The sequence below is a fragment of the Centropristis striata genome, chromosome 7, assembly GCF_030273125.1.
Source record: "Centropristis striata isolate RG_2023a ecotype Rhode Island chromosome 7, C.striata_1.0, whole genome shotgun sequence".
NCBI lineage: Eukaryota > Metazoa > Chordata > Actinopteri > Perciformes > Serranidae > Centropristis > Centropristis striata.
In genome coordinates, this window is record NC_081523.1 from 17203486 (window position 1) to 17410872 (window position 207387).

General features: G+C 39.7%; 10 protein-coding genes across 13 annotated transcripts; 8 read left to right on the forward strand and 2 right to left on the reverse strand.

Annotated features, from left to right (window-relative positions):
• Positions 1–3682: 3682 nt before the first annotated feature.
• gas2l1 (growth arrest-specific 2 like 1) lies at positions 3683–30369 on the forward strand. The gene is made up of 5 exons (XM_059337331.1): positions 3683–4862; positions 15553–15660; positions 21490–21586; positions 23202–23511; positions 25165–30369. Exons 1-5 carry the CDS (start codon positions 4161–4163, stop codon positions 27221–27223), a joined length of 3276 nt encoding a protein of 1091 aa, XP_059193314.1. The 5' UTR covers positions 3683–4160; the 3' UTR covers positions 27224–30369.
• Positions 30370–31862: 1493 nt separating this feature from the next.
• On the forward strand, positions 31863–63461 carry ap1b1 (adaptor related protein complex 1 subunit beta 1). The gene is made up of 22 exons (XM_059337917.1): positions 31863–31936; positions 34133–34193; positions 36068–36173; positions 36283–36418; positions 37552–37797; positions 38037–38227; positions 38451–38672; positions 38947–39067; positions 39168–39263; positions 39826–39941; positions 41416–41581; positions 43105–43203; positions 44833–45092; positions 45931–46138; positions 47308–47337; positions 47429–47566; positions 48115–48260; positions 48349–48478; positions 51406–51490; positions 53290–53376; positions 53948–54102; positions 61982–63461. Exons 2-22 carry the CDS (start codon positions 34157–34159, stop codon positions 62054–62056), a joined length of 2850 nt encoding a protein of 949 aa, XP_059193900.1. The 5' UTR covers positions 31863–31936; positions 34133–34156; the 3' UTR covers positions 62057–63461.
• A 3418-nt stretch (positions 63462–66879) lies between these two features.
• rasl10a (RAS-like, family 10, member A) lies at positions 66880–82655 on the forward strand. The gene is made up of 3 exons (XM_059337920.1): positions 66880–67837; positions 78721–78845; positions 82072–82655. The coding sequence occupies exons 1-3, from the start codon at positions 67622–67624 to the stop codon at positions 82340–82342; spliced, it is 612 nt and encodes a 203-aa protein (XP_059193903.1). The 5' UTR covers positions 66880–67621; the 3' UTR covers positions 82343–82655.
• A 2835-nt stretch (positions 82656–85490) lies between these two features.
• LOC131975290 (oxysterol-binding protein 2-like) lies at positions 85491–134072 on the forward strand. 2 transcript variants are annotated; one of them, XM_059337918.1, is made up of 14 exons: positions 85491–86020; positions 93413–93621; positions 118944–119194; positions 124280–124478; positions 125486–125609; positions 126293–126359; positions 126846–126998; positions 127087–127332; positions 127601–127721; positions 128425–128528; positions 130578–130673; positions 131017–131201; positions 131340–131560; positions 133048–134072. In XM_059337918.1, the coding sequence occupies exons 1-14, from the start codon at positions 85863–85865 to the stop codon at positions 133188–133190; spliced, it is 2277 nt and encodes a 758-aa protein (XP_059193901.1). In that variant the 5' UTR covers positions 85491–85862; the 3' UTR covers positions 133191–134072. The 2 variants fall into 2 exon arrangements, with proteins under 2 accessions (XP_059193901.1, XP_059193902.1); XM_059337919.1 differs by lacking the exons at positions 85491–86020; positions 93413–93621 and adding an exon at positions 105336–105421.
• Positions 134073–139374: 5302 nt separating this feature from the next.
• Positions 139375–149952, forward strand: si:ch211-102c2.8 (trichohyalin). The gene is made up of 30 exons (XM_059336787.1): positions 139375–139400; positions 139905–139980; positions 140062–140168; positions 140272–140326; positions 140403–140525; positions 141801–142310; positions 142543–142626; positions 142732–142827; positions 143173–143280; positions 143376–143442; positions 143558–143702; positions 144084–144176; positions 144246–144358; positions 144461–144572; positions 144679–144798; positions 145010–145123; positions 145236–145466; positions 145563–145625; positions 145726–145812; positions 146267–146368; positions 146448–146597; positions 146694–146825; positions 146918–147150; positions 147240–147366; positions 147444–147527; positions 148109–148320; positions 148488–148514; positions 148909–148984; positions 149093–149299; positions 149521–149952. Exons 2-30 carry the CDS (start codon positions 139914–139916, stop codon positions 149584–149586), a joined length of 3711 nt encoding a protein of 1236 aa, XP_059192770.1. The 5' UTR covers positions 139375–139400; positions 139905–139913; the 3' UTR covers positions 149587–149952.
• Positions 149953–150525: 573 nt separating this feature from the next.
• Positions 150526–154576, reverse strand: ccdc117 (coiled-coil domain containing 117). 2 transcript variants are annotated; one of them, XM_059336790.1, is made up of 5 exons: positions 153519–154576; positions 153363–153410; positions 152988–153260; positions 151986–152132; positions 150526–151540 (listed from the first exon to the last, which is right to left on the reverse strand). In XM_059336790.1, the coding sequence occupies exons 1-5, from the start codon at positions 153611–153613 to the stop codon at positions 151297–151299; spliced, it is 807 nt and encodes a 268-aa protein (XP_059192773.1). In that variant the 5' UTR covers positions 153614–154576; the 3' UTR covers positions 150526–151296. The 2 variants fall into 2 exon arrangements, with proteins under 2 accessions (XP_059192773.1, XP_059192772.1); XM_059336789.1 differs by having other exon boundaries at positions 153363–153413.
• Positions 154577–154675: 99 nt separating this feature from the next.
• Positions 154676–158938, forward strand: tcn2 (transcobalamin II). Its single transcript, XM_059336788.1, has 10 exons — positions 154676–154765; positions 155085–155152; positions 155679–155868; positions 155960–156129; positions 156665–156817; positions 157190–157362; positions 157461–157635; positions 158043–158223; positions 158314–158432; positions 158548–158938. The coding sequence occupies exons 2-10, from the start codon at positions 155095–155097 to the stop codon at positions 158607–158609; spliced, it is 1281 nt and encodes a 426-aa protein (XP_059192771.1). The 5' UTR covers positions 154676–154765; positions 155085–155094; the 3' UTR covers positions 158610–158938.
• Positions 158939–192420: 33482 nt separating this feature from the next.
• Positions 192421–195763, forward strand: dguok (deoxyguanosine kinase). 2 transcript variants are annotated; one of them, XM_059337045.1, is made up of 8 exons: positions 192421–192561; positions 192901–193078; positions 193185–193294; positions 193377–193576; positions 193786–193933; positions 194141–194256; positions 194931–195030; positions 195246–195763. In XM_059337045.1, the coding sequence occupies exons 2-8, from the start codon at positions 192970–192972 to the stop codon at positions 195270–195272; spliced, it is 810 nt and encodes a 269-aa protein (XP_059193028.1). In that variant the 5' UTR covers positions 192421–192561; positions 192901–192969; the 3' UTR covers positions 195273–195763. The 2 variants fall into 2 exon arrangements, with proteins under 2 accessions (XP_059193028.1, XP_059193027.1); XM_059337044.1 differs by having other exon boundaries at positions 192422–193078.
• A 1154-nt stretch (positions 195764–196917) lies between these two features.
• spaw (southpaw) lies at positions 196918–199194 on the forward strand. Its single transcript, XM_059337757.1, has 3 exons — positions 196918–197203; positions 197604–198433; positions 198814–199194. Exons 1-3 carry the CDS (start codon positions 196927–196929, stop codon positions 198964–198966), a joined length of 1260 nt encoding a protein of 419 aa, XP_059193740.1. The 5' UTR covers positions 196918–196926; the 3' UTR covers positions 198967–199194.
• A 2568-nt stretch (positions 199195–201762) lies between these two features.
• On the reverse strand, positions 201763–206838 carry LOC131974791 (eukaryotic translation initiation factor 4E-binding protein 1-like). The gene is made up of 3 exons (XM_059337264.1): positions 206395–206838; positions 203943–204131; positions 201763–202429 (listed from the first exon to the last, which is right to left on the reverse strand). The coding sequence occupies exons 1-3, from the start codon at positions 206528–206530 to the stop codon at positions 202398–202400; spliced, it is 357 nt and encodes a 118-aa protein (XP_059193247.1). The 5' UTR covers positions 206531–206838; the 3' UTR covers positions 201763–202397.
• Positions 206839–207387: the final 549 nt, after the last annotated feature.

Consider the following 207387-nt stretch of genomic DNA (forward strand, 5'->3'; position numbering starts at 1 on the left):
ATTGCAGTCGGGCTTGAATCTCATTGCTGTTTTGTTTTTTCAAATGAGCAATCCCCTATAAGGCAGTTGGTTCATTTAACTGCTGTTATTAATCACAGATCCTGGCTCATTTGATTTTTTAACATCTGGCAATCATATGGCTGTTACCACCAACCAACAGCTCTTTGATATTTCCTTTTCAGACACCTATTAGATTACCATGAGATAAACTGCCTGAAGGATTCTGTCAAAAATAATCTGGTGAGACAGTACATCTGTTATCTGTTATATTCATAAATGTAAATTCACAAGTAAGAAACCGTGCATCATTGCCTTTAGCTATGAGTTAAAACAAGACATTCATTCAGTTCAGCGCCTTCTCGAGCAAAAAGCAATTAAATACAAATGTTATATACTTTGGCGTTATAAAATTATTTTTTTATTTATGATGTGTTCCCTTTTACATTTTATGCACTTGTAAGCTGTAATTAGAGATATATAAATGAAAGCCCGTCTCTTGAAGTGGGTTTGCTTGTAAACACCCTTGAAAATGTAAGATATCTGTATTATGAGAAGATAAAAAAAAACCTGAAAGTTACAGGCTGCAATTCTTGGAAAGACAACAAGAATGACCAAAAGGTCAGTGTCTTATGAAACACTCAAACAGCCCACAACTTTGTACATTTAAAGTGGTCTCATTCACAATGTTTGTTATTGGCGAGATACAGTGATCTCTGCTCATGTCTGTGGGTAGTTTTTTAAAACTTAACGGCTGTCTTGGTTATCCCTTGAGGAAACCATGTCACAGCTGACATCTTAAAGTGCTTCTCGTTTGCTGTGGCCAGTTGTTCATGTGGATTAATAGAGTGCTGAATTCCCTGCCTCTCTCTTTCCTGACAGAAAAGCTGATTCATCCAGGCCCAGAAAATGATCTCATCAACCCCCACCTTCTCCCTCTCCCTCTCTCTCTCTCCCTCTCTCTCTCTCTCTCTCTCTCGCTCCTCTCTCGTCTTTTTCTCTATCTCTCTTCCGCCCCCTCCCTTCCTTTCTTTCTTTCTCTCTTTCTTAAACAGACACATCCCTCTTTTTAAATGAAAACAAGCCCTCCTTCTTGGCAGTGGGCTCTGCTTAAATTCAAACAATCACACTTAAGGAGAGTACATGAGACGCTCCAATGGATTGTTGAAGGGGAAATGACTTTTAAAGGCCCAGTCAGAAGTTTTTGAACATAAAAAAATCCTGCTATATTCACATACAGTTGAAGAGTGTAATTTATAGATGAAAAATAAGCAAGTATATGCCTAACTTGATTTTAAAACTTGTTTTTCAACATGATCTGGTGCTTCATCTACACAATGTAAACCAAAAATCCTTTAATAGTTGTAAAGGAAACAATCCTGTCATCATATTTGTGTGTTGTCTCTTTGTGTTTCACACCTGACGTTTGCTTATAATAAGTCCTGTTGATCCCTTACTTTATAAATTAGGAAGCATTAAATAATCATGATCAAAACAAAGTCAGTATGAACAGCTGGTAAGATAAAAGTATCAATATTCATCGATCGCTGTAGATTTAGATGTAATGATAAAGGCTTTGTGAGTTTGTGAGTTGAAATTATAGTAATATATAATATAATAGTTTCTCTATCCCAACTACTTTTAGAATAAGGGTGCATAAAAAGTCATAACATTAAAAAAATATTTTCAGTTGCATCAGAAAACATGAAAAACTTGGTTTAAAAAAAAATACCCCTCAGGATCCTTAGTAGTTTTGGATCATGTGCTTCAAGTTTTAGTTGTAAGGGCACCCTTTTGTTTACACTTGGATCACAGAGGTCTTCAAGGCCTCGAGCAAGTTTCCGTGATGTTTTTCAAAATTTTAACATACCATTAAAACCCGAAAATCAGGTCTCTGTCACCAAAGTTTCAAACCTTTACGTTGAGCTGTAAAGCCATCAATCCTCGACAGTTTCAATAATAGCAGGTCTGGTCTTGCAACCTCATTCTGGCCTTTTGGTATTTTTTGACGATATAGAAGAAAGAGAGATCTAACGCATTTTCCTGAGTGAACATAACACTAAAAGCAGCCCTTGTATCTTATGCAGTATGTTGCAGATGCACATTTTCTATCATGCACATAAAAGATCATGTGCTCTTGAATTGGCCACTCTGTCTTGTGCTGTTTACAACCTACTTAACTAGAATAGATAACACTGTCTGTCTACTGTATGTCTCACTATCTGTCTTTATCTCCTGCTCTGTCCTGTCCAGGTGTGACATCTTTGACCTCCTTCAAACCAATAATTGTACATTCAAAACCTACAAAAGGCTTAGACAAGGTTGTTAAAGTCTAAATATATCATATCCTTTAATCATTGGTAAAATGATACAGTTGGAAGGGAATTTCTTGCACTAAGTAGAGTTGGTGTCTCATGATACCGAGCTGTAATCTGTGTCCCTTTAGGCTATTTGGTAAAGAGACCACACAGAGACTTCATTATTGAGGGACTATGGAGTCTGTTTATGGGTTAACCCAAATGAAAAATCATAAAAAATATATTTGTCATTTTCTTACAGAGTAACTATTATAGAAATCAAAAGTGGGACCAGTGAATTCTGACATTATACATTATGGCCTGAGTGTGGTACATAAAAAAAAAAAAAAAATGCCAGTTGTATCACACTGGATTGGAGCTTGACCGATATGGAAATTTTTGAAACCGATATTGAATGGAGATAGCAAACATTTACAATTACTGATAAGGCAGCAGATACACTGAATTTCTGAGCTTAAATGAAAATATATTTTTTTCTATTTGGATTGTACACTAATTTTGCAACAATATGACCCAAAAGGGTACCCAGAATGCTGCTTTCTTAAATAACGTTATTAAAGGATATTTAACATTACTATGCCATTGTACATGCATGGTTTACATTGTCAACCAACTTTTTTTTTAAATAACTCAATGAACAATGTTCAGAAATCAGTCAATTGCTGAAAATGTAAATAAAGAACCAATCAGCTAAAAATGTTTTAAATTGCTCCAAATGTCATATATCAGCATATCAGACGTCATAGCCTACATGTCGATACTGACAGATATCGATGTGTCTGATAGGTCAATATCAACCATCTGATATATCAATCTGGCTCGACATTTGACACATTCTCTCCTTGTTTTTTTAAGAATACTTTTAAAATGTGAATGACCGTTATCCAGGAATAATGGCTCCACGTTGTAACAATGGCATATCCTTCTGTGCTGAGATTTTTTAATTAAATTAAATTAAATTAAATTGAATCGCGACTTTAACATCGACAATCGTGGATTTGAAGAATCGTGACACCCCTAAAATTACAATACAGTTAACCACTGACTCTACTCTAGGCCTACTACTCTTTCAAACACAGTACTTGTTACTGTTATAGCCTACATTTTTTTTTTGACAACTGTAAACAGTTATCAGGCCAATCAGACATGACTAACAAGGAAAATGTGAAGCATTGTTACAGATTTGCAGTACTTGTGTCACAGTGTTAAAGAGTGAGTGCTGACTTGGTGAACATGGGGTTAAGTTTTCCTCCTCTGCCGAGCGTTGATCCCTCATAATGGGATGTGCCACCGAGTCGCTCTGCTGGTCTAAGCTACAGCAGGTCAACATATTCAGTGCAAGAGGCGGGCCCATTTGCAGGGAAGATGAGCTGTGGACTCAGTGCTGCTCGGTGGTTGTGATTTCATCGATGAGAAGCTGGCTGACCGCCTCGCACACACAGACATGGTGACACGTGGATATCTGTGGGCGAGAGGACCCACCGGCCACCGGATGGATTAACGGGATCGTCGCAGGAGTGTGTATCGGCGTCTCGGACTGATCTGCTCTTCCTTCTCACTCCGGGACCCGGCGATGCGCTCTTTAAAGGAAACGGGTTTCGCAGAGACATCCGGAAAACGCATCCATGCGCCACGGCCAGTCCGCATCCCGATATGCCTCTGACAACACAAAGCCTGGTTTCAAGGAGCTCCCATAAGAAAGCACACATGCAAATCGGCATGGGTGCGTCAACACGGCTATTTCACTATTATGCTCTGCGGGTGAGGCTTTGGAGCGCAGTTGTGCAATGAGACAATCGGGAATTATCAAGTAGACTTTATTGATAGGCTTCATATTTCGACAATATGGCTGATCAGAGCAACATCCAGTCCGCCGCCTCCAAGAGTATCCGGCCTTTCAAATCCAGCGAAGAATACCTGTATGCCATGAAGGAGGATCTGGCTGAATGGCTCAACACCCTTTACGATCTAGATATCACTGCGGACACCTTTATGGATGGGCTGGGGACGGGCTGTGCTCTCTGTCGGCACGCCAACAACGTGAACCGCGCTGCGCAGGACTTCCAGCTGGAGTACCCGGAGGCTGCACACTCCATGAAGGTGCCATCTAAAGATGTTGGCTTTCAGTCACGCAATGTTGTCCCCGGTTCGTTTGTGGCGCGAGATAACGTGTCTAATTTCATCAGCTGGTGCAGGCAGGAGCTCTGGATCAAGGACGTGCTCATGTTTGAGACCAATGACTTGGTGGAGAGATGCAACGAGAAGAATTTTGTTCTGTGTCTGCTTGAGGTGGCGCGGCGTGGGTCCAAGTTTGGCATGCTGGCCCCCATGTTGATCCAGCTGGAGGAGGAGATCGAGGAGGAGATCCGGGACCAGGAGAGCCTGCGGATTGATGCAGGGGAGCCAGCTGAGCAGAGTCCGCCCAGCAGGTGTTTCAGTCGGAAGGAGAGCAGTCAGAGTGTGGAGGATGAAGATGAACCGGATCCAGAGCCGTTCATCTGGCCTCAGAAGAGAGTTTTATGTGACATGAGAAATTTGGACGAGTTGGTGAGTTTAAAAACACAAGCCTCTGTATATTGATTCCATGATTTAGCCATTCAGAATAACCCTACTGTACTCCTTAAATGTGTCATAACTGCATTATGAATCATGCGAGTCATCCTAGATAGTGTAATGATCTCACAGCTCAGTTTTCACACCATTTAATCATCACCACTCATCACAACTGTGAAATACAGCAGAATACAGTCACTGTCTGGCCTGGGTCGGATGGGAATATCATCCTGTGTGTTTTGTGTGGTGTAAACAGTATGAAGCAGCTGATAGAAGGCCCATCTCCAGTAAAACACAGCAAAGTGTCAAAAGTGATGCACCCTCTCTGAAAATATCATGTCAGTGCTATGAAGAAAGCAGACGCCTTATAGATTCCCTGTGGTGTGGGTGTGCGTCTTTGCTTTGTTTTGGACTGTGCTGTCAAATTCCTGCTCACCTGTTGGGTCAGAGTGTGTTTGACAGTCAAATTCTTGTTTTCTTTGAAAGGTCACAGGTCATCTCGGTGACATTTCTACTGCATTCTTGTAGAAATAACAGCTCTGCCTCTACGGTGTTGACGATCATCTTCAGTCTCTTTCATTAAGCTTGTCCATCTAGAATAATCAATACAATATCCTGCAGGCTGAAAAATAATCTTAATTCTGTAGCTCCATCTCCTACAGCACTAAAAATGTCCCTTTTGGCAGTTTGATTCTAATACATTTCCTGTCCTGAGGAGTGCAAACCATCAACTTGTCATTTGTCCTCCTGAACTGGCTGACCTTTGCCTGGGCCTGCCTGACACGAGCGCATTAGAGAGGCAAAGGTCTTGTTAGGGAGAAGCTAATGAGCTGACAAACAGACCAGCGTTTGGGTTGTGAGTGGGGGAGAAGTTGATATTTTCATGCTGATGAAGAGAACAATGTCGGTCTTTGGCACCAAAGATGTGAGAGGGACAGCGGAGAGGGAGGAGGGGAGAGAGTCACACTCCTGCTGGCCGGGCAGCAGAGCAGAGCGGCTCCAGTGTGACCCTCACCGACAGAAATAGGAGAGCATGTGGAGGAGGATGCGCACTGTTTGTATTCAGACTGTCTGAGTCTGTACACTCTCATATGACTGAGGATTAAACATGCCAACTGCATTTTTGGGACAGTAAGATGACGGGAAAACTTGCAGAGCGTATGCCTGTCCTTCCCTTTCTGTCATCGGCGCTGACGCATCCCTCAGCAGTCGGACAGTCAGTGGCTGTCAGACACATTTGACTTGACTGATCTGGGAAGTGGCGTTCCCAGTCATCATGTGTCGCCTCCACCCTCTCTGTCAACCTTAGAAAACTGCTTGCATGCAACCTGTGCAGAACAGCCCACATCAGCAACATGATGCTCTTCAAACCAGAAACCACAGTGGTACTTAAATGAGAGGCTGCGATATTAAAATAGTTCAGTACTATCAAGGGTAGTTGTACCAACACATCCTGTCTAATGGTTCCAGCTGTTTGCGGCCAGTTTCTTATTTTGAAACATGTTTCCATTGGATACTAGAGACTGATTCTGATTCCAGTTTCAGAGGGGAAACATGGACCTATCACTGATATAGCAGCTAATATTGAGAATCTTTGAGCTGGAAAAGAATTTTGCACCGATACGATGACGGAAAGATACCCAGAAGGCTGCTGTCTTACACAAATAACTTTATTTAACAGTATCTGACATTATGATATATTATTATACATACTATATATGACCTTGATAACCAATTCTAGGAATGAAAACAGAAAAAACCCATATATGAATAAATAGCTAAATGAAGATCAGTACTCTATCTACAGTATCAGTCAATTTAAAGGTATAATGTGCAGGAATTGTCACTTACTGTTTGTAAACACGATGTTCAAACTTGGCTCCTCCTCTCTGGCTCAACGAAAGTAAATACAAACCCCAGATTAACTCATTTTGGGATTAGCTTTGCCCACTTGGCGTTTGGCCACACTACATTTGCTTTTCTCAGTGCTGTGAATGCTCTCTTGTAGCTTCATGCTCAAAGTGTGACGCCCTGTAACATCCAGAACACAGCAAAATGAAAAGAAAATAGAAAATACAGGCAGAGGGCAGGGTCTCTGCAGATACACACCTCACCACACACTTGTAGTGGGTCATAAGTGACAATTGAGAGGGATTACTTTTGTATGAGTCTATGTTTTGTTGGTGTATGAATTGGATTTTTCGGAAAGAATAAATAGAAACAAATAACACACACAATAACACCATTTATAAAACAGCACAAGCATCGTTGTCTGCATTATAAGTTGTTTAAAAAATCTTTTTCATATTGGTGCGGAATGTCTATGGAAGCCCCGTATCAGCTGATATTGGCCAGCCACTTAATCTGTCGGGCTCTACTGGATTCCTCTTAATGTGGTTGACTGTAGTAATTTTTTTTAACCAGTAGACAATAGTTTGATTAATTTTCGACTCAATGACCTATCCACTCAGTTCCTGCTGCAAGACCTCCGTATCATCAGTCACAAGTTAATCCTGCAGAATACTTTTCTTTGTATTTCTGTCTTACAAGAGATTAGTGTCTCGTTATTACTGGAAACCGTGTCCCTAGTAGTCATGAGTATGGGACAGGGAGGGAGAGGAGGAAAGTTAAAGGGCTTAGAGTTAAAGTTTTATGGGTTCACAGCTGTGACACCAGACTGTCCACAGCCCTCAGTCCTCTCCTGCGTCATCCAAGAAGGATTCACAGTGTATTTTGGCTCTTTTGTTTCCATTTGTTTTTTCTTGAGCTAATATTCATGATGTCTTAATTTTGAAACAGATTTCTTAAAAATACATAATTCATGCGCTGCCTCCCTATTCATATCTAATACCAATATTGATGAAATGTCATCAATTAATTAGCAGGCCATTAACTCCCACAGAGGTGAGCACAGCAGCCTCTGATGCTTGTGCAAACTGAAATGCTTGCTTCTATTTAGTTATCTGTTAACCCTGGATGTGGGGTGAAACATCTACCTGCAATCAGTTTGTCCACCAACACAGGACGCTGTCATTACTTGTCTGTGCCAACACAATGCCCTAATTTAATTAAACCTTAAGCAGAAAATGTGAGCAACATACACATGACCACCAACTATTCTGTGTAAAGGATCATGTTTATTATTCAGTTATTCTGGTGTACTATCTCCAAAAAGTTTGGCGTTTGTTTGTTGTTCATGTCTCATAAAGATTCTACATTTGGCAACGATATATTCTTTTAATACGCTGTGTGGTGTTTGGATCCTCAAACTAATCTTCTTGTTCTTCAACAAGACAATACAAGTGTAGTGATAATAGGATTAAGGGTCATTATTCTAACAAGTCTGCATACAGACAACAGGATTATTCTAAGCACAAGTTCCTTTAATGGGTTACACTTAAAAATAACCATTAATGAATGGTAAAATGATGCTAAACTGATTAGTAATGATATAATTCATTCTTATTTTAACAGTTTATTGTTGTACACATTAAACATTTGATATACTATATTAAGTATTTGATAATGATTATCAAATGATTGAAAACATTCAAGAAAGCATTTGTCAAACAATTATAGATAAATTGACCAGATATCTGTAACACTTTCTTAATGGTTCATAAATAGTTTGTAAATCATCATTTAGACAGATATTATCAGTGCACAAATACTCACTTCTATAGCTCACAAATAAAAGATTTAATGGGGTCAAATTAATGTTGTAACTTGACTCTTTATAAACCACTTATTAATCATTAACTAATTGTTATTATCAACACCAAATCAAAGCCACCCAAATAATGTTTATAGATGGTGTACTAAACAATTATTAACCATTTTGGATTATAAAGTTGCAATTTATGATTAAGTTTCATAAACTTGGCCTCATTAAATCTTTTATTGATGTTCAATAAAAGACTGTTACAAATACCTGGTCCATCTATATATAGATGTTTACAATCATTTGGTAATCATTAACAAATACTTGATTTATTATCATTTCATTGTTTGTTGACAGTAAAATACCTTAACTGTAGTTTAATTAACTATCAATTTGCCATTCATTAATTATGGTTATTAAGAGGTGCCCTTTTAAGGCATCTGGCTGCTAAATAATCACACTAAAATGTGTCACAATTGTAAGTTATGATTTGTCCTCATTATGCTCGTCTTATGTCACAGTTAAGTGACTCAGTAGACGTGTGACTCCTAATGCAAACAGTGGATGTGTCACATCATCTACCTTGTGGATACAATAGGTATTTAATCTTAAGGAAGCTGTTGTTTGCACTAGTTACAACACGCCCTAATGTAAACACTCAACCTCGCTGTGTCTCCCACTGATCTGCCACTGTGTGTGTGTGTTATTACTCATATCACTGTGGGACGGTTTTCCACTCTAAAGTTGAGGAAGTGGCCGGCGTCTCATTTCCTTCAACACAGATTGAGTCAGTGATAAATGTTCCTTTTTCCCCACTCCTGGAGTTTTTTTTTTCATGACAGTGACACAGACAGCAGCTGGTTTGCTATATATCCACATAAAGTTTATCCTTTACATTAGGGGATTTTCTTTCATATCATCACTCAATAGGGATTATAAGAGCGACTTCGATTGGATCTGTGTTTTCCTATATGCTGTAAGCAGCCTGGTGTAAAGAAGCACGGTCAGCTACTGACAAAAAATGACCTTTTTGTATATTTTCTAGGTCTTGCAATTAGGCCCAGGGCAGCTATGCAAAGTGACATACATGTGATAATTGATATTACACTTACTGACCTCTTAATGTACACTCTAATTGTTCTCATGTTTACTGCATGCATGGTCATCTATTCAGTGCAATAGTTGAGTGAATAAACAACAGAGAATTTCTTCACAGCCTTCCTTTAAACACATCTTTCCTCCTTCTTCTTGCTCAGTCATATAAACTGGTACATGTCTCTTCTCACCCCGGGCTTCAGTATTCATAGTTCATATATGTGTGAGGCGAGCCCTCACTCCCATCCCCCATCTCTGCTGGAGATGATAAAGCAAAGAGCAGGACAGTATGTCTTGTTGGTGGCGTTGATGTGAATAGCCCGCCGCTGTTGACAGCGAGGTAATCAAAGACAGACGTCTCAATCAAAGACTTTGGATGGAGACACCAGCAGAGCACGGGGGGAAGGGCTAATAAAGAGAGTAGATGTGTGTATTATGCCTGTATGGACAGTCTGCTCCATTAACCTTATGGTTCAATTCATGCATTCAGGGAGTAAATAAAAGGGGGAGTAGACAACAGATAGTGTGCCTAGAGTGACTTCACTGTACACTCTGTTAAACCTGACTGGAATGGATGTTACTCTGTGTGGCAGAGCTACAGTAGAGAGGGGAGCTAGAGTGAAAGAGAAAAGTAGGTCATCATGCTCTGCATTGGGTCACACTCGTACGCTTTGCTGAGAGAGCGTGGCATCCTTCAGTGTTTCTGCCTCCTGTGTCACATGTACTCATGTTTTTAGGGGTTTAGTATTTGAACATTTTTTTACCCTCTAGAGGTTGCACAGTAACAGTATACACTAAATCTCCCTCCTCCTCCTTCTCCTCCTCCTCACTATTTTCCATGCAGCAGGGTGCACATGGAAACAGCTGACTGTGCACTTTGCATATCGCCCGCTTTATGTCTTTATTGCATTGCCTTTGATGCAATTCCCTGATCGTTTGCATGATTATCATTCAATTGCATGTTTATCTGATTAGGCTTCTGTCTGTGTGAATTGTCTGATTATTTTCTGCACCTGCCTGGGGCCTTGTCTTGCTGGTCTCAGGTGGAGACTGTCAGAAGAGAGTAGGACAGCTATCCGTCGAACCTCGGTTGTATCGTGGAGAAGAGCTGAGTGTTGTTGAGCCTCATCAAAGCAAACTGACAAATGACTAAGATGCTGGCCTGATATTTAACTTCCTGTACTGGGTGATTACACTGCTGTCTGACTGAAGCAGATGAATAATGGAGTTGGAGATTGCAGCACTTGATGTCCATTAGATTCATATATTCCCCCAACACCCCAGTGGGCAGTTTGTCATGAGGCTAGAAGACAGGTATCGGCATTTTCAGAAAATGGTTTCCTTGAAGCGGCGGATGAGGCCTGCCCTGGAGCCAGTGTAATTACATTTTTCACGCAGATTATAAAATATATGAAGACATGCTGTTATTATTTTTAACAGATAAAGGAATAGTTTGATATTTTGTATGATAAGCTCACTAATTTTCTTTTCTTTGCACAGTAAACATGCTGTAGCTTTGCTGGCAAGCATTTTTCTTTTAACCTTTGGTCAGAGCCAGGCTAGCTGTCTCCTCTGATTCCAGTCTTTGAGCTAAGCTAAGCTAACAGGCTGCTGACTATCCTTATATCTAATGGACAGATATAAAAGTGGTATCGATCTGCTCATGTAACTCCCAGGAAGAAAGTATTTCCCAACATTTTGAACTATTGCAGTAAGGCATTCTTTGTTTGTCTTTTCATTCTGCCTCTGCAAGGTTAACGCCATTAGCTGACACACCTGACCCTGAAGCGTTTATCCAACTGTCTGTCTCATCCCTGCTGGTCTGGCCTGTTTGGACCAGCATGCTAGCAGTCTCTGAATAGACACGTTTCCGTGATCTCTCCAGTTTGTCCCCCCAGGTTACAGTCCACCCAAATCAGCATTATAGGGATAGTTTAGTGAGGTAGTGAGGTTATCTGAGATATTTATTCATAATCAGTGTTTTACCTATAATAGATGGCGGTCGGCATGCCCACAGTTACTGACAATGAATCTGAGCTAAGTATCAGTGGGACGGAGGAATTTGTTTTAGCCACTAACAAAAGGCCGACTTACCAAAAATATCAGTTTAAGTGTATATTATATTTGGAATATTTTCACCATTTCAGCTTGCTGTCAGACAACCATGTTTAAGTTGACATCGAGGGAACTGAAGCCGTTCTATGCTCTCGTCAAAGCCACCAGACTCCATTGATAAAAATGGTCATTTTACGAGATGCTGGTTTGCTGCTGCCTCAATCTGTTAGTTGGTAGTGTTTAGTATTATTGTGTCACTTTGGTGTATCCGAACTGACCCTTTAAATCCCCAAAGTCACATGATAACATAAGCAATTGAACAAATGAGGCTGTGTAACAACAGTAACTCCTGTGTTTCTGCAAGGCAGAATAAACATAAAGTTTGGTGCCTTGGATGAGAGACAAAAAAGCAAATATAACAGCTTCGGCTCACCCAGTGTAACTTAAACAGGACTGTTTGCCGCCGGGTAAAGTGGAGAAAAAAATTGTAAATGCAGTGTACAGTTAAATATAAATTATTTGTTTTTATTTGTCTAAAATATGTTTTGCTGCTGCCCTTGTCCTTCTTAGCTTAGCCTCCTCATGCTGATACCCCTGCCTGCTTCTCTAAACTAGTGGTGTGCCGACCGCCATCTACTGTAGGCAATACACTGACTATGAACAAGTGCCTCATGCAACCACAGTTTAATAAATCTGAACTATCTCTTTAATTCCCTCATCCATTGCCTCTCTGCACCCAGCAGGTTGTTTAAAGAGATCATTTGTACAAAAGGGAGCTGTTCCATGTTTATGAGATGTTGCATGGTCCTCCACAGAGGAGTCGTTTATGCAGGCTGTCAGGAAAGTGGTTTAATAGGAGGATAGAGTCTGATATATAGCTGTTTTCAGTGTGTGTTCACAGGCTCTAGGAATGCTTATTGTGGGTGGTGAAGCAATAACCCCTCAAGCTCCAAAACTCTCCCTCCTACCAAGCAGGCGCCCGCAGTGTTTCTGTGCTTATCTGATGGTGAGGTTGTTTTATCTTGGGAAGTTTCCAGTCATGACAGGAGATCCTCAGGGTAACAAGATAAGCTAAGAGAAAAGTATTGTTGTCATTTTTTAAATTCACCTTGAAGGAACTGTACATACTCTGCTATCTTTTAACTGTGCCAGTTTCTGTTACCTTTTGAACAGACCATTTTCTGTCCAATCTACAGTTGTCTCTCCGGTGGCAAAGAAGTCAAATCCAGGAAACACCCTCGTGTAAATTCCTGCAGAATGAGTTGTGTGTTCACTTTTTTATTGTTGGAGTTTGGCAATAATTATCCATCACGTAGCAATCACAAAAGGAGCCAGTTACAGCAGGCCAGCACACCTATGTTTGATGACTGCACTCAAGCAAACTGTGTGGTTGTTTGTTGACTCACGAGGAGAAGAGACAAATGGATGCACTGGAACCAGAAGCCAGAACTTTATTTTGCATCAACCTTTAAATCATACAACCATAAATGCGCTTATTACAATAGAACGATATTAACAACCTTGTACATTACTTCGTTACTTTAAGCTTTGGGTGGCATGTCAACTTTTTAAATCAGTAAAGAAAATGGGGAATAAAACCTAAACATCTTTATCTCCCCCTCCCACTTCCTCTGTTCATCCCCAGGGTCCGCTCAGTCTCTTCCATGCATGGCCCCTCAGATGTTTGCAGGAAGGAAAGGAATGAGGAGATTGTTGACTCACACTGAGCAGATATGACGCTATCTGAGCAGTGGGATCATTAAAGGAATATGTGCTGTATTATGTTCGTTACATTAAACTGCTTGAGACAAACCCAGCCGCTCACTCTGAAGGGAATGTCACAGCAGTCTCTTAATAATGAAAGTGTGTCTCTCTCTGCTCAAAACATCTCTGCATTCCTATCTTAAGATAGATACAGCACATTCTCAGAATAGGGGCGTGTCATGGATTGTTCAGTTGCTTTTTCTTTTCTCTTTTCCCTCTCAAACATCTGCAGCCCTTGCAGAAAGCGCCTCCCATGTGACCAGCATGCATCCATAATTCATCCTTCAGTTTTTCGCAGTGTTCCAGCGCCACTTCCGCATGTTTCCTGCGTGACCTTGTCTCCCTCCTCCCCTTCTATCTCATTCTGGTGTTTGTGTGTTTCAATGTGTCTGAGTGTACCCATTGTTGATACAGTGAAGACATGGGAAGTGCACACATTTCATGTCAAAGGCTCCACAGAGTAAATATTTGAAATGCCAGCACTACTATTGATTAGGTTATTATTAAAACCCTTCACAGTTGGACTGTGTGTCCTGCTCAGTATGAGACGGAGTGTGTGAGTCCTTCACCTTCCCTCTGGAGGAAAACGTATGACCTCAGCTGAACAGCTCTGGGGAGCTTTTGGGAGCGAGAGAAAGGCTCTACTATAGCAAGAATGAAAAAAAAAAGAGTACAGTTAAAAAGGGAAGGGTAAGGCTATGTGTGTGTCTGTTGCCATAGCAATCTTTCCATTAAGTCACTGGCCGGGGTTTTTCCAAACTGGGCTCGTCCACCTACTGACAAAGAGAAAGACGGAGTGACAGAGCGGAGAGAAAGAGAGCAGATTTAGAAGCAAAACAAGGCAAGCAAAGACAAATGTAGGGCTGGTCAGCAAGTGAACAGGATAAGAATAAAGGTTGATAGATGACAAAGCAGATGAGAGAGAAAAGACAGAAGCAGGTGAGAGGGAGAACAGAGGGGCAGGTGAGGCTTAACACTGATCGCTCCCTCTTTAATCAGCATGGGAGAGATTGAGGGGTGCTGCTTCTAGAAAATAACAAGGTGCCTCCTTAATCTTCAGATTGCACTATAATGTAGGTATTATCATCCAGCCTGCTCACACACAAACACACACACACACACACACACACACACACACACACACACACACACACACACACTGAATGTGAGCCTTATCCCTTCTGCCCTGCACACAGCATGAAAGCTACTGTAAACAGCCAAAGGGTGGGAGCTCACAACCTGACATTTTCCTCGTCATTTGAACATTTAAATATCATTAAAACACTCTCCTGCCCTCTGTAATAGCTGCCCCCTGCACGCACATCTATCCCTCTTCTCTTCCTGTGCTGTCCACTCTGCTGCTGCTTTATTTTCTCTCCCTCCTCGTCGACAAGTGTGCATACGCCTTTGTCTGTGAGGGACGCCAAGAAAAACATCAAAGTTGTCCAATCCTGTGAGAGCCCAGGCCTGTGCAACACAGGCAGGATCTCGCTCCACCCTGCAGTTGTGTCTGTGCCTAATAAGCACCCCTGACCACAGCAAGGGCACCGGCTCTGACTCTCTCAATTCAAAACCCAGCTGGCAGCGCAGGCCTGCTGACATCATCACCTCCAGTCTGCTTTCTGAGCTCTCCCTCTTTTCAGTTTATGATGTCATAACCCAGAAACACTGTCATGTAACAGCCCAGAGAGGAGTATTCATTAGCGTGTCCATGTATGTATTTTTGTGCTTTTGTGACACTTTGTGGCAAGCTAAATTACCAAACTGTTCTGCAGACATGAAATGAAGCAGGGCTTTTAATGTGGTGAGAGAGCGGGGCGGGGCACCCTAACACCCAGTGGGTGCTTGAAGAGAAGAGTTGGCAGGAAGATGACGCACAAACAATCCACACTCAACACCCTAACACAGTCCAAGACTGCTCATTTCTCACACCATAAAACAGTGATTGTGCTGTTGACACATCAGGGTACAGATATATGTGACTAAACATGAACTCATGTGGGGGCATCGACCTGCAGAACAGGAAGGCATCACTTTCAGGTTCCTCTCGGATGTGTGTCATATTATCCTGCAGTGGATGTTTAACTGCTTTTGTTTTGTTCTCCTCAGGTGCGTGAGATTCTGGGCCGGTGTTCCTGTCCAGCTCAGTTTCCTATGATCAAGGTGTCGGAGGGGAAGTACAAAGTGGGAGACTCCAGTGCATTGATCTTCATAAGGGTAGGCCCCTCACCACCATAAACAGAATAATCTGTCACTGTCAGCCATGAGACATGTCTTTGTGATCACTTTTTATAGTCTAGAAGTATACTGTGCAGCAATGTTTCCACTAATCATCAGTTAGTTCAAATAAATCCTTAATTCACCAAGTAAGATGTGAAAAGGCTTTGGCTCTACCTGCTGTTTTTCTTCCTCTGTGGTACAAAAACTGCCCATACTGCATTTTTTGCTGCAGAATGATTCTGTTTTTGTTGGCATCAGAGGGCAATTTGAGCAAAGGCACCACCAGTCGGCATTTGCTGTCTGAAACACTATAAAATGTACACTGTAAAAAATCCTCGACCAAAACATCCCCTGTACTCGTATGTTGGGATGCTGTTTTTGCTCATGGAAATGTAGCTAGTTTTACTAGTTACTACTAGTTTTAGTTGTACTAGAGAAGAACACAGCTACTTAAGCTTCGTTGTAGCGTTGTTGTCAAGTGAGCCAGATCTCTGATAGAATGACTACTAAAACAACAAAAGTAGAACAAAGCTCAAAATAAAACAAATTATCCTAAACCCTCTGGAGTCACTGATAATGCCAGCAATCAAATCATGACTTCCTCATGACGTCACAGTGTCAACTTGCTGTCAGCTTCTCTCTAAAGTGCTGGTTTGAAATTCCATGCCAGCCAAGTAAAACCGGAGATATGGTTAAATATATTTAGTATAAAAATATAAATGCTATCTTCATTTTACATCTTAAATGTTATATTTGCAACCTGTGTTCACATTTGCAACATTCTTCATTGAGCATGTTTGTGTTTTGAAAGTAAAAAAACGTAATTTCCATAAAAACATTGTTATGTTCTTTTCGTGTGTGTGTTATTTTAGGTTAAAATGTTGATCCAGTAAGTCAAAGTGAACAAAATAATTATTAGGTCATATAGGTGAGGTTGTGCTGGGAAAAAAGACACCAACATGGCGTGGCTAACATTTTTTTAAGTGGTATATATAGGCCGAATGAAAAGTATTAAAAAACAGCCAAAACAGCCCTTGAGACTCCAAAGGGTTAAAGTCAGTTTTACACTGTTCAGCTGTAAATATAGGAGTTACCTTGGAACATAGCACAGAAGAGTGTGAGGCCTGCAGTAATTGCATGGAACCATACGGTGTTGGCATATGGCATCATATGTTGTTTCAAGGAGAGCAGGGTTATGCAGCAACAGATAAACCACTCAGCTGCTTTAAAGCCCAGAGAGCTGTACAGTGTGTGTAACAGCGCTGTGATTCCTCTCTCTCATGTGAGTGTTTACAAACTGGCCTACTCCCAGGACTGTACTTTTTTTTCCACTGAGACACAATTAGAGCTTTAGGTCATTTCCTGAGTTGGCCCTTATCTTGGCTCTAGCCTGTTTCTGCTGGACTGCTTGTCTCAGTTTCAGTTTGAGAGCTGCCACTGAGCCCACACCAGGCCTCACAGGACTGTGCAGGAAGGCTGGCGGTTACCAGGGATCGATTTGGTCTCACTTACCTAAAATGTACCCGAGCCAGATTAATGCACTCATTGGATGGCATTCCGGGTTGTCTGCATTTACATTTTAGGCCTGGAATGTCAATATTTCTTCGCTTTCAGCGGCACCACTTCTTCCAGACAGGGAGATGTGATATACACTATGTAATGTTTGGCACACCCTTATCTAGGAAATTGTTTTTTCTGTATTTTTCAAAGGTGTCATGTACACTTAACTGGGCAGGGCTGTAGAAAAATAATCAAATTTAACATGATTATAATACATTGACGCAAATAAACATCACTAATTGGCATTTTTGCCTAATTTATGGCAAACATGATAAAATGATTAATATTCTGACGGTATCTATTACACCAAGACTATGTCTACTGGGGGACCAAACAAACAAAACAAACGGAAAGATCCTTAGATTACAGATAATCTGATTCTCTCCAGATGATAGAATTGGTTTGAATCTATTTTAGAAATAGTATCATATGAACACATATTAGCTGACTCAATGATAAAGAACTTTAAGAGGTCTTTAGAGCTTTTTTTCACTCATGTTTCTGGATCACTTTGATGATGTGGTTGTGTTTCTATAATTGCTAAATGTTTTCTATGGTTGTTATAAATATGTGCATTTATCACAGGTCTTTGCATATCGTATAACTAAAGGCAATGAAACTGTTTGTTTTTGTATATTAAATAGATAAACATGGTCGTCCATAAAGTTGGATTAATTTTGTTTTGTTTTCAACCACCCTCTATTTTTGAAAGACTATTATAATCTGTATTTTACTTTCTTTAATGGTGCAGGCTAAAGTGCTTGTCTGTGATAAATATAGTCCTAAAACAGAGACAGGGTTGTTCTCTCCTGCATTTTCATTTCATCTCATGAATGCACAATTATGAGCGATCAGGCGCACTAAAGCCATCATTAGTGGCTGTTAAATTAATCCTGAGAGGGAAGGCTGAATGCATAATTTTTGTCTGAGGAAAAAAATAAAAGGTCTTCCTCTATCCAGCAAAATTAAAAATACATAACAGCTCCTCCGTCCTAATAATAGATACAATAATAATAATAATAATTCTAGAAGCTTATGTTTGTGTGTTGGAACGGCCATTTTAATGGGACAGACATGTTTATTTCTGTTCGCTGTGTGTGTCTGGGAGCCTTTGGCCTGTCAGATTAGCTCTCTTCACACTCTCTCCGCCCTCTCCTGATTCCTCGCTGGGGATGACAGTGATCACACATATGCCCGAGCAGCTACAAGTGCGGCCAACACACTTCGCTTATTCTTCCGAGGGGAGGAAGCGGGCAGCCGCTCTGAAAGCCAACAAACCCCTATTCAGCTGCCAAAGCTCTGAGAAGGATCTCTGGATGAACGAGGGGATGAAACAGAGAGAGCAAATGGGCGAGCGGGCCACATGAACAGAGGGGGGAGTTAATAAGGCGTCTTTGTCCCCAGGGAGGTCGCTCCCCAGAGGGAGGAGATGCCTTCAGTCGTGGGGCCCATCAGCTGAAATGAACCATGAGCTTACATTTTTGAGCTCACCAGCTAGATTTAAGAAGAAATTGGTTCAACACGCCCCCGCAATGATGACAAGAAGTCTCTCTGTTCGCTGTTGCCATAGAAACTAGGATTGGGTCTCTCTTTGCTGTGATACCCCTTCAGTGGTCGGGAAATTAGGCAGCTAAAGATCTAAAGTGGAACATGGTCCCAAATCGCCTATTTAGCCTCAGCAGACTCCTCAGCAGTGCTGCAGCATTATGTATTAAACATGAAATGCATGATCAGCTTGTTGGATGTGGAAACAAGTGCTATAGAATGTAATAAGATTGAATCATACAGCATTTTAACACCCTTGATAATTCTCTTCATGGTCTTGCAATTATCCCACTCCAGTTACACAAAGATATTTGTTTTTTCACAGTTACCATCATGGCAACACTCAAAACAATAACAAATTCATTAATTGGAGACATGAAGTCATGTCTAAATATGTCACAACAATACCTCTGTTATATAGAGACAGAGCGAAAACCACGCCCACCGGGGGTTTTGGGGACAATCGGCGCCACAATATGGAGCCAAGGGCTGAAATGCTGCCTGTAGCTAGATAAAAACAGTTATTTTAAAGGGGTCATATTGTGGGGAAAAAACCCACTTTCCCCCATTAACCCACAAACTGTGAAATAAGACAACCAATTTAGTTTTTTGTGGGATTCCTAGAACATAAAATATGGGATTTAACAAACCTTTCAGATTTGTCTCTTCTTCCTATGTCACATACAGGCTCATTAGAATATACCACCCCTACGAACTGAGTATCTCCATCCATGGCTTGAGAACTACCTCTGGTGCTCAAAATGTTTTTGCAAGCCAATAAAATAGCTTTTCATACAAAGTCAGTATAGGTATATTTAGACAGAAAGTATGACAAAAATGATCTGTATCTGTATGAAAGCATGCATGCATGAGAAACCCAAAGTATAAGTATGAAGTATGAGAATGAGAATGTCAAATTATTATTTTAGCACTCTTTGTATAGCTGAGAGGAGCTAGTAGTTAGCTAATGTTAGCTATGTGGAAAAGCACTTGCAATCAGAATACTGCAAAGCTTTCTGAAATGATTTTGCTTTACTTACAGAAATACAGTTATTTGACTAAATGACAAAGTACTTGCTGCACATGTAACGTTAGGCACACTGAGGGTCAGGATCCAGCAGTTTTCCTATTCTTCTGCCAGTGCCCCACTTTTTTATTGCCTGTATCCACTTTTGTCTTCGTAAAGGCTCAGCTTTTTCGGTTCAGCAGCTTATAAAAACTTAGTTATGGGTTCTTTACCCTGTTGGTTGTGCATCCCACATTCACACAGCAGCTTTTAGGAATTTTTCTGTTGTTTTCCAGCAGACAGAACTGAAAACGAGGCACCTATGCACAATGTAAAGTCTGGTGTGGGCAGGGTTTAATTGTGATCTGTTGCTGTGCTGCACCCCATGCAAAAACTAAGACAAATGATCACAGAGAGAGTCTGAAGTGACAGCAGATCTATTCTGCAAACTACAAAGCAAAACTTGTGGAAAAAGGTCAATTCCTCCTGTTGTGGCTGCAACTGTTATACCTGCAGTGTGAATCTCTGTTAACGGACCCTTATGATGTTTTGAATTGTGGAAATTCTACATCAGTGATGATAAAATGCAGCCTTGCTTTTCACTGTTGGCACATGATGGTCACGCAGCATCACACAAACAGTAAACCTGTTACGGACATAAGGCCAGAGCAGAGGAGTGTAAGCAGTTTATACTCTCAGGTCTGATAGAGATAAGCAGATCAGCTGTTTTGACAGATTTGATGTAGTAGGAGAGCAAGGCCGATGGAAAGACTTGTAGTGGATTGGCAGGGATTGTATTCAAGAGAAGGTGGGGTCAGACATTGGTTCACACGTCTGTGGCCTCTCTGTGACCACAGTCAGGGATCCGGAGATGAGGCTCTGTGCCACGTGGGATTTGGTGGAAATAAACTCTCTGCCAGCCCACGCAGATTTACCATTATGGCTTTGCCTTGTCTGCCCTTTGAGACACGGGTACAACCTTTGAAACATGTGGCTGGCAGACCCTGTTACACAACCCAAGGCAGGGGGACACATCCACGGGGCTCTCACATCAGGCAAATTGTTTTGCTTCAGTGAAGGCAGCTTCTGCCTGGAGGGAGCGAGGCTCCTCGGTCTGATCTTGTGGATGTGTGTGCTTCAAAGAGCAGAGGAGAGTAGGAAGTGACATATCCTCCGACCCCCCTCTGTTATTGCTGTCCAGGCCCCCTTTCCTCTTTGCTCCTCTCCACGAAAACTGAAGTCTCAGCTGAGGAGCAGAGAGGACAGCAGGGGTGAGCTGTTACCATGCTAATTCACCCTGCTTCCCCCTGAAAACACGGGGAGGCCAGCTGAGAGGCATGAGGGAGAGAGATAGCCCAAAATAAAAGAGTGTCTTTCACAGCACTTTGGCTCTTTCTTATGCTACCGTACTCTTGTGAGTTGGCATGGCAATGAACAGCCCTCATAATGGCAGCAGCTGGGGGTGATGTGGGAGAAAGAGGAGGTGTGGGGGAGGGAGAGGCAGGGGCACAGGCAGGGGTGCATCTACATGTTACGTAACACTGAAGACCAGCCAGCCTTTAGCAAGCTGCCCCACTTGTGGAATTTGCATATCTATTGGCTTGTGCAGTGTGTGTGGTAGCACAGTATATCAATAGGTTTGGTCATTTTATTTGTGCATGAATGTTACTTTCTGTTCATCCATTGAAGCCTTGTTTTCTCTTTTCTACCCTCAGGTCCTCCGTACTCATGTGATGGTGCGTGTTGGAGGGGGCTGGGACACTTTAGAGCACTATTTGGACAAGCATGACCCGTGTCGCTGTGCTGCTTTTGGTGAGGTCACTTCCTGTTCCCTGTCAGCCCCAAAACAAAACACAGTTGTTGTGTCTCGTTGTTGCATCATTTATAATGCATTTAAGATCATAAACAAATGATTCACATGTGATGTGCTATGTTCAGACGAGGAGCAGACACTGGGAAGGTCAACAATATTGAGAAATAGTGTTTGTCATTCAGTCCTAGTAGACAAAAATATATATATATATAATTAATCCAATTCTATATTCTGTCATTTTACCCATTATGACTTCTGCTGTTGACTGATTTGACATTGTTACATCACCCAGAGACAATCAGCCTGTTTCGTACTGAAACCTGACCAAAATTACTTCCAGCCAGGAAATTGAGGTCTGCAGAATGATGCAAGTTTGTAATGGAAAATGTGAAATCACTCTGACTCTATAATTCCTCTGCTGCTACCTTATCCCACAACACATCTGTGCAGTAACTCATCTCAACACAATAGGTTTTTTTTTCTTCTCACCATTCAATGCTCCATACTTTTTTTTATTAGTGGCACAGTGATACATGCCCACACAGTATGCTGGGTGAGACCATCCCTCCTTATCTGTGGGTCCAAACTGCTGCTTAAGTGGTGATGTCAAGGGCCGAGCGTCTGGCCTGGGCAGCTGACACCAGCTGAAATCGTAATTGGTGCTACATCTCTAACCACAAGGGGTCATGTTGAAGATCATAGAGTATTATGTGATTACAGAAATATGCCTTCTGTGTTCTATAAATGTTCTCCCTAAATGGTGGGATCATCAACATCTCTCTGGTTGGCTAGTTCCACAAATAAGGGTCTATCTATCTCTGGCTCAGGGTAGCATACAACATGTTATCTACTGCTGCTATCTCACAGCTTGAGGTTGATGTAATTAGCTATGAAATGTTTCTGGACCTCTAAATGACCTTTAACCTTGTTGATTGGACAGGCAGTGATTCTCAGCAGGGGTATTCTGCAGATGCCAGGGAGTACATGGAAAGATTGTGGAATAGCTAAACTAATATGATTAAAAAAAGGAAACAGTTGCAGGTACAGATATCCACAAGTTGAGCCTTTTGTAACACAATGTCTAATGGATAAAGTTCAAATAGCTAGGCAAAATGGAAAAAAATTGAAATAGTTCACTTAAAGTAATATTGAATTTTGAAATTGTCGGCTGAAAATAAGGAATAAACAGCAGAAATAGAGAGCTAGCTAATTGGTAATGGATGAAATATGAAAAGGCCAAATGTAATAGATAAATGGTAGAAATGGTCAGCTAAAAGTCATGGATAAATGATGAAATAGCTAAATGTCATGACTATATGATGAAATGGTCAGCTAAAAGTTTTGGAAAATTATTGTCACTCCAAGTTGTATAGATGCAAACTTGATTAAACCAACCTCAACACTGACAGTTCAATTGAATGTAAGAATATTGTAGCAATATCCATGCTTATAGAATAAATAATTCCAATAAATAATACCAATTCTGATGCACACATGATTGGTGGTGTGGATGAAGGTAAACTGAAGTTTATCTGACAGAGATGTAGGTTAAAGGTTGGAAACCTGTGGGTTATTGGTCCATCTTAAACACTTGTCATTAATCTGTCTCCCCAGCCCACCGCTACCACCAGGCTAAAGCCAGTGGCCAAGGTCAGGGAGGCCAGAGCAAGTCCTCGAGCGCCCACTCATCCCGCTCCACCAGCCCGGGACCACACTGGAGAAATGATGGCATTGCACCTTATAAACCTCCTGACAGGCGCTCCCTGGAGCCCCCCTCTGCTCCATGTGCCTCTTCCTCCTCCACACGGCCCGGCCGCTCTCAGAACCCTTCTGGCCCCACCGAGCTCGACTGTGGTGCAGCACGCACTCTACTCCCGCGGCCGCCAAGAGACCGATCAGAACCCCGCCACTTTAATCCTCTCAGGTGTGTGCATCTACGCAAGTCTTCAGATAAGTGTTTGGATAAGTGTGTTACCTTGATAAGAAATTAATCTCTTACAAGTAGCCTGGCAGTCATGCTCAGTGTTTGCTGCCTGCTCTTATGTGCCCACAGATGACCACAGACAGAAACACACACACACACACACACACACACATAAAGAATTGGTATATACACAACAAATACACATACCAGGAATCCACAGATTAGACCAGAGCAGATTTATCTAATCTCAGGTGACATTGGCCAGATAAATCCTTCTCACGCAGCCTCCAGCACTTCCTAGCGGCTACAAGGTGGACACCCAACATATTTATTCAGCTCTCCTATAACCCCACTCCTCTCTCTTCTACTTTCATTCACTTAATCAGACTGAGGATTGCCTAAAGATGGCTTTGATTTTGTGCGAGCTGTTGCTTAAGCCTTTCTTCTCTTGCTACGGCAAACAGATGGTCTGAATTAGTGTGAAGCCAGTGACAAATGAAACCACACATCAGTCTTTTCTGATATGCTATTGATGCGGAACATCATGATAGAGCAGTGGCCGTGCTGGTGGCATCGGAGCCAGGAGTAGTGGCAAGTTAAGACCAGTATAAGTGACGCTTTCTACGGGATATAAAGACAATAAAATCTGCTAATGTTCTCCATGAAGCTTGTTAAAGGTTTAGTTGGTCACATACCTTCCCTAGATGTCAGAGGCACCATTGTTTACAATAATTTGGTGCTGAATGGTGGTTTACTTGGGCTTCTGGCCAATGTGCGGCTCATTTCTGTATTGAGCGATGGCTCAGACCAGACGTCAGGGCAACAGCTCATTCGAATTAACCCTGTGTGGGTGGGGCGTCCATTTTGAAGTGCGCCAGACTAGATAAAGACTAATCTGACAACTATCCCTAGACAACTGTTCAGAGCTAAGTGTGGAAGTAGGTCAACAGGTGGGCTCCATGCAGGCAAGTTAGCATGCCTGGATATGCACAAATCTAATTTATGAGGATAACTTTAGAAGTCCGGTGTAATTAACACTGATCAAAGGCAGAACCCGTGATCTAAATGAAAGCAAAACTTTATGCTCACCACCAAAATTCAAAACACATTCCTAAATTGACTCTTGAGTCTTTTACTGTGAGTTTATAAACTGTTTTCTGATGCTTTTAAAGTTTTAGTTACGACAAAAATATCTATAAACTTCAGGGTAAACAGGCCGATATGTCCTGGATACATTGCATTTGTCTCTTATTTCTCGATGGAGAAAAGTCAACAATTGGACATTTTAAATCCCATTTATAACATTAGGATCATTAGACTGTACTTTTTTCCAGCTGAACCAATTGGATGGTGAAAAATAATGGACGGAAAGTTGTGCGTTGTGTTCATGTTCTAATCTAGGCTAATTCTTGAGTTTCTATTATGGATTGTTATACATATGCTATCTTTTTAAAGTAGCAAGTAATCATACAGGGAGGTCAAATCTATCTATCTAGATTTGTTTTTCCTGGAATTGATTATACAGTGAAACCTGATGGTGCATGACTGTGGATTGTCTGCTTGATAAAGAGCAATGTGTTAGGATATCTACAGAATGTTTGTGGTAATATTATAAATGTAACTTACTCTTTTTTTATCTCCCCTACATTGCAGGAATAAGGAGACCAAGATGCCAGTGACACGACGTCTGTCTGGAGACAGTGACTCCTCTACAGCCTCCTCTAAGGGAGGAGGAGGAGGAGGAGGGGGACGGTACTCTCTCGGTGGGGCTTCACGGCGCTCTAATGATGACGTAGTTTTGCTCGTCAATCGCAAGGAGGGGAAGCATGTGATTGAGAGGCCTGGTGCTGGAAATCAGACCCCGTCCCTGCGTCCCTCACTGCCCCGTGCTCGCAGCCAGTCTCGGGAGCGCCCTGCTCTCGCTCCAATACTGAAACCGAACCCACCACAAGGATCTGCTGATGGATCGCGACCATCCCGCACAGAGAGGGGCCGCTCCCTTGGCAACGATGGACCAAGGAGGCTCCATGCTCCACGTTCTCACAGCCAGAGTAAGTTATCTAGCCGTACTTTGTCCAGTGATGCCAGCCCGGGACCCGCCTCCTGCTACAGAGACCCTCAGCCCCTAGCCTCAGACAGACGAGAGGAACTTCGAGCCAAACAATTGCCCCCATCATCTCCCAGAATAGGTGGTGGTTTTTCCAAGAGGCAGTCGTCCTCTTGTTCTAACTCACCTATTAAAGGAGTCCAGAACAACAGCAGCAGCCCCAGCAAGAAGATTATAACTACTCCCAGACCTCCGGCCCCTCGCTCTCCCTCCATAGGAAAAGGCAGACTTCTGCCACCAGTCAGCTCGGGAGGTCGACGTTCCCCCCACTCGTCTCCCCGCAACTCTCACCATCACACTGCCCGCTCCCCTCGGACTTCACAGGGTCCTCGATCTGCTGGGCGAGGCCACCATAGGAACTGGTCTGGCCCGGAGCACCAGGAGCCCGAGGAGGACGGAGTAGGCCTCGGCTTCCAGATGCTGCCAACATTAGACCCCCAGAAGGAGCAGGATCTCTATCGCAGCTTTGAGGCCGAGTTTCTGGCCAATACCCAACAGACGAGAGCAGTGTCTTGTAAAGCCCCTCTGCAGGGAGCTGGGACACATTCAGTGCCAGCACCCACTGATCCTAATGTCACTGACTCTGCCTACTCCTCTTCTAACTCCTCCACCTCCTCCCTGAATGTGGGGGCAAAAATAGGAACCCTGCCTGACCTCAGGGAATCCAAGAGAACTAATCCCCGTCACTTCCCTCTGGACGATCCCTTAAATTTACTTTATGGACACAATTTTGGAGGACCACACAACTTTGGTCAAGGAGAGCCTGAGCACTGGGGGGAGCGTGGAGGGGGTCTCAAGAAGCTCCCAGCCATCTCTAGCTCCATCGAGGAGAGGGAACCTCCATCTTCCCTGCCTGGACTTGTAGACACAGACAGTTTGATGAATCAGGTCCCATCACAGCCTGCGTTCCACTGTAGGAATATGAATGGAGACCATGGAGGTTGTCCTCCCACCGTGGGGCTGACAGGTCAGCAGGGCCAGCTTGGCTGGGGCACAGGGCCTGAAGGAGATGTTCCTCTGGAGAATCACCGGCCAAACTTACCTTATGACCTAGAAAATGGGGATGGCAGTGATGACCTTCCACCCCCAGAGGCCTGTCCATCCCCCGTGCCCCTTCCCCCCTCTGAGGACTGCTCCTTCCAGGACTCCTCTAGTGAAAACTCTTCCATGTGCTTCAGCTTGAGTGAATCACGCTCCGAATCCCCCCCTCCATCTTCGCCCCTGGCCAACGGGGACACCGATGGAGAAGGGCAGCAGTCTAAGAAAGGGCAAAAAAAGACAGACAGGGTAGCCCCTATCTCTAAGCACAAACTGAGAGGCAGGGTGAGGCCTCGCACTGACAACAGGCCAGAAAACAGCCCTTCACGTATCCCCACCCCGGTCAGCTACAGAGATCTGCAGGCTCACGACACGTTTTCCCCAAGCCACACCCCGCCACTGTCCCCTCGGAGCTCGCACTCTACTGGTCGTCCAGCCACATGCAAGGGCCTGCACCAGGCCTTTGCAGATATGATCCATCCTCAACCACGCTCTCCAGCCATGGGCAACAAAGATTGCTCATACCCTGGACAGTCAGGGAGCCTGGACACTGAAGCTTGGATGTAGCACAGATGACACAAAGGGTTGTTGTCATGAACTTTGACTACTGTGTAAAAAAAGACTTAAGAATGGGCTATAGACTGTTTTCATTGCATGTCTAACACTCCTTTTTCACTTACTTTCTCCCCTGAACAACTGCAGGGGGTTCACGTTGCTTTTATGTTGCACTCAAGCCAAATTATTTATTACCAAAGGAATGGTTTTTAATATTACTTTTACTGTAATTTTAATGTGTGCATGGGGATGCTTTTGCCAATCATAAGGTGTTCTTCTTCCTATTTTTTTTCTTTTTTCTCGCAAAGACACTTGTGAAGTTCTCACGGTTGATACAGAGAGATAGAGAGAGAGCATATGTGCTGCCATGTGCCCTGCCAAGGGGCATGGTGAAGTGCCAGGGATTTAAAGCTGCAACTCTATAAAACAGTGTAAACACTAAACCTTTAGTCAGGTGGATTGGCTCCCTCTTGTGGTTTGCCTCAGCATCTCTGCTTGCCTTGATAGTCAAAGTACTGGTATGATGACTGTGATATTTTCAGTCTCTTCACTTTAGTGGTCTTCATATATGACTCAATATACTCACATTTACAATATACTAATAGGTAACATAGACAAAGGTACCCCCATCATGAACACTACATGTACTACCAATCTCTGTACAGTTGTCCGCTGGTATTAATGTTACCTTTTCACAACAGTCAATGTAGTCGAGATAGATATTTGTTTTAAAATGCTTTATGTGTTACAGGTTTTTAAGATTTTGTTTAATGCAGTAAAACATCTTAACTTTATTTCTACTTTTAAAGTGGATTAAGTGTAAAGAAAAAATAAGAGGAGCAGTGAAGGTTGTGTTACTTTGTGTCATTGTCACTGAAACAGAAATGTTGGTAGCTCCTCCTCTGACCAAACTGTACTCTGGAATACAATGATACATACATACAAAAGTCAAAGGCTTAGGAGAATGAATGTGTAAATACATATTGATGTTCTCACTAATAGATGTGGGTAATTTGTATATAAGAAAGGCATTGAATATACAGATTAATGTACATATTCACTGTAATGAGTTCTGTGCTGCCTTAGCTATGCAATATTGGTGTTGGAAATGCCTTGACGATTCCCCTTGCCTTAAAATGTATTCGCAGGTTAGTTTTTGAATGTTTTTGCTCAACATCACTAAGATCTGTTTGGACAACACTACATTGCCATCATTAACTGTTTGTGATAATAGAAATTGGAGAGTTTGAGTGTGAATGTGGAAATACGTGAGGAACATTGCCAATTATAAATATAAATTGTACTTGATGTAGGTGTACAATTCATGATAGACATATATAATTTATTGCCTCTGAATCCTGTTAATTTGTTTTGAAACACAAGAAGCCAGATAACCTACTTAGCAGATGGAGTTTAAAGACACGGTGCGATCTGTGGTGACATCTAGTGGCTGAAGAAAGACATTTTATTTAGACAGAGCAAATACATGCTGTGTAATGGGTGGGACATTACATGTTAATGGTGCTGATTAGAGACAATATCAATGGTGTGATAAGGTGAAGTTAGATGGACGAAGTTAGATGGATGAAGAATGACTTGGGCTTGAGTGTCTGAATGTGTGCAACAGTGCATGAATAATAGATCCTGTAACTGGATATTCACGTTCTCTTGAGAAGCTCTTGCACAGTTGCAGAGAGTATAAGAGGTCAAACCCCAGCGACAGTACTTCTGTTTTTTGGTATTTAAGAGGTGCGGACTTTGTAAAATATATTTGAAAGTGGAAAAGTTTGACTTGTTGTCAGTTAAGAGAAGTTGGTGGCCATTTGTTTTTGATGTGTTTACAATGGTTTTGTTGAATCTCTCCCAGAGAGATTATGGAGACAATGTCAGTAAAAAAGAAACACTTTCTGACACGCCCATGTTTATAATACATTATTAATATACTTATGATGTTTCATAGGGTTAGGATTAGCCTAGCCCCTTACACTAACCCTGATAATCACATTATAATGCAGTATACCATTGTTTATTATGCATTATAAAACACATTATAATGTATTTCAACTATGAGAATTATAATACACTATGAACCTTGCTAAATCAGTGTCTGTAAGTGACCAATTATTGCTATAAAGCATTATAAATATGCCTATTTATGACTGTAATTAAACAGAACAATAAGAAGATTATAACATGTTACAAGTATGTTTGAAATGCATTATAGGCATGGGCATCATAGAAAGTGTTATGAAAAGAAAGAAGCAACATATGTGAGTAACATCTTTTTTTAAGGTGCGGACAAAAAAAGAAGAGTGTGCATATATTAGTGTACATACGGTATGAGAATATGTACAGAGTTGCAGTGATGAGGGGAGTGATGTAGGTCTAATTTATTTATTTATGGAATTAAGTCTCACTGGGCTCAAGTGACATCTGTGTCCCAAGTACTGTTTAATGAGCTTTAAGTTTTTAGGGGCATCTAAATGACGTGGGGCCCCAGCAATTATCAGGCATTTTAAGATTTATTTCTCTCAAAAGTGTGCTGTAAAGACACAGTCTGTTAGAGATGTTGCCAGTCAGACACACTAAACACATTTGGGCTGTTTTGCAATATTCAGATATTCAGTAATTTGATTTAATGCGGACTCGTCATAGCTACAATTAATTTATTATGTATCAGTATTGTAAGAGCTACATATGTAGCTGTTAATTAGTTTCACCTGTATAACAGATGTACACATGTTCTCTAACTGTTTAAAATTTTAATTTCTTATTTGAAGACATTTGCATTTTGATCAACTGGTGTTTAAAATGTACCAGTTATGTGAACTGTGACTTCATACAAACATTTGGTTGTCAATCACAAAAAGATTGATTGTCCTTAAATAATCTGATTTTTGTCCTGCACAACTTTGCAAATTTCATCAATCTCTCTCTCCTTCTCTCTATCCCTAATCAGCGAAATCTGAATGTTCTTGGTTTGACATTTTCTTGTTTGCTAATGAACCTTTCACTAAAACTTCAGTTAAATGTACAGATTGCTTGACATTGTGGAAATTGTATGTATGAAATAGCAATACTGCAACATTTCACAGTTTTTTTGAGGTCGGAAATGCTGTCAAGTTGTTCTTGTAATAAATATTTTCCTCTGAAGTTTATGAAGTATCTCTGATCAATTTTTCATGTAGAACTTTGGTCACAGCAGTGTGCAGAACAAACTGGGTTTAGATTTGGGGAAAGTAGGGCAGAGCTTTTTTGAGAAAAAAAAATAAAATGTGATTAGGATAATTACAATATTATTCTTTGTGCAAAATGTAATTTGCTAACTTTATGTACTTGAAAGATGCATTACATGTAAGATAATGAGTCTAATCATCCCATGTGTCCAGTTGACTGTTATCCGATAATTTCTGTGTGCAGATTTTGCAGTCTGAAGTTTAAAAAATGTAACAAAACTGAATTCCTTGTGTCTTGGTCTGTCAGGACATGTATACTGACGTTTTTTCCTCAATCTGCCGATGTGTTAGGAAGATTATGCAATTTTTATCAATTTAATCTATACTTAGCCAGTTTATTTGGTAAATTAACCTAGTTTAAACTATTTTAGGTTCTAGTGTTTAATTTTTGTTGAAACTATCTTTGAGAGGTGTTTTATTTAACTTTATGGACATTTTAGAGGCAGTTTGTGGTCTAGTAGCGTTATACTCAGAGGTGTTTCTAGTCTTTAGTCTGATTTAAATGGATGGACAAACATATTTAAAAAGATACTAATTTTAACACAGTGGACATTGATAAACAGGTTTGCCCATGATATTAGAAACATCTTTTTTTTATTGTCCTGGATTAGCTTTGTAACAAATAACAATAAACCTACAACTGAGTATATTACTGCTGAAGGTTATTTACAGAACTTAATTATTTTGTTATTTCAGTAACTTCAATTATATATTAAGATACATCTAATATTTTGTGAACTAATCTTTATGTTGTTCCAGGTAGGTATGTTGTCAATTACTTTTTTTGAACATGCCTTTGTGACTTAAGCAAGATATGGTAACACTTTATTTTGAAGGTGTCTACATAAGAGTGACATGAGCATGTCAGAAACATGACATGACAAGTATAATGAGCATTAATGTTACTTCAAAGTGTCATTAATGTTCATGACACATCCCATGTCATGTTTATGACATGCTCATGTCACTCTTATGTAGACACCTTCAAAAAAAGTGTTACCATATCTTGCTTAAGTCACAAAGCATGTTCAAAAATTTCCTAAGTCACATTTCATTTTGACTTAGGCATAATAAATCCGCTTAAGTCACACACTTGACATAGGCCATTATTTTAAAGGGGGAAAATCACATGATCTGATCAACTGAGGATGTAGGCGATTTTACCATAGGTGGCCGGCTTCATGAGGAGATGATTTAGGCAAAAAAACAAAACAGTTTTGACAAAAAAAAAAATACCTAGGCGATTATTTTAACAGTGTGACGATATGTTAAGTATCCTAGTTCATCTTAAGAAATTGTCCACAACTGTTGGGAAGAGTTAAAAAGAGCATAATTGTTAATGAAGTTGTCAAACCGCTGTAGCTGTCAACATTATGTGGATGAAACCTGACGCTGCCTGTCTGTTTGCAAACGTTATTTTGTGGAAAGACGGAAGTAAATCAAGTGGGAGGGGACGAAGGCCATCACAGCCCCTTCTACGCCTGTCACGGTAAGGTGTTTGTGGAGATTTTCTCTCCAAATTCATTGTGTGGCGAGTCTAATTTTAACTCCAGAAGGTACGCTAATTCTTTCGGTAAGGTTTTGAGCAGCCCGACAGATTAAGAGCTTAACTATCCGAGCAAAGGCTTCCTTAAGCCCGTACTTAGAAGGTCATGTCTCAGCTGTGCGAGCTAGAAAAGTGTCCAGGCGCTAGCTGACACTGACAGGCACACTGCACCACACAGCTAACCTTTAGCTCCAGCTTCATTCATATCACTGCTGCAAACATGCAAGAATGGGCGAATCAATTATGCGTGAGTAGTTGATCGGATAGCATCGTTGTTCGCAGAGCTATCTGTACCTATTTAACCAACTTCACCGTGTCATGTTTTAGTTTTCTTCCAACTGAATTACACACTCTGAAGCCTGCTATGCTAACGCTAGCGTCATGGTAGCCTTATGCTACCCAGCTAGCGAACCTTTCCTATACGTTTCTGCGTAAGTTAGCAGTAGTAACGTAAAGTCAGCTGGAGGGAAGTACTCGTATTGTTAGTCTGCAAACTATTTAATGATATCCTAGTAGTTCGGTGTCGGTAGCGTGAATTATCGTACCAACGTACCGTGATCAAATATATCGTTTTGTTAGCCAGCTAATGTGTTAACGCATCGCATTTAATTAGCTTGTGGCTAAGAGCTTGTTTGATGTTGACAACTACTTGAAACTCAATGAATGGCGAAAATGCTACTTTAGATTAATAAAACCCTTTATATTTTATACGCAGTTCATTGTTACTAATGGCTATCTAACGTTAATAACAGAGAGGCCTCTGTCATTCATTTAGACGTTGTATCAAATAACTTAACGTCACTCTTTGCTGGCATGATTGTCCCATCAAGTTTCATTAAATTCATTAAATTTAATGTTATTAGTATAAGGTTGTGTAATAGGAAGTCAGCCGAATTAATGAAAGTCTAATACAATTATGAGCCATAATGTTTTACTGAGATGCCATCTGTTTCATTCAGTGTAGGCAACTGCCAGTGACTACACCAATATTTGTACTGTGTTAATGAAGTAATATAATCATGATATAACGTTATATTTATAACTGTACATGGCATGATGGCACACAGTAAAAACACATTTCTCCTCTCATTAGTAGCAGTTTGTTGTCATTAATATTGTACTCAGAATGTCTTCACTGTAAACTCCAGGGGTGTAAGAAAATTTCGATACATTTTGAGTATTACAAAACTATGTTCTGTGATATTTTATGGTTTAAAAAACAAAACCATCAATTATGAATTAATGGTTTACCTGCAAGGATTTGAAGCAGACTAATTGAACTAAAAGAAGTGTTGTGATGTTGGGTGATACAAGGAGAGTTTTTATTGATGCAAATGCAGATTCCACTTTCGATTGCACTAACAAATTAAGCCTAAATTGTTTTGCTCAGACTTTATGCAAATGGTTGTGTGTTCCTTATATTTTGTATATATATTGATTTATAAATTTAAATATATCACCTTGCTCACAGTATTGCAGTACGTCCCATCCCATTATCCTACTGCAGAATAATGTTTTTATTGTACTCAAGTTAATGGGAATGCAGCTCAGTTAAAAGCTGAGTGCCATCGAGCTCCATTATATTTGAGAGAGGGCAGACATCTCTACGGCCATTATCTTCAATCACTCAGCAACTCGTACCAAAACAATATAGATTGCTAAATATCAGTAGAGATAAGAGGAAAACAATATATTTTGTTTTGGGGGTGAACTGGTCCTTTTAAACCAAGCAGTATTCCCTTTAACTTGAGCAATATTGCTAACATTATACATAGCAGGAAGTATTGTTGCATAAATGGGAGAAGATCATGTTCAGGGAAGTGCTGGAATAGAAATGAAAATCACAAACGAAAACGGAAATGCATATAGTTACATGCTGCAGAAGTTGGCCCAGTAAAAGAGATATGCATACAAACATCATTCATGTTTAACAAGGAGATATTAGTGTCTGTCTTAGCAAAATCCATTGTTTTCTTCTCCCCGATAGTTCACTGCCATTTGTTCAAGAGAAGACAGGAATTCCTTTTGTTTCCCTGTGCTTGCACTTCTGGTGTTTCCTGTTGCTCGTGTGATGCTCCAAGTTTCCACTCAAGAAAATATTTCCCAGCCATCTTTCTCACCCTCTCTATCTTTTTGCAGGAGAATCGACAATTTGGATCCAAGATGACGGACTCCAAGTACTTCACCACTACCAAGAAAGGTCTGATAACTGTTGAATTTATCATACCACATTTTATTGTTGTTTTGTTGTTGTTACCATTGTCTAATTAGCTTAAGCTGTTCAATGATTTCAGAGAAATGTAATTCAATATATTCACTATGCACTATGATGTGTTATCAGCATAGTAGCTCTGAGGCAAATGATGCTCACTTAATTTACCATTTTTTAAGTCAGAAATGTATTCTCTTTTTAAGTTTGAAATATTTAACTGTTCTCAATATGTAATAGACCTAACTAGACCTTGAAAAAAATGTTATCACCCTGTGCATCAATGCTGTTGCCAAGAACTGAACAGCTCTGGTTATTGTCAATCAGATTAGACATTTTGAGCATTAGCTGTGAGAGATTTAACTGTCCTGCTGTGCCTCCTGTTATATTTGCGAGGCTCTCCTCACATGACCCAGAACTGTGCATGTTCCCACACAGGGCTTTGGAAATGCAAACAGATTCTTATGGGTGATAGTGTAATTGTATGGACTCCTTCTGTTTGTCAGGATTGCTTGAGACATAAAAGCATGTTTCTTTTAGGATTTCCTTTTTTTCTGTGTCTGCCTGATATTGCTGTGTTCAGTCTGTTGCTAACATCTTAAAGGAGATTGGAAGTGATTATCGGTTTATAATGTCTGGGGAAACTCAAAGTAGATAGATTCAAATTTAAGCCCAAAATTGACAGTGTGCTGATATTGTCTGTTTTTATAGTCTAATTCAAGTGGTTAGACACGTCAGTGAAACTGCACTGAAATGTAAACTAATTAAAGTTGAGTCTTTGAGAGAGCAACAAAAAAACTCCTATCACTGACTGTGTGTAAATGCACACAATCTTACATTGGAAAAGAAAACACTGCTGTTTTATGGCATTATGATGGCTTAAATGTTGGTGGCATTCTGATGGACCCATATAAACACAACAGACGGTATTGTGTGACATATAGACATGACCTCATTAACCTTTGCTGAGCTCCATAAGTCTATGTGACAAACCCACTAAAGAAAAATGAATATTGCACACACTGTACACAATCATGATTAATGTAACATTTTTTTTTTAATCGCATCAAAGTATGGACAAGTGGAAAGACTGGAGATGCTTGTGCCATTTTGGCTGACACTATGATAATTGCAAATATCCAGAATATGTTTGTTGTTGATACTGCGATATACAACGGTATGCAGAATTTTATGTAGTCAAATTAATATATTCAATGCTTCGAACTGTGTTCAAACTGTTTAAAGCAAACATATAAAACAAGAACCTCAATTCCAAGTTGCTCATATTGAATAATCATCCGGCCCTACTCCTCAACAGTCCGGTAGTAGGACTTGCGCGTTATTTGAGCTGTAAGTCTGCTGCTGCTGAACTGCTAATAAAGCCAAATAAACATGTTGCGCTGCAGCTTTGTAATAACTGCTTTCTATCACTGGGCCACTTGAAGGCTTTTAAGGTGCAGCAGCTATTGAAAGTGTCTCCTTAGTCACCAAGGTCAGTGATGTGCTAACTCACTGTTGAATGAATAAAGACATCCAGGCATATGGACAGGTTTTTGTTTAAGATATTGCAAGGGAAGAATGTAGAAGAAGCAGCAGCCACAGTGAGTGGGTTCCACAAAGATTGCAGGTGTTGGAGGCTTAACTATAACTTTGACACTGTTGTATTTTTAAAAAAATTACTCATGCACTCGGTATCAGGATGGTTGCTTGCAGCATGCACACCTGAATCTCTGACAACCAATGCCACCCACAAATATCTGAAACTGCTGGAAAAGAGGTCAATGCTGCACAGTGCTCTTTTCCACCCCCGACATATCAAATGGATTGCCTGATGGGTGACTGCCTTTTTTCTCTTCTGTGTGCAGGGGAGATCTTTGAGCTCAAGGCAGAGCTAAACAGTGATAAGAAAGAGAAGAAGAAGGAGGCTGTGAAGAAGGTCATTGCATCCATGACAGTTGGCAAGGATGTCAGGTGCGGCAGCAGAACCAATGTCCAAAACATCCACTCTGGAATAATGTACTGTAACAAATCACCCTCCATTTTGAGTCAGCAGTAACATTACACCTTGTTCCTCCTTCAGCGCTCTGTTCCCAGACGTTGTGAACTGCATGCAGACGGACAACTTGGAGCTGAAAAAGCTGGTCTACCTCTACCTGATGAACTATGCCAAGAGTCAGCCAGACATGGCTATCATGGCTGTTAACACCTTTGTAAAGGTAAAGCTCAATCTGTCAAAAATGTGTGAAAACTATATTAAAAGATTTATTCATAATTTATCTTTCAAGTGCAGTAAGTAGTGCAGCTAAAGCTTGCTTGGTACAGTGATATAAAAGGTTTGTGCAGTCTTTGAGTTCTTGCACAGCTGAGATAAACAGGAAAGAAACCCAGGCACTTAATGAGAAAAATTAACAATGAAAAAGGAAATATCAAAAAGGCTCTTTTTTTCTGCTTGTTAAATGATAAAAGAAAAAAAACAGCTTTCAACCACTTGTTCTATTAGTACTACAGAAGAATATCTTGGTTGTTTTTTTTTCTGGGGTTTTGTTAACATAAACAGCTAGTATTTCACTATTGGGACAAACTATTGGTTCCAGGAAATTTCAGACATGCTCGCATAGAGCATGAAAGCAGAGTCCAGTAGTGAGAACTTACTCCTCGCTCATGAAGCTGTTAGTTTGTTCGAGTACCTGCTGAAATGACATCACTCACTTCTCCTTTAGAAAAATAAAAACCCCTGTAAACTCCATTGTTGAGCTTGCAACAGCTGTTTTTTTTGACAGAATAGTGTGGGTTTGCAATACACAAATGGGTTCCGGGGCCGGCTGGCTTGCTTTGAACTCATGCTGTGAGTAATACCGGAGCTATAGTAGAGTGAGAGAAAAGGCGATGCCCCATCCACTCTGCACTCCGTCAGAATAATCTCCCGCTCACATGCTCGGGCTTATATACAGGGGGGTGAAAAAATGTTTGCATAGTACGGTATAACTAGGAGGACCAATATTCTCATGATAATTTGAACCTACTCATGCATGTTCTTGTGGGCTACACTTCTCTGTACAGCTGTGTAAAGGGACTTACTTTTATCTTTCTGAATTCATTGAGATAATTACCAAACCTCAAGGTATCATCTTAAGTTAAACACAGCCATCCGTGTCCTTTGAAGATTGATTTTATCTTTGCTTTAATTATGATAAAATAGCAGTTACATCTTAGTATATGATGATTTAATTCAATAAAAAAATGCTAACACAAACTAATGTTAGATGCATTTAAAATGTCATTCAGATGATGTAGTGTGATTATAGAAATAAATCACAAGTTGTGTGAAAACATATGACCTCTCCCCTAGGACTGTGAAGACCCTAATCCTCTAATCCGGGCCCTTGCTGTTCGTACAATGGGCTGCATTCGTGTGGACAAGATCACTGAGTACCTCTGTGAGCCACTGAGGAAATGTCTGAAGGATGAAGACCCGTACGTGAGGAAAACAGCCGCTGTGTGTGTAGCAAAACTCCATGATATCAACGCCCAGTTGGTGGAGGATCAAGGCTTCCTGGACACCCTCAAAGACCTTATCTCTGACTCCAACCCCATGGTATGACTCCTTCAGGCAATATTCTAGCTGGCTATTGAGCCAGCCAGATATCTCACTCAGAGTGGTGACACAGCTGGCTACCAGCCCCAGCTTTGCTCTTCACTGATAAGCCTGGCATACAAATGTTCCACATTTTGCCAGAATTCTGTTGATGCAGTCACCTCTCGTTTATATCTTAATAGAGCTGGGGGGTTCTGCTTTTCTGTCAGCACTTACCTGACTCTTGTCTTCATCTTTAGGTTGTAGCAAATGCAGTGGCAGCGCTGTCTGAGATAGCAGAGTCTCATCCCAACAGCAATCTACTGGACCTGAACCCTCAGACCATCAACAAGCTACTGACTGCTTTAAACGAGTGTACAGAGTGGGGACAGATATTCATTCTTGACTGCCTGGCCAATTACACACCTCGTGATGACCGCGAGTCCCAAAGGTAGGAAAAAAGCATTGCCTTCATTAACACTGCATGGCAATTAGCAAACACACCAGGTTAACCCTTTGTGATTTCTTCTCTCTCTCTCTCTCTCTCTCTCTCTCTCTCTCTCTCTCTCTCTCTCTCTCTCTCTCCCTCTCCCTCTCCCTCTCCCTCTCTCTCTCTCTCTCCCTCTCTCTCTCTCTCTCCCTCTCCCTCTCCCAATATCATCCACATCTGGCAGCATCTGTGAGCGTGTGACCCCACGGCTCTCCCACGCCAACTCTGCAGTGGTGTTGTCAGCTGTTAAAGTTTTAATGAAGTTCATGGAGATGCTTCCCAAAGACTTGGACTACTATGGCACCCTGCTGAAGAAGCTCGCCCCTCCACTGGTCACGCTGCTCTCTGCTGAGCCCGAGTTGCAATATGTGGCTCTCAGAAACATCAACCTCATCGTACAGAGACGGTAAATGTTGACCTGAGGAGGTCTCTTTAGTATTCTTTGTACTTTGGGAATATTAGGCCTTAAAACTTGGCAACACAGTGTGCGTGCATCTGTGACAGTAGTTGTTTATGATCTGTGCATGCGTGTAAATTTGAGCAACAGAATCAGAGTGATCGGCTGGTCATCGTTCATACCGATCAAGCTGAAAATCAGCCAATTCCGGTCACCTGCCAATAAATCTTTACTTTGTTTGTTGTATCAAAGCCTTTAACAAGAAATGTTTTTTTCATTTCAGCCCAGAGATCCTGAAACACGAGATGAAGGTTTTCTTTGTAAAGTACAACGACCCAATCTATGTCAAACTGGAAAAGCTCGACATCATGATTCGCCTGGCATCTCAAGCCAACATCGCCCAGGTAACGCACCTACAGCTTTAACACTTCATTGTGTTGGAAAACAAAGACTTTGTTCACAGGGTCATCTGAGTGATACAAATGCTGGTCTGTCTTGCTGTAGGTTCTGGCTGAGCTGAAGGAGTATGCCACTGAGGTGGATGTGGACTTTGTCCGTAAAGCGGTCAGAGCCATTGGCCGCTGTGCCATCAAAGTAGAGGTGAGTGCAGATCACATGATGTTTTGTTAGTCAAACTTGTCTCAGCTGTGTTTTTCAAGTATACAGATTTAGTTTCTAGAGCAATTGAGTTTCAGTTCATAACACTGTACATAACAACAACAAATTATATATATATATTATATTTTAATTCTTTTTTATGCAGTCTGGTACCTCATTTACATTTGACAGACCAAATTTTCTTGTGAATTAGAAAATGGTCGGCTGCTTCCACCCCACACAGGGCCATATGTTGAGTATCACTGAAATCCACTTTAAACCTAATTTGTTATTGAACCTTTGATAGAACTCCATCTCATCAACTGAGATCAATGGCAAGTAGATGTGATGAGTTGTGTTAAACAACAGATAGAAACAGAGAACAGCTGCACAGCTGCAGACTGTTGGAAAAATATATTACTCTGCAGATTTGTTGAGAAATTTATGCCACAATATAGAACTTGTTTCAACTAGTACAAAATATAATTTACATACATTTTATGCCTGTACTGTTTTAATCTGTATGCCTATCATGACAGATTTTATTTTCATCTTTATTCATAAGCAATCGGCAGAGCGCTGTGTCAGCACACTGCTGGACCTCATCCAAACCAAGGTCAACTATGTGGTGCAGGAGGCCATCGTAGTCATCAAGGACATCTTCCGCAAGTACCCTAACAAGTAGGTTTCCCTCACCGGTGTGGTCATTAACATGTGACTCTTCATTATGTGGATCAGTTGAGGAATGCAGAACATAGTGCCTCTACTTTGGTTAATGCATTATACAATCATCAGGACTGGGAAGCCAATTTTGTTGTGAGGCTGCTATTAATCTTAAACTGGATATATAAGCCACAGATCATCTTAAACTGACTTGCCATTCAAACTGAGCCTTTTATAGGTATTTGATTTTTTATGACCTATTACATGCTTTGCACTTATCCATTTACAATATAGAGCCTGGAATGAAAAAAGACCTTTTCTATATGGGTTTGCACTGATATGACTCCGCAAAGGTACTTAGCAGGCTGATTTCTTAAACAAATTTCTTTATTAAAGAATATTTTACATTATTCTGCATGAAATCAGCTAACTGAAATAAAAACTGAGAAAATAAAGAATAAATAAAAGTCAAACCAATAGCTAATCATCCCAAGGATGATGCATTTCTGAATCATCCTATTGTCCATATGTTCTGTAAAAAAGGGGTTTTCACATTGTAGCATATGAGAAATCATGCACACCTACGACAGCTACCAGTATGTCTGTGATAGGCCAATATTTGTTACTACAGCTCCCCTTTGCATTGTCTGGTATTGTGCGACATTAAAGAGCTCCAGTATTTACTCACACACACTGTTAAACACAAGCTGGCACCCCGACTGTTCCACTTCACTGACCCTCAGACGATTTACTCTTGGTCCTAAAATGTGCAGAGAGGAAGCTCATTACACAGAAAAAAGTGTTATTCTGAAAGGCATGCAAAAGAGATTTCAGAAAAGAAAAGTGTCCCCAGTAACTTGGAGAGTGTTTGTAGTGGAGAGTACTTAAAACTTTTGACTGCACCTGGTCAAAGGTCGCTCAGATTCGACTGGAGCGTGACTTCTGCTGTGGATCCAGCAGAGTGGATTCATGTGCCAGACAGAAACCTCTCCCACACAGCAATCGACCATCACCGTGGAGTCGTGAGTCTCCAAGGGAGCAGCCTTGGAGAGTTTACAGCTCTCGGCATGGTTTAAGCCTTCAGCTTTATGAGTCACTACCCACTCAAACTTCTGCTTTTTCTATTAATTAGACATCAACTAAATCTTTCAGCCTCAGCAAATCTTGTAATAAAAGCATTATGTAAATAGAATTAGTAATTATCATGGATTTTATGCAGATTTCCTCAGCCACATGAATTCATCAAGCACTGCACTGGCTTGTTAAGCATCTCAAAAGCAAAAGACCAAGATCAAATCCGGGTTGAAGGACAGCTGTTAATCTGTCAGCTTGTTTACAGTTTTTTTTCTGCCTCTCCTTTTCATCAATAGATTAATTAATTTTTATGTTAATCATGCTAATTTGCTCCATATTTTTGTTAACATTTTTGTCTCTTCTAATACATTTGCAATATTTGAATGCAAATAATGTGATTTTGTGTGACTGTTTCCAGGTATGAGAGTGTGATTGCAACCCTGTGCGAAAACCTGGACTCTCTGGATGAGCCGGAGGCTCGTGCCGCCATGATCTGGATTGTGGGAGAGTATGCTGAGCGCATCGACAACGCTGATGAGCTGCTTGAGAGCTTTTTGGAGGGTTTCCATGATGAAAGCACTCAGGTGTGTTTAGGAGAGTGTGGCGAGGTTGTTTTCCAAAATGGGAAGTCCTTTTTAATGGTAGTGGCACCAATCATTTGCAGCCAGTAGCACAAGCTGGTTTCTGTAAATGGAAACAAAGTGATTGGTAAGCTGCTGCAGAGCAGTGGAAATGTAGGTGAACTTGCCGTACATCAGTGCAACACTACCACAGGGAACAGGTCCTATTTAACTGACAAGATCTGTCTTTTTTTGTTCATTCAAAGCTTCTTTTGAGTTTTTGAGTGAAGCTTTGAATATCAGTCATCATATTTCATGACATCATCACACCAAAAAAGTCCTTTAACAAAATTCTTAATTTGAATAAAGTGATTCATCGGATTAAATGACTTGTTATTGTGGTTACATAAATGTAACCTTGGAGTGCCCTGTTAATACAGGTGCGTGTCTCCCTTTATGTGCAGCAAGCGGGAGCACAAACAGTTTTTTGACTGCAGTGAAGATGGTATTTTTTTAACAGCTAAACATGAACAAATATGGATTAGTTGGACCACAGTTTGTGTGGGATTAATACAGACTACTTGGATAGACAGCGTACCCAAAGTAGTAGACTGATTCCCATATTACTGCCTAAGAGAAGCTTTTCTGATTATGTTAAGTGATTTTGTATGTAGAAAGAATGCTTTATGCATAACATTGTGTTGTTGGGTAACAGCACATTAAATTAGTAGTTGTAGTATTTAATGTTTAGCAGGGTGTGGCATCCATGGGAAACCTAAACACTGAGAAGCAGAAGGAGTTTGAACTGTTTGTTTATTTTGTGGTTCAGTTAAAGGGGTGTATTCCAGAAGAAGCTCCCCTGATCCATTAATAATGTGCACTACACAGTAGTAGATACAGTAGATTATACATTTTAGACATTCTACTTGGATGTGAAATGGTGTTTAAACACGTTCAGACTTTGCACAGCCTGTTTTTAAAAAAGAAAACTCCCTTTCAAGCCACATTCTGTAGCTGCACCAGGATCCTGCTCACTCAGAGATATAATATAATCTGAGCACATCATATAATCATGTAATCTCCAATATTATAGGAATTATGTTCCATCAGTGAGACCAATTGCATAATGATGAGTGATAGACATAATTATTCATTGATCCTACGTGAACTGCTCTGAAAAACTGACAGCTGTCTCTGTGCACAGTCACAGTGTTATAATAAAAAAAGGACTTGCAGAGGTTTTATTCTTAGCTGAGGTGATTTGATTCTTTGTAATATTTGAATGTGAGGGCAAAAACGCTGTTCAAAGATATGACTGACAGCACATAAAAGCGGTAACTTAATTAATGTGCTTTGTTACAGACTGAATAAATGAGGAAATTAAATGGCATGTCTCTGTAAGAGGGAGGAGACGGAGAGAAACTCAGGCTTTGTGGAAGAATAGGTTCAGTCTGTTTGACAGTTCCAGGCAATTGTACTGTACACTAGCTGCGTTTATAGTATGTGAGCAGTTCTAACGCAATGTATGTGTCCATTGTGTCTTCTAGGTGCAGTTGCAACTGCTGACGGCAATTGTCAAGTTGTTCCTGAAAAAGCCCACTGAGACCCAGGAGCTCGTGCAGCAGGTGTTAAGCTTAGCCACACAGGTGAGAAACAAAACACACATTTTATGTTCCCATCATCTGTCTATATAACTTGGCATCTAACTCTTCCTCCTAATATGTTCTCATCAGACATGGCTTTGGACTTTTCTGAGGAGTTCTCATTTACTGATTGTTTCCATGGTCACTGGAGTATTGTAATGGCAGTATGGATCTGAGCTTCGCATTTCCCTTAGTAATGACTACAGTGGTTTGAGCTCACGCTGCTGTTTCGCTAATTGTGTATTAATGGTTTTGGGGAGCGAGTTGATTTAAAAAAAAAAAAAGAAAGAAAAAGAAAACAAGCTTTCTTAGAAACTCCGTCGTATTATCTTAGCCAAAATAAGATCAGTAGTAATATCAGTATCTGATATTATCAGATTTTTACCACACATTGGTCATATTGTCTTAATCCTGATACAAAAACTAGCTATAGTATCTCTGCTCATTGTATATGTGTTTATATTAATATAATGAAAGCTGGGATTGGCTCCAGCAACCCAAGTTCAGATAAGTGGGTTATGAATGAATGAATGAAAGAATAAATTAAACTGTGCATGTTTTTTATTTGTTTTGGAGTAGAAATATTATCATGGAAATCATGACTTTCTTTTGTCCTTCGTCATTTTTGTAAATGAAGATGACAGAATAGGAGAAATGCCTCTTTTATGATGCAGTCTAATACAAAACCACAGACAACTGTGGTTTCACAAAGGACTACACGGTTGAGTCAGTGTTGCTCTGACACAATGTCAACACAAACCAAGCATTTTCAGCTTTGCAGGGATGTAGAGTATTACAGGCCAGGTGTACTGTTACATTAGTTTCTATAGATTTATTTTCAGCAATAAACTTGCATCTTTGTATAGGTGCTACTTTGATTGAAACAAATGTACTAATCCAATCATTTTGCTTCTGCACTCCTGGGAGATATAATGGGCCTCATGACTTAAAAGAACCTGTGGACTGAAATTAGTGTTACCAGAAACTGAATTTGAGTGAAGAATCACAGAACCAGCCTGTGTATGTTACTTCTGTACTTCTGTTACTTCAGATTTAATCTAATAAATAAATAAGCAAACAATCAAAACCTAAGCTAGAACCATATGTGTGTCTCAATGAACTGACACTGAGTTGTAAGAATTGAATATGGAACTATGTAGATAGTTTTCATTGAGGTTCAAATACAGTAACAGAGCAACTGAGTTAGATTTGATATTACATTCAGTTTCAAGTTTATTGGAATTCACTTCCAAACTAATATATTAAAGTTAAATTATGTCATTCAGATTCAGTTATTCAATGCTATAATTCAAATTAAATGCTACAAATTCAGATGAACTGTATGTGATTCAAATTCAGTTTTTAATGCAATTATTCAAGTGGAGAAATTCAAATATAAATGATTCAAATTCAGTTTTTGGTCACATATTTCTACCCATAAGAGCCTCGCATATCTGCATACATAAATTCAGGTCTCTTTTGATTTAGTTGAAACCCTGAGAACTTTCCTGATAACTTTGAATCACTGCTCATATCGGGGCCACGACAAAAAAGAGTCTTACATTAAGTATTTATTAAACATGTTCCATGAATAATAATCATTCATCCTCATTCCTCCGTCTCTCTCTGCAGGATTCCGATAACCCAGACCTCAGGGACCGCGGCTACATCTACTGGCGTCTGCTCTCCACAGATCCTGTGGCAGCCAAGGAGGTGGTTCTGGCTGAGAAGCCCCTGATCTCTGAGGAGACAGATCTGATTGAGCCCACACTGCTGGAGGAGCTCATCTGCCACATTGGTACTCTGGCCTCTGTCTACCACAAGCCTCCTAGTGCCTTTGTTGAGGGCAGCCGTGGTGTTCAGCACAAGAGACTCCCCGGCAGTGCTGGATCGTGAGTCATACACTTTTTTCTTCTCCCAAACACTGCAGGAAAAAGTCTTTGTGTACTAAAATGGATCTAGCTTCTTGACTCTGCTGCTATTATGATTTCCTTTAAATCTGCTGAGTAGAACAATTTGCAGCAGTGTCAAGCTGTGCAGCTGTTGTTCTTTCAAGCATGCAAGCTTGTCAGTTTCAGAGAAAAATTGCATTTTTGGATCCAGGATAGTGGGGGTGTTGAACCTGATTTTGATTCTAAATTGAAAATACATCAAGAGAAGCTTTCAGGTTCGATCAAAATCAAAAACAGGATTGGCGATCAGTGGGGGGAAAAATGCCAGTTATGTCAAACTTCATATCATGTAGCTTATCTTTTTAAAGAAAATAGAGTTGTGTTACTTATGATTGCGCTTGTTACAGTAGCCTTTATATGTCACTTGTGAATGGGGTTATTGCCAAACTCACTGATTGCAACAGAAGCTGAATTTAAATCACCTTCAGACAAATTTTCTTTTTGTTTTAGTGGTTGTAAAACCAGTTTAAAAAGGTAATCTCTCAGCCCTGTATTTTAATTTTGCAGTAGCTGCAGAGATCAAAAGCCACATTAATTTTTACTAGCTACCCCTGGGCCCCCTATCTTTATCACCTTTTTTCATCCCTGATTAGTTCTTTGCTCCTTCCTGCCTTTACGTACAACACTTGACTAGACAGAGTTATATCTGCAGTTTAATGACAAAATAGTTGTACTGTACAGTGTACAGTTTGGAAAAATAGTAATCAATTAAGTAACATAAAATAAATAACCTAAATAACTGTCGCTTTCTCTTTTCTTCTTGTTTTATTTCTGCTAGTGGGGAGAGTGTTGAGAGCCCAGATGCAGTTTCTGCTGCTGGGGTTTCTGAGGCTCCTCCTGCTGTCATCCCATCCCAGGGAGACCTCCTGGGAGATCTGCTTAATCTGGACCTGACACCTCCTACCACCACCGGACCACCACCACCCGCCTCTTCTGGAATGCAGATGGGTGCTATGGACCTTCTCGGAGGAGGACTGGACAGCCTGGTAGGTTTTCTACACGCTGCTGTTGGAGTGAAGCTGTCAGCGTATTAAAGTCTGGTGTAACACATGTCAGTTGATTTCAGTAGTAGGCTTCATGTCACTGTGGCCAAGTGATGGTAATATATCTTTATATTTTCTCTGTATTTCTTCCTTTTGGTACATTTCTCTTCTTTTTTTTCTTTTGATCCTTGTGTGTTTTCCTTTCTTTGTTCAACGCTGCACCTGCAGATGGGGGATGAGTCTGAGCCGGTAACTACTTGGAGGGAGCGGGCACAACATTTATAAACCATGTCAGGCCATTTTAGAAGACTGATTTAATCACTGCTGTTTTACTGTAGCTCTCATGCATCAGTCTGACGTTTTCATCCATCATTTATCATCTTTTATTAATATGATATATCTACAGTCAGCATGCTGTTAAATCCTTGAGTCCATCTTTTTTCTTATCTCTGGGCTCTGCGATGTGTTTCAATCAGCCGCCCATTCCCCTGCGGACGGACACTCCTCAGTCACCTCAGCTCCCACATCAGTCCCCATCGCCCCCAGATTACAGCCCAACTGAGGTTGGTCCAGGGGACCACGCTGGACCACTAAAGGCCAGCTCCAGTCTAGAACCCCTCTCATGTCCCCTGTTGTATCACTGTGTCTTCTGAGTAGTCCTCCCCAGCAGTGATCTGTGTCTGCACTTTGTCTTACACGGTTTATGTTTCCCACTCCATTTAGGTGAGATTTTAGTAAATCTCGCCTCTGTTTCTTGTCCAAATATTGTCCTTCATGTACAGTAGTTAAGCTTTGTCACTGTATGGAATCACTTTATTTTTTGTTGCACCGCCGGTCTTGTTTACTGTACTCCCAGCCTTTTCATCACCACAATAGGCACAATTAGTGAGTAGCATTTGAACAAATTGGACTTCAATAGCCACTCAGCCTGACTTATGTGGGCAGTAAAGGTCAGTTACATAAAAAGAGACTTTCTCTTGTACTGATGCCTCCTACTTCTGGCTGTCACTTGTAAATAGTGTAAACCCCATAGCTGTCGTTAATCACGAAAAGACATTTCTTAGACCCTCACACCCCTCCATCCATCCTCTTGAAACCCTTTCAGAATATTATTTCATGTTGTGCCAACGGATAACCTGAATTTTATTTGTGTTTCTTCCCTTCCTACCCAGCTTGGCGGAGACCTTGGAGGGAGTCCTGCTGTGAGTCATTTTGGTTTTTATTGTGCTTTGATTGCTCAGTATACGTTGACATTGAGTGTATTAGTGTAACACAGTGCTTTGTGACCCACAGATGGGGGCAGTTTTTGGTGCTCCACCAGCTACAATGCCAGCCTCCTTTAATGCCCCTGTTAGTGGTGGTCTGGATGACCTGTTTGACCTTGGAGGTGGAGTTGGTATGCCGATGGGAGCCTACAACGCCCCAAAAACTGTGAGTCTTGATTAGCTAGGATGAGACATACTACAGAATAAGGTTGTCATGATAGCAGAGCTAGTATAAAAATATGATACTCGAAACCTCTTTTGATACCGCAGCAAAAAGAAAGAAGCCAGAGGCACACAAAATAGGAGTTCTCTGCGTGTGCCTCCAGTCACATGACGCTTTCTTATTGCAGGTTTCTTATTCTTAATGGCCCATCTTGAGGACTAGTGTATTTTTTCCTGTGTTTCATTGTATCACGATATCTGTAGAAAATCTGAAAGAAGTTGGTGAAACTGATCTGAGCCGTTTCTCCCTTTTCTGGCAATTATAATACGCTCAAAATACAGGTACAGGGAGGTGGATAGAGTTTGTAACCATAACTTCATAACAAAGCCAGAAGGGAAGGAAACAGGAATGATTTAAGAGGCGCTGGATTAATTACATGATATTATCACATGTGTCTTATTAACGTTATAGCAATATTTCTTTCTTTTTTTTAATTGCGGTTATCTTGAATGTGGGACCCTAATAAAATAACTGATCTTGTCCCTGTTCAGGTTTGGCTTCCAGCCATGAAGGCCAAGGGTCTGGAGATATCAGGCACTTTTGTCCGCCGTGCTGGTGTCATCCAAATGGAGATGACCCTCACTAATAAAGCTATGAGTGTCATGACTGATTTTGCCATCCAGTTCAACAGAAACAGGTAAGACCACCTACTAAATAATATGTAAATATACAGACATTTTAGCACAATTGTGACACTACTTTGTGTTTCTTGTGTTTCTCTGTAGCTTTGGTCTCGCTCCAGCTGGTCCCATGCAGGTTCTCACTCCTCTTAGCCCAAACCAGAGTATTGAAGTGGCCCTTCCTCTCAGTACTGTAGGACCTGTCATGAAGATGGAGCCTCTCAACAACCTGCAGGTAACCGCTTCACAACAGTCACTTCCTCTGACTTTTATGTGACTGTGCCAGTTTTAGTTTTGGTTGAACAGAAGCATTGTGTCCGTGCTTCTACTTCCATTTTCCATGAATGACTCAGGACTGAATCTTTGAGCATCATGCATGTGACAGTGATGCGACTTGTAAATAAAATGATTATCAATTGTCAAGTACAGACTCGAAGCGTAATGTTATTTATGCCTGTTTCGCCTCTGGCCTTATCAGGATTCTGATGCCTGAAGTTTGCAGTCCTAACATGGCTTCCTACCAGGCCCAGGGCCTTGAACAGCATGACAGCACAATTTTAAAGTCAGAGAAGCACTGAAATGTAAACAGAGTAGCAGACATGGCTGCTTGTTGTTGCTGTATGAGGTCAGTTGTCAGTGTTATACCTACAAAGTCGGCATGCCACCATAAAATATGATTTTAAGTCTTTGATGGTTAAATAAAAACATTACTTGTCAAATTATACATAAAATTTGGCAGAATTTCAACTTCTTAGTTGTATATCTTTTTGTATCCTAAATTATATCCAGAGCTAGAACTTCAAAATGCTTCATGGTTGAAATATTCATGGACCTGACTGTAGCTCTTTGGGATGTGAAGTTTTGTCTTGGAAAATATGACCGTGTGTCTTGACCGATAGCATTATGTGTCCTCGCTGTTATTCAGCTATACTGTTGGATTCCCATGTTGTGAATAAAAAAAGAATTAAAACATGAAACAACCTTCAGAACTGTTGTGATAAGTTACAAATAAAAGAGCGGCAGTGGCTGGCTTGTTTTTGATCAGGGTGGTTCTTTTAACTGGGCAGAATTGAGGATGGGTGCTGTCTGCAGCTGGAGAGAGAAGATAAGAGTGGTGAGGGGGATGATGGAAGTGGGGGCGGTCATTAGTGGTCACACAGCACATGGCTCCTTTGTTTCCCCTGGCCTCAGTAGCCCTGCTAACCTTTCTACTCTGCTGCCTCTGGGCATGGCTTTGATGGGTACTATAGCCTGCTTTAACATTTTCTCAGATGTTTTATTTTGAGAGGATCTGTGTTGTTTTTGTTTCGACAGAATATAATGTCCCATAATATAATTTTCAGTCCTCTTTTAACGACTGACATGCGGCAACAGTCGATTAAATCTTTCTTCACATACAAGCACTTTTTAGGGTAGTGCTTCAGTGACTATGGGTGCAGGTTTCATGGGTGTTTTTCTCACTCTAAATGAGACTGCTGTGTCATTGCAGAAGAAGTTAGAGACGTCTAACGCCTGGATTCCACTGGATGCGTAACGGCTGCAGATCCGTCGTCGGAGCCGTTACGCACCCATTATAATCAATGTGTGAGATTCCACCGACTGCAGATCCGCTGCGTAATGAGTCCGACAACGCAGGGCCATCCGACAGCCCTCGCAACACTTGCGCAGTGCTTCTATTTTTGTCGGACGACGGAGCACTACGCATAAATTCAGCACAGAGCAGATCGTTCCGGACAGGAAGTCTTGCACAGACACAAAATAAAACACCGGTATATTTTCAAAATAAAATACCTCGGGTTTGCTAACGAGGTCGGCCGGCTCGTTAACAAGCCGGCCGACCTCGTTAGTGCTCGTTAAGACGGAGTCGCTGGATTTGTCTCCAGTCATTAATGAGGAGATGTTGATTATCTTCCAGTTATATCAATTGATTAGGCGTGAATTCGCGAGATCTCGTGCGTCCTCGGGACTCTGCTGTCCGCAACAGCTCCGACACAGACGGATCCGGTGGGTGTTGACGGACTGCGTAGATACGCAGCCGTTGCGGACAGACCCCTGTCGGAGTCGTTACGCATCCAGTGGAATCCAGGCGTAAGTGGTGACTTTGTCCATTTCTGTAAACATCACACCTGACAAACAGTCTGCTTATTCACCAGTAAAGAAATGGTCAAGTGATTCCTAAATTGGTGGAGGCTGAACAAATGCTTTGGCACAACAGCAAAAAAAGAGAGATTTGACAGTTTGTTTCTCCAGTCCAGAAGGTTTTGCCTGTCTGCAGTCTACTGTCCTTAGCATAACAGAGTTTGAGAGCCTCTAGTCTAGTACATTAAAGTCAGTCCAGACATACAGAATAAAGCTTTGTGTAGTTGGTGTATGACTCGCCGTGTTACCGGCAGTCCTGCATTGCACCCAGGAATAAGACGCCCTAATGAATTATTCACAAGTCATTCTTCTGCTCTCCTCTGGCCGAACTCACTGTCCTTCCCTCAGCACTTCCCTGTTGAGCAGTCTGATCAATATCACCCGCTGGCTGCCGCTTGTTACTTCAGGTGCCTCCATTATATCACAGATGTTCTCATGTTTCAGTGTCTTGTACTTTTGCCACGAGGGCCCAGAGACTCTAAAAGGTCGCGTCTGAGGAGCTCAGGCTTACAAATGTATTCTATTGTTAAATATAGACCTGCAGTTAGGTGCTATTTTTATTTTTTTCTCACCTATCAGTTCTGTTTGTGCCTTTTTTTGTTTTTGTCATTTTATTTTTACCACTCTCTGCTATTATTATCTCTATATTTTTTTATTCTTTATTTATATCCTCTTGTAAGACACTTTCTGAAGGCTGGTTGTTGAAGGTTGTTGAAGTGGTTATTTATATTTGCCTTGTAAGTAATGTTTGCTGATATTCTTGGCAAATAGAAGCATCATGCTCACTGTGAGACACAGCTCGACGGGAGGCCAGTAAAGAACATTGATGTCTAAGGAAACTGTATTACCTGTGTGCGAGTGATAGTCAGAGGATAGTACCCTCTTGTTCAATAAACAGCACACATACACCAGCGATGTCCATCCTTGAAGGGCACTTGAAAAGTAATTACTCATGTACCGCTTCTTGTTTCTCCTCCTGTCGTCCTCCTCTACCCCCCTCCTCGGATGTAATCACTCTCGCAGGTGGCTGTTAAGAACAACATTGACGTATTCTACTTCAGCTGCCAGTACCCCATCAGCATGCTGTTTGTGGAGGACGGGAAGATGGGTGAGTGTGTCTGACTTAAACATCTTCACACAGAAGCCTCAAACCCCCGCTGACGTCAACGACCTGCACATACGTCAGTCATTCAGCAAGGACATATTAAATGTGTGACGTACACGTACGTGTGACTGTACTCGGTCACCTCTCGCAGCTGCACAGTTGCTCCGAGATCGTAAACCAATGCCATTTCTGTCATCTTTTTTCCCTTTTTTGTGTTGCTGTTTGATTTGTGCTGTGTAAACGTGCTGGCATTTTTCCCTGCGGAGCCTCCTGGCGGGGCGAGCGGCGGGGCTGCTGCCAGAGGCTGCGAGTTATTGCTCTTGAGCCGAGGCCACAGCAGGAAACTATGTGTTGAGGATGGAATGAAACTACTCACACAATACCTTGACATTATTTTAGTGTACATTTACCTTTACAGCAAATCCTACTGTAGTTCTCATACTGTGTACACTTCAGTGTGCTCTATTGGGATGGGTAAGACCAAGAACCAGTAAAAAAAAAAAAAGCCAGCATTGAAATATTGATAAACTCCTAGACAAGTGTTAATGCTATATGTATTTATGTAACCCTAATGCATTCTAACATAGCTGGAAGGGTTTTTTCTCTTAATATAATGCTTAGTCGCAGCACCCAAGCTGTTTTGGGTACAACCTAAGCCGATTGAATGTAAAATCCAGTTAAAAATCATCAAAACGGACTGACTTTCCTAGATCTAATGATTGTAGTTGGTCCCCAGTTAACTTCTTTGGCAAGTTTTGTTTTTAAGCTTTTTGGGTGGTGTCCATTTATTATCTGCTCAAGCTTTTCCAACTATTGTCCATGTAAGGTAATAGTAATGGTCCTAAATTATGTGAAATTGATTTTTTTTCTATTTTCTTTGGGGAGGACCTTCAACTCCCCCGCCAAATATGTGCAGCTAAGTCTTCCACAAACCTAGAAAAGACACCAGCTGGCATTTTCAGATACCTAACTGTTCCCTAATTATGGCTCGGCATTAGAGTTGTGCTGACCTGGGGCAAGTAAACTCTGTGTTCGGACAGTGGAATGACTCATGCAACTGAAAAATAAATGTGATGTTTGGTGTAAAGTTCATGTTTTATGAAAATAAACTGCTGACTGTATTGCTGAAATTGAAATATTCCATCTGACCATCCATCAGATGAGAAAAATCTGTCATGCTGTAGGAGTTAACAATGTTGTATATGGCATTACAGCAAATCTCTGGAAAGCTGCACATGAGAGACTTACTATTTTTTGCCCCAGAAGCTAACTGTTCCAACAAGCTATGTGGTGCAATTATATCCTGTTCAAGTAGCTTTGTATTCAAGCCTTGAGCTGTCTTTTTGGAGACTTTATACAATAAGAAACTATTTTTCAAGTACAAGTCCTGCATTCAGAATTTTAGTTTTATGTTAAAGTACAAAAGTAGTAACATGAAAATATACCAAAAGTAAAAGCAAACCTAATGCTAAAAGATATTATAAATTATGAGTTGATTTAGTGTTTTTATTAATGATCTTAATATGCAGAGTAACTAAAGCAGATGAATGTAGAAGAATATAGTACATTAAAAAGTACAACATTTACCTCTGAGATGAAGTGGAATAGAGGTATAAAAGGTATTTAAAGAGGCAAAAAATGAAAAGGAGTGGGTTCACCTTATTATCAACTGTCCAGTTTTTTTTCATATCTTTTGATGTCTTTATCTTTTGCACTAAATTATGGAGAGCAGCCATTAGGGGATGGTTATCACACTGTTCTGTCTTTGGACTCACACAGTGATTGTGTCTTTTCGTCCACAGAACGACAGGTGTTCCTCGCCACATGGAAAGACATTCCTAATGACAACGAGTCCCAGTTTCAGATCAAAGACTGTCATCTCAACTCAGGTGAGCAGGATGGAGAGGGAACAGAGTGCACTGCCCAAAGACACTACGCAGTGCAGCCATATCCTGCTGCTTCTTTATATTTGGAAATAGCCCGGCGGAGCAGTGGCCATCTCGAATTCAGATCCTTGCTAATGAACCAAATTGCATTTGATGAGAACTCATCAGCTGCAGTCCCCTATTTACGTGTGATAATTTAGTTTCACACAGGCGTGAGAGCAGCTGAACTGGAGAAGAATTCCTAATGACAGCTTAATGGAGATTTCCCCGCACAGATTAAATTTCTTCTTCATGAACAAAGAGAGAGGGATTCACGTCGTACTGGGGAGCAGCAGCAAGACAGGGGCCGAGGAGAAAAGTTAATTCCGAATTAGTGACTGTATCTTTGCAGCACAGATATCCTGGTGTGAAAAGAAATCCTGCACCGTCTGGTACATTTAATGACTGTTTGATGGCTGAAGCTGAATATTAAAAATGAGCAATAGCTTGTTCAGATAGTTAAGACTAAGTTCATTAAAAAAATAACAACATACTTAGTGCATTGTGCTAATTTTTTACTTTTTACCCTCAACAGATGCAGCCTCCAACAAACTGCAGGGTAGCAACATCTTCACCATCGCCAAGCGTACAGTGGAGGGTCAGGACATGCTGTATCAGTCCATGAAACTCACCAATGGCATCTGGGTGCTGGCTGAGCTGAGGGTGCAGGCAGGAAACCCAAACTACACGGTGAGTACTGTGCACATTTTATTAGCTTAATTTATGAGTTGTGTGGTTGTTGCAAGTAGATATTTTGATGGTACGGTACAGGAAATAAATATATACAGTCATGGAAAAAATTAATAGACTACCCTTTTTTTCTTCAATTTCTTGTTCATTTTAATGCCTGGTACAACTAAAGGTACATTTGTTTGGACAAATGTAATAACAACAAAAATAGCTCATAAGAGTTTAATTTAAGAGCTGTTATCTAGCCATTTTCCATGGTTTTCTTGATAATGATTTTGGTTATTATCAAGAAAACCATGGAAAATGGCTAGATATCAGCTCTTAAATTTAACTCTTATGAGCTATTTTTGTTATCATCACATACACAAACAAATGTACCTTTAGTTGTACCAGGCATTAAAATGAACAAGAAATTGAAGAAAACAATGGTCAAATATTTTTTCCATGACTGTATATATTTGAAAAAAACTGAAATAAGTCCTTTTCACAGGAGATTGTAATACTGGCAGAAAAAAAAATCCCATCTAACAAACTACCTTTAATCCTCCGTGCACAGACTGATGCTATCTCTGCGATTATATTTACCCAAACTGTCATATCTGCTGTAGCTTTTGCTATTTTTGGAGGCTGCAATCACACCAACCATAATACCTGAGAACATTCATTTTGATATTTTTGGTATTGGAGATTTGTCATGTAATAAATCAAAGGGATTACTAAACCAAACCTTCCACCCACGACTTCCATAACTGTGATCCACAATGGCCTCACTAACGTGCAATCGTACATGCAATGTAAGAAATGTCCCACTTCCTTTCTGCACGTCGGCACAAATTACAGCCTGACTTGTTGAATTAAGTCGGCATGATGGAGTTAACACAATGCTGTCATCACGGCACGTCATGGTTAGACACAAATGGAATAGAAGAGACATGACAGAGATTGATGTGAAGCAATGAGTGGTGAGTGTGCTGAGGCTGGTTGATTGTGCAGTGATTGGAGTGTGGCGCTGGTATTGATGACTCAACTGTGTGTGTGTGTGTGTGTGTGTGTGTGTGTGTGTGTGTTGCATGTCTCTGCTTTGTCAGCGTGCCATGTCTCTCTGCTCTTGATGGATTGTGTTTGGCTTAGAAATTCTGCATGACTAGTCCAGAATGATGACCTTGGTGTGACTCTTCTCCTCGCTCATCACTCAGTCTGCTTTCAGTTCATGTTTTTATTTATAAGGTGCCACCTACCGTCTTTTTATTTTCTCCAGTCGGGACTAGTCAATTTGTCAATCAGGCAGCTCTCTCTCATTAAATCTTGTACTTCATTAAGGATATGTTGAAATATACAACATCAGGAGTATTTACTTGAGATAAAATCTGATATAAATTGACTAAAAATGAACCGTTATTTTTACTTAATGATTATTTGTAGAGCTTTTATGTTCTCTGCTGGAGGTGGTGTCCATTTTTCATCTCTCCCTTGATTTGTTGCTTTTGTATTTCCCCTGTGTGTCTTCCAAATTTGTGGCGTAACCTCATTAATTCAAGAGGTTTTAGTCTCGTTCACCTTGAACTGTTTATGTCCTGTACCTCTTCTTCTTCTTTTGAATTTATGTTCGTTTTTAAGTTCATATACTCCCTCAGCGGGGAAAGGAAAGGCTCCCCTACTTTTTGAAGGCAGATCATAAATTGTTTAGTGAAGAGAAGACTAGACTTCCAAGCTAACCGTGCTGCATGTACAGTGTGTATTTTGACTCGTCTCTCTCTCTCTCTCTCTCTCTCTCTGGCTGCTGCTGCATGTCCCCTGCGCTCTCTTGGCACGGCACATTAAAGCCAAGCTGCTAAAGCCTTTTGTCGGCAGCTATTTTTAGCCCTGAAGAAGTAAAGCCCTGCAACTGCGTTTTGTTTTTTCTGCGTTTTATTGTGCTTCTGAGACAAGATATAAAAACAATTATAATTCATTACCATGCTGAAGACGTACGGTAGCATGTTTGGCTTTTGCTGCTGCTTGCATGTGCTGTTTTTAAGGCTTTTCTGATATCTCCGCATGATCACCTTCATCTTTCTCACTAGCGTATTAGTGCTTCATATTGATTCTAGCTGTCTAATGCATTAACAATAGTGTAAATAGACAATCTTGCTCGCTAATGCATTAACAATAGTGTAAATAGACAACAATGCCCACAATGCAATGCACAATAAAATGGAGGAGCTCACATTTGGAAAAAGAAATTATGGTTGGCAGTAGTAAGGCAGATGTTTTTTCAAAGCCATTATTATTATTATTATTATCATCATTTTTATTTAGTCTCTTTAAACCTGTTGACCACTTGGGAGGAACACAAATGAACTGTGATCACAACACTGACATATCGCCTATTAAATTGGTTTCAGTTTCTTATTTGCACATACAGCAGTTACACAGCAAAATTATAATTTATTTGAGGTTGTCTCTCTGGTCACCTGATGAATGGAAGTCCTGGACATCCACGGCATGATTCAGCTCCATTTAATCCCTTTTGGTACAAGGTCTTTTTCTCAATAACGCTTTCCAGTAGCCACATGGCTAAAACAGCTAAAACCAGCTAAAAAGCTCGATAAAGCAGAAGGGAGCTTCAGATTCAGGTGTATCACAGTATCACAAATACTGATGATAGCAGCTTTTAGTCTCAAAATCTGAAATTGTCAGCAGCTCCCCAATTCCCTCTGACTGACTTCCATCTGAGCTCATGTATACTTTATAGTTTTCATAGTGGAGAATTGGCACTCTTATCTTTTTGACATGAAGCATGGTGTCCTCATCTGCCATCTCCTGTCCCCATGGCAACTATGTGACCAGTGATTCTGGCTGATTTTCTCTTTCCACCTCTTCAGCTGGTAATTCTGAGGGTAAAAGCTGAGCTTCAGCACAGAAATGGACACCAAAGTGCTGCCAAACACACAGATATATCTGCTGTCCCTTGACACAAGCAGAGCGTTCCTGTTATTGAGTTAAAACCAGGGAAAGACAGAATATACTGTGAGATTATATCAATTTGTCTTCCCTTCAGAGATTCTGTAATATCATTATACTGTGGTATCAATCCCTGGAATTAGACCTTTTCTGTGTTACAAATCGATGAGAAGGACTGCTTTGTGCTATTATTGGGTTTTAAATGATTTTGTGCAACAAATCCCTTTTATTTGACGCGTATAACATGAACTGGATTAAGAAAAAAAGGCACACTTGTAGAGTTATTTCATCCATCAAAATGTTTCTAAATTGATGTAACTAAAAAAAGTACTACGGGTGCATCTCAATGAATTAGAATATCATAGAAAAGTTTATTTATGCCAGTAATTCAATTCAAAAAGGAATAACACATTATATAGATCCATTACGCACAGAATGAAACATTTCATGTCTTAATTTGTTGAATTTCTTCTAATTATAATGAGTATGGCTTACATTAAATGAAGACCTAAAATTCAGTGTCTCAAAAGAAAAAAATAATAGTTAAAGACCAATTTTTAAAGTATGTTTAATATAGAAATGTTGTCCATCTATATGTACTCAATACTTGGTTGGGGCTATTTGATTTGAACTACTGGAAATGGACTTTTTCATGATATTCTGATTTATTGAGATGCACCTGTATATCAAAATAAACAGTGGACCAATACAAAAATACATACACCATAGTGGAGGATTTTATACACATCGTCCACTCCTCATGAACACATACAGTTACCAAAGGATAAATCTAATGATGTGGGTAAGGATGTCGGGATACCATAAATTTAGCAGTCTATAATCAATACCAGTGAAATTCCACAATTCTCAAAACCCAATTTGATACCATGTTAAAATACAAAACCATGTACTTCAACAAAACATTTGAACATGACAAAAATACCAGTGGCATCAAGCTTTAAATTAAAAAATTAGAAACAACTATTACTAATGCTTTGGATACGTCTTTAATATAATAACATGAATTGAAACCCACTCACCTTGACGTATATGCTAACTCCGTCAGGTTCAGAAGAATTGCTTACCTGGGACTTGTGCCGTTATGTTTTCAGAATTTAGGCATCATTAGACGCAATTCTGACCTGATAAACAGCTGTTGCCCAGTAAACAAGCGTGTATTCAACATTAGGATACATATCACTTTATCAAACCTTGATCATGAATTCAATGGTCATTTTTTCCTTGGTTTGACCTTTTCAGTGCAGTCAGAGGTCCTCTAATATGCAGTTTTTTTTACAAAGACCCCTGCAGCGTTTTCAGGCTGATTCATTGTCTGCATGATCAGCATAGTGAATCCATGTGTTTGTCGGAAGATTTAAGAATTTTGGTTGAAAAGAATACTGCCATTTTATGCGTCAAAGCATTAGAAACACATGTAATCACCTTCATACATGAAATTCACTGTTGTGGGATGGTGAAACAAAGCTGGATTAAAAAAAAGTAATTACATTTCTCAATCCATATCGTACACACGTTCAGGTGATTACACCCTCCTGCATCATTACTGTGGCTCACTGTTTTGTCTGTTATTTTCTTCAATATAATACTAGCTGAGCTGAACACATGAATGTCGCAGTTTCTAGCTCTCTTAATAGCAGGTTCTACACAGTTGCTCGAGAATCCGCATTTCTTCACATCTTGCCCCATGCTGACAGCAGAGCGGCTGCCTAAATGTTGCCAGCAGCAGCAGCATGCATTAGTAAAGAGCCCAGAGTGTGCAGAGGAAACACTTAAGGAGCTGTGCTGTATTACTGCTTTATTCCACTGCAGCTCTGTGGTTTCCGCCACAACTCACACAATCACCTCTGGCTGATGTTGGTATCCACTGAGCCGAGGAGAGGCTGGAGTGAAATTCTCTCCAGTTACTCTCCAAATCTCTGGTTAATAACTATTTAAGTTGTATTCTTTATTTATAATATGCACAATGGTATCAGAGAAGCAGTCTTTGGCAATAAAAACCTAAAGTCTCTCAGGCCTCCTCCAACAACGCTAATTAAATTTGTATAAGAAAGAAAAGGAAGATCAATTAATTGAAAACAAAATGAGAATCTTAACATTAAATGTTCCAAATTAAATTGTCAATAAAATATAACTTTATATAAATATACAACTAATTGAGACAGTAATTGCCATGATAACAAGAATGTAGTGAATGCATCTATGCATAATGAGGCTGGTGGTTTAATATAATAATGGTGCTCAAAGAGGAAACAACATAATGTTCTCATAATACAGAGTTTCAGACTTGTACACTGTGTGTTGAAAAACATTTATTAGATCCCCCTTTTTCGAACTTGAGGAAGAAATTTAAAAAACAAACATTTTAGGGCTTGAAAAGAGAAACCATTTATTTTTAATTATCTCAAATTATTTACTGTAATACCTTTTTAATTGAATTTTTATTTTAAATTCAGATTTTGGCCTCAAACTATTATGAAAACAAAAGAATCGAGATAAAAAGATTATTGTGTCGCTTTATGTTTCTTAATGATGCTCTCATTTTTCTTGTGTTGTGAATCCAGTGCACCCCTTTCCATTACACATTATTTCACATTTTCACTGAGTTACTGATAAACCCATATTCCAAATGTGCAAGTTTTCAACAGGTTGGGGTAGTGCACTACAAAAATTTGATATATATATATATATATATAATGTATTTTTTTCATGTTTCCAAAGCCAGTGAGTAATGATATTGAATAATCATAATCTAAATATTGAGAAAATTATCCCAGGTAACCTCGGGGTATTAAAGCATCAATTATGGCTCGAGTCCAGCTGGACACATTTGTAGTTTAGTTCTTATCTCTTTCTCTCTCTATCAGCTCTTCATGTGTCTACTGTCTAATAAAGGGCTTACACTGCCCATAAATCAAGGAAATTAATAAATAAAGATTAATCACTCAAATGCAGATTTTTAAATTTGGTATTATTCTTGGATTTGGTTATTTTTCTTTCTGTGTTCGTGGAGATTCTGCGCTTTCTATCTGCAGCAAACATACACTGTCACCCCCCCCAAAACTATTTACCAGTGGAACAAATGTGATTGTTAGAAATGACAGTGATGAAAGCTGAAAGAACAACACTGAGTATGGGGCCGAGCTGCTCCCTGTGGGTGTGTGTGTGTGTGTTTGTTTATGTCAAGCCAAGACAAATGCTGGTTGTTGTCTTGACTTTTCCCTCGTCACAGAGACATGTGGGTTATTAAGGGCTCCGTGTGTCGAAGGAGAAGGCACAGCTGGGGTTGATTGTGCAGCAATTAATTAGTGAAATTTTCAGAATGGCTGTCTTTTGTATTCATTAATAAGTGCAGCGTCATGACAGAATCCGTCCTGATACAATTATTCCAAAGCTGCAGCTGTCTTGTGTTTCTAGATCTGAGGAAATAAAATAACATCTTCTGTGTGATGGCTGATGGGGGAGAAACTCGCTTTTAGAGACTGTATCAAATCCTAAACCTGCTCCCAACTGAGACTAACATCAAAGAGCGGAGAGGCTGCCTCTGTTTTCTCTAGTGTGTTTATGTATCTTTAGTTCTGTCTGCGTCTGATGAGACTAAAATAAGCAGAGTTTCAATCCAAAGCTGTTTTCTTTCCTCATCTGAAAAAGTAATGAATTTTGTCTACTGGAAAAAGAAAAGACCAAGAGACATTTGCTTATTGTTCTCATTTATACCCATGAGCTCAAGAAATATTAACAATGATTATGCTTGGAGTTTGCCTGATGAAGGCTTTGTTGGTGAAATGTTCTTGACCAAATACATCTATCAATTTGGTAGGATTGACTGTTGGTGCTTTCACTATCAGTTCTTTGAACATAATCATCAGTAATGTGGATATAGTGACTAAGTGGGTAAATGCAAATAATAGAACAGTCCGATAAGATAATAATGTTTAGATAATTAGGTCACTTTACTGTAACATAGCCTTTAAAACCAGAAAAAGAGAACACTCACATTTTATATATAAAAAATATATCGATATATATTTTAAAATGTGATATGGAATTAGACCATATTGCATATATCGATATAGTTATTTTTTTTTCTTTCTTTATATATGTATATAAATGCTGCCCTTACTAGGGTTTGTCATATTTAGCTCTTTTGTAATGTTTTTATTCTTTTCTCATATAAAAATATTAATTTCAGAAAAAGATTGGCCTATTTTATTTCAAAGGCTATTTTTATTCAAGATATTTTTTTAATTTAAATGTGCACTTTATGGAACTTTGATTTTTATTTATTTTATTTTTTTTTTTAAAGGTCCTCCTGTTATACAGTATTAATATTCACTTAAATAAACAGTTTCAATAAAACTACTTGTCATATTTGACTTTGACTGAACATTTGCTCTCACTTTGCGATGAAAATATCGGGTTATATATCATATATATCGATATTCAGCCTAAATATATCTGGATATGACTTTTGGTCCATATCGCCCAGCCCTAATCTACTCCATATAATGATATTCGAAATCTAAGATAACATCTAGTCTCATGTCATGATTAATATATAGCCCAGCCTTAGTTCCATCATTGCTATTTTTGAAGCTCAATATTTGTCGTTTTTCTTTCATCAGAGGGTTTTATAAAAAATGGTTTAAACAAATAATAAAGATTTAGTTGTTGCATATTTTTTTCTCAGATAATTGATTAATTGTTAGCCCTAAAATCTCAAAAATACTGAAAAATCTCCATCCCAGTTTCTCAGTCCGATGTGACATTTATAAATGTCTTGTTTTGTCAATCTGAAGCGCCAAGATATTCAGTGTAACATTTGATATCTGCGAACATTTGACACCTGCGTCTTTTAAAACGTTGCATTTTGACAGTGAAATCATATTCACTCCTGCTCGTCTCTTCTCTCCCTCAGATCTCTCTGAAGTGCAGAGCTCCGGAGGTTTCCCAGTGTGTTTTCCAGAACTACGAATCGGTGCTGAAGAACTAAAAAAAACAAAAAAAAACAACACCCTGACGTCGACCCGGCCGCTGCCCTCACAGACTCCTGGCACCTTCTCCTGCTCTCCCTCACCTGACCCACGGACCATATGACAACCTCACGCAGTGCGGGCGCCACCTCCAGCTGTGTTGGAACTCTGTCTGTCAGTCTAGCTGTTAAATTAGGATGTTTAATGATTTTGACCCACCGCTGGTTGTTTTTCTTTCCTAAAATTGCAGAAAATCTTGGTTCACTGCCTTGACTCGCCTCATCCGGTCTCCTCTTATGTATATTTGTTAAACAGAAGTTTCAGTTTCGGGACATTATCTTATTATACATCGAGCTGGTCCTCCTCTCTGCGATGACCTGTACTTTTTTTGGGGACGGACGGCTGTATTCCCATGACTTTCTCTGCATGAGGCTCTCTAATCATTTTCTAGCCCCACTTCTTGTAAATTGGAGTCTATTTTTAGCGTCTGCAATCAACAGGGGAATCATCACTGTCTGCATCTTTATTTAGGGTACTTTCAATTAAAAATGCAGCAGAAAAAAAGGCTTTAACTCGTTACTCTTGCCCCTGTGTGAAGTGGCTGTCTTGGCCTTAGAAGAGACAGTAGATAATTACAAACTACATTATTGTTGTCTTTGTCATTTTGTAGAGTTTTCTTTAGTGTCTGTGTTGAGCAGTGGGATTGGATCCTCTGCTGGCGATGAAAGCAGAGTGTGTGCTGTGTGTGCATGGAAGCTGTTTGTTGGTGTGCGTTTCTTTTTAGTTTTCCATCAATATTGGGACATTTTATAGACCAGCAGCAGTCGTCCACTGCCTGCTCTCTTACTTAGTCATTCCATGGTTTGATTTGTGTTTGTAGTCTTGTTAGTGTTCTTGTGGCAAACTGGGAGAGAGCCTCAGGTGTTGAGAGTTTTGTATTTGCTGCTCAAATCCCCCCCCGCCCCCCCTTCTGCGTCAGCGACAGCCCCTCGGGCTCTCTCTGCCACTTTGCTCTCTCTGTATCCTCATCGCAGCCTCTCGAGCACCGTGGCCACCTGAGATGAAGGCTCAGGTGAGGTAAAACTAAACATATGATGCCATGGCTTGTAACACTTCTGAGTAATAAGTGTACATGTAGGTAGCACGCCATCTGCGTCCAGTATCCCCGTTTTACCTGCAGAATCGACCGGATTAATTGGATTCTCTTTTTCCGAGTCATTACACTGAAGCCCTTTTTATCGGCTCTACAGGATGTATGCGCCCACGCTAACACCTTGTGTAGATTTCAACAGAGATGGCTGTGTGTTCTGAGCGTGTCTTTGTGTGTGGTGACGGCTGATTCGTATGAAATGCTGTAAAAATAAAAAAATAAAAATAATCGAATGTTTAATCAGATGTTTTTGATTGACATGATTTTGTTCATTGTGTGTACATCAAAAAGAACTATTAAAAGTCTTGATAAATTCACATAATCAGTCTTTTGTCTGTGTTGGACAGAATGAAATGCAGTATGAGGACGTGTCATGGCAGTCTGCCCAGTGTCATAGGATGCACAACGTTATCTCAGTTTTATTTGCTTGGTAAAGTCCACGTTCCCAAAGTCCCTGGAAGCCAGCGTGCATTGTTTTCACACACACCGTACTTTGTAATCACAGATGACCTTTGAGGTGTTCACGTCTCCTCTCGTGGGCCGCCCAGCTCCTCCAGCATTGCAGAGTCGGCACCACTCACAGCTGTGCATACAAAGTCTCTGACTGTTGTTCAACCTTGAGCCGTGAGTGAAGTCAGAGGTTTATCCACGGCACAGTCTTAAAGGCGGAGCAGCTCCTCTGAAACAGTGACAGGGGTTTTTTAAAGTCCAAGCTGCTTCGGAAAACTTAACCAGGGTTTTAGCTGCGTCACCTGAACGACAACACAAACGCCTCTCGCCTCAGATCTGTTCCTCTGTGATTGATAAAGGTCAGCCGTGTTCAAAGACACACACTCACTGACTGAGACGAGTCAGCGGTCCAAAGCTGTGACAAAAGTCTCTTCTACTAATGGATAATCTATAATATTGATCCAATGTGATGAATACATTCCATCAGGGGGCGCCACTGCACTGATTGTAAATGTACTGTTAAAGACTCATCAGTCTGTACAAGGGAAGGATTATCGACTCACAAACTGCTAAAAGTCAATATCAACAAGGTCATCTTTGTATTTGATTCAATTATATGTGCAGTTTCTTTCCCCACTCTGGAGGACTATACTTTTTTATTTATTTTTTTGGGCCTAAAAGAAACTTACAATAACACTTCATACCTCCCCCCTTATATTGAGCATTTATAGTAGTAGTATTAAATGCTTCATTTCATAAAAACTATGGGTAGAAGTAGTAAAACCAGAATTTCTCCACTACAAGTAAGAGTCTTGCATTCAAAACTACATAGAAGTAAAGAAGTTTTTGTCGCAAAACATGAAAAATATTAAAAGTAAGATGCAAGATTGTGTAAGCAACATTTTACTTTGCTTTTTCATTTTACTTTGCTTTTTCACACACTCTTTATACTGTTGAGTAGTTTAATCTGTAATAATTAATCTATGACGCATCAGACTTTATAAACTGAGTATATATTTTGTATGTTAAATTTTGAAAAATAACCAGTAACTATACCTGTCAGATAAATGCAGGGACAAACAACAAATGACACCGTTGCCATGATATAAAACATAAAACCTGTCTTAAGGGAGAAGATACTGATGCACATTAATAAACACTAAAACTGTAGACTGTCAAATCCCTCCAGGTAAAACGCCAAAGTGTTACTGAGGACATGACCTGAGTTTCCTTAATGTTATGTGTGAGTCACAAATAGTTAATTTTAGACATATTTTGGGCTTATGAAGGTTGAAAAGATGAACAATAAATGCATGAAGAAACCTAAATCCATCACATGCAGATTATAGTATCTGGGAGAAAACATATTTATTACCTTCATACCAAGACAGTACATTTTTCTGCTTTGACAGACTTGAGCTGTCCATGATGTGGCTTGTCATGTTGCTCTAATGCAAACAGGTCTGCATGAAACTGCATTTTATATCTTCCTCCTTTATGCCTTTGAGAATTAAGTTAGGCACGCTTCACAGAGGGTTTTAAATTGAACTAATGGCTGTATTACTGTAATAGTAAATGAGTCACTTACTAATGCTTTACAGATTGATTTTAAACCATTTATCAGAACAAGTTTTGGGCTGCCAGGTGGTGAAACATTTCTCCGGCTGGTGTTTATACTCCTGCAGCAGCAGGACACTTTCTCTGTTTCTGTTTTAGAAAGTTATTTAATTCATCAGGGAGGGGAGCGGTCCAATGGACAGGTAGGTGATCACCTACCTGAAACAGCTGCAGAGATCTTGATGCCAAATCTGCTTTTTAATAATTCATTTAACCTTTACTATGGCAGACGTGATGCACTTCAGCAAAAAAAACCTTTATTAATGGATTAGATTTGTAAAAAATTTGTAAAAAAAATAAATAAAATGACTTTGGGCCCCTTTTAGTTTCCAGTCCCTTCTGGTCCCACTGACTGATTTACTGTGGCCTCAGAAACCACACTGTGTCCAGTTGAATACTATCTGCCCCCATGTCTGCTTGGTGATAACATGAGTAAACATGCATTTATTAAAAAAATATGTACAATGTACACTTAATGATTGATTTTCAGCCTTTTTGTGTCAGGCCCATACAAAGTGCCCAACCCTCCTGTGTTTACAACACAAGAATACAGTTTTCTTTTCATATTCATAACAAAATTTTAAATTGGAGTACAGCTCAGTCTTAATCTGATTATTCCACTTTCTCCCCCAAGCTTTACAATTAAAATTATATGAAAACAAGCTCCCTTCCTGATGCACAACTCAAGTTTTTCATAGTCATCCAGCCAAAAGAAAAAAACATAAATGGAGATATTTCAGCTAAAATGTGCACCCCTTATTTCATCTTTGACTGCACAGTTAAACAAACAAAAACTTAATATCACCTAACACATACGACAAACAATCTCTGTCCTCCTTAATAGCAATGGGAATATATATGTATGATCACTATATACAAAACAATCATCTGAAGGCCCTTATCAAGCCTCAGGTTGTCTTGTGCTTTAGTGGTGCAGTTGCAACATGCTGAATCTGTGGGCTCTGGGGCCCCGAGGGTTGAGGAGCCCCTGCAGGGCACTTGCCCTATTTGTCTGCTTGGTAATCCAGGTTTATAAACACCAACCTGCACTCCCACATACTGCAAACCCTTTTTACAAGCGGTGTCTTATTAGAAAGTGTCGCATTGGAAACCCATCGAGGTTACAAGCTCATTCTGAGAGGCCATAAACTGTCTCATGTTTATTCCTCAGACTTGTCACTGAGTCTATGTGTGTCTCTGATGTGCTGCTGCCATCCCGCAGTGATTGATGGGACGCATCGTGCCCGTGCCCTGCCCGAAGACCCTCTCCAATAATAAGCCGCGTCCCTCAGAGAGATGATGTTCAGTTCTCCCTGACCCTCACTGAGATGATGTATAGTGCATGGCCTCTTCCTTTGCCATTTATTTGCAGCGTATGGGAGCTCGAAGCCTTCACACGCCTTGCGCACGACATAATCCTATTGGATGAGCGGGGCAGGGGATATAGCAAGTGATGAGAGAGAGAGAGAGAGAGAGAGAGAGCAGTCTTCACCATGTCTCTCTTCGCTCATGTCTCTCCAGCAGCAGACACACACAGTGCTCGTTAATAGGCTCCAGATGCCTTTACAGAAAACGCACGTCTGCAGCCCGTGTGGATTGCCTCCCTTCTTTTGGACCGCGCAGGTGTGAATCTATCTTCCTGTCATCGACATAAACAGAAGATTATGGGGCTGTGTGCAATTTCAGAACACGTGGGAAGCGTATTTGCGAGGCTGGCGGCTGTGCGCCCGTCCTCCGTGTGATGGAGGAGCGCGGCGGTGGTGCATCGGTGGAAATAAGCGCGAGGTGCAGTGGAGATAATCAATGAAGACACCGAGGGCTCCTGTGCGTTTTGGCAAGGTCAGAGTCTAACCTGGGTGAGATTATGTCCATGCGGAGACAACAAGGACGGACTTTTACGCTTCCTCACGGGGGAAGAGGTCGCCTGGGGATGTCCCCTGAAAACCAAGAGTTTCTCTCTGTGTGTTGGATTGCAGAGGCAGCGAGAATCCCTCCATCTGCATGATCATGGTTGAGCTTTATTTTTGACAACCTTCAAGCTGCATGGCTTCTTTCCTTCCTGCCTCAGCCCGGAGATAAAGTTTCTTGGCTCTGCTCGACGGGTGGCTGATTTATTCCGCCACTGATTCGTTTAATTGCACCCAGGTGAACCCAGTTAAGGTGATTTATAGGCTGCTGTTAAAAAAAAGAAAGAAAGAAAAAAAGAAAGAAAGAAAGGAAGGAAGGAAGGAAGGAAGGAAGTAGGGCAGCCGGTGTTTTGAATTCCATCAGAGCAGCATCCAAACAGCGGCGGCCAGCTGTGTTTCTGGACGGTCACATCTGTCGTTGTTGTCGTCGCTGTCCATGGTGCTGAACTCGTGCTCCAGGAATGGTGGAGACGCTGAGTATCGCAGTCATCGGTGCTCCCGGAGTGGGGAAAACTTCTATAATCCGCCAGTTCATCTATAACGATTTCTCGGAGGTGTACACGCCGACCAGGACCAGATATGTGTACAGACCCTCCGTCATCCTCAACGGGAACATGTATGAGCTGAAGGTTTTGGACGTCCCGCCAATCTCCTCCTTCCCATCCAGCTCCAGTCAGGTATCATGTCTCTGTGTGTGAGAACTTTACTAGACACAAAGCTTTAGTCATGTGTTAAATCTCTAGTTAATTTCCCGTCAGCCAATGGCGTTCCTCAAAGACAAAAACACCAATTTTATTTATTCCTGTATCAGATGTCCCTAGCCTACTAGTTGCTATGGAGACCCGGCTGACTTAAAGCCTCAGTAGAGCCTCACTTTGACGTTGTAAACTCTCAACCCCCCTAGTGAGGAAGAAATGCCAGCTTGCATATTGTTAACAGATCAGAACATGTCCTCAGTGTCAGATATATTCTGATCACAGAGCAAATGTTGGGTTGAGTCTGGCTCATAAAGGCAGGAAATGATAGGATTGTGCTGCAGGCTTCGCCACAGCACCTGGTTAAAGTCCCAATTTAAAAATAGAACAGACTGCCCTTTTATTCATGACCATAGGTCATATGCCACACCTCATTAGTTGGAGACACATCTGATTACAGGATCATAGCAGAAATGTACTGTCGCTCCAAATGCCCAGGGTTTGGAGTCACTTCTGGTCTTTTTCTTGCCAAGGAGTGACAGGGATAGTGAGGAATTCTCTCAAGCTTTTATATCTGCATATATCTGTTTTCAATTCTTAAAACAATATCAAAATTCTCATATCTACATGAAACTGATAGATTTTTTCAGTGGGTTATATGAAGTATGTATCCATAGTTTGTGTGTTAACTCCAGTAGATGGTGTTTTGGCAAGCTCCCAGTTTGGAGAAGCAGACAAGGAGTACCAACATGGAAGCTAAGCAATGTACTACTGTGGATGGGGCAGCAGCAAAATGTATGTTAGCACTTCTAAAGAAAAATCGATATCAGGTGTATACTTTATTTTCCCGTTCTGTTTTCATCAAGCCACCAGACTCCACTAACTTCATTTTTTGGGTTATCGTGTTACTTAGGTGAATCTGAATTACTCCTTTAAAACACAAAAGTGACACAATAAAACAAACTAACTAACTGATCGATGCAGCTGCAGGCCAGCAAGTCCCGTGTTCTGTGAGGTCAAATTCCTGTTACTGTCAATGTCTTCTTTGAAAAGAACAAAGAAGTAGAATGGCTCTGTGTAAACTTAATCAGGGCTTTCTGACAACAAGGTAAATCGGTGAAAATATTCTAAATATAGCACACACTTTTTTTTAGGTGGCTAACATATGTTTTGCTGCTGTCACTATCCCCAGCAGTGCATTGCTTAGCTTCCGTGTCAGTAGTCCTGCCTGCTTCTCCAAACCGGCACTGTGTCCACCACCATCTACTGTACGGAATGCACTGAAAATGGATTAGCAACATCCGCTTCAAAATGTGAAAAAAAAACTATTCCTTTCAAATCAAAATTTAAGTTTGCTCTGCTCCCACTGCATGTTGCATCATTCATTCTGTTCTTTTTTCTTTTCTCAAAAGCATTATTGGACGCTGTAATTGCTTCTGCTGTCCAGATCGGCCTTGAAAAGATACCCTCCTAAATGATGCCGGACAAAATCCACTGTCCTCATTCTGTACAAATATGCATATTAAAGTTCAGCCAAAGTCAACATGTGTTAGTGAGTTGGTCTTATTAAGTGGGGATCTATTAAATAACAGTATTTTAGTTGAAATGTCCCTTCTCTGCAGCTCAGCAATGAGCAATGACACACTGTGGAGACATAAAGAGGGAATCTGCGACCAAAAAGGCTTTAACTTTGTAAAAGGTCCACTTGATTTGATTAACTCAGACTGCCGAATCCTCTTATTAGCTCCAGCTGATCTTTTACCCATCACTTACTCTGAAATCACTATAAGCGATGAAGGGACCGGTGGATTATGAGACAATGGGCCCCTGAGCACAGACACGCATCTCTCCTACGCAGGAGCAAGACACACAGACTTTGTTGTCATCTAGCCTCTTTTTGAGGTTGTTTTGTGTCTCTTTGTAGTCATTCTGCATCTCTCTTTGTGTTCTTTGTGTCTGTTTGTGTTCTTTGTGTCTGTTTGTAGTCATTATTTGTCTCTATTTTGTGGTAGTTTTGCCTCTTGTCAGTCGTTGTGAGTGTCTTTGTGGTCTCCTTGTGTCTCTTTGAAGCTGTTAAGCATGTCTTTGTACAACCTTGATTCCAAAAATGTTGGGCCTTTGTATATTTATGTTTTTAACATTACATTAAATATACTGCCTTTGCAGTTTACAGTTTTCAATTGATCTGTCAAAAAGGATTAGCAAATGATCATATTCTGCTTTATTTACATTTCAGAAAACGCCCTAACATTTTGGAATGGAGTTATAGTTGTTTTGATTTCTTTGTGGTCATTTTGCATCTCTTCCTGGTTGTCTTTTTGAGTGACATTTTGTAGGTGAAGGCCAGGGCAGGTCTGTTCAGTAATCCATCCATGGGGAAGGGCTCTCTTTACAGCCAGTGTGAGGAGGAACACTTTCAGCTGCAAAACCTGTTTCAATGCACATATGTGTATGTGAGTGTTGTTTTAAGACAGACTTGTGATCCTGTCTTTTTAGATATTTCTTCTGCTTCTCTTTACCAGCCAAAGAAAGTACAAAAAATATAGATTTGCTGTGCGTGTCTCTGTTCTTGTGCAGCCCACTCTTAGCCTCTCTTCACTCGAGGTGTTTATTTCGACTCCTGTCCACTGCAGCCTCGGTGGAGAGGCTGTGATGCTTTCAACTAAGATTGAACTCTCCAAGGTCACCACACTGGACTCTGCTGCTGCTGCTTCTCCCCCTCCTGTGTCACACATAGCACTGCTAAGAACAGCTGTTGTTATCTACACAGACAAGGTGCCACTGAGAAAATGAGATCAGGCCAAGGAGAAGACAAAAAAAAAAAGCTTGAACAGCTTGAAGAAGAGGCCTCCCAGAGTGTTGCCACGCGGTCAGAAAGCCGACGTTAACGCAGAAAACATCTGACAGGCGGGCTGAGAGGCCGGAGCGATCCTCCTGTCAGGCTGCTGCAGAATTACATGCAGGCATTCTACTAGATTTAACGTTTTGCTGGGGAGTGTTAACAGGTCTGCAGGGTGCTTCATTGTTTTCTGCCCACAGAGACCCTCTGTGAAGACATTCTGATTGAGTTTCTTCTTTCTTCTGCTAAACGGTTCTTAATCCCCATTAGGGAACATGTTGGTTGGGGAGCAGAGAGCAGCAATAAGACAGGATGAGTCTCATGAGTCTGTGTGGGAGTGTGCGTCCCAAAGTTTGAGTCACACAGCTTTCATCATTCAATATCATGTTATGTGAACATTTCATGCTCATTTCAGAGTGTAGTGCAGCGAGCGGGTGCCTGGTTGTCTGGCCCTTTGTGGAAGGTATACTGTATAGGCAGAGAAAACCATTAGCTGAGTGCTGCCACAACATTTCTATCAGACAGATTTATGGGTACTCATTTGGTGAGGACGACCCTGCGAGGCCTGTTGTACTTTTCCCTCTCCGCTCCTGTCATGTCCTGCTTGCTCTGAAGCTGCTCTCTGGTGGCGTCCTCTATTCACAGCGATATGACATGCACAGGGCTCTGCTCTGTATTTACCCTGTGGGCAGAGAGACATAACACGGGTCAGGGGAAGTGGACAGCACAAAAAAATCTGATTGGAATTTACTTGCAATACACGGCAGCAGATTGAATTAAAGCACAGTTCCCTGCTAAGACACTGCTGGGAATAAAGGACCGACGGAGGAGACAGTAGAAATTCGCTGCAGTCAATTAGAAAGGTTGCACAGAGTTTAATGGACACTGTCGAAGTAAGGGTTACCAAATGAGGTTTTATAATGTCTTCTGAAATTTTGTGATGAATAAGCTGCAGAATGGAGTGAGTCAGTACGCCTCCATGCTTATGCAGCGTGGCAATTTCTCATCAGTTCAGATTATGTTTGAGAGAAGAGCAGTGATTTTCTGGCAGGCTACTTGTGACCCCATTTTAACCACGTAGACAGCCATTTTTATCCTTTCCCGTGCTGGAGAAAGGCAAGATTTCTATTATTTCACTGCGAGGCTGTGATGGTGTAATGATTTGTTTGCTTTGCGGTATGTCTGTCTGTTGCTGATAGCATTTCGTTTAGAGAGCATCTGTCACAGTGTGTCAATAGGATGTGATGACAGATGGATTTAAGCCTGACAGCGGATTTTTGCTTGTTCTCTTTTTTTGTTTTGTTCTAACCATAATGTACAGTATCTCCATGACTTCCCACACAAAAATGCTCACCCTCCCTCTCCTGCTCTTTCTGGACATTTTTCTCAGTTGTCAGTGTCGATATGAGGCGGAAATTATTGCTTTTCATATCACACCGTGTGACATTTCCACTCCTGAAAAAATGGGAGGAATATGATGTCTGCACCTGGGAAGCCTATATGAGCTTTTTATTTACACGTAGAAAGTTTTGGTGCTCTTTTAAAATTGAACTATATACAAAATAGACAAATTGTTGTAAGCAAAACAAGTAATTACAGCTTACAGCTACGTCAATAGAGTCGTCTTTGTCACATACAAGCACAATTAAAGGAATAATTCAACATTTTGGGAAGTACCCATGGTTATCTTATTGCAGAGTGTTAGAAGGTATCACCAGCAGATGGTTAGATCAGCTCTGCCAAAGAAAAGGTAGAAACAGTTTACTCTGCCCTAGAAGCACCAACGTGTCCTATGTTTGTTTTGTTTCAGTATATCCGTGTAGTATATTGAGTATGCCCCAGTGTGCCCAAATAAGTGAATGTCTGTGAATGTAATAATAATAATAACAATAATAATATGATTGTGATTATGATTAATGATTATAAAAATGTTCCTACTTTTATTTAACTTAAATTTAGCTCATGTAGCCTAGGCTAACCACATATTTGAGCAAAATAACACAACTCAAAATATGTTAGCTGAACTAGTTTATTTTTAATTATGTTATTACGCTATTTTACTATTAACATAGCTTGACTGAATTTATATAAAATATATATAATTGATGCAAACACTGCATTTTACTCTTAATTAGACCATAATTTACAAAATAAATATCATGCTGTATTAGATAAAACTTGAAACTAATGACTGAGACCATACACTCATTATTAAAATGTTTATTGAGGTACCATGGACTTCAATACAATTTGACTTCTTTTTTGCAAACAGCAGAGTCGCCCCCCGTGCTGACCATTTGAAACAATGCAGGTTTAACGCACGTTTGCACTGGCTTCACTGTTCAGACCAGCAGCTTTCTGCTTGGTTTCCAGTCCTTATGCTAAGCTAAGCTAACCGATGCTGCCTGCAGCTTCACATTCATTTTACAAATATGAAAAAGTGTCAATCTCCATATCAAACTCCACTCAAACTTTAAAGAGATTAAACATATCTGCATGAATGTCAAACTATTCCTTTAAAGCTGTCTGAACTTATTAAAGAATTTTGTGATTGTGTGTGTGAGTGTGAGAAACAAGTCAGCAGTCCATCCTCTCCATATCATCTCCAACAAAGAGCATCAATCAAAAGAACAATAAAACCTACAGATTTGAATGGTGGCCTGGTATAGGTCACAATTGACAAATGGGAGTTTCATCCGCAGGGGACGTAATAAATTTTAATTGCGAATATGCCAGGGTGGCCTGTGTGTGACACCCCTTCCCCCAACAGATTACTCCGGCCTCCCTCCTGTGCTTCACTATTGATCCATGGCCACCACTCATTACCGCTAAGCTACCTCCCTTAATATCAGGAGACGCGACAGCTTTGTCATAGCCTGCTAAAACTGACCACGGTTGTCAGGGAAACATGTTCTGTTTGGCTCTTGAGGAGCAAAGGATGAGATGCTCTTTCTGTGTGCGCCGCACCGAGAAGACCGACTGGAGGATACAGACAGTGGCACCACACTTCACATTCACGCTCCCACAAGCACTCCTCACATCCTGCAAGCACACACAAATAAACATGCCCACACATGCATTTTAAAATTCATTGGAGTTCAGTTTATCTGCCATGTGCAGTATTGCTGCATTGTTTTGTTCTCACAGCTCTTAATTTCTTTATTTCGCCTCTTCTTTTGGACTGGAGAAGTGTGTTGCTGTTTCTAGCCCCTCCTCCACATTTAAAAACAGGACTTGGATGACAAAGAGATATGAGATGAGAACACAAGCTGCTATTTTTAGCCTCACTGGGATGTCAGGCTGCAACTGAAGCCACTGTGCATCTCATGTCGTCAATTGCCTCAATTATCAGAAAAGGCTGAGCTGTGATGATATTCTTTGTTATGGCAGGAATTTGTTTGGCAAAAATAGATTAATATTTTCTGAAGTGCTTGACACAACTTTGAATTGTATTGGGCACCACAATAGAAGAGTCCAGAAGAAATAACAGTAGAAATCATACTGCCTGTGACATGTCACCCCTCATTCAACTCCTGGAGAGAAGAAGGGAAAATAACCTTTTTTATACCAGTTTTCATAACACAGTGCCCTCATACTTCCTCTGCCTTCTCTTTCACTTTTGACGGCAGCGATCTTCATGCCACATGTTTGTCTCCATGCATGATCTGCCTCATTATCTCCCCGCTGATGTGTAAGGCTGTTTCCTCCTCACACTCACCTAGACACAAACCCACAAACGCCCTCATCCAAATTGAAAGGAGGCAAATTATTCCTCACTGACACAGATGTGAGAGTGTTATCATCATTAGAAGTTGAGCTGATCATAGCCTGCTCCCTTAGCCTCCCCTGTCATAATCAGTTCATCTTGTTTATACTGACTCCCTGTACAGAATGTTGATATGAAAAGCATGTTTTTTTCATCCTTGACGGCAATGTAATTCAGTTTCTTGCATTACTGAATAAGTTGCACAAGCTGTAGCAGGAGGTAGAGAAAGTAATGTAAAAATCCACTTCCAACCTTGCTACAAATAAGGGTCATTGTATCTTGATGCTATTTAGACGCATCAAAGTGCTGATAATCAACACTTTGATATCTAAGTTTTCAAAGCAACTCAGTGCAACAAACAAAGAGGCACAGGAAGCCAAATTCTCTACTACATGTGTGATGATATGATACAATGTCATAGTCACACAGTGAAACAAATCTCATCAGAGCTGCTTAATTCTGGTGATTTCATTTAGGTGTATCTGCAGGTGCAGCAGCAGGACACACCTTCTACATGACATGACGTCATAATGGTTGCAGTTGGGTTCGGTTTAGGTGTCAAAACTGCTTGGTTAGGTTAAGGAAAAATTGTGGTTTGGATTAAATAACTACATTATTTCGTAAGTTGTCTCTGGGGTTGTGTGGTGCGGCCTTCAAGACTGCAAATAGACCCTTCTGGGTAATTTAACTACTTCAAAGTTAAATCAAATAGACCAACAGTTTGTGGGATATGCTTTATGTATACAAGATTAATATGGGTGCCTTTCTGAAGTCTCCGTTGTGTGACTGACCACCTGATTCAAATGTTATCAGACTATTCAATGGGTGTTTTCAGCGGTTATCAGTATGTATGTACAGGCACCACCTGCTATATTAATGTGTGTTGTTTAGTGGAGCCCTTTATCAGCCATAGTAACTATTAGTGACCTCAAGGTGTAAGTTATGAAACAAAGTGGGAAGCAAGGAAATGGAGTCTAAAGCATGAAGTGCAGATGGGACTGGTCAAACAAACCCAGGACTTTCACAGAAGAGAACGGGGTTCGTGTCCTATGTCAAAACAAAATTTTATAATGTAATTTTAAGTACTGACGGGCAACGTCCGTACATAATTTTTTTTAATGTGACCAACATGACCATGTCAGTTCCAGTGTTTTGCTGTAACCTTACAGAAGTTGTTTTGTAGTATAATGGTAAGACACTGCAACCTTTTAACTAAACCTAACTTTTAAGTGAGATGCCACTGGGGTGACAACTACCATCTCAACCTGCCAGCAGGGCTGATAATTACTGATACCTACGGCCATTCATAAATCTGATAACATTTGAAATGTGTGGACTGCTTCTGGGCCAAGACAGAGCCAGGCCAGCTTTTTCCTCTTGCTTACAAAACATCGGCTAAGCATGCATAATTAATCCTCCAGTGTCTGGCAAAATGAAACACATTACTTTAACCTACATGTTTTGAATCTTATTTACTGCGTAGTGTTTTGTGTACGTTCAGCAGCTCCTTATGACACTTAAAGTGAACAAAAACAATGACACTCTTACCTTAATCCTCCAAAAATGCACATTTCCATTCCCTGTTGATCTGTTTCCCAAAAATGTCAAGCTTACTTTTTTTTGCACAAATACCCACACCAATTGAAGTGGATAGAATTGGACTGCACACTGTTCCTGACAGCCTCGGCGTCTCCTGACCCTTCATTAGCAGTGTGTGTGCACACCAGAGGTTATGTTGACACCCTGTCTGCTAAACCCCTTGATCCACTGCTGCTTCTTTTCTTTTTCTTTTTTCATCTTTCAGCATTTTCTCAGGGCTGTGTTCGTTTTCTCACTCCCTCAGCAGATCTTTCCTTCCCACCCCCTGAAGTTCTTCTATTTTCCTCCCCCTCTTTTATCAGATCAAATGCTCATGAATTCATTGCATGCTGTTAGAGGCGGTGAGGGTGGTTGTGGGTTGGTGAGAGCTCTGGGAGACACAGCATGAAAAGAATAATGGGTCACTGTGTTTCTATTGAAGCAACTGTCCCCCAGTAAGGTGCAAATGTACCCACTTGTGCCACATGCTTTAATTACAGTTTGAAACTCATTACCATCAAACAAACGTTGCTGCGCGTGCGCTCCATCACAAAGCTTAGCTGAGCAGCAACAACAGTTAAACAGCAGTGTGAGTTCCTTCCTTTTCTCCTGACAGAAGGCTCTGTGTTAGCTTAGATGACCAGCTATAAAGTCATCGTCCTTGAGCATGTGTCGCTAGGACACTGTGCAGTGCTTACTGCAGGGCGGTCACCATGTTTAATGACTTTGTTCTCAGCTGTGGGAATCCCAGAGACATGCAGCTACAACTTCACTGACTTTTTCACAGAGACGAAGCAGCAGAGGCAGACGAACTATGACTTTGAGCCAAAGTGCTTCAGAGTAATTACAGGAACATATCATGCTGTTCAGTTAGCTGCTGTCTGCTGTTATTGTAGTCATATTCTACGGTAGTGTTTTATGAGGCTGTAGCCTATTTGTGCCCAAAGATTGTCTCAAGTCATTGAACTAATGCCCCGAAAAGTCAGAAACCAGCCTAAAAAGTCGCTCTTCACCAAATGTAATGCCATTTTAACATCATGCTAACTAGGGATGGGCGTTTGGAAGAAACCTGCCAACTCAATTATCTATAAAGTTAACGATCGATTTATTGATTAATCGCTGCATGCATACATGGAAAAAAATAAAAGATATATATACAGTACTATGTGAAAGCCTGTTTGAAAGGACGAAAAGAGACTTGATCCTGTCAACCGTAAAACTAACTCAAGTGAGATTAAACTGTAAAGATAACTTCAGAGTTCAATGTTCAATTCATTCGGAGTTAAATGTTTTATGTTTTAGCCCCCGAAGAGGTATGAGGTTAGTTTTCAAAGTAACCTTGGATATTTAAGTCTGTATTGTGTTTAAATAAGTTTTGGATAAAATTAAACCTATTAATTCATGCTAGCTAGGTTTGATACAGTAAGGTGGTTTTGCTCAAATTAATCATCTTGTATTTATGTGTGTTTTATAATTGTAATTGCAAATTTCAGTTTGAAAACTGAAGCTTTATCCAACTTAATTCTCAGCTCATTGGCTTATTCACGTACGGCCCCAGAACTGAACGCTCAGCCGTGTTTCATTCCAGTGAATTCTGATATGCAGTCATAGATAAAATAAAAATAAAAAAAATACACAGATAGATTAAAAATTCCATGTTATCAACCAAATTTTTAACGACCATTAATCGATCATCGATTAATTATTCCCATCCCTAATGCTAACATTAGCTAATTAGCACGAAACAAAGTGTACAGCTGAGGTTAATGGGAATCTCTTTAGTTTTGCAGTTGTTTGGTCATAAAATAAAGTCAGAGGATCAGCAGAGTTATTATAAATCATCCTGACAGGGACACCGATGTGGGGACTAAATGTCACGACAATCTATTCAATACTTGTCAAGTCATTTCACTCAAAACCTCAAGCGACAGTCTCTTGGTGTCACTGGAGGAAATGTCCAATGTCAGAAGGACTCACCCTCTGAGCACCTTGGATATGTATCCCAAAATGTATAACAGTTCATCCAAAAGTTGAGATATTTCAGTCTGGACCAAAGTGCTTGCCTCTTATTCTTGCGTAATACTGTTGTCGTGGCAGTTTTGACAACTGCACTAAGTTAATGGGTGAGCTGGCCAAACACAAAGCACTCAATACTCTGTTCAGCAAGATTTATTGGTACATTCGTATTCCATACACCGCAAAATCCCGAATGACTCTTTCACAGTACAACAAAGTCCCGTACACTGCTCGACTTATATCTGTTGTATTTCCCAACATTGATTCCTCAACAAGACTCAATGCGGCCCTATCTTCCTGCCCTATGCATCACATCAGGACAGAGCCCACTGGTCAACACGTTCCCCTCTCTCATGGTGTTATCATTGTTAAGTTCACAGAGTCAGTTCCCACAATGCCTTGTGTCTTGAATATCAAGTAGGTCGCCGCCTACCTCATGTCCCACCATGCAGGAAACACCAAATTTCCTTCACACTGTACACAGTATTACAGTAATGTGCTGAGCCCACTACTCCTTGCATGGTGTGTTCACTTGTGTGTAAAAAGGATGGGTTAAATGCAGAGGTTAAATTTTCCCATTGTGGGATTAATAAAGTAATCTTCTTCTTCTTCTTCTTCTTCTTCTTCTTCATATCGGTTTTCTTTTTGTTTCTCTCTGTCCTGTAGGAGTGGCTGGATTTGCGCTGCAGAGGTGTTCGCAATGCCAACGCCTACATCCTGGTGTACGACATCTGCTGCGTGGAGAGCTTCGAATACGTCAAGATGATCAGACAGCAGATAGTGGAGCACAGGTACGCTCACAGCAGGCCAGACTGTTTGCTGAACTGAACTTACAGCACACCGACACGCTGCTTGTTAACCCTCAGTGCCGATTTCTAATGACATCACCTTGTCATCCATCTGGAGACAGCACACAATTTCACAGCCCTGCCACAAAGCCGTACAATTACACATCGGTGACAGTGTGACAGTGATAGATGGTCTGCTTGTGGTGAGGTTTTTAATTCGCCACATTCCTCGCTGCATCCTGACAGTTTAGAAATGACATTTGATTCTGGCATTGCTGCATTAGAGCTGCCTGAGATGTCACTAGTGATTTAAAGATGATTTTTTAGAAATATTTCTGCTTTTATTGGCACCAGCAAAATACAGGAAGCCCGAGAGGCAGAAGGAGATACATAAAGATCTCCTGGCTGTCAAAAAGGACCCTGCATTAGTGGGGGAAAAGACCAAAGCAAAGGCATCACCTGCTCCATCATCCTCGCTGTCGGCATACCTGCATATATTTACATACTGAGAGAATGAAATGAATGGCCTCATTTGTGCTTGTATGTTCTACATGACCAAACTGTCACCACAGCAAACTCCTACCTTTAGTCTTTGATTTAAAAACATCAGAAAAACAAAACAAAACAAAACAAAACAAAACAAAACACCTGTAGACATGTATACCCCCATTTTTTTTTTGAGTAATATGAATTCTTGAAGTCTGAATGCTAAATATGTTCTATACTGTAATCAAATTTAATCACTCTTCTTAGGCTGCTACTAGTTGTAACTTGAATAATATTTAGTTAGGTTTTAATGATGATTTATTGATAATAAATGTTATTCCTTTTAATTTACATCTCTGATTCTAAAAAAAATGGGATTTTTTCCAAAACGTAAACAAAACAGAGTGTGATCATTTTCTAATGTAACCCTTTGTTACATATTTTGAATTGAAAACTGTTCAAAGATAATACGTTTTATGTTCAAACGGATAGACTTTTGTAAATATACACTTATAATCACACTTTTAATGTATTGCATTCTGTTTTTATTTACATTTTACAGTATCCAATTTTTTTTGGAGATGATGGTTGTACTTAAAAAATTGAAGAACATTTTGAATAAGTGCTCTTCTTCCATTACAAGAACAATATCCTCCCTGTGGCTTTTAATTAAAAAAACAGCAGCAACAAGAATTGACACAAAAGAAACCAAACATCCAATATGTTGTAGAAGACTGTTTTTGGTTTTTGTAAGGGTCGTTTGATTTGACCAACTGTAAATGCTGAATATCCAAAATGCATTTGACGTTTTTGTTGATGCATCTACTTTTTATTATACGTTGCTCTATATATATATATATACCATAAAAGGCTCAGTCCCCGTGAGAAGGCAGCCCGGGTTTGAATCTGGCTCGGAGCCCTTTCCTGCATGTCTTCCCCTCTGTCTACCCCCTTTCACACACACACACACACATATATATATATATATATAATTGTCTTTATGGTTTGCGCTCTACCAGGTGTGCGATTGGAGACGCACGTTGCTACATTTTTAATGTTTGATTTTGAAGTCATCCAAAGGCATTACGTTTATTTATTTGTAATCCAATGGATTGTTATACTCATTTTAAAAAATGCCATATAATTTGTATTCAGTAACTGACTACTTCAGTGTAATCTAACCCAACACTGACTACTCCTGCACAAATCATCCCCACCATGTTTATGGCCCATGACAGAAAACCATTAACACCAGCACCAGGGGGAGGAAGGGTGAATGGAAAACAGGAGAAATATGTAATCGCAGGACAAAGCTGTAAGGCCAGACTGCAGAAGGAAAAAGGAAAAGCTGAGAAGGGGCAGAAACTGTATAGAAACTGAAAATATTATAAATAATGGAGGCTGGTAGATGTCAACTATAAAGAATTTATCAGTTTTTTGTTTTGTTACTTTACTTTAAAACACATTCTTAAAATACTCCACAAAGTTTTGCTGACAAAACCAGAATAAACTTGTTTTTTTCAGCTTTTTTTTTAGCCCTCTGGCATGAAGCCTTCAGCTCACTGAAGACGATATGACAGTGTTAGGTCTATCACTCCTGGATAGTTTCCCCCAAATTTCACACCCAGATGCATCCACACACACATTCACACATAAACAGTACATCCAACTCTGCTAAAATACTCAAGCAGATAAGCGAGGAGATATTTTTAAGTCTGTTACGTGAGTACAACCTGTGAAAGGAGAAAAGTGAGATGATTACTGCGATGTGTTTGTCTTTAAGAACTTCGCCTCAGGAGCTGGAAACTCTACTGTAAACTACATCTCTCTCTCTCTCTCTCTCTCTCTCTCTCTCTCTCTCTCTCTCTCTCTCTCTCTCTCTCTCTGTCTTTCCTCTCCGTCCATCTGTGAAGGCAGACGTACAAATATGCATAACCATGCAAATCCTTGTCAGAAGATGAGGCGCGATGTTACAAAAAAGAAACCTTTATTCAGTATCAGAGGGAGCAGCCGCTTTAACAATTTATACATTGAGCTCAGCAAATCAGCAGACGTCTTGTGCCTGCACACATCGCTGCTCTCTTAAGTTTCACAATGTACTAATTCAACTTGACCTATTATAGTTTTTGCAATATTATTTTTCATGAAAAACAATAGTAACAGCTCCCAGCTACCCTGAATTTGGCACCCAACCAAACAGAAAGCCTTCAAAGTAAAAATTAATCTCATTGGAAGAAATCCGATTTGTATAATGAGGCTTCTTTCCTTCATGGTGTTTGCTCTACAATCTAATCCAGGATTCCCCCCTCCTTTTTTCCTCTACATTTCTGTAGTAAAACTCCTTTTAAAGCAGAGCGTCAGATTGGATTTTCAAATCACAACCAATCAGATGTTACTGGATGGACTTGATGACGTCTTCCTAGTTGTTGTTGTTTTTCATTAACACTGGTGGACTAAGCATCAGAAGTCTCGAGTCACTAATTTATGCCTACCATTGCCATACATTTTCACACTTCATAATGCTGTAAACCAGTTGCTGCAGAGTGTGGTGGGAGGCCCCTTGAGCCTGTGAGCTCTAATCCTCCAATCCACCCCCGCACACCTCAGAAGGAAGGAAAAAACTGCACACAGACATCTTGCACACGCCCAGCCAACCACTGTGACAAACACAAAACTGATAACTATGCACTTTGAAATGAACCTTGCTATATATATTTATATAACCCCTTACATGCTCCTGCAGGGAAGGCAGCAGCAGCGAGGTGCCAATCCTGGTGGTGGGCAACAAGAGAGATCTGCAGCGGCAGCGCTTCATGCCTCGCAGAGCCGTATCAGTCCTGGTGAAGAAGACCTGGAAGTGTGGTTATGTGGAGTGCTCTGCCAAGTTTAACTGGCACGTAGTCCTGCTCTTCAAAGAGCTGCTGGGCATCGCCGTGGCACGGGGCATGCGCCAGAACCACACATCCATCCGTCTGCAGGGGGCGCTACAGAGGAACCGCTGCACCATCATGTGACCCAGAGAGCTCCCTCCACCCCTTTGACCTCAGGAGTGGAGCGGCAGTGGAGAAAAAAAAAAAAAGGACTTTTTTATCTAAATGGCTGGAAAAATACCCTGTGGCCTCATGCTTTACTGAGCTGATTTTTCATAATGAGGTTTATTTGACTCTTGCGCTGTAAAAGACACTCAAATTTCACACATGGTCATCCAACCACTTCCTAGTGAGATTCTGCCAAATGTGTAAATGCAAGGAAGGAGGTAGGAGAGAAAGCAAGTGAAAACCAATATATCTAGCATAGCACAGTTATTTTTTTCTCACATAAACTAGACAGTTACTCATTTGAGGCTGTGCTTCCCAAATTACACAGCAGCAGGTCTTATTGAGGGTTGTCTCGTGGCTGTAGCTGGGCCTGACGGAGTGGAAGCTTTATGAGACTCAAAACGGAGAGGCAGCAATATCATCGAGCTTTCCTTTGGAAGTGGTCATATTCAGTAAAGTCAACAGCAGAAGCTGATATATTTGGATTTGTTGGAGGGTTAATGGTGAACAAGATGGGATAATACAGAGAAAGAAATAGCTAATGCTTCACTTCTTGGGGGGATTATCCTGAAATGTAGATACGATTAGATGGTGTTTAAATATAGATTCTGAGAAGTAGCCTGCATTTATTTTCTTTCCCTGTCCCCGTTTTAAACTTGGCCTCCAGTCAAAGCTGTATGTTCAGACGAAGGGGGGTTTTAAGGTTGTCTTGCAGCAGAAAATGCTGCAGTCCCTATCATGATGTACTGTGGGGCTTTAATCTGCTCCCTCCCCTCACTCAGTGTCTGTTTCTGATGAATACATTAAATCCAGGGAACTGGGGACCTGCAGGAGGCTGCAGAGCCTGAAACGAGAACCTGTACACGCAATGTGGGTGTTTATATGTGTGAGTGCGTGTGTGTGTGAGAGCGAGTGAGGGAGAGGGAGACAGAGAGAGGCAGGTTTGAAAGCTGACATTCAGGCAAGCAAAGGACAGATACAGAAAGATAAGAGACAAGCTTTGGATTAGGGAGGAGCAATAAAATTTCACAGTCCTTACTGACATGTACCATTATATTATTATTATTAAATTATTATTCAAAATGCCTCACATATAATAGACGTGATCCACACTCGTGCTCAGATATCCTGCAGAAATAAGGAAGCCGAGCTTAATGACTTCCACAAAACACCCTATGAGTGCATCACAGACACACAGGGAACCTTAATAAAGCTTTCATATCAGTATCTGACTAGTATCTAATTGGTAATGTTGTGAGATTAACAGTTGCTCTTTCACTTGATTAGGCCTAGTTAGGTAGTTTGTGAACATGGCTGCACTGAAAGTAAGCAGACCTATTGTATATAAGAGTGGTTCATGGAGTAATTGACTTGCATGCTTTTGTTGGTAGAGCCAACGGGTCAGGGTTTAATTGCACTGATGTGAAAATTTGATATTGTGTTTAATTTTTTGTAATACATGGTTTTCTGACACTGTAATGAGCAGCTGAGTGGAGTGAATGTGGTCGTTTTTCACTGGCATGTGAGAGCACAAGCTCATGATTCTCTCCAAGATGTAGTGTCGAACCCTTCAATCAGGGCAGATGGCTGTGTTAGGTTTTTTTTTCTAGTAAAAAAAAGAAATATGTAGCAGCAACTGTGTGTAGCATGAGTTCTCATCAGTTTGTCTGTGTGCGCGTTTTCAAATAAAAAGGGCTACAGTTTTTTTATCAGAAACATTGTATTTATTTTTACTGTGTTAGTAATGTGTGCGTTTTGTTTTTTTGGGACACACGATGAAATATTAAATGCATTTGAGAACAGCAACCTTACTCTGGTCACTTTCAATCCTGTACTACAATAACACCACATTCAGATCATTTTGACAACATTGCCACCTTGTGGTAAAGCAAAGTTATCAGGAGCCAAATCAGAGGGCATCACACACTGAAACCACTCCACTTATTAGATTTTTGTTTAAATTGTTTTCATGATTGTACTCAACAGCACTAGAGAATCATTTGGTCATCTTGCCGATGTAATAACTAATTATTTTAATTGAAGGTGGCAGATTTACCATAACAATAGTTATTTATAAACTGTCTAAGCATGTTAATAAATTAATTGAGTAATTATCTCAGCACTGTTCGGGGTACTGTACTGCATGTGTAGCCTGATTGAGGGTTGGCTGATAGTTCTCTGTACCATCTGCCCTCGGTTCTCAATACAGGGCCACATGAACCTGTTAGGGAGCCCAGTGGTGAGAATCTGTTGTTTAACCCCTTGCCACCTTTTCATGGCCCTATGACCTGTCACCTCCAAAGTAATTTAAAGCTAAACACAATTTGTATTTGGGAATAACCAGTGGTGTAATGGTAGTTGATGAGGTGGGTCTACACTTAGGTTTATGTGTAGGTTAACAAGGAGGAAGTTGGTGTGTTCTCCTATAAATTTGAATCAATTCTGCAAAAGCCAGAACAACAGTTTGGTTTACCCTGTATATCTGCCTCTACCCTCCACTACATCACTGAATAACCTTGTGAGAACAAAATAAATTAAAGTACTGAAGTTCTTAGCAAATGTTAACATAGGATCTAAAAATCCATCTAAAAGACAGTTTTTAAGATTAAAAAGTAATAATACTGAGCTTACTACCAAAACTCAAAATCAAAAATCAATCAAAAGAGACTGGCCCAGGGCCATCTGTGGCACTAGGGGGTCTGGGGTGCCCCAGTTTCCTGCTTTGCCTTCATGATAAGCCTGCCTTGTGGTTAGTCAAAACACTGACCATCATCTGACCCCAAATTCTACTAAATTCAATTTTCCTTGTTGTTCAATGATAAAAATGAACTTCCTCACAGGATGAGATGGTGCCAAGAGCTAAACATTACTGTACACAGTTATAAATTTGTGTATTTGTGTGTGTTGCATTTAATATTAAAAGCGTCTATCCTTCATCTGCCTACTCACCTGAAGAATATCAGGTGTGATATCAGCAGCCAAACCGCATGTGAAATGTTTAGGAATGTTTAGATAACAACATCACGTGGTGCAGTCTGAATCATAGACTTGAATTGATAGAGCGGCCATTTCCATTCAAATCCACACTTCATGAATGGCCAGGTCAGCAGCCGCTCCCTCCTGAAATTACTGCCATGAACTGTTTGACACTGTAGTCATGGGAATCATTGTTGATTTGGTGCCATCCTTATCAGAGTGTGTGGAGGCCATGTAGGGAATTTCCTCTCTATCCAGCGCAGCTCTGTGCTCTGAATCCTCTGCAGTCTGCATCAGCAAAGTGTCTTGGCATCACTTCTCGTCCTTCCTTTGGTGTCCATTCCGGCGTCAAGTGAAAGGGGTTCACGGCGGTTTATTTTGCCCTCAACCGGACCCCTCCTCCGTCGAGCTCATTCGCCAGCGCTGACGTCCTCTCCCCCGCTAGTCGCGGTGGGGTAGTGCCGCTGTCCCCGCTCTCCCCGGTTCATCCCGCATCCTTCGGCGTGCGGCGGAGCGGAGGATGAGCGAGCAAGGGAAGGGCTCGGCATCCGCCTCTGCCGCGGCCCCGGCTCCAGGGTCGGATACTTACAAAGGCTGGCTTTTTAAATGGACCAACTATTTGAAAGGGTACCAGCGGCGATGGTTTGTCCTCAGCAATGGCCTGCTTTCATATTACAGGTAAATTTAATAAAAACAGTGTGACATATTTCTAGAAAAAGAAACGCCAAGTGGGCGCTCAGCGAGTCATATTTCTGTCGGCGCATCATTACAGCTGGCTGCCTCAGCTGGCTAGCAGCAGGCTAAAGCTAGCTGTCAAACGGACAGAGAGTCAGCTGTCTGTTTACTTCAGGGGGACAGGGACAGAAACGGAAACGTTTTACTTTGAGTGACTGTCTGTTGCGGAAAGGCACCGACACAGACATAAATACACACAGCAACAATAGCAGCAATATTTATAATTCAATAAAGTGTTAGAAATGTGGCTACAGTTGGGACAGACGTTAGCTAGCAAACTCAGCTAATTTTAGCCCGCTAGCCTCAGCTGGTGACTGATGATCCAGCTGTCAGTGATACCAACAACACAACAGGTAATTAAACATGTAGTTAGTAAAGCACGCCTCCTTATTACCTAGTTTATGTCAATATCACAGTTTTAATATCGTCACACTGTTAAAATAATCGCCTATGTCATTTTTTGTCAATTTTTGTTTTTGTTTTTTTGCCTAAATCATCTCCTCATGAAGCCGGCCACCTATGGTAAAATCGCCTACATCATCAGTTGATCAGATCATGTGATTTTACCCCTTTAAGATAATGGCCTATGCCAAGTGTGTGATTTAAGTGGATTTATTATGCCTAAGTAAAAATAAAATGTGACTTAGGCAATTTTTTTAACATGCCTTTGTGACTTAAGCAAGATATGGTAACACTTTATTTTGAAGGTGTCTACATAAGAGTGACATGACCGTGTCATAAACATGACATGGGATGTGTTATGAACATTAATGACACTTTGAAGTAACATTAATGCTCATGATACTTGTCATATCATGTTTCTGACATGCTTGTGTGACTCTTATGTAGACACCTTCAAAATAAAGTGTTACCATGTCTTGCATAAGTCACAAAGGCATGTTCAAAAAATTGCCTAAGTCATTTATTTCTCTTAAGTTACATAATTTACACACAGTGTTATTGCTATGCCAATAGCCATCCTTTGTTACATCCTTTTTGAGTGAAATGATCAATAAATGTCATATGTTACACTTTTGGTGAAGTTTTTTGTGTTTCCTGCAAAACTTGAAAAAAATGAGTTAGGCGATTATTTTAACAGAGTGACGATATTTTATTCTATATGAGCGCCATGTTCATTCATTCATCCATCCATCCATCCATCCATCCATCCATCCATCCATTCATTAATTCATTCATTGCATTAACTGCTGAGCCACGCTACTCAGTATGATCCCTATAATGAAATATAAGAGAAAAGATGTTCACTTTCATTGTCACTCTGTCTTCACTCTGATCATGCAGTTACTAGCTGGGACACCTGTGGCTCAGGTGCTTCCTGTATAGGGAGTTATGTTTCCACAGGTGTGGCTGTAGAGGACCAATAAAAAGCGCCATAAAAGCATGACAGTTGTTTACTTCTTCAGTCAGCACTTAGCACATTAAGTTTTTCCTCAGCACAGACGAGTCCTGTGTATTCTTATGGTTCTTAATAGGTCTGATTAGACTGTAATTAGAGCAAGTCTTGTTGGTTGGATTGGCTAAAACACATTCCTCAACAACAAACATTGCTTATTTTCACTATTTAATTTACAGTAGAGGTCAGCCCAATATGAGTAAGAGTCATAAGGGTAACTATTCTGATCACAAGTTTGACTTCCTCCATGATTATCTACTCAACTCATCAACTGTAGCTGACAACTATAGAATTCTGGGTTTAATTATATCTAACAACCAATGTCTTTTCAGAGTGATGTCCCTAAAGGAAAAATCTTTTTAAATGTGAGTCTGTGACCTAATGTGAATGAAATGTGGTATCCTTGACATTATGAAGGTTGAGAACCACTCGTCTAATGTAAATAATAAAACCTTTCAATCAGGTGAAATAACTGTCACGTGATCTAGTCTAAGGAAATGCAGTGTTGACCTTGGGAACAGTATGTCCAAAGTGTGAAATAGTTTATGCTGTAATATGTAACTTAAATTACCAGAGAAACCAGATGAGCAAACATTAGCAAGAGCTCAGCTTGCAGCTCTGCTGGGAGGCCCAGTCCTTCTCACTGGGTATGTTTGTTTTGGAGAGGAGAAGAACACTGAAGGTATCCTGACAGTGTGGAGACTGCAGTGACACGAGTGTTGGTGGTGAAGACAACCCCATGATCACATGCTACTTCATGACGTCACCAAACTCTGTCTCTGTTATTGTTTTGATTGAGAGACCCCTCATGCCAGAACATTACATGATGTGTGTTTAACGTCCTCTCTCAGAGCATTGAACTCAGGTAGCCTGTATTGTGTGATTATTTTATCACAAAAGATCTTAATACTTTTACTTGCTTTCATTGCTGCTGGGCTCTTGCATGTTCAAGCATCTCACTTGCTTTAGCCTCACTGATTTTGTCAACAGTCAAATATTCTGCTGTATCACATTCTGGGCCATACTGCCCTTGGTGCACTAAGAAGTTTTTTTCTTTACCAATTTAAAGTTGATATTCATTCTCATTATGTTTAGTGCAAAATGTGACAAATATATAAACTCATCAGTATACCCAACATTTGGACCTTTTGCACTATAAGATGGGTAGAAGCAACTAATGATGCGATAACAGGAAGCTCTGTATCACCTGTATATCATGCAGAAGGAGTACTCTTTTCAACAGTTGTTCACCCTGCCCGACCCAGTTTTCCTAATTAAATGGTTCACAGCAGAATGAAGGTGCCCCCTCTGGAGTTAACCTTCCTTTGGTAACAGTACTATTTGTCAAAGCTGTGACTGTAAAGTTTAAGTGCCTTCACAAATCAGATATGATTTAAAAAAGATGTTCTAGCTTAATGTGTTAATACAATCTGTAATTACTTGCAGTAATAATAATAATTAATGTGACTCAAAGCTGATCCCTCAAGGATAATTGTGTCTTCACAAATTGGATATGATAAAAAACGAACTTCTAACTCCAAATTCCGAATGTAAATGCTACCAGTAATATAAATAATTAATGTAACACTAAGCAGATTCCTCAATGATAATTATCTTTTCAAATGTCATCTTTCACTGGGAGGATAGAGAGGAGAATGGGCTGTGAAGTAGGAAGAGATTCACTTCCTTGTTTAAAGGCTTTTCTGCAAAGTAAATTCTTGTCAGTGCAGTGGGGGGTTGAGTCTGGATCCTCTGACTGTGAGGTAAAATTTTGACTCATTATGCTTCCCTGTGGCTCCAACAGTCATACAGTAAATGTCATCTTCAAAACTATGAATTTTCAGATTGGGATTTTTAGATCAAAAACCCCATTCAGAGATAATTTCATCCCATGCTACAATCTTGCCACAGAACCCTATCGTCTTTTGTTGTTAGCAGTGCTATTTGACACAGAGGTATGGTAGCCAAAGCCCTACTCCCGCCTGAGCTTGTGGTGAAAGGCAAGACGCCTGTTGCCTCTACCCTCTATTAATAGTCCATTATGTTGTAAGGTGACTGTTGTTCCTGAAGTAAAGGTAGCCCGTCGACATCTGAGCACGGAGGCAGTGAAGCGCACGAGTTGTCCCGTCCACTGATGTCTTCCTGGCAGACCACATTGTGTGTGTCTGACTCCCGGCTTTGTGTGTTTCGGTCTGTGCCTCCTCTGGCCGACTATCTGCAATCTTCTATTGTGAGGGAAATAAAAATGGAAAACGTCAGACAAATGTGACAACATGTTAATTAAACTGTCTTCCTTGTATGTCAAGTGATTATTGTGTTCTGCCGACAAAAAAATTCTTGTCCTACAATTATGATACGCATATACAGAGAATATGCTTGTTGTAAATAGCCTTATACTATTGACACTCTATGATTTGATGGACAAGCATTTCATAATGGATTAAACTTTATCCTTAGAGGATGAACTTTAAAGTCCAAGCAATTCTTGTCACATGAGATCTAGTCAAACATGCATTGAATTGTTGTTTGATTTGCAGTCTTCAGTATTTGTTTGCCCTTTTTAAAAGGACAGTTTGTATTTCTGATAAATCAATAGAGACTAGTTGCCAATTAGCTGTCAAGCCAACAAACCTAAGAGATCACTTTCATTCCTGAGGCCTGCTGTCATCAAGGCAAGGGCTTAGTTCTCAAACTTGTAGCTGAGAAGCCAAAGGGCAATGCAGGACCATAATCAATGCTTTGACTCTGTGGGCAGAATGACACACTCAGCACTTGCGCCTGTTAAAGTGTAATGAGTTTTACAGAGATTCAACATTGCACTTGTTATTGATTGCTTTTGGCTCTGACACTGCAAGGTTTGCTGTCTTTTGTACCACATCAGCCTTATGCCTCGTCTTTTTTAGTTTAAATCATCCGAAAAAGCCTCATTTAGCTGCTCTCACCAGGACATGTGACACAATGTTTGTCCTCCCTCTCACTGAACTTTTTTCACTTTTAATTTCTTAATTGACTCTTCCTCGTTTTAATACCGTCAGCACTACTTACTCACCTCTTAAATCCGCCTTGGTGCTTTAGGGAAGATTACGGGGCATTAAAGCTTTGAGTGCTACTGGAGCTGCCATATCAGTGAAGTCGGCCTCGACTTTCATAGTAGAGTAGGCCTGCCACGTTTTCTTCTCAGCTGCGAGATAGTAACTAGATAGTATCAATTTAAGTGCTCAGTGGGGGTTCGGCACTATTCGTTTCCCTTTGCAGAGTCAGGTTATCGTCTTACTGTTGGCACACTCAGCTCCTTCAGTGCAGGGAGGCTTGGTGAGAGAGTGGTGAGTTAGCCAACCTTGGGCCCAGCTGGAGGGTAGATCCTGGCCTGGACACTGTTTACATCAGCAGAGTGAGTGGAGCAAGAGATGAGGATGCTGTGATCTAATCTTGTTAATGGGCTCGTGTGTGTGTGTGTGTGTGTGTGTGTGTGTGTGTGTGTGTGTGAGAGAGAGAGAGAGAGAGAGAGAGAGAGAGAAAGTGTCTCTGTGTGCGGCCTGTCCAGTTGTTCTTTTGTGTTTTTATGTAAAGGTGAGAACAGCAGAGTGACGTTAAAGAGAGCAGGGAGTCTGGCCACATTCTCACCATCCCATTGTTTCAGTCTTTCAGCAGGTCATGTCATGCGGTCCATGTTGCAGTATCATTGCTTTGGTTTTCTTGTCTTATGTTTCCTTTCTGTCTTCAGCACGACACTTTCCCCAGCGTTTCTCTGGCTCTTTCGCTCCATGTCTTGTGATATTTCAGCCCCCAGCCACAACAAAACCTCTCTACATTCTCATGCTCTGGGTACTGTGTCCTATTTCCTCTGCCTGTCTGTGTATGTCTCGTCATGCTTGTGGCCGTCTGTTCTGTGTTGTTCACTGGTTGTTGTTCTGTCATTACATGCTCCAGATCGGTGGATTTGTGTTTTATGAGGATATGTGCGCAGGGGACTGACAGGTAACACACGGCAATTCTCTCCTGGCTCAGCGCAACTTGCCGGACCTTCTCTCATGCCCTCAGCTGCACCCACTCACCTTCATCCCCTCCCCTACTAGTGCCTTAATGTCTCCAGTGAAGTCTCCCTTTCCCAGCTTTTGTAGTTTCCTTGACTGTATACTTCATGGCCTTTGCATGGCCTCGCCTTCCCACAGGGCCAAAACGATCAGTTTGGTTCTCATCTTACTCATCAGCAGCACACTCAGCTTGTTGACCCACTTACAACCAGGACTCTGCTGAGCATGGGCTGAGCATGGGCTCGGCGAGGCTGGAAACTGGGCTGTTGAGGGTCCCTGCCCACCCTCCGCACGGCTTCGCATGGGCCCAGTGCGGTCTCGTATGCACAACTGATGTGCGCCGAGCACCCGAACAAGAGCGGTACACTGAAGTGCTTGTTCTGGCTTGGCATCATAACAAGACTTGACTTCAGGCAGCAGAAACAGTGTGAGGGTAATCACTGCCTGGCAGAACTTATAAATACACTTCAACCTCTGACTTAATAAGAAAGCAGCCACCTTGTCAGTGTCACCAAGAGTGGATCTGGTGTGGAGTTTAGTGCTGCTGAGAGGCAGCTGCTTGTGGCAGTGAGGGCTCACTGAGGATGGGTGAACTGATCTAGCACCCACAGACAAATACAGATGCATCCACATGATTGCATGGCTGCATGCTTCAAAGTGGCTATTTCTAAGAGTATGGATGGGCACTGAGGGTTAAGGGTGTGTTTGTTTAATCTGTCACAATCACCACAGCATGTGATTTCACTGATTAGTTGTTGCTCTCTGGTTGAGGGTGTTAATCAGCAAAATCAGCTGTCTGTGGCTGGAGAGAACGCCTGCATTTGCTCAGCTCTCAGACGGACATGATGTTCCCATCCCTGCTCTGCAGCTGAGCTTGTCTAACCGTGACAGAATGACAGGCAGCTTTCCACCACCACCCATGTTAATGTTTCTCTTGAATTTCCTTTTTTTCAGTTTATCATATTAGTTGTAGTAACTCTGTTCTAACATTTAGCCAATTTAAAAATGTGTTTTAATGTAAAATGACCTTACATTACTTAAAAATTCTACAGTATTTTTCTGTTTTGGATGAAGTACAGCAGATCTGGGCGATTAATCAAATTTTATTTTCAATTCTGAGTATAAAAACAGGATAATCAAGATAAAACGATTATTGTTTCTGTTTGCAAATGATGCTGTTATTTTGCCTTACATACAGTCTTCACACAGTGCGTATACGTACAACACCCTCTTGCCCTTGCTCTTTGTTTTAATCTCTTGCTCTGCTGCTTTGGCTCTCTTCCCTGCTATCTCGCTCTCTCTCTCTCTCTCTCTCTCTCTCTCTCTCTCCCTCTCTCTTTTTTACCACCTCTAACACTCTGTTCTCTCTTTGTTAACACTGTTATTCATTGTTTGGTTTTGTTCGCTCCAGAGGCTTGCAGGCAGACAATGGCCTTGTTATCTAGACTACTGTGGCCCACTGACTGTGCAACAGTTGGTTGTAGTGGAGGCTACACAGAATACCCATAATTCAGCATACTTGTAACAGGGCAGGCAGGTCACGATGAGTGTAATACAAGTTCAAACCATTCAACTTGTTTAACCACTGAAGGTTTAGCTTTCATGAATGGGTAAATGTGCTACTGAGAATGTATGTGTTTAGTGAAATAACCAAATACTTCCACTGCTGATTGGCTTTCAAAGTGAATCCTTACATACTCTGTCATTTCCCTGTCCCTCTCTGCCTTCCTGCTTGTGCTTATTTGCTATATAACTATCAGCTGTATTATCCTATCTGCAATGCTCCCAAGTGATAAAAATGTTCTAAATGTCTGTAAAAATGTCTTAAGCCCTTTCTTGTTTCTCTCTCTGTCTCTGTCTCTTTCTCTTCCTCGTATTTTGTTGCAGGACGCAGGCAGAGATGGCCCATACGTGCCGTGGAACAATAAACTTGGCCACGGCACACATCGACACAGAGGATGCCTGCAATATTGTCCTCAGCAGTGGCGGCCGCACATACCACCTGAAGGCTAGCACGGAAGTGGAGCGGCAGAGATGGGTCACGGCCCTGGAGTTGGCCAAAGCTAAAGCCATCCGCATGATGAACGATCAGTCTGGTAAGGGCAGCTGGAGCGAGCAGCTACATGTTTGGAAAATTAAAACTGCATGAAATGTTTTTTATAGCCTAAGCAAACCCACAAGGGACTAACATGGATGGTCAAAATTTAAACTTGATAAATAAAGGCTTGGCTGATAAAGTCTTGGGTAAACATACAAGAGTGTGTTTATCTTGTGATCTTAGCTCCAAGATTCAAGGTTAAAGTTGTGTTCGGCACATGTGTTACATGTTGTTCCAGAGGCCAGTCTAGATATTTGGATGCATTTGATTTTCCAGTGTCCCCCTGAAAATTGATAATGAGCACAGCTGGTGTTTCAGCTCCACCTTCCTTTTTCAATGTAATTCAGATTCCAGTGTGAGCCAGGAGAGGGCAGCGCCGTCTGCTCGGTCGAGTTGGAAAGAAAACTGGAGTATGCTAATGGTGCTGTGAAATCTGGGCTTTCATTCAACTTAACAACAGAACACTCTCCTTTCCAAGGGGACTTCTATGGTTGTATTAGGTGTTGCAGGTCAAAGGCTGTGGGAAAAGCCTGGGAGGACCGTTTTTCTTCCATTTTCACCCTGGCATCATCCCAGAGCCTCTCTGCCCCAGTCTTTTACAGACAGGGTCTACAGAGACTGAGACAGGCTATATATTCCTCTGGCCTCCATTTGAAAGTCAGATCACTAAATATAGCCTGTGGGAGAATGTGAGTGCTTTTTAGCTCGCCACTTCCAGTAAGCAGGAGAGAAATGGGTATATTTGAATTTTGAAAGGATTATGCTATTGAACTTCCCACATTTTCGATGTGTGTCTGATTGTTTGTTTGTGTGTTTGTGCATATTTTCTGCAGCTTGGTCTGTTGTCAAGTTCAACAACGGTATGCTGATGTCAAGCTACAGTACACCCACCACAATTTAATGTCCTTTTTTATACATCATCTCCTCTTTATTCACAATGTCTGACAAACATCACACTTCATGGAAAGAGCAATTCAGGAACAGAATATACAGAAATATAAGACATGTATCTTAATTTTTTTAATTGTACACTACTGTTTCCTCCTGGGTCCATTCCAGGATGCAGTCTCAGAATCTAGTAGAAAATGTCTTTTTAAATGAGACATATTGTGCTAATTTTCAGATTCATACATTTTGCGTTTCTATGTTGTAATAGAACATATTTACATGCTTTAATTTTTTTTTAAAACATACTATCTGTGCTAGAACACATGAATTCACCCTCTGTCTGACACGCTCTCTCATTGCAGCGTGTGTGAATGACTTTAGCTGCACTGAAATGGGACTTTCTACATATAAATAGTATAGCCTTGAAATTACAATCTTACAGATGTCCTCCTGACGGTTCGTTTAAAGGCACAATATGTCTGTTGATGCTGTAGAATGAGTCTTCTCTCATTTGTCACATCAGGTTTACTGATGCCTTCACTGCACGTTGTAGATTTTAACTCTGCCGTTCAGAGCATTTGTTTGAAGTACAAAACTTTATATCTGTAGTTATTATTGCTTCAGTGCTATAATTCCCGGCCATGCTTTATGCTTTTATTTTATGAGGCAGTTAATTGTTAGAGCTTTAACTCTAACTGCTTCCAAGCTTAGAGAAAGAGTATGTGTGTCTAACATTTCCTTTCACAGCTAATCAATCTGTGGGAGGACTTAGGAGAATGTGAGAAAAGGGACACTGTGTGAGTTTGTCTACAGAAAATGATCTGATAATTCTTAGAGTAATGCTTCAGTACTGCAATGAATGGCTATATGTGTTGAGATTCTCAGTATTCGGCTTTTTTCAGAACATCCTGTTCTTTGTCCACAATGTTAGACAAACACGGATCAGTGACATTAATTAACTTGCCCTCCCTCGCTTCCGTCAGCAGAACAAAGAGCTCCTATCGATCTCCTCCACACAGTGGAGGAGCACAGCCTAAACCCAGGGCACATCATGTGTGTAGATAGCGACCAAAGTTCCAACTTGATATCCTTGACTTGACTTGTTGCTTGAGAAACAGGTTTTAAAATCCTAAATCCAATAATACGCTGTAAGACTCCCGTTTCAAGTTGAATCTCAAGTCACTCTCTGTCTGTGAGCCATGAGATTATTTTCTATGTACGACTGACCTGAACCCTGAATCAATTACGTGGATTTCTCATTAGTACTGGTGTCACATCTGCAGTCTTTCCATTTATAAGCCTTCTCTTGTAAATTGCCTGTCCTTCCATGAGTGCATCTTGTTTTAATTTAGGTTTAGATTGGATTTCTAACAGCTCACTGAAGCACATGCCTGCAGTGTGGGCAAACGTCCAGCAGGTGGCAGTGTTTCCCTTCACTTCAACATGACCTCTCTCACGGGTTCACCTGCCTTGTTTTTGCCTCTGCTTGTGAAAGAGAGCTCACAGCCCATTGAATCACTGGTTCCAGTGGTGGCTTGAATTTTCAAGCCTGACACAGGCTCCTATTCAAATTTGCCACCAGTTAAATTTGCTTAGATGGTGAATTTTAGTGGAAACCGGGAAGGTTTAGTGGGAGCTGGTGGAAATTTGTGCTGGAACCAGTCATCCAGTTAGTGGTTTTTCAATTTGTAACTGAGTTCAGACAGATGCAGCTGAGGTAGGCAGGTCCTACAGATCCACAGTGGAGGCTCACAATATTGGAGCAAATTATAATTTTTTGCATCATTATTCTCATATTCTCTGAAAAAAATGATTTATGTTATGATATGATATAACATGATATATGATATTTTTACAAAGATCTGTACTAAACATTTTTTTTTCTCAGTAGAATATGATTTATAAGCAGACACACATTTTGCCTTTAATACATTTTGTGTCTCCTGTGGTTTGGATATTGCACTAGTTCAGTTTGCAACAACTGCACTCAGTAAATCAATCTGGCAGTCATTGAGTGACGTTTCACTTGAACTGATTCTGTATGTATGTGAGTAGTAGGGCTGAAACTAACAATTATTTTTTTTATTGATGATTGATTAAGAGTACTTTTTCAGTTAATCAATTAATCTTTTTGTTTATAAAATTTTAGACAATAGGAGAAATGTCCATCCCACTTTCTGAAATTCTCAGGTGATGTCTCCAAAACCTAAAGATATTTACTATGACATAAAACAGAGAAAAGCAAGAAATATTTTTATTCGATTCTAAACAGTTGGCTATTTTTTAACCACATGATTTGCTTGTAGGGGTGTGATTACAACATATACTTGCATTCAACCTCTGCTTTAGTTATTTTTCTCCTATTCTTATGTAGCTTTCTCTTTTCTTCTTTTATTGCACATCCCAGCTGCAGTTCTGCAGTTACAGTAAAAGGTAGAGCTCTGTCCGTGGTCCTGAAACAGAATATCCAGATTAGGACAGCCTCCTTAAAGAGGATTCATTTGTCATTTTTTCCCACCCCTCCTGACTGTCTCCCTGTTTTTTTCCCTCTACATTCGCTCCGGCACTCGCTCTTTCTCACTCGCTGTCTGGTTTTCCCGCCCCCTCTCTCTTTCGCCCTCTCCTCCTCTCTCTCAGTAAGCCGTTTACTCTGCTTTTCATCCAGCGGGGGTTTTAGTTCTGAATGGAATGACCTTCCGCTTTTCCCCAACTCTCTTCACTCGTTTCTTTTGCTTAAAACATTTCCATTGTCCTGCAAATTCTGGAGGGAAAAATAGAGACGGCATAAGGCACAGTTTTTCTCTTGTAAGTATCCGGCTTTTCTTCCATTTACATTGTGCTCAGGAATGCAAGTGCGTGTTTGTGTGCATGCATGTGTTTTTGGTTAAGATGATTAGATGCAGCTGTGTATAAATGTTGTACCTCGTGTGAAAGTAAATTGGTAAACATAGGCTAATTTGTAGTGGATAAATCAAGAATATTTTGTGATTTCCATTGTTAAGGTTGAGGGTGTATACAGTAAACATCTGTCCCACAGCTCAGTCAGGTGAGAAACTCTGCTTGGAAATTGGAAAACATTATGGAATAATTGAAGAAAGTGAGAAAGCAAGATGTAAAATGTGCAGTGAATTGAAAACAATTTTAAAGAATTGATTGTTTTGCCCTGTTGTATACGTTCTCTCATTGTGAGGGAGGTGAATCTCATGGGCAGGACAGTGGACTCGGGTTGTAGGACTCATTAGTTTCATAACACCAGCCTACATGGCAATAAATATTGATTTACTAATAAAGAAACAAATGTATTCTGATGGCAGACCTATAACTAGAAGTTTAACTAAAATATTCACACCTACTGTATTTATCTAATGGAAGCTAAATCAGATTTGAAAGGAGTGTATTTTATCACTTTCTGAGCTTGTGAAAGGATGTTCTAAATTGACAGATTGCATGCTTATCATCCTTATCAATTAGTTCTGCAGCTGCAGTGTATCGAATCGCTTGTCCTTGTTTGTCTCGGATGTAAAAGCGTGTGGCGGCGGAGGTCGATTTGCTAGATCAGCTCAGTCCCCAGTGGTGAGGGAGATGGAGACAAAGAGATCAGAGTCAGTCTTGTAACACAACAAACATCACAGCCAGATGAAGCCAAGCTCTTCACAGAGATCACAAACACTGTGGCTGTCCAAGTAGTCAACCAGCCAAAAATTGTCCTCTGGATTCTTTTCCATCTCTTTTTCCCCCCTAGCCATAACTTCTTTCTCCCCATTCTGTCTCTTAAATCTGTCGTGAATATGTCCCTGTAAAATCAAACCTTTGGTGTCTCGTAATGGATTTGACCTCTCGGAATTCACACACCCTCCATAAACTGCACGTCCGACCCACCATCGATCTTGGAGATGTCACCTGCTTTCTCTCCCTCTGATCTCACTTGCTCTTTGAAACTCTACTGTCTATGATGTTGTTGTTGTTTTTTCATACTGTATATTTGAAACAATGGAAACTAATCAAGCCCATTGTCTACTAATTCATACAGTATATCCAATGTCCGTTTTAGAGTAACTATATTTCTGTAAAATATGTAACTTGTGTTGTAGTGGAATGCAGATAAATCAGAAAGCTGTGCAGTATAATAAGTATTTTAGCTTAGCAATAGCCTACGGACAGCTCACTTGTCTCTGGTAGAAATAAATCAATAAAGAAATGAAATATAAGAAATGAAAATAATCGTTTGACATTGTTTTAGCCATATGCAGGCTTTTTTTATTTATTTTTTTAGCTTTTCACCCATGTTTGCATATTGTCGCATTAATAGTTTCCCCCTCTGGTGGGCTTGGTTTTCAGAGTATATCTGACATATAATATTTTATACATTTTTTTTTTTCACTTTTTGCCTCATTTTATACAAGTCAAAGTCAAGTCAAGTCAAAGTTTATTTATAGAGCACATTCAAAAACAACCTCAGTTGACCAAATTGCTGTACAGTTTTTAAAATACAATACAATCATACACAAATATAGTGATAAAAAAACAATAAAAACAATTTAATAATACTAAAACAATAAAACAATATAATCATAATGATAAAAACTCAATTTAAAAACAGAGCTAGGGTTAAAAAGGAAATAAAAGAGTAAAAAGTAAAACATACTATAGAGTGTGATATGTGTGTGTCTGCATGTGATTATGTGTGTGAGAGTTTAAGCTACATAATAAGGTTTGAATATTGTGCCTTTATTAGTCTTGCCTTTTGTCTCTTACATGCCTGTTTTGGTATGAGATCATTGTTTACTCAGTTTAATGGATTTATAAATGATGTTAATCATGACTCCATGCAGTCAGTCCATACAGAGAGCCCTATTGAAGCACTGCATTGTTACAGGACCCACACTACATTACTGGGATTGTTGTGCTGTCCTTTGTTGTACTTGGATTCTTGTCTGCTCTGTGTGGCTCCAGTGTGTCCAGTGACCTGCTGCATGCTGCATGAAACTCGAATTCATTATTAAGCTCGCATTGTATCCCAGTCGACACCCATATTTTCTCTCTGTCACTCGCTCTGCAGCTTTTCTGCTTTATCAGCAGCGAGGAGAAGTTGAGAAATTGAGAACACGGATACAGGCAGGTCATTAAAATATAAATGAGTGAAATGTTGTGTGAGGCGGTCAGCGAGGACAATAGAGGTTCAGTATTCAGGTTTTTCATTCTCCTCTTCTTCTCTTTCATCCTCTTCAGGGATTTCTGTGTTGTGACACGTCTTTTCACAGGTGTAGCTCTTTATGCCAACTAAGGGTGCTAAAGGGTGTTTTTTCCCACAGCACTGCAATCTGCCACAGTGGGCTGGATACTGTTTTATTGTTGTGGAAAGGCCATCACTGTGAGTAACATTAGTTTAAACTTTCCATCTTGCTTTTTATACTGAGGACATTGAGTAATGAAAATAAAAACATTTTTTTCCCAGTGAAGTTTCCCTCTCAGCCAAGCTCTTGGTCCAGTACAGTAAACATGATGAAATTATATTTTGGCTTCAGTAGTTTTAGTTGTTCTCAAAACTTTTCTTCCTTTAGTTCTAGTGTTTGTCTTTTCTGTTGGTACGAGCAGACTCAGAGTTGCAGAATTGGACCTGTTGTCTCTATGGCTGCTAGTATTGTGTAGCTTTTCACTAAACATTGCACATGATTGATGAGTAAGAAACATTGTTATTGTTGTTAATTGGTTGGTTCAGGAATACCACTGGAGTTGTTGATATGTTTGACTTAATCATAAAGATTGTAAATGCAAAGGAGGTCGCTCTAGTGGAGGACAGGTGATATTAAGCAGGTTTGTAAATATTAGGGCCTGAGCGGTTTGCGATTTTTGACACGATACAGATTTTAGAGGGGGAAAAGAGCTGGAATTAAAACAAACCTTTTCTACATGGATTGTGCATGGTTATGACAATGCAAAGGTACTCAGAAAGAATATCTTTATTAAAACATTGTTTAACTTGAAAAACGGATTTCCAACCTTATAATCATAGCTCTAATGTCGTGATATGTGACATTAATCTATCTCTGTACTGTAAAATATAAAGTTTGCTCTGAATCTTAAAGGGGTCAGGTCTCGATTCAGTTAATGAGACACTAGCAGAGAAACAAGTCCTCCACAGAAGGTTTGTTTTTACTGCTGAAATATTCTCTACAGTCTTGGGAAAGTCAGAGTCTTGACCTCAAGCCTATTAAACTGTACATGCAAGACATCCCACAAATATCACTGAACTGAAACTGTTCTTTAATGAGCAAATGTTTAAAATACAGCTCATTTTTGCAGCTCTGGTCATAGAAACATTTTGTTGAGGTTATTGCTTTTGAGAAGGTTTTGTCACATCTTCAGTGCAACATTTGCATACTGAGAATAAGATGGTTGATACTTAAGTAACATATTTATTCAGGACATAAAAAGGTGCTATTTACTGTCTATGTGTAGTAGATAGATAGCATGATCGAACCTCTTAGACATGATTTATCATCTATTGAATAGATCTGATCCATTAAAATCTGATTTGGAGCATCTGTATTTGCATATGAATCATAAAACATATATTTTTAACTACCATTTACTTCTATATTTTCAAGACACATGCAGGGATATTTTTGCAGAACCCTCAAACATCAAAATTTTAAAGGCGCAGAGGTTCTTACAGTGCAAAAAGCAACAGCCGCCACGCAAAGATGTTACCTGGACTTGAGTTTATTTGTCAGTGATGACTAAGAGCACTCAGGGCTGGATGAATCATTGCCCCAGCATATTGAGAGTCAGCTGTAATTTCAGACTGCTGCGTGGGGCATTGACATGAAGTGTTGTCTGTTTTGTGATAACTAAATCCTCAAGTTGATGCATGGTTTTCTCTACAATGAGTCAGTGCAGGCAGACGCAGGAAGCAATTACTCTTAACTCTTACATTTGTGGTTAATTAAAGATCTTCCACCTCCTTTGAATAAGCGGGTCATTATCACAACAGGAGGAGCGTCAGTCCATTAGGAGCCCTCAGTTTCAGCTTGTATTTCACTGCAGTCGATTTCAGCCTTTCTGGTTCCTACATGCACGGGTTCTCCTGTTGCCCTAGCGACACAATCAATAACATTTATACGGCTACTGCTGCTGGAATTGACACAGCTTAAAGTTTTTAAAAGGTCAAAAACTCAGAATGTAACTTCTAAAATGTCATTTTCCTCCTTAAATGATTTCCTTCCCACAATGAGACTGTTTTCTTGACCTGTTTGAACTGGTTTTAATGAGCTCATGTTCATTCAGCCTGCGAGTGTTGGGGTTCCTGGATCTTAATGCAGTAATTGGCTTAATGAGACTGTAACTTGTGCTCTTTAAACACCCTCTTTCCCTTTCAGATGGTTTGGCCTCTCTGTCAGTAAATAAACAGGGAGATGTGGGACTGAATTTCTCCTGAACTTTGAGATTTAGAAAGAATATCGTGTGATAATTGGAGCAACTTCGGTGTCACTCCAGAGTCCAGAACATTTCTAAAACTTGATCCCGCTCATGGAAATGATACAGTATAGATTCGAGCCAACTATATTTAGAAATTAGGGTGCAGTATTCAGTGTTGGGAGGGTTGTTTTTAAAACCCATTCCATTACAGTTTACTCAATACATGCCCTTAAAATGTAATTACTCAATAATAATCATATTGTAAATATTTTTGCTTTTACTGTTACTGTTTAGTACAGTTTAAATAGCATCCACCAGAGAACATTTTCAGTTTTTCTTTACCCTTTCTTTCTTTTCACTTTTGATGTAGGAAGCAGCTTGTTTTATTTTATTCTTTATATTTCCAGACAAAAACTGCTTGCTGTGATTCTCCTCTGCCATTGTCATTGTTGTGTGGCAGGTGCATTGTGTTTGGTAAATTGTTGCACATTTTTCTAAAATCTATTTATGGACATTTTATGGATTTTATAGCAAATAAACAGAATCAAAAGCCATCAATGCCTTAAGGTATTTTAAGAGACAGTTACTGTATTCAGTCCAATTTAAATTGCAAACAGAATACTGTACTGTACTCATATTTTGTATTTTGAAAACCAAATTTTCGTACTTGTATTCTGTTACTCTCCAACCCTGGCAATATTTGTTGTGATGTTCACCTTCTAAAAGGAAAATTATGTAAATATAACTTGGATTTAATGTGTATTTATTTAACTTTTTATTGTACTGTATGTAAATAAGGGTTAATAACTGAATATACAGTCTAACTATACATACTGTATAATTTGTGTATGCTATCTAATAATGACACAGTTTAGTAATTTCAATCACAAAATGCACGTTTGTTTTTACCAGTCAGGTTTGGCTCTCTTTGCATGGTTAACCTTAACAGTATTGAAGGAAAAGAAATAATGAAGGTCAAGTATAAAATTAATTGAGGTTTCATGCTTGGGCACCCCTTCGAACATGCCTCGGGACATTCAGGGGATGTTATTTATTTACAGTCCAACAGTCTTTCCCTGTCAGCACTTCTCCCAGCTCACTTACAGTCCACAGCACGTCTCCCCTGTTACCTGTTTTTGCCGTTCCCAGATATTTTACAGAATCACTGCAACACATACAGCATCATCATACAGCAGACAAGCTCCACATGATACTGGAGCAGTTTCCAATCAAAGGAGGGACACAGTATACTGTTGGCCTAATTTGCACAGACAATTTTGTGCATTTTATCCATGCTGCTGTCCATGGAAGAAGGAATTGCATCATCAAACAGTGACAGGGCGTGCTTTTCTTGAAGCCACGGCTCAGAGATATTCATAGCATTAGTACATGTAAGCAGTTTTCAGTGTAAAAATAGAGTTGTGATTAGGGAGATGCTGCCATCTCTCCCTAATCACACATTTATCTCAGGTAGATGGTGTCCTGGCCAAATAAAAGTAAATTCAATTTGGCAATACTATTATATAATAGTGATTATTTCGCCAACTAGTGATCTTGCACGGTTTCTTGATCCAGCTGCTTGCAATGCTAATTCAAACTATTGAATTGAATTTTCAGAACAATTACTGTATCGTGATATGTACCGTTACCATGATATACGATTATTGATACTGTGATAGTAGGTTGATACAGTTGGTTTAATGTCCAGCCTTAAGTCTTGTAGTAGGCCTGCATGATATGATGATACTGTCAAATTTACATAATAATGAATAATACATTTTGTGTTTTATTTCTCTTGCGGTGATGAAAAACTAGTGGCCGAACTGTGTTATTGCAATATTTAAATTACTTGCCGATGCTTTCCAATTGTTACATGTGTAAGCAAAGCCGAACCAAAGAGGCCCTACTTTACTGAACATGTAATATACAGAACTATAGGCTTTACCATGTGGTTATTTATTTATTGAATTACCGGAAAAACTACTCTGTTGTGATATATATGTTTATCGAAAGATGAAATTACTTATATAAGAATAGGAGATTTTGGCCATATCTCGCAGCTCTATCAGGGTAATATGCCTGAAATTGTTATCAGCATCATGTTTTAAAGATATTTTTAGATATCCATATAGCTTGATATTATATTATACTTTCAAAATTAACCAAATTGATGTTCAAAACAGTTAACTGTCTTCTATCCAAACTCTTCATACTGTACGTGTCAAATAAAATCTTCAATAACCAATTTTGACATATAAAAAAAAAAATTAATTTAACTAGCAGACATTTGTGAAACAAAAACAGTATATTCTCATACTGTAAATCATTATTTAATTCAGCTGAAAGAAAAATGAACAATATAATGATCAATAATGGGCCAGTCCTATCTAGAGTTGGTGTAATGTAATGTATGTGTGCGCCCTCAGTGAAATGTAGGACAGGAGAATTAGTTGAGGTGGCCGAGGTGACCTTGAGTTACAGTACAGTGTGATATGTACACTGTCAGTAATACAAGAACGATAACCTTCACGTGATTTGAGAAGGGAGGGAGTGAGGCTTGTTATTGCAGCCTGGGGAGGACTACAGCGTTGATTGTGCCGTGTTGGTACAGTGACACTGACCTGTCTGTGGGAGGTGAGATTTGAAGTGGTCCTCAGCTGCTGCTGATCACATGAAAAGATTATGAAAGAGTATAAAAGGACACATCAATCAGTAGGAGAGGAAATAGCAATTGTACAGAAGGATGTTTTATTTGACCTTTTGCCCTTGGTCTAGTGAGACAACTCTGAGTTAAAATGTCAAAATTTAATCTGAAATATTTTCATCCCTCATGTCTCGTCTTACATAAGCTCCTCATGTTGTCATTTTTGAAGTGACATAGCCTTTACTTAATACCATCTCTGCCATTTCACTTTCCTGAAAAAGTTGACTTTTTCTGTCAGGCAACGAAAGCAGCAGACAAGGGTGGGGGTAACGGAGAGGGAGCAATGCATTCTGGTCTTAGTTGTGTTGATGACTGCTGGCTGCCGAGTCCTATCTCCTCTCTGCTTCACTCACTCTCTCGCTCGCTCCCTCCCTCTTTCTCTCCAATCTGCACTGCACTGAGAGAAGCATGTGGAGGAGAATTGTAAATGTGCCGAGCTTTGTGAATGTGTGTATCCTGAGTGCGCTTGTGTTTCCGGAAGAAAGGGAAGCAATGCACGAGAGGAGATAGGAGTTACACGAGGGAGTGCCTGCATCGCTCCCCGGTCTGTGTACTGTATGTGTGTGTGAGTATGCATGTATGTGTGTGCACGCTGCAATGCTGAACAGGGAAAGTCGCTGCCTCTGCCCCCCCCTCGATGGGATTATGTAGTGGCCCAGGGCAGCGTTGCGTCTCAGGGAGCGTGTGGGATCAGGCCTGCAGAGTGGGATGAAGGGCCGGAGCTGCTGGGAGCCGGGGACGGTCCGCTCCCTCTGCAACTCGGGCTGCCTGAGTAAAGTCAACCAGGGTCAGTACAGCTATGGCTAAAGCTATAAGACATTAGCACGGAGCTGTCACACTCCTCTCCATCTGTCCAATGGCAAAACCTCCCTCATCCTGCTATCTCCACCTCATCGTGTGTCTGAGAGGTGGCTGTCATCCCTCCATCCATCTTCCTCTCTCTCTGGCATCTGTCATCTGTCGCCATGGATGCTCACATTTCTGCAGCCTCCCTCAGCAACGCAGCGCCTCGTGCTGTAAAAAGAGCAGTGTGTCCTCTCTCCTGCACTTCTCACTGCATGCAGTCTCCTTCCCTCTTTCCTTTCTTTCTCCTGAGCTGCTCTCGCTCAGACTCATTTCCCCTCTCTTCTTTGCGCCTGCTCCACCTCACATTTGCATATGGATGAGTTGGAGCCTGCCAGGCCTACGTGTTGTGTTGGCAGCGTGCATTGGTGTTCGCATATTATGTGTGTAGAGTTCACTGCAGCATCCAAAAGTGTAAAATGCGACGCGCTGTATTTCCCAGGGTCCTAAAGTGCAAATGTGCAAGAACAGGACAAGTAAAGTAGTGAGAGCAGTAACTTAGGACTAGATTAATAGGTTTTTTTGCACTGTTCACTCACAAACAATAACTGCCTGCATAAGATGTTGTCTAAATGGAGAAGGATTTTGCACAGATCAAATAAAAATATTCTGTTACTGCTCATAGTAGGCTACTAACATCATATACAATTTACTGGTGTATGTATATCTTTGGAGGAACAATGAAGAACTATGTTAGCCATCACATTTCCCCCTCACTGTCTCTGCCCATCCTCTTCTATCTTTCCACCTCTCTCACTTCATCTATTGTTTTCCCGCCCATGGCAGAATTGGACAATGTTAAGTTGAACAGCTGTGCTCTTAAGCCCCGGGCTCTCTGGCTCCCCACTTCGCCTGTTTGTTCACTGAAATGAGTTTGGCATAGGTGGCATACAGTAGGCCCTGTTGTTTTAAGACTTTTCAGCTTCTGCACACTCCATGCAATATAAATGTTGGGATGTTACAAAAAGAAAACAAGTTGGAACCAACACATCACAATTCATCAATCAAACATCAATCCAACAATCTGAAATCCTCCAAGCTGTTCTCTGACACTGTCACGACAAAGTGTGATAGATCAAAATCCTTCATCTGAACACCCTGTATGTGTCAGTGGTGATATTGAAATATGAAAGCGCTTTGATCTTGTGTACAAACACTGAGGTTTATACTGGTGTCTCCTCCGAAGGGATGCATTGTCTGAGTTTGACATGTAGAAATTTGAAACATGGAAGCAGAAAATACATTTTACATGTTAAACATTTTTTTTGTGAGTTGATTTTATTTGTGAGTTTGAGACAAAATTGTGCTTAATCAGCTGATTTGATGAGTGTTTGTTATATGTGATATAACTAGAATTATAAGACATGATGAGTAGTTCTTGACCACTTTCTTCAAATTTCCTCCTACAAAAAGTAGGGAGACACCCAATTTAAAACAATGAATATTTAAATAGCATAAAACTGTAACTGAGCTGTAATCTCGGTCTGATGATGATTTAGCCTCTCTACGACTTTGTCTTTGGGGTGCCAGTTATTGTTTACAGTCCGAATTGCAACTTATGAGGGCCTGTTTAGCTCAGTTAGCTAAGCCAGTAAAAAGCTAAATTGTTGTCAGATGACAGCCAGTAGGTTCTGAGAATGCATGCTCTCCTTCTGCTCTCCATGTGTTGTTAGGGCCACTCAACTGTGATTAGTCAATACTACAAACAGACTAAAAGGAAAGCAGAACTGCAGTTGCCTACAGATTCTGCATTAATATGCTGTATCTGTTTATAGAGATGAAGTAAACTGTCAATGTTAAAATATTTTTTTAGAGATCCAATTATTCTTTGTGCCCATCCATAAATAACAAATTAATTGAACTTTTAGTACAACTAACAAGTAGATGGAATGCACTAAACAAACAAACTGTATGACTGTAAATCAGAGCCCGCTGTGCTTACCAAGCAACTAATTCAGTCCCTGTTTGCGCCAATCAAAATAAAAACCAGTTATTGGTAGAGCACAGTTGAATGTAAATTACTTACGCAGAGTTAAGTAACAATGGTTAAGTGTTGGCTCGGGGCCAGTGGAAACCACTTTAGCTCAGTAAATTGGAGAGCTCGCTGTTCCAACTGGGCCACTGCTGGAAAAAAGTTACAAATAAAACAGCCTGAATAATAAGGTGCTTTACAATGTCGCAGCTCCCCATGATGGCGCACTTCGGGAGGCACACACATTCCAAACAATCACATCTGGTTGACAGCCGTGTCGTTGTCAGTGTCATGAAGGTAAAAGCAGTATAAGAAAGCTATACAGAGAGACAGAAAGTTACTGTGTGTAAGGAGGAATTCTTATAGTATAGGAGGAAGTCTTATAGTAACCTGACGAGCCTCTGAAACATTCTGTGACTACTATCTTATTAAATTGAAGTGACCTTGCAGTAGTGAAAGGGCATACATCTGTATACAAGTGTGTACACTTTTGCCCTTGTAGCATATTTTATACACCTGGCCTGACCATTCACATCATTCTGTTTTTAATAGAAGCTTTAGTCCCTGTGCACGAAAGAAAATGAAGCTTAAGGTTGAGTCATTGATAATCAGCAGCATCTGCAGTGAGGCTATGCAATGTGTTCTCTCACCCGGTGGAAATCTCTGTGTACTCAGGCTGCTGTAATGAACAGAGTGAATTGTGGACACGCAAAACCTCTTTTAGAGCTGCACTACCATGTGACATTCCACAGCTCTTTGATTATCACTTCTTAGTGAGGTATGTCCGTGTTTCTGCTCTGAGACTGAGCATGAAACTTTGTCAGTATGCAAAGACAGTTGACATTTCACTTTTATCCCTCCCTAGTTACGAATACACATAGTCCCTACACTCCTTGTATGCATTTTTAAGGGGGTTCAGAGCGCAAGGTCAACCCCTGAAGCTCCTGTTCTATGCTCATCATTTTTAATTTTTCAAATATGAATGCACATAACTTAAGTGTACTTTAGAGACACCTCTACAACTGCTCCATGAAGGCTCGTTTCTGGTTCGATGGTTACCTTCATGGCTCGTTATCTTGCAGCACTGGCACCGGGACAATTAGCATGATGAATCACAATCACTGCTGTGTTCCCGGGTCGCTGACCCAAGGATCACGATCTTGCTAAATCTTTCCACATAATCAGGGTGTTCAGTGAGAGGCAGTGACAGTAACTCAACAATAAGCTGTTAAATACAGTAGGAGATCAAAACTCTTTGTTGAGTTAGAATTGTTATTGCAGCGCTTAGTAGAAGTGGGTGACATTGAGGATGCCATAAATATTTTCATTTCCAATCTGTCACGAGCATGAGCCTCTCATCTGTGAGTAGATGCACGCTTCGTTCTGCGCAATGATACAGTTGGTGCGTGTTGTTCAGTGGAAAGAAAATAGTTCCTTCACAAAAACTGCTCACAACAAGGTATGTGGATTATCTACAGTAACCGGGTCATGATGCTGTTGACTTTTTCAAATGTATTTTTTTTTAGCACATTGAGGACCACAACCATTGCCATGTATTCCCATTAGATTTGAGAGAAGGCAGATATATCGCCAGCAGATATCTCCAACACTAAATAAATAGACTGCAGGTAAGAGGGAAAGTATTGATTCTTGATGAAGATGTGCAGTATGTTGTGGATCTGCACCTTATACTGTCTGTGAGTCATGTCTTCCAAAAACATTAATATTTCTACCTTCATTTTCTTTATATACCAACCCTGTTTAATTTAAACTAGGGCAGCAGTCAGCAGACCCTCCTTTCTCAGCCTGAGCAGCTGTTTGCATTTATGTAAATGAAACATTTATGTATGTGAGCATGCATTCAGTTAATGCATACTTACCAGTCTTGTATACATGGTTTTAATTAGGCTCTTTGCCTTCTGATGATGAAAGCTCTCTCATATGCAGTATATATATAGTGTACATCATACAGTGAAGAGATGGCTGCAGACTCTTTCAGATGGTAAACACAAGCTGCACATTTTGCTTGTGATTCATTGTCTCTCTAGAGCAGGAAACTTTTTTTTATTACTGCAGTAATTTCCAGGAAATCCTGTCACAGTGACCAGACTTGTGTATAAGAGCTCAGTTAGTATTCTGAGTTAGGGTAGGATAATTAATGACCTCAACCTTCAGACTGTAGGAGTTATGCAGTAAGCAAGAGCCATTTTCATCTCACAGGTTTGATGCGCCATCTGGGAATTCATAAAATGCACTCAGCACACCAGAATATACATCGACAGCTTAGTGGTCAGCAGTCTGATTGTTTTTCTTTCTGTCTATCCAAGCACAATATAAAATGTTACTGAATTAAAACTCATTGCTTAGTTGCTGCAGTTTGCTGTTAATCTTTTCTTTTGTTGTTTGCTGCTTTCTGAGAATGTTCGATTGGATACACTGCCAGAGCTGTACTGCAGAGCTTCGGGGACAGTGATGAGTTGCACTGCACAATTTCTCATTTGCTTGTGGAGAGCTGAGCGCCGAGTTACAGGGTTTAACCTGCTGTCTCCTCTGTTTGTCTCCTTGCGATGCATCTCAGGGGAGGTATGGAGCCAGTTAGCAATTACTGGCCAGGATTACACTCCTCTCCCCTGGGATGCATCTTCGCTCTTCATCTACCTTGTTTCCTCTTCTGTTCCTGATACTTCTCTCATATATTCTTTTCCTATTGCACACTCCATCAAAACATTCAGCTTCAATACACTCATCTCCCTCTCTCTATGCTGTCAGTGCTGAAATAAATCTTTTCCAATCACAGGTACAAGCTCTCTCTGTGGACTTCAGATTGTATGTGCATTAAGGATAGATAATTGGAATCAATATCTAATAATCAAGATTGTTTAGCTACTTATAGGTATTATGTGCAAAAGCCAAAAATCTGCCCCACTGAGCAATAAAAAAAAAAGATGTGGGATCGTACGTTGTCTGAATAGGTGTACATTTTGTTAAAGCCAAAAGGATAACAGGATAACATCTTTGCTACAAAACTTTAACATTTTTCTGACTCCAGTGTCGTTCTGATTAGGCATTTCAGATGTTTAAATGCCATCGTTAATCCAGAGGGGCAAGACATTTCTCCCATGTGCTCGACTGCTCGGTGTGCACGTCTTTCTGCCACAGGTTGACGTCTTGTCAGCCGGAGGCCTGGCTCCACTGATCTGACAGCCTGTCCTCAGGGACGAGCTGAGAGATGAGCCCTGACAGTGGGACGGCAGCGAGACTACTGCTCTCCCAATTACTTTCTCCAACATCTTATTTTCTTGCTTCCTCTCTCTCCCTCGCTCTTTTGTGCTCAACACTGAGATGTAAAAAAGGGAAAGAGTGAAGGGTGAAGAAGCTTCAGTATACCCATGCTGAGGATGGTTGAGAGATGGATTTGTGTTTACATGTTGAAATGTTGTGATTTGATGAGCTGTGACCTGTAAACTGGTATCCCAGCTTGCCTCAGACACAGATATTTACTTAAATTATATCATCATCCTCTGAGTAGGAGGGTTCAGTAGCGACGTGCTGGGAACTGGAAACACATTTGTGTTGATGCAGGGTGTTCTCCGAGATGGTGGACTGTGGGGGAAGGGGGGAGGTAGACCGCCCTTGAGGCATGACTGGCGTGGTAATGGGCTCCTGGCCTCGCCTCATGGTGTCGACTTCGCTAGGAAGAGCCATCCATCCACATCTGTTGTTGGGAAGAAAGGGGTTGGGAGTGTGAGGGGCCGAGCTAGGCAGTGGCACTGATGTACAAGCAGCATAGATAGGGTATTTATTGACACAGGTAAGCCCTGCTAAACCCAGTCACTTTTTATTCCAGCTCTGAGTGATATACAGTAGATAGAATATGTTTAGCTTAAAAGGTTTTCATCTCTAGTAATCAAACTTGTCGGTAGTGCTTGATATTTTATCGATCCTATGTGGGTCTGGCTCAGTGAACCAAAAGGATGTTGCAGAAAGGACATTTCTCACATGCTTGTGGAGGCTTCAGATCGAAGAAAGCTTCATGTCCTGGTTTCTCCTTGTTTTTGCAGGGTGTCTGTACACTAAAGCCAACAGCCAAAATGTGTGTTTTTGCAGTTCACAACAGTTAGATTTAGGAAAGAGAATTAGTTTTGCAGGCGACGTGCTGTACGCAGAGTCTCTTCTAAACAAATATGCCTTGGTACATGTGACAGTTTATTTTTAAGTGCCATTGCTTAGAGCTGCTGAACTCATTGGCAGAATGAGGGTAAATAATAAGAGCAAGGCTTCACTGCAGTGCTGCAAATGTCTTCATTTAGCCATGCAGTTCAGTTTACTCATAAATGTCCCTAATGTACATCATCATTTAACATTGGAAAACAATCACACCTACTGTTGGATGTTAGTATAAAGGTCTTTCCAATTGTTAAGGCATGGCAAAACTAGAAAATAGAGCTTTTTTAAAATATGGGGACAATTTTATGAAATATCTTGCAAGTCACCTACCAAGCGGCCTGCTGAGTACTTGAAAAAGAGAGGGTTGTAATGCATAAAGACAATGTAATATATCACTCAGCACATTGCATTTCAGCTACATTACAGTTGTAGTTTTCATTGTGTGTATCTGCTGTTCAATATTGAAAAAACAACTTTATAATATAACTTTCAAAACCCCCAAAACATTGGGTAAAATGTTCAGCTTTTCAGCAAATCCACTGGTATTTAAAATGTGTTCAATACTCTCCATAGGAACAGATACAGCCATAGCATACCATCAGTCACTTGTTTTTTCCTCACAGCACCTCTGAAATGTCTAAAGACCACTCAGCGTCCCTCTACCATGATACTGCATATTACCGTAATATTATCTAGACACTACTCTGTAATTTCACACTCTCAAATGTGGACGTGATGCAGAGCACGAAGTGACTGCCATACAGTGACCTTGGATTTCCTTCAAAACTGAAAATAGCCTCATGATTTTGTTTGATTTAATTGAAGGGGTTACTTGAGGTTAACATTTTGAAGAAACTTGAGGGCAAAATGCATTATGTTCTGCTTTTAATTGAGGTCCTTGCACTTCGCACACTCTCAACAAACCCCACAATGGTCTATGAAGCCGTTACTGTGTCCAAAGAGGGGTCATAACTTTCACTTTTATAACAATGGCTTGTGTATGTGTATGTTTATGCATGTTTTGCAAGAAGTTTGCAAAGAAACCAATTTGCTGTTTCCTGGCATTTAAGATATACTGTGCTCTGATTAGTGGTTTGTTCTTGTGTAATACACATCTCTTATTAAATGTGATGAAAACTTGAGCAAACTTGCTGCTTCTCACCACTGGGTTTTAGGCTTCCAAAAGTTGCACTAATTGGCTTAATTTGACAGTAGTACAGAGCAAAAGTTGATCATGGTCTTTTTAATGCAGATTTTCACAATATATAAATCCCATAAAGAGATTAGATGAGATACTGTGGAAGAAAGAAATGCGGTTCGATCCCTGTCCATGACAGTCTACATGTCCAAGTATCCTTGATCTTGAAGGCTACACCATGGGTGTGTGATTGGTGTGATTTGTTTACAAATGAGCATGTGGCACCTTGCATGGCAGCCTCAACCAGCAGTGTATGATTGTGTTTGCCTTGGTGAATACTGACTTGAAGTGTAAAAGAACTTTGAGTGGTTGCTAAAGACCATAGAAATACTATACTTCAATTAGCATCTACCAGCCCATCTACCCCCCACAAACCTACACCACTTAATGAATTAGTCATTGTGAGTTTTCTCACAAGGACAAGAAATAAACAGAAAAAAACAGACCGACACAACCACAAAGTCAGAAGTCAAAGGTTTAGTCATGGAAAAAATTATTACACCATAAGAGTTTAATTTAAAAGCTGATATCTAGCCATTTTCCATGGTTTTCTTGATAATAACCAAAATCATTATCAGGGAAACCATGGAAAATATCAGCTCTTAAATTAAACTCTTATGAGCTATTTTTGTTGTTATCATTATATTTGTCCAAATAAATTTACATTTAGTAATTTAGCAGACACTTTTATCCAAAGTGACTTACAGGAAAAAAGGGGAACAATCAAGGTATAGATATATACAAATGTACCTTTAGTTGTACTTGGCATTAATATGAACAAGAAATTGAAGAAAACAAGCGTGGTCTAATCATTTCTTCCATGACTGTATTATGGGTTTACAACCTCGGCTTCAAATTTATTCTACAAATGTCAATAAAAGCTGCTAATTAGCATACAGAATCAGCAGACATTTTAAGAGAATGTATCATCTTCTGTAGCTTGAGATAATGTATTCTCTCTTTGATCCATTGAGGATGCGGCACATGGTCTTTTCATCTCAACTTTATAAGTTGACTGGCTATTACAGTGCAAAAGGCCAGCATATACACCCTGTGGTGCAACACCAAAACTAGCAATAAAAAGGGATGGATCTATTGGTGTTTTAGGGAAATGTAGGATCCACATTCAACTTTTGAGCAATGAAGTAGATATACTATTCTTGAATGTACAACAACATGGTATTGACGAATAGATGGTGAGCAAATCTTTGGAATACGTTTCAGCCAAATTACTGTACATCTGGTATTGCATCCACTCCCAATTTGTTCTTTAAGTTGTCAAAATATTTAGTTTGAAAAGGCTTTATATTCTCTGTCCTGCACTTGAACTGAGATGTTCAAGGATATAAAGAGAAGCAATCAAAATGTACAAAGTCAAATAAAACTACAAAGTCTATAAAAATGAGACCCAAGGATACCTAATTTGTTTTCAAGTTGCAAATAAATGAAATTGGATCCTGCTCTTAATCCAGATGCCAATTCCTCCATCTAATATTGAAGGGGTAACCATATGGTTTTTAACTATCAGAGCAGAGAGTGACAGATTGTGCAGAGCGAATGACCTCCTAAACCAATTGTTTTACCAGTGGTGCAACAATGGTGTTAGTACTTAAACAACAGATGGGCTTTAACAATGGGAGTTCAGAGCACAGTAGCACTGGTACACTCAAAAAAAGCAAACTGGGTGTCTGTTACCTTCTCCTTAGTCTAACATGTAGCTTCTACTAAATAAAATGTTTTGTGGTTGAACAGTTTAAAAACATGCAGTTTTAGCATAAAATACAACACTTTAAAATTTACTAGAATACTTTATGTCAAAACAACCTAATTCAATTGCTGAATATAATACTCTGTTTAAAAACTATTTCTTTTCTGAATAATTACTATTATGTTCATTTTCATATGATAAAGGTAATCTTTTAGGCTAAACCACTTCAACCTAACTTTGTTTTGTTGGCTCAGCACAATTAATTCATGCACTTCACTATTTTAAAAATTAGTTGGAACTACCCTATTAAATAAAGTAACTGTTAATAATGTCATACCCATTTAAATGGCCCAAGAAATGATGTTAGTATGTTACAATTACCCTTACAAATCTAGTTAGACTGACCGCTGGGAATTAACAGTAACGCAAATACATCATGTTGACCCAACATATTTACATTTTGTTCACTCATCAAAACTGTTTCTCGCTAGATTAAAGCATTTTATTTAGATGGAAATTATTTCCATGATTTTATTTTGTTCTGGGAACAAGTTCTTTTTTTGAGTGTAAGGAGGTGGGTCCACAGAATGTACTCCCCAAAATAAACCATTTACTTATCACAATTGTCACTCACCCAGTAGATCGGGGGTATTAATAGTGGCTACCCAACAGTAATAAGGGTCAAGGCCTCTGTGTTGTGTAATTCTGTATATGCAAGTTTTTTTTGTTCCAGATGAAGGTTGATATATGTTTATCTCTGGAGCTGAAAAATAATTGAGTCAGATGGATAGGAAGACTTTGAAATAGATTAAGGAGCCTCGGCATGACATTATCTTGATTTCTATTGATCCTTCTGCTCTGAAAGAGGGGCAGCAAATCCCAACAAATGTCCTGTTTCAAACAGGCTATCAAGGGCAGGAAGTTAGCTTTGTAGAGGTATTTATAGTTATATGGACTCCAGATTCCAGATACAAACGTGTTTTTAAAAGGGGTACAGGTACAATAGCAAATCATCTGCATAAAGTTGTTCTTCTGACCTTCTTGGACACTTCCTTTATATTAATATCCTGTTGTAAAGTCAGTGCTAACAGTTTAAAAGTAACAATGAACATTAGTGGAGACAGTGGAAATTTTATTGTTTGCATCTAGAATTTTAATTCAGGTTATAAACTTTTGGCCAAAATGACATTTTTCAAAAGTGTAAAAAAAGTAATCCAACTCCACCTGATCAAAGATTTGCAAAATTTAAGGTTGTAATAACTCGTAATATCCAAGTCCTCTCTTCTCTTTTTGTAAAACCTTAAAATATTTTTGATGACTCATTTAAACACAAGGCCATGTACATACATGTATACAATCAAATGTGATTTGGGGAAGGCTTATTGTTGCCTCGTGGGAGGAAGTTCATAACTCCACCAACAAGCCAACTGATTTATCATTTTAAAGCTGCTCCGCCAAAGTCACACTTTATCAATTTAAGGCTTATTTCATTATCCTCTCTGACTCTCTCTGAACTTACTCACCTCTTTCACTGTCGCTTGCTTTCCTTTGCACTGCAGCTGCCCGTCTCTCCACACAAACTCCAGTCAATTTTCTGACATTACATCTTTTCTCTTCTTCAGCTGCCTTTCCCTGCAGCGACTTTATTCAAATTCACTGTAATTTGATTCCTTCTCTATGCTAGCCAGTAATGGGTGGATGGATTTCTGTTCCATGTTACCTTGCAGATTGTATTGTTGCTGTCGAGCTGCTGGGTTAAACTTTGGCTGGATTGTTGTTGTTTTTTGTCCCTTCTAATGACCAGACAAGACAGTTTCTATGAAAGCCTTTTCAACATGTTCAAACATTATCTCTGAGGCTTGAGCTCAGTGTGCGTGCTACTTCCTCCTGGCTGAACTTTGGTTACCTTTTGGGGAAAATGGATGACCAGGAATGCAAATATGGTGAGAGATTCTTTTTTTCCCTTTTGCGAACCCTAACGTACTCTCTTTCTATTTTGGTCCTCTTGGTTCTCTTTCCTTATGATCATTATATGAGTAAGCATTTCCTAAAAGACATCTTGTCTATTGTGGTGATTTTTGGATTATTGGTTTTTGGATTGGAGCCTAATGCAGGCATGTGTTTTGAGGCCATTTAAACATGAAACCAGAGTCTCTAGTGACTGTGAATGTCTCATCTGTACATCTGCTAATTAACAGTAAAGTGAAAGTACAGCTGAGGGAGATAAGAGTGTCAGTATTTTTCAGGTATTTATATTATAAACTAAACTATTGAACTCCTGATGGTGGCACTTGATAAAAAGAGTGGAAGATGACTGTTTGAGCCTGTCCTGATAGTCCACCCGATAGTTGGTGAGACATTTCATTAAAAAACACAAATCCCCTTGGTGGTGCAAAATGAAATATCAAGGATCTTAATCAAAGTTTGTTTCTGGTCAGGCAGCTGGCTCTTCTAAACAATAATTGTGGAGATGCATCAAATCTGGCAAACAAACAAAAATACATGCCAGAATGCTAGTTTTGGCTTGACTGTTTTTTAGTGGTGGCCAGGTCACAAACTTTCTTCTTTTAGCTAAACAGTACACTAAAGACATCAAATATTATTATTATTATTATTGTTGTTGTTGTTGTTGTTGTTGTTGTTGTTGTTGTTGTTGTTGTTGTTGTTGTTGTTATTATTATTATTGTTATTGTTATTGTTATTGTTATTGTTATTATCATTATTATTTGATTAGCACTACCTTGATTTTCATCTTGGTCTGAGTTCTCAAGCCTTGTGTGTTGTGATGGACAGACTCCAGTTGCATGAAGTTGTGGTCAAGCAAATTGACTTCCACTATATCTCCACCATGCGTCCAATGTTGAGATAACTCTGTTCTGCTTGTGTCTCAACTGAGCTTGACATTCGTGGTCAAATTTGAGCTCCCTATATTGATTTTACATGATGTAATCCTGTGACTGCCAGGCTACCAGCACCCCCCAGGTGAAGATCATGTTATACTTGCATAGTGTAAATAGGCTTGACAGAGGTGATAGTCTGTTCCGCTGTGAGGTCACAGCCAGCTGCCATGTTCTTAGTAGAAAGTGTTGCTGTAGTGCTGCCTCTCACCAAGGCTGTGACACTCTCTCCTCTCAGCTACATAACAGACCTTTTCAATGTGACAAAGCATACTCTGAATGGTAGAGTGTTGAACACAGCAGAACAGCGGTTTCTAGACATTAGAGGGTTTGCAGGGTATGAGAGGGTGGAGAGGCTTTCTCTATGTCTGAACCTTTTAGATTTATCTTCTTTGTTGAGATAAACAAAGTCCAAACAATGTCCTCCTTATCCTCATTTTCCTATTTTCTTTCAGAAGTTTTAAACATCACTACTCTGGTGGGATTGTTGGGATATTATGGCTTTTCAGCATGCCATAATGTATCCAGGGTAAATACATGAGCTTTGAAGCTGATTCTATTAATTGGTCCCAGCCATATGGGCTTGTTTTGTTGGCTGGATTTATTAAAACAGAAACACACAAACACAGGTGCTTTTATGTTTGTGGATTCTGTGTGAACACAGATTTGATACACACAGGTGTGCAAATATTTCTCATCTACTTTAGTTAAAAAAATCAGGAGTTGTGTTTTGTTCTTGGATTTGTTCCTTTTACATGGTCACCAGGCTGTTTATGGACCTTGGTCTTACCCTTGGTATATTTCTGTCTGTCTATGTGCTTGTGCTTGCAGTGTGTGCATATATGTGTGTACGCAGAGCTGAAGCTGCAACAATGTTCTCATATGTTCCTTTTAAGCTTGAGTAACCTCTCCTTAGTTACGTCATAGTGAAAAGGCAGCTGCCAGCACAAAGGCTCATGGGTCTGTATTCAAATGCACTAATACAGCTCAATTTACATTTGACAAGCTACTAACTATGTCTGCCATCAGTCAGTCATATTTAGTGTATGCGCTGTCTAATGGGTGCATTTATGTCTGTCAAAGGAAACCATCTGTAAAATCTGACTAATGGCCTAATTCACACTAATTTACATCAGTGGTGCAAATAACTGTTAATTGTAAGTATTTTTTTTTTTAAATATTTAAACATTTTTTTATTAAACACCAATACATAGAAATGCGTAAACAGCACTTTGTGGCTACTATGACTGCCCCTCTTTACAGATTCAATACTACTCCCCTCTCTCCATTGTTAAGCCTATAATAAGATATGAAGTCATTGACGAATGGAAGAGGGGGGGGATATTTGTTTGTCATGGTAGCTTGGGGAGTCATCTTCAATGTGAAATCTATCTGCAACTGTGCAGTTAGATGTTGTACAAATTACCTAAGAAAAACATTTCAAAATGTTCTCTCTTAATCATCTTTCATGTCATCTCTTGTTGAATATAGTCCATATGTGACCTCTAACCTCCCCCCCCACAGATGACTCGGGGGACGAGGAGCCTACATCCCAGTCGGACCGCAGCGAGATTCAGGGCACCCTGAAGATACTCGTCAGCAAGCTTGATGACCTCAGCACATGTAATGACCTGATCGCCAAGCACGGGGCGGCACTGCAGCGTTCCCTGAGTGAGCTCGAGGGTCTGAAAGTCCCTGTGGAGGGAGGAGAGAAGTTCAAGGCAGTCAATGAGCGAGCCACCCTCTTCCGCATCACTTCCAATGCTATGATCAATGTAAGTAGCTGGAAGAGACCAGTAGCCAGCATGCTTCAACATGAACAGTGTGACAGGAATGCCAGTCATCCATAATGCCCTGGTTAGCGAGTGATGAGAGATGAGAGATGAGATCACTTTACAGTGTGACATTTTAAAAGAAAATCTTTGAGCTGCAGGCATGAGGACAGTTGGTTTGAAGAAACTGTTCCAGTTCCTGCCAGATACTGGTAAACCTACTTAAACATAACCATTTCTAACTTAGTTTGCTGGCAGAGGTGATGGTGGTTCCCTGTGCTTGCACCTTAAAGTGGATATGTTATGCTCATTTTGACAGAAAATAAGGAAAAACAGTGAAGGTTTATTTTAATTAAATCTCAACATCTATTAAGAATACCAACATATCTGCTGCTGTCCGTTTTATTCATATAGCCCAAAATCACATATTTAATTTTTTTCCACAAAGGGCTGTGCAATCAGTACAACGTGCATGAAACTATACCCTTATATACCCTTATATACTTACATCCCCAGGAAAGGGAAAAAAGGGGGGAAAAGAGAGAAACCTCAAAAAGAGCAACAAAGTTTTTTTGTTGTTGTAGTAAATAACATATTGCAGTTTCACCCAACTTTCACCCTATTAGCTAAATTTAACACAACACAACAGCAAACACTCACAAGTTTTCAGTTACCACTATGTGTTGGATCTGATTACCAGCATATGCTCTACTGTATCTGGCCTTGGTCCATTCTCCTCAACGGTAAATACCAAGAGCTTTACAGTATGTTAGATGTGGACAAGAGTTCAGAGAGAGTTGAGGTCCTGAAGGAGTGATACTAGATATGATAGGGGGGAGGTGGGGGGCTCGGGGGGTGACAGGAATAGCCCCTGCCCCCCCTACTCTCAAACCGTCAACCCACTGTGCCTGGTAAGGTATGTCAGACCCTTCTAGACTACAGTTAGACAGACAGACCTGCTCGGACTGAAACCAGACAATCACATAAGGTTTGTCTTTTCTTCCTGCTTCTCTCAATTGCTTTGTTGATAGCATTGCTTATTCTCATGGAAATTGATGTTTATTTTCCTTATAATGTGCAGTTGATTGATTTCTCTGTGAAATGTTAGCTGTAAAATAATTTAGTCAGATTTGACGGTGGTTAAACTTCTTTGTATTTTGACTTAAAGATTAGCTTTGAAATCAGACAGTAAAAAAAGTTATTACTTTGAATATTCTTATGTGTGTATTAATACAGTTTGTTAAGAGACTTGAACCGTATTGTTATGACAAGTAAAAAAAAGTAAAATCTTCATTGTGCTTAAATTATGCGAAAGGCTGTTGCTCAAAATGATGAGCCCCTTGTTTCTCTCTGTCATCCATTTTCTTTATTAATTGGTCGGGGAAATTTAAACTTACTGGACTAGCAATAAAATAGACTCTCTTGGATTGCCTAACTCATTAAAATGCCATTAGGGTTTGCCAAGAATGTGCTTCTAATGAGAAAGAAGTGCTACCACAAACTCCCTGTAGTGATTTTTGGGCTTGTAAATGGTCCTCTTCAAGCAGGAGACAGTGGAGGATATGGGTATTTGGATTTCTGCAGCCATACTTTTACCCATTGTTGAAGCATTTGCTTGGATAAAACAGTAGTTTTCATGTGTGTTTCCAAAGAAATTAGCTGTGACATGTAAGAAGGAAGTAAAGGAGGAGTGGTTGAGGGAAGAAGGCCATATCAGTAAGACACAAATGCATGTTATGTGTGATCTGACCCTGGAATGAGGAGAGGGTTGCATTAGTTCATTTGCTGGTTATGCAACATGCCACGTGTGTCATTGAATTTAGGCTCTTGCTCATTTGTGTGTGCATGCATTTACACACCTACCACTTAATGTTTGTATGATTCACTCACAGGAAAGTTTACCCCAGTTCATTGTATTCTCTGTCACGTCACTTTGTCAGGACTTCTTAAATTTGACATCTGATGATGCCACCTCTTCGTTACATATCCCCTTCTGCACGCCCATTCACTTTTTTTTAGCCTTCATCAACCCCCCCTCCAGCGGAAGTCACATGCAGTCTGCTTTTGTACAAGAGACTCAGCATAAAAAAGTGGAACTATCATACTTTTTTAAGTGGATGTTGAGTTTCATATCATGGTTATGTCTAAGGAAGTGGACCACATGGTCACATGCACCTCCAACATTTAAACTGAGGCTCACACATTCATGTTTAGACACTTCATGCAAGACTGCTGGAGGTAAGAGTATAGTGTTGTCTTTACTATCAGATATTTCATGATTTCAATGCATTGTTTTTAGCAAAATAGTGGTATATTCTAAAATATCTAAAGTTGCTAAAATGTTTATAAATGGTAATTTTGTTTGATATGTCAGTACTATCAACATATAATGAAACCATATAATGCACCATTATCATACTCATGATTGTAGTATATCTCCTCCATCTGTTGTTTTTATATACCGCAACAAGGTCATAAATCAGTTCAGTTCAAACTAAACAAATCTAAACTTTTCAATAATGATGGGGTATTTACTTTTGGAATTTATTAACCTTTTAAACTAGTACTGCTGGAGAACAGGTCAAGTGTTTTCTTTTTTGTTTGTTTTAAGGTTTAATACATTCATAATAATTGCATAACTGCATGTGTTTGTACCACATACCGCTCACTCGGACTCAGACTCACACGTGCTAGGATCAGTGAACTCTCAATCTGTAGCATCTGTACAGCATAAAATATTGATGCATTACTTATAGTAACACAGTGTTTATCTTAAGTTGTAGTTTTAGCTATCAGGTTGTCTTGTTTCTGTTCCTGGTTTCCTCTCTCTCTCACTTATGATGTTTACTTAGCACTAAGTAAACTTAATATGGTTATAAATATTAATAATAAAGTCATATAAAAGGTAATGTCTACTATTCTTAAGTGTTACACAATACATTCTTTTTTTACATTTAGAGCATTGATTTGGCCACTTAGAAAGATTCAATATTTGGTTTTGAATATATTTAGAAATAGCTTTCAAATTTCACTAAATATATCACAGGACAACAGGAGTGAAACAGTGTAATATTGTATGTGTGAGAGGGATATGTTGCATTTAGACAGGGACCTCAAAGCCCTTTTATATCAGACATATAAGTATCCTGCTGTCTGGAAACAAATCAAGGAAGGTGTCAAGTGTTACTGCATCCTTTTTTCTGTTCCTACTGCCTCAGAGTGATACACCAACCTCACCAGCCAGAGAAGAGAGATTAAATGTGTGACACATTTGACCCTCCAGCTCTGCCTTCAGCCACAACTTTATGTGAGTGGTACAGGCTAACTCTCAACAGCCCATTTGGCTCTGGGACTAAAGAGACATTTTCTGTAAATACGAGCAGACCATATGTAATCATGTTCTGTTCCACTCATAGAGGAAGAACAATGATGAGCCACCACAAAATGTGAAAGACATGCACGATTGCAATCAAGCAGTTTTCAAAGGAATATTCTAAAACGATCCTCACAATGCTGACAGCTCCATGACCATCACATGACAATTTCATCATGCATGTTGTCAGCTGCTAGGTGTTATTTAGGTTCATTGACCTTTGAGTGACTACGATGCAACGCTGTCAGAGAAATGCTGACATGTATGTATGATCTGAAGTAACCTCTCTGCAGTAAAAGCAAGGCAGCAACTATCATGCTCCCTCTGGATTCAAATATAGTCTGCTATGCAATCAAAGGTTTAACCTCTAGCTCATCACTCAGTGATGTTTTCTATGTTTACACTGGCACATTTAACACAGTAGGAAGACTCGGTTAATGCTCGGCAGACAGCTTATTAACATATTGATGATTGCTCCAAACACTGGTGATAAATGGCCTTGATTACAATGACTGGAACAAAAGAATTTTTCCATCCCAATGTTCTCTCTCTCATATTGTTGTAAGCTCTCAGGAAAATGTATATCCTGATTGTTTTTTTCTCAGTGTAATATTATCTGTTGACTAAAATAAAGGTAAGAGTATCTATAAAAGGTTTTTATGATTTTAGTGGTTTTAAAACAGACTTGACTGACTGAGGAAGCAAAAGAAGTAACTCTCTTTTTTAGATGTCCCTTACCAAGCCAACATTACTGCCTTTATGTGGCTTTAGCAGGCTTCATTGTTATAATTCATTAGTAAATCAAATTTTATCGGAAAGGGGGCGTAGTAAAGCTCAAAAGTTAGGTGGAATTTTAGAAGGGGAACAACTGGCATGGCCATTAGTGAGACCATTTTTCTGAAACTTGACCTCACTGTATAAAATGGCCTGTTGTGACCTCTAGGATAATCACAGCCCCATGAAACTTTAAAGCCACAAACGAGAGACATGGGGCATTCAGAGAATGTATGGCTTCTCTAGGTGTATTGACAATAAGAGGGTTACTCAGCAGTCTCCAGAACAGGAATGCTCGCCATCCAAATGCCAAAAAATGACAGCATGTTTTTTTCTTTGCCATTCCTCAAGGTCTTTGGGGCTTAATTTTGAGTGATTTTGACCATTTTTTTCAATTCTTGAGTGGTGAAAAATTATCAAATGTACCACCAAATCTATGTAACGAATTGAATCCTAAATTGCTGCAACAACTTTGTAGGTGTAATTAAGCATGGGAATGGCCTGCATATACTCACATTATAATTTTCAAACTTTAACATTTTAAATAGGAGCTTAACAAAACTTGATGTTTATTGCAAATGTATGAAAATAGGAAGACACACTCTTCTGAGCTGCATTTCTAATTAATGTTCAGGCTCCCAGCTTTCAGGTGATATATACCACTATGTGGTATGTGGAATCTACTGTTGACCCACATTCTTCCCTTAAAATATCCGGTCCCCCCTAAAAAAAAAGACAAAAAAGGGTCTATGTTGGTCTCTAAGGGTTAAATGCAAATCTCTGGGCTGTTAGTCATGGCAGTGGAAAGTATCTTGTACCTTGTTTAGAATTATGAACAGCAGGTTTTTTCAGATAAATTGATGTTTTCAGACGGTATTATAGAAATGAAACTTTTAGTGCTGTCTGTTTGTTTATGTTCTTGTATGTATGTGTTTCCCCAGGCGTGTCGAGACTTCTTGGACCTAGCAGAGACTCACAGCAGGAGATGGCAGCGGGCGCTGCAGTATGAGCGTGAGCAGCGTACCCACCTAGAGGAGACCATTGAGCAGCTAGCCAAGCAGCATAACAGCCTGGAGCGAGCGTGGAGAGAAGCACCCACGCTTGTTTCCACCACACCCAGTGCCCCTACCACCAACAAGGGTGAGACTGACTGACTGTGTGTTACTTACTCCTCTGGGCCTCAGTGTAGACTTCAGTGTACTGGCCAAAAGTCATGTGTGACCTCAGGCTCAACATTATTAACAGGGAGGGACTCAGAGTGAGTTTGTCTTTTTGTCTGTCAATCAGCAGGATTACAGAAAAACTACTACTGGCCTGATTTTCATGAAAAACTTAGTAGAAGGTTTAGCGCGAGCCAAAAAAAAAATCCATTACATTTTCGAGTGAATCTGAATCACAGGACGGATACACTAATTATTTTTCACTTTTGTTAATATTGGGAGATAGAGCAAGCCATGACTGTAAACACTAACATTCTCAGTTTGTTGCATCTTTCTTTCCCTCACTGAAACATCAAAAACAGCTCATGTGGGTTATTTCAACCTCAGTTGTTGTTTTAAGTTCGTGGACTTTGGTGTTTAATTGCTGTCAAGTTTAACTTTGTCTTCACTAGTCTTTTATACATTTCAGAGCAGGCTGAACAGGTAATGGCTTACTAAAGACAATGAGTCTTTTACAATCATTTTTTGTGTTCATGAAAAGGACATAGTTCTTCATCTTTAGTGAAAACATTCATTGCATAGATTATGCTATGTAATATTGAATAGAAGCTGGCTCTAAAAGAATATGATGGAAAACAACTGTTTTATGAAAATACAGTAGATTTTGTTTGTATTGGTGGTTGTTTGATGACTGAAGGTAATGGCTTACAGTCATTTTTTAACAGAATCACTTTCAGAAAGTACTGAATTGAATGTTGGATAGTGAATATAAGATGCACACCCTGAGGAGTTTGCATCATTCAGGCTAGTTAACCAGCAGGAACATTGCCAATTTTACTAAGCTGATTATTCCTTGATTAATCGCCATGGGTATGTGATTATACACTGCTCTTTCCTGAACTCTGTAGAATACAAATTCACCAGGGCTCTGCTGCTAGTTTTAGATGTGTTTGCATTTACTGACAAATGTATATTATGTCTTGACAGGAGGGAGTGAGAGGCTGCGCAAAGAAGAGGCAAGTGATGAAGATGAGGATACTGAGTACTTTGATGCCATGGAGGATTCCCCTGCATTCATCACAGTGACTACCACTGACAACACACAGCACAGGTCAGTTTCACACAGGGATCCTTTTCAAAAAATATATTTTCATAGCCAAACAGAAGGACCGCTGAAGTTTTAGTTGAGTTTTAATGTTTAGTCTGCCTGTCAGCATTATTATGTGGGTGATTTAATTTGTTAAAATAGAATTTGACTCAATCTGATGACGGCTCACAGTGTGACAAGTTAACCTATGCACACACAAATTAAAAAGTGGTCTGCCCTGCACTGGATTTTGTTAACTCTGAGTTATACAGAAAGAAAAACTAACATAAGACTTTCGCCCCTGTCTGCTTTCCTGCAGCAAAATAAACCAATTTTGGTTTTGGTTTTTGCTCTCTCAGTATATTCTTCGAGCACCTTTAGTTTGCTGCATTTGAGTCAGTCTCTTGCTGGCAACTGTACTTGTTTTTTGCAGAGCTTGTGCTTTCTTTCTTTACTTTTTAAAAAACGTCTCAAGTACCTTTTGTATTTTCCTCCTCATCATTGTTATGGCTCATCTCTAGTAACATAACCCTCAACTCCAGCAGCACCATTAAGACTGATGGAAACCGTTACACAGCATTCATCTGTAATACCCAGCAATCCCTTGTGTGTATTGTGCGTGTGTGTGTGTGTGTGTGTGTGTGTAGGCATTGAGTGTGTTTATATGTCTAGTTCTCATTGTCCCAAATATTTTCATTCTGTTTCAGGCGATCGCAAAGTAATTTGAGCGGAGCGAGCGGAGGTCAGCCCAGCGACTGGAACCAGGACAACCATGTAAGTGTCGGTCCTCCTAACTAGTTTGACAAATAGAATTGACATTTGTGGACACTGCTCTTTGTAATCTCAATATAGATTAATTTGTGCTGCTGAAAAGCTCTCAGCATCTTCACTTTATCCTACACTCATTCCATGCTCACACAAACAGCGTTTTTCTGTGTGTTTCTTCATGCTGTGTCGTTGTCACCCCCATGGTGATACACAGCTGCTTCATTCCACCAAATATTAATTACCAGTCAAACATCTGCACTTCTCACTCTCCCCTGCTTCTTCCTCTCCCGAACACACATCTGTGTCCTCTGTTTTCCGCTCCTCCTGTCTCTCACTTGCTCTGTCATGCTGTCTTCCCTTGTTGATGTGCTGCCAGGCTGTCCATGAAGCAGAGAGTATTTCTCAAACTTCTATATGTCAAGTATTCTTTTCACACAAAGTAAAAAAGACCTCCTTCTCATCCTCCATCCCTTATTTTTCACCTAATCCCAGATGTCTCCGAGCTGTAATGATGTGTCGGGGAAGGAGCTGCAGCCCCGCAGACAGAGGCGGACTCATGTCCCAGACAAACCCAACTACTCCCTCAATTTATGGAGCATCATGAAGAACTGCATTGGCAAGGAGCTCTCCAAAATCCCCATGCCTGTAAGTGTATGAGTCATGGCCCTCCTTCTTGCTGAATAGTTACCATAAATCTGTGTGTTTCCCACATCTTCTTTATCCGCCCATTCAGGTAAACTTCAATGAGCCTCTGTCGATGCTGCAGCGTCTCACAGAGGACCTGGAGTATCACGAGCTTCTGGATAAGGCGGCGCGTTGCGACTCCACCCTGGAGCAGATGTGCCTGGTCGCTGCCTTCTCCGTCTCGTCCTACTCCACCACAGTCCACCGGACAGCCAAGCCCTTCAATCCCCTCCTGGGCGAGACCTACGAGCTCGATCGCCTGGAGGAGTTCGGCTATCGCTCGCTGTGTGAGCAGGTAACAGCACAGCCACGGGGAGATTTTGCTTACACACTCGAAGCACAAAATATAAAGTTTTTAATTTTTTTCAGACGAAAGTAACCCTTAAGATTCCCAATATGTGGTCAATTTATCCAAATATAAGGGTTCTATTTTAATAGGGGAAAATTTCAACCACTATCCTTTCTAAATATGTTCCAAAGGGGCTGGTTGAAAAACAAAAAGCATTGGAGAAAAAATAAGAAATTGCATTTGGACTAAGCTTTATGTCTGTCTTTCCTCCAAGGTGAGCCATCACCCCCCTGCAGCTGCACATCATGTGGTTTCCCAACGAGGCTGGACCCTGTGGCAGGAAATCACCATTGCCAGCAAGTTCCGTGGCAAATACCTCTCCATAATGCCTCTGGGTAAGGCAGTTCAAATTCAGCAGGGAAGCAAACAAACTATATGTGTAAATAAAGCTTCCATCATGCAAATTCAACAGCCACACCAGGCAGAGTTTACTTAAAAAGGACTCCACATCCCTCCCGAGAGTAGTAGACGACTGTACTGCCTCCCACACAATCTAAAGCCAGAGAAAAGGGTGTGAAAATGAATCAGGAGGGTTTTATGACCATTTTGACACATACATAAAGTATGGGTATAAAAGGAGCTCTCTATTGCACAGGGACGGCAGAGAGGTCTGGGGTCTGTTGGCTCAGATAAATGAGAGATTTGATCGATTTGGGTTGAGCAGAGGGATGCAGTGGTATCTGGCTTCTCTCCCTTCCCGTTATATGCCTGCTGTGAGGTGCCATGTAATAGAAAAAAACTCTTAAGTGGAAAGCGTTTATGGTGAAATGTATGTTATCAATCTTCCAGGGTTAGGTCACACTGGAAATTGGTGGAAATGCATTGCCTGTGCAAAGGGGCATTAACGTGTTATTTGACGTGATTTTCAGCTGCTGAAGGTGGGATTGACCATGTTCACAATAGAGTCACAAAAACAAAGCAACAATCTAACACTTACATAGCTCAATCTAACACATCACTCCCAGGATTGCAGATTGGTAACAAAGCAGCTGTGATATTTCTGTCCTCTTACAGCCTTTTGTCCCTGTCTCTCCCCAGGTGCCATTCACCTGCATTTCCACTCCAGCGGGAACCACTACGTGTGGAGAAAGGTCACCTCCACAGTGCACAATATCATTGTGGGCAAGCTGTGGATTGACCAGGTCTGTTTATGAGAAGCTCTTCTTCATCCACATCTCCAATACCCACAACCCTGCTTTAATGCCTCTGACCCTCCAGAGTAGCCTGTAGATGTTTTTTCCTCCTGTGTTGTGTGTGTGGTACAGATCAGTAGAGCAGAGCGCTGTGAAGAAGGGAGTCAAAGCCTAGCACATGAATAAGGAGCTTCACAATCTCTAGGGATTTATCTTCAGCTTTGATCTCTAATAACACCCTAAAATAACAGCCTCTTCTTTCTGTGAGATGGCCCAGTTATATGGGGGGAGGATCAGGCTTCACATCTGCATGTCTATCAGTGAAGAATTGTGACTGCTTGTTTAGAAGTATAATTCTAGATCTTCCCCCTCACTCATTTTTGTTTTTCTTGTATCCACTTTTGCTGTGTCGTATTAATTTGTCTGACATTGTGTGCGTGGACTTGTGTTTGTGTGTAAGAATATTGCACATGCACTTACATCTCTAAATTACTACTGTCTTACTTTTCCACCAACATGAAACCAGTTCTGTTTGGGTTCACACACCTAATTTCACACCGTTCTGAGCGTTTCAACCAAAGATAGATTGGTTCAGAACTCCGGAAACTAATTCCCAACTGAAACCAAAAAATTGCAGATTTTTCTTAAACTGAAGTGTGAATCATGATGACATCAGTGGCCATTTAATATATTGCTTTTTTGTGACCCTATTTTTATTTGAAAGCTTATACGTTGCATATTCATTGTATTATAGCCTGACTAAAGATGATTATTTATAGTAAAAATGTATCCAAATAAGTTGCTGTGGTTATGATGTAATATTATCAGAATATAAGTTTGAAAAGTTAGTCCAGCAAAAGAGCAAAACCACCTCTCTCTCCAACTTATTCACCAAGAAGGAGTCTCACCAGTATTTACATATCTTTACTTTTTATTGTTTTGCCTTTTGCATTTAATACTTCTGCCTTCTGCCACCGCCTCCATGCTTCACTCTGCCACTCTGCTGCCCTCTGGTGCAGAACGGGGTCGGCCAAACAACTCCATGTCAAACTATGAAAACTATTCTGCTACTGCCTTCTCTGCTGCCAGCCAGTGCAGCGGCAGGCGGTGCTGTCAGGAGTACAGCAAGTGAAGGGGCTGATCTGTACGGTATCAGCATATTATCACTGTACTCAGATTGCAGCATGTGACACCGTGACAATCCATGAGGTTTTAATTTATGGCCGTTAGATGCTGCAAAAGACAAGAATGTGTGTGACGGGTTAAGAATGAGACTTGAAAGGTGTGGCCCTCAGCAGTGGCCAGAATATTTTATCACCCAAACCCAAATGCATGTATGATCTCATGCAAACAATATTTAAAAACACTGGTTCCCAACCTTGGTGTCCTGACTCCCACTAGGGATTGCTGAAGCTTCACGAGGTTTGCAAGGTCTTCTTGACTTTAGGGGGTGTAAGACAACTTTAAACAATATATTTATACAGTTGGCCTACATCCCAGCATTATTTTCAGTTGTATAAAGATCACTAAATGTGAAGTTTGGATTCTTATTTAAAATATTGACCAAAAAAGAAATCTGTGGGCACAGTGAAGACCTGAACACAGGCTTTATTAACAGAGCCTGCACAGATCATTAGAAAATGTGAGGGAGAATAGTTTTTTTCAAAACATGACCCTGTTAAGTATGTGTGATTGTTAAAAATAAAAAATGCACAATACTGACAGTTAATATAAATTCCTAAAAAAAAACAGGAAAACTAATGCAGTATTTACAGGTAATTATTGCTCAAAATTAATCCAAATTGCTTTTGAGGGGACTCACTGCAAATATTGCATTCACTATTTTGGTTCATTGTTCTGTTTATCAGTTCAGGTATCATATGTAAGTTAGTGATAGGGGTCGTGTGTACTTACTCAATGATAGAAGAAGAATCACTTTAGGAAAAAGAGTTGGGAACTACTGATCTAAATCACTGAAAACTTCCTCTATAAATGGATTTTAAATGCTTTCATTCTCTCTCTGTGTTCGTCTCTCTGTTTGTGTATGTATTTGTGCAGTCGGGGGACATTGAGATTGTGAATCACAGAACCAAGGAGACCTGCCAACTCAAGTTCTCTCCCTACAGTTATTTCTCCAGGGACATTCCACGGAAGGTAAATGTGTACCCGACCTTGACATGACGTCATGTGATGGGGGGTTAATTTATGTGATGCTGCCTCCTGCTGGACAGTACCAACAAATATATTTGTACATGCAGTAGTGTAGTATAGAAGAATATCAGTGTGAGGTTATATTGCACAAAGGTAACCTCCTTTGCAGTCGTACCACAATGGGGCAATGTTACTGATGTGGGATAAGCTAATATGACGGTGCATTTGACTGTTTAACATTAGGAGGAAAGAACAGGGTGATACAACTGGACTTGCAGGAAGATAGTTTGCTTTAATTTCTTTATTCCCTAGAATCTGTTTCCTTATTTCCTTTTGATGTTTCCAGGTGACAGGTGTGGTGGCAGACAGTGGTGGCCAGGCTCACTACATCCTGTCTGGCACGTGGGATGATAAAATTGAGAGCGCAAAGATCGTTCAGAGCAGCCGAGGGGGCAGTGGATCAGAGGGCAAGCAGAAGACGGTCTATCAGACGTTGTCCCCCAAACTGCTGTGGAAGAAATACCCTCTCCCGTAAGCCTCATCAGCCTCATCAGCCTCATAAGACAGAACATTTCAACACATGAGTAGTTCCATAAAAGCTGCAATGTTCAGTCAATATCATTGATCATGAAGCATGCAGCTCTCGTTAATTTCCTCTTGCTCTCTCAGGGAGAACGCTGAGAACATGTACTACTTCTCTGCGCTGGCACTGACCCTGAACGAGCAGGAGGACGACGTGGGACTGACCGACAGCCGTCTGAGACCAGACCAGAAGCTGATGGAGGAAGGCCGATGGGATGAGGCAAACTCAGAAAAACAGAGGCTAGAAGAGAAACAAAGAGCTGTGAGGAGGAGGAGGGAAGCGGAGGCCACGGACGCTCTGGATGAAGGTATGAACAGAAGAACAGGAAGTGTGGTGCAGAGTTGCATTTGAGTTGAGTTCTTATGGCAATGTAAGGTTACAGTTGGAGCCCCTTTGAGCTTCTTTTGAGCAAGTTACGATTCCCAATTCCAAAAGTCATCCAAAAGGCAAAAAAAAAAAGATTTAATTTCCAAAACAATGCAGCAATATGTTATATATGTTCTAATGTGTTAATCTTTCCCCCATCCTCCTCCTGATCTAATAACAGGTGGGGTAGGAGTGCATGGAGCCAATAGTCCTCTGTAGCTCCATATTGCACTAAATTCTTAGTCTGCCCACTTTTAGCAGTCCACTAAAATGACATGATTTAAATTTTCAGAGTACACCTCTCAAAAATACCTCACAGTGCAGAAGCTAAGAACTCTCTAAGGTCTCCCTATCTTAATGGTTATTTAAGAAGAAATAGAATCATCTAGACACTGAGCCTTGAGAAGAACTCAGCAGAAACGTTTCATCCTGGTGGCTTTTCTGTGTGTGTGTGTGTGTGTGTGTGTGTGTGTGTGTGTGTGTGTGTGTGTGTGTGTGCGTTGTGCGTAGGTTAGATTGTATTCGATGTACCCATGACTTGTCTTTCTTTTCCTCCCTCTATTGGTGGTCAGAGTGTGATTATGACTCTGGTGAGTGGGGGTTGCCCTGTGCCCCTCTGTTGTGCATCACTCCCACACAAATACACACGCACTCACACACACACACACACACACACACACACACACACACACACACCCCATCCTCTGTGTGTCCTCTGTGTGGTCTGCCTCAGTGTGGGAACTGCATGATACCCCTCTCATGTCAACTTCTCCAGATAATGAATCAGGAAAAAAGTGACTTTTTCCTGCTTACATGTTCATTTTTCATTTAAAAATAATATTTTACATGAAATAACGGATACAACTCTACTATCTTTCTTTAATGTGTTGTGGTGAAGCCACATTAGCAAGTGATTTATTTGCACTGCATCATCATCCTGTCTATTCGAATGCTTGTGAACACTTTTAAGGTGCAACACAGATATTCAGTTATTTTATGCTTTGCTCATCAAAGTTAAATGTACATTGCAATGTTTTTATGAATGGGAACAGCAATATGAGCTCCATGCTAAGCTGCAATTTCTCTTTTTTGTGTTTCTGTATGAAGAAACAGATGGATTATTCAGTTGAGGGAGTTCCAAAACTGTGATTATAATATTCCCCTTCACTCTGATCGATCCAGGTTTTTGCATCTCACACATCATGCTCATTTGTATTTTATTGGTGCTTTTGAGCTCCCTGTTACATGAGCTTGGTTCACATTTGGAGCTATCCCAAATGCAGTGCACAGCGATTGATTGCTTCCCCTGTATATGCATATGTATGGAGGCAAATTGATCGTTCAGTGAATTGCCTGCAAGTGTGGCTTCTCTGCTAGAGTGCAATTTGCATCAAGCAGATTGAATAACACCTGTGCTTCTTCCCACAGGTAAAGAATACGAAGGCTACCAGCCATTGTGGTTTCACCAGAGGAGGGACTCCGTCACTGGAGAGACAAACTTTGTGTACAAGGGAGGTTACTGGGAGTCGAAGGACAGACAGGACTGGAGCATGTGTCCTGACATCTTCTAACCCAGGAGCTCACCTGGATCACTCCTGACCTCATCAGACAGGGAACTGCTCCGCCTGGTCCTTCAGCAATGCTGGCTTGTGAGCACCATGTGGACCTTTAGTGAGCGTGAGAATGTGTTTCACACACTCTCAGATTACCTCCAAATATACACTCTCACTCTGTTTTTACTGTGGGGGGGGGGGAAAGAAAACATCCCCTGAGTACGGTACTGAAACAGCAGTGAGATCATGTGTGGATGTGAGGTGGTGTTGGAGTTGTAACACCACACACTAAGGGAACCTGCACACTCCTGAAAATCAGGTGCTCCATAAATCTTACTCACAATGCACTTTTCTGTGTTCACCCCATTTTAGAATTTTTTACCGATTGGACAGAAACCCATATCAAAGCACCTCTCGATTATAAACAGGACAAAATCACAAACGGTGTTGAATACACACGTCAGTATTTCAGGGGTTACAAGAAAATTGTCCTCATCTTCTGTTTTATTCAGCACAATCGAGATTCTACATACTTTCTAAATCTCAAGTTAGTTGCCTCATTTTATTCACAAGAATTACTTCAAATGCTCATTATTTGCCCATTTTTAGTTGCTAGGCCCAACTGGTGTCCGGGAATTAGATTAGAATTATTAGATTGTAATTAATATTACAGACACAAAGTGTTCAAAATTAATTGAATAAATAAGACATTCTAAAAACATAAAGGTCTTGACATAAATAACTGCAGAAAAAATAGTTAACACAATAATGCAATATTTATATTTTTCTGCTGCTCATGTTCACAATCGTTTGTGGCAAGTCAGTTTTAATACTTTACTTATTTATTACTATCATATTTTATAATTCCCTTTCTCAAGAAAGATCTCAAGAAGAAAAGACGAAAAAACACAAGCTTGGAAGTCATTCTTCCGACTGTATTCACAAGCTTTAAGTTGTAATGTGGAAAAAACTTGGACACTACAAAGAAGACATGTTGTATTTTATTGCTCAGAACATTTAAAATACACATGTATTGCTGTTTCCCGTATTTGAATAACAATGTAGAGTAAAGAAACAGATCAGGTGAGCCATGAAATATGATAGGGAAGATTTTTTTCATAATTTTCAGACAGTACAGAATGCAGCACAATTCCCCTAACTCGCAAAGTGAAAAATAATAAGTGTTTCCCCTCCCCGATACCATTGGATCCCATCCGAAATTGAATGGGTTCTTCTTTGCCCATGCTACACCCCTCAACCAAGTTTCATGACAACCAGGTCAGTTGTTTTTCTGTAATCCTGCTGACAGACAAACAAACGGCATCAAAAACATAAAGCCCATGGTGGAGGTAGCAACAAGCTGTGTTGAAAAAAAGTATTCGATTACTTCACACTTTAATGGTTATGTTATATATATCATTTGTAGTTAACACTGTATAATGTCTTATTTATTTACTTAATTTTTAACATGTTGGGTCTGCATAGTCAAGCTAATATTTAATTTGGCAAACCATCTTTCTTATTCAGCAGGGGATGTATATGATTTGTCTTAACTGATATATGAATATACAGCAGTGCAGGAATATATTTTATTTTGTGTGAATGGTGGAGTTTCCTTCTAGAAACGATAGTCTGTTTAATAGACAATTTAGCCTAGAGTCCATATAGAGATAATATGGCTGCTTATTCATTTCATATGTTGAATATGAATTGCCTCTATGCTTCATGGCATTTTAGTCATCTAAACAAGCTTCAAACATTTTCCAGTTGTGATTTTGATTAGTGCAGTTCTGCAGTAGGGAGTCCTTTAGTTGTGACACATTAGTGCAAATGCAACAGAACATCCATATCACTCTGATCTACATCAAACTGAACTGAATAAGCACTTTCCACTGTGGTAGGTTAGTACATATCTCTGTGTTGATGTTGAGAAAATTTCACTCCGTAGATGTACTTTACCTTGTCCTCTGGTGCTCTCCCATAGCAACACATACCGTATCCATTTTAAGTCCCATCATTCTCAGTGATCACACAGAGTGTAGAGTCTGCACCACAGCACTGATGTTATTTGATAGCGTGCACTGCACGAGCTCCACAGCCTCCATCAGTCACTAGTTTGTAGCTCAGATGTTTCAGTACGTGAGACTGGAGCGGCTTCAGCTGACAGGAGGTCAAAGGTTAAAGAAGCAGACAGGGCTGGTTCCTGTAGCACGCCTCTGTGCAGTAAGCTCCAGCCAACAACCTCCAGCTGTCGCTCCAGACTCAACTCAGCTCACATGTCTCGTCCTCTCATTCAGTGTTTGTGGACATGCTGATCTGTGATCAGCTCACGAAGGTACCCCTCAGTCTTTTGCCTTTAATTGACTGAACGAGGGAAAGAGTCCCCTGACCTGTGCACTACACGTCTACGGAGACAAGTGTTTTGAAAACCAGTTAGTATTTTTTTGTAATTATTGTTAGGAATGTAGAGTTCAAGGCTGGAGGTATTGTATCTACCGCTAGTCTATTTGTGTGAATATTTTGTGATAAAAGAATGAAATTGTAAAATGAAGAATAATTATACTAATCTGAGTATTAAGTTATCTGTACAGTGAAGCTTATATCTGGAAACAAATTGACTGAATGAGCCTGAAGGATTTGCTGTAATTTTAACTTTTAATCCAGATTGATTCTGCAAAGATGGGTGTTAATGCTGAGGCACCCTCAATTTGGCTGCAGATTTCTTGTTTTATATTTCCAAAAACTGTCTTAACACACTGAAAATATTTTTTTATAGAATTCCTTGATACTAGCACATTAGTAACCGTGGTTCAGTGATGATTTCATAGATCAACACATCTGGCAGTTCCTCTGGTGTGCAGGCCATAAAGATGTATTAAATGCACTGGAAAATAAATTAGAATATTAATAAAGAGTGGAGGAGATGTTCAGTGTGATAATACGATCCGATAAAATGTAAAATGTGACATTCTTTATTTGTGCATTAATGATTTGATAATGAAATGAATGATGATTGATGCTTTTTTTTTGCACAAAAGATGCTTCTTCTTGCTACTTACATGAAAGGTTTTAATTCCCTTTTTGATTTGTGGTGGTCATGAGCACAGTTTGATCAATCACTAAATCTGTTGTCTGGAGTGACATTTTATTAAAGGAATAATTGAACATTTTTGGAAATACACTTATCCCTGTCATTTTTTGCTTTTTTTGAGTTTTTCAAACTCAAATTTGCTTGAAAGTAACAAAATACACACGGAAGTCAAATTTTTCTGGCTTAACTGCCATATAGTAACGTTCATAGGAATGAACAGGGCCCTGCCTTGAAAGCTATATCCAGTTCTCTTTATATAGCTCTCTTAATGGTTTCCAGTCCTAAAGCTAAGCTAACCCGCTGCTAGATTTGCCCTGATCTTGAACAGGCAGAGATAATTCTCATCAGACTTTTGGCAAAAAAGCAAATAAGTGTATTTCCCGAAAATGTCTAACTATTTATTTAATTTCACTAATTAATGCTTTGGTTCTTCTCTTGTTTATCCACAAACATCTTCAAGTACACACATGGGTACGAGCTATTGATTTAAGTTTTGTGCAGTTAAAATCATATCAAGAGTGTCACAGATGAAGGTGGACACTGTTGCTGCAAGGTGTATTAGTTTTGCTATTTTGAAAATTGTACAGTTAAAACTGTATCATCATGCACAGTCATGACATCACTGCTGAATGGCAGTGAAGAAATTGTAGAAATGGGAAGTTAGTCTGTGATTTCCTTTCTCAGCGATCAATTCAAAGTCTTTACTAGAGATTTACTTAAATATAATGTGTTTGAGATGATTTTATATTTTAGAATACATGTTATATTTTGAATGATAACGGAGCTCATCATGCGTTTTAATCAGTGCATTTTCAATAACGTGACCTCAGTACTTCATGGTGACTTGCCTACTGATGAGGGCCTGTATGGTATCGGACAGCTGTAGCAATAACGCAGTGAGGTGTCCATGTGTCAGCTTGTGGCTGTTGTTGCTTCAAATAGAACAGTTGTCTGCCTCATGCAGAAAGGGAAAAACAACCAAAGTGTATGTGGAGAGTGTACTGTAGACTAAAAACACCTCTTCATCTGCCTTCCCTATCGGAGGCTTATTAATTTCTCTCTTTTTTTTCTCAATTCATCTCACTTAATTCACTACAGTGTGACTTTTTAGCTTTAATTTTTACGCTTATTTTCTGATTTCTACCTTCTCATGGGTGCCATTATTCTTATGTTTGTGTTTTCACACTGTGTGCACAATGAGCTTGATTTGTGTGCACGCTCTGCGCACATTTCCTTCTCATTCGATGCTGCTCAGTTTTGAGGCAGAAGTCAACTGACTGAGATGGGGAGATGTTTCTTGCCTTGTCTAAACTGAACCCTGCTTCTCCTTGGACTGTGACTCACAGCTTCGTTGTGAGATGGTGATTTTCATAATCTGTATGATGATGAGACACATCACATCAGTGGCCTGGTGCAGGAGGTCGATGGTGATTTGACCTGCCTTGTCTTTTACTCCTTAAATACACATACAGGTGTATTCAGGAGTAACTGCGGATTCAACTGAGCTTTTGCTTATTTTCTTTTTCTCTTTTTTTTATTGTGTATTTTCTCCCTTAATTTATACTCATATAACATTGTCTTTAAATGACAAAGAAACAATAATGAAAACAGAAGATAATAAAGTTGTTATTGTTGATTTCTGTCTGTTTAGTTTTCTTTCTTCACAACAGCTGAGAGATGGGATGGCTCTAAATGACAGAAACAAAAAAGGAGTGGCTTGAGTCACAATTTGATTACTTTAGACTCGACAAAAATAAATACTTGCAAATTGACTTGGACCAAGGACTTGTAACTTCACTTGGACTTGAGCCTTTTGACCTAAAACCTTTCCTTAAGTCATGCTATATCTAACTATAAAGAAAGGAATCTATGTGTGTGTATGTATGGTTAAATGTATGAGGAATATTTTCTCATATATTCATAACAGTGATATTTCACAAAGATGTACACACAGATGTTTGTGGATGTGACACTGAAGTTACAGCTACAAGCTGCGAGTTACAGACACAATTTATGACCCTGTTTTTATACTTGGTCACAAACTTCAGATAAACTAAATTGTATTTGTTTGAGTTAGGGGCAGTTTAGCTCTTATTTGATCACATATGTAAGTCCTTTTCCAAATGCTGCTCAGTGTAGTCTGTAATAGAGGAACAGGACGAGGCAGAGCTAATACAGTCAGTACTGTCAACAAATCAAACATCCGAGTGAATTTTGTCTTCATTTATAGCTGCAGCAGATGAGTCAGTAGCGGATGAGCTGGTCAGTAGATAACTTAAAATATCCACCAGGGGGCGCTCACAGCCCAACTGTTGAGCTATTTGCTGTCAGTCTCTGGGCTTTTTCTCCAGAGCTGAGTTTGTGTCTTAGAAATCGAACATTTTTCAATCTGATAAAAAAACACTTACATACTTTTTAAAAAACATACATTACAAAGTATGTGCATGTGATAATTGTTCACGTGCAACGAAAGCATTCACCTTTTTACGGCTGCAGTGACTGGCTGACTACTAAGTGGCCAAAACTATTCCTTCTATTAAACAAATCAATTAACCAAACAATAAATCAATCAATCACACAAGCCTGTCAGAAACATGACATGACAAGTAGGCTATCGTGAGCAAGAATGTTACTTCAAAGTGTCATTACTGTTCATGAAACATACCATGTCATGTTTATGACACGCTCATGTCACTCTTATGTAGACACCTTCAAAATAAAGTGTTACCATATCTTGCTTAAGTCACAAAGGCATGTTCAAGAATTGCCTAAGTCACATTTTATTTTGACTTAGGCATAATAAATCCGCTTAAGTCACACACTTGACATAGGCCATTATCTCAAAGGGGTAAAATCACATGATCTGATCAACTGAGGATGAAGGCGATTTTACCATAGGTGGCCGGCGTCATGAGGAGATGATTTAGGCAAAAAAAAAAAAGACAAAAAATGACTTAGGCGATTATTTTAACAGTGTGACGATATGTTAACATAGCGACCACAGTGAGCGTGGCAGTTTGCCTCGAGCTCTACGTCTAGCGAGCTGTTTGACCGTTTTCATGGCAACCCGGTGAAGCTGCTGTCAGTCAGCGCCGCAGCTCCAGTCAACAGCAGCATCGAGTCAAAGTCTTCAGAAAGTAAGTAAATTATGGATGATGGAGGCAATACAATGGTGGTGGAATAATGAAAAAACTTTAAAATAAATAATAACGTTGTTGTTTTTTTTCTCTCGGATTAATGTTACGTGTTAGTTTTAAAATCTGAAATCCACTGATAATAATGTGATTCTTAGTAGCTTGGCTTAAGAAAATAGTCTTCAACACACTTGATATTAGGCATTACAGTCTAGCCCAAAATCAGGGAGAATAAATCCCGCATCCCAGTGTTAAAGTGGACTGACTTACAGGTCCTTTAATGTCCATTTTGGGGACTGGGAGTGGCAGGAAAGAATTTATAGTCCTCTTGGTGAAAAGAAGTCAGTTTGGCTTGCTAACAAGCTAAATTGTCTTGGTTTCCTGGACAACTCAGCAACACAAACCCCCTCACTCATGACTGCACAGTCAGCCATAACCAGTGGTCTCCACATACTGGGGATGTGGTGTTTGTATGATACTGCTGAGTGCCTGCATATTTGTCTTCAGCATTGGGACATGGCTGACAGAGACCATGACGGAGCAGAGAGAGACGCAGAGGACACAGACGAGCTTCTTTACACAGGTTTTATTGGCAGTAGATTTAGATCATGCATAACTTAAAGTTTGTGTCCGCTCTTGTTGACCCTCTTGTCCACCCTCGCAGATCTCAATGACAACAGTAGTGGGTCTGGACTGGACTGTCCTCTTCTCAAGTTAGACCACTGTGACCTCCTCCTAGATGCTCTTGATGCTCAGCTTGGTCAGCTGCAGGTCTGTGATGCTCACTGTCTGTCTGTCTGCTTGTCTATATGTATATATGTGTAATCTGGGAAAATGTTTTAAGTAAGTGGTAATGTGTGACTAATGGATACAGGTCAAGCCCCAAAAGCATCAGGAGATTTCCAGAGAACATGATTGCAATAATGCAGGTAATTCATGTCATAGCACACACCTTTATGAAGTTTAGATATTCTTTTTCAGGTGATGATCTGGGTTTTTTTCTAGCTCCTCTCAGGTGGAGTCAATCTCTGAGCAAAGACACTGGGTTTGGCAGTACAACTCAAACAAATGACACTCCTGTTTCTTGTCTTGATTTGATACACACACCGATGATGGAGCAAACATCAGGTAATATTTAAATTCAAGTTTCATTACATGGAAGTCTTTGATTTCTAACTTTTGACTGGTGTTATGAAAATAACCTGCAGAAATACAAATGATAAGTACTGCTGTCTTTTTATATCCCATAATATGGTGTTTTTCCCCACAATTTTTGAATAAACTATACTACTAAATCAACAGACTATAATTTTAAGCATTTTTAAGCATTTTACAATTTGACCATTTTTGACAGAAATCGACATACTATAGTATGACTTCTTTTAGGGGGTCATTTTTGGGCATCCCCTAATATGATGTGTATTCGGTTTTTTTGGACAAACTACACTACCACATGTATCAACATACATATAATTGGGGGCATTTCTAGCATTTTTAGGCATCTTACAATTCAACCATTTTTGACCACAATCGAAATACTATATATAGTATGATATTTTCCAGTTTTTGGAAATCACATAATAAGTTGTTTTTCTGTCATTTCTGGCTATAGTATGCTCTAATATGTATCAACAGAGTAGTATTGACCCATTTGAAGCATTTTTAGGCATTATAAAATTTGACATACATCGACATACTATAGTATGACTTTTTTGATGGGGTCATTTTTGGACATCCCATAATATGATGTTTTTTTGCTATTTTTGGACGAACTATACTACTTCATATATTAACTGTATAATTGGTTAATTTCTAGCATTTTTAGGCATTTTACAATTTAACAATTTTTGACCACATTCGACATACTATAGTATGACTTTTTTTTGAGGGGGTCATTTTTGGACATCCCATAATATTTTTTCGCTATTTTTGGAAAAAAACTATACTACTACATGTATCAACAGATTATAACCAACCCACTTCTAGCATTTTAGGCATTTTACAATTTGACCATTTTTGACAAAAATCAAAATACTATAGTATGACTTTTTTCAGTTTTTGGACATCACATAAAATGGTGTTTTTCTAAGTTGTTTTTCTGTAATTTATGGCTATAGTATGCTCTAATATGTATCAACAGAGTATAATTTTAAGCATTTTTAGGCATTTTACATTTTGACCATTTTGGACAAAAATTGACATACTATAGTATGACTTTTTTTCGTTTTTTTGCAGTGCACACATGAGACAGAATATTTATTCCATATCACTTACACATTAAACTACAGAGTTGTTCACTGAAATTGCTAACTTCAGCCAACAGCACTAGCATTGATGACATAATGTAATTTTGCTATTTTATTTGCACAAAACCACCCCATCTCTCCTTTGCTCTTTCCTCAGAGAAGAGCACATTAAGCGGAGAAGGTCCAGTCCCTTCGTCAAGAGACAAAGAGGAAATAGAGTCTCAGAGGGAACAGGTCATGTGGAGGCTTGAGAGGCTGCTTGGTGACGCTTGTAACGAAGGACGGACGCCAGGAGAAAGCCACCCTTCTTCAGACAGCGTCTGTACTGAAGACTTTGTAAGACGCTTCAGAGATGAGATGGTTGAATTGGCATTGCCAGCAAGTAACATGCAGCAACTAAGCAAAGACGAAGAGGCTGGGAGGATGGATATATCTGACTGTGACACTTGCCAGAGTGAACAAAAAGGACACATTATTCTAAATGTTGACAGAAGAGGAACAGCATTGACTTGGGAAAGCAATAAAGACACAGAGACTGCTCATTGCTGTCAAAAAAAGGAGCTGGAGAAATATCTTTATGATAGCTGTGGAGAAAATACATCATGCAGTGAGAAAGCAGGAGCTGGAGAGAAACACAACACACCACTGGGGCTTTGTGATAGTAGTAGTGAGTACTCTCTTTACAAACTCTTTCTGTGAATATTTCAATAAATATTCACAGAAAGAGGATTGAATATATCTCACAGCACTTTTCCTCTTCCTACATTTAATGGGCATATTATCTTAAAATTTACTGAGCCCATTCACCTCAGCTGAGGAAATCATTCCATTTTGGACATGATTTTTTGCAGATTCCTTTTCCATTTAGGGACCATTGATACCTTTATTTTGTCTTTCAGTTTCTTGCAGAATAAAGGTTGTAACAGAACATGAAACCCTAAGGCACAACAACAGCCGTTCTCCCAAGGCCAGGTGCTTGGCAGGTACCACACACAGATTAAACTGCACCTGCATCTACAGTCTAGCTAATCCTCGTGGAAACCCATTCACAACAAATAGTGATTACAGGCTGCTTGTTTCTCTTATAGGAGTACCTGTGCATAGTTTTGACACTGTATCCATTGACAGTGACCTTGACTCAGTCTGCACAGAGCAAATTAGGCAGCACATTCACAAACGACCAGGTAAGAGAAAGAGAAGTGCAGAAACTTTGAAGGGAAGCCAGTGTTGTTAAAAAAAAAACATTCTTATACTAGAAAAGTGCACTCAGTAGCATGCAGATCTCCACCTAGAGATAAATAGGCAACACACTAAGTAAGGCTGTATTAACGAGTTAACCCACACACAACCAAATGCATGATCCCTTCCAAGCTTACCTCTGGCAGATATGATGAAAATTGAAACAAAAACACAGCTGACAGCACAAACTGAAATATTTAAGAAATAACATTGATGCAAATCAACTCTTTAAATGGAGAAAAAGAACATGTATGAAATCACAGTTGACGTTATTTGTGTGATCCCCCAAGGATGGCGCTCGCTCATTGAGTCAGTCACAGGGATGGAGCACTACTGTACCAACCACAGTGAATATGACACATCCACACAGGAAGAAAGTGAACCTAGATCTACATCAGGTAAAGAATGATCTGACAGAGTATTCATTTATGAGTCCACAGTCACAAAAGAACATTTAAATGTCACAGAATGCGCTTTTTCTTTATTCACAAAGGCCAGAGAAATGAGCAAAACAGAAGTCCTGTCCGGAAAGCACAGCGCAATAAGAGAGAAACATACAGGTAAATAACGGAAAGATTTAAAACATACTAAACTTTTCAGTCTTCTTTCCAATGTTAAGTGTATTAATTTGCATATACTTCTGACTGGTATACTGTGTATGTCTTTGTATCACAGACTTGCGTGTTCTTTGGGTGATAATGACAAGGACACAGATGAGGAAATAAGTCACTGCAGCAGGAGGTGCAGGCCCGAGAGGACATCAGAGAAGATGCAATCTGACTGGGTCAAGATGAAAGAGCGGCTTTCTACACTCCGACAGGTGAGAATGAGCCTCTCAGTCTTATTTAGTATAATATGAGCCCAGAACCCCGTGAAAGGCATGTTCAAATTTCTTTAATCGATAAAATTACACCATTTATAAAAGCCAGAAACATAAAGAAATTATTGTTGGATTTTCATATTTCTGATGGGCTCCGATTGAACTATGTGTGACAAACACTTCTGTCAGGAGAAGTAACCAAATCAAAGTTTAAAATAGTGATATTTCATCAAAGTAATTTTATTCTACATGTCTAGTTTACATTTTTTTTTTTTAACTAAAAACGTATATATTACATTGAAAAAACAGACCTCAGAGAGTTAAATGTGATGGTAGCAAAAAAAAACAACTGCTTTTAACTGCTTTGTGTGTCTGGTTTAGAAATGTGAGAAAGAAGAGCAGACACTACAGAAGAAGAAGACTCAGTTAAAAGATGTTGAGCTCTCCCTCTCTGAACTTCAGCAGAGGAGAAAGGTAAGAGCTGTTAATTGAAAACTGTGTACAGAAGAGTCTAATAATCACAGTTTTTGGTGTATGTCACAGCATGCCGTGCAGGAATTAGAGCAACTGACTGAGGAGACAGCAAAGATGGAAAAGGAGAAGAGGACTCTGGAGTTTGTTCTGACAAACAGCAGACCAGGGAAGGACTGCAAAAGGTATGAAAAAACAAACTCCTACTAATTGCATGACAAAAGCTGTATGCATCGACATGTTAAGATCATCAAATCAGCAAAAACACAACAATGAATGTGTTGTAGTTACCAGATGAATAAGCTGCAGAGGCAGAGAGACTCCTGTATCCTTGGGGACATGGAAGAAGATCTGAGTCCGTGTAAACAGAATTTAAAGGATGGAGCCTTAATGGAGAGGGTAATAAAACTGGAATCAAGCAATATATCTGTCTATGTCATGCTTTAATATGTATAGTTTTTTCTTATCAATACACTTTTTTGATACCCCACTGTTCCACAAACAGCCCAGTGTCGTCATGTCAGTGCTGGAGAAGGAGGAGATGGAAAGACAGCTGGATAACACCAAAACAGAACTGTTTGCTGAACAGCGACGTGCAAGAGAGAAGCTCGAATCCATGCAAGAAGTACTGTGTTAAGGCCTATATTTATTCATTATAACTATTATGACAATTATAAACCTTTATTGTAAATGTGTCATTTTAGTTAAGCTGTTTTTCCTTTTTAGTATATTTTTTAAAACTACAACAAGAAGGTATTTGATTTACTGTGAAAGAAAAATTTACCATCTGTGTTTGAAAATATCTCTGGATATGTTTTCATGTGATCTCCGAGCAGAAGTTGGAGGAGACTCATGAGCAGCTCCAGAGAGTCACAGAGGCAGAAAGCTCACTGAGGAACAGGTGTGCTCATCTGGAGGAGAAACAGAGACAGAAAAATGATCAGATCAAGGTGACTCCAAATTACATCATACTCTAATTTCTAAAAATTAAAAATCAACTTCATCTTTATTGATTATTTTCTAAATATTGCTATTTAATTTTGATTTATCTCTTTCTATCAGGCAGTAGATTTTAAAGTAGGTGAGCTGCAGGGTGAGCTGGGAGAATGTACGATCAGAGTGAGCACTCAGGAGAAGATGTTGGCCCAGAAGGAGTTGCAGCTGCTCGATTTACAGGAGCAACGTGAGGCCCTACAAGCAGAAAGAGACGGACTGAAGGGGGAGCTGCAGCACCTGAAAACCCAGCACTGCAATGCACTGAAAGAAACACAAGAGCAAACCCATACAATGATGGTGAAGTGCTGTGTTTTATTTAAAGTCTAAAAGCCATAATTTTCTAATGTATCATTAAGTAACAAGTGACTAGAATTAATCTTTTTTTAAACTCAGGAGGCAGCATTGAAGCAGCAAAAGAAAGAAATGGCTTTAGCTCATGAGCAGCAAATCCAAAAGGTGACAAACATGTCTGCAAAGCTAAAAATGTATTCTTTAAATGAGATTATAACAGTTTGGTCAATGAGTGTTGTTGATGTTGTGTCCTGGGGTTAATAAGCAGACTGAAGAGGAGAAAGCAAACGCTTTGAAAGAACAAGCTCGGTCTCTCACACGACACTTTGAGTCCTTGAAAAGTTCCATTCAGGTCAGTGTGTTTCCCTAAACAAATCCAATGTTACACTATCTTGTAACAGTGCTGTAAACAATTTGAACTGTTTTGTTCAAAGTACCTTTTATTGCTATGAATGTGCATAATGTTGACTTTAGGGTGACCAGATGTCACAAAAAAAATGTGACATTCCCAAATTACGAGCAGTTGGCCCCATTCCTGAATCCTGTCCTGTTTGTCCTAAAAAATAGACCTGAAAGGTGTTTAGTTAAAGCCCAATAAAATATTAAATACTGATTGTTTAGTTGTTGCCCACACTGTTATATCCACAGCCTACAGGAATTATTAGTTAGTAGTGTTGTGTATTGATAGACAACTATGCATAGTTATGAAGCTGAATTAAAACATTTTCAGAGGAACCCAGTGCGATAAGTAAGTTTTCAATATAGAAAAACACTAAACATTGTTACTTTTCATGTGATTCTGGTAGCTAAAAGAAGAAGAAGCAAAGAAGCTGAGGGATTCTCTGGAGCAGCAGAAAAAGGAGGCAAAGAACCGTGAAGAGGAGCTGCATGTAGAAACTTTGGAAAAGGTACTCTGATAATCCTCTTCCTAAATCATACAGTATTTTCAACTAGATTGCATCTTATGCACAGTGTGCTCCCATTAAGGTGCACAAAGCGATCAAGGAGGAGAGGAGGAAGTGGGAGGCAGAAAAGATGGAAGCAGTGCAGCTGCACTGTGGGAAACTGGAGGAGCAGCTGCAGGGCAAGAAGAGTAAAGCACTGGCTCTTCAACAGAAAGTGGTAGAACTAAAAACTGTAAGGTGACTTGCCACCAGGAAATGTAACATACCATACCATCTTAAATAAATCAGAATTAATGTTGATTCTGTCTTTGCATGATCTTCTTGTAAGAGAGTGCAGGAGTTGGAGAGTGAAAGCTGTGTGCAGCAGAGAGAGCAGGAGTCGTTGCTGGCTGTCATTTGCAAATCCCTGAAGGAGGACCACCAGGCTGAGCTGCAGAAGATGCAGAGACAGATGGCCCAGGTGCGAGAAAACCACAGAAACCAATCATTTGCTGGCACATAATGAGACGTGGTGCTGTAGAAAAGCTGACATGGTGTGGTCTGTGGTCACAGGACAGTCAGAGGGCAGTGCTGAGGCTTGAGCAGGCTGTTCAGCTTGCAGAGAAAGAGGCTGACAAGCTCCGGGTGATGCTTAGAGAAAGCGAGAGGAGCCATAACCAAATCACAGCTGAGCTGGAACAGCAGCTCAGGCTCTGGGCCCAGGAGCTGGGAGCAGAGTGCCAGCATCTTCATCTCTTCGTGGAGCAGAGCGGGGCCAAACAAAGTTCTGCGCACCTACCTCCAAGGTATAAATTCCTGCTCTGGTTTAGAAGAATGTGAATACTTTATAGGCAACATGGTGATCTTTTAATTCTGATGCCTTTGTACTGTGCAGTCCTACAGCAGCTGAGGCTCTGAAAAACCTGCGGACACTCAGAGAGCAGTTGAAGGACTTGATTAACCATCTACAGGAGGAGCTTGATTCACAGAAACAAGTCACTGAAAAGCTGAGAAAAGACAAGGTAACATTTAGACTGCCTGCTGTTTGCAAGTACAGCACATTAAATGTCTCCATGAATGCAACTTCTTTCTTTTTCAGGAGCGAGAATTGAGCATCCAGAGACAACAGCTGAGGATGGACAGAGACCAGGCCTTGGATTCTCTAAAGGAGCGTCTCATTCAGGTTTGAACTTACTATCACTCCCTCCGGGACATTAACGACACCATGGTTCTGATTACTGATGGCCTTATTGCTTCGTCGTCATCACAATCCACCGTTGAACTATAGTATGACAGTATTAAACATAAATACATTCACATACACAGTGCAAAGTAAATACAAATATATTAAGGAAATAAAAAGTAGTACACATACCTCGCTGGCTGCACATAACCGAGAGGGAAATGAGTACTTAAAATATCCGGTTCAAAATATACAAATAAAAACATTCGCTTCTCGACACAGGGAGTAACTTCTTTACATCACATCAGGGAAAAATGTCTCACTTCATGTGATTTACCTGTTGCACATTAAAGTGTCCGAGTGCAACGCAAACTGAACTTTAGTTCCTACTTCTAACATTCACAACTCAATATTCATAAAAATTAGATTAAATGAATATATAAATCAAACATATCAAATAATGATATAAATAATAGTTATGCCAGTTAAACTTACACACTTTGTAAAGCTCATGTCGGTGCACATAGAAAGATGCAGAAAACGAATTCACCCCATTATTATGTCACGTGGTATTTCTGCAGGAGCACATTGAGGAGTTAAGCAGTCTGAACTGGCTTCATATGTGTGATGGAGGAGCTGACGGAGGAGGAGCAGCAGTATCTCTTCGCAAACAGCTGAAGGCCAAAGACTTAGAGCTCAGGCAGGTTCAGAGGAGCATGGCTCAGTGGAAGGAACAGACTGCAGCTCGTCTGGCGTGCAAGTTTGAAGAAGAGTTGACCGCTGAACTGGAAAGGTGAACAAACTCGGAACAGTTTGAACAGTGATTACTATTTGAAAATGTGAAACAAATTTGCTCCTCTCAAAAATGGACCAGATTCCAGGAAAACTTCATGATCCAGAGAATATAAATCACATAAATATTCTGCCTCTTTATTTTTAAGTTTTGCTCTAATCCCACAGGTGCAAGACAAAGTTGTTAAGGGGCAGGTAACAACAGGTTTCTGATGACATACTAACATGCTGTCTGTCCTTACAAGAGCATGATCTCACCCCAACTCACTGTGTTCTATACCATGGATGTAACATTAACTGTACATGTAAACCTTTACCTCATTCATGTAGTTGTTAATTATTCACAACGAATGCACACAAACTCTATGCCACAAAAGTTTAAAAAAATGACAAGTTTCAACCCTATTTGAATCTTTGTCAGAGCAGAGTGCTTGATTAATATATTAAGACAAAGCTTTCAGGATTGATTCGAGTCATTATTAAACTTTTGTGGCATGGAGTAAGTGTGCAGATTGCACCTACATATGCGTGTAAATACTCTCCAACCACTTTTGGCACCTTTTCAAATGCTTACTTGTTTGTTTTCTAGAAAACCAACAAAGACTCTAGAAGAGAGGCAGAGAAAGTCTGTGACGTCTGAAGGAGAGGTAGCCCACATTGCAAAGGTAAATGTTTTACTATTCCTGTAAGAACACAGAGCTCATGCAGATATGTAACCTAAAGACATCTTTTCCTGACTGAAACCTCAAATCTCTCTGTCTTTTCCCTGTCAGGAAACTCAGAATTCAGTTAGCTCTCCCTCCCACCACTTTGTGGACTCTGCTGCCTTCCACAGCCCCTCAGACGTGGCTTCATTTAAGCTTCTACGTTACCTGCAAAGCAGAGTCAAGCAGCTGCGTGTAGAAAACCAGGCCTACATCTGCAGCCCCTCGCCTTCAAATACAGTCCCTACAGATCTGTCAGGATCCTATCTTACAACAGTGAGTTATTGTAATTGTTGCATTCATAGCAGTGATGAACAAGTATAGTGCAGACTTTTATCCTTAAGGCATACTGCATTTTTTACATTTAGAAATGGCACTTCTGGATCTCAGTTAAAAGTCAAAATAAACTTTAAAGTACATCTAGAAGGGGAAAAAACACTGTAAATATGTCAGTTTCTTTATTCATAATATAATATTTGTACCCATCTCCTTTATAGATCGCTCAAGATCAAGGCGTGGCTGGGATTCAGAGTCACTCATCAATCAGGACAGTCTCAAGTTAAAGCCATGAAACTTTACTCTGTGTTACACAAACCACTTATATGCTGTAATGTCATGCATTTCAAGCTGTTGTTGAGGCCACAGGAATAAATCATTTACTGTCACATGTGCTTAAGACTGCAGATTGACAATCAGGTCACGGTGACAAATGATGAGACTGAAGATTAAGTTCACATTCCTTTGCGTTAACGTAGTCAAGTTTTACGACTTAAGGTTACAATGAACTCAGAATGTTGAACTGACATTTCACTGGAGATCATGTGAGTTATGTCAGAGAACCTCATAAAGCTGAGAGGTCTTTGTATAACCATAAATGTTACAAACCGCATTGTTCAATAAAAACATGCTGATGGAAAGTTCAAACTAAATGATGTCAATAGCATTAATTAGAAGATCTTGAATAACTTTGTGACACGGGAGATTGTTTAAAAGTTGGTCTCAGTTTATCTTAAAATTGAATAGCCATGCTTTTGTTAAGGTGCTTCAGCAGGCTGGAGTAGTTGTGTTGTTGGTTCCCTCTGTGGTACCAAAAATGTTAAAAAGAAAAAGTGCCTATTTGACAAATATTTCTCTCTTAAAGGGAAACATAAATATCATCAGCATCAGTCTTATCTTTAGATCTGGCCCTAACTGAACTGAATGAATAAATTCATCCTCAAAAAAGACAATGTCATGGCTGATTGACTTTAAAATAGCAGACACAGTGTGACAAACTGGAGCCTGGTGCATTCAATAACCTGAAAGTTAATTGACTAAAATCATACTTATCTTATTTTTTCAGTATATATGTATGGTCACTTGTGGTGTTCCCACATGTTAATCATCTGACTCCTACTCTTCCTGATACACTGTATGTAATAAAAAAAATCCTCACAATGCTCACTCAACTAGAGGATTGCTTTCAGTACATTCCAGCAAAATTCATCCAATGAAAACCCACTATGCTAAGCAGCATCTCAACATGGACGTTTATTTAAGAAACATAAAAAGTCAAAACACTCGATGGCTGGTTGCAATTCTGGTAATGTATATATGAAAATACAATCATAAAAAGGTGCATTTGCATGATTTCTTTTAGAGTTTCTCAAATCTCACAGATGGCGTACTTGCTAAGCAATATAGGAAGATAATCTTTCTACCACAACAGTAAGCAGGAAGTTGTGCTGTGAGCAAATGTGAACACACAGGAACAACATTTAATGTCCTGTTAACGATGCCCAGAAGCTGAACATAAAAACTGTACAAAATTCAGGTGCTGCACACTGATGTTTAACAAAGTCACATGTACAGCACATCAGAGTGTTGTTGGCTGGGCTTTGGCAAAATTATGTACAAGTTCTCTTATTTCTAAGGGCAAAGGTTAATTCTGTAAGCTATATAAAAATGGTTATTTAAGGCCGTCTATAGAACTTTATAATTTCTTGAGATCATGACAAGTTTTCCTTGAGATTCAAATAAATTAAAATGATTAATTAGATCATTGTTATTGTAACTTCATACATACAGTTGCATGGGATTATACTCAAAAAACTAAATTGAGTGACTGTAAAGCAAAACATGTTGCACAAACTGTTCAAAACAGCACAATATTCATGTATAGCCAGCGTTCCTTGCCAAACTGACCGATTTCAAGTGGTTCGGAGTCCTTTATAGTCTATTGTGCGACTATATTTCAAGTCTTTTACTTTGGCTTTTCAAGTCATCAAGGACCTTTACATTTCCATGTCCTCCTCTCCAGAGATGTGGGCCACAGGAAAGCTGTACAGGGAAGAGTGTGTGTCTGCAGGCGGACTGGAGGGGCTGAGGGGACTGTGAGGGGTAGGAGATGGACATGGAGTTGGGGGTTGCCGAGTTACTGTCTGTAGTTTACGCGGTTTCTGTAATGAGCACTTTCGCTTCCGACAGAAGGGATCGTCTGGTGGCCGCCACAACACCAACTCCATGCAGGAATGGCTCCTACAGGTATGAGGAAGAAGCAGGTGAGATGGAACAAAAACATGAATTTATTCTATTCCATAACATATCTAGGATGGAATTAATATGCAGATGCTTCAGTTCAAAATGAGAACCAACTTTTCTAGGGATGTCAGTTTCTGAGCTCTTACAAAGGCCAAAATATGGCTTGCAATAGACAAGGTAAGGATTTTTTTGACAGAAATGTTTTTTTCTAAAGCAAATTTTGAGACTGTATATATATATATATATATATATTCTTTTATTGTAAATCATTACAACCCCAAGAGGTCCTTGGAATAGGTATACAATAATAAATGTGCATAACAAGTATAAGGTTGATTGGTCCAGTAGTGTGAGACATTAGCCACACACAGCTGCAGACAGGCGGAAAGATCAACAGGCAGAAACACACACTAGCGGGGATAATAATAAAATTAGAACCTACACAGACTGGGCTACTGTGTGCGGTAGGATATCACTGATACCGCGCTGTAGACCTTCCTTCAAGCTGTCAGAGATCACCAGCACCGGTCGTCTTGGGGCTGGCTCTACATCCAAATCTTCATCTTCATCATCATCCTCCAGTGTTATTCTTTCATACATAAATATTGCTGTATTAGCTTACAGTAATACAGGGGACAGTATTTGTTGATATAACATTTTCATGATAACAATCACAAAATTAACGTAATATTGGCAGGTGAAGAAAGTTATTAAAGAAATCCTAATGATGAATTTCTTTAAAACAAAATATTTTCTAAAATATTTAAGATCTGTTTGTAGCAGCTTGAAACTTAATGTCTTTAGACATTTGAGCCACAATATCTCAACATAATACTTTTGTTACAAAACAATAACATGTCAAGACAATACATGAAAATACTAAATAAGCACATTGAAATAGCTCCTCACCAGGGAAGCAATGCTACACTAAACAAACTCTTAAAGCATACTGTATGAGAGCCTGGTTCTATTTAAAGCAGAATGAGTCAGCCAAATCAAAGTCACTTCAGTGGAAATTTTGATATGTAATAGATTGGTGACCTTTCCAGACTGTACCCCTCCTCTCACCAAATGCATGCTGGAATAAACTTAAGCCTCTGTGACCCTGCACAGGATAAACAAAATGAAAGTATCGCTTCATGCTGCTTCTTGTCTCTTCAGTACTAAACAGTCTGTGAAAACTAAACCTGTCACTAAACCATCTTAGCAGTGCACCCTGTATTAACACAGAACGCTGAAGAAGCCTGTAATTGCTGGATCAAATGACACAATATATTTTTATCTTTTCACACTCATCTATCTATAAACAACAGATTCCAGGGTGACTAATTGGAGACAGGACTTTTGGTCATAAGGGTGTCAGTTTCAAGTCTAATTCTGACAAGCAAAGGAGTAAAATATTGGCAGTTTTTGCACATTTTTGCACACACTGCATACTACATACCTGTCTTCAATCTCTTGAAGTTTCCTCTGAGCTGCTTCTATCTCCATGCAGGAGCTCTCTGTCTCAGGCCGGGGCAGAGCAGAGGAGGGCTGCTCCAAAGTCAGGGGCTGAGATGCTGGGCAGGGCTGTGGAAGTGTAGGGTTGTCTTGCTGCACAGGCAGAGGAGGGCAGCTGTTCGTTGTAGGCCAGTCATGATGAGTGCTCGTGTTTGAGTTCTCTGATAAGTCTGCGTCTGCTTCATACATCAACCTCCTCCTTTTAGCACTGCATCCCCTGAGAAAACATTAACATATTTATCACAACACTCATATGTGAGGATTCCAAGCACCGTCAAATCTTAAACAGGGGTGCATTTTCTGTGCATCTCTCACTTACTCATCATCAACTCTCCTCCTGTGCTTCCTGAGGCATCGTGCCTCCCAGCTGCTTTGGGACAGAAAGACAGAGGTGTCATAACAAATGATACAACATATCAGTTTCAGATTGAAAATATATATATATTGTACAACCCACAAATCTTCAGCTACGTACTTGTTAGAGAGAGTTGCTCTCTGTAGGTGGCCAGACGTACTTGGAGATCCGAGGTCAAATTCAGGAATGCTTGTGGGGCCTGAAAACGAGTACATGACTGGCAGAAACCCCCAATCCACTGCTTGTGAGAGTAGGGTGATGCACGGTGGTAAAGTCGGTAAAAGGATTTATAGAGACACACGAGTAAATAACTACAATTGGTTCTGATCTGAAAGATCAGTATTAATACCAATCAAATCTGTTTTAGGTAAATTCCGATCTACATGACGCACAAGTTATAAATCTGTTTACAGGAGGACAGCTGTCTGAAACTGTAGCTAGCTACACACCACTTAGTATGAGGTTATGGATAAAATGGCTATCACTATAACTTGACACGCAAATACATAATAACAGCTTCATCACTACACTGTGTAACAACTTTGAATAAGTACACCAGACATATAACGTTGAAGCGTTACAGACCGACCTGTGCAGCTGCCCTGCCCCTCCGTGTTTTTGTTGTTGTTTAACGTTAGCTAGTCTCCGCCAGCTCACATCGTTTTCCTTTGGAATAATCCCAATATTGCACAGCAACAGACTCTACATACCCAAGTCTTACTAAGTTAATATTAATACCACCTGCAGGCAAACATAACTCCCACTTTAAAGGACCCTCTGATGTGAACTGCTTGAATGGTGGGCTGGGTTAAAGCTAACGTTAGTGCTATTCTTAAAAAAAAAAAGTAAGTCGCGCTAGAGGAGCCGTCAAGGTTCTAGAACGTGCGTATGTTACGTCAGGTGAATTGTGGGAATTGTAGTAAATCAGGAAATCGACTTACAACAAAGTTTGCGTTGAACACTCGATGAGATACATAAGAAAAGTTAACAAACGTAGGTTTTGATGAAGCGTTAGGACCCTTGTAGCTACTTAGCTATCTTAAATGTCAGTTTTAGTTTTTACCCGGAGTCCGGCGCGGGTGCAGGTAGTGACCAGAAAAAGATATATGTAAGAAAAGATAATACCTCCCCCTTGTTTTGCGTGTTCGTATTACCGAAGAGTATACGCGGCTGACAAGATAGTTCCCTGCAACTTCCTGTTTACGGTCCAGCCTACAGCTCGTGTGTTTAAAGGGACACCCCTGCTTTTTGATCGCTTTGTCATCTCAAATAACGAGTCATGTGACGGTGAAATAGGAGAAGCTGTTGTCTCCGAGTCTGTTCTTAGTCAGCTCTGGCTCTTCACACTCGACTAACTCTCTAAGCAGGTAAGACACTGCCGTTTAGTGAAAAATGTTCACGTCTTACAAGCCAATCACTACGCTGCTGTAATAAAAATTATAATAACGATCTTGTAATATTTACCCAGCATCGCTAAATATAAATGTTGTGTAGCCTATATAATCTATAGGTATATTATTGCAATTATTTTCAGATTTATCGTTTGATGTGTACGTGCTGCCTTTCACATAACTTTAAAACATAGAAGAGTTTCGGGGTCTCCCCATTCTACAGTAGGCTATGTCTGTGTTGCTACTTTAACGTTTGAGGCGAATATTGATTTGTACTGTTTTTTGTACTTAACAGACTGCCCGCAATGCTGTCTGTGATCATAATCTCATGCCTACTGGCTTTTGCCTCTGGTAAACCATGTAGTAAGTATATTTTATATGTCTTATTGTTTAAAGTTTTAATTATATATATAGTTAATACTTTAAAAAGTATTTTTAATATTGCTTGTTTGTGTGTTATTTTATCGATGCTTATTTGCTGCTGTAACAGTGGAAATCTCCCCGTTGTGGGACTTATAAAGTTGGTTTGGAGATTCACAGATTTTGCAATTACGTACTTTATCAACGTGAATGGCCTTCATATTGTTGGCTCATTAAGAAAGTTGTGTAATTGTCAAGTTACAGAGAAAGCACCATTTTGGTCTTCAGTGATGGGTGATGAGGGTAAATTATCAAGGATGGACATTAGGATATTTAGAACGCAGCAATAACACCTTTTTAACTAATCAAGTCTCCACAGTCTCTGTTTCCTGTTGTTGTGATTGCTGATGCTGCAGTTCTGGTGTTGCAATTCTCTGAAAGTTCATGTTGATGTCAGCAAGAGAGTGTTACTGAAATATTTTTATGCCTGTGATCAGAATTCTTGAGAATATATTTTTTTTAAATCCAGATACTGATGGATCTAACAGTCAGCTGCACCTGTCACTCAATAAGAATCTCCTTCGCTCTCTGGAGACGCAGCAAGGACTCCCCAATCCCAGTGTCCACTTGGCATTACGCCTTTCTAACACCCACAACCACGCTAAGGAGGGCGCACACCTGGATAAATTAAAAAATAATTTGCACAATGACATTCAAAGGTAATGCAAAAATTAAATCTGTATGCCCATTGAAATAATCTTTTTTCCCTGATGTTCTCACCTGAACCTGAGTGTCCCGTGTCCTCCTCAGCTCTCTCTCTAACAGCCAGTCTGTGGTCGGCCTCATGGCGCTGTACACTCTGGCTCTGAAGTCCTCCTGCTACGACCTCAACACAATCACCTTCACTGTCAGTGAGAAGAGCGAGACGCTGCTGATACACCTGAAGAAACAGATGGAACTAGAAAAAGAGCATATTGCCTGTAAGTTTTGACCTTTTGGAGGCCAACAGTTGTCATATAAAAGTGTTTGCCATCCTGTTTTACATTGCGCTACAAAATGAGTTCAAAGGTTATTTAGTGTGAATGTTTCTGCAGAAGGGAAATCCAGGAAAATGTATGTAATAGTGTGAAATCTCAACAGACAAGCCTGTTTGGAATACCTTGGCATTTTAACACTCTAACTATCTAATCATTTTTACATTAAGTTTTCATAAAATTGGCAAACATTGTCAGTATATCCTATTTTCATTATGGCTCCACTTTTTTTTATAGCCAGGATGAATCTTGAGTATATTTCAAATAAATGTTAATGTTTAGGTTGTTCTTTGTTGAAGAATTCTGCAGCACCATTTTTTTATTTTAGTTTTGATGGAATTAATCATTAAAGCAACTACTGACTAATTCTATACAAGTTGAAATAAGAAGCAAATAATGTGCTTTTTTAATTTTTTTCAATATTACTGTGAAGTCATTTTGATAAAGAATTTGGTTTCTTTTACTTCTCTCCTTTGCACAGTAAGCCACCGCCCTTTGACCAACTATTACCAGTACTCTCTGGGTGTGCTCGCTCTGTGTGCGAGTGGCATCAGGGTCAATAACCATGTCAGCAACAAGCTCATCAAGGCAGTTGAACATGACTACTTCAAACATGGAGAGTCTGAGAGTATTGGTGAGTGTAACCTGCCTTAATGCTTTTTTAGCTGTTAAAATAAATATTAAATAGATGATGTGCAGACATGCATACATCCCAATTGTCATACTGTGGAATAAGATGTTAGGTTGCAAACTGTCTATGGTGGAATAACATGAACTGAGATAAAAAACCTGTGCTGTTTTGTTGCATTTTGTTATTGTGAATTTTTTTTGGGATGTTGCTCCATATTATACCTTTAACATAATCACAATATTAATATATCTGAGGAATCCATTAACCCTGGTTGGCAACAAACAATCTATTTTATTGTTTTGTTTTTCTTTTGCTTCAAGTTAAACTCTCCCTCTGTCTGTCAAATACACATATTTTATCCTACTCTCTCCCCAGATACCTATGCCATGGCTGGGATGGCCCTCCAGTGTGTGAAGGAAGCTGGTTTTCATGGGCAGAACGCTGCTGAGCTCGACACAGCCCTTAACAAGATCAAGCAGAAGCTCTTGGCCGCCCAAAGGTCTGACGGTCATATTGGCAATGAGTTCAGCACAGGCCTCGCAGTTCAAGTGAGGATCTTATTCCTTATTGTTTGTTCAGCTCACTGCATGAAACATTATGGAACAAGGACTTTACAGTTTAAATTTACTTATATGTTGTGTTCAAGGCTTTATTGGCAATGGGCAGCCAAGTTGAAGAGTGTGCTGCCTCAATGGAGGCCATGAGGACAGACGCCAGAAACAACACATACCACAACCCCATGGCCATATCTCAGATCCTGCCAGCTCTCCATCAGAAATCCTACCTGACTGTTAAAAGCAAGCAGTGCCAAAATGAGGACAGTATGTGCTGCTTTATTTCTTACTCAGCTGTGATTTCATGTTGTTATTATATTTCAGACTGTTCAACAGCTCTCAGTCAGGGCAGGGAGTACAATAGACAATGGACACTTTCATTCTCTGTTGTGCATTATTTTCCTGGTTATCTTTGTAAATGTTTAATTTATCTGCACATTATTTAATTTACTGCAAAAGTTTAATTTCATTAAAATATTTTAGCAAAGGTTTTTATGGTAAATTCAGGTTTATCATAGGTTGATTATTTATAGGTTAAGTTTATTTTTTATGTATGTATAATGTATGTTTGAATGCTGCTACTGGATGGTTGACTTTCCCTCGGGATAAATAAAGTATCTGTCTGTTTGTCTGTCTGTCTTATTGATTGTTTCATGGTGTGTGCCCTCTTGCAGACACTCTGGTGCTGGAGCCCGTAGATCCTGTGGTGGTTTTGCCAAGCAAGACCAAAGTGAATGTGAAGGTGAAGGTGGTGGTGTCCAGCGGAGCAACTGCTCTTTACAGTGTGGATGCACCAGTGGGCAGCTCTCTGTTGGAGGTTCTTGAACTTCTCAAGGGGGCAAATGTCAACTTCACGTGAGTTCATATAAGTTATCTTTGTGCATCTCAGCTTTCTATATATCCTGTATGATTGATGATTAAGTAACATTTGATGCTGTTTGACAGGTTTGAGAAGGAGTCCAGCCTGTGGGGACCTTTCTTAAGTGTAGTGAATGGAGAGCAGGCCAGACAGAGCGACCGCAGATACTGGAAGCTCTCCTCTGATGGCGCCGCACTCAGTGAGGGTGAGCACATGCATATAACACTGTGACTCACTAAAATGTCAATAAATTTATTTCCTTGATCTGCTGCTTTAATATTATTTTTGTGATAAACAAAAAATGCTCTTTTCTCTCCTAGGTGTCAACGATTTCAAGATTATGACTGCTCAAAATATCACCATCACAAACACCAGCTACTGAGAGTCATGCTGATGCACCAGTGATTAATGAGGATCAAAACCAGTTCAATCTTAAGTCTTTTTCTAAGTGAACATTTTAACTTGTCTGATGCTATAAATTGTCATAGTGGTTTCACTGAATTTTTGCATTTCAAGTAGATTTAAAGCTTGAACAAAAGTGTAATTTAGAACTAATTGAACAGACTTTGCTGTGAACTTTACTGTTGTAAAGCCTTTTTTAAAACAATGGATTATTAATTGAGTGTGAAATTTTTATTAAAATGTCCTACAATGCGTGATTGCACTTTTTTTTAAACAAATAAAAAAGTTCTAATGGACTTTTTAAATAAAGATTTTCTGTGGGTTTGTGTTTTTGTTACACAATATAAATTCATTAAATTATTAAATCACATTAGATTTCTTTACAAATTAACATGGCTAATATATACGAACAAAACTAAGCAATTTGGGAATAATTCTATTTTTATTGCATTGTCACAGGTAACCTTAAATTAAAGACAAAGTAGTTTATTGGATTTATTTATTTCAAACATATTAAAAAGGAAAAAAAGGCAAAAGAAACTGTCAGCCTTGGCTTACACGTTGGAAAAGGATTGATTTATCTACTTACCCCTTCTCCATAAGTTATTAGTTGATTTTTAACCAGCTTCTTTGTTTTTTTGAACCTATACACTAATTATTAATTACACTACTTACTTATCCTAAGTTTTGTATAAACATAATAGTTATCTTTATTATATAAATATAACATTTATGGATATAGCTATCCTTACCAAAAAATAGAAATCCATTAATAAACTAGGACTGCAAGCAGTACTGAACGGGCCCTCGCAGTACACAGTGTCGGGGCATGCTGCCGTCGGGGTGTGTGCGTTACAGGGGCCAGTCTATACCACCTCTATGAATTTCATTGCCTTAAGTGTTATAGTGTGGCCACGGTACCAAATATGAAATTAGAGTGCCACCTAGGGGCCGATCAATAAAACCTTAAAGGGTTATCCCATAGACTGTATAAAATATGGACGTAGTCTCCGTGACGTCACCCATAGGGTTCTGAAGAGCTGAAATGAAGCTTTGTGGGCGTTCCCACAGTCGCCATTTTGGCAAAGTTGACTCCGCCCAACTCCCCCGGATAATCCATAAATGGACATAGAACTGCAGCTGAGCCGGCCGAAACACGCCCACTTAGCTTGAAGCTACCAAGCTAGCGGAGGCTAGCGGAGCTAACAAGCTAGACTACATGCTACACCGGGACGGACAGCAGCCGGCCGGCTCGCTGACTAACATTGCCGTGATGTTCCCGTCTGTTGGTGTCCCAGCTTACACTGCTTAACTCACGGTAAGTTACTCTAAAACTTTACCACAGCAACTTCAACTTGTTTTAGATATATAATTAGGGTAATTTGAAATACCGGTTTTGTCGAGACTTGCAGTAATGTCGCCAGTGTTACCTTGAATAAACACGTTTACGGATACTTACATGAGACAAACATGTTAACCTGAATTTTAATTTAATTTTACTTTAGCTAGAAGTTGTTTATTTTGGATGACCCTTGATTAAACTTTATGAGCTGAGTGATATGTAATTAGGTTAGTATTCTCACCGTAGATGTTGGATTGATACTGGCACACAATTATATATTTTTTGCTTATTAATAACTTCTACTCAGGTATGATTAAAACAAACTTATTACATTAGTAAATCTGCGAGTTGTTTCTCAGTGTAGATGTGTCAGGGCGTATCAGTTAACGTGTAAAATGATAATAGCCCACAGCGCTATTAAACAGAATGCATTTACCTTTATGATGTGACACTGACAGACTGTCTGGGATTATTATCTGGAATATCAGTTAAAACAGAAAGGCCATTTTATATTTACTTATTTCAGTACATTTGTCAATAAATTTAACTTCCAGTCTTGGTAACTTGACTTTAGACGGCTGACATTATGATCACATTATCTGTCTTCAAAGGACTAAAAAATTAATTAATTTGAATAATGTTTTATATTTTAGAGGTGTGGATCCCTTCTTCCATTTTATCCTTCAAATCCTAGTGTTTTCAACATTATTTAGGCACTCTTCATAGCTTTTTGTTATATTGTTTTACCTGAAGCATTTAATACTCTCATTTATTTTCCTCCCATAATCAGTGTGAAGCATTGGTGACAGCTCTGTGTCCAGTGAGCTGCTGGACATTAGTGTCTGCTGGTGGACTGTGGTGGAAAGACCTTCTCCTCTTCTTTGAGGAAGAGCTGCCCAGATGTCTTCTTCTTCCACTGTGACGGCAGCAGCAGCAGCAGCATGGGGGAGGTCAGAGGTCAAGCTGCTCACCATCATGGAGAACTTTTCTAGACTTAAATATTGTCCACCTTTTTGTTTTTTATGCATTTCAATAAATTACATTTGCATTTGAGCTAACGCTGTCTTTATTGCTGTGTGAAAATGTTAGATTTAAAATATCTGATATAATACAACACAGATAAAACATTAAGCATTTATGTTCAACTCTTATTCCAGGTGATGTATGTCTAATTTAAAAAATGTAAGAATACAATCAGGAAGCTGATAAATGGGTGATTTTAATAATATGATTTAATGCAATAACGTAAAAACACTACAGCAGCAAAATATTTAAATCAAACTACACATACATAAAAACATCAATATGTAACCTCAGATATTGATAAATTGTTGACGTGTTTGAGTCCAGTTGTGTCTTCTCATGTGGAGCATCAGAGATCCACCTTGTCTGCATTACCTGCAGAGGAAAACTTTACACAGACAAATAGAGATGTAAGTAAAATATGTGTTACAACGGACAGGCTGTATTTTCATTTCAGTTTTAATATACTGATTATTGTTCAGGATAACGAAACACATTCAACAGTATTGACTACTCTCAATATAGCCTGTTAGTAAACGTTATCATGCTTTGCACAGTTCCTCCTGAAATTCAGACTTAACGTTATGTGTTAACTAAAGTCGATCACAATCAGTGGGTTTCTGGAGTGTTTTCATATTAAAATGCCTGCTTTGATACTGATATTAAATAAAAAAGATAAAGTTTGGGGTCCTGCGCCGTCAAATTTTACGTTAACGAATATTTCACAGTCCGAGTCTTTATAACAAACTCCGTTATTTCTGAACCATGCTTAAATGTGATGCTTTTTAATTACACATATATTATTGTAATTACACACAGATGAACCCGTTAAATTGGGCCGAGTGTAGCGTTAACTTGATGCAATGGTAAATTTAGTCATCATTTCATAACATTGCATCATGTTACCATACTAACATGGTGAAGCTTTATTTTCCAAACACACAGACGCTGTGTTTGATTCCACGTATTACAAAAATAAATTATAACACTTCTGTATTACTTATGACTTCAGTCACCATACCGGTTTAATAATATCTTCTTTACTTCACTCCCATTAGCATCGAAGGCAGCATTAGCTGGCTAACAAACTACTGTAAACGCTAATAAATGATCATTTATAAATAAAATAAAACGAGAGTAACACTCACCAACAACTGGAGCCTGGGCTTCTTGTGGAGCAGTGGTACAGCTCACCACACAGCAGGTGGTGTTATTAGTCCGATGTTTGCCTGTAAAACTCTCCGACAGCCGACAGGGAAAGTTTCCAGTGAATTAGCCACGGCGCTAGTAGCTACAGACAGCTAGCGGCTAGTGCCGTCAGCTACGTCACCTGTCACTCAGAGCGGGGACTGCTTTATTATGCAGAATTTTCGAAACTTAAACTAGTGAGATATAAAATAATTCACCCCCCTCAGAGTTGACATGGAAGAGGAATTCAGCTTTTGAGAGTAGAGCCATCGTTTGAACCAGGCTGTAAACATGTTTATTTCAACTGTGAAATCGGACATTTTAACATGAGAGTCAATCTAACTTGCTCCCTTCTGCAGCCTGCCTCAAGCGGCGAGTCGAGGAATTGCAGTTTTTGGTACTTCCGCATAGGCTTCTCAGCTCTGGACCGGAGCTTGCCGCTTGGTTTAGAACAAACAGACACAAAAACAGTTTTGTCCCTGCTGTGCTTTGCACAGGTGTTTATTTATTGTTGCTTTTATGTATGTATTTACTATTTCTATATATACATTTGAACCTTTATCTACGTTTTTATAGCCTAAACAAGTTTCATTTTATTTTGCGGTTTTATTTTGTTTATTTTTCTGTCTTCTTTTTTTTTTTGCTATTCGTATTTTAGTTCACATCAATATCTAAGTATAGTCTGGACCTGTAAGAACTTTTAATAATTTTTTATTTAAATTTCTTTAAAATTTTATTTAACTTGCCATTTCTTAACTCCCACTGTCTTAAGTTGAATGATGTGTGATATGTGCCTCTTTTGTGTGTGTGTATGAGGACTCTATACTGCAAACAAAATCTACCTCTGGATACAAATAAAGTAAATAACATAGATAAAAAGATAAAAAACATGATAATGATAATGAATTAAATATTTTATTTTTTATTGTTGTAACCCCTTTTACCACCGGCTCGTGTAGTAAAACTCACTTTATATTATAAAGATGAAGCTTTAACTCTTATGCAAATGATTTATGGCAAAAGGCACATCTCAGTTAATAAATTTCAGTCTAGGGTCCTGTATAATTCTCACTTGTAAATGATGGAGACTGTAGGGAATGCTTACTTGTATATACCTTAATACTTAAATAATAAACACAAATCAATAAACCCACACAATGATCGCAGTTTCAGGAAATGTATTAAAGTTTAGGAGAACACACATCCAAACATTTTGCATTGAAAGAGAGATATAGAAAATAAGAAAATAGAACCCCGGGGTGTAAAGTGTTTGTCTTATGTTAAACTGTCTTATTTTATTTTGAGTGCACTCTTTTTCTACTTTCGTTGGCGCGCTTTAGTTGGAGCTCATGAAGGAAACCTTTGATACCTGTACTCCCGTGTGTTAGTGTAACTGTAACCGTAGCTGATGAATCACTCGCTCGTTGCGGTAACGACCATCTCCGCCCGCAGCAGCTCGCAGCGGCAGCCCTCCGTTTTCCCTCGGCAACGGCGAAGCGACCTCCGTCCCCCTCAGCAACGGCGAAGCGACCACTGTCGGCGAGTCTCTCCCGAGACGACTCAACAACGCTCCGCCCGCCCGTGCAGGCGGCGGTTCCCCTCAGCGAGGACGGTGGTATTAGCCTAGCTCCTGCTAGCTAACGGACCTGGACTCGTTCACCAACACACAAGCGGCGGTGGAGAGTCCGACTCACACACTCTGAGCACGTCGCTCAACTACAGTTCAAAGTCTCTGTCACTCACGGATAAAATCCACATTGACACCGCACACAGTCCCTGAGTATCTGCGGTTCGGCATTAACACGTTGCTCCTTCTTCTTTTTTCCCTCGGGTCCTCCCCCGGAAGTGTAAACATTCAGGTCATGAACTTACGCATGAACTCACGTACATAATGTAACGTTAAGAATTACTTTTAACTTCTTTTTAAAACATTCACACCCCATTAGATGATATTTTTAAAGTTATTAATTTTAAACAAAAAGTATTTATACATTTTAATACCTTATTTATATGAAACAGTTATTTATGGAAATTTTAAACTTCACCATAAAAATAATGAAATATTTATCAGAGTATTACATTGTTTTTTCTTTTTCTTTTTTTTTTCTTTTAAATTTTTTTTTCTTTTAATAAAAAAAAAAAAAAATTAAATTTACATTTTTTTTTTATTTTTATTTTGAATTTATTATTTTTTATTATTTTTAAATTATTTTTTCTTCGCTTCTGCGCATGTGCGGCCCAAGTGCACTTCTGCGCATGCTCGGCCTTTGTGCGCTTCTGCGCATGTGCGGAAGCCACGCATGCGCAGTGGCGCACTGGGGCCGCACATGCGCAGTAGCGAACCGGGGCCGCACATGCGCAGTAGAGCACCGGGGCCGCACATGCGCAGTAGCGAACCGGGGCCGCACATGCGCAGTAGAGCACCGGGGCCGCACATGCGCAGTAGCGAACCAGGGCCGCACATGCGCAGTAGCGACCCGGGGCCACACATGCGCATTAGAGCACCGGGGCCGCACATGCGCAGTAGCGAACCAAGGCCGCACATGCGCAGTAGCGACCCGGGGCCGCACATGCGCAGTAATGCACCGGGGCCGCACATGCGCAGTAGCGACCCGGGGCCGCACATGCGCAGTAGAGCACCGGGGCCGCACATGCGCAGTAGAGCACCGGGGCCGCACATGCGCAGTAGCGACCCGGGGCCGCACATGCGCAGTAGAGCACCGGGACCGCACATGCGCAGTACCGCAGGAAAAAAATAAATAAAAAAAAATAAAAATAATAAATAAAAAAAATATTATAAAAAAAAAAAAATTATTTAAAAAAAAAATGTATTTAAAAAAAAATAAATAAAAAAGTAAAGAAGTAAAAAGGACAGTGGTGGAAGAAGTATTCAGATCATTTACTTCAGTAAAAAGTACTAATACCACACTGTGAAATGACTCCACTCTGCTCATTTTAACTCCCTAATAAACTTTTAAGTGGTTTAATTTATAAAAATGGATAATAATTTTAAATGTATCATGTTTTTCATTTTAAATCTTGACCTGAAAAGTAATTAAAGCTGTCAGCTAAATGTAGAGGAGTAAAAAGTACAATATTTGCCTCAAATTGTAGTGGAGTAGAAGTATAAAGTTACATAAAATGTACATAAAAGTACCTCAAAATTATACTTTAAGTCCAGTACTTGAGTAAATGTACATAGTTACTTTCCACCATTGCTACCTGCCACTTCTAACTTATACATATCAGTTAAGAGTCCTCCGTCAGACACTGTATGAGGATTAAAGGGATAGTTTGTGCATTATTATACAAAACTTTTGTTAGAATAATTTGAATATTCTACGTTGTTTAAAATGAAATGATTACTGTGTCTCTCTTTTTGTATTTGTTGTTTGTCTCCACGATCATCAAAGGTCACTATGCATGCATAATTCACTAAACCTTGACAATATCTATCTCTATGCATTTATATTAATCAGGCGATATGATTTTGATACAATGATTATGTTTGTGTGTTAATGTTGATTTAGAAACTGTGATTACTTTAATTACATATATTCCATTTGCTTAAACTGATTAAGATTCTATAATCACAAATAATATTATCGTCTGTTTTATATTTTTTAGACTTTAAAATAACAAGTAGACATTGAAGAATCTTTTGGCTCCTGTTATATCTCTGTAGAACATAACAAGGCAGAATGTTTGTCATAACAAGTTTGTTAGCAGGTCAGGGCACGGCCTTGTTCCAGGCAGCAAGATTGTTGCCCGGTGGCTTGACGTGTCCCTGTATTGATTAAGACTGGCGAAATCAGCGGATGAAGAAGGCCGCACTTCCTGGAAGAAATCTACCTTCATTATATAATAAACATTGTTAGTTTTGGAACTGGGGTTTTTTTTTTTCCCAGGGGAAGAGACCTGGTTCAGACTTCATGACCTGTAACCAGTCTGTGTGTATCAGGGACAGTTAAAAAGTGAACCCAGAGCTCTGTAACTTCACATTTCTTGACGTATTGTAATAAACTTTTGTTAAACTGAGAGCTTGGACGTCTGCTGCTCATCATTCCCCATCAATGACTGCGCAGAAATAATTGGTGAGGATTTTTTGTTGTTGGAATTATTCAATTTTCAGGGTTTCCTCATGCAATTTTTCTAACACTTGGTACAATTATTGTCAATGTCCTCCTGAGGATAACCCTTTAAGGTTTTATTGATCGGGCCGAGGTGGCTCTGTGGTGGCAGTCTAATTTCATATTTGGTACCGTGACCACACTATAACACTTAAGGCAAAGAAATTCATAGGGGTGGTGTAGACTGGCCCCTGTAACGCACACACCCCGACGGCAACCTCTCATTGAAAAATAAAAACTCAGTCAACCAAATAGTAAAGTGGTCTAGCAGACTGATTGGTGAGCCACAGCTCAACGTGGAGACCTTGTACACAAAACAATTACAGCGCATTACTGGTTCAATTTTAAATGACAGTTCCCATCCATTGCACAGAGTTTCAGCTCCTCCCCTCTGGGCGTAGGTTTACAATCCCTAGGTTTAGAACAAACAGACACAAAAACAGTTTTGTCCCTGCTGTGCTTTGCACAGGTGTTTATTTATTGTTGCTTTTATGTATGTATTTACTATTTCTATATATACATTTGAACCTTTACCTACGTTTTTATAGCCTAAACAAGTTTCATTTTATTTTGCGGTTTTATTTTGTTTATTTTTCTGTCTTCTTTTTTTTTTTGCTATTCGTATTTTAGTTCACATCAATATCTAAGTATAGTCTGGACCTGTAAGAACTTTTAATAATTTTTTATTTAAATTTCTTTAAAATTTTATTTAACTTGCCATTTCTTAACTCCCACTGTCTTAAGTTGAATGATGTGTGATATGTGCCTCTTTTGTGTGTGTGTATGAGGACTCTATACTGCAAACAAAATCTACCTCTGGATACAAATAAAGTAAATAACATAGATAAAAAGATAAAAAACATGATAATGATAATGAATTAAATATTTTATTTTTTATTGTTGTAACCCCTTTTACCACCGGCTCGTGTAGTAAAACTCACTTTATATTATAAAGATGAAGCTTTAACTCTTATGCAAATGATTTATGGCAAAAGGCACATCTCAGTTAATAAATTTCAGTCTAGGGTCCTGTATAATTCTCACTTGTAAATGATGGAGACTGTAGGGAATGCTTACTTGTATATACCTTAATACTTAAATAATAAACACAAATCAATAAACCCACACAATGATCGCAGTTTCAGGAAATGTATTAAAGTTTAGGAGAACACACATCCAAACATTTTGCATTGAAAGAGAGATATAGAAAATAAGAAAATAGAACCCCGGGGTGTAAAGTGTTTGTCTTATGTTAAACTGTCTTATTTTATTTTGAGTGCACTCTTTTTCTACTTTCGTTGGCGCGCTTTAGTTGGAGCTCATGAAGGAAACCTTTGATACCTGTACTCCCGTGTGTTAGTGTAACTGTAACCGTAGCTGATGAATCACTCGCTCGTTGCGGTAACGACCATCTCCGCCCGCAGCAGCTCGCAGCGGCAGCCCTCCGTTTTCCCTCGGCAACGGCGAAGCGACCTCCGTCCCCCTCAGCAACGGCGAAGCGACCACTGTCGGCGAGTCTCTCCCGAGACGACTCAACAACGCTCCGCCCGCCCGTGCAGGCGGCGGTTCCCCTCAGCGAGGACGGTGGTATTAGCCTAGCTCCTGCTAGCTAACGGACCTGGACTCGTTCACCAACACACAAGCGGCGGTGGAGAGTCCGACTCACACACTCTGAGCACGTCGCTCAACTACAGTTCAAAGTCTCTGTCACTCACGGATAAAATCCACATTGACACCGCACACAGTCCCTGAGTATCTGCGGTTCGGCATTAACACGTTGCTCCTTCTTCTTTTTTCCCTCGGGTCCTCCCCCGGAAGTGTAAACATTCAGGTCATGAACTTACGCATGAACTCACGTACATAATGTAACGTTAAGAATTACTTTTAACTTCTTTTTAAAACATTCACACCCCATTAGATGATATTTTTAAAGTTATTAATTTTAAACAAAAAGTATTTATACATTTTAATACCTTATTTATATGAAACAGTTATTTATGGAAATTTTAAACTTCACCATAAAAATAATGAAATATTTATCAGAGTATTACATTGTTTTTTCTTTTTCTTTTTTTTTTCTTTTAAATTTTTTTTTCTTTTAATAAAAAAAAAAAAAAATTAAATTTACATTTTTTTTTTATTTTTATTTTGAATTTATTATTTTTTATTATTTTTAAATTATTTTTTCTTCGCTTCTGCGCATGTGCGGCCCAAGTGCACTTCTGCGCATGCTCGGCCTTTGTGCGCTTCTGCGCATGTGCGGAAGCCACGCATGCGCAGTGGCGCACTGGGGCCGCACATGCGCAGTAGCGAACCGGGGCCGCACATGCGCAGTAGAGCACCGGGGCCGCACATGCGCAGTAGCGAACCGGGGCCGCACATGCGCAGCAGAGCACCGGGGCCGCACATGCGCAGTAGCGAACCAGGGCCGCACATGCGCAGTAGCGACCCGGGGCCACACATGCGCATTAGAGCACCGGGGCCGCACATGCGCAGTAGCGAACCAAGGCCGCACATGCGCAGTAGCGACCCGGGGCCGCACATGCGCAGTAATGCACCGGGGCCGCACATGCGCAGTAGCGACCCGGGGCCGCACATGCGCAGTAGAGCACCGGGGCCGCACATGCGCAGTAGAGCACCGGGGCCGCACATGCGCAGTAGCGACCCGGGGCCGCACATGCGCAGTAGAGCACCGGGACCGCACATGCGCAGTAGAGCACCGGGACCGCACATGCGCAGTACCGCAGGAAAAAAATAAATAAAAAAAAATAAAAATAATAAATAAAAAAAATATTATAAAAAAAAAAAAATTATTTAAAAAAAAAATGTATTTAAAAAAAAATAAATAAAAAAATAAATAAAAAAGTAAAGAAGTAAAAAGGACAGTGGTGGAAGAAGTATTCAGATCATTTACTTCAGTAAAAAGTACTAATACCACACTGTGAAATGACTCCACTCTGCTCATTTTAACTCCCTAATAAACTTTTAAGTGGTTTAATTTATAAAAATGGATAATAATTTTAAATGTATCATGTTTTTCATTTTAAATCTTGACCTGAAAAGTAATTAAAGCTGTCAGCTAAATGTAGAGGAGTAAAAAGTACAATATTTGCCTCAAATTGTAGTGGAGTAGAAGTATAAAGTTACATAAAATGTACATAAAAGTACCTCAAAATTATACTTTAAGTCCAGTACTTGAGTAAATGTACATAGTTACTTTCCACCATTGCTACCTGCCACTTCTAACTTATACATATCAGTTAAGAGTCCTCCGTCAGACACTGTATGAGGATTAAAGGGATAGTTTGTGCATTATTATACAAAACTTTTGTTAGAATAATTTGAATATTCTACGTTGTTTAAAATGAAATGATTACTGTGTCTCTCTTTTTGTATTTGTTGTTTGTCTCCACGATCATCAAAGGTCACTATGCATGCATAATTCACTAAACCTTGACAATATCTATCTCTATGCATTTATATTAATCAGGCGATATGATTTTGATACAATGATTATGTTTGTGTGTTAATGTTGATTTAGAAACTGTGATTACTTTAATTACATATATTCCATTTGCTTAAACTGATTAAGATTCTATAATCACAAATAATATTATCGTCTGTTTTATATTTTTTAGACTTTAAAATAACAAGTAGACATTGAAGAATCTTTTGGCTCCTGTTATATCTCTGTAGAACATAACAAGGCAGAATGTTTGTCATAACAAGTTTGTTAGCAGGTCAGGGCACGGCCTTGTTCCAGGCAGCAAGATTGTTGCCCGGTGGCTTGACGTGTCCCTGTATTGATTAAGACTGGCGAAATCAGCGGATGAAGAAGGCCGCACTTCCTGGAAGAAATCTACCTTCATTATATAATAAACATTGTTAGTTTTGGAACTGGGGTTTTTTTTTTTCCCAGGGGAAGAGACCTGGTTCAGACTTCATGACCTGTAACCAGTCTGTGTGTATCAGGGACAGTTAAAAAGTGAACCCAGAGCTCTGTAACTTCACATTTCTTGACGTATTGTAATAAACTTTTGTTAAACTGAGAGCTTGGACGTCTGCTGCTCATCATTCCCCATCAATGACTGCGCAGAAATAATTGGTGAGGATTTTTTGTTGTTGGAATTATTCAATTTTCAGGGTTTCCTCATGCAATTTTTCTAACACTTGGTACAATTATTGTCAATGTCCTCCTGAGGATAACCCTTTAAGGTTTTATTGATCGGGCCGAGGTGGCTCTGTGGTGGCAGTCTAATTTCATATTTGGTACCGTGACCACACTATAACACTTAAGGCAAAGAAATTCATAGGGGTGGTGTAGACTGGCCCCTGTAACGCACACACCCCGACGGCAACCTCTCATTGAAAAATAAAAACTCAGTCAACCAAATAGTAAAGTGGTCTAGCAGACTGATTGGTGAGCCACAGCTCAACGTGGAGACCTTGTACACAAAACAATTACAGCGCATTACTGGTTCAATTTTAAATGACAGTTCCCATCCATTGCACAGAGTTTCAGCTCCTCCCCTCTGGGCGTAGGTTTACAATCCCTAGGTTTAGAACAAACAGACACAAAAACAGTTTTGTCCCTGCTGTGCTTTGCACAGGTGTTTATTTATTGTTGCTTTTATGTATGTATTTACTATTTCTATATATACATTTGAACCTTTACCTACGTTTTTATAGCCTAAACAAGTTTCATTTTATTTTGCGGTTTTATTTTGTTTATTTTTCTGTCTTCTTTTTTTTTTTGCTATTCGTATTTTAGTTCACATCAATATCTAAGTATAGTCTGGACCTGTAAGAACTTTTAATAATTTTTTATTTAAATTTCTTTAAAATTTTATTTAACTTGCCATTTCTTAACTCCCACTGTCTTAAGTTGAATGATGTGTGATATGTGCCTCTTTTGTGTGTGTGTATGAGGACTCTATACTGCAAACAAAATCTACCTCTGGATACAAATAAAGTAAATAACATAGATAAAAAGATAAAAAACATGATAATGATAATGAATTAAATATTTTATTTTTTATTGTTGTAACCCCTTTTACCACCGGCTCGTGTAGTAAAACTCACTTTATATTATAAAGATGAAGCTTTAACTCTTATGCAAATGATTTATGGCAAAAGGCACATCTCAGTTAATAAATTTCAGTCTAGGGTCCTGTATAATTCTCACTTGTAAATGATGGAGACTGTAGGGAATGCTTACTTGTATATACCTTAATACTTAAATAATAAACACAAATCAATAAACCCACACAATGATCGCAGTTTCAGGAAATGTATTAAAGTTTAGGAGAACACACATCCAAACATTTTGCATTGAAAGAGAGATATAGAAAATAAGAAAATAGAACCCCGGGGTGTAAAGTGTTTGTCTTATGTTAAACTGTCTTATTTTATTTTGAGTGCACTCTTTTTCTACTTTCGTTGGCGCGCTTTAGTTGGAGCTCATGAAGGAAACCTTTGATACCTGTACTCCCGTGTGTTAGTGTAACTGTAACCGTAGCTGATGAATCACTCGCTCGTTGCGGTAACGACCATCTCCGCCCGCAGCAGCTCGCAGCGGCAGCCCTCCGTTTTCCCTCGGCAACGGCGAAGCGACCTCCGTCCCCCTCAGCAACGGCGAAGCGACCACTGTCGGCGAGTCTCTCCCGAGACGACTCAACAACGCTCCGCCCGCCCGTGCAGGCGGCGGTTCCCCTCAGCGAGGACGGTGGTATTAGCCTAGCTCCTGCTAGCTAACGGACCTGGACTCGTTCACCAACACACAAGCGGCGGTGGAGAGTCCGACTCACACACTCTGAGCACGTCGCTCAACTACAGTTCAAAGTCTCTGTCACTCACGGATAAAATCCACATTGACACCGCACACAGTCCCTGAGTATCTGCGGTTCGGCATTAACACGTTGCTCCTTCTTCTTTTTTCCCTCGGGTCCTCCCCCGGAAGTGTAAACATTCAGGTCATGAACTTACGCATGAACTCACGTACATAATGTAACGTTAAGAATTACTTTTAACTTCTTTTTAAAACATTCACACCCCATTAGATGATATTTTTAAAGTTATTAATTTTAAACAAAAAGTATTTATACATTTTAATACCTTATTTATATGAAACAGTTATTTATGGAAATTTTAAACTTCACCATAAAAATAATGAAATATTTATCAGAGTATTACATTGTTTTTTCTTTTTCTTTTTTTTTTCTTTTAAATTTTTTTTTCTTTTAATAAAAAAAAAAAAAATTAAATTTACATTTTTTTTTTATTTTTATTTTGAATTTATTATTTTTTATTATTTTTAAATTATTTTTTCTTCGCTTCTGCGCATGTGCGGCCCAAGTGCACTTCTGCGCATGCTCGGCCTTTGTGCGCTTCTGCGCATGTGCGGAAGCCACGCATGCGCAGTGGCGCACTGGGGCCGCACATGCGCAGTAGCGAACCGGGGCCGCACATGCGCAGTAGAGCACCGGGGCCGCACATGCGCAGTAGCGAACCGGGGCCGCACATGCGCAGTAGAGCACCGGGGCCGCACATGCGCAGTAGCGAACCAGGGCCGCACATGCGCAGTAGCGACCCGGGGCCACACATGCGCATTAGAGCACCGGGGCCGCACATGCGCAGTAGCGAACCAAGGCCGCACATGCGCAGTAGCGACCCGGGGCCGCACATGCGCAGTAATGCACCGGGGCCGCACATGCGCAGTAGCGACCCGGGGCCGCACATGCGCAGTAGAGCACCGGGGCCGCACATGCGCAGTAGAGCACCGGGGCCGCACATGCGCAGTAGCGACCCGGGGCCGCACATGCGCAGTAGAGCACCGGGACCGCACATGCGCAGTACCGCAGGAAAAAAATAAATAAAAAAAAATAAAAATAATAAATAAAAAAAATATTATAAAAAAAAAAAAATTATTTAAAAAAAAAATGTATTTAAAAAAAAATAAATAAAAAAATAAATAAAAAAGTAAAGAAGTAAAAAGGACAGTGGTGGAAGAAGTATTCAGATCATTTACTTCAGTAAAAAGTACTAATACCACACTGTGAAATGACTCCACTCTGCTCATTTTAACTCCCTAATAAACTTTTAAGTGGTTTAATTTATAAAAATGGATAATAATTTTAAATGTATCATGTTTTTCATTTTAAATCTTGACCTGAAAAGTAATTAAAGCTGTCAGCTAAATGTAGAGGAGTAAAAAGTACAATATTTGCCTCAAATTGTAGTGGAGTAGAAGTATAAAGTTACATAAAATGTACATAAAAGTACCTCAAAATTATACTTTAAGTCCAGTACTTGAGTAAATGTACATAGTTACTTTCCACCATTGCTACCTGCCACTTCTAACTTATACATATCAGTTAAGAGTCCTCCGTCAGACACTGTATGAGGATTAAAGGGATAGTTTGTGCATTATTATACAAAACTTTTGTTAGAATAATTTGAATATTCTACGTTGTTTAAAATGAAATGATTACTGTGTCTCTCTTTTTGTATTTGTTGTTTGTCTCCACGATCATCAAAGGTCACTATGCATGCATAATTCACTAAACCTTGACAATATCTATCTCTATGCATTTATATTAATCAGGCGATATGATTTTGATACAATGATTATGTTTGTGTGTTAATGTTGATTTAGAAACTGTGATTACTTTAATTACATATATTCCATTTGCTTAAACTGATTAAGATTCTATAATCACAAATAATATTATCGTCTGTTTTATATTTTTTAGACTTTAAAATAACAAGTAGACATTGAAGAATCTTTTGGCTCCTGTTATATCTCTGTAGAACATAACAAGGCAGAATGTTTGTCATAACAAGTTTGTTAGCAGGTCAGGGCACGGCCTTGTTCCAGGCAGCAAGATTGTTGCCCGGTGGCTTGACGTGTCCCTGTATTGATTAAGACTGGCGAAATCAGCGGATGAAGAAGGCCGCACTTCCTGGAAGAAATCTACCTTCATTATATAATAAACATTGTTAGTTTTGGAACTGGGGTTTTTTTTTTTCCCAGGGGAAGAGACCTGGTTCAGACTTCATGACCTGTAACCAGTCTGTGTGTATCAGGGACAGTTAAAAAGTGAACCCAGAGCTCTGTAACTTCACATTTCTTGACGTATTGTAATAAACTTTTGTTAAACTGAGAGCTTGGACGTCTGCTGCTCATCATTCCCCATCAATGACTGCGCAGAAATAATTGGTGAGGATTTTTTGTTGTTGGAATTATTCAATTTTCAGGGTTTCCTCATGCAATTTTTCTAACACTTGGTACAATTATTGTCAATGTCCTCCTGAGGATAACCCTTTAAGGTTTTATTGATCGGGCCGAGGTGGCTCTGTGGTGGCAGTCTAATTTCATATTTGGTACCGTGACCACACTATAACACTTAAGGCAAAGAAATTCATAGGGGTGGTGTAGACTGGCCCCTGTAACGCACACACCCCGACGGCAACCTCTCATTGAAAAATAAAAACTCAGTCAACCAAATAGTAAAGTGGTCTAGCAGACTGATTGGTGAGCCACAGCTCAATGTGGAGACCTTGTACACAAAACAATTACAGCGCATTACTGGTTCAATTTTAAATGACAGTTCCCATCCATTGCACAGAGTTTCAGCTCCTCCCCTCTGGGCGTAGGTTTACAATCCCTAGGTTTAGAACAAACAGACACAAAAACAGTTTTGTCCCTGCTGTGCTTTGCACAGGTGTTTATTTATTGTTGCTTTTATGTATGTATTTACTATTTCTATATATACATTTGAACCTTTATCTACGTTTTTATAGCCTAAACAAGTTTCATTTTATTTTGCGGTTTTATTTTGTTTATTTTTCTGTCTTCTTTTTTTTTTTGCTATTCGTATTTTAGTTCACATCAATATCTAAGTATAGTCTGGACCTGTAAGAACTTTTAATAATTTTTTATTTAAATTTCTTTAAAATTTTATTTAACTTGCCATTTCTTAACTCCCACTGTCTAAAGTTGAATGATGTGTGATATGTGCCTCTTTTGTGTGTGTGTATGAGGACTCTATACTGCAAACAAAATCTACCTCTGGATACAAATAAAGTAAATAACATAGATAAAAAGATAAAAAACATGACAATGATAATGAATTAAATATTTTATTTTTTATTGTTGTAACCCCTTTTACCACCGGCTCGTGTAGTAAAACTCACTTTATATTATAAAGATGAAGCTTTAACTCTTATGCAAATGATTTATGGCAAAAGGCACATCTCAGTTAATAAATTTCAGTCTAGGGTCCTGTATAATTCTCACTTGTAAATGATGGAGACTGTAGGGAATGCTTACTTGTATATACCTTAAAACTTAAATAATAAACACAAATCAATAAACCCACACAATGATCGCAGTTTCAGGAAATGTATTAAAGTTTAGGAGAACACACATCCAAACATTTTGCATTGAAAGAGAGATATAGAAAATAAGAAAATAGAACCCCGGGGTGTAAAGTGTTTGTCTTATGTTAAACTGTCTTATTTTATTTTGAGTGCACTCTTTTTCTACTTTCGTTGGCGCGCTTTAGTTGGAGCTCATGAAGGAAACCTTTGATACCTGTACTCCCGTGTGTTAGTGTAACTGTAACCGTAGCTGATGAATCACTCGCTCGTTGCGGTAACGACCATCTCCGCCCGCAGCAGCTCGCAGCGGCAGCCCTCCGTTTTCCCTCGGCAACGGCGAAGCGACCTCCGTCCCCCTCAGCAACGGCGAAGCGACCACTGTCGGCGAGTCTCTCCCGAGACGACTCAACAACGCTCCGCCCGCCCGTGCAGGCGGCGGTTCCCCTCAGCGAGGACGGTGGTATTAGCCTAGCTCCTGCTAGCTAACGGACCTGGACTCGTTCACCAACACACAAGCGGCGGTGGAGAGTCCGACTCACACACTCTGAGCACGTCGCTCAACTACAGTTCAAAGTCTCTGTCACTCACGGATAAAATCCACATTGACACCGCACACAGTCCCTGAGTATCTGCGGTTCGGCATTAACACGTTGCTCCTTCTTCTTTTTTCCCTCGGGTCCTCCCCCGGAAGTGTAAACATTCAGGTCATGAACTTACGCATGAACTCACGTACATAATGTAACGTTAAGAATTACTTTTAACTTCTTTTTAAAACATTCACACCCCATTAGATGATATTTTTAAAGTTATTAATTTTAAACAAAAAGTATTTATACATTTTAATACCTTATTTATATGAAACAGTTATTTATGGAAATTTTAAACTTCACCATAAAAATAATGAAATATTTATCAGAGTATTACATTGTTTTTTCTTTTTCTTTTTTTTTTCTTTTAAATTTTTTTTTCTTTTAATTAAAAAAAAAAAAAAAATTTAATTTAATTTTTTTTTTAATTTTTATTTTGAATTTATTATTTTTTATTATTTTTAAATTATTTTTTTCTTCGCTTCTGCGCATGTGCGGCCCAAGTGCACTTCTGCGCATGCTCGGCCTTTGTGCGCTTCTGCGCATGTGCGGAAGCCACGCATGCGCAGTGGCGCACTGGGGCCGCACATGCGCAGTAGCGAACCGGGGCCGCACATGCGCAGTAGAGCACCGGGGCCGCACATGCGCAGTAGCGAACCAGGGCCGCACATGCGCAGTAGCGACCCGGGGCCACACATGCGCATTAGAGCACCGGGACCGCACATGCGCAGTAGCAAACCAAGGCCGCACATGCGCAGTAGCGACCCGGGGCCGCACATGCGCAGTAATGCACCGGGGCCGCACATGCGCAGTAGCGACCCGGGGCCGCACATGCGCAGTAGAGCACCGGGGCCGCACATGCGCAGTAGCGAACCAGGGCCGCACATGCGCAGTAGCGACCCGGGGCCGCACATGCGCAGTAGAGCACCGGGACCGCACATGCGCAGTACCGCAGGAAAAAAAAAATTAAAAATAAATAAAAATAATAAATAAAAAAAATATTATAAAAAAAAAAAAATTTAAAAAAAAAATGTATTTAAAAAAAAATAAATAAAAAAAAAAATAAAAAAGTAAAGAAGTAAAAAGGACAGTGGTGGAAGAAGTATTCAGATCATTTACTTCAGTAAAAAGTACTAATACCACACTGTGAAATGACTCCACTCTGCTCATTTTAACTCCCTAATAAACTTTTAAGTGGTTTAATTTATAAAAATGGATAATAATTTTAAATGTATCATGTTTTTCATTTTAAATCTTGACCTGAAAAGTAATTAAAGCTGTCAGCTAAATGTAGAGGAGTAAAAAGTACAATATTTGCCTCAAATTGTAGTGGAGTAGAAGTATAAAGTTACATAAAATGTACATAAAAGTACCTCAAAATTATACTTTAAGTCCAGTACTTGAGTAAATGTACATAGTTACTTTCCACCATTGCTACCTGCCACTTCTAACTTATACATATCAGTTAAGAGTCCTCCGTCAGACACTGTATGAGGATTAAAGGGATAGTTTGTGCATTATTATACAAAACTTTTGTTAGAATAATTTGAATATTCTACGTTGTTTAAAATGAAATGATTACTGTGTCTCTCTTTTTGTATTTGTTGTTTGTCTCCACGATCATCAAAGGTCACTATGCATGCATAATTCACTAAACCTTGACAATATCTATCTCTATGCATTTATATTAATCAGGCGATATGATTTTGATACAATGATTATGTTTGTGTGTTAATGTTGATTTAGAAACTGTGATTACTTTAATTACATATATTCCATTTGCTTAAACTGATTAAGATTCTATAATCACAAATAATATTATCGTCTGTTTTATATTTTTTAGACTTTAAAATAACAAGTAGACATTGAAGAATCTTTTGGCTCCTGTTATATCTCTGTAGAACATAACAAGGCAGAATGTTTGTCATAACAAGTTTGTTAGCAGGTCAGGGCACGGCCTTGTTCCAGGCAGCAAGATTGTTGCCCGGTGGCTTGACGTGTCCCTGTATTGATTAAGACTGGCGAAATCAGCGGATGAAGAAGGCCGCACTTCCTGGAAGAAATCTACCTTCATTATATAATAAACATTGTTAGTTTTGGAACTGGGTTTTTTTTTTTTCCAGGGGAAGAGACCTGGTTCAGACTTCATGACCTGTAACCAGTCTGTGTGTATCAGGGACAGTTAAAAAGTGAACCCAGAGCTCTGTAACTTCACATTTCTTGACGTATTGTAATAAACTTTTGTTAAACTGAGAACTTGGATGTCTCCTGCTCATCATTCCCCATCAATGACTGCGCAGAAATAATTGGTGAGGATTTTTTGTTGTTGGAATTATTCAATTTTCAGGGTTTCCTCATGCAATTTTTCTAACACTTGGTACAATTATTGTCAATGTCCTCCTGAGGATAACCCTTTAAGGTTTTATTGATCGGGCCGAGGTGGCTCTGTGGTGGCAGTCTAATTTCATATTTGGTACCGTGACCACACTATAACACTTAAGGCAAAGAAATTCATAGGGGTGGTGTAGACTGGCCCCTGTAACGCACACACCCCGACAGCAACCTCTCATTGAAAAATAAAAACTCAGTCAACCAAATAGTAAAGTGGTCTAGCAGACTGATTGGTGAGCCACAGCTCAACGTGGAGACCTTGTACACAAAACAATTACAGCGCATTACTGGTTCAATTTTAAATGACAGTTCCCATCCATTGCACAGAGTTTCAGCTCCTCCCCTCTGGGCGTAGGTTTACAATCCCTAGGTTTAGAACAAACAGACACAAAAACAGTTTTGTCCCTGCTGTGCTTTGCACAGGTGTTTATTTATTGTTGCTTTTATGTATGTATTTACTATTTCTATATATACATTTGAACCTTTACCTACGTTTTTATAGCCTAAACAAGTTTCATTTTATTTTGCGGTTTTATTTTGTTTATTTTTCTGTCTTCTTTTTTTTTTTGCTATTCGTATTTTAGTTCACATCAATATCTAAGTATAGTCTGGACCTGTAAGAACTTTTAATAATTTTTTATTTAAATTTCTTTAAAATTTTATTTAACTTGCCATTTCTTAACTCCCACTGTCTTAAGTTGAATGATGTGTGATATGTGCCTCTTTTGTGTGTGTGTATGAGGACTCTATACTGCAAACAAAATCTACCTCTGGATACAAATAAAGTAAATAACATAGATAAAAAGATAAAAAACATGATAATGATAATGAATTAAATATTTTATTTTTTATTGTTGTAACCCCTTTTACCACCGGCTCGTGTAGTAAAACTCACTTTATATTATAAAGATGAAGCTTTAACTCTTATGCAAATGATTTATGGCAAAAGGCACATCTCAGTTAATAAATTTCAGTCTAGGGTCCTGTATAATTCTCACTTGTAAATGATGGAGACTGTAGGGAATGCTTACTTGTATATACCTTAATACTTAAATAATAAACACAAATCAATAAACCCACACAATGATCGCAGTTTCAGGAAATGTATTAAAGTTTAGGAGAACACACATCCAAACATTTTGCATTGAAAGAGAGATATAGAAAATAAGAAAATAGAACCCCGGGGTGTAAAGTGTTTGTCTTATGTTAAACTGTCTTATTTTATTTTGAGTGCACTCTTTTTCTACTTTCGTTGGCGCGCTTTAGTTGGAGCTCATGAAGGAAACCTTTGATACCTGTACTCCCGTGTGTTAGTGTAACTGTAACCGTAGCTGATGAATCACTCGCTCGTTGCGGTAACGACCATCTCCGCCCGCAGCAGCTCGCAGCGGCAGCCCTCCGTTTTCCCTCGGCAACGGCGAAGCGACCTCCGTCCCCCTCAGCAACGGCGAAGCGACCACTGTCGGCGAGTCTCTCCCGAGACGACTCAACAACGCTCCGCCCGCCCGTGCAGGCGGCGGTTCCCCTCAGCGAGGACGGTGGTATTAGCCTAGCTCCTGCTAGCTAACGGACCTGGACTCGTTCACCAACACACAAGCGGCGGTGGAGAGTCCGACTCACACACTCTGAGCACGTCGCTCAACTACAGTTCAAAGTCTCTGTCACTCACGGATAAAATCCACATTGACACCGCACACAGTCCCTGAGTATCTGCGGTTCGGCATTAACACGTTGCTCCTTCTTCTTTTTTCCCTCGGGTCCTCCCCCGGAAGTGTAAACATTCAGGTCATGAACTTACGCATGAACTCACGTACATAATGTAACGTTAAGAATTACTTTTAACTTCTTTTTAAAACATTCACACCCCATTAGATGATATTTTTAAAGTTATTAATTTTAAACAAAAAGTATTTATACATTTTAATACCTTATTTATATGAAACAGTTATTTATGGAAATTTTAAACTTCACCATAAAAATAATGAAATATTTATCAGAGTATTACATTGTTTTTTCTTTTTCTTTTTTTTTTCTTTTAAATTTTTTTTTCTTTTAATTAAAAAAAAAAAAAAATTAAATTTAAATTTTTTTTTAATTTTTTTTTTGAATTTATTATTTTTTATTATTTTTAAATTATTTTTTTCTTCGCTTCTGCGCATGTGCGGCCCAAGTGCACTTCTGCGCATGCTCGGCCTTTGTGCGCTTCTGCGCATGTGCGGAAGCCACGCATGCGCAGTGGCGCACTGGGGCCGCACATGCGCAGTAGCGAACCGGGGCCGCACATGCGCAGTAGAGCACCGGGGCCGCACATGCGCAGTAGCGAACCGGGGCCGCACATGCGCAGTAGAGCACCGGGGCCGCACATGCGCAGTAGCGAACCAGGGCCGCACATGCGCAGTAGCGACCCGGGGCCGCACATGCGCATTAGAGCACCGGGGCCGCACATGCGCAGTAGCGAACCAAGGCCGCACATGCGCAGTAGCGACCCGGGGCCGCACATGCGCAGTAGCGACCCGGGGCCGCACATGCGCAGTAATGCACCGGGGCCGCACATGCGCAGTAGCGACCCGGGGCCGCACATGCGCAGTAGAGCACCGGGGCCGCACATGCGCAGTAGCGAACCAGGGCCGCACATGCGCAGTAGCGACCCGGGGCCGCACATGCGCAGTAGAGCACCGGGACCGCACATGCGCAGTAGAGCACCGGGACCGCACATGCGCAGTACCGCAGGAAAAAAAAAATTAAAAATAAATAAAAAAATATTATAAAAAAAAAAAAATTATTTAAAAAAAAAAATGTATTAAAAAAAAAAAAAAAAAAAAAAAAAAAAAGTAAAGAAGTTAAAAGGACAGTGGTGGAAGAAGTATTCAGATCATTTACTTCAGTAAAAAGTACTAATACCACACTGTGAAATGACTCCACTCTGCTCATTTTAACTCCCTAATAAACTTTTAAGTGGTTTAATTTATAAAAATGGATAATAATTTTAAATGTATCATGTTTTTCATTTTAAATCTTGACCTGAAAAGTAATTAAAGCTGTCAGCTAAATGTAGAGGAGTAAAAAGTACAATATTTGCCTCAAATTGTAGTGGAGTAGAAGTATAAAGTTACATAAAATGTACATAAAAGTACCTCAAAATTATACTTTAAGTCCAGTACTTGAGTAAATGTACATAGTTACTTTCCACCATTGCTACCTGCCACTTCTAACTTATACATATCAGTTAAGAGTCCTCCGTCAGACACTGTATGAGGATTAAAGGGATAGTTTGTGCATTATTATACAAAACTTTTGTTAGAATAATTTGAATATTCTACGTTGTTTAAAATGAAATGATTACTGTGTCTCTCTTTTTGTATTTGTTGTTTGTCTCCACGATCATCAAAGGTCACTATGCATGCATAATTCACTAAACCTTGACAATATCTATCTCTATGCATTTATATTAATCAGGCGATATGATTTTGATACAATGATTATGTTTGTGTGTTAATGTTGATTTAGAAACTGTGATTACTTTAATTACATATATTCCATTTGCTTAAACTGATTAAGATTCTATAATCACAAATAATATTATCGTCTGTTTTATATTTTTTAGACTTTAAAATAACAAGTAGACATTGAAGAATCTTTTGGCTCCTGTTATATCTCTGTAGAACATAACAAGGCAGAATGTTTGTCATAACAAGTTTGTTAGCAGGTCAGGGCACGGCCTTGTTCCAGGCAGCAAGATTGTTGCCCGGTGGCTTGACGTGTCCCTGTATTGATTAAGACTGGCGAAATCAGCGGATGAAGAAGGCCGCACTTCCTGGAAGAAATCTACCTTCATTATATAATAAACATTGTTAGTTTTGGAACTGGGGTTTTTTTTTTTCCCAGGGGAAGAGACCTGGTTCAGACTTCATGACCTGTAACCAGTCTGTGTGTATCAGGGACAGTTAAAAAGTGAACCCAGAGCTCTGTAACTTCACATTTCTTGACGTATTGTAATAAACTTTTGTTAAACTGAGAGCTTGGACGTCTGCTGCTCATCATTCCCCATCAATGACTGCGCAGAAATAATTGGTGAGGATTTTTTGTTGTTGGAATTATTCAATTTTCAGGGTTTCCTCATGCAATTTTTCTAACACTTGGTACAATTATTGTCAATGTCCTCCTGAGGATAACCCTTTAAGGTTTTATTGATCGGGCCGAGGTGGCTCTGTGGTGGCAGTCTAATTTCATATTTGGTACCGTGACCACACTATAACACTTAAGGCAAAGAAATTCATAGGGGTGGTGTAGACTGGCCCCTGTAACGCACACACCCCGACGGCAACCTCTCATTGAAAAATAAAAACTCAGTCAACCAAATAGTAAAGTGGTCTAGCAGACTGATTGGTGAGCCACAGCTCAACGTGGAGACCTTGTACACAAAACAATTACAGCGCATTACTGGTTCAATTTTAAATGACAGTTCCCATCCATTGCACAGAGTTTCAGCTCCTCCCCTCTGGGCGTAGGTTTACAATCCCTAGGTTTAGAACAAACAGACACAAAAACAGTTTTGTCCCTGCTGTGCTTTGCACAGGTGTTTATTTATTGTTGCTTTTATGTATGTATTTACTATTTCTATATATACATTTGAACCTTTATCTACGTTTTTATAGCCTAAACAAGTTTCATTTTATTTTGCGGTTTTATTTTGTTTATTTTTCTGTCTTCTTTTTTTTTTTGCTATTCGTATTTTAGTTCACATCAATATCTAAGTATAGTCTGGACCTGTAAGAACTTTTAATAATTTTTTATTTAAATTTCTTTAAAATTTTATTTAACTTGCCATTTCTTAACTCCCACTGTCTTAAGTTGAATGATGTGTGATATGTGCCTCTTTTGTGTGTGTGTATGAGGACTCTATACTGCAAACAAAATCTACCTCTGGATACAAATAAAGTAAATAACATAGATAAAAAGATAAAAAACATGATATTGATAATGAATTAAATATTTTATTTTTTATTGTTGTAACCCCTTTTACCACCGGCTCGTGTAGTAAAACTCACTTTATATTATAAAGATGAAGCTTTAACTCTTATGCAAATGATTTATGGCAAAAGGCACATCTCAGTTAATAAATTTCAGTCTAGGGTCCTGTATAATTCTCACTTGTAAATGATGGAGACTGTAGGGAATGCTTACTTGTATATACCTTAATACTTAAATAATAAACACAAATCAATAAACCCACACAATGATCGCAGTTTCAGGAAATGTATTAAAGTTTAGGAGAACACACATCCAAACATTTTGCATTGAAAGAGAGATATAGAAAATAAGAAAATAGAACCCCGGGGTGTAAAGTGTTTGTCTTATGTTAAACTGTCTTATTTTATTTTGAGTGCACTCTTTTTCTACTTTCGTTGGCGCGCTTTAGTTGGAGCTCATGAAGGAAACCTTTGATACCTGTACTCCCGTGTGTTAGTGTAACTGTAACCGTAGCTGATGAATCACTCGCTCGTTGCGGTAACGACCATCTCCGCCCGCAGCAGCTCGCAGCGGCAGCCCTCCGTTTTCCCTCGGCAACGGCGAAGCGACCTCCGTCCCCCTCAGCAACGGCGAAGCGACCACTGTCGGCGAGTCTCTCCCGAGACGACTCAACAACGCTCCGCCCGCCCGTGCAGGCGGCGGTTCCCCTCAGCGAGGACGGTGGTATTAGCCTAGCTCCTGCTAGCTAACGGACCTGGACTCGTTCACCAACACACAAGCGGCGGTGGAGAGTCCGACTCACACACTCTGAGCACGTCGCTCAACTACAGTTCAAAGTCTCTGTCACTCACGGATAAAATCCACATTGACACCGCACACAGTCCCTGAGTATCTGCGGTTCGGCATTAACACGTTGCTCCTTCTTCTTTTTTCCCTCGGGTCCTCCCCCGGAAGTGTAAACATTCAGGTCATGAACTTACGCATGAACTCACGTACATAATGTAACGTTAAGAATTACTTTTAACTTCTTTTTAAAACATTCACACCCCATTAGATGATATTTTTAAAGTTATTAATTTTAAACAAAAAGTATTTATACATTTTAATACCTTATTTATATGAAACAGTTATTTATGGAAATTTTAAACTTCACCATAAAAATAATGAAATATTTATCAGAGTATTACATTGTTTTTTCTTTTTCTTTTTTTTTTCTTTTAAATTTTTTTTTCTTTTAATAAAAAAAAAAAAAAATTAAATTTACATTTTTTTTTTATTTTTATTTTGAATTTATTATTTTTTATTATTTTTAAATTATTTTTTCTTCGCTTCTGCGCATGTGCGGCCCAAGTGCACTTCTGCGCATGCTCGGCCTTTGTGCGCTTCTGCGCATGTGCGGAAGCCACGCATGCGCAGTGGCGCACTGGGGCCGCACATGCGCAGTAGCGAACCGGGGCCGCACATGCGCAGTAGAGCACCGGGGCCGCACATGCGCAGTAGCGAACCGGGGCCGCACATGCGCAGCAGAGCACCGGGGCCGCACATGCGCAGTAGCGAACCAGGGCCGCACATGCGCAGTAGCGACCCGGGGCCACACATGCGCATTAGAGCACCGGGGCCGCACATGCGCAGTAGCGAACCAAGGCCGCACATGCGCAGTAGCGACCCGGGGCCGCACATGCGCAGTAATGCACCGGGGCCGCACATGCGCAGTAGCGACCCGGGGCCGCACATGCGCAGTAGAGCACCGGGGCCGCACATGCGCAGTAGAGCACCGGGGCCGCACATGCGCAGTAGCGACCCGGGGCCGCACATGCGCAGTAGAGCACCGGGACCGCACATGCGCAGTAGAGCACCGGGACCGCACATGCGCAGTACCGCAGGAAAAAAAATTAAAAATAAATAAAAATAATAAATAAAAAAAATATTAAAAAAAAAAAAAAATTATTTAAAAAAAAAATGTATTTAAAAAAAAAATAAATAAAAAAATAAATAAAAAAGTAAAGAAGTAAAAAGGACAGTGGTGGAAGAAGTATTCAGATCATTTACTTCAGTAAAAAGTACTAATACCACACTGTGAAATGACTCCACTCTGCTCATTTTAACTCCCTAATAAACTTTTAAGTGGTTTAATTTATAAAAATGGATAATAATTTTAAATGTATCATGTTTTTCATTTTAAATCTTGACCTGAAAAGTAATTAAAGCTGTCAGCTAAATGTAGAGGAGTAAAAAGTACAATATTTGCCTCAAATTGTAGTGGAGTAGAAGTATAAAGTTACATAAAATGTACATAAAAGTACCTCAAAATTATACTTTAAGTCCAGTACTTGAGTAAATGTACATAGTTACTTTCCACCATTGCTACCTGCCACTTCTAACTTATACATATCAGTTAAGAGTCCTCCGTCAGACACTGTATGAGGATTAAAGGGATAGTTTGTGCATTATTATACAAAACTTTTGTTAGAATAATTTGAATATTCTACGTTGTTTAAAATGAAATGATTACTGTGTCTCTCTTTTTGTATTTGTTGTTTGTCTCCACGATCATCAAAGGTCACTATGCATGCATAATTCACTAAACCTTGACAATATCTATCTCTATGCATTTATATTAATCAGGCGATATGATTTTGATACAATGATTATGTTTGTGTGTTAATGTTGATTTAGAAACTGTGATTACTTTAATTACATATATTCCATTTGCTTAAACTGATTAAGATTCTATAATCACAAATAATATTATCGTCTGTTTTATATTTTTTAGACTTTAAAATAACAAGTAGACATTGAAGAATCTTTTGGCTCCTGTTATATCTCTGTAGAACATAACAAGGCAGAATGTTTGTCATAACAAGTTTGTTAGCAGGTCAGGGCACGGCCTTGTTCCAGGCAGCAAGATTGTTGCCCGGTGGCTTGACGTGTCCCTGTATTGATTAAGACTGGCGAAATCAGCGGATGAAGAAGGCCGCACTTCCTGGAAGAAATCTACCTTCATTATATAATAAACATTGTTAGTTTTGGAACTGGGGTTTTTTTTTTTCCCAGGGGAAGAGACCTGGTTCAGACTTCATGACCTGTAACCAGTCTGTGTGTATCAGGGACAGTTAAAAAGTGAACCCAGAGCTCTGTAACTTCACATTTCTTGACGTATTGTAATAAACTTTTGTTAAACTGAGAGCTTGGACGTCTGCTGCTCATCATTCCCCATCAATGACTGCGCAGAAATAATTGGTGAGGATTTTTTGTTGTTGGAATTATTCAATTTTCAGGGTTTCCTCATGCAATTTTTCTAACACTTGGTACAATTATTGTCAATGTCCTCCTGAGGATAACCCTTTAAGGTTTTATTGATCGGGCCGAGGTGGCTCTGTGGTGGCAGTCTAATTTCATATTTGGTACCGTGACCACACTATAACACTTAAGGCAAAGAAATTCATAGGGGTGGTGTAGACTGGCCCCTGTAACGCACACACCCCGACGGCAACCTCTCATTGAAAAATAAAAACTCAGTCAACCAAATAGTAAAGTGGTCTAGCAGACTGATTGGTGAGCCACAGCTCAACGTGGAGACCTTGTACACAAAACAATTACAGCGCATTACTGGTTCAATTTTAAATGACAGTTCCCATCCATTGCACAGAGTTTCAGCTCCTCCCCTCTGGGCGTAGGTTTACAATCCCTAGGTTTAGAACATAGACTGTATAAAATATGGACGTAGTCTCCGTGACGTCACCCATAGGGTTCTGAAGAGCTGAAATGAAGCTTTGTGGGCGTTCCCACAGTCGCCATTTTGGCAAAGTTGACTCCGCCCAACTCCCCCGGATAATCCATAAATGGACATAGAACTGCAGCTGAGCCGGCCGAAACACGCCCACTTAGCTTGAAGCTACCAAGCTAGCGGAGGCTAGCGGAGCTAACAAGCTAGACTACATGCTACACCGGGACGGACAGCAGCCGGCCGGCTCGCTGACTAACATTGCCGTGATGTTCCCGTCTGTTGGTGTCCCAGCTTACACTGCTTAACTCACGGTAAGTTACTCTAAAACTTTACCACAGCAACTTCAACTTGTTTTAGATATATAATTAGGGTAATTTGAAATACCGGTTTTGTCGAGACTTGCAGTAATGTCGCCAGTGTTACCTTGAATAAACACGTTTACGGATACTTACATGAGACAAACATGTTAACCTGAATTTTAATTTAATTTTACTTTAGCTAGAAGTTGTTTATTTTGGATGACCCTTGATTAAACTTTATGAGCTGAGTGATATGTAATTAGGTTAGTATTCTCACCGTAGATGTTGGATTGATACTGGCACACAATTATATATTTTTTGCTTATTAATAACTTCTACTCAGGTATGATTAAAACAAACTTATTACATTAGTAAATCTGCGAGTTGTTTCTCAGTGTAGATGTGTCAGGGCGTATCAGTTAACGTGTAAAATGATAATAGCCCACAGCGCTATTAAACAGAATGCATTTACCTTTATGATGTGACACTGACAGACTGTCTGGGATTATTATCTGGAATATCAGTTAAAACAGAAAGGCCATTTTATATTTACTTATTTCAGTACATTTGTCAATAAATTTAACTTCCAGTCTTGGTAACTTGACTTTAGACGGCTGACATTATGATCACATTATCTGTCTTCAAAGGACTAAAAAATTAATTAATTTGAATAATGTTTTATATTTTAGAGGTGTGGATCCCTTCTTCCATTTTATCCTTCAAATCCTAGTGTTTTCAACATTATTTAGGCACTCTTCATAGCTTTTTGTTATATTGTTTTACCTGAAGCATTTAATACTCTCATTTATTTTCCTCCCATAATCAGTGTGAAGCATTGGTGACAGCTCTGTGTCCAGTGAGCTGCTGGACATTAGTGTCTGCTGGTGGACTGTGGTGGAAAGACCTTCTCCTCTTCTTTGAGGAAGAGCTGCCCAGATGTCTTCTTCTTCCACTGTGACGGCAGCAGCAGCAGCAGCATGGGGGAGGTCAGAGGTCAAGCTGCTCACCATCATGGAGAACTTTTCTAGACTTAAATATTGTCCACCTTTTTGTTTTTTATGCATTTCAATAAATTACATTTGCATTTGAGCTAACGCTGTCTTTATTGCTGTGTGAAAATGTTAGATTTAAAATATCTGATATAATACAACACAGATAAAACATTAAGCATTTATGTTCAACTCTTATTCCAGGTGATGTATGTCTAATTTAAAAAATGTAAGAATACAATCAGGAAGCTGATAAATGGGTGATTTTAACAATATGATTTAATGCAATAACGTAAAAACACTACAGCAGCAAAATATTTAAATGAAACTACACATACATAAAAACATCAATATGTAACCTCAGATATTGATAAATTGTTGACGTGTTTGAGTCCAGTTGTGTCTTCTCATGTGGAGCATCAGAGATCCACCTTGTCTGCATTACCTGCAGAGGAAAACTTTACACAGACAAATAGAGATGTAAGTAAAATATGTGTTACAACGGACAGGCTGTATTTTCATTTCAGTTTTAATATACTGATTATTGTTCAGGATAACGAAACACATTCAACAGTATTGACTACTCTCAATATAGCCTGTTAGTAAACGTTATCATGCTTTGCACAGTTCCTCCTGAAATTCAGACTTAACGTTATGTGTTAACTAAAGTCGATCACAATCAGTGGGTTTCTGGAGTGTTTTCATATTAAAATGCCTGCTTTGATACTGATATTAAATAAAAAAGATAAAGTTTGGGGTCCTGCGCCGTCAAATTTTACGTTAACGAATATTTCACAGTCCGAGTCTTTATAACAAACTCCGTTATTTCTGAACCATGCTTAAATGTGATGCTTTTTAATTACACATATATTATTGTAATTACACACAGATGAACCCGTTAAATTGGGCCGAGTGTAGCGTTAACTTGATGCAATGGTAAATTTAGTCATCATTTCATAACATTGCATCATGTTACCATACTAACATGGTGAAGCTTTATTTTCCAAACACACAGACGCTGTGTTTGATTCCACGTATTACAAAAATAAATTATAACACTTCTGTATTACTTATGACTTCAGTCACCATACCGGTTTAATAATATCTTCTTTACTTCACTCCCATTAGCATCGAAGGCAGCATTAGCTGGCTAACAAACTACTGTAAACGCTAATAAATGATCATTTATAAATAAAATAAAACGAGAGTAACACTCACCAACAACTGGAGCCTGGGCTTCTTGTGGAGCAGTGGTACAGCTCACCACACAGCAGGTGGTGTTATTAGTCCGATGTTTGCCTGTAAAACTCTCCGACAGCCGACAGGGAAAGTTTCCAGTGAATTAGCCACGGCGCTAGTAGCTACAGACAGCTAGCGGCTAGTGCCGTCAGCTACGTCACCTGTCACTCAGAGCGGGGACTGCTTTATTATGCAGAATTTTCGAAACTTAAACTAGTGAGATATAAAATAATTCACCCCCCTCAGAGTTGACATGGAAGAGGAATTCAGCTTTTGAGAGTAGAGCCATCGTTTGAACCAGGCTGTAAACATGTTTATTTCAACTGTGAAATCGGACATTTTAACATGAGAGTCAATCTAACTTGCTCCCTTCTGCAGCCTGCCTCAAGCGGCGAGTCGAGGAATTGCAGTTTTTGGTACTTCCGCATAGGCTTCTCAGCTCTGGACCGGAGCTTGCCGCTTGGGTTATCCTCAGGAGGGCATTGACAATAATTGTACCAAGTTTTGTATAATAATGCACAAACTATCCCTTTAATCCTCATACAGTTTCTGAAGGAGGACTCTTAACTGATATGTATAAGTTAGAAGAGGCAGGTAGCAATGGTGGAAAGTAACTATGTACATTTACTCAAGTACTGGACTTAAAGTAAAATTTTGAGGTACTTTTATGTACATTTTATGTAACTTTATACTTCTACTCCACTACATTTTGAGACATATATTGTACTTTTTATTCCTCTACATTTAGCTGCTTTAGTTACTTTTCAGGTCAAGATTTAAAATGAAAAACATGATACATTTAAAAAGATTACTGAAGTAAAGGATCTGAACACTTCTTCCACCACTGTCTTTTTTACTTCTTTACTTTTTTTTTACATTTATTTTTTTTTCTTTATTTTCTTTCTTTATTTTTTATTATTATTTTTTTTTAATTTTTAAAATTTTTAAAAAATTTACATTTTTTTATTATAATTATTATTATTATTATTTTGTATTTATTTATTTATTTGTAATTATAATTTTTCTCCGGTTTCGGCGCATGCGCATTGTCGAGAAAAGCCGCGCATGCGCAGTCTTTTTCACTTTTGCGCATGCGCAGAAGCGAAAATAGCTACGCATGCGCAGTAGTGCGGAAAGCCCGCGCATGCGCAGCAGTGCAGAAATACCGCGCATGCGCAGAAGCGAAAACGGCCGCGCATGCGCAAAAGTGAAAAAACTGCGCATGCGCAGAAGCACAGTAAAGCCGCGCATGCGCAGAAGCCGGAAAGGCCGAGCAGAAACGCAGAAAATAATAATAAAATAAAAAATAAAAAAATAAAAAATAAAATAAATTAAAAAAAATAATAAAAAATTTAAATTAAAAAAAATTTAATTTTTTTTTTCTTTAATTGAAAAAATAAAATAAAGAAAGAAAAATAAATGTAAAAAAAAAGTTTAAAAAAAAGTAAAGAAGTAAAAAAGACTTAAGACTGGTGGAAGAAGTGTTCAGATCCTTTACTTCAGTAAAAGTACTAATACCACACTGTGAAATGACTCCACTCCGCTCATTTTAACTACCTAATAAACTTTTAAGTGGTTTAATTTATAAAAATGGGTAATCATTTTAAATGGATCATGTTTTTCATTTTAAATCTTGACCTGAAAAGTAATTAAAGCTGTCAGCAAACGGCAGCAGCAGCATGGGGGAGGTCCGCAGGTCAAGCTGCTCACCATCATGGAGAACTTTTCTAGACTTAAATATTGTCCACCTTGTTGTTTTTTATGCATTTCAATAAATTATATTTACATTTGAGGTAACGTTGTCTTTATTGCTGTGTGAAAATGTTAGATTTAAAATATCTGATATAATACAACACAGATAAAACATTAAGCATTTATGTTCAACTCTTATTCCAGGTGATATGTCTAATTTTAAAAATGTGAGAATACAATCAGGGAGCTGATAAATGTGTGCTTTTAATAATATGATTTAATGCTAAAAACGTAAAAACACTACAGCAGCAAAAGATTTAAGTCAAACTACACATACATAAAAACATCAATATAACCTCAGATATTGATAAGTTGTTGATGTGTTTGAGTCCAGTTGTGTCTTCTCATGTGGAGCATCAGAGGTCCACCTTGTCTGCATCACCTGCGGAGGAAAACTTTACACAGACAAATAGAGATGTAAGTAAAATACGTGTTACACCGGACAGGCTTTATTTTCATTTCAGTTTTAATATACTGATTATTGTTTAGGATAACGAAACACATTCAACAGTATAAACTATTCTCAATATAGCCTGTTAGTAAACGTTATCATGCTTTGCACAGTTCCTCCTGAAATTCAGACTTAACGTTATGTGTTAACTAAAGTTTTCTGGAGTGGTTTAATATTCAAATGCCTGCTTTGATAATGATATTAAGTAAAACAAGACCGTCAAATTTTACGTTACCGAATATTTCACAGTCTGAGTCTTAATCTATGTATCTGACACTGCTTTGAGAATACAAGAGGGATATGTCTTGTCAAAAGGCTTTTATTGCGAAAGTACAAACACGACACCGGAAGTGATTCGTGTTTTTACCGTTTGTAGCATTTTGTTACAATTCCTTATTAACTTACGTTAATAATTTTACTTACTAGCAGCAAATATGCAAAATTATAGTGCGAACACTACAGGTAGGATTCAACTGATATATCGGTGTTTATAAATGCAGTTATCACCGCACATTTAGCTCAAAATCGACTATTCATAACGAAAGTTCATGTTAGCATACATCTTGGAGAGGAGGAGCTAACGTTAGCTTCCATGCGGTAATGTAGCTAAACTGCTCACTAACATTAGCTTGCACCAAGTGGCGTTCAGATAAGTGTGATAATTTATTTAATGTTGTACTTATGCCTGTCATAATGTCTGCCTTCTATCGATGCGGTCTGTTGAACCGTGTTTGCACTTTAAAGAAACAAACGGGTTTAATACAAGTCATGAGATTTGGTTATAATGCGCCTCATCCACAGTGGAAGACACCCGACAGTCTGCTCCGAGCTGGAAACACAGCCATAACACAGGCTGCTAACCTAAGTACTATGGCCCATAAGTCAAGGAAGCTCAGTGTTTCTTGTTCAAGAGGTCTTTCAACTTCAACCGAGAATGTGACAGCTCGAGTGAAGAGGGTTTCTATCGAGGGCAACATAGGTAAGTTCAATAGACTTACAGGATTTCAAAATAAGAGAATTATTTGCGCCAAGCTATGAGTGTCGGTGATATGTGATCCCCTTTATTATTTCCTTTCAAATATCAGCTGTTGGAAAGTCTACCTTTACTAGGCTCTTGCAGTCAGCTTGTCCAGACTGGGAGGTGGTGTCAGAACCTGTCAGCAAATGGCAGAGCATTGAGGGTGGGACCTCAAAGGTGTGTGCACATTTCTTCAATATCTTTCCCAACAAAATCAAAACAATCCAAGCTTGACCTCCTCTCCTTGTGTCTATAACAGGGGACAGACGCGCCTCCCCAGACGACAGTAAGCAACCTGCTGCAGATGATGTACCAGGACCCTCAACGCTGGTCATACACATTTCAGACATTTTCCTGTATGACCCGGCTGAGAACACAGCTGCAGCCTCCTCCAGCTCACCTACTCAGCTCAAAGGGAACACCTGTCCAGGTGTATGAGCGCTCTGTCTACAGCGACAGGTGAGTGAGCCAGGGCAGGACAGGAAAGTGGAAATGAGAACATGTCCCAGAAATCATCCCATTTTGTTACCTTTATCAAAGCTATTTAACCTATAGACTTACTAAACTATCCTTAACAGTCAAACATTATCACTTTATTATTATTGTTAATAATCAAATGTATGCTCAGGATAGAATTAGCTATTAAACTTGACTCTCTGTGCCGTCAGATACATCTTTGCCCTGAACATGTTTGAGCTGGGTTGCATCAACTCTACAGAGTGGGCAGTCTATCAGGACTGGCACTCCTTCCTGGTGGAGCAGTTTGGACACCAGGTGGAGCTGGAGGGCATCATCTACCTCAGAGCCCTACCAACGGTATGAACACACAAGATTTCATGTTGCATTTTCATTTTCAGATGCATTAATGTAACAATTACTTGTGGAAAAAGCATGCTTGTAGCACATAATTTTAGCTAGTGGTTATTGTTTGTACTTGTACTATTCCTATTGTTGCATCATTGACATTTATTCTATTTCATCTTGGAGAAGACAAAAACGCATTGTACTTCTGTTGTTTCTTAGAAATGCATGGAGCGTCTGGAGCTTCGGGGCAGGGCCGAAGAAAAAGGAGTGAAACTGGACTATCTGGATAAGCTGCACGTTCAACATGAGAAGTGGCTTGTTGAGAAAAGCACTGAGTGAGTGTTAATGAGGTCATGTCTGTTTGTTGCCCTCTTCAGACCTTTTACGTTTTGAATATTTCCAGTGACCACTGAAATGATAAGTAATCACATGGCCTTTTGAAGTGTTAAGTCACACTCATTAGCAATTATGAAAAATACTATTTTGGATAAATTTTTATAATCAGGTGGCTGCTGTAAATTAGGGTTGGGAATTAAAAAACAGTTACAATATGTCAGATCCTTGGAGCCATTTGCCTCCAAGCTGATTAATTATTTTCATCAATGGCAGCATATTTTTCTGACACAAGAAGTGAACCGATAAGCAGAATTGATGGCTTTATTGGTATCAATAAAATCTCAAATTCCATCCCTACTGTGAATGCAAGCCTGATGTGCACAGTGTTAAAATAATTACAGAAATAACATATAGAAATTGCATTTAGCTGTTATCTGATCCCACCAGAATCTGGTATGAAAATGAAATTGATTCAAAAGGAAAATTGACAAACACCAGTGGTGGTACAGCCATTGTTTCACTGGATGCTCTGCTGATTCCTGTTTGACAGTCACCATTTTAAATACCTTTCCTTGCAGCTGTTTGTTGCTCGGCTGTGAACAGATGACAGGCAGCAGTGTGTGGTCTGGACACTAAACTGTTTGTGTAATTCAGCTCGACTCTCTCTTTTCAGAGTACATTTTGAGAAGTTGAAGCAGATTCCTGTGTTACAACTCGATGCCAGTGTGGAATTTCAGAGTGACCCAGACGCGCAGAAGGAATTTATAACAAAGGTATGTTTATTTATTTCACTCTGACATTAATGGCTGCTACGCCAGGGTAAACCACATGAGGGCCCCGTCATAATGTTTAAGACCTCATTCTCATCTTCAAAGTCTTTGATCCAAAGAGAATCACTGCACTGACACATTTCTGTTTACTAATCTGACGTTTGATGCGTTTCATATCTCTGGTCCATAATGATCCCAAAGTACCTTTTCTCACACAGATAAAGAACTTCTTCAATACTATATGAGAAGATCATCATCAGCTACCATCAACAGTGGGAAACCGAATAATCCAGACTTTCAACTGACAAATAACTGCACATGAGCCTCTAATAGAGTGAAGGACATATTAAGTAATATGAAAATGTTTTGTCTTTTGGATAAGCTGCAGGACCATACAACATGAAACACACAGATTAAGTTATGTCTGTGTGTGTTACCTCTAAAGAGACTCGTAGATTGTTACATTTTTTTCAGTTTTTTGTTGTTTCCATGTTTGTTTGTTTAGAGATTCAGTTGGTAATTTAAATTATTTATGCTGTACTGTTTGTTCCGCTTAAAATCCAAACAAAGTCTGCGCTGTCACTGCTATGATCATTTAGAAACACTGTTTATTGACCATCATACAGTTTTTATGTATTTTACTGTTTTACACATTCCTCACTGACAGGAATAGCAAACAACACAAGTATCATATCTTTTGTTTGTTAATAAAATAAAAACAAATTCTTAAATTTTCTTTGTGATGTATTGTCCATTTTATTCTTTAAGACTTTCTTAAACCTCATTTAAAGAAGGTTCCTCTGGTGTCATTGTAACAGCTGTAAAATATATATATTAATATTGTCCCTTTCACTGTTTTGAACCAACTAAAATTGAATTATCTGTATGCTAAATGCTAGGGGAAATTATTATCACAGTCAGGGATATTTCACTGATTAGCACTGACCCTGATTTGGATGCATATTTATTTTTGCGTAGTGTCTAACTGAAAAAAGAAACAGCCAGCTGTTATATTAAAATGTTATTTTTAAGCAAATAACATTTTAATATAACGGCTGGCTGTTTCTTTTTTCAGCAATATAAGCACTGCAATAAAACTATAGGAATATTATTTTCCACCTTCACTTATTTTTTTAAATCAACATCCATTTTGATCCTAACTTTAAGAATTCATTCATTTTCATAAATTTAACCACTTGCAATTCCAGTTTGTTTACATAATGCTGCTGTTTATATGTCAGAACATAACAAACAAACAAACATAATACATAAAACATTAGGAATATTTCTACTAAAAAAAAACAGGGAAATAGCATGTACTGCCCCACTGGGCAAACATGACAAAATTGCTCAGTCTTGTAAAAACTATAATTTTGAAGTCAGGGCTCTAGATTGAAAGTGTGACTCTATGCTTTAATGGTAGAGGGATCAAAAATGTTGTTTTTATTGAGTTTCAATGGGGACATTTTGCTTAATTTTTTTCTGTTATTCTTAGTCTCTGTATGTGCAAAAGGATACATCACTTCATCCACTGTTACTGAGCAGAAAGGTGCTAATGGCTGTACAGCCTTTTAAGCGTTTTTGTTAATGGATTTTTACATTTCAAATGATTAGACTCCTGAGTGAGGATATAAAAGGCCAGGCAGTTTGACAGGACAATGACCTTGGCTAAATGTTTTCTTTTTCTCCCCCTCCGGTGTGCTCTGATGATCAGAGGGGCTGTTCAGATGCCTGGAGTGGTCAGGGGTCATCAAAGGGCAGCTGTCCACTATAAAGGGGCCTGTCTGGAGCTCCGTCTGCACATAGCATCATTTCAGCCTGAGACCAGCTGGAGGAAGGAAGGACATCTCTCTGCCTTTCTCACTATTGTTGGACTAGATTTTGTGTGATTCAGTTAAAATGGAAGTCCTGACAGTTTTCTGCACTTTCCTCCTCTGCTCTTTTGGAGTTGTATTCTCCAGCCAGGGACATAGATATCTGACAGGCCTCCAGTCCAGTTTAGCATTCAGAAATCTCTCATTTAATCATCACAGCAGATACCCTCTGTACATGATGCAGCTCTACCGCTCCTTCAAGAGTGCAGATTCCTCGTCAGTAGCTGTCAATACCATAACAACGCAAGGTGACAATCCGTCAGCGCAGAGCTCGGACTCCGTCCTTAGTCTGACAGCCAGAGGTGAGTAAACAGTGGAATATAGTGTTTTTCTAATGCTTACATGCATCACTGGATATACAGCCTAATGTATGCATGAAGTGTTAGTTTCTCCTCAGTGTACTCTCTCCTCCAGCAGCTCTCTGGTTGGTGCATTATCTGTGTTATCAGACCCTCCCTTTTTTACAGCCCAGCAAGTGTCAAAATGCTTATTCCACTTTAAAGGCTTTCTCTGTTTTATGTGAGAGGGTGTGTATATTAGCCCTCAGACGTCCTTGCACAGGGGGGTTCAATACACATCCTGTCCTGTTCACCTCCCACTCCAGTGTTTTGACATTTGTCCAGGGATCTGGTTTGCCTGGAATTCCCTCAGACTATGGGTGTTAATTTGAATCCTCATTTATATGTTTTGTCTCATGTTTAGGTTGCCATCAAGTGGGTGAAAGATGGACAGTCACATTTGACATGTCATCCATCTCGACTAGTGAGCTGGTCCAGCTGGCAGAACTTCGGATCAGGCTCCCAGCTCTCTCTGGCTCTAAGCGTGCCACAGTGGATTTATATCATTCCAGAAAGCAGAACTGTGACGGGGGCAGCACATTATGCAAGGATGAGCACCTTTTCCTGGGGAGCTTTGGCATACCAGCCAGTAGCACAAAGTCCGCCTGGAAGGTTTTTAATGTGACTGCTGTGTTAAAATACTGGCTGTACCAGGGAGATGGAGTGTCGAGCCAGGAGGCCTCAGGAGAACCTGAGGCGGACCATGGGAGCGGTGGAGGGGAGATCGCTGACAAGTCCCTCTTCAAGAATTTGGGATTGAGTCAAAGAAAAGTACACCATCCAACCATGAACCGGGTCATGATGGTCATCTTCTCCAAACACAACCCACCCCAAGAAGGCCAACGAGTGTACAGTCTCATTCACATTGTGGAGAACTCCAAGTACGTGACGACGGACAGAGTGAGAAGTGACAGTCAAAGTCGACGCCATAAAAGGAACAGAATGGAGAGGTTGAGGGTGGCTGCAGGTCCTACACCCTCCCCTGCACCGGCAGCAGAGCCGGCAGCGGAGCCGGCAGCGGAGCCGGCCCAGAGGCCGCTGTGTCGGAAGGTAGACATGTGGGTGGACTTTGAGCACATCGGCTGGGACGAGTGGATTGTACACCCGAAGCGATACAATGCATTTCGCTGTGAGGGGGAGTGTCCTTTACCTCTGGATGAGTCATTCAGCCCGACCAACCACGCCTACATGCAGGTGAGATGGCAACTTGATTTTTAATTCTATTTAACTATTTGAAATCAGTCAGTCACAGTTTAGTTAGGTGTAGGCACCCAAACCACTTGATTAAGTTTAGGAAACAAAACTACACCATAAGGCTTAGGAAAATATATTTGGCCTAAATGATATACTGTTAGACGTAAGGAAGTGAGTTAAAATGTGATGTAGAATGTGAAGTAGCTATGCACAGCAACTAAATTACATACGCCACTTCAGATAACGTTGGCTGGGTTCCTGATCACATACAAACGTTGTTTTCATGCTAAGTATGATGTAATATTGACTTTTGGTTTCACTGGGGACACAAACAGGGAAAAATTAAATAACTCCTCTTATAATCATTCTTGTATTTTCAGAGCCTTTTGAAACATCACCATCCAGAAAGAGTGTCTTGCCCGTCCTGTGTGCCGACACGCCTCAGCCCGCTCTCCATGCTGTACTACGAGAACGATGATCTGACCCTGCGGCATCACGAGGACATGATTGTTGAGGAGTGTGGATGTCACTGAAGGCAGCACATCATCACTTTCACTGCAGTCACAAAAGCTACCAGTCATGGCTTCCTACAGCAACAGACTACAGACAGGATATGACTGTTAATTTTGAATGACAATATATTTCATCCATTCTGGGTGGTACACAATAGTATATATTTTTAGGTTGGATGAAGCTCTGCTATGCAAATGTTATATGTTGTATCTATTTATCTATATGCTATATGTATATTTTGTACATAAAATATGAAAACATATATTAAACTTTTTATTTTGACATTATTCTGGTGCTTTGTGATGTCATTTGTTTTATGGATTCTTCAACTTTCTTTGAATTTATAAACCCTAAAAATATTTATAAACTTTATGAAATTGCACATCTTGACTACATCTTGACAGTGATTACAGAAATTTTAAAGAGGATAACCTACACATAAATTCAGTTGGTTTTCAAAATAAGATAATTTAGTGTTATATATTTGATGCTATTATAATTTCACAGTAAGGTATCCAGTTGCTGATAAGATTTAAATCCTAACAGCCATTATTTGCTTTCATGCATCACTTTATGATTTGAAACGCTGTGAAAAATGTATACAAGAAAAGAGTTTGTTTATGGGTTTTCATCAGGATTTCAGTTGTAGTGATTCCTCTTTAATCTCTCAGCAGCAGCTATTATACAGAATGAAACAGACTAACAAAAAGCACTTCTCAAAAACTCAACCTGCTCATAGAAACTCATCTACATCTTAATCCCACTTGTCCTCTCTGACTTGTGGCCAGCTAACTTTTAGTGTATTTGCCCTCCTCACCTCTAATCCACATCTTTGGGGCTATAACAGCACACACCTCATCAGAGCTCATTAGTGTCCTTTCTGACCAGGCCTCTTTTGTTGATTGTGATCAAACAGGCAGGCCGAGTAGAACAAGACAAAAAGTATACTTAAGGACGGGTCAATGGGGGAAAGAAAAGCAGTAGCACTTGTTTATTTTGGGGAGGGGGTGGAGGGTGCCAGGAAGCAGAGGTGACAAGGGGAGAAACAAACAGATGAGGGAATGGAGAGAGTCAACGTCTGGATGCTGAAGCTACTGTGGACGACGGACAGGGTGGACTGGAACTGATCAGCTGAAACCGTTCAATCCACACTTGCAACCAGGACAAGACCAGACGACACCCATTCTCTCCAAACTTTCAGTTTTATTCACCTGATTTGTCTTACAGTGTTCTCACCTGTGATGGTGCCATAAAGCTACACTATCAGTTATGCAATGCTCAAATAACAACATTATCAAATCTGTTGATTATGCTTATGAGTAGTTTAATAACCATATTCAGCACAGGTCCATTTGCAACAATGAAGTGAATGTGCGACTCTGACACCGTTTGTCCAGAAAACAAATCACACAGTAACAGGAGCTTGATGTCATCACCTCCAAATCACGTGTCAGTTCTCACACATCTCCTCCATCCTGAACAAACCTTTCTGTCCAGAACACCCTGGTGGTCAGGCAATCGCACACTAACTTGACTGGGAATAATTACAAATCAAAACTGATGTAATGGGCCCTAAAAACAATATTGTTAGTGGTTATGTCCAAATTAGTGGACCTATAGCATTTTTTTAGATGAGGAGGATAGGCCCAGGTAATAAACACACGATCAGATGAAATAATTTAGCTCATAAAATCAAATTTCTCCCCAGCCACTTTTTTTTGGATAAAAAGTTCTATATTGATCCTTTTTTGTAGTCAATTCAATAAATCAATGGATTTATTTGTCACATGAAATCATACAAGGTGTTTCAGTGAAATGTAATATACAGTCAAATAGCCCCAACCAAGTGTTGAGTGCATATAGATGGACATACTTTTCACATTTCCATATTAAACATACTTTTAAAAATTGGTCTTTTGTAATATATATTTTTTTGAGACACTGAATTTTAAGCCTTAATCATTATAATTAGAAGTTATTTAAAAACATTAAGGCATGAAATGTTTAATTATGTGTGTAATGGACCTAAATAATGTGTTATTTCCACTTTTTGAATTGAATTACTGACATGAATAAACTTTTCTATGATATTCTAATTTATTGAGATGCACCTGTATCATGCTATGCATATTGGTCCCCTATTTTCATTCAAATAACAAAAAACAGGTGAGAATACATTGTTCCCATTGTGAATAAGAAAATGGTCGCTGAACAAATAGTTCAGTGCAATAATGCCTGAACTTTCCTGGGACTTTTAGAGGCATTTATATTATACACCCAAAGGAAAATGCTGAATGAGTCTAGGAAAACTTTGGAAAAGTGAAGCAACAGAGGTGGAATGGAAACGTTGAATGACCCCATCCAGTTCTTAGAGAGGAGGGAGTTTCTTCCAGCTATGTACAGTTGTATATTGACCACTGACTGAGGTTATCAGCTGCCAGTGGGCTTGTTGAGGAATTCCTCTGATATGACTTGAGCTGAATCAAAGGAGCAAAGGAAGTGCAAACAGCTGTTAAGCAACATGCTGATGATATATTATTTCAAAATGTGTATTAGCTTTTCACTTACTTTAAAACACAGAAACTGCTAATAACTCATGTGCGGTCGTCTTATCTTTACTTTTTATTATACCGGGGAAATAAACAAGCAGCTTTTATGGATTTTTACCCTTTCAGATGGAATTGTTTAAGAGAAATATGTATTTAGACCATTGAACTGGTGAACATATTAAATGATTATTGTAAAAAAACAACTCGCTGGCAAGTAAGAACAAGACTCTCTGAGAGCACACAATCAAATACATGACAAAAAGAGTCTTTGCTTTAATGGTGTTTGCTTTAATGCTTTGTTCACCCTACAAACCATGTGAAAATCTGTTTCAAAAATTTCATCGACAAGATTATGTTTTACATTCTCCGTATGACACTTCGGGTGAAGATCTCGTTTTTTAAAAGCACGATCGACAAATTATACAGTATCTTGAAGATTCAAAGGCGATATCTGAAAAGAGGTGTCAGGAAATATGTGGATATAAAAGTACATCATGTGAAAACCCCTTTTGGAATGGATTCAGCAAATTCCAATTATTCTTTTTCCCCAAATGATCTTAATTTTCATTATTTTTATCTCAGGTCTTACGGGATGAGGCTTTGTTGGTGTTAAGTACTTCTCAGTGTTGATTTTAAACTTTTAGCCACTACAGGAAGGCACACTTTGTCACACAAAAACCAGGTTTAAGCCTTGAGGCAGACAGAAAAAGTTTCATTACAGATTTGTTCTGGGCAAATGAGTTTGATAAAGATAGACTCTAAAACACTAAGACACTGGAGATACTGAAGGCGAACCTCTGTCTTTATGGAATGGATGATGGGAAATAAGAAGATGCTCCTGAGCCTCTCTTCACAGCATCGTGTTGGTGAGTCTGACATCTTAATACTCGTTCCAGGACCACTTAGATGTCCATTTCAAACTGTGAGTCATCACCTTAAAAAGAAGAAGACATATTTATCAACTGAACACCAAATATTTGGCTACATTAGGATACATCTTTAGCAGTGGCAAATCATATCCAACTCACAGTAATATTTCAGGAAAACTGGAGGACTTCTATCACTAGCTGGTAAAATATCGTTAAAGGAACAGTTCTGATTTTTTAAAAGTGTGGTTGTATGATACACAGCTGTGGTACTGCTGTGAATGGGGACAGCAGCAAAAAGTATTTTAGGTGCTGCCACTTAAAAAAAAATCAGTTTAAGTATACGCTATATTTAGAACATTTTCCAGCTTAACCTCTCCGTCAGACACCTCCAGTTACCACAATTTCCCTTTTATTTCTTTCGGCGGTCTTCCTCTGCAAAAGTTTTTCTTCTTTGTCCTCAAGCTCACAATGGTAACTTCTTGACTCCACAGTGAATGGCATTATGCATACGAATACGTAGTTCTATGGTGCCAAAGGAAAAGGGCTGTCTGACAGCAGGTAAAGCAATGAAAATATTCTAAATATAGCATAATTGAAACTGAAAATTGTTGTTGATTGTTTTGGGTGTCTAAAATACATTTTGATGCTACCCCTGTCCACAGCAGTACACTGTTTAGCTTCCATGTTGGTCCGACTACCATCTACTGTAGATAATACACTTAAGTACTCCATACAGCACTTTAATAAATTCAAACTATTGCTTTAAATAACATCTGGCAGTGACCATAGCAGGAGTTAAATCCAAAGAAGTTTGTTAGAAGTTACTCAAAGATTCAACAACTTATGTGTCATCTAAACAAAAATGCCAAAAACTTCTTGTGTAAGAACTCAGTCAACTCATTCATGAATAAATAATAAATATGAAATCCTATTAGGAAACACATCAGGCTGGAGCTGGGCTGCAGACCTCTGAAATCCTGTCTAACATTTAGCGATTAAATTCAGTCTGCTGGTGTGCTCACGGAGGGTCATTTCCCCACTATGAATAACAACCAATCCGATCAGAGGTTTGTAGGCGGAGTTAAGAATGGAGAAGTCCTCTTCTTGTGCCAACGGCAAGACAAGTGGAAATGCTGACAAGCGTAGATCAGGTTGCTGCAAGTTGACTTGCAGAAATAACTGAAACAAAATGTTGACTGCTCCTTGAAACTGCAACCTCAGGTTCTGTGTCAACTGAAAATGACGTTGATAGCACACATACATTGCTAGCTACTGATTGGTTGAGGCAAGTTACTAAGTCCTCCTGAACAGAAATCAGAAAACAATGAAGTGGAATGAAATGGCTTAATGAGCTTCTTGCATCTTGTGTTCAAACCTCAAAGATGCAGAAAGACAGCAATGTGAAAACCGTTTTGTGATTTGATAACTGATCGTGATGTACATTACATAACTGAGTAAAGGATCCATCAGTCATGTAGCTTTCAGGGGCAGCATGAATTTACATTTGAATGTAGTTCAGAATCTTTCACTCCAAATGCCGGGGCCATGCTGTGAGGATTGTCTGAGTTGTGAACATACCAGTGTTGCTGCTATCAGGTGCAGCGATGTTGTTGTTCAGTAGTTTCCCACTATGGACCTTCTCATTGGTGTCTTTGGAGGGAGGGCTGGTCACCCCTGGAATGTTGGGCAGACCTCTCGGAGGAGTCTTTGCCACCGGAGAGCTGCGACACCCCAACAGGAACTTACGGTCGTAGATGATCCTGGTACCTTTTGTGTCAAGAGGCAGGAAAAGAGAATCACGATTATCAGAACTGGAGCACTGCATCAGTGGCCGCACATGCATTACTGGCTCAGTCATCAACCCATTATATCCATGCACATGGGCAGTGAATCCATTTCAACTTGACACTTTTCGTCATTACTCTGCTGTTTCCTCCACCACTTCAACCTACTCTATTTGATAGGATATTTGTATTGTTAATGTAACTGAAATGTAATGATTCTGTGTGTGTTTATTTGAAATCAAAATCAAATCTGTGCTCTCCTGGTGGATGATGCAGAGGATAGCAAGTTGCATATGCATAAAATGCTTCTATCTGAACTAAGGATGGGCATAACTGATTGATTCAGCAACAAGTCCCATATCCCACACTACTTCACATCATTATTAAAAACTTACTTTGCCCACTATTTATTTTTTGCAAGTACTCTATAATAATTCAATGTGAGTAGTTGAATATGGAAATTATTTAAAATGCCCATTCCTGATCTGTATCATGACTGTGTGATGTCATACCTAGGTCAGGTTTGCCTCTAATGCTTACAGCGATGTAACCCACGTTTACTACTTTGTTCATATCATTCATTATCCTTCACTGCTTATCTGAACTGCAGCTGCGGGGGGCTGGAGCTGATACCAGCTGACATTGGGAGAGTACACACTGGACAGGTCACCAGGGCGTAGAGAGATAGAGACAGACAACCATTCAAACTCTCATTTGCACTTTAAATAAGTACTTCTCATTTGAACAACTTATTTAAAACTAAGCTTCCTTTGGACTGTGGGAAGACTGGAGAGAACCCACACTGACATGGGTAAAACATGCAAACTCCACACGACCCTCTTGATCATGTGAACATATAAAATATGATATGCAAAGCACTGCTAATTTAAGCACAATTATTTTGGCTGCATGCACTACCTCTCTCTCTCTCTCTCTCTTTCTTTAATAGAATTACTGTTATGTAATTAGTTATGGTTTTGTGTGCCACTCAAAGATTTTCAGTGACCCCATCTGGCCACCCTTTAAAAAAATCTGGGGGCTCAACTGCAAAACCCAGGACCAATGAGAACAAATCTAATTCATGTTTACCACAAATTGATGTCCTATTGTTAAAACGTATATCGTCACACTGTTAAAATAATCGCCTATGTCATTTTTTGTCAATTTTTTTTGTATCATCTCCTCATGACGCCGGCCACCTATGGTAAAATCGCCTACATCCTCAGTTGATCAGATCATGTGATTTTACCCCTTTATGATAATGGCCCATGTCAAGCATGTGACTTAAGTGGATTTATTATGCCCAAGTCAAAATAAAATGTGACTTAGGCAATTTTTTGAACATGCCTTTGTGACTTAAGCAAGATATGGTAACACTTTATTTTGAAGGTGTCTACATAAGAGTGACATGAGTGTGTCATAAACATGACATGGGATGTGTCATGAACATTAATGACACTCTGAAGTAACATTAATGCTCATAATACTTGTCATGTCATGTTTCTGACAGGCTTGTGTGACTCATATGTAGACACCTTCAGAATAAAGTGTTACCATATCCTGTCACAAAGACATGTTCAAAAAATTGCCTAAGTCATTTATTTCTCTTAAGTTACATAATTTACACACAGTGTTATTACTATGCCAATAGCCATCCTTTGTTACATCCTTTTTGAGTGAAATGATCAAAAAATGTCATATGTTACACTTTTGGTGAAGTTTTTTGTGTTTCCTGCAAAACTTGAAAAAATTAGTTAGGCGAGTATTTTAACAGGGTGACGATATTTTAATCCTCTTCAACAAAGACAACAGAAACACAAATCTCAGGTTTGTGAGCTCACAGTAGAAAGCACCAATCACAGCTTTAGCTGTTGATGACGCAATAGCCGCAGAAAACATCGCTGCTAAAACCCACAAAACACACATCTCACTTTTTTGAGACACCAGTGGTAGAAAATATACCATCCACAAGCCCAGATTCACAATGACTTTACTGCCTCAGAGTCCAGAACCAAACACTTGCTAGCCAGTGTTAGCATAGCAGCTAGCGTTAGCAGAGCTAGTCAAGCTAGCAGCTGGTTGTGTGTTGACAGCAGCAGACCTCATGGAGTTAGCCTGAGCGCTCCCTGCACTCACTGACAACACACCTGAGTAGCTGATAACAGTATAAATCATGTATGACTGTGGGTACAAGCATTTCTACTCAGCACATACATGTCAATACGATGCATAACAACAGTACGTACCACCAGGGGTGGTGCTGAACAGGGTCCCCCCGGGAGTAGTGGAGTAGTCGTGGGGCATGTGCTCCGCGTCGTTGATGGTCACCCTCCTGGTGGTCGGGATGGCCTGGGCAGTGGTCTTCTGGCAGTCAGTGGACATCTTGTCTCAACTATAATAAACTAAAACTATTGAACTTACTAGCAGGCAGAAAGTATTGGATCTTTACAAAACAACAAAGCCACACCGCGCCCGTTTGGCTCAGCAGAATGGCTACTTTCGGATAAATAAAAATAAATACCTCTCTTTCATAAGTGCAAATGATTAAATGTAGTATCAAAATGCGTCACATTACAACACACACTGGAGTCCAGGTTCTTTTCTTTAAAAGGACCTGGGCACACGTTCCTCTGCTTCACTCACCCTCTACATGCACACAAAACAAGACACGGACAGACAGGCTGCAGACAGGCTGCAGGGGGAAATACTCCCGAGGAGCTGCACAAAATGAACTTATTCCGCCCCCTACTGGCTCATAATGCCTGTGCAATGGCTGTACAAAGTTCAACTCTTCTCAATCTTCCATGTTATCATATAAACTATGATCGGGAAGGTCATATAAAGCAACGAAGACTGAAATATCAACTAACCTTTTATGATATTTATAGAGAAACTAACACCAGTTTAATTATAGCCTTAAAGGTACAATGAGTAGGATTTTCTTAAAGAACAAAAATGTATAGAATCATGCAAAAATAATCACTCTTAATCATCCCATATGACTCACTAGAAGTGGGTCATAAGTGATGAGTGTCTGTATTTTCCCCTTTTCTTTTCATTTTATCTGTGTTTGGGATGTTTCTGGGCATCAGACTTTGGACATTGGGTGTGTACACCCAAGCCACAGCATGCAGGGTGTGAGGGCTGCATAGTGACAAGGATGGCATGAATGCACACCGGTGAAGCCTTTTTAGGCTTTCTGGCAAAAAGATGTCTGGCAAAAAAAAATATTTCTAAAA

Coding starts and splice junctions, on each gene's coding strand:
- gas2l1 (XM_059337331.1), top strand. CDS start 4,161: ATGGCTGATCAGAGCAACATCCAGTCCGCCGCCTCCAAGAGTATCCGG. Junction 15,661..21,489: donor GTGCATTGATCTTCATAAGG/GTAGGCCCCTCA, acceptor TTCTACCCTCAG/GTCCTCCGTACTCATGTGAT. Junction 21,587..23,201: donor GTGTCGCTGTGCTGCTTTTG/GTGAGGTCACTT, acceptor CTGTCTCCCCAG/CCCACCGCTACCACCAGGCT.
- ap1b1 (XM_059337917.1), top strand. CDS start 34,157: ATGACGGACTCCAAGTACTTCACCACTACCAAGAAAG. Junction 38,228..38,450: donor GATGACCGCGAGTCCCAAAG/GTAGGAAAAAAG, acceptor CACATCTGGCAG/CATCTGTGAGCGTGTGACCC. Junction 53,377..53,947: donor AGACTGTCATCTCAACTCAG/GTGAGCAGGATG, acceptor TACCCTCAACAG/ATGCAGCCTCCAACAAACTG.
- rasl10a (XM_059337920.1), top strand. CDS start 67,622: ATGGTGGAGACGCTGAGTATCGCAGTCATCGGTGCTCCCGGAGTGGGG. Junction 67,838..78,720: donor TCCCATCCAGCTCCAGTCAG/GTATCATGTCTC, acceptor TCTGTCCTGTAG/GAGTGGCTGGATTTGCGCTG. Junction 78,846..82,071: donor CAGCAGATAGTGGAGCACAG/GTACGCTCACAG, acceptor ATGCTCCTGCAG/GGAAGGCAGCAGCAGCGAGG.
- LOC131975290 (XM_059337918.1), top strand. CDS start 85,863: ATGAGCGAGCAAGGGAAGGGCTCGGCATCCGCCTCTGCCGCGGCCCCG. Junction 119,195..124,279: donor CTTCCAATGCTATGATCAAT/GTAAGTAGCTGG, acceptor GTGTTTCCCCAG/GCGTGTCGAGACTTCTTGGA. Junction 125,610..126,292: donor ACTGACAACACACAGCACAG/GTCAGTTTCACA, acceptor ATTCTGTTTCAG/GCGATCGCAAAGTAATTTGA.
- si:ch211-102c2.8 (XM_059336787.1), top strand. CDS start 139,914: ATGGCTGACAGAGACCATGACGGAGCAGAGAGAGACGCAGAGGACACA. Junction 139,981..140,061: donor AGACGAGCTTCTTTACACAG/GTTTTATTGGCA, acceptor CCACCCTCGCAG/ATCTCAATGACAACAGTAGT. Junction 142,627..142,731: donor CAAGGCCAGGTGCTTGGCAG/GTACCACACACA, acceptor TTTCTCTTATAG/GAGTACCTGTGCATAGTTTT.
- ccdc117 (XM_059336789.1), bottom strand. CDS start 153,613: ATGTACTCGTTTTCAGGCCCCACAAGCATTCCTGAATTTGACCTCGGA. Junction 153,414..153,518: donor AGAGCAACTCTCTCTAACAA/GTACGTAGCTGA, acceptor TCTGTCCCAAAG/CAGCTGGGAGGCACGATGCC. Junction 152,133..152,987: donor CTTCAAGAGATTGAAGACAG/GTATGTAGTATG, acceptor TATGTATGAAAG/AATAACACTGGAGGATGATG.
- tcn2 (XM_059336788.1), top strand. CDS start 155,095: ATGCTGTCTGTGATCATAATCTCATGCCTACTGGCTTTTGCCTCTGGT. Junction 156,818..157,189: donor TGGAGAGTCTGAGAGTATTG/GTGAGTGTAACC, acceptor CTCTCTCCCCAG/ATACCTATGCCATGGCTGGG. Junction 157,636..158,042: donor GCAGTGCCAAAATGAGGACA/GTATGTGCTGCT, acceptor GCCCTCTTGCAG/ACACTCTGGTGCTGGAGCCC.
- dguok (XM_059337044.1), top strand. CDS start 192,781: ATGCCTGTCATAATGTCTGCCTTCTATCGATGCGGTCTGTTGAACCGT. Junction 193,079..193,184: donor TTCTATCGAGGGCAACATAG/GTAAGTTCAATA, acceptor TTCAAATATCAG/CTGTTGGAAAGTCTACCTTT. Junction 193,934..194,140: donor ACCTCAGAGCCCTACCAACG/GTATGAACACAC, acceptor GTTGTTTCTTAG/AAATGCATGGAGCGTCTGGA.
- spaw (XM_059337757.1), top strand. CDS start 196,927: ATGGAAGTCCTGACAGTTTTCTGCACTTTCCTCCTCTGCTCTTTTGGA. Junction 197,204..197,603: donor CCTTAGTCTGACAGCCAGAG/GTGAGTAAACAG, acceptor TCTCATGTTTAG/GTTGCCATCAAGTGGGTGAA. Junction 198,434..198,813: donor CCAACCACGCCTACATGCAG/GTGAGATGGCAA, acceptor TTGTATTTTCAG/AGCCTTTTGAAACATCACCA.
- LOC131974791 (XM_059337264.1), bottom strand. CDS start 206,530: ATGTCCACTGACTGCCAGAAGACCACTGCCCAGGCCATCCCGACCACC. Junction 204,132..206,394: donor GTTCAGCACCACCCCTGGTG/GTACGTACTGTT, acceptor TTGACACAAAAG/GTACCAGGATCATCTACGAC. Junction 202,430..203,942: donor ACCTGATAGCAGCAACACTG/GTATGTTCACAA, acceptor CTTCTTTTTAAG/GTGATGACTCACAGTTTGAA.